Source organism: Sipha flava, unplaced genomic scaffold, assembly GCF_003268045.1.
Source record: "Sipha flava isolate LNK unplaced genomic scaffold, YSA_version1 257_pilon_pilon, whole genome shotgun sequence".
Taxonomy (NCBI): domain Eukaryota; kingdom Metazoa; phylum Arthropoda; class Insecta; order Hemiptera; family Aphididae; genus Sipha; species Sipha flava.
The window spans coordinates 591,440-853,169 of record NW_020272911.1 but is presented as its reverse complement, the minus strand read 5'-3'; the positions used below and the strand labels follow the sequence as shown (position 1 = coordinate 853,169).

General features: G+C 27.9%; 12 protein-coding genes, 2 long non-coding RNA genes and 2 other non-coding genes across 26 annotated transcripts in view; 6 read left to right on the top strand and 10 right to left on the bottom strand.

The window, feature by feature from the left end:
• Positions 1-34,979: 34,979 nt before the first annotated feature.
• Positions 34,980-44,162, bottom strand: LOC112684757 (vacuolar protein sorting-associated protein 54). 2 transcript variants are annotated; one of them, XM_025556417.1, is made up of 20 exons: positions 43,817-44,162; positions 42,702-42,972; positions 42,497-42,619; positions 42,330-42,432; positions 42,074-42,255; positions 41,858-42,000; positions 41,647-41,746; positions 41,432-41,574; positions 39,959-40,088; positions 39,623-39,886; positions 39,294-39,370; positions 39,071-39,214; positions 38,801-39,008; positions 38,608-38,740; positions 37,942-38,035; positions 37,617-37,879; positions 37,326-37,506; positions 36,966-37,118; positions 36,701-36,825; positions 34,980-35,068 (listed from the first exon to the last, which is right to left on the bottom strand). In XM_025556417.1, the coding sequence occupies exons 1-20, from the start codon at positions 43,903-43,905 to the stop codon at positions 35,034-35,036; spliced, it is 2,961 nt and encodes a 986-aa protein (XP_025412202.1). In that variant the 5' UTR covers positions 43,906-44,162; the 3' UTR covers positions 34,980-35,033. The 2 variants fall into 2 exon arrangements, with proteins under 2 accessions (XP_025412202.1, XP_025412201.1); XM_025556416.1 differs by lacking the exon at positions 34,980-35,068 and adding an exon at positions 35,177-35,566.
• A 111-nt stretch (positions 44,163-44,273) lies between these two features.
• Positions 44,274-54,220, top strand: LOC112684748 (anoctamin-8). Its single transcript, XM_025556402.1, has 14 exons — positions 44,274-44,437; positions 45,870-45,955; positions 46,231-46,397; positions 46,457-46,680; positions 46,744-46,967; positions 47,051-47,239; positions 47,299-47,451; positions 47,531-47,666; positions 47,874-47,929; positions 48,238-48,312; positions 49,824-50,021; positions 52,488-52,685; positions 53,222-53,353; positions 53,592-54,220. The coding sequence occupies exons 1-14, from the start codon at positions 44,371-44,373 to the stop codon at positions 53,712-53,714; spliced, it is 2,028 nt and encodes a 675-aa protein (XP_025412187.1). The 5' UTR covers positions 44,274-44,370; the 3' UTR covers positions 53,715-54,220.
• Positions 54,221-61,311: 7,091 nt separating this feature from the next.
• Positions 61,312-76,654, bottom strand: LOC112684746 (roquin-2). Of its 2 annotated transcripts, XM_025556400.1 has the most exons (17): positions 76,324-76,654; positions 76,044-76,196; positions 75,783-75,946; positions 73,748-73,943; positions 73,275-73,684; positions 71,831-72,164; positions 71,504-71,750; positions 69,082-69,221; positions 68,893-69,016; positions 65,532-65,619; positions 65,367-65,471; positions 65,200-65,300; positions 62,710-63,189; positions 62,143-62,212; positions 61,987-62,085; positions 61,688-61,777; positions 61,516-61,611 (listed from the first exon to the last, which is right to left on the bottom strand). In XM_025556400.1, the coding sequence occupies exons 3-17, from the start codon at positions 75,942-75,944 to the stop codon at positions 61,516-61,518; spliced, it is 2,742 nt and encodes a 913-aa protein (XP_025412185.1). In that variant the 5' UTR covers positions 75,945-75,946; positions 76,044-76,196; positions 76,324-76,654. The 2 variants fall into 2 exon arrangements, with proteins under 2 accessions (XP_025412186.1, XP_025412185.1); XM_025556401.1 differs by lacking the exons at positions 76,044-76,196; positions 76,324-76,654 and having other exon boundaries at positions 61,312-61,611; positions 75,783-75,944.
• Positions 76,655-79,783: 3,129 nt separating this feature from the next.
• LOC112684737 (programmed cell death protein 7) lies at positions 79,784-81,528 on the bottom strand. The gene is made up of 6 exons (XM_025556382.1): positions 81,059-81,528; positions 80,846-80,989; positions 80,536-80,760; positions 80,299-80,467; positions 80,017-80,233; positions 79,784-79,960 (listed from the first exon to the last, which is right to left on the bottom strand). The coding sequence occupies exons 1-6, from the start codon at positions 81,476-81,478 to the stop codon at positions 79,834-79,836; spliced, it is 1,302 nt and encodes a 433-aa protein (XP_025412167.1). The 5' UTR covers positions 81,479-81,528; the 3' UTR covers positions 79,784-79,833.
• LOC112684738 (tubulin-specific chaperone A) lies at positions 81,497-83,037 on the bottom strand. Of its 2 annotated transcripts, XM_025556384.1 has the most exons (3): positions 82,912-83,037; positions 82,628-82,768; positions 81,498-81,790 (listed from the first exon to the last, which is right to left on the bottom strand). In XM_025556384.1, the coding sequence occupies exons 2-3, from the start codon at positions 82,755-82,757 to the stop codon at positions 81,588-81,590; spliced, it is 333 nt and encodes a 110-aa protein (XP_025412169.1). In that variant the 5' UTR covers positions 82,758-82,768; positions 82,912-83,037; the 3' UTR covers positions 81,498-81,587. The 2 variants fall into 2 exon arrangements, with proteins under 2 accessions (XP_025412170.1, XP_025412169.1); XM_025556385.1 differs by having other exon boundaries at positions 81,497-81,790; positions 82,628-83,037.
• A 105-nt stretch (positions 83,038-83,142) lies between these two features.
• LOC112684750 (protein prenyltransferase alpha subunit repeat-containing protein 1) lies at positions 83,143-84,955 on the top strand. Its single transcript, XM_025556407.1, has 4 exons — positions 83,143-83,432; positions 83,523-83,680; positions 83,787-83,996; positions 84,303-84,955. The coding sequence occupies exons 1-4, from the start codon at positions 83,353-83,355 to the stop codon at positions 84,917-84,919; spliced, it is 1,065 nt and encodes a 354-aa protein (XP_025412192.1). The 5' UTR covers positions 83,143-83,352; the 3' UTR covers positions 84,920-84,955.
• Positions 84,956-86,292: 1,337 nt separating this feature from the next.
• On the bottom strand, positions 86,293-89,370 carry LOC112684774 (sorbitol dehydrogenase-like). Of its 3 annotated transcripts, none has more exons than XM_025556440.1 (8): positions 89,143-89,370; positions 88,163-88,263; positions 88,055-88,088; positions 87,832-87,996; positions 87,595-87,754; positions 87,065-87,431; positions 86,649-86,773; positions 86,293-86,585 (listed from the first exon to the last, which is right to left on the bottom strand). In XM_025556440.1, exons 2-8 carry the CDS (start codon positions 88,256-88,258, stop codon positions 86,423-86,425), a joined length of 1,110 nt encoding a protein of 369 aa, XP_025412225.1. In that variant the 5' UTR covers positions 88,259-88,263; positions 89,143-89,370; the 3' UTR covers positions 86,293-86,422. The 3 variants fall into 3 exon arrangements, with proteins under 3 accessions (XP_025412225.1, XP_025412223.1, XP_025412224.1); XM_025556438.1 differs by lacking the exon at positions 89,143-89,370 and adding an exon at positions 88,847-89,032; XM_025556439.1 differs by lacking the exon at positions 89,143-89,370 and having other exon boundaries at positions 88,163-88,774.
• Positions 89,371-90,723: 1,353 nt separating this feature from the next.
• On the bottom strand, positions 90,724-97,549 carry LOC112684751 (ras-related protein Rab5-like). 3 transcript variants are annotated; one of them, XM_025556410.1, is made up of 6 exons: positions 97,397-97,549; positions 94,722-94,838; positions 92,329-92,456; positions 91,572-91,704; positions 91,326-91,481; positions 90,724-90,954 (listed from the first exon to the last, which is right to left on the bottom strand). In XM_025556410.1, exons 2-6 carry the CDS (start codon positions 94,762-94,764, stop codon positions 90,800-90,802), a joined length of 615 nt encoding a protein of 204 aa, XP_025412195.1. In that variant the 5' UTR covers positions 94,765-94,838; positions 97,397-97,549; the 3' UTR covers positions 90,724-90,799. The 3 variants fall into 3 exon arrangements, with proteins under 3 accessions (XP_025412195.1, XP_025412194.1, XP_025412193.1); XM_025556409.1 differs by lacking the exon at positions 97,397-97,549 and adding an exon at positions 94,949-95,553; XM_025556408.1 differs by lacking the exon at positions 97,397-97,549 and adding an exon at positions 95,079-95,553.
• A 1,613-nt stretch (positions 97,550-99,162) lies between these two features.
• On the top strand, positions 99,163-102,495 carry LOC112684753. The gene is made up of 3 exons (XR_003148734.1): positions 99,163-99,296; positions 102,187-102,331; positions 102,406-102,495. It is a non-coding gene; the product is annotated as an uncharacterized LOC112684753 (long non-coding RNA).
• Positions 102,377-104,933, bottom strand: LOC112684752. Its single transcript, XR_003148733.1, has 4 exons — positions 104,589-104,933; positions 103,011-103,593; positions 102,809-102,934; positions 102,377-102,752 (listed from the first exon to the last, which is right to left on the bottom strand). It is a non-coding gene; the product is annotated as an uncharacterized LOC112684752 (long non-coding RNA).
• A 214-nt stretch (positions 104,934-105,147) lies between these two features.
• LOC112684749 (transcription termination factor 2-like) lies at positions 105,148-117,529 on the top strand. 3 transcript variants are annotated; one of them, XM_025556405.1, is made up of 20 exons: positions 105,148-105,233; positions 105,305-105,624; positions 106,371-106,455; positions 106,527-106,831; positions 107,577-107,790; positions 107,852-108,088; positions 108,148-108,723; positions 108,819-108,960; positions 109,325-109,462; positions 109,541-109,741; positions 109,896-110,003; positions 110,085-110,296; positions 110,358-110,564; positions 110,887-111,092; positions 111,155-111,249; positions 111,323-111,477; positions 111,536-111,697; positions 114,714-114,923; positions 116,285-116,613; positions 117,424-117,529. In XM_025556405.1, exons 2-19 carry the CDS (start codon positions 105,362-105,364, stop codon positions 116,606-116,608), a joined length of 3,840 nt encoding a protein of 1,279 aa, XP_025412190.1. In that variant the 5' UTR covers positions 105,148-105,233; positions 105,305-105,361; the 3' UTR covers positions 116,609-116,613; positions 117,424-117,529. The 3 variants fall into 3 exon arrangements, with proteins under 3 accessions (XP_025412190.1, XP_025412191.1, XP_025412189.1); XM_025556406.1 differs by having other exon boundaries at positions 105,154-105,624; positions 107,583-107,790; XM_025556404.1 differs by having other exon boundaries at positions 105,154-105,624.
• A 4,311-nt stretch (positions 117,530-121,840) lies between these two features.
• Positions 121,841-143,968, top strand: LOC112684733 (chromosome transmission fidelity protein 18 homolog). Its single transcript, XM_025556379.1, is given in 20 exon segments — positions 121,841-122,286; positions 122,928-123,097; positions 123,229-123,328; positions 124,139-124,295; positions 124,521-124,644; positions 124,737-124,820; positions 124,898-125,147; positions 125,799-125,939; positions 126,004-126,155; positions 126,830-127,026; positions 127,095-127,331; positions 127,398-127,466; positions 128,351-128,462; positions 128,531-128,715; positions 129,680-129,830; positions 129,924-130,054; positions 130,832-131,034; positions 131,890-131,966; positions 141,628-141,685; positions 143,824-143,968. Coding segments are annotated over 20 exon segments (2,787 nt in total). The 5' UTR covers positions 121,841-122,198; the 3' UTR covers positions 143,925-143,968.
• A 17,310-nt stretch (positions 143,969-161,278) lies between these two features.
• Positions 161,279-196,978, bottom strand: LOC112684744 (dorsal root ganglia homeobox protein). The gene is made up of 9 exons (XM_025556398.1): positions 196,452-196,978; positions 191,446-191,553; positions 187,926-188,017; positions 186,934-187,035; positions 182,542-182,691; positions 181,260-181,426; positions 180,026-180,148; positions 171,393-171,493; positions 161,279-162,569 (listed from the first exon to the last, which is right to left on the bottom strand). Exons 2-9 carry the CDS (start codon positions 191,537-191,539, stop codon positions 162,145-162,147), a joined length of 1,254 nt encoding a protein of 417 aa, XP_025412183.1. The 5' UTR covers positions 191,540-191,553; positions 196,452-196,978; the 3' UTR covers positions 161,279-162,144.
• LOC112684743 (cGMP-dependent protein kinase, isozyme 2 forms cD4/T1/T3A/T3B) overlaps positions 162,644-261,730 on the top strand; it is a 173,409-nt gene continuing 74,322 nt past the window's right edge. The window contains exons 1-3 of one of the 2 annotated variants that reach the window (XM_025556395.1): positions 162,644-162,663; positions 200,977-201,108; positions 255,570-255,954. In XM_025556395.1, the coding sequence (XP_025412180.1) occupies positions 200,997-201,108; positions 255,570-255,954 (497 nt within the window). In that variant the 5' untranslated portion in view covers positions 162,644-162,663; positions 200,977-200,996. Of the gene's footprint in view, positions 162,664-200,976; positions 201,109-244,570; positions 245,218-255,569; positions 255,955-261,730 lie in introns of those variants that run through there. The other variant, XM_025556394.1, reaches the window with a different exon arrangement.
• Trnac-gca lies at positions 226,162-226,233 on the bottom strand. The gene has a single exon. It is a non-coding gene; the product is annotated as a tRNA-Cys (tRNA).
• Positions 229,374-229,445, bottom strand: Trnac-gca. The gene has a single exon. It is a non-coding gene; the product is annotated as a tRNA-Cys (tRNA).

Below are 261,730 nucleotides of genomic sequence, written 5' to 3'. Positions count from 1 at the left end.
ACTATTATAATATAAATTAAGTGTTAATTAATGATAAAAATATTATTCTATGTATATAACTTTTGACCCCTTTGATTAATCAAAAAAACTTTTTTATGTGTGACAATTTATAAATAATAAAATGTGAATCAAACAAAAAAAATGTAATATCTATTAGCCCTGTCTCTATACGTAAAAAATTAAATTATGAAAAAAATAATTTTGCACTGAAATTAAAGAAGCTTCCCAATATGATTTTTGATATGAGTAGTTATCACGTTAACTAGTTAGAATCTTCTTCTTCTTCTTTGCCTTTTTCGCTTTTAACTAATAAGAATCTAATTAGAAGTTATTCTCGTACGTATTTATGTATATATATATATATATATATATATGTGTGTGTGTGTGTGTGTGTGTGTGTGTGTGCAGGGACGTAGCTAGGGTATTTTTTTTGGGTAGACCCACTATAAAACTACTCACCGACGGAAATGGGAATTTTTCCGATTTTTTTTATTAGTCTACCATAATTTCAAAGTTGTCAATGATTCTTATAAATAATTGAATAATAAATAACTTAAAATAACAAATAACAAACAAATAACAAATTGAACGAAAAAATAAATAGATAGTTTCAAAAGATGCAATTTTTATTTAAGTACCTAAATATGAGAGTTTTACGAAATACAATTATAAATATTAATTAATATACGCATTTTTAATTTATTCTCAAAGTAAAAATTCTAATCTTCTTAACAGCAAACTCGTCAATAACAGCTTATGGGTTATCCAAAAATTGTTCACTTATTTTCCTTTCTAAATATTATTGGTTTTTTCTAGAAAAAATCTGGGTAGGCCCGGGTCTACCAGGCCTACCTACTGGCTACGCCCCTGTATGTGTATGTGTGTTGTGTTTTTAGTGAGTATTTAATGACATATTTCAATCCATGTAATTTTACTTAGACATTTTAAAAACATTGATTAAAATAATATACCAATGGCAAACGGAGAAAGTAGGTAAAACGCTCTTAATAGAAGTTTAATAATTGAGGCATTAGTGTGGTTTTAAAGTCTTAAAACGAATGTGGTTAGTGTGGTCGAAGAAGTTATTGAAAGAGGAATGAATCAGATAATAAAATCGAAAAAAAATCAAACAAATTCTATCAAAACAATCAATTTAAACACTATATAGAGTGTCACTCGGTATATAATGTTGTGATACAAAAAAGTATATTATAGAGTTTTTTTTCGTATTTGAATTTCATGGATAAAAATAATTTAATAAAAATTACTTTTTTAAACTTCTTTGCGAAAACTTATAAATATAATTGAAATATGAATATTTGTTGTCCTTTTTTTTTCCCGGTGAGTTACATACAAAAAATGTAATTTCATTATTTTCATTACACCCTGTATATTGATCATTACGGGATATTGTACGTTTGTATAAATATGTAGGGATATATTTAAAATAGTTTAAAATAATATAAAACTATTTGGTCAGAAGAATCGTATTCTTGAATAAATTATTTTTATACTAAAATTGGCTGTTAAAAAAATCGGTAATAATTTATTACTTATATTATAATTCAGTCAAAACACACATAATCCATGAGTTATTATTATTGTATGTAGGAGGATAATATAGTTGAACGTTGTGTGCGACATGCGTGTGTACAAGGGTGTGCGCATGCGTGTGGGTGCTCAGACGTCCTATGCAGCGGTTCGTTCTGATTTCAGATAATAATGTGCTGCAAGGTGTGTTTACGATAATTTTAAAAAGTAAAAAGTATCTTAAAAAATCGTCACGTGTAGGTCATATAACATCGTATGCGGATTGTAATGCATAAATACTATTAACCATACGAAATTATAATATTGAAAAGTTATAATACATTTTCCTACCCTTTGACAACCGTTCAGTATTTATAAAACTTTAATGACTCAAAACAGTTTTTACCAGATATCAATACTCGGAAGTAATGCCTGTTTTTATTTTAAAAACGTATATTATCAGAACCGTTTCGATGGACCGTTTATGTTTGCGCTGGTGGTGGTATTCACAACCCCATTTATGTATTATTACTTATACTATTTGTTTAGTGTGCATCCTGAGTGTGTGTGTGCTCAGTCCGTACTAACTTTCAAACAAGTTTCCAGTTCGATGATGATTTGAATAAAGTAAAAACCTCTCCGAACAAGCAAAAACGTGTAGATTAAGTTCATATCCTTCATTGACGTATAATACACGTACTCTTTAAAGAGCATTGCGGAAAATCAATGACCAAACCCGTGGGAATCCGGTATGATGGTTTTTTTATTTTTCTAAAAGTTCAACTACTATAACCAGCGATCTCGGACTCGTGCGGTACCGTTTTCGTGTTTAGAAACTCATTGTTAAAAAAACCGCTTCGGTGTCGCACCGTTCGCGCTGAGGTAAACGGCGGTGTTCACGACGTCATACGTTTATTATTACTATCAGACTGTTGTGTGTGTGTGTGTGTGGGTGTGTATTGCGTGTAAGTAGAACTCTTTATTTTAAATTACAAAACGAAAATGCAATAAAGAATCTTGCGACCGCAGCAGCAGTCCGGTGCGGAGCAAACGAAATATATTAAGCGCGCGCGTATAAATAATAAAACAAAGTGATATTACGTGCGCACGTATATAAATAATAAAACAAAGTGAAAAGGCGATCGACGGCGTAACCCGAAAAATATAAAATCTCCGCCGCGGCGACGACCGTTGACATGGGTGACCGGTACGGGGCGGCGGTGTTTAGCCGGTCAAACCAGTTTTCGTACACGCAGACGGACACACCACCCCTGCGTCCCGCGCGCTCAGCATCCTTAACCGACGCCGCTGCCGCCGCCGCGGAAGACGACGACTGCAACTGCGACGACGACGACGACGACGACCAACTCGATTGCTCCGGTTGGACCGCGTATTCTATTTTTACAACAGACGTCCAGTGGTTACCAAACACGGCGGCGGCGGGTTCTTGTACGCGAGCGCGACGGACCAACACGTAATATTCGTGTACATTTCGATGATGGTATTACAATACGATTTTGGTATTGTAACGACGACCTTGGGCCACCGTAAAAGCACCACCCCGTGCCCGTTTTCGAAAAAACCAATAAACGAGAGACGACGACCGCGACGATGCAACCGATCCTACCGGCCGACGAAAGCCGATCGTAGTACTTACCCTCTGGCACGCGATTTCTTCAAATTACACGCGCGCGCACGCGGATTATACGTCATTATAATTATACGTCATCGTGGCACGGGGGAACTATGATGCGTCCACATTAGTGCGAGCGCACGTGTGCGTACGCAAATAGTAAAACGCTACCGCGTAACCATTACGAACACTTCGGCGGACCGTTCGCGGTAATCGTTTTTAAAATGTATTGGAAATCGTGTACGTGTAACTGTATAAGAGTACGACGAAATGTTACGCCGAATCGCTGAACGGTTGCCGACAACGTAAATGGTTACGTGAACGAATCGGTACACGTGTGACCTGTTGTTTAGTTAGGAATAAAAAAATATATCTAATAATATTAATAATAACACTTATAATAATAATTAGAATAATATGTAGCTGTGGTGTATTGGAGGGTATACGGAGGTACACGGCGTGTACCCATTACGCTATTCTTATCCATAGCGTACAGCTTATGAGAAATTGATGATACGCGGGTATACGGCCGTGTGTAGCGTATAGCTTGTAATTTGACAAATAACTACATAATACCTTGAATAACCTAACTTGTGGTTATATTTATGACGTGATTCGGGATATAGGATATATTATTATTATTTTTCTTTTTTTTTTTTTTTAATGAAAAATTCGAATTTGTTATCATTTGACAACAAGTTTCTGTTATCAAACAGTCATAATTAAGGATGTGTAGTTCATGAGTGAGTTTTTTTGGTTCCTACCATATGATAATTACTACATGAAATAAAGCGTATACCCATTGTTTATTTTAGCAATACATCACTGATATGCATAGGTCTGTAGATCTGTATTTCAAGGGGTGCCTTCAATACTTTTGGAACTTAGCGAATCATGTAGGTATATTTAATAAATTATAAAAAATTAAATACATATAGCTTTATTTTTTTATTTAATATTTTTACGTATTAGTTCTAATGTTTTTCTTGAGTTTTTCTCAGATAGTATCAATTATTTATGATTTGAACGTTTATAGTCAATGGTAGCTGTTATATTATCATAATAAGTTTATCCGCGAAAATGTAGAACATTTTATTTTATATTTTCTATTAAGTAATATTATTTATTTTTTACCAAATATTTTAGTATAAAATTACAATTAATCTGAGCAACATCGGTTAAAATACGGGTCTCTTTCAGACTTAAATTGTAACTAAAATAATTGGTCTCAAATGGGCACCATTTACATTTCGGGAGGTGCCCAGGAATATCCGGCACCCCCTATGCGCTCGACTATGTCTATACGTATTAATTACGTTCAGTTCCGTCGGGGATTAATCAGAGTATTAGTAATACTCTCAAATGCATCGGGATCAACTGCTGCTGTTAGTGGATGGAAAACTGTTTTTATAAAAGGCTTTCTAAATTACTTGTACTTTCCTTGTATACTCTGCAAAATACTTTAAAGTCATTAATATTGGAAAATAGTTCCACGAATCAATTCCTGGTCGTGTTATTCGTGTAGGTTTTTTAAATTTTAAAAAATAGTCAATTAACTCCTTCGAAAAACTAGTCTGAAAAAGTGTTTATTAGTAAAATGTACTTTTAGTATATTGATTATTTGTCAAAAAATCTAAAAACTATCACTTTAAAATACTTATATATTAAATACATAGTATTCAATCGTATGGACTATTATACTGATCGTTTCGAATTAGAAATACTATTAGACTTTAAATTTAATCACAGAACAAATAAACTTCATTGTAAAACCAATGTACATTTTCGGTTTCAATCAGAATTCAATACTCAGTCACTATTTTTTATTATAAGTGATAAAAAACAGTGACTTAATATTGTTATGAATACAAAATGTTGTTAGTTTAATACTATATTAGAATTCTGATTTCCAAACATGTAGAAGAACGAGAAATAGTAAATTTACAGTATATGTACATTTATGTTCAATGGTCTTTGGTCAGTTTTTTATTTAGAATTTAATAGTAATTAAAACATTTAACTACCACCCAGTGTCAGTCAATTGAAAATATCTCCTTAAATATCCTGTTGAACATTTAATTAATATGTAAATAAAAATAACTAAAACTAAGCGTATTTTCTAATCGTTTATAGAAATTGAAACTATAAATAGACCGCCAAACAAATACACACACACACACGTCTTATAAAATAAATAAAACACTTTATAGGTGGAGACTTATTTATTTCATCACCTATGTTTTTCCATTATTTTGAAATTTGAATATAATAATAATATATTTAACAAAATAGCACCGCGGTTGGTATGAAAATCGATATGAGTATTATACTCAGGGGCGTCATTTGGGGGGGGGGGGGCAGGAGTATGCATTTGCCCGACCCTAGATTTTAAAGTAGCCAAATGGGCCGGTGACCGGGTCTAAGCGGGCCGGGTTTTCTATAATAATCAATATAATCTTAAATCTACTGACTATTCTAGAATATACTACATAATATAAAAATAGAAATTTGTGGTATATCATAATAATATATTAATTAATACATTATTATTATTATTTATTATTAATTTAGATGAAGCACTTCACATTTTTGCTAATATGAAGAATCGTCGCTATCCACTTATAAGCTAAGCAATGCACAACTATAATGCTTTTAGAAATAGTTATTTCTTTAAATTTTCGTAGTAATAAAGAACAAAGAATTATTTTAGTCTTTAATTCCTTTTTTTTTATTATTTGCTTATTGTTTTTTTAAATTTAAGTATTATAATTTTTTTATGTTATAATGCAAATAAGGAATATTTAGTGAAACCGTGCCACAGTTGTGGTACTTTAATGCATATTTTATTGGGAAACTATTATTAATATTATACAAATATTATTAATTATTTGGTTTTCAGAGTAAACTACCTACATTGAAGATTTTAATAATATGTTGATGTGAGTTAAGATTAGGTATTTATGTTTTAATAAGTAGTATGTTAACAAAAGCGGCTACAGTTTGTGTTATATAAATAATAATTATAAAAATAATAATTGAAATAAAAATTTGGCTAGCTAGCGAGCGGAGCGAACGCCTTTTTTTTATATATAATTAAAAGTGTTAAAGTTATAGGGCCAGTCATTATTATACCCTACCCTATCAAATATTGAAATGACGCCCCTGATTATACTTATACATACTGCATACACAGTTACTATATTTTATATTGCTAAAGAAATTAATATTTTTCTTAAGCTTATGAATAAGTAGTATTAATTAAGAAATATTATTTTTAGTTTCCAAATAGAAAATCAATTGTTTTTTTCTTGAAAATAAATAAAATTTCTTAGTTCTAATATACATAAATATTTCAGTACAACAAATAATATTTATGGCATGCATTTTAATAGTATTTGTTAAGATCTATAATTTATTTTAATTCATTAATAAGCCATAGAGTTAAATCGCTACTCATTGTTGTATTGAATAAGCATTAAAAATTAATTATACATTACAAAATAATAACTAGAATAATCTTAATAACAATACTAACGAAGAAGAGGCAAAAACTAGTAACATTATAAGATTCATAACTCCTAAACTCTATTCATTTTTATTATATACGAATATTTCCTCTTCTTGCAGTTCTATAAATTACATCGGTAGATAACAATTTGAAAATGGCGAAAAATTTTAAGACTCCGTTGTCAACTGGTTCGACTCTCAGTCGGAGAGATTCTATACAGAGGGGTTAAATTAGCTGTTGTAGAATCATTAAAAATGCTTGCAAGTTAACAGTGATTATTATGTAAAGAAGTGAATTAGGTTTGTAAGAAACTAAATATGCTAATAAAACTGTTTCTTATGATAATAATTTGTTTTAAGACCAAACGGCCCTTATTTATCGAATATGCCTCGTATTTATATATATACAAAACATTGTATATTGAAGTCTTTTTTTTTCTTTTTCTAATAATCTATTATGAAATCTAGGGATAACCATAGAAAATGTTGCCTTCTAATTAAACTTTATAGGTCTTTAAATTATATAAATGGCAAGCCTCAGTATTTTTTTTAAGTTACGATTTTTAATATTTTACGTTTATTCTATACACTTTATAACTTATATTATACTAACATATGGCCACACTGCATAAAACAGAGAATACTGGTTATATTGTTTCGAATGTAGACAACATTCCAGACAGCTTGTTCTAACCCTTTTTTTGTTCCATAAGTTTGTTTGAACTAAAAATGATAATTTTAGCTACCAAATGGATTTATATTAGTGCATTTTTTTTATAGTGGACTTCGTATAGTCTCCACTCTCTAGTTACATCATGCTTGTATTGTTTGTATTATTGGAATGTTATAGAAACTATAATGTTTAAATCAGTAAAATTCAAAATTCCGTTTAAAAGGTATTGTATAAGATATATGCGTTAGATTCACAAAAATAGTTAAATAAAAAATGAAATTGATAAATAATTAATTTTCTTACTGAATTCAGATCAACACATGTTATGACATATTCACAAAAGAATATTTTTCATACATTTTAAACATGAATTTTAAGTAGGTACAATAACAATAAAAAACAAAAAAGTGTATTAAACATTCAAGCTAAAATGTTTTAATCATGACTTCAATCAAAATTATTCATTACAAATACAAGTACATTAAGTTATTAATAATGCGTATTACATGTATAAATTTAATGTTTACTAATAATTTATAAGTCAAAACTTTTCATAAAATATTATATACCAACTAATAATGGGTTAACATTTAGTTCCCTTAGAAGTAGTAAAAATAATCAAATTATTATTTTTTCATATAAATTATTTTACAGAAATTGAACTTAACCATAAATAGTAAAAATTAAAGAAATCTAGGGAAAAAATTTATAAAAATTAAAGTGAATTTTGAAAACCAATTCTTTAATAGAATAATGATTCAAAATTTTTATGAATTGTACAGTTTTATTTTTAATTTAAATTACTTAAGAAAAAAAAAAATTAAAGAAAAAATCTGTATTTGACCGTTACTATCTATGAACTCGACTTACATTTGTAGTTGTTACCCTTGATTATTTGAATTTTTCAGATAAACATCTCTTTCGATTTTTGTTTCCATTAATTAACGATCGATCGGCAAAAAACGGCATTGGAAAATAAAAAAATATATCCGGTTCAGGATTTATTGGTCTGAAGTCGAAGACCTTTAAAAGTATAAAGAAAGAAAGAAAGAGAGAGAAAAAACTATTGAGTTGCGTATAATAATTTAATAGATATATAGTACTCAAGGACGTTTTTAATAATTATTATTGTTATAGAACGTTTTTTAGTTGCACAGCATCCGTGTACTAAGTCAGTGTCAGGTGCCAAATTAAATCACTGATAGTTCAAGCCCTATAATTTTCAAATTAGAAAAAACTATATTTATTTATATACAGAGTGATAAAAATAAAAATAATAAATGTACACGTAAATAATAAAATTACATTTTTATTACGAAAACAGTTATTTATAAAACGAATTGCAGTTATAAAAAAATATAAGTTATGAAGTATAATTTTTTTAACACATATTTATACTCATGAAGATTATTAATTGAATACCTAAACCTTGGTAAATTACAAACTATTGAACAGTAAATATGTAAAAAGGTAAGAGATTATACATGGTACACAATATGTAACCAAACATATGTGATTCATGTACTTTTATTTATTTAAATTTTTAATTTTAATTTCGAGGACACTGTTGTCACTGTTTTTATTAAATAAATCAATATTTAATTTATATATATATATATAAAATAATTATAATACAGAATTAAATATTATAAAATAGTAAATACCTAATGTAGTACCAATAATAAATGCATTTATTTTTTAGTGTACAATTTGATTTTAATAAAATGAAAAACTGTAAGGATCAGTGGAAACTATTTAAAATAAAAATTCTAATATTTCTACATTGTTATTCAATAATATACATTTAAAACAATTAAAAAACTAATTGATATTTTATAAAATAATATAAATAAACAATAATCAACCAAACTATAAATGACTATGCGTTAAAAAATTAGTCATTAATTAAAAATAACATGTCATTGAAATATTCAAAAGAAAATATTTTATGAATGAGACAGAAACAAGCGTGAATAGTTATACTATACATTTGTCATTATATTATATGAAAATTACTAGCAATAATCAAAAATTTGCGATATGTTATTGAAATCCTAATATATTTCTAAAATCATACTTCTTCCTGAAGAAAAATATCTCGATTATTATACACATTAAATATCACAGTTTTCAAAATTAAGTTGTAATGTAAAAAATGAAAGCAATCCCAAAGATGTATCCTATGAAGTTAATTCAATACATATTTTTTAATAATTTTCTCTATATATATATATACATTGTTTTTATTTAATTAAAACGCTTATACAATTCATTTAATTTGCATAATATATGTTATACTAAATAAATAATATGGTTATCTAATAAAGGTATTATCAAAAGAGTTGTAAAATAAAAAAATTACATAAAGATATAGTAATCTGTATAAAATTAAAAATCGCAATAATAAATGCACTTTTAATTATTGTTGAAGATTAGTATGGAGAATAGATAAATGGTTAAAAATGATTAGATCAACAATTTTATCAAGATAAAATGCATTGTTAAATGCTAACCACATAAACTACCACGATACTAAGGTTAAGTTTAACTTGTGGTACTTGTGTATATTTGAAATAAGATGAAATAGTTGATAATAATAAAAAAAAAATTTGTATTACTGTAATAATTGCGTACATAAATACAATTATTTTATAGTTTTATAAAATGTATACTAATTTTAATCTCGAGCACAGTCATCCAACCCAATACTATATAACATAACAATCACTCGGTATTCTGCACATGTATTTGAGTATGAAATCGTTTTCAGTCTAGTTAAACATGAGAATCGACTGTTGAAAACCACTGATCGGTACAGCCACATATTATATTCTTCCTTCATTTGTTATTCGTATTGTCTCGAATTCGAGATTTTTTCCACGAGACAAAAGAACAGGTTCTACATAGCAAATTCACGAAAAGAAAAAAAAATATTTGCAACTGCTTTCTTCGTGTGGGTTTGATGTTTCTTCTCTCTCACCCACTCTTATTCTATTTTTTTTTTATACGACAAAGATTTAACGATCCATAAAATATGATTAGCCCAAATAAATTTAAACGACTTTTGGTCGTTTAAACTTTTTTAAATTAACAATCATACGATGTCAATACAAACGAAAAACGATTTCATATTAAAATAATTATGTTAAATAATATGATGTAGTTTTAATTGTTCGTATCATTTTTAGTGATATTTATTAATTCAAACTAGATTTTAATTTTTGTTTGGTTTCAAACCGTTTTAAATTATAAAATTATTTTGAATAAAATAGTTAAATCTGAGGCTAGGATTTAAATTATTTAGAGAGTAGAAAAGAGCCAATACAATGTTTAAATAAATTATGAAAATACTCATAAAAATGCATTTAATAGCAATATTACGCTAAAGGTGACCTACAATTTATATTTCATTTTTTATTCACAGTAATTTTTGGGTCTCATTCTATAATAATAAATATTATTATGAATCTGAATAATATATTAATTTTACAGATTAATAACATCTGTTATAAACTACATGTGAATATTAATATATTTAGAATGCAACAAGTTTCAATATTGATAGGAAAATATTATTCGTTTAAAAAAATTAAAAATTGTAAACTGTATTTCTTGAACAAATAATTTAAAATTAAGATTACCAACGATTAATAATATACTACTATAATATCTGCAATTCTTGTATTCATTACAACGATTATAATTCTAAACACTAGATTCAAATTTGATATAGGATAAATTGCGATTTATCAGTTCATTTTTGTATTTTATTATTTTATAATTTATTTTATAATGATTTTTTTTATATATTTTTTGTACATTAACTAATATTAAGTTTATAAAAACTATATGTATCAAATAAAAGAGTTACATACATTTTTTAAAAACAAATTTCACAAAAAAATGTTTTCTGTAAAATGTTTGTATTTATGATAAAACAACCCTCAATACAAATTACAGATTTCTTATGTTTATTCTTCAAATTGATTGGTATAATTATAAATTTTTTTTAATTAACAATAACTTTTTTTTAGATAAATAATTTCTATAACTATTACAAACACAATTTATACTAAATAATACAATTATATGTAAAATATTCAAATTTATTAAACTTAAAATGTATTTAATGTTTACATGATTAATTATTTATATTTAAACTATTTTTCTAAACAATGAATTATCAATTACTATGAAACATTTTTAACATTTTCTCAGTACTTATGAAAAAAAATTATTTATCATAAACCTGTCTTATGAAATAATAATTAATGAACTTATAATATTTAGGTATACTTAAAATAGTATAATATATAATCATATTAAATATTACAGTAATTTAATGTGACAGTACACTTAACTCTTTCTTGGCAAATGACATAGACTATTAGATTCTGAGAGGAAAAACAGTCAAAATATCATTACAATGATATGTATTTTCTACAAAATAGATTTAAATAAAAAAAAAAAATAGATAGGTGGCCAGTTTAAAACATTAACACAAAAAACAAACTTAAACATATAATTTTAACATTTTTAATTAATAACTGAAATCAGCGAATAAATCTAAACTAACTTTTTTTATAGAATTTTGATATTATTAGGTAAATTAGTTATTATTTAGAATTATTTATTGAGCACAATAGTTATTATCACGGTGTCATTAAAAAAAAAAAAAAAAACAATGCAAGAGCAAACAACGCAAATGTACGCGAAAGAAAAATTACTATCAATTTTTATATTTTCGAGGCATTTCTAATGTACCTACATGAATTCCATTTACTTGTATTTCATTTTAACAATAATATTTGACAACATAAGTACTCTTTTGTACAATATTTTTATCACATTTTATTTTGTCACGCTTATCTTAATCATAATCTGTGTATTAAACTATGTCAGCAGAAACAATAAAAGTGAACGTTAGAATATTATTTGAAATTCAGGGAAAGATAGGAATGCTAAGTAAAAAAGTATCATAAATAAATATATATTTATATAGAATATGATTTCTGTGCAAATGAAAGAACTAATATATGATTTGTCAACTTATGGAATACTTTTAATATAGCTACGCATCACTTATTTCAAAAATGAGGTATAGATATTTTAATTCTATGATATATGGTAGTTGACAATATACACATAATATTAATATTCCAACCTCATTTCATATTATGTTTGCTGTATAATTTTCATTATTATTGTTTTATAAATTCAGAAACAAAAAACAAAAACCCATAACCTAAGATTAATAAGTTATATAACGTTGTACGTTCACTATAGAATTAAAAATTAAAACTATATTTGTTTTCATTTAACTCAATGTGATGTATGTAGAAAAACAGGGTCAAGACTATTAAGTCCAAAAAATTCCAAATTACAAATAAAAAATTCTTTTTCATTTGTCAGTAGCAAAACAATTTTATTATTTGTGAGTAAAAGAGTAGCTTATTAAGATATTTGCTTTTATAAACACATTATAATAATCACGTTAAATTAATCATTCCGTTTAATATTAAAAATTATCCTGTTCTACCATATCACTTTTAGGTATCTAATTATATTATGAAAAAGTGAATGTATTTTTTTTAATTTTTTTTTTTTTTATTGAACATTTACAATTTATACACAATTTCGTACAATAAATAAATTAAATGATTTTTTTTGTAAAATATAGGTTTGAATTGGATGACTTCTGGAGGATAGGATTGCGGTACCATCAGCATTATATGGGCAAAATTGTGTTTATTGAGTTTGAAATGACGGCAATAAAAATATTACATAGATCTGAGGTCTGAGGAAAGATGACGTTGAGGCAAATTGGCTTGTATACTGAAGTAGGAAGAAAAATAATTGAACTATCGAACCATGAAAGATTTTTGAGATAGAATTCTATTAATAACCCCATTATATAATTCATTCGTCTTATCAACCATTGTTAAATACTTTTAACATCTAGAGCTCATCAAACAGAAGAAAAGTGAATCTGATATTTTGTTCAAACTACTAAATGGTTTTTTCTTCTGTCCGGAGCTATTAAGTTTTTTAAATTTTTCTGTTCCTCAATTTAGAACTAGATCATCAATCGTAACTACTTTATATTTAAATAACAACAAAACAAATTATGCATTATCCACTCCTATAAATAGAGCTATCGCTAATGATGAGCAAATTGATTTTTTTAATTTTAATCCAAATTATGTCGATTTTTTCAATAGTTTTGTAAGAAAAAAATGTTATTAGATTTAATTTTGTGATTAACTGTATTACTTATTGAGTTTTGTAGTTGAGTATTTTCTCCGATATTATTTTACTATATTTCTGTGTTTTTTGTATTATTAGAATATTAAGTATACCATTTATACGTACTAAATTATTAAATATATTATATTATTTTATATTAGTTTAATTAATTTGGACTAAGTGGTAGGAGTTGTTCTTTTTTGTTGTTTTCTGTTGGTATTTTTTTTTCAAAATATTCAGATTTGTATTTTAGTATTTATTTTTTAAGGATGTTTGATAATCGATTAAATGTTTGTTTATCTAAAAGATATCAATATTTTTGGCATTGAGAACGGGCACGACGTTTTTGTGAAATTAGATTTGTTATGTATTCTTGCAAAATTTGGTTGTACAAGAGTCAGTTGTTTGACAGACTTTTTGATAAGATGATTTATATATTACATTGCAGATTGTAAAGAGCATGTAAGATCTTGGGCCGCGTTTTCGATTGCATCGTTTATTTTAATAGAGAGAATTAAGTTAGATTTGTTTTGCATTATTTTTGAGAAAATTTCCCTGTTGACTGGACCTCGAGATAGGAAAGGGGGTAGATGATTTACTTTTGGTATCCCATTCACTATCAGAAGAGTAGGGGTATGATCGGAGCTAAGATTACATAAATTACTTATGGAATGATTGATATGGTGAGGTAATTCAGTGAGAAATAAATCTAATGTATCCGAATGTCTATTTTCATTTAAAGGCCTTCGGGACTTAAGAACGTGTATGCGTTATTATTGATGATTGTTTTGGAGCATTTTACTTCTTACGTTTTAAAATAAATACTCCTATAGGAAATGTTTGGAGTTTTCTAAGTCTGCGCCTACCAAGAAGTGTTGGCCAAGAGATTGAAAAAAATGTTCAAGTTGTCGTGAAGTAATTGATGGATTTATTTTATCGGTAGTTGGTTGTGTGATTTCCTGCGCAAAGGACGTACACTGGGGATTGATCTTTGTATTTAGTACAGGTGAACATTTGGATGGTTGACCGCACATTTGACACATCTTATTAAGTGGTTGCAGTAGGATTTGGAGTACCTGTATTCTTGACAATTTATACATTATATAACCATGCGTTTTTTTACGGTTCTTCAATTTTTATTTTAGTATTTAATAAAAAACTAATGTAAAAAATATCTTAGTTGATTCCAGCAGCTTCTAGATCAACAAAAAAATATAGGGAGCTTATTTTTGTTTGATTTATGTAGTGCGTTGGTAACGTTGCGGATTGAGAATCCTCCAATTTCTTCGATTGCTATACCTAATTTAGTTGTTGGTGTTGATGGGCGGATGTTATGAATAACTATTCGGAAGGATTTATTTTCGTGAGCCTGGTAGATGTGAAACTCAGCTTTGTTTTCTCTGAAATAATTGATGAGTGATCTGTACGAGTCGAAATTGATGGTTTGGATTTTCAAATTATTAGTCGTTGATTTAACGACAAAATTATTTGCACCGATCAATTTTATTAAATTTATACGAAATGTAGAAGTCTAATATTCCACGAATAAAAATAGGTGGAGATGGTTTAACTTTCACTTGTTCGTTTTCAATATTCAAGTCGATGATTTCAGTCATTTTTATTTTGATATTTTTAGTATTATAACTTTTATTTGTCAGTGCGTCGTATTTATTTGATGAAGCAAACATAGGTTTATTTTTTCAAATATTTCAGATGATGAGATATTTGATGTTAAAGATTGGTTACGCTTGGTTTTATTCACATCACTTGGAAATTGTCGTTTTCAGCAGAATCCATGAATACGTCATTTGGCATGCTATGTTGACGTTTATTTTGTGCATCTGTTTTATGTATAATGTTTGCGTTGATATGTTTATTATTATTGATTTTATTTGTAGGTGATTTTTGTGAATTATTCATATAACGTTATCGAGACGCGATAATAAAGGTGGTCGGCCGCTGGTCGCGGGTCGGGGGATTGCTGTTATAATACGTGTTACATAAGATTAATTATAGTTACCAGTTTTTTACAACTGTTAGGTTTGATTTTTTTTCAGGGTACTTTTAAGACACCTGAAAATATTCCCTTTTTTCTTGTATCCAATAGTTCCAAACTCGTTAGATTTGGTTAATGGTGAGTGAGAAAAAAAAGGAACGAGAACTAATATTTATTAGCGTATAAGAAACACGTGTGTAGGGAATAACATATCAGCGCGAATGTTGTTATGAGTATATTTTAATTCCGAAATAATCATTTATGCTAAATGTTTCTACACTAGGATAGCAATAATTGGAATAAAATTACATATTAGAGCTGTTGTGAACAAATGAGCAATACATGTATACACGCTTAATTCACACAACTTATCACCTGTAATTAATATGGAAGTATGTACTTAAAATTTAAGTAATTCATCTCTTAAATTATTAAATCACTTGGAGGACTAAATAATCTTCGAAACAATATGAATAAAAAAGTATACCACACAACAGACCAATTTATGCATGTTACTTTTAAATGTAAGTTACTCGACAGTTTATTGTCATATGATAATTAGTTCATTATAGGATTTTAGTTTATTTGATAACATAAAATACATTTCTTTTTATAAATTAGTATAAATCAGTCTAAATACGTAAAATTGTAATCATTGTCTCTAAGTCCCCCACTATAATCTCAAATAATCAATTATTTAGTGTTACGTTTCCCGCGTTGTATAATTCAGACTATTCGTATTATTTTGTATTTGCTAACTAATTCAAATTTCTCTTCGTTGGTCCCAAAAGAAAAAAATTATAAACGTGTTTAATTTAGATAAACACATTTAATAAACTAACACGTACAAACCCACAGATATGTATTAATACATATTAATATTAGTATGAATATTACATGTTAATGTATATCTGTGTCCAAACCAAAGTTATTTGTTATGAATAATTTTGATTTATATCCATTTTAATGAATTGTTTTATGTATTTTATTTATAACAGGTGAATGATTCTAGAGAGCATAATATTACCACACCATAATCTAATATTTTACCGAAATGTATTTATACATAATTACATCAATTTAACTGCAAACCAAGTACATCCCGTCGATTCGAATTATTATGAACATAAAACCGTGTCACATTGTAGTGGCTTATACCTGAATACTGAATACTAGGTACTATATTATATAGCTGTTAGCTGCGTGATTAAAGAAAAAATAAATATTGTACTATTGTACTCCGTCCAGGAACCCGTGATTACGATTTAATCGAAATGTAAACCATTTCTTTTTGGGTAATCCGCAGTATCGCCCAATATCACATCACACAAAACACTTCAAAAACGTGTACATGTTTAGAATTTATTATTAGTTAGACCGATATTTATACCTCGTGCTAAATTGAATAGGTATAAAAAAAAAAAAAAACAGACGCATGCCCACGGCTTTCGTATAGATTAGGAGATGGGCTAACAAAAGGTATGTTATGTGTGTGTGCATGTGTGCGTCCATTTATGTGTTTACTGTATGCGTGTGTGTGTGAAAGAGCGATAGAGAGAAAGAAACGGTGGGAACATGGACCGAGAGAGAGAAAAAACCAACGGACAGACGGAGGCACAGTGATACGGTAAGCGAACGAGCGAACGGGAGAGGGAATGAGAGTGAGAGATCATGCGTGCATGCGCGCCTGGTGGGACGAAAACCAGTACCTATTCGTTAAATACGAACCGGTTGTGTATGTGCACAGATCGCTGGACCTTACACCTACAGGTTGCCCATTAGTCAACAGTTTGGTGCCAGCCGTCCTCTTTTAGCCCTACCATTTTTTCCACTGAAAATTACGTTATATTAGTTCCATGATTCTTATTGTTTTTTTTTTAGGTTCAAAACGGAAATATTCACGCGATCAATTTTCGGAAAAACGTTCAGCGAAATAACCGCGTCAATAGATCACAGGTAATATCTAAAATCATATACTTTTCAATAACAAAATAATATTGCGGTTAATATATTTTAAGTAACCGCCACCGGTCGTTTCTCGCAAACCTTATTATAGTTTAACATCTCACATGATATTAAATGATTTGATGACACAAACAAAATTTTCTTACGCTTTGAGGTTCTGCTCTCGAATAACCCTCGAGTCCTTTGCACATTTTTATTTCACTTTTTCCATGTGTCTTAAACATTTTTGAATATTCAAAATTTCTGCCGCATTGCAATTATGTAATGTCGATTGTTTTATGTAACAAAACACGTTAATAGCTCACTTTCTAAAATCACTATTATACATATATGTACATTAAATTATTTCACAAACTCTTAAATTTGAATATTAATAATGGAACGAATATGATACACCCGAACAATAATCATTTAAAAACGGTACGCTTATATTTTTCTTTGGTATTAACAATTATTTATGTTAGTCACTCTGCTTTTAATGGTTGTAATATGACTCATGACAATGTGTGAAATAATGTTCAAAAAATAAATGTTCATATAAATCAAAAATTTTATTTTTAAAAATAAATACATATTTAAAATATATTATATGTACTGTATAAGTATAGAGATTAATGTAAAATATTCAATTTTACCTAGGTACCTAGCTAACCTAGGTTTTCAAAGTTATAATGAATATTTTCTATTTTACAAATTTATATAGTTATTAAAATAAAATAAAAACTCTTCCAGAAGGAAAACCATTTAAATATTAATAACCCTATTACAATGTAATATAAATTATTTTCAATCACTCGACATATTTTATTTATCATAAATAATTTTATTGATGTATAATATTGCCTGAAATGATTTTATACTCTTATATTGATGTATATAATATATTTCATTATAAGTAAAATCTAACCAAACGAAATTGTGTAATTAGAATCATCGAAATTGAATCACTTTTGCATAGTTCAATTTTTAATTTTGTTAAAAGAAAAAATAATTTTTTATAGTTGCGAGAAAAATACTATTAATATACGAATATTTTATTTTATCTAATTGATTTATGAGTAAATTCTCAATGTACAACATCAATTAATTTTGAAGGTACTCATAAATAATGTTATTTTTAAATGTTCTATTGATTTAATGCTATTATCTATTTGTTATTTGTTTTAAATTTTTTACAGTGTTTTAGTATAGAAGAATTGAATGAAAATGTTTGAATAATTACTAGTATGGTGGTGAAATAAATAATAGGATAGCACTTATTTACCATGAACGATATGCAAAGTTGACTCGTTTTATTCTGGCACAAGACGTTAAACTTATATTGATAACGTATTGGTTACAATTACTTTCACACAAACGTAAGCTCACGATGTTTGGCGATGGACAAATAAAAATGAAAAAAATACTTCTCTTTTTAGTATACACCCACTTAGTTCTAATTAATTCGACTGCATTAGAGTTAGTAAGTAAGTAGTATTCAACATTTTTGAACAAGTCATTCATCTGGGCTAGGTATCGTAAGTACCTCTAATATAATTTACCGTTTGGTTATTTAATTCTAAACCGTAGTTCATCTCATACTTCGTAAGTACACAATTCCAACCATATAACCGACGTCTTATTTATATTTCGTCACACGATCGAGTGTTATCATAATATTACGGTCATCGGACGACAGGCACGTACACAAGAAGGGGAGGGGGTTGCGATTCATCCCCCTCCGAATTAAGGAAAATCATTAAACGTGTTTTTATAGAGCAAAAGTGGTATACATATATATTTACAAAAGCATGAAAACGTACAATCTAAGACCACCTAACCCAAAATATTTGTTTGTGTACTCGCACCCGTCGAACGATCCTTTTGGTTACAGTTAAACGCGGGGGTACCTTCTGCGCGTGCTCGCACTGTATACGATATCGAAACGCGTGTCGGTGTAAATGTTTTCGCCGCCATAACTTTTGGTAACGAAAACGGAGGCTCATCGGTCATCGTTGCGGATATGTCTCGACAAACGGTGCGATGTTCGTCTACTAGTTTCGTCACCGGTGGAACACGCGCGCGTCCCCCCACCGCGTAACCCCTCGTGTACGGTCCATCGGTGGCCGAAACCGTGTGCAACCGATGACGGAGACCACGTTCACCTGGCACGCGGTACCTTCCGTAGACGTCGACGACCGGTAGAAAGCAGACGGCCTCCGTCTAGTCGATTTCGCGGACCCGAGGCTTCTCGCGCTACGGTTTAACTGTGCGACGACGGGATGGAACGTATTACCGTCGCCGTGCACCTTTTCGGGTTTCAATTCCGACCGCGCGGTCTTCTCGGAACTTTCTTCGTGACCGATGCGCAGCTGCAACAAGCGCGTTCGACGTCTCGAATACTGTTCTACTTCTCGGATCCGTTGCCGACCCCCTTGGCATATGGTGGCCGAGAGTGCACGCCGTAAGGGTACACAGCGTAACATTATCGTATAGTTATTGTAACACATTTTTCAGGAACACACTTCGTCGTCGAGCCGTATTGTTTGCTGGCACTACTAAACAAGTGAATTAATGTATGGCGTACCGCACGTTGTGTTAATCCAATACTAGTATTCTATTGTATTCGCGTCTTGTCCGCTTGGCTCAATAGCAGCACGCCTGTACCGTCATTACGATTGCATTTATCGCCTTCACTACTCACGGATCGACCACATCGGCTGCAGGTCGCTCGTTTGCTGCGAATCGGGTAGCGAGTTTTTCTCTTTGGTTATCTAGCTGTATGAGTGTTATGTATGATGCTTCTCATAGGTCTAGGTGACCGAAGTTAAAAATCGCACCCACTTCTACCACCCCACCGCCCACTGCACGTCCGCCCAGCAGCACCATCAACGTCCTCTAGACACTACTCGTGCTCGAAGCCGGATTTCGGCTCGGAACGGTAGGGCTGCATGTTTTGTACCAAACGGAAAAAAATTTTTCTCGACGTACAGTGATCGGGATGTTGTAACCCATGGCGATTAGAGGTGGTTTGAACATTTACCGCGGAGTACCAGATCAAAGAGATCGCATACACCGCCCACCTAGCCATAAAAATTGTATTCGCTTCGTTCGATTTTTTCTTTATAATCCATCTTGTGTGTACGTCTTAAAACGTACGATACCAACACATTCCGTAAACGTGTACTCTTCGTCACCGAATATCGGTGCAATGTATCGTAAGATTTTCCATCATATCGTTAATCGGTAACCGCGCGCACATGTTCGAAAGTCGGACGAAATCGACAAAGCGGTAACGTATGGTTACTCCGGTCACGCGCAACGCATTCCACGTAGGTGCACCCCCGTGGTCCGGCCGAACACGGGCAATCGATTCGCTCGGCACGGAGTCCCGTGAACCCGACTCCGGTGCTCGTGAATTTTCATCCTGTCACATCTGCGGCCCCGGTCGAAGGTTAGGCCCACACATGCCTTTCCCGGACCGGCGACGATCGCGCCGAACCCGGCTCCTCCGCCGCGGTCTTCGCAGTCGCGCGCGAAGCCACCGCCGTCGGATGCCCGATTCGCGTAACGGCACCAAGCGCAGACGTACGGCGTGAACTCGGCACGCGATGCCAGCAGCGACCGACGACGTTCGATAGATCAAAAGATTAATGGGATTAATGGACCTCCTCCGCCACCTCTTCCATCACGCCGCCGCAGCCGCCAAGGTTGCGAGGTTGCCGCGCGCGCACAAGGATATACACGTCTGCTATACCGTATATCGTCGTGCACCACGCCGCCACCCCTGCTTCTACTCCCACCTCGTGAGTGTGACAGACGGCGCGCGCGCGCACCCGACGTAATGTTGTGTGCCGTGCGCGCGTGTGTCGTGTGCACCTCTTACTCGCTTTCTCTCTCCGTCACCCTGTCTCACTCTTCCTCTTACAGAACCGGATTCTGTGTCATCTCGTTCTGGACAGTTATGGCCGCAGCCGGTACCGCTGCCGCCGCCACAGACATTGTTAACCTTGGGCCTGGATGTGCACAACGAAAATTAACGCGTTAAACGAGTATTATCCGAATATACATAAATATTAATATTTTCAAACCACGAAACACCGTTGGGCGCGCGCCTGCGCTGTTGTACCTACACGGAGAAGTAATAATTACGACCAGCGTGAATATCATCTTATTACACGTGTGTACCGTTCACCTGTGAGCGCGTTTAGGTGTCGTAACTATACTAACCGGTAGGTTCACATACGTTCATACGATCCGTCGCGTAGGAAATAAGAGGGAAAAAACCATTTTTACGATTTTTTTATTTTTTCGATTTCTTCAATTCCGTTCCGTTGTACGTAATAATATGGTCGACTACATCGTGAAGATAATCCATCCATGCCTACGTAATTAATACCATCTATTTTTACCCGGGTTACGCTTTAGGTGTACAACACTTGTCCTCGGATCAAGCACGCTACTATGTAAACTCGAGACGTCTAACCTGAGACGCTGCCGATTACGAAAACGCCGTATAACTGACCTACCGAATTGGGAACGCAAACGCTTTGAGAGGCGGGACCATTATACTTCAAACATGAGATGTACCGTTTATTCCACCGCTATCCGTTGTTAATCGAAAAAAAGGGTACTTTTTATTTTCTTCTCCGCTGGCTAAACAATTCTCCTTTGAATATTCAAATAATTCGATCAACATTTTTCCACCATGGATTGCATTTAAAAATCATACATTTTTATTGATTTACACGATGAAACCCACAATTACTGAAATTGTTATCTATAAATCGATGATCTCGTGATTTGGATTAGACCAAATTGAGATGCATTATGTTGTACATACGTTTGACATTTACCATGGGATTTTCTTCATTGTTACTGTTGTTACAATGCGTGCAAATGTTTATAAATACACAATATCTGAATTATTTTAGAATGTACATTGTACTGCTCGTCGATGCATTGTTTGTGTTGCATAGTTTTCTTAGACCAGTCGCTTAAGTATTTAAATTGTAAACCGATGTTTTACTCATATCTTGCACGGTGAATCGTACCAACAATCGTAATATTTTTAATTTAAAACTCAACTATAAAATTAATTATGCCTTTTTAATAATGATGTACGATTATTTTGATAGTGAAGGAAATGTATGGCGAAAAAAAATAATAAAGGAATAATATCTAAAATTATTAATTTTTTGAGGAAAACTGCGTCTCATTTTTCGAAGAAAATGACCACATTTTTATTTAATGTTATAAATAGTATTTTTGTAATAATTCTCATCTGAATAAATGTATTCGGAAAGTTGTCTAGAATTTATGGATTAATCCCAATAGGTTATAATATTATATTAAATATTAATTAAATATTTATTGTTTTCTGGTTATATTGGTCATTATTTCACAAGATATTTTCATAATTTAATTTAATTCTTAAGCTGTCTTAAAATAAGGAATTAAAATTATGTTATTCTAGAAATGTATTAATTTATTTAGTGTATGTCGTAAAGAACGTTATTACTAGAAATAATTAGTTATAACAAAATTGAATACATCTACAAATAATATAGCTTCATATAATTTTATGGTTATATTTTAAAAAGTAAAATATATATTTTTGGGTTGTAAATAAGAATTATGTATATTTAAAGTTATTATAAATTTGTATACATAATTGTCGTATTTTTTATTCACAAATGTACCTTTTAAAAACAATTAAATATTGTATATATATTTATTTTTCAATATTATATTTATAAGAGTAAGAATAATACAATTATTTTTGAAACTATTTAAGTCAAAATATTAAATTAGTTTTAATGTAGGTATATTTATATGTTTTATAACGTATACAAAATATTGTTAAAGTGATTATACAGTAAATTTATTACAAATAAAAATATAAGTTTATTTTTTAGATTAATATTTGTGTTGACATCTATATTTAAACAAAGTGCATACTAAAAAAAAAATGTTTATAATTTATTAAAAATTCCATTGATTATAGAATTATTCTACTATTCTTTTATTATTAATACCAATAAAATGAATAACAATTCATAATAAAAAAAGTAAATAATAAATATTTAAGGTTGAATATACTATTTCAAACCGTTATGAAGAAAAAAAGTAGATTTTCATAATTTTTTATTGTTTTATCAAAATTAAATATTCAAATGCTCAGAAAAAAAATGTGTAGTTAAGTTGACTTTTTTATATAGTAATATATATGTACAAGAAATTTAGAAATTATTTGTCAAGACTTTTTGTAAAATTAAAACTGTTTTATCGGTATTTTCGAAGAAAGCCAATATAACATGATATTTTCAACTATCTATAAATTGCTCAAAAAAATTTTTGAAAATTGTAAAATTTATTAAATTACAATAGGCAGTGCTGCAACTACACTAATTTGAGCCCATGTGTAAATAAAATTAATACCTCCTTCCACGTCCAGACTCTGCAGGGAAACCGTACCTTTAATCAACTGGTCACAAAAGAAACGTTGATATACGATCAGGGGCGTATTCCAAAGAAGGGCAAGAGGACATGGGCCAGAGACGCAGTTCTAAAAGAGGCGCAAATTTCAACACTACATATGTAATATTTTTGACGAAATATGAAAAATATGTAGTTTAAATAATTTAATTTGATAATATCATAGATACATTTGTCTCAATAAGAGTAAGAAAAGTACCATTGCAATATTGTAATAAATAAATTTAAAACCATCTAGCACAATTGTGAAACAAAAACATTTGAAGAAAATGGCATATTTTTATAATGTATTGATTATTTATATTTTAAAGTAATACAAATAGTTATTAAAGTTTATTAGTAATTATTATCTTTTTTACTATCATTTTATGCATGTTTTATATATCTCAAATGATTTTTTGTACAAAAATTCAACCTTCCTATTTGTGGGAGGAGGGTGCAAATATAGTAATTTTCCAGGGGCGCCACCAGATCTTGATACGGCCCTGTGTACGATAATATGTTATATTTTTTTATTACGTGATTTTCTCACTCGGTTTGAGTTTTCTTTTTGGTTTCTTGAAAAATGCTCATCAGCTCCTCGACTGTGCCCGTGTGACAGATAAAAAATTTCATCACGTAGTTGAGTAAAGTCTAGTAGTCTTAAACTAAAACGTTTCACCGTCAAAAAATCAGTGTTCGCATTTAATTAAACTGATATACTAATAATAACGTAATATACTTACGGTCGAGCTTACCAAAAACCTGCCCAGTACATTTAACACACAGTGCATTCGAACATCAAGTGTCGTATACCACAATAAAGATCTTGAAAAATACCATAAGATCCGAGATGCGGTCAACAGCGTTTTGTAACTGTATACAGTTGTTGAAACAACAGCGACAAATGGTAAGTAAGCCGGCAGTTAAGCGACAGCTGCAAAATGATGACTGTTTTTTCAAACGACGAACAGTGGCACTGAGTACTTACTTTAGGTGGTTAAAATGAACCACCTAAATAGGTTGAGTGGGTGATAGTTGGTGCTTAGTGGTAGATTATAATTTAATAGGCATAATTAGGTGTAATTTGTAAACAAATATAAACATACTCAGGGGCATTTATTTAGACTCACTTATAGGGAGGGAGGAGGGAGACTCAATTTTTTTCTTTAATTCAGGCTCAAAATTTACAAGTAAAATTGTTGATAGTATTCAAATCAAGCGAACCCTTAATATTTGTGGTTTTTTTAACTTAATGCCGAATCCACTTACTATCGACTTTTGTGTAGTTCTTTTTTCACACCTGTCTGTGTTTTGAAAGTTACGCTTGTGTTTTATTTGATTTTCACTGAGTATGGATAATTTATTTGGATGCCCAATTCATTACATTCAACATTGACCGTGATGTTACCACTGATCATTGGTACTGATACTGATAAAATACGTACATCAACGTACACGTCCATTCGCTTTCAATTATTATATTTCAATATGTTTTTCTGTAATTTTTCTTATCATTTATTCGTAGTTTATGACAAACATTTTTGTAGAAAATCAAAATTGTTTACTAATTCGATATCGCTATCTATATAAAACGATACACATTAAAAAAAATTTGAAATGTGCTTTTCATTTACAATCGATTCCTTAAATACGGATTCAGGGGAGGGGTCTATACACACACTAAATCTGTACCCAAAATGTTACAAATTGTTTGTTTTACACCTGAATTATAATTCGTAGAAGTAAAATACAATATGGGCCGTTTCATACTTCTTTTTTGATAAGTAAATTTATTTTATATGATTTGTTATTTTATCAAGTATGCAAAAATGTAAGCAAGTGATTAAACTTCCGAAGTAGTTACACGTTCAAGTAAAAACAATAGGTAAACATCACAAGAAATATACTTATTCATAATCTGAAATCAATCCGTACCAACATTGATTTTGATTTTAATAAAATACCAAATTTTTATTAGTATCATTAATTTTTATGACCCCCCCCAAAATTCATAATACTTTGGAAACCTTATAGCACTTATCCCCCCTCCCTTTTGAGACATCTATGATTATACAAATATTGGCATGATATATGACCATTTATTAATTCAGTGAAACTATTTATTTTTCAATTAAGTTCATAAATACCGTAATCTTGTTAGCTGTTGCGTCCTCTTAAGTCATCGGTTTTCGATGCAATATTTCGAATTTTATATGTGAATATTTAAAGTTGGTAAATACCAAATGGTTTGGTAAATGGTAGTTTTTTATTTATTTTATAGAAGCTAGAAACATTTAATTTTATAAGTAACCTAAAATTATTAAATCAACATATGCATTTTATTTATATAAAAAAAATGCATATGTTGATTAAAGTTGCACATTCATTAATTAAAATTAATATTGTAAGATTAAGTTCTAAAGTTTTAACTATACACATAATTAATAATTAAATTTTATACGTTCCTAGATTTTTGCCACCGTCAAAAGTTCATCAGGAAGGGCGGTTTATTCATTTATGAACAACCGTCGTTATCTATAATTCGTATGACTATTTTAATTACAAATGCCCAAATAATTTAAATAATTAAACAATTTTTGTATTCTAAAAATATTTTAAATTGATTATATTACATTGATAAAAAACAAGGATACACTTATATTATATGGTTGATGCTAAAGACTTCTGAATAAGCCTCATGAATAAAAATAATGCGTAAAACACTAACTTTTTGGGTTTGTTGTACTGATTTAACACAAGAGAATGGCTTATTTTTTTACGATTCTAACATTTTATTATACGTGTTTTAATTGCCATTTTTTAACAATAAGAAAAGGAATGAAATATAAATACTTAACGTTAAAAAAAACACCAAACGAAAATGGTCAACACGATACAAGCGCGGTACACAGTCACACAAACTGAATAAAAGAACATTAAAATGATAATTTATATTTTGGTTTTCCAAGTTCCAATTCAAAATACTTCATGAAGTAAATATAAATAGATAGTACATCTGTAAATCATTATTTATAATAGTGTATAGTATGTATAATAGTGTATAAAAAATCAAAATTGATAAGCTGAAACGGGTACTTCTGCGGTTTAGCCTTTTTCTTGTTATTTTACCACTACGCATTTCGACCAACTCAAACATAAAAGTTTTTGATCGCCAATATTTTAGTTGTATTAGATTTAGATATATAATATTATATACTAAAATTACATAATATAATCTCTGAAGATGCGGCCTCAAGCCACAGAAAATCTTTTCTATAAAAAAATTTCATAATTTTTTCATAAAAATTGAATTTTCAATTTAAACTTATGTCAAATAAATATAACAAAATCCTGAAATTATATTTTTTCATGCATACTATGTTGAACTATTTTGAAAATAAGCTACACAGTTTTTTTTTGAAAAACCAATTTTTTATATGAAATAAAATAATTGGCTTTACGTATTAAATATATCTAGATAATTAATAAATTAAATTTATAAAATAAATTATATCTAATATATTATATATATCTGTCTTTAATACTCCAAGCTCTATACTCTTTAATAAGCTTCAGTATACTCTATAATTTGTATGAAAGATTTTTTTTCGTAAACAAAAGTATGTTTTGTAATAAAAAAACAAATTTTTTACGCGCGTCAGAATTCAGCAGTTTGCCTCTATTATACAAGCTATCGCCCACCAAAAATAATAATAGTGCAATAAAATAATATTATATTGATTAACATAATATCATTTATTGTTTTCATCTTATGAAAATATAATATTATTTAGCTATTAGATATTATTACTTGTGGGCTTCGACCTACGGAACGCCGATAACAGACCGGTTTTTGCCTGTTGTTGATGCTGACGTCGTGCGTTATAGCAAGGAGGGGAACTAATAAAGTTGCCGCTAGAAATGAGAGCAACACACGTCCTCCGTAATATAATTTTATTTTTACGTAAAATCTTAGTTTTAAGAATTTTTAGATTCAAAAACTTGGCTCACTGTGTGATTTTAGAGCAAAAACTCTAATATAAAAGTTGTAGAGAACAAAATTTTGGAGATAATAACATATCCGTTTTTTTTATATATTCAGTATTTAACGAACTATAACCAAAACAAAAAAAAATCAATTTTTTACTTTTTCAAATGCTTGCAACTTTTTTCCTAGGGATAATTTTAAAAAAAAAGGCTATGTCATCATCTTCAAAATGTTGTTATCTACAATTTTTGTACAAGGTTATTTTCTCTAAAATTTCTCAAGAAGCCGTAATATTGAAAAGCGTAAACACGTTTTTGTACGTTTTTTTTAGTGGTGTGGAGTCCTCTTAATGAGGAAGTAGTATCGCTGTGATGATTACTATTAATAATTATTAAACATAGATTAAGCATATTGTAGTTGATTTTTTACATAGATTTCTTGAAATATAAATACTGATTTTAACTTATAAATTTATAATATTTAAAAAAAAAAATAGTTTATAGAATTATTTTTAATTTTATGAAATTATTAACGATGCAATGGTTTTGACTATGGATAGGAAAGAAGCGTTGTATCATGGATTTTTTATGACCATTTACAAATTTGGTAAGAAGGCCCTATTTTATATTTTACTTTAGGGCCTCCAAGAGTCGCCAGTAATCACACGATGAACTGTAAAGGTTTCGTCATTAAAACTTCTCTCCGCAAACATCAATCCAGTATCCATCATAATCCTCAAAAAGCCAACACTTCATATCTTTTAAATACATTTTTAATTCTTAATCAATGTCCACTTCTTACACACATGTCCGTTTTGGTTCTGAAAATAACAATAATGATGTTTCTGTGTTAAAACGTTGTTATCAAAATTCTTTCTAAATTTCAATTTAATTATTAACCCACTTACATCTCTTCTTACCACGATCTTAAATAACTTCTATAAACATAAAAAAAATATTAGCCATTGAGAAATATGGAATTGAATATTTTACTATGAAAAAAATTAATGACTATGTAATTATTGTGATTTGAAATTTTAAAATATTCAACAAACATGATTTTATTCTCTACATCCGACATCCGTAATTTTTATAATACAGCATTTGTACTTTGTCTTATTTTTTTAAAACCATTGATGGGAAAAAAAAAGTTAATGAAAAAAATTAATTACTGTAAGATACCAAGCAACCGTAATTAAAATTACTTGACATTTCACGGTTGCACTTGCACTTTTTTTTTTTTATTAAACACGATTATTTGGTTTATGTATAAGTAATCTATTTTTGTATTTTCGATGAGTTTATAAAAATTACCAATTAATGATGTAGTTTGACTACACACATATTTTGAAAAAAGAATTAGTGGACCATTAATACATTTAATGATATTTGTTCATCGATTTAGAGTAATTCACAGTAATGTAACATGATTTTTTATCAATCAATAAGAGATCAACACTTTTATTTTTGAAATTATGAACAAATGGACTAAGAAATAAATATTACTTAAAAATAATGACTGAACATTTTACTCTTTTCATAGTTTTAGAAATACAAACACAGTTTATGACAATTAAAGTTTTCAAGGCTTATATAATAGAAAAAAGTTAGAAACAAATTAGTTGATTATATTTCTATATATTTCATATATTCTATATTCAATTGATTTCAGTGCTTTTGGTCTTAAATATGAAATTAAATAAAAGAACAATAAACAATTACACAAGTATATTTAGAAAAACTTATTCTGAATTATTCTTTTTTTTTCTTTTTCTAAACAATCAATATTTCATAATGAGTTATTATACCTATATATTATGATAAATACTGATTCATAGGTAACATGAAGATACATTTTAATTTTAGAACAAAGCTCAAATTTTAAACCCCATAGTAATTTTATGCAGCACAAACATTTTTTTATTTAAAAACTAAGTATGCAATAATTTTCGAGTATAAAATGAGTTTTTTATTAATAAAAAAATCAAAACAGTAGAAATAACTGATGAATATACAAATTATTAAAAATAGAATTGGTGGCTACACATTTAATGCAATAAAATATTAATATTAAATAGATTCAGAAAAATTGTATTTGTTTAAAATTGCAATGCGAACTCATAATTTTGTTTGATTTCATTATCACTTTTTAAATATATTCACTGCTGTTTCTGAGAATATTTTTTGTTCCTTCTTTTATGTAAACATTATAGATCACCGTTCGTCAAATAACATTTTGTATACTAAACTTTGTTTATTTAATTTGATAAAACTTTTTAGACATAGGTATATTAAAACACAAATAAAATTTGTTTTCAATTATTAAATTATATCAAAATATATGTATAAAATATTTTCAATCATTTAAGTGTCATAAATTATTTTACTTTTTTTCATATTCCAAAAAAATATTTTATCCCTACACAATGCAAAAGAAAGTATATTCAACTAATTTAAAATAGCTTATTAAATTTACTTGGTATTTATATTTTTAAGAATAAGAAATAAACTGTTTCGGCAGTCTATATTTCAATACATAACCGTACTTAATTTGCCTATTCAGTACGCCGTGTAAATTTAATTGTATACTGATAATATTAAATTCTTAGCAAAACAATAATTTTGGTTTCAAAATGGTCATTTTATCATATTTTTTTCTTATATTTTGTGATTTATTTATTAGACAGAAAATCTAAAAAATATTTAATTTTTAAATTTTCTCTGCAGTTTTCACTTTTCCATACGAAAGAAAATATTTAAAGATATTATCTAAAAATATTATTAAAAATACTTGTAATTTAGTTGTTATTCTAAAAGTATTCATCGTAGAGTCTTAAAACATAGTACTTATGTTATAATTTTATAATTACTGTATAAATGTTGAAATATTTTAATATTAAAAGCAATTGAAATGTTAGGAATTTTTATAAATTCAATCAGATTTAATATTCAATAAACTATTTAACATTTAGCTTCAATATTAAAAAATATTAAACATAATTCCTCATGAGTTGGTCTTTTAATCTGAAATAAAAAAAATGTATTTTATCTTTTAAGTATTTTAAAGTTTAAATGTTCACAAAATTCGATCAAATATCATTTTTTAGTTCATCCATATTAACTTTCAATTTTAATTTTTTTGGTTTTTTAATAAATTACAAATTTCATATGTTTTACTTTATAATCGATATAACAATTATTTAAAGGAATTTCATAAACACATAAGCAAGAGGGTTCTACATTTTGATTAAATTTGATATTTCACGAAATTTTACCGATTTTAATTTTGAATGCAAATATAGTAATAAACCATACAACATACACAAAATAATACAATGTGGTATATGATCAATATTTTGACCATATTAATGAATTCAGTAGTATCAGTCAAGCGTTAAAATAGAATATTTTCTGTTCGCTCACTTGAAGAGACTATACATATAATTATTGAATAATAATAATTTATAAGATCATATTAGAATTGAAAGTTTAATTTTTAGCTTATTACATGAATATTTATTTGCTTGAATCTCCAGTAAATGCTTCAACGTGATGATTATCCTTATTCGATTAATTATTTTTTTTTTAGTTATGAATGATGTCGGAGGAATTGACAAAGCTACAGATAATATACCGTTTCATTATTTTATTATTAAATTAATTATTGATATCGTATTTCATGGTCATCCTCATCAATGATTAATTATTTCACGAGTTCAACAAAGCGTATTATTAAATAAATAATATAATTTTATAAGGCATTTATGAGGTTATAATTATTATTGTATTGTTCATATTGTTTTTAATAGAAAAATAAAAATGTTAAATTTGAGGCTATAAGTTCTTCAAAGTATATGATTTTTTTCTAAAGCTATTTTATTTATGAATATATTTAGAATTAACATTTCATATTCTTTATATTCCTTATCGCTCGAGGATCCGAATTGCATCGGCATCAGACCCCTCGATTGATCGTAAGAAGTGACTAACCGGGTTCGGCGCAAAGGGCGCAGAGAAAAATTCTGGCCGTAACTCCACGAAGAACGGGCTGATCCTAAAGGATGCTTCAGGGAGGTGTAGCTGAACTGATCTGTGATCCCATACTAAAGATATGATAACTAAGGTCCATTGCCTAACACACTCTGGATGAGCGTCCTAGAATACCTGAATACCCCAAAAAGGAAAAAAGGAAAACCTGATACATGTAATCTAATTCAGGTGGGTGAATGACTGATACTGGAAAGTTGATGATGCCTTGTAACCGAAACATCTCACCAATGACTTTCCCACCTAAACGGGGGAGATAATGGTACCACGGGCGGCGTGGATCCTATCGGGCATATACCAGTTGCTCCCAAAAGTATCTTTTTTTATACCAATTCCGCCCAAATTACCTAGAGGAAAATGTACCAGTTGCCCTCACATATTAATATATACACGATTACAATATACAGCTCGTAAAATAGGAGAAGTAAATATAAAATTCATAAATAAAATATAAAATTATTTCTAAAAATAAAGTAAAATAGCACAAAATTATAGAGTCAAATTCATAATAAATAATCTAATTATAATGTTATACCATATACATTTGATTGAACTTCTTCTCGTATTAATTTTAATGGGCGTTTAGAAATTTCATCCACAGCTTTCTAATTTAAATTATTAGGAATGGTTACTTTTGTTAAATTTTTACGCGGCAAATGTTTATGTTCGATAACCGATTTTAAAAGCATTTAATGATAATGATAATAATAATATAATAAATAATAAATAATAATTTTATATTTCTAAAAACCATAAAAATACTAAAGGCGCGTTTACACGATGACAGTATCACTCGACAGTCGCTGTCGTCATGTAAACATAATGACAGTTGCTGCCACACTGTCAAATGCCAGCTGTCGAACTATCTAGCTCTGACAGTATGACAGCCACTTCTATCGTGTAAACAGTGACTACCACACTGTCAACTACTACCGTAGTACGATTTTTGTATTGTTGTTATCAATTATTACTTATTATTACATATACCTACAATTTTTATTCAATTAATTTAAATGTTTAAATAATAATATATATCTAATTATAATAATTAATTGAAAATTATATAAATGAAATTATAATTCAAAATGGTTTTTGATACTATTCAATTTCTAAAATATTACGAAGAACATCCTTGTTTATGGGATAAATGTATACCTGACTTTAAGAATAGGCAAAATTAAAACAATAAGTGAATCAGTTAATTATAAATTATAATAAAGTGAATAATAAAATAAACTAGTGACACTGTTAGTCAATTTTAATTAGCTATCGCACGAAACACAATATTTGTTATGACAATTATTGTCACCGTGTAAACGCTCATCTTCATGTGACAGTAGCTGTCGCATTACTATACGACAGTGCTGTCATGACTGTACTGTCACCATGTAAACGCGCCTTAATAAATATATAATAAATGATAATAATTATCCACTCAGATGCATCTAAAATTACGCGTTTTGGTAAAATACTTGCTTTGCACCAAGTAGGCTATTATTATTTATTAGTTATTAAAAAATACAATATTATATATTATAATTCCAATTTCCAAGCATATTTATTTTTATAAATAATTTTATATTTTATTTATGATTTGTATATTTACCTCACCATTTTACGAGCTATACATTGTAATCGCGTACTTATAAATTAACATGTGAGAGCAACTGGTACATTCGATTGAGGGCAACTAGTACATTTGGTTAAGGGCAACTGGTATATTTTTAAAATCTCGATAAGAGGCGTAGGGGGCAACTGGTCAACACCTATCCTATCTGACAATGCACCATCGGACAAAGTCCTAGTCAGATACCCACTGAGGGGCTTAGGCTTCATGGTGGTTGTTTCAGGAGCAACTGAAATGTTTAATAAACAAACGTTTGTCCAGGAAAAAGTTCCTGGTGACGGCTGCTCGTCAGTGCGGTACACGGCTGCATAGGTGAAAGCTCCACGTGGACGTTATGTGGTGCAGGCAATGGCGAATATCCCAGAAACCTAGCTGCTCTACCGGTTGAAGTAAAAGACATCAAAGGTTGTCCGTAACCATAAACGGACAGAGGGAGGATAGCCCTCGATCTGACCAAGGTGAATGACGGGACATGACACCCGCGTTTAAATGATACGGGGCACAGAGTAACATGATACCCCAGGGCGGGTGGTCCTTTCAACGACCCGATAAGGCCAGGACAGTCTACTGCCCCGGTCACTGTTGAACCTCTGCGGCCCGTATATAGCTCTCAGAGCTAATATACGGTCTATAGTTGTAGTTGTAGGAGAGCGTTCGCAAGAGCTAATAATCCAGGGAGACTCATTTACAGTACACCTGCACTAGCATAATCAGGGAGTTCAAGCTGTATACGTTGTTTAATCCCTTTTTCAACGAGATTTAAGAAAATGTAATTTAAGTTTTTATAAATAATTTAAATAATTGGTCATGACCGTCTACTGGTTATTACTTCATGACTCTCCAGCGCCCTAACAAAAATCCTTAATACTCCTAGACATTCCCATACGCAGTTTGATCATATTACTTGTTAAAAGTTTGTAAAAATCAATTTTTTTGTTAGATATCTATTCCAAAGTCAAAATCTATCATCATAACAAAATATCTAAGGTGGCTATAACTTAAACTAAACTTATTTAATATATTAAATAATATTTTAAGTATTACTTACCCTAGATGTAACTAATATTTACATGAATATATAATTATAAAATTTAGGAGCCGTTAAAATGAAGTGTTGAACATGTTCAGACAATTGTTTATGATTTTGTCTTTCGGTGACTGGAGAAAAAAAAGTCGATGTTAGTACATAAACCAAGAAAGTTTACAAAACTTCATGAATAGTGATCGGGACTCAAGGATAGTAAGGATATGTAAAATAGTAAAATAAAAATAAAGTAAATATTATTAAATTTTCATAAAACTTACAATATAATATAAGTATTGTTTTATTTGTATTTAAAAAAACATACAGTAGCAACTGTAGTTACATTATATGGTCATTGGCCATTCTTGAATTTGCTTAAAAAAAGAAACAAATTTGTTAATAGTTAAAGTAAAACAATGTTTAAAATGTATAACTACCTATTAAGTAATACATAAATATTTCAATGCATATAAAATAGGTAGTTACTTTAATTTTTTTTTTATTTATCACAGAATGACTATAATATTAAAACAATTTAACAAACAAAATATTTGGTCATGTTTACACAAACTGTTTTTACCAATTAATTGCTGGTGTTTGTACAAGATCAATCACATTTTAAACACTATATTCAAGAACATTTTTCGGCAAATAAAAAAAAAAAAAAACATTTACTAAGAAAACAAATGAATAGAAAGTTTGGAATCCTAAATATATAATCGAGAATACATAATGATTACATTAACAAAATGCTCTTAACAGTAAGTACAGTATTATATTAAAATAAATTATTGATTATATTCAATTAATATTTAATTGTTCAATTGTTGCATGTTAAACTGTAACTCCCTTTAAAAATTGAATCTTCTTAACTTTTTAGACATATTGTATAAAATATATGTTAATATTTAGGATGGATATTCTTATAAATTTACATTTTGACTACTACTTTAACAATCAATTCCAACCATAGCAACTAAATTGTTATTTTAAAAATGGTAAACAAAATTACAAAACCTATTTGAGCATATAAAAAAGCAACATGCCAGTTGTTTAAGTTAAATTATTCCATTAAACAATGAAAAATACTAATTTGATAGTATACCACCTTTTTTAATACATAAACACAACTTTTAAAATTATAATCAACAATATTAATATAATAAATGCAAAGATATTTCAAGTTTTATGATTTCATAAATTTAAGCTTGAATATATAATGAATTATAATTTAATGGGATATTAGTTACGAATAATAACGTAATATCTCACTTAAATATCTATGGAACATTATTGAGCTGAATAAGACATCACCATTCAGATGTCATTTGATTTTAATGAAGAAATATACATGAGACTCATAGTCAGAATTTTATTAATTAATGTTTGTTGAATATCCATTTTGATAAACAATATAAACTTAAACGAATAAATAAAGAAATGTAGAAAAATATTAAAAATCTAATAATTTCACTATAAAAATTATTTTAAAACATAGGCAATACAATTTTAAGTCTCCATTTTTATACTCTACAGGCCAACATTTTTTTTTTTTTTTTTAATGACCAAGCATTATTTATTCAGTCTTACAACATGATACCAACTGACTAAAATTATAAAATAGTAAAAAGTGTTGAAAAACAATGATTCATAATCCTATAAATATCCCAATAAACGAATAACCCAAAAATAATATTTATAATAAAAATAATAATAAAATAGAATATGAAAATAATGTTATGATTGGTTTAAAGGTTGATAAATAATGCTACACTATAGTATATACAAAAATACCAATAAACCAAAAATAAACATTCAATAAATAGCAATGGGAAATTAAATAGAAACATTTAAAGCATTAAATCACAGTTAAATATTGGTTTATAGGTATTTTTATAATAATCAGTATAAAAGATAAAATAATATTTTCTTAACAAAGGTATATTCATTAAATAGTATATACAAATTTGTTCAACATCTTTTTTTTATGTAAATATGTTACTAACCATTGTTCGTTGAGAAGTTTTCATTCCAAATATCATTCATGGACTGCAATGCCATTTCATCTTTGGGTAATGCATCTATGCTTTCTAATGACTTTATATAAAACATTAATTCGGACGACACAATTCTAAACAATTTAAATAATATGCAGTCTTAATATGCAACATGCAATAATATTAAGTTATAATAAGACATGTGTTGACTTTACATCCAACTAAATTGGTCTACCTAAGTTTTAAAATAAATAAATATATTTAATTAAATTACCCTCGTAAAGGTCCATCATTATTTGTGTTATCCATTTTGTTAATACACTCATGTAGGATTTCTTTAAAAGTTATATGTATTTGTCTATATAAATATTGAATTTGAGTTTTTGGCAGTATACTTGCAATGGCCTCGTGAAGTTTACATATGTGCCTGCAAAAATATTATAAAAAAGAACATTGAGAAGAGTTTTTGAACTAAAACGCTATATAAGATCAAGAAATCTTAAAATATCATTCCATAATATCATGATAATTATTACTATGGATACGATTGGTCATTTGTAGAACAACAATTGGTGTAACTTCTTTACCACACTACACCTTAAATTAATAAATTTATTATGTAAATAATTCATACTTGCAAATATTTTGAAATGATTTGGACGGAATTGGAGGTTTAGCCTCCCAGTTTGACATTTGCTGCATTATTATCTGTTTGATAATATCATGCAGTTTATCTTGGATGTCTTTTATGTGCTTTGTTATATCATTTTTAACTCTGTTAATTATTGTGCTCACTTGATTTTCATCCAAAAATCCTAGAAATATTAATTTATAAAAAAGTTAATGTAGATGATAATTTTAGTTTGTTTATTTTAAACATTTTAAATAATTATAAAAATATATTGATACCATAAACAATAATTACTCGAAAAATGTGTTTGTATAAAAGGCATAATCCATAATAATAGTTGTAAAGCTCTAAGTGACAGCACTAAGTTGGTGCAGGTAATCTTTTTTAAACCTGTTCTATTTGAAATCGCTTTAGCTTGGAGTACTAAATAATATGACCTGGAATTGTACTCTCTTAAAATGTCACATACATAACGTAACAAGCTCTGTGCAGCCAAATTAATTTCATCAGCCTTTGTACAATATTCAGTAACCATTTGAATCAAAAGCAATATAGTTCTAAAAATTGTATTAGATTATATTATGACTATAATAATTATAAAAAGCAAATAAATATTTACCCAACCACTGCAAAACTTTCATCATTAACCATTAACATCTGAGCAGGTTTGGTAGAAGTTTTTGGTGATAATAGTTTGGGCATAGAAAACTGACCTACAAAAGCATTATAACATGATTAAAATATGTTACACATATAATATATAAGAAGCTTAACATATAATCACATAATTTTCATTTAGTTATTTTTTGTAGTTTAAAAATAGTTAATTGTATTATTTTATAATAATTACATATATATATATATATATATATATATATATATATATATATATTCAAAATATACTAAAAAAAACATGAATATTTCTTTAATGAAAATTAAAATATTAAAAACATACATTTTATTAATATTATCATTCTTAATTACTTTTGTGGATAATTTATTTATTATAATAATTATTATTTACTATCTTAAAATCTTTTATTTTTTTTTTCTTTGTTATATTTTTAAGCTCTATTATTATTATTTGTATTTATATGCATTTCCTATTCTTTACTTGAATTCAAATGTATATCTATTGTATTCAAAGAGTACCGCCTATTAATTATTATTAATAAATTAATAATATGAACAGAATGTATTCTATTGAATGGTATACAATGATAATAAAATATTTTATTCTAACTACTGATGCATAATTAAATATCATAATAAAGACCATAAATACCAGTATTTTGAATGTATTCAACTAAGTGTTGAAATTCTGATGGCACAACTTTTTGGCGCCAATTTTCACTGTCTAATAGTAATTGCAATTTATTAATTTTTTCAGTATGAAATTTTTTAATAAAATTATTGGCCTGAAATACATTATAGCTGTAATGATATATATATATGGCATTAACATTTAAAAATATAACCTCTGATTGCATAGCAGTTTGTAATATTTTAAACCCAATATCTTGATTAGAGCATACTTCTACATAACTATCACTCAGCTGTTTTATACAATCAGATAAACGCAACAACTGGTTCTGATCTGATAAACAATAATTACTGGATTCTTCATCACCATTAAATTGTTCAGTATTACCATTTACTTGTTCACTCTCAGCATTATTTAAAAAACTGAATACAAAATTAAGATTGAAGACAATAATTTATGTATTATAAATAAATTAAAGACATACTTGGCACTTGAACGTTTAGTAACTAATTGAGCATATTTTTCAACAGCATACTTAGTCACAGAGTTTAAAAGATTTGTCAGCTTAGATTTGACTTTAAAATAATCTTCTTCGCTCAAATTAGAGTCAAATGACGGTTCTTCTAAACTAAAATAGATTTTATTTAAATCATCAAAATTAAATAATATACAATGTAAATGTATAAGATAAAAACTTCATATCTTACTCTATAGTATTTTCATTGTGACAATTTAATTTCTTGGCACTGACATTTAGTGCATGTAGCATAATAATATAGCCTGCCTAAAATATGAAATTAAATTTTAAATCAATAGTTACAATCATTCAATATTGAAAGTTTTATACTTTTATATACAATCATCTAATAATTTTAATAGAATTAAAAATAGAATAAGTTTTTCGTCCATTTTAAATAAATAAGATAAATAATTTTTATAATTCATAAATAATTAATTCATTAAAATTATTAATCTTTAAACACTCAAATATCATATACAATGAAAATATGATTACTCAATCAGTCTTTCAACCAACCTTTATTCTTCGTAAAAGAAGAGACAAAGTGTATGAACAGTCTTCTAGCATACTCAACCACTCATTGGCAGTTAAACAGTGCAAATAACTTTCTAAACTTGATGACTGATTGACCTGGTGATCAACATCACTATTTGAAACTATATCTATTACACTTTTTTTTATTGCTGCACTAATTGCTGCTACACATTCTTTGTTATATGCCTCCAAGAATGCCCAATTTTTTCGTCGCAACATTCCCATAAGTATTGAATATAATTTGTCCTAGTAAAAAAGTAAAGAAAATATTTTATTACTATTATATTATTAATGTTCATCTAAAAAGTTGAGACATACTTTTTCCAAGACTTCTGTGCAAGTTCCAACTAATGGTCGATTGAGATCTGCAGATGAACACCTTTCAAATTCACCAGCCATTAAAGCATCTATCATTTTAATGATTTCATTCAGTTCTGAAGTTAAATGCCTAAAACAATAATTGAAACATAAAAATATATATTTTATCAGATCAATAAATACTTCATAAAAATACTCAAAATATGACTTGAAGTGACGATTCTATGACTTTCATTTTTATTGTTTATAACTTAACACAATAAAATGTATAGGCTATACACTAACTGTGTACAATCAAAAATAATTCAAAATAATACACCAAAAGTAATATACAGAATTATCTAAATTCTACGTAATACTTATTAGGTATACATGATTTTATAATTTATTTCTAATTATGCTATAACTTTTACAGCCGCTTGATAAACTACAAATATAAAGAAACAGACATAACAGATGTTAGCTAGTCTTTGAAAAATGTAATAAAATCAACAAATATTTACAAAGTGCTAAAATCAGTTTTATCAAATTTAAGTTTACCATTAGTCCATAATTTCAATATTAAGTCTTTTAAAAGAAAATATTAGTTGAGAATTTAATCATTTGTTGTAAAACATCAAGTTTAATACAAATTTTAGATTCTGACAGAATTTAAAGGCAAAGATATACTGGATATACTGTTACCACACATCCCAATGATTCCAATAGACATGCCTTTCGAATTAAAATTTTGGCAATTTCGAGTGTGACTTGCCTTTACAATAACCATCAACAATCGCTACAAATGTGTGTACTAAATTTGGAAAATCCATGCTTCCCACATAGACAGATGTATGTGGCATGCTCACATGTCGAAAATCTTCTGATTTATTTGTGTAAGTACCAGAAGGAAGAAGAAAAAACATTATGTATCTAAATGCATTTCAATAAATATCATTCAATTAAATATTTGAATTGTCAAGCTTTTCTTGATTAAACGAATAAATTTACATAATGATAAAGTAAATTGAATATTGTAAGATTATTACATAGTATATTTTAACCGTTACTTATCTATATGTATAAAAATATACTGCTAGCATAATCATAAATAAAAAATTGAATACACAATTTGAGACATATAAGAGGTAGGATTTTTAATGGGCTATGAAGTACATGGATTCAACTAATTAAATTATAAAAATAAATTTTAACAAAATACCAAAATAATTTTTAAAAATTAATATAAATAACTATTTAAAAACTAATTTAATATTGAATATATATTAACAATACAATTTTCATTAATATTTAAATATTTGATTCACATAACATTGAAATATAAATTAAAATGCGGTACCTAATAGATTTTATTGATACTTTAGATTATCATTGGTATTTTCATTTTTTTTTTTTATTTTTTTTTTTTTTTTGTACACAATGTATGTAGATAATACCAATATTGTAATAAGTTTGAGATAAATGTATTATTACCTGAAGCAATGTACACCTGAAAGTTCTTTAGATAATAGATCCTTGGTAGTATAAATTAAATCTAAAGCAGCAACGTAATCAGCAGCTGACAATAGTACTTGTATTGTTGTTTGTGTGTGATAAACTGTAGCCATTAATTTCAACTATAAAAATACAATTATAAAGTAATAAATAATAATAACACTTTTTATTATATACAACTATTTTATCTATACCTTATCAATAACATTGCTATGATTTAAAATGATGGTATTATTTTTTAAAATTGTCATTGATTTTGAAACAACTTTTTCATCTACTTGTCTGATTCTACAACTAAAAAAATGAACAATAATTATTTATTAAATGTAATACAATTGACTCAAAATATATTTACATGAATTATTCTACAACTATTAAGAACTAATTTAAGATGAAAATGTATACCGTAAATCTTTAGTTAGTTGAATTGATTGGCGAATTTGCTCCATAAGAGTATCATGTGATGTCATAGTATGAAAAAAAGCTTCAGATTTTGAACTTACTTGTTGTGCAATTTTTACCTCAACAGTATCCAAATAATGGCTTAACTAAAAAAAACAATATAAACATCAAGTTAATAACAATCATTATACTGTATGAATAGTATACAATTAAAATTACTTTTTCTTGGATAGATTTATCAGATATTCTAATATTAGCCGTAGAAACATTGACATGGGTAGATGTATCTGATGTGAGAAAAATATTAGGAAACACAGCGAAAAATGTTTCATGTTTACTGAGATCGAAATGAGGTTCCAAGAATATGGATGGCACCTCAGATAAATCATAAATGACCTTGTCTAAAAATAATAAACATACATAGCATTTTAAACTGTATACATAATTTTCTTTTATTAATACTTAAATTTCTCACCTGTTGATTTGGATAATCGTAAATTCGGAAATTGCTGAAGAACTTCAGCAGGATAGTCTTGTTTATCTCTTTTCTCTTCGAGTTCTACATGTTTTTTATGACGCTAATAATTAATTATAGTTGTTAATAAAAACGAGAAATAATGAAAAATCAAATTAATTCCTTACTTTAGCTATACGTTTTAGATAAGTTTGAAAGTGCTGAGGTCTTATTACAGGTAAATGTTGAGGCGGTGAAATAGGACATGTATCAGTAAATTTATCGCCCCATATCTTGGTGAAAAAATCTTTCTAAAATTATAATGTTCAATAAGTTTTTAAAAATAATTATACACAGTAATTACATTTTTTTTATATAATACTAAAAACATACAGATCGAGGACGCCTAGGATCATTTAAAACAGTTGCAAGACTCTGGGAAGCTGAATAAAAATTCCATTCATTTGTTGGTCGTTTACTATCTGAAGTCTTACGGTAAGTTGTGAGACAAGGAATTGATCGGAATGCATGATCATGTACAATATGTTTTTTATAATCAGACTCATTAGAATTTTTTCCATTCCACATAAAGCAATTTCCATTGGAGTTGTACTCACAGAAGTACTGACTATCTTTTTTTCGACTGTGTACTTCAAATAAATGTCTATAAAAATATAAATCAAATATAATAAACATTATTATTTATCAATAAAAAATAAGCATTACATAATGCATTTATTGATTTTATTATTTATCAATCAATTGCATACCAGTTTAATAATTTAGTTATAGATTTGATTATAACCAATAAATGTATTATTTCTTAAATGACAACTAAAATTATAAAAAAAACCTATAAAATAGTTATGATAGTCTAACTAAGGAAGATACCTAAGAAAATTAATACTCTCATCCAACATATAAGCAATCTCAATAACTAAAAGTTCAACAGCCAATTTATGTAATATTTTATAATATAAAAACAGAAATAAAATACTAATTGAAAGCTTATTTTTCATTTTAATTATTTATCTATATTTTTTTTATCTATTTATTGTTTTATACACACAAAAATTATAAAATTGGAAGAACTCCATAGTTGAGCAAATCATAAATTATTAATAGAAGTATAATATTCTTAATATGAAATATATATTTTAACTAAATTACTGAATGATTTTCAACTTTATTTATTAAGAGTTTTGAATGTTATTTAACATTTATTGACCATTATTCTTGAACATTTTTATGTACAAATAAAACAGTCACAATTACTATTATTAACCTTGACTTCAAACAGATCTTAGTATTACAACAATTTATATTTCAGAATATTACAAAACAATGGTCTAAAAATGCAGAAGTTTTCAATCAGTGCAATATTTTAAGTTAACATTTAATTATATACATCCAATTTAAACAAAAAACCATGTACAAATACTGTTGTATAAGTAATGACTATATAAAAGTGTGAATATACTATGTCTATCAAACAACTATGTACTCACTGCTGAAACTGATCTAATTTTTCGAACGTGGCATTGTGGCAAATGCTGCACTTATGCCAGATCGGTTCTCTGGTCACAGCCCTATCCATAATAGCACCAATAACATATTTTATGCTTTTAAACTAGCATAGGCTGATTGATCGACTCCACGTTCGTTGGTGGACAGACTACTCGTCGTCCCAAGATCTAAGACGTCATAACTCTAATTTCATGGGTACGTGACGAACTACTGTAAGCGAATCGAACGGAAATATCTTCCGCAATTAATACCGAACAATAATATTACAAGTACTAACGTTAAAACTCCAAATGTTAAATGGAAAATATCTATACGTTATCAACGAACAGTGACGTCGAATGTTGATAACATTGAATAATCGATAACAGGTATTGTATATCTTATCGGTATGATAGCAACACAAAATAGATTAATCTATTCTGTGATAGTAGGTCTAAAATGACTGTAATATATATATAGAACAAAATAAGAATTTGAATTTTCACCAATTATTATCTAGTATTTTTTAACTCATATTTATTTTTTCCTCCTAGAAATGGAATCTGCCCTAGATATAAGAGGCAACAATAAGCTTTCCATTGCCAAGGAAACTTTAGAAACAGGTATTACACATTAGAAAATAGTAGTAAATACATATTAAGTTTTTAAAATACTTTAAACTAAGTGTAATATTTATAATCTTTGGAATGTGTATTGTATTATAATTCTTGCTGAGTATTTTTGGATGTACCCAAAGCTTTCGATACTGTCTGGCATGAGGGACTACTCTTCAAATTAAAAACTTTATTTCCAGCCCCTTATTATCTCCTCTTAAAATCGTACTTGGAAAACCGCACATTCAAGGTTCGCTACAACATTCTAAACAATTCCCCATTGCTGCAGGGGTCCCGCAAGGCAGCGACTTAGTACCTTTTCTGTACATCATTTACACGTCTAATCTACCTACCTCTGATGAAACAACCATTGGAACTTACGCAGACGATACTGCACTTTTATCCACAGCTGCTGATCATATCACTGCAAGCCTTCAACTACAATCACACATTGACACACTTTCTCAATGGTTCTCTAAGTGGAAAATTAAAATCAATGAATCAAAGTCTTCCTTCGTCACATTTGCACTCAGGCCTCATAACTGCCCTCCCATATCAATAAATAACACCATTATCCCTCACTCCAATGAAGTGAAATACCTTGGCTTAATATTCGATAGATGTCTAACATGGTCATCTCACCTCAAAGACAAACGCAAAAAGCTTAACTCAAGACTTCACCTTCTAAGACCACTCCTCCACTCAGATCTTGCATTACACCTCAAACTTATATTATATAAAACTCTTCTACAACTACTCTGGATATATAGGGTAGTAATATGGGGCTCCGTAAAAAAATCAAACAAGAGAACTATCCAAGCATTCCAGAATATCTGTTGTCGTCTAATTACTGGAGCACCCTGGTATGTCTCCAACAATGCATTAAACTCTGACCTAAAAATCTGTTCTGTCAACGAAACTGCTACTATATACTACAAACGCTTCCATGCTAAGCTTCAATCCAACCCCAACCTGCTCATCAGGGACCTCGCCATACTCATACTACCTGGAAATCCAACAAGAAGACTCAAGCGGAACTGGTGCTGCCGTGATCTAAAAATTGTATAAATTGTAAAAACAAAAATTGTAAATTTTAATTGTTAATGTAAAGCCACTAGGTGTCTCTATTGTGATATTTCCTACCATGTTATCTTAGTTCATAGTTTTTCACCCACCACAACTATTACCCATTATACACCCTCGTATAGATTGTAATTTCTCAATAACGTCATATTCTTTTTAAAATAACATTTTCATAAAAGGCATAAACTTTTGGATGTTACTAATTTTATTTGTATAGTTAAGATTACTTCTATTTTAATGTTAGTTTGAGTACACTATTAAAATTATATGCTTTAACATTTTTTATGACTTGAGTAATGTACATTTTTGTAGATAAGCGTATCAATATAATAATAAAAAAATTGCATTTTGTATTTAGCATCAAAATTAATACGCAGAAAAATACCAAGAGCTGGTCATTTAATGACTCCAAGACATTTGTGGATTCAATCAATTCCTTCCAAAGTAAATAAATAATAAATTTTTAAACTGTATAAAATATAATATAGATACTTAATAACATAATAACCTGTTCATATAAATATTGCATTTTATCTTGTTGAAAGTTTTCTCTAATAAATTGTTCCTAAAAAACTAAGAACTTGACCTAAATGGAATATTTTTGCGGATCTTAGCAATTTTGTCACTTTTGTAAATGTTGACAGTTTTTTTCATTTATTACTAAATATTACTCGAAATGATCATTAAACTATTTGTCTATTAAACTGTTTTATATGAAGGCGTGTGATGTTGTCTTAACATTTACTAAAACTACAGACTACAAAATTATAGAATGGGTGAAATCACAAATTGTTGATGACTCTAATGGCTTAGGTCTATCAGTGAATGTCCAATACCATTCATCAACTGATTCTTACTGTTTTTACTTAACAGCACCATTTTATGTGTAAGTATACATTTTTGGTACATTTATTATCATGATAAAATTATTTTTATTCTATATAGTCTTATGAAAGCTGCTCAAGATGTATATTTACCAAAAAAAACTATTAATGGTGGAGGCTTAAGAGAGTTTATACTCTCTGAAATGAATACATTTGAAGGAATCGAAGAGAGTTCTAACTTTTTTACAATGCAAGAAAGGCAAATGTTAATTTTGTATGTTTTAAATACACGTAGAGTAAAAAGTTGTGATTGGCTCACAGAACTAGTTGAAAGCCAACCATTAAGTAATGTTATATTTATTATTTTATATGTAATAGATTTGTCTAATGTTTAATATTTGATTCCAGTTACAGAATGTATATACAATGGAATCATTGAACACTTATTTCCTGTACACGAAAATAAAACAATTAAATGGTTGCGTATTATCTGGGTGAAGTCTTTCTTTAGCTTCCAACCTTTGGATAAAGTTTGTGATTATTTTGGTGTCAAGATTGCCATGTATTTTGCTTGGATTGGACATTATACTAATTCTTTAATATATCCTGCAATTGCATATTCTGCATTTTGGGTAAATATATTATTATTATTGAAATAAATACTCAAAACATTTCAAATTCCAGCTATATAATATTTGATAATCTCATTTTATAGTTTGGGTTTGGAAGGAAATTGGACCAGTGGACGGAAGGAGTGTGGTTTGTTGTGTTAGCTTTCATGAATGTCATATGGTTAACAGTGTACTTAGAGACTTGGAAACGTTACTGTGCAGAATTGGCTTACCGATGGGCTACACTAGACCAGAGACATCAATTTTTGTTACAACCACGTTTAGAATTTAAAGTAAAATAGTATGAATTTAAAATGATTTATAATAAGTTGTTTTTCAATTCTTTTTTTAGGGTGAAAGACGGATTAGTCCAATAACTGGCAAGCCAGAAGTATGGTATCCTAATTGGAAACGAAGACTGTTCAGTTATTTTGTCAGCGCTCCTATAATTGGCCTTTGTTTAGTTGTAGTTTTTGCTTTAACAATATTTCAAATAAAATTTCAAGTAAATTAAGCAGATTTTTAACCTCTTTATTTTTTAAAACAACATGTACCTTTTCTAATGTAATATTTTATTGTCTTAGGATTGGTGGGACTCCTACATTGAAGCAAATGAATATCCTGCATATTTGTGTTACATTCCAAAAATAATGTTAGCGGTCATCATTGCTGTACTTGATGATATTTATAGTATCATTGCTATATGGCTAAATGATTGTGGTAAGTTGAACAATTAAAAGTTTTATAAAACATCTAAGACTCATCATTTTGTAGTGCCTACATGTCTACAAGTACAATTTAAAAATGTATTTTTATTAATATATGCCTAAAATTATTGTAAATGTGCGTGATAAAAGGTTTATAAAGAAAGATCAACTTGTTTCTATAAAATTTGAGTTTACTCGTTTTATGTGCACGCTGCATTAGAAAACTATAGGCTAGACACTGAATATGAAAACCAGCTGATCATTAAAGTTACACTGGTTTGTATTTTACAATAATTCACTAATCAATAATGAGTTATAAAACCATGTATCCAAAACTTAATACATTTTAAAAAATTTAAAAAAAAATGTATTGTATAGAAATCCTTCAGATTACATTAGTTATCAGATTACATATAGCATATTTGATAAAAAAAAAATTGAATCATGGTTATAATAGTTTGTTATTTAAAATAATAATAATAATAATGTAATTATAAATATTGGATACGTAGTTTCATATATTGAGCATTTTTGACATTTTCAATTAATATGTATCATAATAAAATATCTTAAACAATTTTTAGTTTCAATTTGTCAACTCGTTCTTGTCTCTCTTCTATATTGCTTTCTATTTACAAGATCAGGAAAGACTTCGAACGGTAAAAAAATCTCTTTATTAATTTAGATACTTAATAATTTTGGTGTTTTAAATATTTTCACACCACACCCAGATATTATTCCTAGTACCTCACAATTAATCAAAATATCTTACAACTTTCTTGATACTCCATTTCACATGTCTCTTCCTACCAAGCATGTCTCTCCAAACGAAATTGCTAATGAGATTTAAAGATTAAAACCCAAAAAATCCCCAGGTCACAACTTAATAACTAATAAGATGCTAAAACATCTCCCTAAAAAAACAATTGTGTTGTTGACTTTCATATTCAATTCTATGTTAAGACTATCGTATTCCCTATCATCCGGAAAATGTCCATTATTATTCTCATACTAAAACCAGGTAAACCCACCAACTTAGCAACTTCTTATAGACCTATTAGTATACTTCCTGTGGTTGGCAAATAATTTTTTAAGGAGACTAAGACCGATCGTTGAAACCCAAAATGCAATACCCAACGCCCAATTTGGGTTTCGTGCAAATCTTTCTACTATACAGCAAGTACACAGGCTAGTCGACAAAATGTCTTCCTCTTTTGAAAATAAACATTATTGCCCGGGTATTTTCTTAGATGTGGCTCAAGCCTTTGACAGGGCTGTGTGCCAAACTCTGCTTACTCTACAAAATAAAATTACTTTTCCAGCTTCCCTTTATTTATTAATTCGTTTATATTTTGAAAACAGAACCTTTAAAGTACGTCATGGTAATTATTTTAGACAAAAGACTAACTTGGAGTCCTCACCTCAAATCCAAAAGAAAGTTATTAAACACCCGATCCCACTTATTACGCCCTATATTAAAGTCCAAACTTCCTCTCCATAATAAAATACTAATCTATAAGTCAGTGCTAAGACCAATTTGGTCATTCGGTGCCAAAATATGGGGTTGAGCCAAACCAACGCAACTAAAAACAATCGAAACCTTTCAATCGATTGCCCTTCGTACAATCACTTCTGCCCGATAGTTTGTTTCAAATTTCATCTTTCACAAAGACTTAAATATCGAACCAGTTATTAATTTAGTTAAAAAGCACTATAAAAGTTTCTATCCCGAATTACATCTACACCCAAACCCTTTAATTGCAAACCAGCATACTGTCTCAATCCCCGGCAACCTCCCTTAACGTCTTAAAAAATGTTGGTGACGTGATCTTTTAGAATAAAACTACCATCTGTTCGCCTTTGAAACTCATCTGAAGGGTCCTTTCACTAGATAGCTTCCCTGACCAATGTCTCTCAGTTAAGTTTATATAATTATCATAATTACTTATTGTATTTATTTTAATACAGATTGTAAATTTATTTATTTTTAGTAAAAAAAAAAAAATGTGTATTTCCATATTGAATTTTAATGCTAGTATAAAGTACAGCTCAACTTAAATTTTCATATTACCATAATCATTTAAAACACTAAAATTATTTAAAATTAAAATGTATTTTTGATTTACTACTATTAAGTGACAACGATATGTACTAAGTTTTAAACTTACAGCAATTGGCCGTTCTTCTGATAACCAGACAATTGATGCGCAATATCAAAGAGTCAGCACTTCCATACTTGCTGGAGCAAATCCGTTTCGCCAAGATTAGTTTCGACCTATTTGGTGCATTGACGCCGTCTGATGGACCTGTCAAATCAAATGGCGAACGCATTGTTTCCCAGCCAGAACTTGAATGTTCTATGTTTAAAGTAAGTATATTGTACTTGTCGCAGCTATAAACTAATTTATACTTTCCATGAGTGCAGTTCAAGTATATAAGGGGCTAAGTGTAGCCCACTTTGGAAAACCGTAGGCTTATACAACATAAAGGAATATGTAAAAGGTTATTTATTATCTTTGATATATTGAGCTCTTGTGTATTAGTATTGATTATAGAATAATTTTATTATTTATTCAGGTCAATTCAAAAGTCTTCATCCGATTTCAAAGGTGTATATTTATTTTAAAAATAAAGATATAAGGGTGGAATGAAGTCAAAAATATTCATAAAATAATCAAGTTTTATTTAGTTTAGTTACAACTTATAAATGTTTAATATGACCCTTACAGACCACCCAACATACATCTATACGATATTCAAATTATTCCCAAACATTACTGATCATATCTTGTGCCATTTACAGCATCTTTAAACCTCGTTTTGAGCTCTTCCAAGCCTGTAGGTAATAGTGTTATATAAACTTTATTCTTTACACAGTACCATAAAAAGAAATCACAATTGAGGAAAAAACTGTCCTGAAATGGTAAAAATACGCTGTAAATAAGATTTTCACATTTCAAGTTATAGTTATTTAGTCATAATTCCATAAGTATTGTGAGTAGAAACTTGAAACTTTTACCCTATACCCTATTTTTTTCGTATTGTATAAAAATTTATATATTTATACAAAAAAACTCAAAAACTATTGTTTTTCTATACATAATGAGTAATGAGTATTTAAATGTAAATTAACATAAACACATTTAGGGGTGCTCATTTCGAAAATGGGGGTGCTAAGCACACCCAAGCCCCCCCCTCCAAATTGCGCCTATAACCAACGGGCAACGACCAACTATTTACTTATAACTATTAGTTTTACACAATAAGGTGCTTGTGTTAAATTATCGGCGAAACGAGTATGCAATAGGTATACCCAAAATAAACTTTGAATACAGTCAATAATATCGCTTTTATCTCAGTTATCGGGACCAGACGACCGATTTAGAATCAACCGTTATAGAAAACCTAAATAATATGTTCCCAAGAAAAAAATATCAAAGTAGTAGTAAAGTATCTAAATATGATCATAATATTATGAAATGTGTGTGTGTGTGCAGCGTGTATATAATACGTTTATAATGGTTAGCGATATGCTTCGTAAAAAAATCTTGGAAAAGAAGCAAGAAGCTTTTAAAAAAAAGATTATGGGTTCGACAATGGATTAGTAGAAGAAATAGTGTTGGCGCATCAAATTGTTTATTTTGAATTAAGAAATCACATTGATCTCCTGGTTCACTATTCGTGTTCGGGAATAAACTGGCCTAAAATTACCTAATTGCATTCAACTTCTGTCCGACGTGTTGGACTTCATGCAAGTTTGAGCATGCAAGAGCTTGCATACGTATTATAAACATTCACATTTGTTCAATTTTGTTCTTGCACGAGTAAAAATAAGCATACAAGAAATTACAATAGTGTGAACTCGGTATAATGATTTATTTTTAACATTTAACATTCACATACGTATAGTATAAATCTAAAATACACTATCGACGGACGGCGATTATCGTATAGATAAGCAATAAATGTACTTATGCATTGCGGTCGTTTGACGTTTATTAAATATTTTACAATGAAAAATTCTGCAAAATTTTTAAATTTTACCAAAATAAGGTAGGTACACTAAAAATTTGTTTGAACCGGAACGATGAACGTATTTTTTTTACGAACCGGAACGCTAAAAAAAAATTTTTCGTTGACTGTGTTCCGGTGCGTTCCGGTCCATTTCTAACCCTGTTTGTTTCTGTAAAGACTATTTAGTTATTGTAATTAGGAAAATGAATTCCAATTATAAAATGAAAACTAAAATTCCTTCATCGAAAAGAAAAAAACAAAGGTTTCATAAAGGGAATAAGACCATGAACCAAAATAATAGAAATAATGGTACAAATTACTTTGCAAACTATTGGTAGCTATTTTTTTTTAATTATTGTTGTACATCAAAACATGGGTACCTAATTTTCGATAACTACAATTCAACAAATATAGTATACTGCGATAACGATTACAATGAACGACTACCTGGATGATGGTACGGAAATAAGTGGTACCCGCATATACGCTACATATACACTAAATAATAATTTACAACACATAAATTCGGGTTGCGACGATGTGATTAGAAATTGCCTAAAGGTTGCTCCTTAAATAAATGCTATACCGAGGCCCCATTGTCCATAACAAATTTTAGAGGTGTATTTATTGAAGATTGAAGGAATATTTCCACTCTAATTTCAAAAAAATCATATAGGTATATTTATTTAATAAAATATCTGTAAATTAAGTATTGTTAAACATCAATTTAAAATGATATTTTTAACTGTCAATAAGTATCCTTTCAAAAGTAATTTTTTTACACATCCTTGCCTAATTTGTACCCGTTTTGTCTACTCAGTTTGAAGGTACATTCTCCGAACACTTGGAGATTTTCATCCAGTTTGGCTATGTAGTAATGTTTTCGTCTGCTTTTCCACTTGCTGCATTGTGTGCGTTCCTCAACAATCTCATCGAAATTCGCAGTGATGCGTTCAAACTATGCTATGTTTACCAAAGACCATTTGGTCAACGGATTAAGGATATTGGAATGTGGCAGGTACTTACGTGATTAAATATATAAACACAATCATATACACCGCAAAAGAAAAGCGTCATGCTGTTATTAAATTACTAAATTCTTTAAGGATAAGCAAGGCTAAATTTGAGTTTTTTTTTGACATTATAAAGATTAACAATTTTCTTAATCATTATATAAATATGTCATTCATATAAAATATTTATTTAAATTGTTTTTAAATGTTCTTAATTATTTTTTAATAAACATTAGTATCTATTTACAGCCTGGAAATACTTAACCTTCTAATTTCCCATGAGAAAATGTCATATTTTAAATCTGTACAAAACATTTCTTGTTAAAAATTCAACATTTTCATTTTGTTTTGAAATTAAACAGCTTGATAATTTCTCATTTTCATCTTTTTTTTTTCATTTTTTTCTGATTTAAAGATTTTTTTTAAATTAAACATTAACAAAGTATATTATAATCATGAAAATACTGTTTATAATGTAATATTTTTTATTTATTAATCATTATCTTTTTATTAATACTTTAAATTGTTCTCTTGCTTACAGAATATCATGGAAGTTATGGGATTTATTGCCGTGTTAGTTAACTGCGCATTGATTGGCCTTAGTGGTCAAGTACACCGTTTACTACCCGACATGACCGCCATTCAAACAGTTTTGTTAATTGTCGCTCTCGAAGTTAGTATTATATTAAATATGTTTAAATTGTTGTAATTAATGTTTTAATCATATAGCCTTCTATAAGAAACTACAATTATTTCGGATTATATATTTTAGTATGAAAATTATAATTATATTATAATTCATATTTTAAATTAATACATACATCTATGTATTATTTAAATATCTCTCTCATCATGAACCCAACACCCCTTAATCTTGACTAGCGATCCTATGTGGTTCTTTGGTTTGACAGCATATAATGTTGGCGTTCCGGTGTGCACTGAGCTGTCTGATCCCAGACATACCCCAGTGGATAGCTACTGAGATGGCTAAGGCCGAATATATCAGACGAGAAGCAGCTTCCAGGTCTCCGTAAGAACAGAAAATTGATTGTCATAGTTCACACATCTACAATTAATGATGTCTCAGCACTTCATTAGACAAGGCTTCACTGGATTTTATTTTTTACTATCAATTTTTTTCTTGTTTTTCGATAAAAAATTATTCGACTTTCTTTAATGAAATCTCTTTTTTTAATACACGCACAAAACTACCTATGGAATAAAAACGTAGGAATTCTTTCAACTTAATTTTTTTTGTGTCTCACTCAAATTATTAGCTAATAACTACATTAAAGACCTTTATGACTTGCTTTTTTTAAATTTATGCATATTATCAGGGTCAAATAAATATTTTAGTAGCTTCGGTTTTTTGACAGTTATCTACAGTTATATTATACATTTTAGTTATACACAGTTATACTTGTTATGCTAACAATTTTTATTCAATGATAAATTCTTAAGATACAGGTACATAAGTGTGAAACTATTTTGTTTGAATTATTTTAAAAATAAAATAATAATTTATAAGGGTTCCTGGCAAACTAGTTTTTATAACTTATGACAAAATTATTAGTATTATTTTTTTTTAGAAAATGTTAATTTTTGTATATTTTATTATAAAAACAAAAATTTACCACTTTATTCAAATGTTCAATCCTCTTAAATGCTGAAACAAGATTTATAATGTTCATCAACCTTTAATAAAAATAAAACTATTTTAAATTCATATGACCATTTCGTTTTTGTAATTAATACTATAGTTACTTATCATTTCATTATATGAAATGAATAACAACTACTGTAACTTAACCATGTAATTACACCTTTATTAATTTAAATTAGATTTTTTATTCATTATTTACAATAAAGTGTAAATTGTTTTACTATTTAAGATACTCACTAATGTAAATTCATTACATAAGTGTCTCCTATTAAATAAATAAATCCTTATTTGTATATATTATATTATATTTTAAAGTCATACAGGGTGTATCACTAATGTTTTTCCCAGATGTATCAATGATATTGTTCTATACCAAAAATAAAAAATAAATTTCTTCTGATTTTCAATTCATGATCAGTGGCAATATAATTACAATATAACCAATATATGTTTTGTTCTGAAATCATATTGTTAATACTTGCTTATCATTCAAAAATAAATAATTTTATTATTTCAAATTATTACAACAATGATGAACAGTGTTTTAAAAATATTGAATTAAAATAATGTTTATGTTATATTATTTTAATGATTAAAATCACAGAATAAAAAATACACAAACAATACCAAAAGAGCCTGAGTTCTTGGGAATAATTGGCACTGATCTTTCATCATATATTCACCAATAAGTCATCAGTTTTTCTATTATTATTTATTAGTACTATACTTCAAACTTCAATAATAATTATATTCATCGTTTAAAAATAACGTAAGTGCTACACATTTTTTATTTAAGATATTTTATTTGGTAGTTTTAAAATATATACATTTACATATTTCATAAAATTGTAAGCCAACATACATTTACAGACATAATTAAATGTATCAAACCAATTATACTTTTGTATACTGTATAAATATTTTTTAAAAAAAAATCAATTATTGCATAATTTAATTTTAAAGCTACATAATATAAACATGTACTCCAAACTAGCCTGATTGTATTACGTATATAGTTGATTAGAATGTTATAAGCAATATGCCTGCTACAGTACTAGTATTACAAATAGATATAGAGATACACCCTGTTCATCTGGAATATTTGTTCTATAATATAAAACTGTATTCAAATATTATGTATTTTAAATTTGTTATTTTAAAAATAAATACAAGACTGATACCTTTGAATCCCTTTATTTCAATGTTCTATATTTGTTGTTGCTAAATAATAAAAAAAATATCATCAATTATTTGTTTGCGTTCTTATATACTGCATTACCTACTATAGCTATTTATTTACACAAATGAATATCAGAGGGACCTTTGGAATTAACATCCTCTAAAACTTATATTTTATTTTAAAATGGAAATATATCAATAATTTGTGTTTAATATCAATTTGGCATAAATATACCTGATGGATATTTTTTCTGGGCATAATCTGGTTTACTAAATATGACAATCCGTAGAAAATATTTCTAGTGACTACTTGGTGCATTCAAGTTAATACATTTATTATACATATACTTATTAAAAAATATTGATGATATTTATAGTAAAAAAGCTGTATTAATAATAATATAAATATTTTAATTATTCTATATAGATGAATGAAACACTATGGGATACAGGTCATGCTTATTGGAATTATAAATTGGCTAACAAAAGTATAATTAAATATAATAGTAAATTCAACTATTGGACAAAAATAATATTTACAATTATACATATATTATGTAGCAAGAATTATGAAAGTATGATACTCAATAGTCTGAATCTGTGTTATATAAAAAATCCTAATAAACTCTTAAAAATAATTTAATAGTGATAACTCCTAAGGGGGTGAGCGGTTGTAACAGCCGCTTGCTCACCAGGGAGCGGCACTTTGTTTTGACCTGACGTCTTGTGCGTTTGGGAGACGGCCCATGCGTTTGTTTAGTAGTGTTTTTTTTTTATATTAATTATATTGTGATGTTAGAATAAGTATATGTATGTTGATGAAACAATAAAAGGAAAAATTAACAATAGATACATTATGTTTCGATATTTCTGTTACAGAAATGAAACAATTATAATTGAATAGAGTAGGGAATTTTGGTATTTATAAAGATGAAAGATGATATAAATTACAATAGTTTTTACATATTATAATTTTTTTTCTTTTTACATGTATATTTAACAAATATTATACATAATAACAATTTTGTACATAATAAAAATTTTACAAATATACAACAATTTCTTCCTTGAACATATATTTTTTTTTTTTTTTATGAGGTTGGATCAACTTCTATCATCGTACTGAAATATATTATATTATTATTAGTTAAATATTTCATAACTATATGATATTTATTTAACTTACTCAATTTTTTAGTGGCCATGTGGTCGTATATGTATATGATCGTCTAATACACATCTTTTGTCATCATAAGAGTTATGCGTAAGCTTTTTAGTCTTTATTGTTAACAGCCGGTGGTTGAATGACCTGATTGATACATTCTGTCTATAGGTATACATCTAACGTTGTATCTCCAAACAAACAACACTCGGTAGTGTAATGGTCTGTACCCCCGCCTGTCATGCGGGAGACCGGGGTTCGATTCCCCGCCGTGGATCCAATTTGTTGGAAGTGAGTCCGATTTAGAACGCACAATCCAGCATAATATGATGAAAATCAAATAGCTATGATGTGTCTTATAGTATAACGGTGTTTATTATGGTGATAGACATTGCGCGGGTTACGTGAATTAATACAATAGATACACAAAACACAATTGACAGAAATAATGGTTTCTGGTGGACGGTCCATGACGCGAGGTCATGGTATTCCAGTCGCGGAACACGAAGATACACCGATGCGCTCGGTAGAGGTGCATGTCTGACGTCCTCGCGACCATTCCAGGTCCGCCTCCTATGGATGGATCGGAAACCGGGTGTCGTGATCCATGGTGGTTGATTGGAAAAATAGACGCGATCGTCGATGGCCGTTGTAATTAACGGTCGCGGCGCGGTTCGCGTCATGGTCTTCAAATGTTGTATGATTTTTGACAACGTGCCCTCTTATGCCTTTGGCTTTGATTTTTTTTTCTTTCCCTTCTAAGCTGATTGTGTATGCTTTAGCTCTTAATGAACAAAATTCCTACCTAGTCTCCGGTCCGAAAACAGTCAAGAAACATTTTTTTGCTCGGCAGTAAAACATGGATGAGTTGATGGTAATTGGCTGTATCCATACGATCCAGCAGGATTGGATTGACCTTGCAGTCTTAATATAGAAATCTTCTGTCTCAATATAATATACCAACGAATCTGGAATAGGTAAAATAAATTAATAAATAATTAATAAGATAATCATAATAATTTACCTGTATCAGTATATATGGATGGCGCGAGGGGGTGGGAAATAGGGGCAGTTGCTTAGGGCCCCACGCCTTAAATTTTAATTAAGGCTCCGCAATTCTGATTCAACTGAACTTAAAATATTTTATTAATATAAATTATAAGATCCAACATTTATTTTGCCCAGAGCCTCGCGAACTCTAGCACCGTCACTGTCAGTGTACCTACATCAAATGAATAGCCTCCTTGTAATACACCTTTATGATGTTGTAATGATAATTATACATTAAATATTTGGATACATTCAACACTGCAAAACCAGTAATAATAAATAAATTATAGCTAGTTGTTAATAATAATATATACATACATAGTAGTATGTATATATATATATATATATATATATATATATATATATTTATATATATATATACATACATACATATATAGTAGTATATAGATTAGTTTGCAGAAATCTAAATCTACGATTTTATTTTCTAATGTTACAGCCGTTAAATTGTTCTCGAAATCTGTGCAATACTTGAACGTTGTGCGATTTATCAATGTCTGTAGGTACTCTTTTTTTGCTTGATAATATTTCTATCTTTATCCGCTTCCTCATGGACTCCATTGTTTAATCAATTTAATATTGCCCATGTGTGTATTATGTTTAAAACTACTCTTTGGTTATTAATGTAATGTTCCTACGTGTGTGTACTATGTAATTAAATACCTATTTATTTAATTATTTATTTATTATTAGTTATAATAATTATAACATATAATATAATATAATTAATATATAATATATATAATATAATATATATAATATATAATATTCCATTGGAATTATGCGTATGAATTTAACTTTGAGTGTACGCTGAGTGGAAAAAAGATAATATTCCAGGAATATTATCTTTTTTCCGCTCATTGTGACGCTAGTTAGAATGTTTGGTTTATTTTCGTCTATTTTTAGTAAAACGACGACAACCACGACAATCGTAAGATAGTTTTCGATAATAATATTATTATCGAATGTTATTATCTTAATAACGAAAACACATACACATACACTGAAGGGACCGCCAAAAGGGGTCCAAATGAAGTCTGTAGCTTTCTTAATAATTTTTTCAACACTATACCTGATAAAGTAAAGGAACTCCATATATTTAGTGACGCATGTGGTGGCCAAAATAGAAACCATACGGTGACTAGAATGTTTTTGGCAATGATGATAAATAACAGATTTTCCATCATCCACCAATATTTTCCAGTACGAGGGCACAATTTTTTGCCCTGTGATCGCAACTTTTCAGTGATCAAGCGAGCAGTAAGGAGGTTTGATCGAATCTATGTACCTAGTCAGTATGAAAATCTTATTAAGACCGCCAAAAAGTTCTCACCAACTTTTGAAGTAAAATCAATTAAAAATGATGACATACTAAACTTTCATGGATGGTGGCCTCAGTATTTCAAAAAAACAGCGATTGATATAGAAAAAAAAAGGTGAAAAATTCAGTATAAGCCAGTACAGACACTTGGTATATAAAAGTGAACTAAAAGGATATGTGAAGGCTTCTAACTTTATTGACGGTCTTCTAAGTGTAACTTTTAAACTAAATAAAACAAAAGAAGTGCTGTTCCCGGAGGATAAAATCTATCAAGATAAAGTTGCAGTCAACCCCAAAAAGATTCAGGAGATATCAAAAGTCAGACAATACATCCCGCAAGAATATCAAAGATTCTATGATGAAATTTTGAACCTGCCAACTTCGAATGGAGCAACTAGTGATGATGATGATGGAAATTAAGATTTTAAAAACCTATCAATTATTTTAATGTAACAACTTTAATTATTTTTAAAATGTGTATTATATTTAAACTAAAATAAGACAGTACTTTAAAATACTTTTGTACTAAATAAAGCCTTTTATTAAGAATAAAATGAAGTTTTAAAATTATTTTAAGATTTTATTATTACAGTGAGCGGAAAAAGAATAATATTCCAGCACTTTATTAGTATTATATATATATAAAAAAAAATTATCACGATATCATATTTTAGGAGGTTAAAGGTTAGATACAAACAAGTATTTTTTGTATACATAAAATTAACATACAAATAAAAATTAACGAATTAAAAAGTTTTTTTTAATTTTCCGAAAATCGGATGTTGAGGAATATTATCCTTTTTCTACTCAGCCGTTCAATTATGTGTGCCCATAACACGATAAAAGATAAGTAAAATAGAATAGTTTATACAATTTTATAAGAATTAGTTATAACTTATTCATTTGCCTAAAATTAAAAACTATTAGCGTCATATTTAAATATTATTTTCAAAAAAAAATTAATTACACTTCAGAAAAAAAAAATTGAAATTAAATTGAATTTAAATTTTAACGATTTTATCGATAAATATATAAAAGTTATAAGTTATATAAGTTGAGTACATATCTTATAGATCTCATGTGGATATCTGTAATAAATTATTTAAAATTAATTTTATTGCAGAGTAAACAATTTTGTTTCACACATACCTAAAATAATTTACCGTGTTTTTGATGAGACCTTTTTTTTTGCAAATTTTATAAGGATGAAACATATCCTTGTATTTTCTTATTATTTTTCAAATTATTATCAATATTGATATTATTAAAAATATTTCACTAGCTTTTTAATAACATTTTTAAGAACTGGAGGTAGTAAATGTATAAAATATAAATACATAAATAGAATATACTACAGACAGCCATTCAGGTTATTTTAATAAAAAATGAATAGGGTTTGCAAGGGCCTTAATATTTAAATAAAGTCAACATTATCCACACATTTAAGCTAATAATAACAGTTGACCTATGTTATGATATACAGCTAATTTAGATTTTATCCATAAGTTAAAATTACCCATATCATATAAAATTAATAATACATTCATTACTAGATTAAGTAGACTTGTATTATAAGTTTTCAACATCATACAGGGTTTTATTTAATAGAATAAGGTATGTACACATAAATTATATACATCAAGGTAAAACAATTCTTCAAACTAAAAAATAATTTAAGCTCCTGTACATCCATCTTTTCTTCAAAACAAGTTTGTAAACCTTATTATAAAATAAAACATATTATTTTTATAAGGCTTTATAAGGTTTATAATTAAAAAAATACATATTATAAAGTATTATTCATATAATATATTAAGATACCAAAACCTTAGATTAAACATTTTTTTTGTATAAAATAAAATAACTAATATAATTTTACCCTCAATATATAGTAGATTAATATAATCACATAGTTAATATAATATTTATATGATATATCTAAAGTATAAAAATACAATATTATTCTATATTAGATAACAACAGTTCATGTTTGACATGACATAAAAGTTTATATTTTAAGATTAATTTTATTAAAAAAAACGAAAATGATCATCGCAACAAACATTATGGTAACCATGGAAAATTTTAGTTCAATTGCATATATAAATATATATATATATAAATAGAAGAAATAAATCACAAAATAAGATTGTAACAAATTATTGTTACTCATATAAAAACAAATTATATGTATTAAGTTAATTCTGATAGAATATTAGGTTTATAGTAAAAAATAGAATATACACAAATATAATTTCATGCCATTCCAGAAAACATTAAAATAATAATTATTACACAAATATCACATAATTTCAACTAGTTATAAAGCATCATGTTTGTCAAACAGAATTGGTAAATTTACTAAACAAAAATATAAAATTTATACTAATTCTAATAATTAAAATATAATGTTCCAGGATCAAAAATATCGATTTCATTGTTCTAGACTTCTTCTACAGTAGGTTTGTCAGGTTCATTTTCACCACCATTCAATTTTAATTCTGCTTGTTGAATATCATTACTGTTATAAGCATTGTCCTAATAGGAAAACATATCACAATTACTATAAAATCAATGGAAAACAGTCCAGTCTAAAGATAATAAATCTAGTTACTTGTTGAGAAGTAAACCCGGTAGAAGTAGTACTAGACCAAATTTCATCACCCCAAGCAGTAATAGTGGCTGTTTCAGAATGCCACTGTGTCTAAAAATTAAAATAAATAATTTTAATTACTATTTACTTAAAAATATAATATTATTAAATGTATAATGTTGATGCTTGGAACTAAATATATTTTTTAATATGTATACAATAAATAATTTTAGAAAGATTAATAATATTCCTAACTTTAAATTTAAATGGGTTTTAAACAAATAAAAAAAGTTAACAATATTGAGAAAAATAAATCTCACCAAAAATTGTTGTTCTTTTGTTTGAATGTCTTTTTCAATCCGTGCTAGTTGTTCAGACAATTTCTCAGTTTCTTTGGCAGCCTCATTGCGAGTAGCAAGCTACACAAATGTATTATAAATAACAATGATAATATAAATAAAAAAATTATTTATTACCTTTAAATCGTTTATCTTTTTCTGTAGATGTTTTAACTGGTTTTTCATTTTCTGCGATTCTACCATCAAACTGAAAACAATAGAACATCCAAAATTGTTAGTCATACACTACAATAACTATAACTACTAAAACAATTTTCAAACTGTGTTCCATGGAACCATAAAGCTTAAATAAACTTTCTAAGGACTCCTCATATCAATGTAGGAAAATTTAATCAGTTTAAAAGAAAATTATAACCAACAAAAGTATAATATTTATTCCAGGTTTCTTAGGACATTAGTGATTTAATAATGGATCCACAAAGAATTTGATAATCGCTCCAAGTCCGTAGCAAAGAAGGAGGAGGCATTCCCCCCGGATCTGATTGTTGTCCCCTCAACAAGTATTAAATGTGCATATGAGTTATGTAGTAGTATGTTATGCACTTTATTGTTTTTTTCTAATTCCCCTCCTAAAATTTGGTTCGCCCATCACAATATTTGGTCTGACTACGGGCCTTGAACCATTCTTATACCAAAGACATTGCTGCGTGCTTTGTTCTACGACCAAAAGTTATTAATACCAACCTCTTGGGCGTTTTATGGCCACCGAAAAAGTTCGAAGGTTCCATTATGCCAGCCGGGCTGTGTATGGTAATGTAACTCTGGCCTATGGCACCTACAGGAGACGCGACTATGTGCGCGGCGGCTGGGTAACCCTGCGGCGAGTTGAAGTACCAGGACGCGGCCACTGGACTGTTATGTGTACCGCGCAGCGTGCCCAATGGCGTCGTAATGGTCGTAGTCGTTGTCGAGCTGAAGAACTGGGCCTGAGCGGCCGCGGCAGCCGCGGGAGTGGGTATTGACAGAGTGCACGGCCGGCGCAAAGGTTTGCCGTTCTTCGCGCCCCCGGCCAGTTGATTGTTGTTATTGCCGGCTGATACCGGTGGCGGCGGTGGTGGGGGTATCACTGGGTTGCTGCCGTTGCCTCCGATAGGACCGTACTTGCCATTCACCGCCAATTCGAACGGTACGAATTCATCAGGATCGGCCAATATCGAATCCGATCTGCGCAAAACCATGTTTTCAAATTTTAACTAGGGCTAGGATTTAGAAGCAACACAAACTGTTCTATATCCACGATGTTTGCAAAAAGTTGTGTATAAATATGAACAATTTTGACGTGCTCGCATAACGTATAACGTATGTATTACACAATTAAGGCTTATTAAAGCCTTTGAGGTGAATAAACTATTTAAATGCATAAAAATTATATTTATAACAAATTGTTTAGCAAAGTAAATTTTATTAACGATTATTTTGGTCACCCGCCGAAGTCATGGATTTGGTGTTTCAACAATTATTTCGCATTCCTCAGTTATACATTACATAAGTTTGATTGTAAATTCAACTTATTTTAAATAATCAACCATTCAAGGCGTAACTAGGGAGGATAAGCCCCCTGTCATAAATCCTGATCCCACCAACGGAGCTACGTTTTTAAATTATCGCTTTATTTTCTATTCAAATCTCAGACAATTTCGATTTTTTTTTTTTTTATTATATGCTTACTATTAATGATTGTATGTACTTTGTAAAGTATCATGCCGTATAGTAATAATAAAATAAAAGTAAATACAAAAATATATTCGTCATTTAAAAGAATAAATGTGTAGATTTTATTTTTGTAATATTAATGTATACAACTATGATATAGACCAGGGTGGTCCAACCTTTTGTAGTTGGCGGGCCAATTTACGATTTCATAAAAACATTAGAAAAAAAAATATCCAGTAATATCTGCAGTTAATAATCGCCGCCTAATTATGGCTATAATAATAATAACAACGACTTTCACGATCTTCCAAAATATGAAATCAGATTCACTGTGGTTGCTATAAAAGATACAGTATAATACAATGAATTTTTTTTTTTAATATAAATTTTCTATGGAGGGAGGGCAAAAACAAAAAGGCTTCGAGGGTCACAAGTGGGCCAAGAGTCGGACTACCCTGATATAGACTAACGAGTACTGGGAGCTATAGGGGCAAATTCTTCACTTAATTTTCTATCACTATAAAAATGTTAGAGCTGGAGCCACCCTTAACTTTAAGGTTTAGTCACGTGTACATAATCATTACATCGGAAATTGAATTTCAGTAATTTTCGTTTGTCTATGCCACGACTTTTATCAGTTGAACAAGAAATGCGAGTGTGTTTATCGTCGATCCCTCCTAGAATTGAACTATTATGCAAACAACATCAAGCATACGTTTCACACTAAAATTTATAATTATATATTTTTTTTTGTAATTTTAAAGTTAATTTTTGTATTAATTATTTTTATTTGTATTATATATTTTAATATTTTGAAAAAAATCATTTTATGTTTTTTTATAAAAAAAAGTTCAAGTTGTCGCGACACACCTTTCAAATTTCACGGCACACCCTTTGGGAAACACTGGTCTATGGTTTCATTTATATATTACGTATTAAATACACTGACTGTTATAAGATTAAAGCTATTTATTTTTATTGATAATTATTGAACGAGTAATACACTTTAAGAAGTTGCATTGAAGTTCGTTCATTTTGTATTTCATATAAGAAAATAAAAATGGCCGATCAAAATTCTACGAAAACAAGCCTAAGTGAACTTATTTCTTGGCGTTTATTAAAGAAAAACCCATCTGGTGGAATAGTATTGGGAATTTTTGGTGTCGCGTTGGTTATAGATGGACTTTTTTATCTTCACTTTTTGAGGCGTAAAGAATATCAAGTAAAAAACATGAATAATATATTGGTAATTAATTGGTAATTTTTATTTATTAACTGGCCAAATATGTCTGACAAATAGGTTGACCACAAAAAACGTATGTGGAATGAACGTTTTGAAATGCTGGAGAATCCTGTCAAAATGAAATTATTCAATTCATCAGAGGAGTCAGTGCCAAAAATAAGTCAACCATTAATAGATGTTTACAAAAAAATGAACCATGAAGATAAAAGGCGTAAACAAGTTGAAGATTGCATTCGTTCAATTAATGTTAAAAAAATAATAAAATACAACTGTCTTACCTTAGTAACATTGGACGTCCAGTTTGAATATTTACAGGAGAAGGCAGTCCAGTTTTAGAGTGAAACAATCCGTTGTCCCACATTGAATAACGATCAAAATCCTTCAATACACATAAGGTAACATATAACATTAGCTGTTTTTATCTCCCATTGAATTATACACTTACCACTTGATCAGGTGTTAGAGTACAGGCTGTCATTACCCTATCAATTTGACCCATAAGTTCTTGCTTACGATTCTGAAGAGACATTAGACTTGATGATAAATTTTTCTAGGTAATACAAAAATAGATATTTAAAAAATTCAGTAGCATAATATAGTATAAAAATACCATTTTATTAGAATGACCGGGCATATTTTGATCCATAAATATTTGATTATTTGGATTTATCATCATGCCATGGGAATGTGCTCCAGAACTAAAACATGTATTTATTGTTTAATAAATTTAACATATTATCATTTCAAGAAATGTAAAGTATTTATAAATATATATCTAAAATTATTCATATTTAAAGTATAATTGAATTAAATAAAGTTAAAAACTGAAGAGATTTCACGGTATGATGAGGTACAGGAATGAATGAATAGTATTACTATACGAGTAATGGTCTTTTAACATAAAATCAGTGTACTATTATTTTCAAAAAAAATTTTTTTTTTAAGGTCGAGATGAGATTGACAACCTTTAAAGTTTGCTGGGTGATTACCACTACACAGCGCACATTTGGCTGGGGAGGTTCGATCCTTAGTGCAGGTTACTGACTGATGATGCTCACCACAGCGAACGCAGCGAGGAGAGTGATGACAATAACTACGTGTGTGGCCGTAGTCCTGACATCGATGACATTGCGGGATTTCTTTTTTTGGATAAGGAGGTTCAACTTTAACTTTCGTGAAACACAGTGAAGTTATTTTAAAAATGTCAGCATTTGTTGGATTGGGTTCAAGATCAATGAAGAAGATCGGAAGGGGAGTTTTGGTTAACTTATGGGTTACAGGCGTTATATTTCTGGTGACAAATCCTATGTTAAGAAGTTCCTGTGTAATAAAAGAGGTATCAGTGGTGTGGTGCAGATTTCTGATTACGACACGATATGCTTTTTCCTCTTTTAGTTGAAAGGAGTGAAATGAGACATTGTTAATCTTGAGGTATTTAATGACTGTTCTGTAGGATTTAGGGCTATATCTTTGGAGTTTAAGTCATTTGGTAGAGCTTTTACAATCAAAGCCGGTAGCATCAGTTAATTCGATGATTTTTGCACAGAAGGTGTTGTAATTTATTTGATCTTGTATGAAGATAGGAGGTGGTTTTGAGGTTTTGTTTTCATTGTTTGATTCGTTATTGACAGTCGAGTCCATTGGTTCATCAACGGTAGCAGGAGCAATCGGAGAAAAACGATTTGCAGAAATAAAAATGCTTTTATTAGATGCTTTTTTAGCAACCGGAGATGCGTTATTAGGAGATCTGTCATGTTTAAATAATGGTGGGACTGTTTGCCAACCAGATTCGTTGTTGGAGAGGTCAGAGGGGGAATTTCCACCTGTTTGGCCATTTAATGGCTGTTTACTGATAATTAACGGATGAATAAGGTTCATTGCAGATTTATTGTTATTAATTATTAATTGAGGCTTTTTGACGATAGGAGTAGATGGACGACGAGAGTTACTCATAATGATGTAGATAAAATATATTATGGGTTGGCTTTGGGGAATGTTTAGATAATTTATACATTACCAGCGGTACAGGTACCGCGGCGAACGCTGAACGAAGACGTACAAAAACAACACGCTAACGAGAGCTGATAAAAGCGGTGCGCGAAACAATTAACGTGTGGACTGTACGGCGTCTAGACACAAACTGTTATAATTTTTACAAATAATTAAAAAAAAAGGATCTAAAATTTGGAAAAAAAAACAAAAATTTTAAGTATCTTTAAATAAACAACAATAACTTCATTAAAATATCATAAAATAATGAAATGTCTCAAACTAAATAATTACTACTCTTCAATGGAAATTTGTTGAAATATCCAATTTCATCAACGCTCATAAATCAATTTTGAGACTTTCTAACCCTACTATACTGTATTTTAATAATCTACCAAAATCTTTGCATTATACATATATTACAGGAAAAGATGATAACTAATTAAGGTCAACAATGAAAATGTCTGATTAAGCAAGGAATTGTCATAAATGACTAGTAATTGATGTAATATACATAACTAACGGTTAGTCCATAAAAAATTTTTTACAGGGGGGCGGTATCGCCCACGTTGGGAGTCACTGATTTAAACCATTGATAAAAATAATGTCATACTTATACATAAATATATACATATATATGTTCATATAATCTTTTGTACACTTATTTTTCCAGCATTAGTTATTTTGGACTGCTTAAATTTTTTTTAAATATGTTCACAACATTCGTTATGAATGAAAAAAGTTATTATCGTTAATTTTTTTTTCAATTAATAATGAAATGATGCTGTCAAATTTTAATTGCATATCATTTAAATCCATTTTTTAAAATATTAATTAAACACTTTTCTTAACACAGCATAAACACCAGTGTCTTTATTACAAACTGTTACAATACGATACCAATAACCAATTATTATAGGCAATAAAAATAAATATTAATAAGTCATTAATATAAAACCAAGTTGAGATTATCTGTAATCTATTTGATCAGTTGTGTCAATTTACAACGTTATCCAAAATAATACGGAAATATAGATACAACAAAATATTCAACAACGACTAGGGAATTATGAAAATTCTTAAATAGCAATCTTTAATTTTTAACTATAAAATTTTAATATTAGGACCCCTGTTTTATTTGATACTATATAAAAATAATTTAGGTAGTATTTTTTGGTGATAACTCAGCCCTTTTTTATGCCTTAGATGGTTGAAAAATTACTTAAGAGGGTGTATTTCTGGTTTTTTAAGTTAAGTTAAGTTATATTAGTGAATTCTATAACTATAATACATAGGATCAAAACACTGAATATCAAAATTGTAAGGTATTAAATAACTTTTGCCATCCATTATGTCAAATTATAGGTACCTGGTTGTCAAAATTTAATTCAACGGAATAGTGAACCTTCCAGAAAACCAGTTTGAGAAATTCACTTTAGTTGTTTATTATTCGTATCAGGAAAAATCATCGTTCCATCTTTGTATGCAGAATAAAGAAATTTCACTTGTAACATATTTTGTAACAAGTAGAATATAATCTAAATTTACCTAAATGTATATTTTTCTAATTATTTTTGAATTGCTTAAATAATGGTATATCGGATCATTAATAACAATTATATTTACATAAGCAAAAACTGCATACGAAACCAATTAAAATATATGATGACGACATGTGAAAAATATAGTTTCAAGATTTAATAATTATTTTAAAAGAACAAATGCCCAATTAATTAGTGTCAGTCCAGCAAAGTAACATGTAATAGAATGGAAATATATAATAACTCTATTTCTAATGCTTAAATGAATACCGAAGCGCCAACACCAAAGTTAAGAAAACATGAAAATTTTGTTTTTGCTCTTCTGAAAAATAGTAAAATTGTTGACTTAGATACTTTTGCCTTTTACCAGTCGATATTATATTTTTTAAAAAAGTTACCTACAACTATTTTACAGTAGGCCAACCAAATTAATAAACTTACCCATAAATATCATGACCATATTGTCCAACAGGGTACATTTGTTGTTGACTAGGTTGATAATAAGTCTGACCAGTTGGTACAATGTATGAATGTTCAACAGGAATATTTGTAATGTCTTGAGAATCTAAGTATTTTAATATCATTAGAAACAAAAACATCAACATAATTTTAAAAATTCTAATGCCATACTTTCAGATAATATCATTGGTTTTTTATTACCCATGAAATCATATTGTTCATTTGGCATAAATTTAGATTTATTTGTCAAGTATTCATGATCAACAGTTATAGGAGCCACTCGATTGTTTTTTCTGTTCTTATTTCGGTACCTGAAAAAATTAAAAATTATAATAAGCAAAAATAATGTAAATAAGTGTAGGGAAAGTGGCACTCCCATCGCCCAGCACTAGCTGTTGCAATAGCTACTCTCTGGTCTCAGTTGGCTGGGGGGTCTGGTCCTTCAGGTTGGGGGTTTAGCGTAGAGCTAACAGCTCTAGTTAAAACTCTTATGTTATGATATCACAAATATCGAAGCCTAGGACAATGGATTTAAGGTTGAAAAATGGAATGTAACAAGCCTTTGTTTTTACGATGGCTAGACGTTGGGCAAACTGATGTAGGTGAGTACGTAATATACTACTCTGGATAGCTCGTATCATTTTGGAAGTGGTTTCACGGTGCATAGAAAATTAGTGCCACACGTCATAGAGTTTAGGCCGATATCAGATAGATTGTCATTACTTATGTTAGACAATAAACACATGTATAGTAAACGCACACACTCCAATGGAAGTTTGCTATCAAAATAAAAAAAAGATTAATTTTATGATGAGTCGATGAAAACATACGGGAAAATACAGAAGAATTCAATAAAAATAGTGATATGAGTGCAAAATGTGGTTGATAATAGTTAACAATAAGTAGAAGTTATAGGGGTGCCAATTGAGACACAGACCACTTCTTGCTCATTGCAAAATTTAAAATAAAATTAATAAGGCCAGAAAAAATTAAATTCGAGAAAAAATCTAAGATAAATATTGAAATATTAAAAGATCCAGGAGTAAAAAAACAATATCAAATGGCTATTGACAACGCCATCAAAGAAATTAATGAAAACAATGAAGAGCTAAGACTGGGAAGCAATTCAAGACGATCATAAAAATAGCAATCCTAGACGATCATAAAAATAGCAGAACAGAACATAGGTGTATTGAAGAGATCAAGAAATGTTTGGTATAACAGCTAATGCCAAAAAGCTGTTGAACAATGCAAAAAAGCAAGAGAGAATCATCTAAGAAGGGGAATAAATGATAATCAAAAGATTTTCATATCCAAACATAAGCATGCAAGCAAATCTTACAAGAAAAAAGAAAATTCTTCAACAATATACTCCAAACTACGAAAGAAGACCGAAGTCAAAATAAAATAAGAAATTTCTTTCGTAGACATATACATAGATAGTTACCAATGTGGTTTCATAGAAGGAAAATCAACAATAGACCAACTATCAATTATAGGACAAATCATTGAAAAAAAGATAGGAATACAGACAGAACATATGGCAACTGTTCATAGAATTTAAAAAGGCGTATGACAACATACACAGAGAAAGCTTATACAACATTATGTATGAATTTGGATTCCCTAAAAAACTGATTAGACTAACCAAACTCTGTATAGAGAACACAGGCTTGAAGCGGGTTGTCTTCATTCCTATTTAACCTGGCACTAGAAAAAGTTGTGAGAGAATTACAGAACATAAGAAACAGTCAACAAATAGTAACAATGCCCTGTGTATACTCGGTTTCGCAGATGACCTGGATACTATAGGAAAATCACTTACAGAAATAGCAAATGCATCAAGGGAATTGAAAAAAGCTGCGGAAAAAGTCGGTCTAACAATAAATACAAATAAGATAGAACTAATGAAACTGATAGATAGTGACATAAACCCACAGCAAAGGGAGAACAAAATGTAGAAGAATTCAAATACCTAGGAGCAACTCTGAGCATAATGAACGATTGGTCTAAATAAATAAATATTTGTATAAACAAAGCGAGAAAAACCTTTTATGCGTTACTGACATTTTTCAACTCAAAATCGTTCTCGAGAAGATCTAAAACGAGATTGTATGGTCAATTATAAGGCCCACATTGACACACGGATAGGAAGCTTGGACTATAACTGCGACAACGGAAAGGAGGCTAAAAACTTTTGAGAACAAGATATGGTAAAAAATATGCGGCCCTGTATTTGATGTGAATATGGGTATAATTGGCGAAGAAGATTCAATAGAGAACTGTAGGAAATGATGAATCTGGCTCCAGTAACTAACTTCATCAAAGATCAAAGGATTCAATGACTAGGGCATATCCTGAGAGAAGAAAATGGTCCTGTACAGGTTGTCTTCAAATGGAAATCTGTAGGAAAACGACCAAGGGGAGGTCCCAGAAAGAGGTGGATTGATTGAATGACGGAAGATCTAAAGATAATGGGCGTAGAAGATTGGCATAAAGTTGTTTAAGACAGAGAAAAGTGGCGACTAAAACTCTTAGAGTAGAATGGCCAGACAAAGAAGAAGAAAGACAATATAAAGTTGAATATAATTACTTTTCTAATTCATCTTCTGAATGAGCAAATGTACAAATTCCTCCTCTTGGACATGTTCCTCGCATCATAAGGTCTCTACATAAACTAACTTTATACCTAGGTACATTTGTTTGGCTCTGCACAGTTTCATTTTTTAATCCTTTATTACTACTGCCATGAGATTTGACAAAATCAATTAAACCAGCTACTACTATTCTAGCACTTTCAAGAACAGAATGTAATTTTTCCCAAGTACACCATTCCAAGTCTACAAAAAAAAAAAAAAAAATTAAAAAAAATAAATATTAATGTTCATAGTATTTAAAAATTTAAATATTAAGTGCTTACTAGGATTAGGATCAACTGCTGCTAAAAGTTCAAAATTTGATCTTAGAGATGATAATTTAGCAGGATCACCAGTCCTCTGTAAAGCTATAATGAGTTCTTGAACAGACTGTGAAAATGACTGAGGACTCTGTAATTTATCCATGATACTTTGCATGTGTGATTTATGAGCTGAATCACCATAAAGTAGAGCTGACCATTGGTCAGGAGCTATTCGAAGTCCAGCTTCAGTGGCAATTTCTACAATTTGAGCATCATGTTCTCGTCTTAAATTCTCATAAGTGCGAAATTCTTCTTTTAATTGCATTAAGGAAGAATCTCCTTCACGCTTTGATACCTAATAAAATGTTATGAAATATTAAATAAAAATAATCATGCATATAAAATAAAAATTTAGAATAGAATAACATCAAATGTAGGGACATAAAAATTAAAAAATATTTTATTTTTTTTATAATTTATCTATTTTTAAATACAAGGCACATTCAAAAAGTAAGGGCCGTTTGTTTATACATCAAAATCGACAAGTCATAACACGTTTAAACTTGTGAATAACTGTACGTGCACTACTCGTGCATTTATTTCAGGCGTTATTTTGAATCATTTTAGGACGAAAAAGGTGTTCTTTTGGTTGATTTTATGGAATGTGGGACAGCAATTACAGGAGAAGTATATTGTGAAACATTCAATAAAATAAGACGTGCAATCCAAAATCGACAACATGGTAAACTGTTATCAGGTATAATCCTTTTTCGTAACAATGCACATCCTCACACTGCAGTCAAGATCCAAGAGAAAATTCAAGATTTTCGTAGGGAACTTTTTAACCACTCATTATACACAGTCCTGACCTTGCACCTAGAGAATACTTCCTTTTCTTACATTTCAAAAAATGGCTCAGTGGACAACACTTTAAAAACAAGGAACTTAAGAACGCCATTGAAAACTGGTTCAGCTTGCAGGCGGTCAAGCTTCTATGCAGGGGGGTTAAGGAAGCTGGTGAAGCAGTACAAAAAATGCTTAAAAGTGAACAGCGATTATGTGGAAAAATGAAGTAGGAAACTAAATGTGCTAATAAAACCTATTTCATATAGTTATAATTTTTTTTTATGATAAAATGGCCTTTTCTTTTCAAATATGCCTTGTATTTGAATTCAAAATTTGTCAAAAAAAAAAGTAAAACAAAAAAACTTTTTAAAAAATAGATTTGTATGTATAATTATATATTAGTCATATTTACTCATTATATATTAGTATGTATATTACATGGACAAAATAAAAATGTTTATGAAAAAAAAAAAAAAAATGATCAGAAAACTGGACGAGTTAAAAAAATTTTTATCATGGAAGGGTTATTATGAACTCTAAACTTCCCGATTATTATTTGTGATGTTAAATAACAGTATAATATAGATATATTGTATTTATAAATATAAAATTAATATACCTTAAAACATGATGCTCTGTAAAGTAGTTGAACCACATGTCCAATACTAGTCTTAGATGCTTGAGGAAAATGTGGTTCCAATCGTTGAACAACAAACATTACTAAGACTTTCCTAGATAAAGCAGAACCATCCTCTAAAGCGAGTAAAACAAGTTTTAAAACTTCTTCTTGCATTGCTGGCCCCAAAAATTGACAACCACGAGCTCTAACAGCTGCCCATAAGTTTGTAGACAACTGTTGAGCACTCTGATGATGAAGTATAAGTTCTGTCATACTACGTTCTCCTAAAGACCTGGCTGCTCTGATGGCTCTCATACGGCCTTCATTTTCCAAAAGTTGACAATTAACTAAGGTAACCAATTTACGTTGCATAGGCCGTGACAGTCCAGTACTCGTTGATTGACCACCCCCTAGTTATAAAATGATTAAAATATTAAGGTACTTAATGATCTTTAAAAATAATACTAATTTACCAGTAGCAAATGATTTTAAATATAATGCAAGGTGTTCCACACATTTTTTAGATTTATTATATAACAATCTTTCATCAGGTGACATATTCTTGAATAAAGATTTAGGAATGTTTTCATTGTTTGGTATTGAAGCTCCCACCAATTGAAGTAAAGCATAATTTATTGGTAATTGATCAATATCTATATTTATTAAATTCTGTAAAACAAAAAAAATGAATAAAAGATTATAAATATGCTGCAATTTAATACAAATTTTACACTGCAAAATTAATAGTAATAATAATAAAATAATAAAATTATACTGAAATACATAATTTGTTAAATATACATTATATGTAAATATAAAATGTTAACATAAAAACATGTTGGTTTTTTTTGTATCACCCTAGAACTTTTAATTTTAAATTGGGTGTTTCGATTACCTAATAAAACTTAGGAAATAAATATTTCAACTATACATAAATATAAGTAACTCATATATTTTGAACTTCAAAAAAATATATTCAAAATCTTTGACAGTTTTTGATTCATAGACCTAACTATTGATTACAACAATAACAATTTCTACATATCGGATATTAAAGTCACAAAAGTTTTTAAGTAGATTCTATATTAAAAAAGTTGATTTAAGTCAATTAATGGTCAATTATGAAAATAAAGTATACCTAAAAAAAACCAAGGTCTTTAATTTAGTTCAACAATAAAAAAAATGCTTGTAATTCTTATAATCAATCTATAAATATATTAAGTGAAATTGTATTTTATTAAATCAAATAATTTTCCTTCAGAAAAGTTTAAAATTACTATTCTATACTGTTACTTATGTAATTTAAGTTTAAATATTATAATATAATGATTTACTAAAAAAAAATTAAAATTTACCTATTATCATCATATAACTTCATGAAAAGAAATGTATAAATTGAGTTATTTAACAATCCTACTCCAAAAGAAAATAAATGTAAATTACAAAATCAATATTACATAAACACATAATTTATAGTAAAATAGACATTATTTTTTAGAACAAAATGCATGGTCTGTGTCATAGTCATTAATTAATCTAAAATATGAAATAATTAACCAAAATTGTACATAAATTAAAACAATTAGAGATAGATTATGATTTTTTCTTTTGGTATTCAATAGAAATATTGTTTACACAACTTTATACATGCAAAGATCTATTATCTAAATTATTTATTTCTATTAATAAAAATAATTATGTAAAATAATGTAGATATAAAATAAATATTGTTAAAAATAACAAACAAAATATATTTAATGTGTCAGTATATTAATTAAATTTGATCTAATTAAATATATATATATATATTATTAAATTTAAAATTACATAAAAAATAAAAAAAAATAGTTAATTATGAATTAAAATATAAATTATTGCTATAATTAAATAATAAACATTTAATACTAAAAGATAATCAATGAAAAATAAATTGATTTCTAATTTTATCAATAGATAGTAGTTATCATAATAAAACATAAAAATTGTTAAATATTTGAATTGTAGTTAATTGAACAAAAATGATATAATTATGGAAAATAAAACATATTAATAAACAGCAAATATATTTTAATACTTAATGCTCAATATAAAATTGTTAAAAAATTGAATGTTCACTAAATGGAGGACATAATTTAAATAAGTATCTATTACAATATTAACAAAAGTATGAATGTTTTATGTACAGTTAACAATGTAATAAAATTATTAACATTCAATTTTAAATGATAAATTAATGGAAAGAGAAGTTTCTTAATTTCTTTTAACTTATTATCATAACACTAAACCTAATAATTATATTCAAATGACAAGTGATTATCTATTGTAACCATTTGGCAAACATAAAAATCATGACCATGAAAATGCAAGTATTATTAAACAATTACTATTTATGTGAGACATAAATATAGTGTTTAAAGAAATTACATTAGAATAACAAGAAAAAACAGCCTAACAAATATAAGTCGTTAAGAACTAATGATATATTATACGGTTGATTAAGCCACTAACTTGATCAAACGGGCATTGTTTTATGGGTAAATTTGACAAACATGACTTGCACACAGTATGAGCGCATCCCAAACTAATTGGATGCCGAGCTTTGATGTCGAAACCTTTGCAGCACACTGGGCACGCCAGGAAATCGGTCCACTGCGGAGCTTGGATCGGCATCGCTAAGTAAAATATAAATAAATATGAGAACGATAACGTCATCGTTTTAAATTTGGGAAAAATTTGAAGAAGAAAAAATAAGGACAAAAACACTCTCACCTGTTGTTCAGCTTGTCGTTTCGTGGGATGTAACAGCGTTATGGTAGGACTTTCGACTAACGACCATTAGTGTCGAGAGAAAACGGCTTCAGACACGACGAATGCCTGACGATGTCAACATCGTCAATAGGAGACAAATATAGGAACTTTGAACTGCGTTTAAAAGAAAAAGAAAGGCTTCACTTTAGATGACCGAAGACGCGTTTATTTTTACACGGGAAATACGCAGTTCAGAACGCGCATATGAAACTTATATTATTTTTATTATATTATTATGTACCTGATATCTCTGTTGACGTTTATTATTTTTTCTCTCCTTCGCTCTCTCGCTAATACTCACGCAAACACTTTCTTTATCTCTTCGCCGCCGATTAATAATAAGTTATTGACGTGAACGTCATCCGGAACAACCGAATCGCGAATAATAAAATGTATAGCCGAAAAAAGACGTCGCGTCACTCGTTGACGTCGTTATCACGACGATTGCAAGCTCGTGGTGGTGACGGCGATGACAGTGGTGGGAGAGTTGGACGGCGGCGGCGTAGTTGCGGTGTCGACCAGCTGCGCCCTGCGCGGTGACGAATTTCGCAATTCGGCTTACGCACTTTTACCGCGTGCGACCGGAAGAACGGCTCTTCTCGTGAGTGGGCGGTCGGAGGCGGGAGTAGGAAAACAATCGAGTGTGCCAACCGGGTGGGTGCCGACGGCGGTACTCGACAGAGAGAAATCGTACGAGACTGTTGCATTAAAATATTGTAACATGCGTGTACACGATCGAATTATTATTTTTTCAAAAGCTGAAATACCAAAATATCACCACGGGATCATGGAGGAGAGAAGTACCAATTATGTGATCACAGAATTAATGTAATTGCGATTTCCTTTTGAGAAAACAAACAGTTGTTTGCAAGTTCAAATGCCAACATTTTTGGTGATTTGCGCAACGCTCATTCCGGTTTGGGTCGGCGAACTAAATTCGATTTGTTCACTCCACTTCATTGATAAATACCTCTTGATCACTTTTTTAGCTTTAAAGACTTTAAATACCAGGAGTCAGGACATAGAAAAATATATTGTAGTTTACTATAAAGTAGTTATATATACATATGCATATATATAATTTATTATAGTTTGAAATACATAGAATAGATGAAATCAGAATGGAAACTGATGAGATATGCAAGGGCTTTTATGGCCAAAAATATTTCGTAGGCTAGTAAATATCGTTTAACGATGTCTTGCGCAATACTTGGGTTTTGATATAACACTTTCAGTTCTTTATTTTTCCGAATTTTCCATTCTTTAGTATTTACTTCTTTACATGGGCCATATGTTTTTTCTGAGTACTTAGTAATCTAGACCATAGTAACTTTACAAAAGACATATATATATTTTATAAAATAAATTTTTACATTGACCATTAATTATATACTATTTTATTATCAAGATTAATTAAAAATACTCTTATTTCTCCTTCAATGAACTCCATTTCCATTCGTTTGTTTTTATGTTAACAAGAGCGAAAAATCCTCGTTCACAGAAATATAATGTCGAAAACTACAGTAATATTTTTTGAGCTTTTTTGCCAATATAAGCGTGCATTTTTTCAATATCATCCAAAATGTATTTAATGGAACATTTTTGTATTTAATAAAAGAGTTCGATTGTTGCGATTCAACGAGTTTTACTTCTTCTTCAAGACTGAATTCAGTAAAACTTATATTTCTATCATATAAGTCATTTATCCAATATTTGAAAAATTAAATTGTCTAAACTTTTTTTGTAAAATAATTAAATACTCCAACACAAAAGGCATAATTTTAGAACTTTCTTGTGTTACAGTTAATGAAGGAACATCTAACATTAAAATTTATATTTTTGTACACGATATTTCTAGATATTTAACTTATTTTTAAGTTATAAATAATTTATTAGTAGATATATTTTCATTTGATTCTTGTATACTTGAATTGATGTGATTTAAGTGTGAAAATATGTCTGTAAGCAATGGCATAAATTGAATCCAATTTCTGGTGGTATAAAGGCATATTCTCAACTTATAATTTTCAACATACTAACTATCCAATTTCCTAAGTAAAATTCTTCCTAGTAAACTATATATTTTCCCTTATATTTCTTTAAATAACAAATAAATTTTGAATGATTTTAGCATTAAAACCTTTATTATTATAATATTAATAAAAAAAAACAATCAAATTTTGTTTTTAGTATGCTGATTTTCTTGGCTCTTGAAAATAATATTATAGGTATATAAATTTCAATGATTTTCTGGTGGTGCAAAAACATATCTTTGCACCACCACATTTTAGATGTAGTGTTGCAAGTGCCACATTTGCACCAATCAGTTTACTTCACTGTTTTAAAATATGATAATTTTATTAACCATTTTTCGAGAGTAAAAAATACAAAAAGTTTATTTTTGAACTCGCGAACAAAATGTTTTATAAAATAAAAATAAGTATTTCACAGTAAATAAGCGCTAGAATGATAATTTTATAACAGTCTACATCAGTGGTTCTCAACCAGAGTGACATGTCACCCAAGGGTGACATGGAAGTAGTGTAGGGGTGACACAAAATCTTCACTGTAAAAAGAAAAAAATAAGAAAATAATTGATTTTAATAAAATCATATTATTACCACAACAGTCATGTAAATAGTATACCTTTATGTTAGTATCTTTATATTATTTAGATCTAATAAACACATGCAGTATTGTAATTAACGCGAAATCGCTGCATTATCGATTATTATATCGACTTCACCGGGGTCGTTAGTCAGTTATTTTACAGCCACTAGATATGTAGTATTATTATATACAAATCATTAAAAAAAAATTTCTCTTTTTTTTTTTTAATTTGCAAATATTAACTTTTTTGAATACGAATGTTTATTGAACCCTGCAACTCAATAAATTATAGGTGTATTTATTGTTTTGATGTTGTGGTAACGTGTTGTTTGATTCTAGTGGCAAAAGGTGACATGAATGAGAGTCACTGGTCTACATCAATACAATCAAACTGATATTAAAACTAAATTATATTAAACATTTAAATATTACAACAAATTATATGAAACATAATAAGTTTTGAATTATTGTTTGTGTTATTAAATACAGCTATATTTTTTATGAAATCATTTTTCTTAAAAAATATATTTCAAATAATTTCATGGAACCCTAATTAGGAACCTATACTCAATAGCAATAATAATTTTGAAATAAAATAAAAATGTTATTCAAATTCTTTGAAAGTATATTATGTTCAAAACTTAGAGTTATATACTAAGACCATAATATATTCTAAATATTCTTTTAGATATAATTAATAATTATAATTACATATATAATACGTCTCTAATAAAGTATAATTCTTATTATTATTTAACTCAAAATTAATAATGAACATAGAAATATTTAACATTTATTTTTGAAACATACACTTATAATTATTATTTTTATTGTTATATTTGATATTTTTAATGACAGACATTAAATGTATTGAAAAATCAAAATGAGTACCTTATTTTGAAAAAATATTCCAAATAAAAAATATATTTATGTTTAAACTCATTTAACTTCTGCTGTACATAAATAATATTGATTTCTTTTTTTTAATCTTGCTAAATTAATTGAGCAAATTCAGCATTAGAATTTTATACTGTTACATATGTTCTTATACACAGTAAATAAATGTTAAATATGTAAATAAAATAATAAAATAATTCAAAATATTTATATATTTTTTAAGTATTAACTTTTACAGTGTTAACTAATATTTTTTTAAATATTTAGCCCAATTAGAATTACAAGGTGTTGATGGTAAAATCCATCCAACAGGAATACTGCTAGATGTTGATGTTTTATTTTCGTCGACAACATATTTATCCCAGTCTCTCCTAGAAGTAAATAATATATTATAAGAAACATTAATAATTAGTTATAAGTATTTTACCTAATATTAAGGAATGTTTGTAAATCATTAATTATAATTTCGTGAGATTGAAAGTATGGTCCAAATAATATTTGATCCCATTCAGCCAATTTTTTTTGAATTTCAAATTCTCTCTTTTCATGTTTTTCAACTTCAGCTTTAGAAAGCATATTTTTCAATTCTTTTTCTTCATTTTCATAGACTGTTAATTTTTGCTGCCAGAGAAATTTTAATTTATCTATAAATAATATTAAATATAGTTAAATATAAATATTATAACTAAATATAATTAAATAAATATACTTAATGATTCTTCTAAAATTGCATTTTTTCTTTTGTTAATACAATTCTGAAGCCTACATTTTCTCAATTTCTCTAAAGTATCAAATAATGATATCTGATTTTTAGCATCATCAATTTTTCCTCTCACTCCTTTCAAAAAAATATTAGCTTCAATTTTAGTTTGGTTAACCTAAGATAATATTAAGTAATATACATAATAAATTATTTATTTATTAAATAATATTTTTTAAAAGTTACCCTTTTTTCTTTTAATATATTTTCCTTTAAGTTATTTTGCCAAACATCAATCTTTCTATTTATTTCTTTGATTTCATCTTTTTGCTGTGATTTAATTATTTTAAGATTCGATTTAAGCCTTTTTACTCTATCTCTTTTTTTTCTTCTTTTAGTTAGCATTTTATTTAATTCAGATACAGAACTATTTTCTAAATTAAAATTTTGTATTAATGCTTCAATCTGTTCCTGCAAAAGAACAAGAAATTAAATATATATTTTATGCTTTAAAATTGTATTCGTTATTATTATTCGTACTACATTATATTCATACTTGTATTGAAAATAAATTAAAACAAGCTTCATTCCATTCAGTTGTTGTCATAGATAATATATTTTGTTCCATAAGTTGTTTGTTATTGGTAATGTGCTCCAATAATATTTTACATTCTTTAACTTGTTTACTGATTTTACAAATCTGAAATCAAAGTTTAATAAATATATAACAAATTTACAAATATGCTGTTTACTTATTTACAGAAAATACCTTAACATTAGTTTGTTTTACTTTCTGTACTGTAATATCTTTATTTTTGTTAGCTAACCAATTTTCAATCCAAATAGTTGTTTCATCTTTATGAGGTTTTGGTAAAGGACATAAATACTTCAATATGTATTCTTCATCAATATTTTCCGGCAGAGGTGGAAATAAATTATTTGTATACTGATTATAATGATCTTGATGATTTAAATTACTAATATCATAACTATAAGATAGTGATGTTGGTCTTTGATTTAGTCTATTATACGAAGGCGCATATGGGCGATTGAAAGGTAATCCATAATTTAAATTATATATTGGTGTCCTATTTTGAATAGGAGTAAGAGAAGGCGGAGGTCGTGTTAACCAAAAATGGTTATCATTTACTTTAGAGAGACCGTTATTATGATTAATAAGGTTCGACATTTTTTAATAATAAAATAAAATTAAAAAAAAAGTAATGAATTTAATTTATGTTAAAAAATATTAATAAAATGTTAGTATAAATGTGCAAAATTAAAGAATGATAGGTGTATTATTGTGAAATTTCTTTTTCAGCTTCAGCCAAAAATTTTTGAGCATTTAAATAATCTTCTTCCGAACTTAACTCTTCACAATCAGCTATTACACTTTTCAAATCTTGGAATGCCGCTTTTAATCTTCTTTGAGTATCTGGTATCATCATCTGTGACTCTCTTAATACTTCCTCTTGTTTTTTAAGATTACTTTCATCAATGCCTGTTGAAAAAACAATTAAATATAAAAAAAATTAAATATTTATTTAATTAATTAAATTAATTTGATTTAGTTATTGAAAAATAGAATAAATGTAATACCTAAACAATATTTACATTGTTTAACTAAATAAACAAACTATACGAAAAAGTCCTTTTAAATAGGAAATATAATTATCAAAAAAAAAGTAAATTATGTAAAAAATACAATTAATAAAAGATATTTTATCCGAGAGTAGAATAAAACCAAATAAGTAGGTATTGATAACTTTTTAATATCCTTATTACACAATATAAGAAAATGATGTAGCAATTTATTAATTTTTAAACAGTAAAGGTATTAAATATTATATTTTTATTCATATATTGTTTTCTAAAATAAAAACTGATACAAATTGCGTCCGATTGTTAAAACAATATAAAAACAAAAGATATAATTATTATAGCAATTTGTTAGTTTATTAAAAAAGTAGACTAAATAAAATAAAATACTTTGTACTAAATTAACGATGCATGAACATAGGTACAAATTTGCTTTATTGGTAAGTTGTTTTCCAAATACTTATTGAATTAGCTATTGTCCAAACTGATAATAAAGATTATAGGTATAATAAATTATAATAAAGTTAATAACTAACTATGAAAATAATAGTAAAAAAAGATCATGTATTATGATAGTTGGATAACTCATTTATCAATAAAATTTTAATTTAGTCAGAAGTTCAAAATTATTATTAAATCTTTGATATACTATGATATGATAATATAACTATTTTATAAATTAAATTATCTTAATGATATATTATTGTAACCATTAGAAAAATAACAAAATTTAACTTACCAGATGCTTTCAATTTTTCAACCTTTTCTCGTTGTTGTTCTGTTTCTTTTATGTACATAAGTTTCTCTTTAGTCAATCTTTTAACGACCCCCGTTTTAATCTTTAGAGTTTTAATACGAGGATCGGCCATTACTGTTTTTTCTAAGGAAAAAAATTAGAAAATTCAAGTATTTTACTATCCGTAGTATCTAATTAAATGCACAAAGTTACGATTTAAAAAGCAACACTGTAAATCCATAACAATGAATCCCTTAAATGTAGTTTGATCAATATAAATTCTATACCTATTATGTTAGCAAACGCAGAGTGAATAAAAGAAACAAACAATGGCCAATAGGGTCAAATATTTTAGTTGGTGAAAAGCTTTTTATTCGAATGAAATTAAAACAGAAACAAAATTTCGAAATTTTACTATAACCTAAAAACTTAACGTAAATGGTTTTCAAATCCTGACGGCTAGATAGCGATAACTATTGTTGATTGTGTTAACAAACTGACGCAGTACAATTAATCTAACTATATCAAAAAAGGCGTAGTTCTATTAGTTCTACATTAACTGCATCACTTTTTGTCCAAAACTTTTACGAATCTACCGTATATTCTTCTATAGACTATACCTACTAATTTTCATAACTCGATAACCAATACCTAATTTATTTTGAATTTTGTTTGTTCATTTTATTACCATAAATCTAAGTTAATTTTGTTACTCATAGATTAACATAATGGATGTAGATAATAATTTTCCAGCAGCTAAGCGAATCATTACTGAAATCCAAAATATAATCAATAAAGACCCTAAACTGTGAGTAGAAACAAATTAAAATTGTGTGGAACGGATAAAATTATAGACAAATTCAGATAACATGTTTACAAATGTATTAATGGTTAATAGGAAAGAATTTGACTTAATCATTCAACCAGAAAATCAAAATAAATCGCCAGTGATTTATAGAGACCATTGTTTAGGTCTTGAATCATGGTGTGTTCGTCATGTATACAAATATGTTTACCAAAGACTGATTACCATAAGAAAACAATTAAAAAGACAAGGTAATACTCTTATATTTATTATTACTTAATATTGCATTAATATATTTTAAGTGTTAGTTGCTTCAATTTAATTAAATTACATTTTAATTAATTGTTTTTTGTTTAGCATCAAATGAAACAATAACATTGCTCACATCAGCTCTTTTAGTAAATCCAGAAGTTACAACATTTTGGAATATGAGAAGAGAGTTAATTATTGATGGATGTCTGAAACCAAATGATGAGCTAAAATTTTCTGCTATTGTTTTGACGTTTAAACCTAAATGTGCAGAAATATTCAATTATAGGAGATGGATTTTTTCTAGTATTTCAAAAAGTAAATAAATTTATAACTAAGCTTTTAATAATCTACTTAATATATTATAATAATTTCATCACAATTCATAATTATTGATTTAAAAAAAACATACTTTATATTTTAAAATAATTTGATTTTGAAATAAAATTTAAACAAAACTACATCACAATATAGTATATAGTTATACTTAAGATTATTATTATTAGAAAATGAGAAATTCACTGTAAACTTATTAATTTTATCTACCTATTGATAGTAAATTAAAGTAAAACTTAATTTTATCCAATATGAATTATTTATTGTTTTTTATTTTTATTTTTTTAGGTTTAAGCTCTACCGATATTGTGTTAAATGAATTATCTGTTGGACTAACAGCTGCATCTCGATATCCAAGTAATTACAATGCATGGAATCATTGTTTTTGGTTTGTCCAAAAATCACTGGAAAATGAAAACTTTTCCCTGATTGCTCAACAGTGGGAAATGAGTAAGGTTTGGTGCCGTGAACATGTATCTGATCATAGCTGTATGCAATACAGGCAACGGTTACTTAAATGTTTAGTTGCTGACAAAAGATGTTTACAACATCTTGAGTGTTGTGCATCTAAATCACTTTTAAAATTTTTTAATTCTGATGAAAGACCTAAACTTATGAGGCCATCAGAAGACTATTTTAGCGAAACTATTGGAGTTACTTTAGATGAATTATACTTTAATGAAGATCTAATTGTAACTTATCAAAGTCATGAATCTCTATGGAATCATCGAAGATTTTTATGTTATTTGTTAGTAAATATTTATAATACAGATTGTATCAAAGAAGTATTAATGAATAATGAAAAAAGAATTTGTACTAATTTATTAAAAGGCAATGAACTATATGTTAAGAAACATGTTTTATGGTTTCAAACAGCATTATGCATTCCTATCAAATTACCATAAGTATAACTATAATAATTGTTAAATAAACTTTTTTTTCACAGAACTATTATTTATATAATTATTAATAGTTCTCAAGTATATAAAAGAATAACATTTTATTGGATTATATACAAATTAAAAATATATATTTAAACCTATTTTTAGTATAGGCGTTTCATTTTCAATTTCTTAAATAAATGTGACAAAACATGAGTGAGATATTAATTTGTAATTTAATACTATAGTTGTAATAACTTTGGTTATGTTTATATTTATTTTGATTATTTATTGTTAGTTTTATTTTTGTGCCAATGAATAAATGTTAAAGTTTTATATTGTCTTAGAAAATTATTTTAGTATTATTTTTTAATTTCATTTTCAATATAATGAAATTTTAGTTTCACATATTACTTGAAATCAGAAATTTATGTGGTTTTTTTTTTAGAGTTTTGAAATATTGTTAAAACATGTCTTAATTGACATAAATAATCAAACTATCCTGCAAAATAATATGCGGTACATCAACTAAAACTTGCTTGCACTATTTATTCCTCTACTTTCCTACCATTTGTAAGTTACTAGACCAGAGTGATTAGTATACATGACAGTAGTTGTACATTTTCTCATTTTTAGTAAATAAATGACGAATAATTATAACAAAATATAAAATTAATTTTTTTTAAAAAATAATTAGCTCTATACATTTATACGTTAGGATTTACAAATTTTGTGTTTCTAAAATTCAAAATCTAGTAACTCATAGTCATAAAATAACAAATAGAACCCTAACTTGATGCTTCAAAAAATAAAAGTATAGTAAATTTACAAATAAAGGGAAATGTAAAATGCCATCTTTTTAATGGTAATGTTCAAGACAAAGAGTATAAAAAGATAAATATTTTAAATGTGAATGAAAACTGATTTATCTTATGTACATCAATGCAACTTAAATTATTAAAATAAAAATTGTTATATTTAAAAATTTATTTATATTTCCTTTGGTTACACCATAACTTGTGAACAGGAGACTTTCTAAACATTTTCTTTCTACAAACTTTGTCCAAACAATTGCGAATACAAAAAAAAATCAATAAAGCTGTTCTCAAATTATGGAGTGATCAAAGGATTGGGATTTATTTTTATATATACAGATAATTCTTAAAGTGTAATTTAATGAATATTTACATCATGTTAATAATGTTTATCATACACATGCTAGATTTTCTAATAAAACATTTTTCACTATCCACAGTTTGATCATATTATATAGTAGAAAAAATGAAAAAAAGACTAACAAAGGTCATCCCAATCTTGTTTGTTAAGCTGCTGGTTGTAAAAACTAATAATTTAAAACATCATAATTCATAATAAAACATTTTTAAAAAATAAACAAATATTAATAAATAAATTTTTATTAATTAAGTACTACATCTAAATTTAAACAAGATAACTAAGGTTTTATATTCAAACCATAAATTTAACAAATTTTTATTTTTATTACAAAATAATTAAGACTAGATGATCTTAGAGTTCTCTATTACAATGTATCATAACTTTGATCGGATCTCCTTTTCCGGTTTCAGCTGTACAAAAAGCTTCCAATGATTCTTCAATTTTAAAATGATGAGTTATTAATGGTTTCAAGTCCACTTGGCATGAATCAATCAAAGACAAAGCATCTTGATAACTGAAATAAAAATAAAAATATTTATATTTATAACAAAATAATAAAATATTTTGTATAATTCACTCATTAGCATAGCGAAAGACTCCTCTAATGTCTACTTCTCGCGATAATGCATTAAATAATGGTAATTCAACATTATGTGATGCTCCCATTCCAACAATCGTCAATACTCCTCCTGATTTTGTTAACTAAAACAAACATCCATAAATATAGTAATATATTATGTTAATAAACTTATTAAGTATGATTACCATCACAAATAAATATTAGATGATTGTTCAAAAATATAAGTAAAACAACCACCAATAATTTATTTTAAGTATTTATTATATTATCAACATATACAATGTGTTAAATTAAACGTGGCTTAAAACTTGAAAAAAATAAAAATGTAAGGATTGAATTATTATAAAATGTTCTGTTCTTTATGATAAGTTTTAACTATAGTGCAATACTAACATAATTTCAAGTATATTTACTTCAATTCCCATTTTAATGGTTTGTTGGAATCCACTACAATCAATTGTAACATCAGGAAGTTCATTGTTCATCTCAGTTCTTATATTTTCTATTGCTTTTTCATCTGAATCATCCCTATTAACTTTGATTACTTTAAAAGCTCCCATCTTTTTAGCTACATTTAATCGGAATTCTATTAAATCTGTAATAAAAATTTTTGAAGCTCCCATTGCTTTTGCAGTTGCCAATGTAACCAGACCAATTGGCCCAGCCCCTAAAATTAGTACTGAACAACCAACTTTAACACCTCCTCTTTTGCAAGCATGAACTCCAACTGATAGTGGTTCTAATAAAGCACCTTCTTCTAAAGTCATATGCTTAGGTAATCTAGAAAATATACAAATAGACAGCATTTAAATTTAAAAATTAATATTTAACATATTTTGTTTACTAAAAAATATGAATATTAATAGTAAATTATAATTTTTAGAATATATATAATTAACCAACCACATTTTATCCATTATGAACTTCAAAGTTTATGTCTTACTTATAACAAAAATCAGCAGCATGAACATAATAACGAGTTAAATTCCCATCAACTGGTGGTGTAGCACAAAATTTCATATCAGGACATAAATTGTACTTGCCACTTTTACAAAACTGGCACATACGACATGAAACACCTGGTTCAATAGCTACTCGATCTCCTATTATAAATATGGTATATTTTTTCAATTTTAAAAGCCTTGTGAAATTATAATTTATTTAATTAATTTATACTTACCAACACTGAGATTTTTTACACCTTTCCCAAGTTTGACAACAACTCCACTAGCTTCATGCCCTATAACCATGGGTTTTTGAACAACAAAATTACCAATACTTCCATGAACTAAGTAATGCACATCTGAACCACATATTCCAACACATTGAATACTTAACAACACTTCTATAATAATAATTAGGATATTTCATTATTAAGCAGAGAATGGAATTATTTATATTACCATTCAACCCAGGTTCTAGTATAGGACGTTGTTCCTTGAAAAAAAAAAAATCAAATAAAATTATTAAAAACTTTAGACATTTTAAAATTAGGACAGTGAAATACTAACGAGTCGTAAATCTCTTATGCCATAGAGTACTGCAGTCAAATTATTTTGTTCATTTTTATTTTCAGTAATGTTACTGTCATACTCATTACAGGCCATATTAGCTATAAGTTTAAATATAAAATCTTTCTTATTATAATTACAGTAGAATTCGTTTAAGACTCGCTCGATACGATTTCCTGCGTAATATGCTCATTTTCATGAGTCCCTTGATTTTGAAAGAGGTTAACATGTAAATGACTCTGTATAATACACTCTGTCAGTGATGTTACGTAGTATAAAATTAATAATCACAATATCGAATCAATGATTTTCAAAATCTAGAAATTTCTTGGGTATACAGAAATTGATGATGATATCGCTACGAATAGCCTAAGTATTGATCAGATAATTATTGGCATTTCATCTGCTGATGTCAGTACTATAGAGAAAGGAAGCAAAAAGGAGTTAGAGGATGATACAACACAAATTCTTCCCATAACAAATCACACGATTATGTACACGAACTAAGACGATTAATTTCATCTTTTGACAATACAGAAAAAACATTACAAAACCTTAATAATAAGTATATATGTATTAGTAAACTTGTAATAATATAAAAAAAAATTCGTAATTATATGTACAATTTTTATTTATCAATTTTCAGGTTTTTCCGCATAATACGATTTCTACGTTTTTTTTTACCTGGTAGATTGAAAAGCGTCTTAAACGGATTCTACTGTAATAGTTTGTAAAAATTAAATTTGAGTTCAACTATTTAAATGAGAATATTTTTATAAAACTATGATTTTCTAATTGCTGTCAAATATTCATCAGTTTAATTATAAATTAACTGACGTAGTTAGACGTTTAAATTAAATTAATAATTATTACACTAAAGAAATGTTTTTGGCTTAGATCATATATATATATGATCTAAGGTTTTTGGTAATAACAAATCAATATTAATATTATTAAATGGTTAACACGTTGATACATACTCCAATAAACTGATAATGTGAAATATTATATATAATAGAATTTTTTAGAACACGAATGTTAAATTTTCACTACAATATTAACGATTTAACGTTTTGTTATTACTGGGTATTTATATTTGATAATCAACATTCTTTAGCACGGTCTTGGACCTTGTTCCATAGTATGAAATAAATGTAATTTAATTGTAAACAATACAAAAATTATAAATTTGAGCTATCATAAATAAGGATAAGAATAAGGTTATCTGATTGAAGATTACTATGATTATGATATAGAATAGCTGTGTAGGTATCTATATATTTATATTTATTCTTATAGTAAGAACATTAAACGTATATGGACAAAATGTAAACAGAACCTAATTAAGTGATTCATCAAAATGAACTCATAGCTTAGAAGATAAATTATCACATAATTGATAGACATAACACATAATTTCTATGCTATGGTCATATATCATTATTCTGTGATAATAAGACCATTACTGTTATTTATGATACTATACATAAAATACTTATGTAAATTAGTTATCTTATTGTTCGCTAATGTTAAAACAACTTCTATGTCTGAGTTTAATTTTTGCTAAGAAATTTCTAAACATTTGAATTCCTTTTGAAATATTTTTCCAAAACTCAAAAAATGTTTCTTACAAATCAAAACTCTATTTTTAAATTTCATATTATCTTATAGATTTCTAAATAGTATAGGATTATGGCCAAACTAATATATATTTGTAATTCAAATTTGTAGCAATATTTTGTATAGGTCTTCATACATACATATATATATATATATATACATACATTCATAGATACATTAAGAAATAAAAGTATTTAAATTATTTCATTAAAATTATATACTTCATATATCTATGCTAAGGAATAAAACTACCATAAATAACTTTAAAAACATATACTTACAAGAACAATTATTTATTTTTAGTAACTAGTAGATAATTACTTTAAATAATAATTTAAGAAATTATAAATTATATAATAAAAACTATTTAATGAATACTACACTAGTATGTAATGTTTGTATGCAACAAAGCACAATTACAAATAGATTTAATTTAAAAGAAATTAACATAAGATTTTATTGTTAGTATCGATAATTTTTAAATCTTTTGAGCTGAATGTGTTTGCAATATTATTAGTAGGAGAAAAAAATGTTGTTAAAGTATTATTAAAAACATATCTATATAAATAAACATTAAATTATATAAATTTAATATTATTTTTAAATTATATTATAATTTATAAAATACAAGTGTTGAATTAGTAATATAACTTAACTAGTTTCTACCAACTACTTCTGAGTTTGCTTTAAATAACAAATAAATTAATAATATTAGTATAAAAGTATAATGTATAATATTGAGCATTTAAAATAGTTATTACTTATAATTGTCTTATAAAAACACGAACAAATTAATATCATACTTAAATATACCTGGAATTCAATAAGAAGGAAATTACAATAAACTTTATACTAAAAATAACAATGAATAAATTGGTTCAAAATTTATATAACGTTAAAAACAATATTCAACCATAAAAAATGAGTTTAAGGTCATGTAATATATAGTATAGAAATGTTATATTTCCATTTATTTTGTGACAATACAGTACATAATAGATAAAGAAAAAATAAATATCAATTGGTACAACATTTTATATTAGAATTATTTATTTTTACATTATTGGGACCTTCTTCTGGATCAATTTCAAGTTTTATATTGGTTGGTCGTTTTGAACTTTCTACCATTTCTATTAGGTTTCGGCCAATATTTGTAAATAAATCTTGAATACCTGAAAATAAATTTAATTATTATACATACAAATTTAAATTGTTTTATTTTAAATATTTTGTTTCTAACTTAATAAATGAAAATGTAGATATCTCATTGAACAAACATTTTTAAAAATGTAATCCAAGATTTATAAATACATGTTATACTGTCTTTACATATTTAACATTATAATAGGCATTTTGACAAACATTTTGTACACAAATTAATTACTTATTATCGGAAACATTTTAAACATTAATAGGTATTAATTAATTTTTTATTCTCAATACATTAAAAAATATTCATGTTTTCAATATAAAAATAAACTGAGAAAATTTAATATAAAAAAAAAACTATAAATATTACTGTAAAAAATTGATTGAATTTTACCAGAATTTGAATAAACACTAGTTTCCCAATAATGAGCATCAACAGAAGTAGCAAATTCTTTAGCTTCTTCATATGTAATGATTCTAGAATCAACTAAATCAGTTTTGTTGCCAACTACATAATAAACCACAGGTGTATCTGTATTCTTTTTTACTTCTAAAATTAATACAAAAATTAAGCTGTTTATTATTTAATTTATAAGACATATGTATATATTTTGGACAGATATAATAATTTTAAAATTACCATTTATCCAGCTTTTAACCTGTCTAAATGATTCTCTATCTGATACATCAAAAACAACAGCAATTGCATCTGAATTTCTGTAATACATTGGTACTAAACTACGAAACCGTTCTTGTCCAGCTGTATCCCATACCTTAATATAAACAATAATAATATTTTTTACATTTTTTACCAGCTGTATCCCATACCTTAATATAAATAATATTAATATTTATTACATTAAAATTGTAACAGGGCTGGCCCAAATAAAAATAGTGCACTAGGCAAAATCAAATTGCTACCTTTAAAAAAAAAATTATAGCTCTTATTTTAATATAACCCGTCCCCTATTTTTTATGTGATACATCTACATACAATTTTTTTTAATTTTTTAGTTTTATGTATAAAATTATATGTAAAAAGACTTAAAAATTATTTCTATAATTATTACTCAAAACCTAACATGGAAGTGATTGTGAGGTTATTTATATTTTTGAAATCATTGAAAACGCCCAGCGTAAGCCATAATATAAAGTAATATAATAATTTTAGACAATATTATTTTATTATATAGGTAAGTGGTTTTTACAAATGAATTAATTTAAATATTTTTCTTAGAAAACACCGATAGAACTCAAAAAAAAATGTACGAGTCAATTTTGAAAATGTCGCCCTAGGCAAGTGCCTAGCTCGGTTATACCTTGAGCCGGCCCTGATTGTAAAATTAGAAGAAATAATAATACAATGAGTAATGAGTCTTAAAAAATTTCAATATTACTTTTAAAGTAATTGTATAGTCTCTTATAGTAACTTTAGCATACATAAATGAAGCACCAATTGTTGCTTCACATTCCTTTCTATAGTCTCCTTTTATATATCTTGTAATTATACTTGATTTACCAACTCCTGGAATATATGTAGACATAAAATATAATAAATTACAATAATTATGGCCATAAATAAACTTATATTAAGTTAGTAATGTATTATTATTAGACACAATATGTCTGAAAAATTCCCAAATTAAATTTTGTTAGAGAATATAAATAGCATTATTGCTCATACGACTAATGCTTCATAGATTTATTGAATATGCGTACAAAATATTGGCATGTTTAATTACATCAGTCTTGAGTTGTTTTAGGCTATGTCTGGTGTTTTTGTGGTACTTTGTTACGAGCTTGCAAAATGGAACAAAGAAGCGCAATACAATTTTGTGGGAGACTTTAAAAATTTTTTATAGAAACTTATTCTATGATACAGTAAGCTTTCAGTGATGGAACTGTATTTCCTACTAGTATGTATAGTGAAAAAGATTTAAAAATGTTTAGTTTGGGAAATTTTCAGACATATTGTGTATACAATATGTTTTAATTTTTAATTTTGTTACTGACAATAATTAATAAACATAATTTAACAATTACTAACCAAAAATAATAATAAAAAAGTTAAAAATAATTCTATTCATAAATTTACTTTTATTTATTTATTTAATTATTATTATTTAATAAAGCAATGCCCAAGGGGCAAAGAGTACAGATAATATAAATAATTGAAAGAAAATATTACATTATATTGTAATAAAATATTAAAATATGCAATCTTGGATAAAATACTATACTAGGCAATACTTAAGAATTAATAAGATGTTAAATATTTGATTACATTGTAAAATGAGAACAATCTTTATTATTTGGCTAGGTAAAAAAAAAAAACTTATTTCTTTATATTCTATTATCATTCAATTGACTGATACCCAAATTAAAAATCTATTATACAGGTGAAGATAATGGTTTAGTTTGTAAGAAGAAATTCTATTAATTTTATTAAAATTACTAATAATAAAAAAAATTATTACTAGATTTTTAAAATTAATAATATTACAAAGAGAAAATGATAGAACTACTTGATACCAGTTATTAAGACCCAATGGCAAGTAATATTACAACACTTAAGTCATTGAAAGAAATATATATAAAGAAAATAATATAATTCACATTATAAGAGTAAATGTTTATAATTTAAAAAAACATTTTTATTTACTGTAAAAAACACTGCAAATAAAAATTTGATAAAAAAATATATGAATTACATAACAAAAATTTTAAATGGAACATGAATGAACTAAAATAATTAATTTAATTTTAAAAATAAATATACTTAATGTTGAATTTATTTTCCTTAAAATTCAAGAAAAAAGTGAATATGTATATTAAAAAAATATGGCTTCTATTATAGAGCATTTTCATTGGCTATCAAAAATATATACTATTAACATAACTCATAAATTAAAAATAAAAACCTATTTTACTAAAAATATTGAATAAAACTAAAAATCTAATACATAGGTACACTAAAAATCTTTCATACAACAGATATAAGAAATTATATTTCTCTGACTCTTTGTAGTGTTTCTATATGGTTATGTGAGTCTAGTGAGTTAAGTAATTAATACTATAGCTATAACCAGAGCTCGGAACTTATAGCACTTAAAATCATTAAAATAACCGCTTAAAAACATCATTATAAAAACTAAAATAAGCATTTAAAAAATTTAAAATTAAGCAAAAATATTTATTAAAAAAAAAAACTACAATATTCTAGCTAAAAAAATCAAACAAAATAAAAATAAATCTACACTTTTAAGACTTTAAGGATTTTATGGATTTCCTAAGGGATTTTCTAAAAAATAATATGTAAATTGTTCTCTCTGTTCTTGATCATTCTGACGTTTGACACTCGGTTCTATTTTCAACATTGGAATATTTTTGTTAACCATATAATTAACCATACAATGATGTCTTGGACGGGGAAGAACTACATGACAACGTAGATAAGAATTATTTTTAAATTTTAATTCTATCAAAAACGATTTTGCAAGAAAAAACTATAAATACGTAAAAAAAACTAATCAAATAAGCAAAAATAATCAGAAAAACTGGAAATAAACATTTTTTTGAAAAATTGCTGAAAAAAGCAAAAAAAGGCACTTTCAAATTTCATAATTGTATGTGTTATAGGCTTGACATACACTTCTATAGCACTCTGCTACAATCAATAAAAATAAGCAAATGCTTTAACTCCCGGGCCCTGGTTATAACACAATATAGATTCTATTCTGTAGTAAAAAAGAATTCGTGGTGAGAACGAAAAAATTATTTTTTAACTTACCTTGAGAACCCATAAAAACTAATTTCGCTGTTAATCTCTTCATATTTTCAGTATATATTTTGTAGGTATTAAAAACTATTTGTGTTTAACCGTGTTTCCTCTACGTCGTTTTTAAATCTGAGTTTGAAAAAAAAAAACTATTCATGAAAATATAAATAAAGTGTACTTATTCTAAACATTTGAACGCTAAACACAATTCTAATTAACTATAGCCATAACATAATTACACAGCGATCATATCGAATGTTCATACCACAAACTAAACAATAAATACTCAAATAATTGATAGTTAATAAAAATAATTGTAAGCGTCTAATCCATACGAGTGAATAATTCAATAGTTTGTATTAATATTACATAATATCACATTGAAACGAGCGCGTGCGACGGCCGACGATGTCACAACTCGTGGATCAAGACCATTTTACTGGATACCGGTTGCCGAACACCACGGTTATCACCTCTGACCGAGCACAGTATACAACGAGGACTGAGCCACCTAGGAGTCTGGGTAATCTTATTGGACATCGAACCGGTAGACACGTAACGAAAATAAACAAGCACGCAACTCTGATGCGCACTGCTCTGACGTCACGCGAGTATTAATATTTCAGCATTAATTCCATATCGGTACTTCAAATAAGTAAAAGATAATAATAATGTTTAGTCAGGAAAATCGAAATAAATGTCCATCCAGTGGTCTGCTATCCATTGACTCGTTAAGCGACCGTGTCGCCAATCCGATAAAAGACATTTTTATTTTATCCATTAATGAGACCGGATTAAGAAGGGGGGTCTAGCCGGGGCCCTCTTGAGTACCAAAGTGAAAGGGACCCGAACAATTTTAAGCCGAAACACATTTTTTATCATACTAAAATTAGTAGTTTTATAGACATAAATTGTATATACCTATTAATTTTATAATGCAATCGACAATTTATGAAATAGTTAAAAATATGTATCGTTCTGCGAACGTAGCAAGCAACTTTGTAAAGCATGTTTTGTCAAAAGGGCCCATATAAAATTTCAGCCCCTGGGTCCAATAGATGTTTAGTCCGGTCTTTTGATCATCATATACCTACTGCACTCCTGCACACGGTTATAGTCTACCGAACTTCAAAAGGTATGCGAGGCAGTGACGAATTTTAGGGGGGGGGGGGGTGAATGGGACAAATGCCCCAAGCGAAAATTTTATGGCAGCCACAAAATATTCTAACTTTTTATTGATGTGTTCATGACTATTTTAATTTTCACACCTTTTTCGGTATTATTAAGTATTTTAAAAAATATTGTTAAGCATCTAATAAGAAATTAAAAAAATTATACTATACCTAATTAATTTTATAAAATATTGATTGTTAACAGTTATATATTGTCTTATATAAATAGTGCTTGATTCAAAACACTCACAAAACTCTAGTGAATCTAAATCTGAAGTTGAGGTTTCTAGTTTTTGCTCTAATGTTCCTATAGGTAAATCATGTATAAAATATAATATAATATTATATTCCTCGCTTAATTTGATGCATTACAATTTTTGTAGATAACTGTGATCAGAAATCAAATTATATAGATCAAGATGCAGTTAACTCATTGTTATCAAAGAAAACAATCATATGATGAACTTATTCATCAATACCAGTTTTTGATTTCTTTAATCACTATAACCAGGGCCGGATTGGGTAGTCTCGGCCCTTCGAGAAGTATCGTTCAACCGGCCCATATTTTACTGTTAATAGTGCCTAATAACCAGGGCCTGATTTAGGCATTTTGTGGCTTTAGGCAAAATAAAATATGTGGCCGCTTATTATCAACAGTAGCATATATAGCCATAGCCCCCCTCCACAAATGAGTTGTATAAAACAAAATAAATTTTTTTTACAATTTAGTATTTACTTATACATTTTCACAAACATAATTATAAAGTTATACATTTTTTTATCTCAAATTTAACCGTTCACTACTCGCTGATAAACAACATGTCTTTCGCCCAGGACGGTCTACGGTCACATGTAACATCACTTTGTGTAATTATATATTTGGTTCTTTTAATGTAGGTACTCAGGTTGATGTTATATACACCGATTTTTCCAAGGCATTTGACTCTGTTAACCACATACTTCGATCTTCTGGTTTTGGCGAACCTCTTCTGTCTTGGTTTGAATCTTTCTTAACTAATAGGCCTCAGTGGGTAAAGCTGTTCGATGTTAGATCTGAACCCTTTATTGCCACTTTGGGTGTGCCCCAAGGAGGTCATCTCTCACCATTACTCTTTTCCCTTTTTGTCAATAATGCTCAATCGGTACTACACCATAGCCGTCTGTTATGTTTCGCAGATGATATGAAATTGTACAAGCTTATTAGAACCTCGGAAGACTGTTCACTTCTCCAGAGTGATCTTGACAGGTTTGTCACTTGGAGTGAATCCTTAGGCCTGAATCTCAACATTGCTAAATGTCATTCGATGTCCTTCACCAGAAATCGGTCTCCTATAATCTATACCTACTTAATAAATGGAGCTGGAGTTTCATCTGTTGAAACTATACGCGACTTAGGTTTTATATTCACGCCCTCTCTTTCTCCGCGCTCACATAAAACTAGCATTGTATGTAAAGCCTATAAGTTACTTGGATTCATTAGAAGAGTTTCAAGTGAATTTAAATTTACTAACTCACTCAAATCTTTCTACTGCGCTCTCGTCAGACCAATTCTTGAATATGGTTCAGTGGTTTGGGATCCGCATTGTACAGTCGTTGCCAGATAAATTGAGACAACGGCGGCGGCGCGATAACGGAAAACCAGTGGTCCTCCGTATTTCAATATTATTACTGAAAATATATCAATAAACCAACTATTGTTACAAAAAATATTTTACGATATTAATTTAAAATCATATATTCCAATAATAATTTTTTATTTAAGAACAAAAAGTAGAAATTGTAAAATAATATAATTAATATAATAATAATACATAATATTAATAATATGATGAAATAATAACAACATCTATATGCATTATTATAAACAAATATTGTTGATACGACTGGAGTGCTTGTGCGGTCAAAACACACCGGGTTAGGTTAGTTGTTTTTAGCAGTGTAGGGCAACCAGAACGGGAGAGAGAACAGAAAATTCTGCAGACAATTTTTTGCACTAAGCCGGGTTCGAACTGGTAACTGCACGCGTCGTAGCTAACTGTGAGACCTTTGCACCACACTATCAGCGACTAGTTTGGGCTACACTTAATGAAAAGCGCCGCCGCCGCCGTCTCAATTTATCTGGCAACGACTGTACTGATCTTTGTCGTCAATTTGAGGGTGTCCAAAGGAAATTCCTCAATTACGCAAACTACTCATTGAAAATTTCTTGCCCCCAGCATGATTATTCCCCTGTCCTATCTAGGCTCAACCTATCCACATTAGCTAGCCGTCGATATTCTCAAAATATTTTCTTCCTCATTAAACTTATTTCTTTGGATATCGACGCTCTAACACTTCTCTCATTAATTAATTTTAGAGTGCCTGCGCGTTTTACTCGCAACTCGATTCCATTTCACGTCCCTTTCTGTTCAACTAATTAAATGTATAATGAACCTATAAATCGCATGGTAAGAATAGCAAATGAGGATCCCCACTTCATTAGTATATAAGTTATTTTAGTTTATAATTATTATTTAAAACTGTTTCTAATAATTTGTCGTATTGAGAATATTATTATATTATCATGTTATATGTACCATTTTACTTGGGCGCAAGCCCGTTTATATGTAAAAGTAAAATAAAAAATAAAATAAAATAAAATAAATTGTATATCTTCAAGTAATTGTTCAACAGAAAGATCATTTTCTATATTAAAAAGCGTCAAAACTTATTTAAGATCAACAATGGGAAAAAATCGTCTCAATTCATTCTCAAAAGTCAAGAAAAAAATTATAATTATCGATAATTTTAATATATATAATTAATAATATATTTATTCTAATAAAAAACTATATATTGTTAATCATTGTGCATACAATAAGTGTTGATTCCGTTTTCTATATTTAATATATCTGTATATATAAAAATTTCGTGTCACGATGTATGTTCACGATAATCTCCGAAACTACTGAACCGATTTTGATGAAATTTTTTACACCGTGTGTAATTTGGTCCAACTTAAAATATAGGATAGTTTTTTTTCAAATTTTTTAATATTTTAAATATTTTAATTAACTTTTTAATAAATGTGTATAATTGCATGGTGTATTTCGGGTTTTCCCGTGACCGACCGCGACAGTATCTATATAGCTACCTGTAATCTGACCTTTTTTCTATTGTTTGTGTTTTATCGTCGGCGGTGTGTAGATATGAATTGTTCCGAGAATTATATAACTAACCTAACCTATGGTTTTTATCTTAATATTATTTTTTGCATTACAATTATTGTAATAAATATATAGGATAGTTTTTATCTCAATATTATTTTTTGCATTGCAATTGTTGTAATGAAGAAAGTTATAGAATTTTCGAGAAATGTTCAAAGGTATAAAATGCGAAGTTCGGTACGACGTAAATTCAGAAAATATATATGTTGGTTTGTACTTAATTTCAACATTTAGATACTTTACCTATTACTTTTAAATTTTCTCATAAATAATAACACTAATACATGGCCTACGAAAATGCCAAAAAACCAACTAATACGCGGGCAACGCCGTGTCGGGACAGCTAGTATAATATATATATAAGTGAATATAAGGTTAACGTTAGGATATGTATTACTATAAAATGATCTAATAAAATATCGCAAAACGATTGAATCTGATTTTTATGATTTGTTTCTTAAAATTAATTTTTTTATTGCTTAACTTTGAATTTATTTATATTTTTTTTTTTTTTTTTTTTTTTGGTAAGGTAAAAGGCGGAAAAATTATTTTGTCCTGGGGCGCGAATATATTAAATGGGGTTCTAAGCAAGAGTATGGCCAACTATATCTACGCCAGAGGCACACAATTATATAAAAGTCTTGTTTTTATTCTACCTATAAGACGAAAATTTTCCGTTATATTTTTTGAAGTGTGTATATAGATTTTATCTTATTGTACACACTACGTGTGAATTCAATGATGAAATTATGAAATGAGCACAAGGAAATTTATAGAGAAAATTTCATACGAAGAAATAAATTGTACTTAAAAAAACATTAGTAAAATTAAAGGTTAAAAATACATCATCATATCAAATTTTTAATCGGTTAAAAGGTGTTTTTTATATGTTTGAAAGGGGTGCTAGCGAGTCTTCCTACGCTACTGATGTGAGAATAAAAACTTAAAAGCGTTTTGAATGGGATTTAGATTTTTTTTTTCATGGGACAGATTTTTAAAATGTAATAAAGTAAAAAATTGGAATATTGATGTCCCGCGTTTTTGGAGGATTTGAGAAATAGGACATACGCGTTCCGATAAAAGTTAAAATGTTATGCGGGACAAATATGTTAAAAATCTGGAATATCTTGCCAAATCGGGATGTATCTAAACTAGTGATGGGTAAAAGACTATTTGTTACTACCAACTATTAGTCACTTTTCATTACGTACTACTGATTAATTATTCGACTAAAAACTAGAAAATAATCATACAGGTGAATATATTAGTTACAGTGCTCAACTTGGAAAAATTAAAGAAGGGGGCTCTTTTTACTTGAAAATTAGTTGGGGTACTCCGTCCCTCTACGTCCCCCTCAAGACGAGCACTGATCATACATAATAAAATATATTTAATGAATGGGGAATTATGCACAAAATTATAATGATTGTAACAGATTCCGGGGCTAATATTAAATCTGCTATAAACAAATTACGAATACCATACATAGGTACTTACATTGTACAGCACACATGTTACATTTAATTGTTACCTAAGCACTAATATTTAGAAGTCCTTATGGTGACAATGAAAAATTAAAACTTATTAAATCTTAAAATTTAAATCATTTCTGAAGAAGTGCCCTTCCTTTGTGACACATTAGAAAAAAAATAAAATGTGAAATGGCATATTGGAAATTGGCCGATAAATTATTACAATTAGGAGTTCCAAAATTAAAATAAGACGTATCAACAAGATGGAATAATAGTCTATTGATGCTAGAACAATTGTTCAAATTAAAAGAACCTTTGACCTATGCTATGTTTTCCCTAAATGATAGACCTATAATATTAAATGCTCATGAATGGGAAAAAATGACAAGATATTATCCCAATATTTAAACCTTTTGAATTAAGGACAACCGAATTATCAGGAAAGGACTATCTGACATTGACAATTAATTAATTAATAATAATAATAATAATTAGTTAATGAGTAAGAGATAAATAAGAAATTTAGATCATAGTTAATCATAGGTATTAACTGGGAGGGAGAGGGGGCAACTGTCCCCAACTAAAAATACGTAATATTCAATGTCAAAAGGGTTAAGGCCCATATAACTAATTAAAATAAAATATTTCTGAAATCAAAACCTGATGAGGATACTATAATTTCATCAAAGGAACCATTATCCAACACCTATGAAAGCAAATCATGAAAAATGTCAAATTGACATAAAAGTAAAAGAATTATCTTTGATTGAATCTAGTAATAATGGTAGTGAATTACTACCATTATTACTAGATTATTATAACCATCACTACAAGTGATGCATATACTCATTATAAATCAAATATTGCATCTTCAATTCAAAATCGATAATTTTCTGATGGGATCAAAATTTCAAATACTACACATTTTTTACATGATCCTTTATCTCATAACAGTATTTTTGTAAATCCATCAAATTTCCAAAAGTAAAAAGTATGGAGAAAAAAGACTGGAAGATATTATAAGACAATGTATGAAAAATATTGATACGAAGATCCGTAGTGCATGTGATTTTATTTGTGGTAATATAAAAATGCATATTCATTTTTTATTAATTTATTTTTAGAAAACTATAAAAGACACTAACTCACATTTATTACGTGATGGAGGTCTAAGATTAAAACAAGCTATTAAAAAATAAGAGAATGCATTAAAAGATACTAAAATATAATTAGATAATTTACTTGAAAAATTAAAAAATTCCCAGGTATATAGTTATTTTTAGTTATAAAATCATATGTAAATTCAATAAAAAGCAAAAAGTATACATTTTTACTTTAATTTTTGGGAATAATATGTAGTGTTGATAAAAGTACCATCTTAAGTAATCAAGATCAATTTATCATTATTTGAGTTAAATTTTTTTTAAATAATAAGTAAAAAAGATATAATGTCAAAACTAGTCGTTACTGTTGTTTTGATTGGATTTACGTTGAGGTTTTTTTATTTATTTAATACTGTTTTATTAAATTTATACATATTATTTATATAAAATATTAAGATAAAATTAACTCATTAGTTTGTCAATATTAAAATTAATTAAATTATTGTATTTTGAAATTTTCACAGATGAATTTTCAAACCATTTAAATGAGCCAAAATTACCACTATCACTTGGTTTAAATCCTCCAAAATAATTTAATTTTAATAACACACTTACAAAAAAAAAAAGCTACTGCTGCTACTATTGATATTAAGGTCATGGGTGACAAAGGTATTCTTAGTATATTATTTATTAAAAATAATAAAAACGATTTGATTAATGTAAATGGCCTTTTTTTTTTCTAGCTTTGTATTTATCGCACACAACAAACAATGACATTAGATATACACAAAGTATATATAATTCATTAAAAATATGTTCAACTACTGATATGTTGATTAATGATCCTCTTGGACTGAATGTAGAATTTATGGAACACCAAAAATATGCTCAATACTCCATGTATTTATATATATATTTTTAAATTATAGCTTTTAAATGTAGCTATAAATACAATTTCATTTACACTTAATAGTGTTGTTTATCAATTAATAGACATTTTTCTCAAACTCATTATTCGTCTTTTTCCTTATTTCTGTGTTTAGGTTGATAACCAAACGAACTGTTGGAACTGTACTTGGAATTATATAATCTAAAAAATATTAAAAATAAATGTATAAACTTAACAAAATAATAAGGAATATTTACCATTTCAACTATAATAATTTTGACTACAGCTTGTTGTAAATTCCATTGATATTTATATATATATATATATATGTGTGTGTGTGTTTTTGGAGTATTTGAGTGAAGGTTTGAATTTTTTTTTTGAGTCTATAAACAATGATAGACATACTTTTATTACTTTTTGAATATTTTCACCTTAATGAACGTAGTTGTCTATACCAACCCAGTAAAATTATGTTTATCTTCATACAACTCATAATTATTTCCAAATCGGCGTTTATTTATTCATTCCTTCCCGTGACATATTTTGCTAGAATTGCCCATTTGAAGTTTTTTCATCAATATTTTATGGAATTATTACTGCTTTTTTATTTTTGATATCAAGTGGTAGAGGTAAATATAATAATCTATCCATTGGTATTTATTGACAAACACCCAATGACACCCCATCAAAAGTTTCTTAGGAAAGCCACTACCTTTATCTTGATATACATCTTCCTTGGCTAATATAATCTCAAATAAATCCTCTACTATCCTGCTTATATCACTATTGGCAAAAATAGTTCTAGAAGGAGTCTTGAACGTTTTGTTTGGGAACAAATTTTTGATAAGCATTTTAATAAGTGGCTTCTAATTTTAAACTAAAGTTTTCACGTAATAAAACGTAATCTTATTCTTAAACGAAGTATCAACTCTTACAAAGCCTATAGAATCTCACACTAAGTTTGATCGATTTTTTTTTGAGCGTCTATAAATGCAGTTTTCATTATATAAATGTTTATGGTCTTATGTCCTATCTTTAAGCCCTATAAAGTGAAAAAAATATAAGTCTAAGCTAAAATAAAGTAATCCGATAAATGAAGTGAAAATTAAATAATTTGATATACCTATAGGTAGTGATGTGAGTTAGTATTATACAAGGTATTATATACATGGTATAAAATTATTTTATAGACAGTATATAACCTTTGTTAAATTCCTTATAATTTAAGGTACTGCAAGGTTCTATATTATATAATACTGGTATAATACAGTATTATATAAAAAATAAATGAAATACCGTATTTTAACATCATTACCTATAGATATACAAAAAAAGTAATTTATTATAATTAACTTTATTTTTTTCAGTGAGTTCCACTTAATGTAATCACTTTGGTGCAGGTCATTTTGATTCTATTATCCAATGGTAACTATAAAACAATTACAACTTTCTTTTTTCATTATTCAATCTTTTAATACTGTTATTTATTTATTTATTCATTTTTTGTTACTTAATAATTCTATATTTAGGTTTACATTAATGCTTGCAATAAAATTTAAATTTAAATAAATACATTTAAAATATTAGCGTTGGTTGAAAAATGTTCAGAGCTAATGCAGCTTCTCTCAAAGAACATATATCCAACTTATTAAAACAAACGAGTAAATCTTTTTTCTTTTATCATTTCGTTTGGTTGACATTTCAAAAAAACAAGTCTGGTTATGAGCTACAACTAAACAAACTAAATGACACAAGTACATGACGTACATGATATAAAAAATTAAATGACGTAGCCTACAATGATATATTGTCATCTTGATAAGTTGAAAAATAAAATGGGTTTTATAAATTAATCAGTTTGAAATATAAAACGGATAAGATTGTTCATAAAAGTGATTCAATTATCTGGTACTTAGTGATTCTAATAAAAGAACAATTTAACATTAGATTATAAACCAGTGATTACATTAACGGAACTCACTGTATAGTAAAAAAAAAATAAGATATTTAGTTAAGAAATATTAAAATAAATCTTACCTCCTTTTTTGCAAAAATCTACAGTATCAATCACTTTTCAAAATCAGACATTTCATCATACAACACATGGTCTTAGAAGATAAGGTCGAGCATCTATGCTTCATCAGGCATCCCGCTTAGTGAGACGAATTAATTTCCAAATTATACCACTGTAAAATTGAACGCTGCCCTAGAATCGTTTTATGAGGTTGTGGCTTTAAATAAATTTCAAACCAACTTTAAATCACGGTATTAGACATAGACATAATATATATTATGTCTATGGTATTAGAAGATCTTCGAAGACCGTGATAGTAGATATTTAAAAAAATCTACAAAATGTTTTCTACACCACGTGTATATGAAACAAACGAAATACTAATTCAAAAAATGATACAGTTTAACCACATAATATATGAAATATATTTTTAGTTTCATATAATCTGTAGTTTGACCTGAAATTGAACGTTTCTTTTTTATGTTATTTCTAGTAACACTGTTATTATGAATTTTTTCCGTAATTTGAATGTTTGAATCATTCTACATTCTACTACCGTATTGTGTATAAATCGTTTATAATCATCTGTATGGTAAAAATCTAACGGCCTTTATGAATTTTGATAATACAAATAATTTTAAGATTTCAAAACATTTCATGTTATGAAAGTAATTATTATTTTAATGTTTTTATCGTAAGTTTTCTTGAGCTTCTGTCAAATTATTTTTTATTTATATAGTTGTATCCATTCTACATTTTCAAGAAAATTTAGGTTGTAAAATAATACATTTTAAAAATGAAATCGTCTCGTTCTTCGTCCTCCAGAAATACTAGGAGAAATGCTAGAAGATTTATGTCTGAATCGTCTGAGGATAGTGAAAATGATTACTCTTCAAATAGTATTCAGATGGATAGTGCTCGAGCAGAAAAATTATTTTCTCATCGAAGACTTCCAAACTCTATGTCTAATAATAAAAAAAATCAACCTAATCACATTGAAGCTAATAGAACTTTATTTAGAGTTTCTGATTCTGACACTTCTGATTCGATATCACAGAGGTAAATATTTTCAGCAGCCTTATTTAATTTAAATTCAAAAATATTATTCGTGCATTATAAATATAAAATTTTAAACAATACTATTAGAGTAAAAGTAAAAAAAATAGTACATTTTTTTTAAGAATCTACCATTTAACATTTCAAATCCCATATTATGTTGTTTAGAAAAAACAGCTTTAAATTTATCATTGAAATATTGTAAACTTTTTACTATAGGTAATAATAATCTAATCTACTTATTGATTTTTGTCAGTTACTTTTTAACACACCCAAATATAGCAATAATTCTACTGAAGTATGACCTTATGTCATCTAATTATAAATTACCAATTAACCAAAAGTATTTTAATCTGAATACGTATCCAAAATTCTCAAATAATTTAAAATTCCAATCAATCCTTTGTTAAATATATTAATATAGCTTTACACTAATTCTTAGTTCCTTCCATTCTTATTCCATTTTAAATTATACCATAGACTTCTATTGTTATTGCTATTTATTGGTCTAGGTAAAATATTGATGCAATAATTTACTCTAACTTTATTGTTAATCAATATTATTAAAACTGAACTATTCTTATCAATAATTACTTGAATATAAAATTTAGTATATTTAAATTATTTTTAATTTTTTTGTAACGGCTGAACTATAATTGTTTTGTACAAACAATTTTTAAGTAAAATATATTTTATTTTATTCATTACATTGTTAGTCCTATGTATTATTTACATATTTTTTGTTTTAGCAACAGTGCAATAGACAAAAAATTATGTAAAAATCAACAAAAAACTAAAAAACATTTTGATGAAACTAAGAATAGTAATTATGATGTAAGTTTTTATTATTTTGATTTAATTTTAATAATTTCAGTACTTATTGCAATTTATTTTTTTTAATTTAGATTTTAAATGGCTTTAGTGTATCAAAAAATAACTCTGCTTTAGTAGACTCTGACTTGAGCGTTAAAGATTATTCACAAGAAAAATATGTAGATAGATTAATTCAATCTGCTTCGGAAAATAGCACAGATAATGATTCCATTCTTAAACTGCCTAAAATGCTTAGAAATCAACGGAGAATAATAGATTCAAGTGAAGAGAGTGATGTGGCTACAGATATTAAAAAAAATCAAACAAATCACATTGAAGATCATAGATCTTTATTTAGTGTTTCTGGTTCTGACACTTCTTATTTATCATCACAAAGGTGATTTTTTTTAGCAGCTTAATTAGATTTAAATTGGTAACTATTATTAGTGTGTTAAATAAATATGGACACTATTATTAGGTTATCTGTATACAGAGATACTAAAAAGAAACTTAACACTTAAGTGATTTAAATCATTATAAAATTACTAGTCGATTACTGACGTAGCTCCACTCACAAAGATACTCGTTAATGATCAAAATCACAAACAGCATAAATTAAGTAGTTGTGTTATATACTTTAAACAAATTAGTTATGCAATCATGCCTTGTATGGATTTCAGTGATGAAGAAATTATGGTATTGTACCATTATCTTTAAAGTAGTATAAGGAAAAAAATCGTGGGAGAAAATCTCGTGAAAAATTTAATGACTGTTATCATATATTTTTAATGAATAAAATGAATGTCAATAACAATAAATTAGAAACTAAAATAACTAGGATATTGGGAAGTAGCTATCAACTAGTGAGTAATGTGTTACAGACAAGTTTTAAACAGGTAGCATCGTGTGTGGAACTCCATTAAATTAAATTGCTAACAATGCCAAACAAAATTTTTAGTAACTAGAATTACTAATCGGTTATATTTTGTTATCTCTGTGAGTAGTAGGCTTAAAAGGCTTAGTAGGGGTTAAAAGTAATTTAATTCTTTGTTAATGGCCGAGCTATAATTGTTTTAAAAAAATAATTCTCAAATAAAAATTTTTATTAGTGTAATATAATTTAATGGTAATTTTTGTTTTAGTTATAGTTTAAAAAACAAAAAAATATCTAAGAATAAAAAAAAAGCTGTAAAAGAGTTTGATGAAACTTCTGATAGTAAAATAACTAATGGTGTGAATACTTCAGATAAATCGATTAATGAATTTATGCATAAACCAAGTAATCATGATTTTGTCAAGTATAGAAATATATCATTACGAAGTGATGATGAAGAATCAAAAAGTAGCAATTATAATGTAAGTTTATATTTAATTCTAATTTTTTCCGTACTTATTACAATTTATTTTTATAACTTAGATTTTTAATGACTCTTGTGAATCAAAACAAAATTCAGCTTCAGTAGACTCTGATTTAAGTGTTGGAAATGATTTACAAGAAAAATATGTAGATCAATCAATTCACTCAGCTTCAGAAAATAGCACAGATAATGATTCCATTCTTAAATTGCCTAAAATGCTTAAAAACCGACCACATCAAGTTCTAGAATCAAGTGATGAAAGTGATGTAGTAACTGGGCAAAATACTGTTATAAATGTTAGTTTTTTATTATTTGCATCAAATAAAAACATAAATCATAATTATTAAATTTATAGGAGACTAAAATAATTCAGGAATCAGAATCTGATGAGGATATAATAAATTCATCAAAGGAACTTTATCCAACACCCATGAAAGCAAATCATGAAAAATCTCAACTTGATATAAAATTAAAAGAACTATCTTTGATTGAATCTAGTGATGATGATAGTGATGCATCTAATCATTATAAATCAAATATTGCATCTTCAAATCAAAATCTGTCATTTTCTGATGAGATAAAAATGTCAAATACCTCACATTTTTTACATGAGCCTTTATCTCATAGTAGTATTTTAGTAAATCCATCAAATGTCCAAAAGTACAAACAAAGTATGGAACTGATTACTTTAGATACTGAAAGTCCAATTGTTCAAAATCCAAAAGAATTCTCTCTAAAACAAAAGAACCCCATAATTATTGATTTAACTAAAAATAATTCAGATTCAGATTCTTCCATAATATTGTTAGATGATAATTCATCTAAAAATCCAAAAAAACTAACTAATAATGAAGCTAACTCTTTAAGAATGGAGAAAAATAGATTAGAAGATATTATAAGACAATTTATGAAAAATATTGATAATATGAAGGTAAGTAATATCATATTATAATGTGTGATTTTATTTGTGGTAATATACAAATACATATTAATATTTTTATTAATTTATTTTTGCTTTAATTTTAGAATACTATGAAAGTCACAAATTTACATTTATTACCTGATGGAGGTCTTAGATTAAAACAAGCTATTAAAAAAGAAGAGACTGCATTAAAAGATACTAAAATACAATTAAATAATGTACTTACAAAATTAAAAGAATTCTCAGGTATATAATTATTTTTGGTTATAAAATCATATGTAAATTAAATAAAGAGCAAAAGTATACAACATTTTTACTTTAATTTTTGGAAATAATATGTAGTGTTGATAAAAGTACCATCTTAAGTAATCAAGATCAATTTATCATTATTTGAGTTAAATTTTTTTAAAATAATAAGTAAAAAAGATATAATGTCAAAACTAGTCGTTACTGTTGTTTTGATTGGATTTACGTTGAGGTTTTTTTATTTATTTAATACTATTTTATTAAATTTATACATATTATTTATATAAAATATTAAGATAAAATTAACTCATTAGTTTGTCAATATTAAAATTAATTAAATTATTGTATTTTGAAATTTTCACAGATGAATTTTCAAACCATTTAAATGAGCCAAAATTACCACCATTACTTGGTTTAAATCCTCTGAAATCATTTAATTGTAATGATGCACTTATAAAAAAAGCTGCTGCTAATATTGATATTAAGGCAATGGGCGACAAAGGTATTCTTAGTATATAGTTTATTAAAAATAATAAAAACAATTTGATTAATATAAATGGCCTTGTTATTTTTTTTCTAGCTTTAAGTGTTTATCGTACACAACAAACAATGACATTAGATGTATTACAAAGTTTACATAATTCATTAAAAACATGTCCAACTACTGATATGTTGGCTGATGATCCACTTGGACTGAAAGTAGAACTTATGGATCACCAAAAATATGCTCTAAGTTGGTTAATGTGGAGAGAAAGTCAAAAACCACATGGTGGTATTTTAGGTACAACATTAATACATATATTTATATTACTTTTTAAATTATAGCTTCTAAATGTAGCTATTGATGTAATTGAATGTTATTATATAATTTTTGAAACAAATTAGACCATGTTTCCAGTGATTTTTATTTTAATATTAATATTTTTATTTTCCAGCTGATGATATGGGCTTAGGAAAAACATTAACAATGATATCATTAATTTTAAAAGCTGAAGCAGAAAAGAAACAAGAACATTTTGAAACAGACGACTCTGACCGTGGTGGTATATAATAGTTATTTATTTCTGATAAAATATTTAAAATATTTTTTTGACAAAATAATTCTTTGTTACCTTGTTTCTCAGTTATTAAAGGAGGAACTCTTATTATATGTCCATCATCATTGATAAATCAGTGGATAAATGAAATAAAATCAAAGTTAAGTCCGAGATTATTAGATTTTGTTCAACATTATGGACCAAATAGAGAGTCTTCTCCAAGAAGATTATCTAGAAAAGATGTTGTTATAACAACTTATCATGTAGTTATGTGGGATCATAAAAGTCATCAGCATACTGTTTGTGAAATTTTAGTTGCTTTAAAAACAATTAATAAATGTGTATCCCATATATTTTTAGAGTCCACTATTTCAAATAAAATGGAAACGCATAATTCTTGATGAAGCTCATACTATTCGAAATCCAAAGAGTCAGACCTCAATTGCAATATGCGCATTGTCTAGTGTTAATTACTGGGCATTATCTGGAACTCCAATTCATAATAAAGAAGCAGATTTCTATGCTTTATTAAAATTTATCAAATGCCATCCTTTTGATGATTGGGCAGTAAGATTTTATACATTTATTTTTGAAAAATTATGAAACTATATAATCAATATTTTATTTAATCCCAGTATATATATGTTATCCTAATTTCCTTTTTTAAATAGTATATTTTAATTTTTTTTTTTTTTATAAGATAACTTACCTAGTTTAATTATTGTTACATTATTTGTTAATCTCTCAGCATTAATATATTTCATTTTATTGTTAATTAATTTGGAATGTCTTTTAGCATAGATTCAATTATTGTAATTATACTATTTAAATGTTATTTTATTTTTACCACATTCATACCTTAGTTTGCATATATATTTTTTCCCTGTAGGTTTGGAAAAGGTGGGTAGGAAATAATGATGATGCTGGGAAAAATCGACTTTCTTTATTGGTAAAGACTTTAATGTTACGACGAACAAAAGTTGAACTTAGTGAAGCTACAACATTTAAATTGCCCTCAAAAACAGTCCATACTGTTAAAGTTGAATTATTTAAAGAAGAAAAAGAAGCCTATGAAAAAGTTTTACTTTTTTCTAGGTTTGTTTAAAATAGAGTGATTATGAAATATTTATATTTATTCTTTTAAATATTTTTTCTAGTAAACTCTTCGCCACCTACTTGTATGAAAAAGCTGAGAAACAAAATGCTATTGGAAATGCGTATCCAGTTTATAACAAAACTAAATATTTACATCGTAAGTAAATTTGAAGAAAAAAAATCATCTGAAGTATTATAGTTAATATATTAAAATTTACTGTTTAATATAGAAAAAAATATAGATGACAATATATTTAAAGACTTACCAGAATTAGATAAATTATTTAGTCAACTGAAGAATAATAATAACATTCAAGCACATCATATCTTGGTTTTAATATTGCGACTTAGGCAACTTTGTTGTCATCCATTTCTTATGAAAAATGTATGTACTTAATAAGTTACAAAAATAGAAATGTAATATGTAATATACTTTGTTATAGATGTTAGAAAGTGAAAATCTTAAGGTTGATGGAATTCAAGATACTGGAGACTTAGAATTAATAGACAATATGAGTCGAATGTCTATAGGTATACCAAGTGTTGAAACTAAGCCACTTTCTAATAGTAATCCGATATTTGACGACTCATGGATCAGTTCTAAGGTATAAAAATAAATATATAATATTTATCCAGAACAGATATTTTACCATAAAATATACTTGTTTATTAAATAAATAATTAACCTAAATTTAATTAAATTTAATTAAATAATTAATCTAAGAAGTTATTTGTAAAAACAATAGATTTTAAATTTATAAAAAATATTTATTTTATCCCACAAAGATTTACTGATTTCAATATTTCTTATGTTATTAAAAATGAAACATTTTATTTATTGCTTTAAATTTATATGTTTTTTAAATAAATTAAATGTTTTAGTAAAATAGTTTAAAAAAACACTATTTTTTTTTTTTTTTATAATTTCCTGATAATTCCATTATTTTTCTAAAACATTTTACTTTTCAACTTCTGTATTGTATGAATTTGATGATTTTTGATTTACAAAAAATAGTTTGGCTAAGCAGAGATTTATGGATAAATATAAATTTAATATATTAAGAGCTTGTTTGATATACAAAAAATCTAAATAATACTAATATATATTGAAAGAGATGTACATCCTTCTGGAACAATAATACTGATTTTTTTTTTTTACTAGTCGAGGCCATCAATTGCCTTCATATAATTTCCTGCCAGTAACGAGCGATAATCTCCACTGCCTGGTTGTTAGCTTCCAGAAGGTCTTGAGTGTTGCATGTTGGGAGGTTTGGACAGACCAGGAGATATTGCATGGTCTGGGTGTAGCCACACTCACATTTGTCATCCTCTGTCAATTTCCACCTGAACATATTTAATTTACATCTACCTACTCCTGTTCTCAATCTACTAATGGTTTTCCATGTTGGATATAACAGATTTTCACCCTTTGATATTTGTTCTTGCAGTTTGAAATCGGAGACAGGGACTTTTTGCTTCTATAGGTCTATTCTATGAGCTTCAGGTATTGTTACAATTTCCTATGTAGATTCCATGAAACTTTTCCTCGACATTGGTCTTCTATATTGTGGTATATACTGGTGTAAAGTATGTCTTGTATCATTGATTTGTTTTCTTCTTTCAATCTCTACAGCTATTTGTCGACGGACGTCAAACGGGGCTATTCCTACTTTGGGGTAAAATTTATGAAGTGGTGTGGGCTTCATTGTTCCGGTGACAATCCTCACGGTTTCGTTCAAAACAATATCAACATGCTTTGCATGGAGCAATTTTTTCCATACTGGTGCAGCATATTCTCCAGCAGAGAAACAAAGAGCGAGTGCTGAAGTTTTAAGTAAATTCGGATTGGCGCCCTACTTTGTACCTGTTAGCTTGCGTATGATGTTATTGCACGAAATGATTTTGCACTTTGTTCCCTTACAGTGCTCCTTATATGAGAGAGTACAGTCTAATTTGATGCAGAGGTATTTTGGTGTGAAGCAATGTTCCAATATTTGACCTTGCCAGTTGATGTTTAATTTGCTCGTTGATTCCCGATTTTTTAGGTGGAAAGCACATACCTGGGTCTTCTGAGGTTTTGGGCGAATGTGGTTCGCTTCGTAGTACGTTGTTAAGGCTTCAAGTGATGTAGCTTCATAGCTATTCGACTTATTGAAAACTGTTGGCTAGTTTTTTCTGTAGATTTTGTACAGGATTGGCACCAGCTGCCTCCATGCTGCCCTGGGCCAAGCCATTCTTTTGATTTCTCCACCTGCTGTTTCTGTTTTGAAAGGACACGTAAAATCGTCTATTTTTCAAGATGTACGTTATTACTAGTGTAAGAGTGTAATCTTTAGTTTGCTCATAGATTTTGTAGAGTAGACGATTATGGTTTATCGTGTCATATGCTGCACTTTGCATCTATAAGTACGGCACCTGTTACTTGGTTCCTTTCATATCCATTTTCGATATATATTATGTCAGATTTAAAATTTGGCTACAGCAAGATTTTCCAAGGTGGAAACTGGTTTGGTTGGGAGTAAGGATACTGTCAATGAAACCAGATATTCTATTTAGCATTAAACGTTTGAAGATCTTAAATAGATGGCAAAGAAGTGAAATAGGCCTAAAGTTTTTGACATTATTTGGCTCTTTTCCTGGTTTTAATAGAGTTACCACGTGAGATTTACGCCACTTTGGTATTTTCATTGATTGCACACAGTTATTCATTAGGTTTAGGGAGTATTATAGAGCTAGGGGGCCAAAGTTTTTAATTTGTTCTGTGCGTAAATCATCAACGCCGACTGCTTTGTTTGGTTTCATATCTTTAATGGCTAGGTTTAATTCTGAAAGGGTAAAAGGCTTCTCCATCATGTTTTTTTCAGATTCCATGTCTAACTATTTTCAGTTTCTTTCTTTTGATGTATGTTTTACTATTTAGTAGCAGTTGGTGAGCGATTTGATTTGATTATTTTATTATACTGATTATAATTATATTCATTGTCACATATATTTTATATGTATTTATAATTGGATTGGAAGCAGTAATTTGGTGTATATTTATCACATACTATATTGTTATTTAAACATGTTCTGTTTCCAATTTATCAATCAATGTGATATGAAAAAAACATAAAAACTAATTTAAAGTCTGTTTAAGATCAATTTTTCTACTAAAATGAATAAAAACAATTTTTATTTAGTCATGTTTATTTTTTATAGAATTTAAGAAATAATTATAATTTTAAAATTCAATTTTAAATAGATGATGTGGCTCGAAGTCCTATATTATTATAAAATAGTCATTGCATAATTAAATGTATCACTATGCTGCATGTTAAAAATATTGTTAATCATATTGGATATGCAATAAAAATAGAAATCACAATTTCTGATTTTTAAATATTTATTAAACAGTAGTGTAAAATTTAAAACAGAAATAGTTATATGTTGTTGTATTCATAACTTTTAAATGAAATAGATATTTTTAAATTAAACATTGGTTAGTTAAATGAAATTATACCTTTTTTTTTATTTAGAAATGTAAAACAGTTTACCGATATCTTGATACTAAATTTTTATTTATAAAAATTGTATTATAATATAATTTTATATTTTAATATAGTATTTTATTTCTTTCAGATAAAAGCTGTTTGTGATATGGTCAAGGAAAAAGTACTCCACACAAATGATAAAGCAATCATTGTATCTCAATGGCCAAGTATGTTACATCTCATAGACAATCAGTTATCTCAATACCAAGTTAAAACTGAATTGTTTAGTGGAGCTGTTCCTGTTCTTCAAAGAAATAAAATAGTTGATGAATTTAACAATCTCAAACATGGTCCAAGAGTAAGTTAAACTACTTACATTATTGTATTTGATGATAAATCACCAAACATATATAAACTAGAGGTCATTCTTTAAATCAGCGGTCGCCAACCTTTTGGACCTCACGGATCACTAAATACATACTCTAAATTCTACGGACCACTTTTAACTTAAAATAGCTTTTTACATAAATACCATTAAATAAATCGATAAGGTATTTTTTTTGGTCATATTTAACTTGTTATTTTCATTGTTTGTTCAATGGATCTATTATCCACATAATACCATGTCTAGGGTCTTATTTTTTTGGGAAATAACGACAAAAAAATTCTGTAAGTACCTAACGTTCAAATTTTTCTGCGGATCACTTAAATTTTCTCGAGGACCACTAGTTGGTGACCACTGCTTTAAACAAAATGCTTTTAATTAAGTCAAATAATGTAATTTAACCTTAAACCTAAAATCATATCTATTCTAAAAAACAAATTTAATTATATATAAAATAAAATCTCTAGTTGCAATTAATAAATTAAATATTTATAAAGAAAAAAATTATGAGGTCTAACTTATTTTATACTATTTTTTTTTATTTTTATTTTTTTTTTTTTTTAAGAAGCGCATTAAAATATTTGCCTCAGCGATTATAAATAAACAATACAATTTAACTTCATAAAACAACTAGAAAAACAATATTAGATAATAAACATAATTAAAGTAAAAAGCCTTCTGAGAGAAAGAAGTTAATGATGGAAGTAATAAGGAATGCATTAGGAAATAGGATAATATATGGAAGGGTAAAGGGAATATTAAAGGAAGAACAGATATTGGAAAGAAGCTGGCGTATAGTGAGAAGGTCTGGACAATTAAAAAGGAGATGGGAAGCATTGCATATAACAGGATCAACGTGCCGAGTACAGAAGGGAGAATCATTAAGAAATAAATGAAATTAGTGGGCTGGGAGGCGGTTGTTGCCGAACTGGAGGCAAGAAAAGGAGATGATGACTTTACGGGAAATAGAGATATTATGAAACCAGAAATTTTAGGACGTGAGGACAAACTAGGCGATAAGAAACAGCGAAGGTTGGTGATAGGTTTGACCATTTCTGATTCCACAATCTCAAAGTGTGCGCTATACTATTATTAAAAACACTTTTATTTAATCCATAGGGTATTCTCTCATTTAATCATAATTTGTTACATTTATCTTATGTAAAAAAAGTTTAAAAGCAAGATTATTTTAATAAATTTCATAAACTTAAAAATGTTAAAAGTAAGTGTAAGTTGTTAAGAAAATTATCTTGCATTGGAATATTACAGTAATTAATGAACATATTAAAGTAAATGCAATCTAGTTAATAATATTGTAATTCATTTTTATTTAGATTTTATTACTGTCATTAACCGCTGGCGGTGTTGGTCTTAATTTAGTAGCAGCCAATCATATGTTTCTAGTAGATATTCACTGGAATCCTCAACTGGAAGCTCAGGCCTGCGATCGCATTTATAGAGTTGGACAAACAAAACCTGTTAATGTGTATAAATTTATTTGTTCTAATACTATTGAAAGTTCAATTCAATCTATTCAATCCCACAAACTTCAAATTGCCAACAACTTATTTGGTGGTTGCAGTAATGTTGAAGGATCCAAGATTACATTGGATGATCTCAAACATATATTTAATATTAATCCAAAGTTCAAACAATAAATTAGGTAATTTATAATACAGCTTGTATTATGACCTATTATTTTATACTGCTGTACTTAATGTGCTATTTCAGTAATGAATAATGCTATTATGTTACTGTCCTTGAAAATACTATCTAGTTTATAATAATTTATTAATTAGTCAATAAATATATATATATACTTATCCTCTCCTACAAACCTGTATTAGCTATAATTATGAAACCGATTTTTCAATTTTCAATCACAATACTTCAAAATGTTTATAATACTTTTACTAAATAATAGCTATTTTAGTATGTTGTAATTGTTTAGCAATTACAATTTTAAAAGTTAATTTTTTCATTAGGTTAAGGATAGTGGTGTTACACAAAAATTTAGGTCTTCATGCAAAAAGAAAAAAATGGGCCCTTAAAATAAATCCAAGATATAACATAAACTTTATATAAGACAATAAATTTATTTCATTAATTTTTTATTGTTCAATTATAATTTTATATAGGGTTTGTAAGGCTTTTATTTGTATTACTGGTTTAGGGATGAAAATACAAATTTGATAATATGTCTTATACTTTTATATTTATTGTTTTAAAATGTTGTTAAATTAATGTTGTTTAAATTGTTGTTTTAAAATTTAATTTGTTAACTATTGACTTCTATAGTATATATTTACTAATCAGTGTATGTATATTGTACTAATGTAGGTCTGAATAATTAGTAGATGACTTAATACTCGTACAAGAAAAAACTTGAGTCACTTCTTAAATACCTACTTAAATAGTATAAATATGATGTAAACTAATATCTTCTTAATCATTGAACTTTTTTATTTTACAGGTCAGAGGGATGATGTTCAATGAAATTTTGCATAAATAAATTGCATTTTAATTAGTTGTACGCATGTTAATGATTTTTTTAACAATAAAATATTTTTTCCGTAAAACAGGATTTCCTTTTATATTATTTAATTATCCGCAGGAACTCTGAGCCCTATTTCTATTATTTATTTATTTATTTATTTATGTATCATAAACTTCTATAAGACTAATACAGCTTAGAAAACTTAATTATTTTTAACTTTGACGATATATTTTAAAATGAACAGTAAATTTAACTGTTTATTTTTTAAATTATTTTTCTATTTATTATATTTATTAGATATCTACTGTTAATTATATTGATACTATACAATTATATTTCGATGTACCTTCTATTAATTATTTCATATTTGTTTAGTTATCACAAGTGTTTTTTATTTTTGTATATTATATTTGATTATTATTATTACTACTGATCTACTTAGCAGCTCATACTTAAAACTTTAAACATATTTGAATATATTTTATAATACGTTTTGATATTTTGAATTATATATTTTATATTTATTAATTATTTGATATTTTATATGTTTGAACCAAAAAATTGAAAAGCATAAATGTTTAAGTATTTTATATTTATATTAATTCTTTACGCCCGATAATACTATATGCACGTGAAATTTGGGTCACAATAAGAATCGAAGAGCATAACTTAGTGAGATTAGGCAGAAAAGTGTTGCGGCTTATAACCTTTGTTAAGAACTCCTTTTTGTTATAAACTATTGCTTATTAGTTAGTAAGTACATAAATACTGAGTCGCATTTTCATCGACAGCCATCGCCATCGGTCTGCCAATGTAGTTCTAGTAGTCGAGTACAGTCGAGCATAAACAACATACGCGAGTCGTCCGTATTAATATTGATAATTAAAACTTAATACTGTGTCATTATGATAAATTAATATATATAAATAGTTCGTCATTTTTTTGTGTTAAACATTCCTATTTACGAACATATTTGTCTTCCGTTGGAGCTAACCGACGGGACAAAACAATTGGTGGCAGCAGGAGAGTTCAATGAAAGATTTAAAACTCTTTTGGTGTCTTTAAATGCAGCATACTTAGTTTTACTTTTACCAGAGACTTCATTATCTGGATTTTTTCTATGAGGTATCATATTGTGGTTATAAATTTTACCAGCTCTTGTCATACTCATATTAAGATTTACAGTCTTCTTTGGTGGTTTTATTGATATAATTGGTGCAGCAGGAGAGTTCAATGAAAAATTTAAAACTCTTTTGGTGTCTTTATTAACATCAGAGTATTTACTTATAATATTTCTCCATCTCATTGGATAAACATTCTTGGTATAATTCATTTGGTGATCCTCCAATTATTTTTCCTAGTAAACGATATAAGCCATTATTTGTTTTTACTAAATCTTTTTCTTTTCGACTTATTATAACACCAGCATTATGCTTCTCTTCTATTATAGTTAATTGATCCGCTTCCAATAAAGAGCCGGTTAATAATACACAAGGTTTTTTGGATTTGATAATCTTCATCTTGATAAACCACTTAGATAGATATTTTTCAAGGAGTTTACTATTATTTTCATTAGCATTACTCCTGGTTCTCTTATTTTCATCAGGTAATCCAACAGCTTTAAGAAGAGAATCTATGGAATTACTATCATTATTTAAATTTTCATGTTGCTGTGAAGCAGAAGGTGATTTATTTTCAACCACATCTTTTGGATTAGATGGACATTTAAAAACAGTTTCAGGTGGATTCAAATGTTCACGATTTGGGTAATTAATAGTAGACGGGATAAATGGATTCCAACTGATTCAGCACGACTTTGCCATGTAATCAAATACATTAGTTGTTTCATTTATATATTCACCTTGTATACTAAATTGTTATCTGAATAGATTCATTTTGAGATAATCAGTTTAAACAATATCGAATAGATGGATTAAAAAAGTTGAAATTGAATGCAATTCCAACTATTTTTGATGTTCCTAACTCTCCAAAAACAATAATGACCTCAAGAAAATCCTTATATAAAGTAAATTACTTAAAGTATATATTATTATTAATGTTGAAGTAGATAGTGAGTAGATTGATTAATTCAGAGTTGGTCTTATTTTCTGAATAGCTGAACGTGCAGTAGTTCAATAGTTCAGCTAATTAGGCATCAGTAGTCCAATTAATTTAATCACAATTTTTTTATAGAGACCTGTTACTGATGACAATGTTTCCAGTCAGATTGTAGATACTGTTTCTGCCAATGCAAATTCTTTAGAAAATACAAACAATTCAAATTTAGAATCTGTAAGCACATTTCTGCAATAAAATTAGTTCTTTTTACAGAGTTAGGAACAGACAAAGTATAAAAAATTAGTGACCAATTATTTTGAAAAATTGGTTAACCAGAAAGTATTGTACTTTAAACTTTGAAGTAATAATATAATATATAAATAGATACCTAGGTAACATCATATAGTTAATTATTTAATTAATATTTTTTATAATGTAATAATTAAGTATTAAAGTAAATAAAATATAATAAATAATATAAAAAAATAAAAAATCATAAACTTCTATGAACTTGATTTATTTCTGTACTTTGAGCATACATTTATAAAGTAAAACATAAATAATATAACTGTAGAATAAATTTAAATAACAGAGATCTTTTTATAACACTATAACTGACAGCCTTTTTTTAAAAATAAACTGAGTAAAATAAATAAAAACATAACTATTAAAAACCTGAATAAAATAACAAAAAAGCAATTTAAATAATAAATATAATAATAAAAAATATTTAAAATAAGTGACTTTAAGTTAAAAAAGTGACTTGTTCCTAACCCTGTTTTTAAAACAATAGCTCCTGTAAATAATTTTTTTTTATTACCTAGCTTAAAAAACTTATAGAGTAACCTTGTATTATGATTATAATACTTATATCTATATCATGTTTAATTACAGAGTATTAATTGCCATCAGTATGTAAATGAAATTGTTGCATTAAAAAAACAACTTGAAATATTAAAAAAAGAAACTGCTGACAGGGAGATGGCTTTGAAACAATTTTTAACTGAACAGCAAATAAAAATGCTTACTAAGGAAACACTAGTACAGAAATGGGACAATGAAACAATTATGAAAGCATTAAAAATTCGTTTTGCTGTTGGTGTTCATGGTTTTCAATTTTTAAGAGAAATTCATTTTCCTTTACCCTGTTATAGCACCATAACTCGTCGACTACAGGGTCTTACATTGGAATTTGGATTGTTTGAATCAATGTTAGAACCTTTAAGCTATGAAGTTCAACAGTTGGAGAAAGAAGACAGATTCTGTGTTTTTTCGTTTGATGAAATGGAAATTAGCTGTGAAGAATCATATGATAAGAACCGTGGTAAACGTTATGGAAAGACTACTCTTGGTAATGGAAATAAACTTGGAAATAAACTTTTATTAGTGTTACTACGTAGTGTAAAGAAGAATTTGAAACAAGTAATCGGTGCTCATATCACAGATGGGGCCCCTGCTCCTGAATTATTTAAGCAGTTTATTTTTGATTGCATAGAGTTTTGTAAACATGCCAGTTTGAAAATTGTCTAAAAGGTTAATTGTTTCCAAAACAAATGCAGATTTTGTACCTCAATTAAATTTTACTATAAATTTTCAATCACATATCAACCTAGCAGATAAAATTTCAAATGAATCACTTTTTGTAAAAGAAAATAGAATAAGAGATAACTTAATAAAATTAAACGAGAATGCAAAATCAATAAAGGAATTACACAGTAAATTGCAGGACACACATAATGATGATGCAGAAAAACAGCAAAGATTTTTTTATATCACATTTTCATTAATAACAATCATCAGTGTAGGCTTAAGTATACTTTAATGTATATTAGATTTAAGAATATTTGTCATAATGTTGAAAAAAATATGATACAAAAGCTCTACGAAGATATAAATTTAGATAACATTAAGGTAAAATAAACAACAAGCGAAGTACAGGAAAATCATTGCCCAAAATTATGTAATGGACGATGATCTTCCGTTTAACATGGGGGGTGTTAAGAACCCCTTCTTATTATAAAGTACTGCTTAATAGTTAGTAAGTACATAAATGCTGAGTCGCATTTTCATCGACAGCCGTCGCCATCGATCTGCCGGTGTAGCTCCGGCAGTCGAGTACAGTCGAGCATAAACAACATACGCGAGTCGTCCGCATTAATATTAATAATTAAAACTTAATACTGTGTCATTATGATAAATTAATATATATAAATAGTTCGTCGGTTGCTGTGTTTTTTTGTGTTAAACATTCCTATTTACGAACATATTTGTCTTCCGTTGGAGCTAACTGACGGGACATAACACCTTTAATTGTGGTAAAATGTTAGGTACGATACATTTATTTCTAATTGTGTACATCCTGATAAATGTCTAGATTTATGATATCCCTAGTGACTTGTGATAAAGATTAGAGTTTGCCGCCATTTCTTTACCTTTATGATCGTACATATTATTAAATTAATTATCAAATATTTTCTTCGGGAAATTAAATTATACGTATCGCCTACCGAACATTTTGCAGAAATATTCAATTTCATTTGATCGGTAACATTATAAATCATTGAATTTATTGACCACAACACAATGTGTTGATAAAAATTATATTTTAAACCGAATCGCAATATTTAAAGTTATAACGTTTTATATTTACTACTACATTTATATACGTTTATTTTATAAGAAGAATCTACGAAATGGATTACCCAGATCCAGATGAAGAATATGAGATGATGCATGCCGATGAGTTAGAAATGATGAACGAAATGGACTTTGAGAATGATGGTAATTTTATTATAATATTTTTATAATAAAAATGTTCATTGTTCACAGAATTAGGTTTGATCGGTATAATGTGTAACAATTTTTAAAAAGTATTTGGTTTTTTGACATAAATATTGTTTATATTTAATTCTTATAAGTTTAATTTTTCTTCAATTTTTCTTAATATAAGTTTTTGATGAAAACCATTCAAGTATACTTGATCAAATTATATAAACACTGAGGTAATTTACAATTATATATCAAAATAACCTACGTATAATTGTTGCAAGAAATGTGACGACTATTATAAGTAATAAAAGAAGAATAAAAAAGACTTTAAATTACCATTAAATTCATAATTTATAATTATTTTCGTAAGATTACAAAAATATTTATTTTAGTAAGGGTTGCTATATTTCTAAATTTAAAAGACAAGTTAAAATTAGGAATTTTTTGGTTTGGTTATATACCTATGATTATACTGAATAAATACATTTTTTTAAAAAATATACATACATGAAACAAGTTTATTCTTTATCTCATATTTTATATGTGTTTATAATATATAATTAAAATATACATTTAAAGACTGCTATATGTAAAATATTTAAATATGTATTTACCTTTATAACAATATGTGTGCTATTCAATATTGTTTACAGTTCCAAAAATACATACACCAAAAGATTCTAAGAGGAGTTTAAATTTTTATTCGCAAGATAATATAGAATTGGAAGGAAATTTAAATTCATCCAGTGACCTTAATGATGTATTACCTTTGTCTCAGACATCAGTGGTTTCTTTAAATCTGGATGACAATACTAAAAATGAAGTAAGTAATTCAATGACTAGTTGTACCTAAACTATTAAGAGATTGAAAATGAATAAAGTAAGTACAGTGTCATCTAACAGATTAAAAATCATAGTTGAAATACTGATGGGTAGAATATAATTCAATTTTAGGTACAACAAAATTCTGTAGATTCTCTTAACAATAAAAGGCCATTGGATGATAAAGATTTATTTGGAGATGTTGATGATATTGATTTTGAAGATGAAATGTGTAAGTATTATACTAAAACATTGGTATAACCATTATACATTATTATGATAAGTAATATTTTTAACCATTTAATTTTTGAATTAAATAAAAATAAACTCAGGATATTCAGTTGGTTTTATAAATTAAATTCAAATATAATAGTTAGGTAAGGAATAAAAAAAAAAAATTTTAAATATTTTTTAATTAAATGTGATTGATTGTGTTTCATAATACTTTATGGAAAATAAATATTTTTGTTGATTTTTAAGGTTTAATCTTATATACTTGTTACCTGAAGCAATAAAATGTTAAGTCATCTGATTTTATATTTATAATTTTTAATTTTACATAATTATATTATTTAACTACCTTTAAATAGTTGTGCATTTATTGTTTGTTCAATCAATAATTAGTGTAATAAATTATATGTAATTATATGCAGTGCTTGACTTGAGGGGAAATACAAGGATAAGGAGTACCCTGATTAATTTTCAGAAATGTTAGCATCTCCATACTATTATTACGTTATAATTATAATGCTTAACAAGTTTTGGGAACAGTCTTGTTTAATAATTATGCTTAAATTCAGAATTCATTAGGTGCATCTATTTATTTTTATTTCAAAGAGAATTTGATTCTAAATTTAATGTTGATTAAATATGTAGAATAAGTTTTAGGTTTTTAAGGATTCGAGAATATATTTCTGATATAGAAAACCATTTGTCTTTTTTAATCATTAAAGTAGGTGGTAAACTATGTGACCGCTTAATCTTATTAAATATTTTTAAATTTAAATGAGGTTTTGTAATATTTCAATAATTTTATTTTTAGTTAAACCTGTATCAAAGCGTCAAAAATATATTGAGCCATTATCAGACAAAGAAACAAAACAGCTAAATCTAATTAAACAAATTATTGATGAAAGAAAAAAATTTAAAGCTGGAAAGAGATCTAACTTTTTATCATCTGCTATGTACCATAGCACAAAGTAATATTTTAAATAATAACAATTAATTATTTTACGACATCTTAAATCTAAAAGTATAATAATTTTGATTTGTTTATTTTTTCCTAAATTTTTATTATTTAGACAGTAAATTTTATTATATTTTTTGTTTTGTAAATGTTTGCTTGTTGAATATTTGTAAAAACATAATCTAATAATTTTGTTTTAATAAAAATAAAGTTATTTCACATGAAACCTTCTTTTTAGTACTAATCAATCATATGAAAGTGTATCAAGAAGAGTTCCATCATGGTCATTTTTTCCTGCAACTGATGATGAAAATCAAAGAGTATACATACGTTTTAAATCCGAAGATGCGGTACAAAATGAAGTATGTATTTTTACGATTGTACATATTCAATGTATGCATTATACTTTTTCAATGTATTCAGTTAAATATATATATTTTTTACTAAAATTTAGATATCAAGTTTATCTTGGCATACAAAATCTGTACAATTGCTTTCAGAACCTATAGATGAGTTGATTGCTCGTGCTTATGAAAAGGTTTCATTATTTGTTTATCCAATAAGTTTATACTATTTTATTTTAACTATAAATATTATTTTAAAAATATTTTAAAGATTGAAAATAATAAGACTATGCAATCAGAAACAGATACAAATAGTATAAATGTCATAGAAAATGGAATTGACAATACTGTAGAATTATGGGTTCAGAAATATAAGCCTACAAGATACTTAGATTTATTAAGTGATGAAAGTACTAATAGAGTTCTCTTGCACTGGCTTAAACTATGGGATAAAGTAGTATTCAATAAGGAAGTACATAAAAAAAAAAAAATTTCAAATGATGCCTATGTCAAATCAGCTGGTAAGTTTTCTATTATTTATTATTTAGTAATTATTTAATATATATATATATATATATATATATATATATTTTTTTTTGCTGAGCTTGAACAATTTAGGTTATTAATCATTAATATGAAAAACTTATAATTTACCCTTTTTTTGTAACTTTTTAGCTTTCATGTTTAATCATTATGTTTATAATTTATTATATGTATTATTTTGGTATATTTAAATACTGAAATTGTAATTAATACATTTTAGTAAATCAATTTTAGTTTTTTTTATATGGTATATTAATTTATAATTTTTATAACTTTTTAATGATTTGTTATGTTTGTCATATCCACTATTTCTCTAACACTAAAATTTTATTTTCTTACTGAAGTCTGTAAGGTCCTAAATTTACTAAATTATTATTCTATAATCTAGCATTATTAACTAAGTGTTATATAAATATTTATATGCATTAAAAATAAAATAAAAACATTACAATAACTATTAAAAATAATTAATCGTGGAGATATCATTTATTTCAGTATCATAATTTTAAATTAAAAAAAACCTAATTTTTCTTTAGTAAAGTATTTTTGTATTTATTTATAAATTAAAAATATTAATGTTTTATTATTATTATTAAATATTTATTTAAAATTAATTAATTTTAATATAGGAAAATATTTTTCTAAAAAACATCAAATCTTAGATGAAGAATTAGATGAAAATAAGTGTCCTAAATATAAATTAGCTTTGCTATGTGGACCACCTGGTCTTGGGAAAACTACTTTAGCTCATTTAGTAGCACGACAAGCAGGTAAATTAATAATTTAGTTGTATGGAATTTAAACAATTACTGACATTTTTTCTTTGTTTCTTAGGCTATAATGTTGTTGAAATAAATGCTAGTGATGATCGTAGCCTTAACAGTTTTAAAGTACAGCTAGAAGCTACCACACAAATGTCTTCTGTTTTAAGTAATGATAATAGACCTAATTGTTTAGTTTTAGATGAAATTGATGGAGCACCAGTAGTAAGTTTAATTATGAACATTTATTATTACTTATTTATTTTGTATAAAATATCTATAATAACTTATAAGTATATCTAATGATATCTATGACAAAAGCAATATAAGAAAAACTTAAAAATATCTAAATTATGATAAAATTATACAACATAAAGTATGAAATAATTGTATAAAATATACTAGCTAAAAAACCTAGACATATATTTTTATTATTGCTATTATTTTATACCTATAGTTATTTAATATTATAATATATTTATAAAAGAGCAAATAAGAAATGAATTAATGAATATTTAAACTTAATTTTTTTTTTTTTAATGATTGATTAAACTTCTTTATTATAATATAATATTTTATTATTTTTTCTTCTTTCTTTTTCATATTTCTTAAATTATTTAATTGATGTACAATTTCTTAAACTAATTTAAAAATAAATTAAACATTTTTGTATTTCAAATATAGTTCCAAACAAAGAAAATATTAGTATTTTATGTTAGAGATACATTTTAAGATTTTTTTTTATAATTAAGGTCATCAAATTTTAATCAGAAAGCATTATTTAATTAATTATTTTTGTGTCTACTTAATATCCTAGTCAGTTATTTTTAATAAATCACTAATACCATTAATATTAGCAATTTTTGTCCTTTTTTTATTGAAAATATTTATTTTTTTAGTCATCAATTGAATACCTTGTTAAATTTGCTACTGAAAAAAATGTTAATCGTAAAAAAAAAGCTGATAAAAAAGAACAAAAAGGTTTTGTATTAAAAAGACCAATAATTTGTATTTGCAATGATATTTATGTACCAGCTTTGAAAAATTTAAGACAATCTGCTTTAGTATTAAATTTTCCTCAAACTTCATCAATCAGGTATGTTTTATCATTAAAAGTTATAAATCACTAGGCATTATTGTCAAAATATTAATTGTTTCCTACAGATTGGCTGAGAGATTGTTAGAAATATCAAGTTATGAAAATATTAAAACAGATATGGGAGCAATGACAGCACTTAGCACTAAGACAAATAATGATATAAGATCATGTTTGTCAACATTATCTTGCTTTAGAAATCAACAGGTGCGTTTATCCCATATAAAAAATTCAAATATTGGCTCAAAAGATATGCAAAAAGGACTTTTTACTGTGTGGCAAGAAATATTTCAAATAAAGAAAAGGTAATATTATATTTTGTTACTATAATGTAGCATTATATTATATATAAGTTTCTGTGTGAATTTTAGTTTCTTTGAAAATAATTCAACTAGTACGAGTAATGGTTACTCAAGCAATAATAATGTCATGAAAGACAGGTAAATTGTTGTTTTAAAATTAATAATAAATACAATAAGTGTTAGAGATATATTATCATAATCAATCAATTAATATTTTATATTATTTTTAATAATATGAATTAATTTAAATATGATGAGAAAAATGTAATTAAACAATTATTATGGTTAGGTTTAAAAGTAAGTTAAAAGTCGAAAACCGACGTTTAATAAAATCTGATCTAAAGAATCTTTGTCTGTAAATTTAAAACTTCAAATAATTTTAGCCATATATGATTTAAAAAATTGTAATTTCCTCAAAATATTTTATTACATCATTAATTCCATATTCTCTTCACATTTTGACTATAAGTTCCTTAGTGTGGGTTAAGTTTTACATTTCAAAGTGATTGTGTATAGTATTATTCTAATAAATGTATTATGTAAAATCTTAATTGTTCAATATACCTATAGTGGTACTCTTACAGATTAGTACTGATTAATAATTTAAGTTAAGATTTTTTAGTTTTCTAAATTTTTAACATCAATATGATCATAGAGAATTACCAAAAGTTCAGTATATTTTTAATTTTAATAGGTAATTTACTGAAATAAGTTTATTTCTTTAATGTTATTGAAGAAAAAAAAATCAAAACTTTAATCTTAATATATAAATTAAACAATAATTTGCTTAAAATTGTATTTATAAATTTAAATTATACATTTGCAGAGACTTAATTTTTTGAGATATTAGTAAAATTTAATTCTATCGTAAAAATATTTTAATATTTCACGGATTTTTTAATTGTTATGTATGTAACAAAGTTGTATTATTACTGTAAACATAGTTTTAATTTAATTTTTATTGGCTTTTGAAAATTAACTTATTAGAGTATTTGTTGATATAAGTTGTACATATTTTTTAGAATAAACTCTGTTTTACACACTGTTCAAAGTTATGGTGACTATGAAAAGCTAAGTCAAGGAGTTTTTGAAAATTTTTTAGTTCTTAAACACAAAAATTCATCATTAATAAATGTATGTATGTCAATTATTTACTATAATTTACTAAACCTATATTATTAATTTAATATATTTATGTTTAGATTACTGAAGGTTTAGATTGGTTTTGTAATTTTGACAACACTATTAGAGTAATTAACTCATTTCAAAATTATTCTCTTTTTCCATACCTGTCATATAGTTTTGCTGCTTGGCACTGTTTATTTGCTACGTTTAATTGGCCTAAAATTACTTATCCAAGTGCAGAATATGAAGTGAGTTAAAAAATGTAAAATATATTTTAAATTATACATATTTTATCATTGTCCATCATTAATTTATTTCAAAATGAAGTATTATACATTGATTAAAAATAAATACTGTGAATTAAAGTTGTGAACATTTTATTGAAATAAATGTAAAACGTATCACAAAACAGAGTGACCAAATACATCTATTTAAAAATAAATATTAAATTTTATTTAAAGTCAATAAAAAATTAATAATCAAACTTATAATATGATTATAATCTTTACATTACATTTATAAGCAAATTCAATTTTCTTTTTGAATTATTGGTATTTACTTACCATAATCTTTTGAAAACCAATTAATTTTACCTAATTCTAATTTGTATTATTGGTTAATATAACTGTTTAAGATGTATTCAAATATTCCAAATCTCTATTCTCATCTAACAAAAACATGAAAATTAATTAAGAAATTAAAATTTAAATACATCATAATATATATGAATCACATATAATGTGTTACACATTCATAAGACTTAATTTTATCTAAGTATATTATTGTTTTTTGCCATTATATATTAATATAGAACTATTATTAAATATAAAAATGAATAATTAATTTACAAGTTAAAAATATTTATTCACAGTTTTCCATATATTTAAAGTTATTCTGTTTTATGGTTGCTATATTCAATTTGATTTGAAATAATTTTATAGTGAATTAAAAAAAAAAAAATAAATAAATGAGTTTATAATTGAAAAAATGTAGAAAGGTAGATGAAAAATAACAATAAGTTGTTAATTATCAGAAATATGTGGATAATTTCTTAGGTAAATAAATGCATATTTTGGACTAAGAAGTAAATGAAAATATGAAAGTAGGTATTAGAAATATATCTGTATTGATGGAGAATAAGGATAGTGTCCTGTTTAAATTGTATTCATATATATTACTATTTAAAATTATGATTATATATGATGCATATTTGTTAATAATTATAGGCAACAATTAAAAAAAAAAAAACATAAACAAATTATGGATGAAATAATGTCTGGTATTATCCCAAGGATTCGAACATTTCTTCACCGTGATCAAGTTTTATTAGATACTATGCCATTAATTATGCATATTGCTATTCCAAATCTTAGATCTGTAAGTATATATATATATATATATATATATATTAAAACATAACTTTCCTTAGTTAATATAGTTAAAAATCATTTTATTTTTCTTATTATGTAGATAAGTATCCAATTATTTACTCAAAAAGAAAAAGAAGACCTTGAAAAAGTTGTTAATATCATGATTGATTATGGCTTAAACTATTTCCAAGAAAGAGATGCTGATGGATCTTTTAATTTTGTACTTACCCCGTAGGTAGATTATTAATTTTAACATTTTTATAAGTTAAAAAAAACACTAAACGAAAACTTTACGTTTATAGATAATTATAGTTTCCATAACAGTGTTGCTAACTGTTAAATGTCAAACTTGAATCAATTAGCATTATTAAAAATAATAATTTGTAGTAAATTTTCTTATAGTTTAAAGTCAATATTAATTTGAGACATATCAATTATTCTTGAAACCCATAAATTCCATTAGATTTATAGTTTATTATAATTTGAATCATCGATAAAGAGATTTTTTGTTACTATCTTAAGTAGTTCATTAATATACTTAAGTTGAATTATATTTATTTAAATGTATATTTTTAAAATTATAGAAATTCAAAACAAAAAAGCTATTTTTATACTTGGTTTTTTATAATATTTTATTATTTTAGTATATTAAACTTTATATAAACTATATATTTTTTTTATATTCATTAATATGGGTTTTTAAAAATATATTTTTTATCATATTTTATCATAAGAATGTATATTTATTATTATTATAATTTTTTTATTTTTTTTTTTTTTTTGATATTAATAATTTACTTTTACCTTTGATTATTTGATTACTTACATTTTAGTTAGTGCTGACTTTAATAAATTGTATGTTAGTAATATAAAAATGAATAACTATTTAGCTAATTTATGTGAAGTACCCATTATTTTTTAAAATATTTAAGGACCTATGCAAAATAAATTGCTCAATATTTAGAATAATAACTGAATTATTAATGAAATTTAATTATTTTTCTTTAGTCGTATTGATGAAACGGTCAAATTTCCTGGTTTAGAAACATTTCCAATTCCTAGCTATGTTTCAAAACAAATTGTTTCTAGAGAAATTGAATTGGAAAAATTAAGGAAAAGAATGCCTCCTATAGAGTTTATTAATGCCACTGAAAATATTGATAAATTTGATGATAATGAAAAGTCTGTTTCTAGTCCAAAAAGTGTTAAAGGTTAGTGAAAACAAATACAAATACAAAAACATACTAATTTAATAATTTTAATTATTATTGTTATTGGTATATTTGAGGCCATTTAGTCCTATTGCTGCTATGCGATATCATATCTCTATCTAATGTTAGCCTTTCTCTATCTCTGATTCCTAGGACCTTCAGATCTTTTACATGATTGTTCCACCTCTGTTTTAGTTTTATTCAATTTGGCTTCCTCAATGTTTACTATTTTATTTTTTGCTTTCTACACATGTTCTGTCGTGTTAAGTTTTTTTAAAACACCTACTATATTAGTTTCATTAAAAATTCTTTTAATTCTGTGTCCAATATTATTTAATTAACAATTTTAATACAGTAGATTTTTTTAGTTTATTTTATTTTCAAATGGTTAATTTTGGTAACTATGTGCCAATTAAACGATTAATTGAAACTTAATATTATAATGTTAAATACTTGTGAGATTTAAATATGAGGTGGTCAATAATAAAACTTAGGACATAAATAAAAACGTGATAAAAGCAAATTTCTATAAAAGAGTATGACTGGATTAACTCCTCTCATTAATTTTAACTGACTAAAAAAATAAGTGTTAAAAATATATAAAATTATTACTGAATTATTAATACTTTTACAAATTTTTAAACTATTTAAATTAAATACCTTAGTGAATTTGAATATTTATTATATAAGACATAAGAATATTTATAAGTTTTACATGTTTTCATATAAATAAAATAACTTAAAAATGATGGTTAATATTTTATTTTTACTTTACTCTAAAGTTCAGTGCTTGAAAATGAAGTATTACATTTTTCAGGTAACATATTTTATCTAATAGTTATATCATTATTTTAGGTACCCAGAATAAGCAAATAACACCAAATCATTTACAAAAACTTACACCCAAAGCTGTTGGTCCAACCAGAACTATTGTAAGTATTGTTCTATATAAATTTATATATAATATAATTTATATATAAATTTTGAGTTTTTAGTATACATATTTATGGTCTATGGATCAGATTTCTATTATTTTTATAGTCATTAATATAAAAATTAGGAATTTTGCAATTGGGTATATTTTGTTTATTAATTAAATTTTAATTCCCCAGTTTTTTTTTTTTTACCAATTATTGAGCATCTTAGACTAAATTTTTGTCACTTTAGTAACTTGTAGTTTTGCCTTGTTGTCTTAATGTTTAATTGAGTTTACATTAATTTTTTACTGATAAATATATTTTGTATAAAAATTTGTTTGTATTTAAATATTTAAATTATATCTGTATGATATAATTTAAAATGATTAAGTATACATTAATTATGTATTAGATTCTGAATATAACAAGAAATTTATTGATTTTAAAATGATAAATATATGAAAATATGTATATACATTTTAGTTTTCTATATTATCTTTCTTTCAGATTAAACTTATGTTTAAAAAGTTTTTCATTGTTCATTTATCTTTTAAAAATTAACCAGGATTGATTCCATTATAGAGTTATTTTCAGAAAAAATGAAAAACTTCTGAAAGTTAAGCTGAAACCTATGTCAGGTTAAACCATCCTGGTTTGATTTATAAGAAAAACTTTCCAATATTTTACAATTTCTTGAGAGTTGAGTACTTTGAACATTTATAGATCACTAGGTCAGATGTCATAGTAATATAACTATTATACATTTAAATAGTATTGCATTGAAAGTTTAAGTGTAACTTAAGTTTGGTTATGCGAAAATGTAAAAAATTCTAAGTATAAAATAAACAATTTACCCATTATTTATTAAAAGATATACATATCACTGTAGAATCAATAAATTTATCACTTTACATAATCTAGAAAAAGAAATTAAACTGAAAATTAAATTGTTTGAAATTATAAAACTAATTTAATTAAAAATCTGCTGTTTTTTCCTCATTGAATAGTTATATATAAGGTAAATTAATTAATACCTATTATAATAGAAATGTTAGGTAAATGTAGGTACTACAAGTGCCTTACAATGTAATTCTTTAAACATATTATATATATATTATGTTTTATGATTAAAAGTAACACTGAACCGAAAACATCAGTGTGCTAATCATTTTTCAGACTTTTAAAATGTTAAGCGCTATTTAAACGAATATTTGTTAAATGTCCGTAAACAATGGTTTTATAGAAAAACTCTTGGCAATATTTTCTTATGATTACAGTTTAATACTTAGGGAAGAAATCACCCAAGTAGAACATTTCGATTTGCTTCATTACTTTCAGTATTTTATGGACAATATTTTGTACAAACAAGTAACGTTGAGTTCATTTACTATATATATTATACACTGGTCTGTATTGTTATATAATTTTTTTTTGTGAATGTTTAAACATTTTAGTAATTTTAAATTGTAGGCATTAGTTAATATTAAAACGTCTTAATGTTTATTCCTGCTTAGGTTCTTAGCTATATCATACATTTAAAACAAAAGGTATTAGTTTAAAATTTAAATAAGACTGTTAACAGTCAGATTATTTTACCAATTGAATTCATTTGGTGAAATCATATATTTTGAAATATTACATTCAGTTGCAGTTTCGCATATGATTTATTTTTTAGAAATTAATACATTTTATAATTGAATAACTTATGAATGATAAATTAACGTAAATACGTGTAGGTATATATATTTAACACATACTAATTTAATTAAATTTATTAGTTACTAATGGCGTGAGTTTAGTTTGTAAATATGAATAGTTTTACTTTTAATGTTTAGAATTTTATTCAAAAATCACTCTTAAGTGGCCGATAAACGATTTGTCTAGAAGACTATCACACCCCAATATAGTCGTTTAATAGTGTTTTGTAGTATTTTCATGTACTTGGACAAAACACCCTATTCGATTTTGTGGGTGGTGGTTCGATGTTTACGATCTCCGCTAGCGAGGGTCGGTTACAACGATAACAATACCTACTTACTATAAAAGGGTGTAACTGTTTGACTAATAGTGTGTACCCGACAGTTATACCATGTATTGCTTTGTGATTTATTAACATGCATCCACTTCCATCTTGTGCACTTGCTCGTGCCCCTTCTTGTTTCCGATTGTGTGGGATTATATAGTATATTATTATTATAGTTCTCGTAATGATAATGATGGTTATGATGAACCACATGATTGATATTATATTAAATTTTATTGAAATAAGTTTGGCGAACTCCTTTTTTTAATGGTCTTAATACTACGAGTCGTAGTCGTTTGCAATTTACAAACGTTTCGCATCGCTGGAGTCTTTGTGAATACACCCGATTAACATGAGAAAAGAAAAATAACATTACAGTGCTTGCAATTATGTACTCAACTCTTAATGGACGTTTCACTTATAAAACAACCTTATGTTAGTTGCATTTCAAACTAAAATTACTCATTTTTAGTTCTATATAGCAAATGGAATTATATTTTATTGATTTAATTATATCGAAGTTACAGTAAAAATTAGTTAAATGCTGAAAATATAATTTATTTTCCAAAATGAATTGTAATAAAATTCTATGATTTTCTTTTATACAGATATGAGTTAATTTGTATATTTTTCTATTACTATTTACGTTTATAACTCGTAACACTTGTACTGTTATGCATACATTGAAAATATTCATAGTTCAAATTCATGCAGTAGTAGTTTCTATCACTATGATTAATTCTATATTGTATAATTTAAATCCCTCAATATTTATTTTATTTTCCAAATGTTACGAATAATTGATTGAATATTTTGTATTAGACTGACATTATATATATATAGCGTTATTTTAATTTCATCCATGTTTCTCTAGTCATTTTTAGCAAACTATTGGAAATTTATTACGCCACGATATTTTTTATATAGACTTTGATAAATTATTTTTTTTACTTACTTACTTTATTTGACTTTTATACTTTATTTGATTTTTAATATATTAAAACTGTACAAAAGGTCAGCGTATATATGTTTAAAGTAATAAATGATCTCGTGTCGTGGTGAATAATATTATCATTATATATTTTATATAATCTATTATCAATGATAATATTATACGGCTCTTTAAGCTTCTTTAACTGTATACTTTTTATGAAACGGTTAAGTGACGTATCTCAAGCAGCGATAAAACTGAAAAATCATAAAAAAAAATTTGAAATACTATCAGCACTGTGTACATTTACAGTTTTATTACCGCACTAACTTTTTCAGTCTAAGCAATTTGTTTATTCAAAAAAAAAAAAAAAATAGATGATGGATCTATGGTTTGTGGTTACGATTGTGTTTCGGATTCAAATGTTTTATTTTTTAACACTACTATTATTTGATGTAGTTTCACATTAGTATAATGTGAAAAAAGTAAATAAACAATTTATGGTGCATTTTAAACATTGGACTACTTTTAGAAATGGTAAGGGTCGCCTAATCCGTGGTTTTTTGGTAACATGGATATGGGGTAATGTTTACACAAGCCTGCGTACATTTTATTCTAAACCCCTTGCCCACAAAAAATTTAAATCACAGCACTGGGAACTTGGATTTATAAGTTTTACGTCCATCCATGTATTTTTATATTATTAAATATTATTTTTTAATCTTTGTTTCGAGTTGGTTGAATCCAATCGCAGAGCGAAAATCCAGTTCAAATCACCACAGATAAAGCATGTGGCGATTGAGTGCTGCGATAACCGTGACGACCGGGATATCACGTATCGGTGTAGAGTAATGTATGTTAAAAACGTGAAATCGCTCGAAGTACGGGCTCATTATATTTTTGTAACTTTTTCAACCCCACCAAGCGTTTCGTACGATTTTTCTGTAACTATTACCCGGTTAATATTGTGCAATCTGTCAAACGTAAGTTTTTCTTCTCTGATTTTTCGACCGATACGCTTCCGGAAAAAACATCTTTCGTGTTAAACTTTATGCATATCTTTGCTATAAATGCACACCTACGAACGCAATGCCGCGGTCGATCTAAATCATAAAAACTTACGGTCGGGCTAAGCGGGTGGTGGTATCGGCCGCAACAATATGTACTAACACTCACAAGCGTCACATTACAGGATTGCGTTAAGAGCGTGGCTCGTCGAACGTCCGTGACCGAGGCCTCGCTCTCCTATTCGTGTGCCGTGTCATCGCCGCCTGGACGATAAATAATGCACTTTATTACGCGGATAGCTTTTATACAATATTAATTGTCTGGTAACGATGTGTATTACGCACAAAAGACGGGACGCGCGCGAGTCACGCCCTCTTAGTTGCGCCAAAGTCATTAAGTCGCGCGTCTTTCATCGCCGCCGCCGTTGTCCTAGTGTAATCGCGGTGATGCAGAGCTGAAAAGGGCTTTATCTCTCTCTCTCTCTATTTCTCTCTGTTCGTTTCTTTCCGATGGCTGAGGGGTAGGGTTAAAAGGAGAAAAAGAAAGAGCATAAAAAGGAAAAAAAGCGCTGCCACTCAACCCTCGACTTGTAATTAATCTTGCCTTCGTATTGTGTGTGTGTGTGTGTTTTCGTATGTATTCTACAACGACGATGACTACATGTTATTTTATTTATTATTTCTTTATTACCGCGTACTTAGAACGTTCTCTCTCTCTCTCTCATTCTGCTATTTTTTTCTTTCATTGTATAACGAACTACTTTGCGATTACGGTGTTTGCATTATTGCTGAGCGCCGCGCGTACAGCATATACACTGGAGTACCGGAAAGGCCGTGTGATTTATTATTATTATTATTATTTTTTTTGCTTTTTAATGAGATGTGCGTTCCGCCAAAGGTTATCCCGAAAAAATACCGTTCTTATGATATTATAAACGTGAAACGGTACACACACTCGCTTCTGAAGCATATTACGTACTATAATTTCGTCTGCGATGAAAAAAAAAGCCAATCGAGGGCAAGAACGCGCCTTGTAGATGTTCGTAACGTCGAACTTCCGACCGCAAACCCTATACTTCGAGAGCCGGTTTAATGTTTCGATCGCCGCATACAAACCGCGACTTTATTCGACCGGCCCCTTTTTCGGAGGTCTAGCGCGAGGGGTAATACGACGTGCCTGCGGCCGTACGGGGTAAGGAGGGCACATGGAAAACGGAAGCTTTTTGTTCGCCGTCTATTGGTGGGCTGTTGTACCTATATAATTTACGTGTGCAAAACACGCCGGCAAGGAATGATATTTCTCTCCCTCTCTCTTTAAGAAAATATATAGCTTTTGGGTGGTCGGGTGTGCACATCTTTTGTCCTCCGACCGACGTCGTCGCACCGGGTGCGCTGCAGTGGTGTACTTATTTTAGATATAAATATGTATATATGTATACACACATTTGTGTAGAAACAATATACCTATATGTATGAAGCGCGGGTGCTTTGTTACACATTGCGGTGAAAAAGAGTTTACAGTTAAACACGTAGGAAACCGAACTTAAACACGTAGTATTTACATCAGTGGGTACTTATGTCGTTCTTCACCTACCCGCATGGCCAGTAGAGTGTCCAAAGAAGGAGTTTCTTGGGCTATATACCATCGAAATTTTTCTGTATGTGCCCATAAATCGTAATCTTATTTATATTTATTTAAAATGTAAATAAAACAGTGAAAGATAATAAAAAAAAAAATAAGATTTTTTCCATCTTTAATGTATGAAAATAAATTAAAAATTATTCTATTTTGTGTATGGTTTTAATTTTTGATGGAGAGAATTATATTATTTAAACCTCCTTTTTATATAAAATTATATCTACATGTCTGCTTATGGTTCCCGTGTTAGATTTTGTAATTTTGTATTTTACATCCGTTACTCCGACGCATCTAATTTTTTTGTCCCTGTTGCACGGTCGTCGTCGTTAAGCATTTGGTGATCCTTTTAGTTAAAATTTTAACGCGTATATTGTGTAGTTTAATACTAAGTAATATTGTTTCAAACGTATAATAGCAGACCGAAAATAATTTTCGTTACTTATATTGTTTTTTGTTTTTTAAAAATATATCGACAGTAAATTATGTTCTACACTGATGACTATTGTTTGAATGAACCATAGATATTCAGTTATAAGTCGTTAATAAATAATTGTTATTTGTACATTTTAACTAGAATGTTTTCATGGAATCAGTTCATAAGCCATTCGAGTAATGTTCAATAATATTCTCTTCGTTTCTGCATAAGTTGTTTTTAATACTCTTTACTCTGTATAGTACTATGATCATTACTGTTTGAAATTATATTCTTAGTTTAAAGTAGATGATTTAATTGTTATAAGCTAATGATTTAGTTATTCGTGGTAATTATTAATTTATATGAATGTTGTTTAGTTAATTATAATTACACAGTTTTTAATTTACTATTTAAAGTGTTAATTTATTAATCTTAATCTGCGGGATGGTGTATTGTTATCCGTTTAAAATGTTACTTCGATGAGGGTTGCTAATAATATTATTTCTCATTCTGTTAATTATAGTGGTAGGGTAAATTTGCATTATTTTTTATTTAAATAAATATTATTGCTCATACTGTAAATAAATGTAAATAAATTTAGTATTTTATTAATGCAAACTTTTAAGCTTTTTTTTAAGCACTAAATTTCATTAAATTTGAAATCCAAAGCTAAATATATAGAATAAATTGGTTTTATATCAGGTGTGTGAATAAGTCTTTCCCGTTTTTTGTAAGAGATGGTGCCACAAATACTGTGCGAGTATTTAATGGTTACATATGTCATAATCAAAGCTTATTCATCTGTCAACAATTCCACACTAACACATTAGTTGAAATTTTTTCGCATCATAAATTTTTGTAATCGTGAAAATGTCGAAATTTGAGCCGAGTCGACGTCATTTGCGGGAAGTTTCACTTTATTGGTTCAATTTGAAGAAATCTGCTGCCGAGGCGCATCGGTTGCTTCAGGAAGCTTATGGAGAAGGTTATGTCGATGATTCAAGTGTTCGTGGATGGTTTCGACGCTTCAAAAGTGGCGATTTCGACGTGGAAGACAAGGAGCGTTCCGGGCGGCCGCAAATCTTTGAAGATCAAGAATTGGCGACTTTGCTTGATGAAGATTCGTGTCAAACGCAAGAAGAACTTACTGAAGCATTGGGAGTTGACCGAACAACCATTTCCAAGCATTTGAAAGCCATGGGAATGATCCAAAAGCAAGGAAATTGGGTGCCGTACGAACTGAAGCTGAGAGACGTCGAACGGCGTTTTTTCACTTGCGAACAGCTGCTTCAGCGACATAAAAGAAAGGGTTTTCTGCATCGTATCGTGACTGGCGATGAAAAGTGGATCCGTTACGATAATCCGAAGCGAAGAAAATCATGGGGACTACCCGGCCATGCATCATCATCGACGGCCAAGCCAAATATTCATGGCGCCAAGCTCATGCTCTGTATATGGTGGGACCAGCTAGGTGTGGTTTACTATGAGCTTCTGAAACCGAATGAAAGGATCACAGGCGAGGTCTATCGACGACAATTGATGCGTTTGAGCCGCGCACTGCGAGAAAAACGGCCACAATACTCCGACAGGCACGACAAAGTTATTTTGCAACATGACAATGCTCGCCCACATGTTGCACAGCCGGTGAAAACATACTTAGAAACGCTCAAATGGGAAGTCCTACCCCATCCGCCGTATAGTCCAGACATTGCTCCGCCTGATTACCATCTCTTCAGATCGATGACGCATGGCCTGGCTGACCAGCACTTCCATTCCTACGAGGAAGCCAAAAAATGGGTGGATGACTGGATAGAGGCCAAACCGGTCGAATTTTTTCGCAACGGGATTCGTATGTTGCCAGAAAGATGGGGAAAAGTTGTAGCTAGCGATGGCCAATACTTTCAATAATTCATTTGTAACCATTTTTTCACAATAAAGGCTCAAAATTTGAAAAAAAACGGGAAAGACTTATTCACACACCTGATAATAACTGCATTAAAAGTATTCCATGTACCATCTTAATTGATCGAAAATTATACCTTATAGATTCTTTCAATATCCTTGGTTTTTTCCCCCAAAATTTAAATTGTTTGAAAAATTTAAATAAAACTCATTGATTGTACGTTTATCTTCAGTTGTATCTTATCTATATGAAAATATGTAACTTGGTTTCAGTAATACACTTATTAAATCTTGTAGGGTACATATATCTTATCGAACAGCTTTTCTCATATTTTTATTGTATAGCTTGTATTCAAAGTTTTTAACTATTCTTTCTTATTTATGATGTTGATATAAGATAAATTTGAAATTAAAAATTTTTATTTTTGCTATTTCGAATTAAAATGAATATTCTATATGAGAATAATATTAATTGCTTAAATTTTTTTATAAACAATTGTTCATGTTAAACTCGTTAACAAGCTAAACAATTAAACAATATATTTATAAGCATTTGTTATTACGGATTATTCGTCTCAATTTATTTAAATTAATACACTTAAATGTTAAAAAATATCGGTTATTCTTGTGCAAAGTATAATTGTATTCATTCACTATAAACGGTATTGAAAAACTCCATCGCATTTGGTTTATCGTGACTAATGATGATCCGAGTCCGTACAATATCCGAAATGTTACCGCAGTATTCGTTGACCGGTGACGATGTGTAGCGTCGGCTGCGTATTGGTGTGAGAAACACCAACCCATTTGTATAGTGATCATAAAACATTGCCGGACATTACTGACCGTCACTTCCGGTGGGAGAAGTAGTGTTTGGCGGTTGGGGCGTCGTCGTCGTCGGGACTATCTTCATCTTTTTCTTCCCCTCGTCTTCCCCGAGCTTATTCTCGTAAGCGCGAGTGTACGACGGCTCTGCCCCGACCACCTATCATTCATTCTCACTCATTCCACCCCTCCGTCTTGCTATCTCCTTCTCAAGACGCTCGCTCGCCACTTTCCTCCTCGTATTATCGGTCATAAATCCAACGCTAAGGCGCCAAGTTTCTTACTTTACCCGTACAGCGTTTCCTGACCCAACATTATACTGACCTTTGGTCTTTTTGATATAAAGTAGTTCTATACGTTTTAGCTATCACGTCCGGTCCACAGCGGTTTTCGATCCATTAAACCGTTTTAGCGTCCCGCACACGCGCGCGCGTGTTACATTATAGACTCGGGGACGGGAAAACGCCGACTTTAAGGGTTGTTGGTGGGACCTTGTATATACATATATATATATATACAAATGGATAAATATATACACGCGCGCCGGCCATATACGGTTTGTATACGAGTCGTTTAACCCGAACCAACACAGTAATACATTTTATAATCAATTAAACTCCACTCGTATATAAAAACGACATAGTATATATATATATATATATTTATATACTCGTACTCATATATATATAAGTATACACACTCACATAGTTTATATATATATATAAATATAGTGTGTTCATTTTCAAGCTTTAGTGCCGCTGTGGTTGGGCGGTTTCTTTTCCGTTTTCGGTCGTTTAAATAAGGGTACTGCCACCACCGCCGACGTCGTCCATGTTTGTTATTGCGTTTGTGCTTGCATGTTCCCACCGCGTAAACCTTAATGTAACTTAAAACATTTATTTATTTATTTACTCTATTATTTTTATTTTTTCAGAAAAAGAAAGACTTTTTTGGTCGTGAAATCGATTTGCCCGTTGCGCCCAAACACAAAGGTAAGCTGGTCAAATTAACGACCACTATACATATATGACAAAAGCGTATTAGGTATACACAATTATCGAAAATAAAATACTCTATATAAATAATCAGTATTGTATCCATTGCAGTATAACCAAGTTACTATTTGTTGAACGTATAAGTAATATATATTGACGATATCTCTTACTATATATGCTTTATATATATAATCCTTATTGCCGCATGCATGCATGCATTTTATTGTATCACTTTTAAACTTACAGACTTGTATTAATAATTCATGACGCAAGCGAGTTTTATCAATTGTAGAAAAATATCAAATTGTTTAGCTTACTCATTTTAGATTCTGAGTGAGCGAGGAAATGTATTGATTCTACCATGATGTGTTTTCATTTTTATTTATTTTTTTATGTCTACGCGATTTCAACCAAAAGGAACTGAGGTTTGATCATTGAAAAAAATTCGTCTATTTGGTGAATTTGAAATGTAACTTTTTTTAAAAATTTACCAGTTTTCAAAATAATAGAGAAAAACAGACGGATAAATAAAAAATGACATATTTTACGGATTATAATTTACAACAAAATTGACTAGTTTTTTTTTTTATTCCTTAAAGTTGCTTTTAATAAATTAATTATGAAGTAATTAGGTAGATAATATAATAATAAATATACCTAATATTATACTATTATCATATTGTAAACTGCTTTAGACAAAAAGCTTGATAACGTTAGTATTTGCTCAGAATCGTTTTTCAATGATACATTAATCTCAAATATTGAAAAAAATAATTCACCTTTAGCCCTATCTTATTTCTACATGAGCCCCTGCTTTATCTGGCCCGTTTTAATACTTATCAAAAGATAAAATTTCATTTTTATCATTTTTGTCATCTTGTACTTAATAATAGTTGACCATTTATAATAATTATAGTAGATACAGACAAAGGTATTAAAAATACCTTTCATTCTTTATTCTAGTTGAAATTCTATGAACGAAAATAATAATAATAAATACAATAAATTCAAATGTTCATACAATTCAAACCATACATATTTGAATTGATAATCATTTAATACAACTGTATTGAAAAGTTTTTGTGACAAAGGACAATATTAATTTATTTGTGTACGTTTCACAAACAATAATTAATCGACTTTTGCGAAGCACTGTAATATTTAGATGATAGGTAATGTTTTAGGTAAACTTTAGTATTATAGTAGAGTGAATTAATAATACGGTTGTGATTTCAACGTTTTCCGTTTTCGATGTGACAAAAGAATCATCATCATCCATCATTATATATGACGAACCAAAAAAGGTGTTATTCGTAAATATGTTCTGAAAAGTCGTATTAATAATAGAATAAAAATATGCGAATTGTGGAGACACTATGGAGTTGAATCTTTCCGTTTTTGAACCTTAGTCGTGTTATTTTTTGTCTCCTGAAAACGCGTGTTAAATGTATAAATATACGAGGATATGTACTAGATATTTCAAATTCTTCGTTAATCGCTGAGTTTGGGTTTTCTATGTGAATATTTTTTCATCGTATTGTCGTGGTGTACTCCGCCTCGTGTGTAGGTGGTGAGCCAATTACGCATTCGCAAACAAGAGCACTGCGTCCCGACTGTTTGTGCACACAGTTTTCGAGAGATTATTATTATATGCTATAGACGTAATGAGATTCGTGTCCGATATGCTCTGTGTTGACACATGGATGAGACGTGGAGCACCGGCTGTTGCTGCTACAGCGGCGGGTCGAGGTTGTTTTATTAATGCGGTTTTCATCCTGGTTTTCATCATAACAGGTTTGCGGTGTGCTCACTGTTTGCTCGATTAAAACCCTCAGCCCTCGAGGTGAATCCCGACAATATGTCAAAAGCTACCGACGGATTTTTATGTACCGTAAATATAATATGTATCTACCTCGTCGTTTAAAATTAATAGGTTAACGGTGAAAAGAACTCGTCGTTTTTATTAAAAATGATGGAGGGAAGAATGTCTATCGACCTGGTTTTTAAATGATTCCATTTTCTTTAAAAAAAAAAAAAAAACACTAAGATGTCGATGCGATAAAGAATTTCTGCACCTAATTTTAAAACATTTTATTAATTATATATTACACGTCATTATGTTTGTTTTGTTGCAGAATTTCGAGACGAAATCGTTAAAAGTGATGTTTGGTTTCATTTCAAAGAAGGCTATAGCAACGCGGTGAGAAAATTAGTGTTAATGAAAGATCTTTATTGATTGTTTTGTTTATTTTACTAACAATATATTTTTTTATTCATCTATATTAATCAATTTACTTTTAAATACTTTATTATTTTATTTTTATTTTATGTGTGTTTGAAATATAGACTAATCATATGAAAATAGCACTGAGTCTACTAAATTATTAATCCTCCGAATCTCGTCTCACTTTATTTTCGCATAACTTAACGTTGAGTACCTATTTTTATTTTATTTTTCGAATCATACTGAACAATTATCGCGTTCTATATCCCTTTTTTCTTTTAACTGTTTGCTAAGTTCCAATCGGATTGCTTGTTCAGTATGAAACTTGCCAACCATTTAAATCGTAGCACGTTAAACATAATATATTGTATACTTGTATCTGATTTGTTTCCCATCTCAAGGTACGGCGCGTGGCGCGCTACAGAAAAGTACAATACACGCGCCCAAAGATGTCTACGTTATTATATTATATTATTATTATATTAGAATAATAATATAAGCGTCTGTGCACCGGCCAAAGAAAATGTGGTGCGGCTCGTGACAAACGTTCGGGAAATACGCCGTGGTATCGTTTTTTCCTTATCGCATTGTGCTTTATTTCCGTTTAGTTTCATGATTGTTACTTGAGTGAAATCAAAATTGGTCTTGGTCTTGCGGTCTCGCAAAATTCTTGCTGCTAGACCAAGACCAAGACGGTCCTGGTCTAGCAAGACCAAGACCAAGATCAGGCTTGCAAAAACAAGACCAAACCAATACCGAAGCTGCAAGACCAAGACCATCACTACAAGACTCTTGTAGTCGTGCAAATTTTTTTTTTCCCCCGAAAACCCATTAGTTATCTAGATTTCATTAACTAATAATTTATAATGAAAATAATAATAAATTATTTGTATTCTTAATAAATTTGATCAATATTCGAGGAAATGACAAAATAACATAGTTTTTTTATACTTAGCAATTACTGAAAAATTATATTTTTTCCCAAAATCGATGAAAATGTCGAAAGTTGTCTTGCTCATAGAATAATTTATGACTTATGTCCATAATACACCTCTACTTTGAATCGAATATACTAATAATTGCTGGAAGTCTTTACGGACTATGGTAGATATCATTTTGATTGGAAGTACGTTTTTACTTTCGTTCGTAGCTTGTGTGATTTTTCCATACTATACATAGTGTACTTAAATTAGTGTCTTGTACAGCATATAATTTCATTACTGTCGTAAACTTGTATTCTATAATATTGATATTTATTATAAATGTAATAGGAACTTACAAAGTTAATTATGCTGGTAAATTGATTCATTAGGAAAGAGTTCCTATTTCTGAGAAACTTGTACGAAAATGTTCGTTTCTCAAATTATAAAAAAAAAAATATTTTTTAATAATAATATTATTTAGTGTTGGTGATTTGGTATCACTTTGTCAGTCATTAATGAATTACCTCGAACCTAGGACGTATCGTGGGTATATTAAATCTTTCATCTTAATTAATTCAAGATTATTATACAAGGTATAATAAGATAATTTAAACCATGGTTGTATGACTGTAATGATGTTACCAGGGGGTGGACACCTTTGGGCGATGGGCCGAAAACAGAGAATGTTACCTTCATTGTTGAATCTGGGTTCAATTAACTACTTATTAGAAAGGGTATGCATTAAACATAAAAATTATCTGACTATTTCTGGTTAAAAAGTTTTACACAAAAAAAAACACCTCTGATAATCGCTCAAATCGTGTTAAAAAAAAATTGTAAAGGAATGGGAACACGTTCCTTTTTAAAAGGAACTTTCCTAACATTGGTATATGATTATAAATTACAATTTAATCATACTCAGTCGTTCTGTTACAAATTAAATGTTTACAAATACTTGTAAATGTTCTAATTCATTAAAGAAGTTAATTAATTTAATTGTATATTTTATATTCGATTATTAGATAATAAAAAAACAACCTCTTGCGAACAACATAAAATACGTCAAAAAAATGTCGACGTTATACTATATTTTATATGTATTATGTTAAAGGGATTGCGTGTATTACGATTTGCTGTCTTTGTTACCTTACCGTGGAACGTAAAGTGGCAATTTGAAGGTATCATTTGATAAAATATACCGATCGATCAAGCATGATGTGAAAAAGATTTTGAAAACATATATAAATAATTCATCACGAGTCTAACTAAAACCGACTTAATATTTTTTTACCCCGGATCTTATAAACAATGAGCTTGTTAACGTTTATACTTAATATACTTCATATTTTTTATTAATTTTGATGTGATTTAGAGTAATAGGTACAATCGAAAACGTGAAAAATTATTATGAATTAAATGTATGGTTTCAAAATAGTCGGTTGAAGATCAATGTTGTTAATTATTAATTTAACATTTGAAGGTTAAACTGTTACTTTTGATTATTATATATGTATACAAGGTTATTAGAAATGTATGTGACAGTGATCTCATCTTATAAATATAAAAAATTTAAGTTAAGGAAGAGTTATATGAAACATTATAATGATTTAATCTTAAATTTTTACTTTTCGTATTTTTCAATTAGTAACAGAAAGTCGCTATCACGTACAATTCTGATCACTCTTTGAATATAACTACAGTGCATAATTTTTCATTCCACCAAATAAGTTGTCAATAAATACTTATTTTATTGATAACAGATCATATTCACTTTTAATGATAGTTGGACGGTATTTCCTTTAAGTGTGTGATCGCTACTTATCGGATTAAAAAATAGTCCGAGCTACTATATACAGCACTATAAGTAGGGAGGATCAAAAGAGTATATCGCCCTACACAAAGAGATGTTATACTACGGAGGTTAACAATTTTGAATTTTTTCACCTTTTATGAAGGGTTGGTACTAATTTAGTGGTTAAGTATATAAAAAAATAACAACCTTTGTTAAACCTATGTTTTATTGTGTTTTATTCTTAAAAGATCTATCGTTAAAAATATATTTATACTTCTAATTGTTTTCCGTACCAATTTGATATTGTAACATATAATATATTTCGTTGCGCCGGTGTGCTAGTTAAAAATTAATTGATTTTTCTCTGATTTTTCTATCATTTTTTTTTAACATTTTCACATTTAAACTTGTAATTTTACTAGACATTTTATATTTAAATTCTGGTTGGTTAATAAACATTAACAAACATGTTACTTTGAATTTATTTTCGATATTTTCATGTTTTTTTTCATTCTTTCTGAATCACAAAAACAAATTACAAACTTTACGCTTATAAATTTAACAATATATTCGTTATTTTGTATAGGTTATGTTACAAATAAAATAAAATTTAAATTTTTATTGAATTTTATATCTTATTTTAATTTTTCAATGGTAATTATTAATTAATTTTATTAAAATTTTCAAAAACAAAAAGTAAAATACAAATATGCAATACGGAAAAGCAATTTGTTAAATTTTAGAAATAACAAATTTAAAAAAATATCATCATAATAAATCATTTTGATTATAGATCACTTTATTTTTAATATGACTAAACTGTTCAATTTTTTTGATGACATGGTCATTTAAATATGTTTTAACTCTCCATAGAGTGGAAAATGATCTTTTCATTGAACAGTTAGAAGCAGGAGTATGTAAAAACATCCGGAGAGCAACATAGACATTGAAAAATATCTTCCATAATTTTTTTTCTTAATACATTTACTAATGTTTACTATATTTTTGGGGGTTTTTAATTGTTTTAAGCAAGCTTTGAAAATGAACATACTCTTCCTTGTTTATTTTTCTTCTTTTTTTTGAAATTATGTTCATAATCAGGAACTAGGTCATCATTGTTAAACATATCATAGCTTTTGCCAACTTTTCATAATCATTAAACATTGATCACTAATTTTCATATTTTTAAGATATTTTCTTTAATAAAAATTATGCTACCGGCAATTTCGAAAAAAAGTTAAAAAAAAACATCAAATTTTTAACTATACCGTGTGTTCACCAATTTAGGGAACACTGAATTTTTCGGTCAAATTAGAATAAATTGGAATAAATCGAATTTTTTTTTCAAGCTAGTGGTATTTTAAACTTTTAACCATCTCGGTATGCGCATGCGCATTGCAACTTATTTTTTTAATAGCAACTGGTATTTTTGATACCAAATTCGGATAGACTGAATTTTTTTAAGTCATTTTTACCAATTAACCATGACTAAAACCAAAATTACTAAATGAGAGCCATTTAAATTTTAATAAATAACACATTTTTACAATTCATTATAAAATGCATAAAATCATTAATAATTATTTATTATTGGTTAATTTTTTAATATTTTTACGTATATTTTTATTATACGTTTTATAAATAAGATTAATAAAATATAGATATACAATTTTTTAATTAAAATTAATTATATGGGTTTATGCATTTTATAATAAATTGTAAAAATGTATTATTTATTAAAATTTAAATAGCTCTCAGTAAATTTTGATTTTAGAGCCATGGCTAATTGGTCAATATGACTTAAAAAAATTCAGTCTATCCGAATTTGGTATCAAAAATACCGGTTGCAATTAAAAAAAAAGAAGCTGCATTACGCATGCGCCTACCGAAAGGGATGGATGACAATTTGAAATTTATCTGAAAATGTGTATTTATATACCACTTGCTTGTAAAAAAAAAAATTCAATTTATTCTAACATAATCCGGCCGAGAAATTCAGTGTTCTCTAAATTGGTGAACATACGGTATATAAATAGCACCAAAAAATTATTTAAAAATAATTTTATCTATAGTGAACAGTAATAAAAACATTCAGCAAAAAAATTCAATTTCTTTAATAACCGGTAATGTTGCCGTTTTTTTATAACTTTTAAAAAATGTTCACTATTTTTAAAAAAAAATATTGGGAAATTGATGAAATGACTTCCCACAACATTTCCTACCAAAAATATTTTATGATCATGATGATAGGAGCAATCCTGGTTTAAAGCGAGTATATAGACATAATAAAAAAATACACAAACTTCGTAGTAAAACCAATAATTTCCTCGTTTCATTCTGAATCTAAAATAGTACATTATTGAATTATTAGAGATCGCAGCTATATTATGACAGATTACAGACTTTACAACCGATTCAACCAGCAGGCACACTTCGATTCCTACTGAAGCAATTCTTTGTTACTAATTGTTGTCGTGCTACAAAACTAATGCGGATAAATAAGCACATAAATCATTTTAATACATTCCACTAAGACTGGTAATCTAAATCGAAAAATTGATTCTACAGCTATCTGTGAAATTATTTTTGTCCAAAAGTATTGTATCATTTTTTTATTAATTATACTGAATCCGCTCCTAAAACAAATGAAATTTGAAATTAACCACAATCGGTTAAGATAAATTAAAAATTTATTTTTTTGATTTATTTATTTTTTGGATACAAGTAAATATTAATAGTACACGAATAAATTGGTTGGTTTATACCATATTTACTTTATCATTTATGAGTATAAAATAAATATAAATTCTATATTTGTACAGTATTAACTTACTAAGTTACTTACTTAGTTAATATACGGCGAGTTCATAAAATATGAATGGTATTGTAGCGAAATAAAAAGCGATACTGATTCCCAGCTTAAATCCTTTGTTTTTCTAATTGTATTCATTTGCATAGGCTTAAAACTAAAGATAAATCATCGCAATCGAAAAACGATTTTGAGTGAAAATACGCGTTTAATATTATAGAGCTGTAGACAAAATAAACTTGGAACAATTGGATATTACATTATATTAATCAAATATAATTGTTAAACAAATTTTAATACTCGTTTTATTAAAAAAAAAAAACACCTTTGTAAATATGTTTGTTATATAACTCGTTAAGCTATTGTTCGCAGGGTTTGATTTTAAGGTTTTTCCATATAGTTACGTGTGTTACTTTTATGGTTCTAACCTACTTTTATTTTTGTAATTAGTCGTTTTCCTTGTAGTGATTCTATGCAAGAGACTCGTATTTTTATTTTATTCATTCTAACATGCGTTTATGTAAATAAACATAATAAATTTACAGGGGTTAGCCTTATATCGGGCTATTCATATAGAGCAGGGGTCAGCAACCCGTGGCCCGCGAAGCAATTTTTTATGGCCCGCACAAAGGTGGTTAATTTTTGTGTTTTATTTTTGTTCAATAAATTTTTCATATAATTTTCAATACTTTTAAATTCTTTTTTCTTTATAAATAAAATTGTTATTATTATCTAATCGGAGTCGAAGATAATGATGGCTGCACTACTCAGTCATAGGATAAATTAAATATACAAATAAATAAAATTAAATTAAATATAAATATTATATATATATATATATAATTAAATATATATTAAATATATAAATTAATATTTATTTAAAAATTAAAATTTTAAATATATTTAATCTATGTATTTAATACATATGTATCTAATATATTTAATCTATGGTCATAGTTACTTGGCAATTTGTAGCAATTAGTATTACATCGTGATTACGCTCGTACGTGTGAATGTTTGCGTTTGTAATAGTTTCATTTTACAAGTAAATCCAAACATTATGGCGACTAAAAAAGAAAAATTTGTGATGAACGTGTTTTTTTTAATAATTTTTGAATTGATTTATACTTTTTCGTCGAAAACAAGATAAGCCATTATGTTTAATTTGTCAAAAAATTACATTTTTTCTTAAGAGCAATTTTTTTCAGTAACATTCGTATTTTTTACTCTTATATTTCCATATAAAATAATCAGTTATAATAGCAATACAATTATTAGTATATATCATATGTAAAAAAATTTTTTAATGTGGCCCTTGATAAACATTTGAAAAAAAAATATGGCCCACGTGGCTTAAAAGGTTGCCGACCACTGATATAGAGCGTAGTAGAAGTGTTTTTTTTCTTTGGTAATCCATGGTTATTGCCTCTAAAATTTTCAAAAACAAAATTGCCTCAGACGATTTCTGGGGCACAGAATCACGCGATAAACATTTTATTGAGCGGTTTAAAAAAAAAAAATTACCTTTCGAAAGTGCCTTCCGTAACGTCCATAACTGTGTTCGAATTTTATTCTATTGATAGGAATGAATAAAACTTTTGTGACATACTTTATATTACATTATAATATGTACTCAGAAAAATGATTACTTACACAGTTATACCGATATCGATATCATAAAACTGTATTACTTTGTGTATTACTTTGACATTGTTAAACTAATATTTATTATTATTTTATTTTTTTCGCTCGACACTCAAAATATAAAAGTAGTAATTTTAAAGTAAGCGTTATTCGAGCGTAATAATAATATAAATTGTTAGTGAAAAATATACGATTAGTTTTCAAATGTGTTATTAGTATTCCTTCTCTTTGGCGCACGGTAATGCTTTTGTCTCGGTTATCCGAGTTCTTCTCCTACACATATACATCTCGACCTGACGTTAGTATAATTAGTTGATTAAACAATTTAGACGGCACGGGCGCATTACTGTACTTAATAGTAAATTATTAACTCGGTAATGGATTGTAATAATATACACAAATAATCATTCAGTTACCTGGGATGTATTGTAAATCCATAAATGTAATTTCATGATGATTTTCATCACAATCAGTATTGGTCTGACTAATGATTGGGCTTATGGCAAAAAAATTACAACGAGCCCTTAAACAACATAATATTGGAGTCAGGAGTGGCTCCAGAGCCTTGGTTATTGGGGAAGGAAAGTTATAACTTTACACAACTTTATAAAAAAAAGAAAACAACAATTTTTACAACACAAATTCAAGTCGTCTATTTTTAAAATTGGCAAAAATATCAATAATATGATGTATTTGATCTAGAATATCTACTCTATGATATACATTAATTAGGCATTATGCTGATAGTCTATCTTCAGTCATCCTTGAACGAAGCCAGGTTTTTAGTCTACGAAGTGTGGAGAAACTCTTTTCAACCGTCATACATCTATAGCTGTATCTACATACTTGTGTGAGTTCATATTATAATATGCATTTTTTGTTAACAGTATAAATTTTTTTATAAATATGGTACGGGCTTGGGAGGGGGTGTGGCTTCTAGCCCCCCTGGAGCCGCCCCTGATTGGAGTGAGTTTCAATAATTATCTACCAAAAAAAAAATGTTTTCTTGCTACGCTCGAACTCCACTGTGAACTATCATTTATTTTAGTTTTTATACATTTCCCAAACTCAATATTATCGAATTATGTGATTTATATGATCGTACACTTATCTCAATTTTTCTAAGTATTTATATTTTTATTCATCCGATTTTAATTAACGCAAATGTACAAGGTATAGGTGTGATACTTAATTATATTATATCGCTTCAACAATATTTCAAGATTAAGATAAAAATAGCATTATTTTAATTTAATTCAGGAAAGTAATTACTATAATTTTTCATATTAGCGTGGTTGCATTAGGCCCCTATTAAAAAATAAATCTCAGACCTTTAAGCGGTAGCCGCATATTCGGATGGACCAGATCGACACTGATCATAGTATTACCTTAGTGTTTGATTTTTTATAATCATAGAGGAGGGTAGGAAATCACTCTTAACTATAGTATGTATCGTAATTAGTGACGTCATTTGAAAAGGGGCAAATCATGCATTTGCCACAATCTACAATTTACCTACCTATTCCAAATTCGGTACATCATCAAAATATCAGTACGTATTTTATAAAGCATTTGATGCGTTGTAAATCAGAAAAACCAGTACTTATGTACAAAGTAAAAATCATATTTTTGGACGGGTTTTATATCTACCTTCTCCCACGTTAATCGGTAAATTTGTAAAATAAGTCACAGAGTCGACAATTTGATAAGATAATGCCGACTGCCCTATTCTAAAAAAATCTGACATTTATCATAATACAGTATTAATATATTATAAGAATAGTTATAGATATAGTTTTTAAACAGCAATTGGTTTAATATAGTTCAACTAGGTTTTCTGTAGTATCGTATTAGCTATTAAAATAGTAGTGCCCAACCCTATTTCCTAAGCGGGTCACTTTGGTAAAAATTATCTTCGAGTGGGCAACCAAATACAAAAGTACAAATAAAGTTAATATTAATCTTATAATATAATTTTGTTACACATAGTAAGTAAATACTTTACTTGTTCATCTATTTACAAATGTCCAAAAAATTTTTGTTCATTTTTTTTCTATATAATAATTTGACTTTTTTTTAATATTTTGTTTTATTTTCAAAAATTTTTACGGGCCACATAGAATACCTTCATGTGCCACATGTAACTCGCAGGCCGTTGATCAGACTCCACTATATTAGAATATTCAAAATATTACTGGTTATAATTATAACCAGTTAAATTTATTATACAAATACGTAAATACGTAATATGTGTATAATGCCGGATTACCCATTAGGCAGAGAGGCGCCCGCCTTAGAGTTTCTCATTTAAGGGGCCCTGTGAAAACGGAAAACTATTTTTTAATTCAATAATACCTGTATTATATTGATGAATTTACGGGACAAAAGTCATTAAGAAATATAATATATGTAAAGTTGTAGGTTTTATATGCAATAATAATAATAAAATTATTTTGAAAAAATCAAAACAATGTAACAACTGATTAATTTTTTTTGCAAATAAAAAAATTCAATAAACACGATTTTATTCATTAACTATAGTCTGTTATAATCAAAGCTTTTTATTTTAACTGTTGGATAGTAATGTTAAAGATATATGTAAAAAATAATTTTGTGGGACCCAAAATTTTAATCGCCTAGGGGCCCACGAATATTTAATCCGACACTGTATGTGCATACATATTTCATTAATATTATATTTAGAAACAATAAATAATAATCGTGAAAGAGAAAATGACCGTTGTAGGCGAACGGAACAAATGTTCACACTGAAACCTATATTTCCACCGGATACTTGAAATGCCCAACTAAATGAATAACGGCTACAGGATGAAGGATACAGAATACCAAAGGATATAGAAACAGCCGAGTTGCAAATTTATTTAACCAAAAATCAAACCATTATAGTAAAAGCAGAAAAACAGAAGAAAAATTAAAAATAATAATAATAACAACGGATCAAGGTAGTTTATATCAGATAAAATAGCTGAACCATTTTAATAAAGTGTAAAAACTGAAAAGATCAGTCATATAGTTAAAAATAAATAACTGAAAAATCTTAATTGAATATTATCAACGAATTAAATCGATATCGAAAAAATATTAAAGATTAGTATCACATAACTATAACAATAAATTTAAAATAATAACTATAGTTATATGTAAGCACTTAACATACTTGCATACAAGTATATTTTAAAAATTAGAAGTGTTGTACTAAGCGTAAATAATGATATAATTGAATGATGTTTTTAATTAAATTTAACAATGTTTTGAGTTACATAACGGCATAGACTAAATGTACATTCAAGACATAATATATCTTTAACCAGGTACAATTATAACCAAATGATTGGATGCAATGATATTTGCAAAGGTGGGCAAATTAATGCAAATAATTAACTCGAGTTAAGTTAAGAGAACACAAGACCGATAAGTTAAAAGTTAACAGTTAATAATTCATTAATTTAACTCAGTTTAAAAAAAGTTAATCTACTTTTTTTAATTAGTATATAGATCACATAAAAAGTGACTGTGTTCTTTAGAAAGATTTAATTTCTTAAGTTATAAGAAACAATTTTATTGAATTTTTATCATACTATACAGCAGTGGCGCCGAAGTATTTTAAAAATACTATGCCATTCTAACTAAGGGCCACTCACTACCGTATTTATTTATCTTTATATTTGTAATTCTTTACACATAATATTCTATATCCACGGCCAGAACCCAATACCCAAAGTTGGGCCCCCAACTTACGAAATCTAATATGACATCTGATGTACAGTGTATGCAAACATTTTACTTTACATGATTATTTAATTTTTATATTAATATTTACGTATAAACGAAAAATTTCAAAAATTTTTATCATAATAGATTATTTTTAAATCAACTGTGAAAAACTAAGTTATTTCAACTGCCAATTAAACTAGTTAAATTAAAAAGTTTATTAGAAAATAAACTAACAAATTAAGTTAAAAAGTTTTAAAAAAATGAACTTTTTAACTAATTAATGCCCACCTTTGGATATTTGTAAACTTTGATCCAACGGATAATTAACTAATACGGGTTGATCTTTGTTGTATAGTTTTTAGGTATTTTTTTTCAACAACTCGTGTAGGTATAAGTCCAAAATCTTACATGTTTTGCCGAATGTTTAGCACAGAAGAATGTTGGTGTATTTTTATATAAAAATATACAGTTAGTGGTGATCAAATAATTAATTACACAAAAACACTGATTTCGCGACGTTCGAATTTTTTCTTTACAGAGAATGTAATATATACATATAGACGTATGTTATACGTATGTACGTGCGGGTGTATATGTTATTTTAAACGCGAATTTTACGATGTCTGTGACCGCGGGGTCATTAGCATATTACTTTCATCAGCGGCCGAAAGCCGAAATAAAAACAAGGTATATTATGCGCGTATTATACCATACATATGCTCCGATGTTGGTGGATATAATATACTATACACGTATAACTTATGTATACAAAATTACACACGAGCGACCGCAGCCGCCGGTGTACAGCAAGGAAGATACAGAGATATCGTAAAGTGACCAAATTCGATTCGTATCCGCCATTTCGGTTGTGATTTCATTTCAACCACCACCGCCGCCGCCGCGCAAACATTATGCAATCCTTTTGAACCTCTCCGTCGCTACCATCGTCCTTTGGCAACGATGCGTTTCGCCCTATAACCCTCTGCAGCAAAATCCACCATTCCGGCCACTCCTTTTACACACACACCGTTACCAGCCATCGCGCCGTCCGCGTCCTACGGAATTCGAAAATCCCATTTGCGGCAGCCACACGTATTCGAATTTAATCAAAACGCCCTCCTCTTCGCTCCTTCTCCTTTCCCTCGTGTAGTCCCTCCGGCACAATCTCGCGAAAACACGTGCTTCAAAAAGTCCGTTCTCGAATACATGTATATAACGTAATTACTGTTTCTGCCGCGCCCGACCTGTTATTATTGCGTTCAGTACAACACCTACTTATTATTATTATTATTATTATTATTTATAGACGTATTATAATATTATTATGTAAAGACACGTCGCGATTATATAAATATATGTATTATATATTATATATACAAGTATACGCTGCGCAATGCGTCTAGAAAGTTTAACGGATGGATACATTTTATAAAGCGCATATCCATGTACTTCATTAGAAGATCAATATCACTATAAGTTTAAGAGATACAAGGACATTCGACTCTAAATAATTCAAACCTCCGATAATTCGAAACCTTCGGTAATTCAAAGTAAATTCTTAGTCCCTTGAAAATCTCGCGGTAATTCGAATAAAAACAATGCATTAAGTAATTCGAAATTAAATTTTGAAAAAACTTGCAACTAACACGTGACAATTCGAAGTATCATCCTTTCAATGCTTGGCGATTCAAAGCAGTGGCGTAGCTAGGATTTTCTGAAGGGGGATGTTGATTATAATTATTAAATATTATATATAATACGTACGAACCAAAACTTTTATTATAATTAATTAATATGTATACATAATGTCTGTAATAGAGATGTAATGTATATTCGAATTCGGATAGCTTTACCATAAATTATTAGAATATTTGACTAATCGAATATCAGTATTCGATGCTACAATACCTATTATTATTAAACGTTTTGTGTTGCACGAAAACGTAAACGAATAATTTTTGTCACGTATTGTCGCAATCGCGATAATGTTAACCTGTATATATGTAATTAGTATTGTGCATTATTTTATATTTCATATTGTATTATCGATTTACTTATATTCCTATGATAATGTAATATATGATATGACTCAAGGGGGGTGTCATATCTACCAAACACCCCCCTTGTATACGCCACTGATTCAAAGTATATTCAGCAAATTTATTCTATCTGAATTCTTATAATCTTTTTGTTAATAATTTACTATACAATCGTTTAGAAATTTAGCATATTATTTTCGATAACTATAGAATTAATATTGTAAGAACTTTATCGTCATATTTTTTAATCGTAATTTATCTCTTCGATAGCCGTCGGCCGAATGTAGTTTTATTTTAGTTTCGTTTGGTCAATTTTAAAGTTCTTGTGATGAGGGCGTTCAAAATTCAAAAAGTACTATTGAAAAAATGAAACTAAATTCAATGAATCAGAAAATCATTACAGATTTCCTCAAAAAAATAATCATTTTTTATAATAATAATTTAATTTACATAGTATAGTTATTATAAAGTTAAAATTTAGATTTTAAAAACAATAAATAACTAATACCACCTAGTTTGCTGAAATAATTAATAATTATGTACAATAAAAAACAAAATTTTTCTCTTAACTCAGTAATTCGAATTTTTATTTTTGCTCTCTTGTTTTTTTGAATTACTCAAAAATTCGACCTTTCGGTAATTCGAAATTTTTCAACAGTCCCGTCAACTTCAAATTATCGAGATTCGACTGTATCTCTGTTTAAATCGATCATTATTTGAGTTATAAATTTATTTCTAAATGCAGACCCTTTAAATTTCTTTATAAAAAAAAATATTGTCAGAAAATGCACAAGAAGAAATGATAAAAGTTGAAATTTAAATAATAAACTTAAATGCAATTGATGCAATTTATAATAATGAAAATCAGTCAGCCACGGTTTATTTTTTTCTGTGGTCGATAAATTTAGATATATTTTATTTTTTACTATTTATCTCTATATAGATATATGTTGGATTCAGATATATTATATTTAGATAAAAAAAAATTATCTAAGTACAATAATAGCCATTGGCAATTATTTCGAATTTTTCGTTACTGTAGACTTAAACGTTTTCAATTCAGTTAATGACGTCAGAATTGGTATGTATGGTCAAGTCGAAAAAATAATATAGATTTCAAAGTAATGAACATTTTTTTAGTAGTAACATTATTTTACAAACTTTACCAGATTATAGAGTTTATATTATGTTTAAATACACTTTTAATTTTAAATACGAAACCTTATTTATCGTAACAATTTTTAAAATATACAACTAAATAATCCTTAGAAATGTTAATAACTTTAACGAAGTAGAAGTTATTAACTAAAGTTTGAAAAGAATTAAAATTAAAAACACAATTTCCCATTAACTAAATAATGTAAAAATGAACGAAACCAGTAAAATGGAAATAATAGTAATAATGATGAGAATAAAAAAACAATTAACTACCACTACGTAACTCTGTATTTTCGTAAATTTCAAAAGTAAATTTAAAATGTATTAAAAGTTTAAAAATACCTACGATTACATTTAGTAATAATTCATTATTTACTAAAAAAACGTAAATATTATGGATTTTTCTTTTTTTATTTACCTCATTTTTTTGTAAACATTGTTCGTACAATGAAAGTTCTTTACAAATCGTTACCGTCACGGTCTCTTAATACCAATATTATTTATTTTCAGTATTGTGCATAGAAAGAATGTACATTGTTCCTAACCTTTTTAAATATGCGTTGCTTTTGAATTTTTAAACAGTTTTAATAGTCTATTCATCGTAATCATTATATTTAAAAATTTGAACAAACTTTGAACATTGAATTTACGAACATTGTACGAGTTACATTCTAATAAATCTAAGAAAAATCGTACTGCAGAGACGATTGTTTGTTTGAACAATTATTTTTGCTGTTTTTTTAAGAATTTTAGTTTTTATCTTTTGATAATGGACATTTTTATTTTTTAATAATGAAAATTTTAATTCGATATTCTCGCGATCATCCGACGTCTGTTATTATGACCAACCGCTAGTGTGATATGTAATATGATACTTGCATGGAACTTTATTACAACAACATGGAATTCGTTCTGATCAAAATATAACTGCAGTATTGCAAACATATTATGTCTGACATAGCATTCGAAATGTTGAATTAGATCGTTCAATAATCACACCGAATAATGTCTCAATTAGTATCCGTGTGCGAAACTTGACAAGTCCTGTGTACATTTATCGTAATCCGTCTGAAATAGATGGTCAATGTTCTGACTGCGACCCGAGGTTTATTTCTTACGTAAATTTAACAGACGAGTATTGTAGTACTGGAGGTCGGTCATAGGTATTGTACCGGTAGTCGGGTGCATGGGGTCCCGAAAACAGCTACCAAACCGATGCAGGTGGAAAGGTATTACCGCCGTGGGGAACTGAGTGTCTGTTGTGATCGTGCGTGTGAATACACAATACAATAAATATCGAATAGCTTATCGACGGAGGAGAGAAGTGGTTATTTAGGCGTGTGTGCGAGTGTGTAACATAACCACCCCGTCCTCGTGCATTCGCGTGCGGCAACCAACCCCAGTGTGAAACGGGAATAATTTTATAAAAAAAAATAAAATAAAATAAAATAAAAAAATATAAAAATAATATGTGTACGAAAATATTTTCTACACTTACTCGTATGCGTGTGCATACATACGTATACATATGAAAGTACGTAAGTGAATAATCTAGTATGTAAACATAAACGAAACGCACGCCACTACGTTGTGTTTTCACAATATGTGTACTCGTGTACACGTATGTGTGTGTGTGTGTGTGTGTGTACCTAAATCTGTTGGGAGTGTATCTACACGAAATGCTTTTTCATTGGGAAATTCTGTTTGCGACACGCTTCTTACTCGGTTAATTCGATTGTGCTCGGCGGCGCGTTGTCCCAAGGGGAGATCGGGCGTATATTATTCACATCGGTGTTTTTATTCGAGACATTCGCAGTATAAACTGTGGGGACATTGCAGAGAGATAGAGAGAGAGCGAGAGAGAGTGATTGAGAGAGAATGGAAAAAGGGAAAAGAAAAAAAAATTACACGTTTTTATTGTCATACCAGATCCCCTTCTAATGACCGACTATGATAAAATATAATGTACGCTAGACATTAAGAGACTATATCCGGCACTAAATCCATACTGTAGCCGTCCAATGAATCGTATTAGTTTGGGAAATAACTCGGGTGGGGGGAGGGGGGCGATCATTTCCGCGTTTTCTATTACACGTGGCGGGCGCTACGAGCCAACGAGTTTTGGGGCGTTTTACTATTGAAAAATTGCTAACTCACCAGCAGCTATTGCGCTCCAATTGTAGTAATACGCGTATAACGATCAACCGTGATTTTGACGTCCGTTCCGTCTTGAATCATGCCCCCTCCCCCTTAAGATCAATCGATCAAGAAATCGAACGGGTCTGCTTTTTCGCGTTCGAGAATAATGTACTCGTATAATATTGTACTATACATCTACTCAAGAACATTTGATAATAATTATTAGCTTAATCGTTCACCACCATAATAGGAGTATATAGTAAAATGAGAAAACTACCGTACTTTCGTTATGCCATAATATACATTTACACCGATTTCATATAAAGTTGCCTAGGTATGATTTTAACTTATCCTGGGCACGCCACTGTCGAATAGGTATGATAAAATTCGACACACAACACGTGCGATTTGCTTGAACGAAATTCGTCGTATACTCTACATGTTCAAAGTGTACAGTTTTCTTATTCATATCAGTTTTTTTTTCCATTTAAACTGTATATTTTAATATGTATAGTTATCTTTCTTAATTATTCAAATCATTACGAGTTTGAGATATCAAGAGCGTAATCAGTATTTTTGAAAGCAATGCGTGTTGTAGTATGCCATTATTTAATAAATTCTCTCTCGTGGTTTCATAGAGAAATGATTAAAATCATATATAATTAAACATTACTTACTCTCGTATAAAAAAAATATTGAATTAATGCAATGATTACACTATTGAACTACTGGTCAATGATTTTTTTTATATTTCACGAATTCCATTTATTAAAATTAATAAAATTCGTGTACATTTAGAGAAGATTTTCGGTATTATGGAAAAATAAGAAATAAATAAAGAAAAACGTCGTGATTTGAAATGGTATAATAGTACATAAGGTATAATAATAATAATAATAATAATAATAATGATAATAATGATAATAATAATAATAATAATAATAATAATAATAATAATAATACTTCACACTTACACATATATACGCGTCGAAAATGTCTAATACAATATTTAAGTCCAAACATAGTGGGGGTAACAATTTGAACTACTAGCGCTATAGCTGATGATGAACTTAATTTAGTTTTTATTGTAGTGATATACAAATTACTATGCCCGATTGGAAATATTGTTTAACCGAGTATATTACTGTGTCATAATTATTTGTAAAATTTTTTTTTTTTTTTTGATTACGTTAAACGCACGAATCTTATTACGAATTAAGTTTATATTATAATAGATATATACCTAGTAAAAAAAAATAAGAACAAAAAATAAATAAAAATACGCATTCGTATATTTCTATTTTATTTTTTATTTTTACTTAAATCACGTCTTATGTTAGTTTTCTTACTTAATATAAATATGTTATTCGTGAATACTATAAACGTACATAATGTACATAGTTATAATATTAACGTTACTACTAAAATGTAATGGGAAAAATGAAGGCTATAACTGGAGACACTACACAAACCAAGATGGTTGTAGAATATAAGAAAGTTAACAAAAAAAAAAAAAACTGAAAACAAATCGAAATCAATGCAGATAATAATATATTGATTTATTTAAACTATAATTTTATGTTAATTATTGCGAATAACCATTTGGTTGGCGGTTTTGAAGTGTTATAACTTTTTATAGCGTACGCATTCATCGTATACATAATATCGTTTACGCCGATGGCGGGTCCAGGGGCTTAAAATCGAGAGGTAGGGGTTGATGTTCGAAAACCGTACCAAACTGTTTAACATATAGGAATAATAAACAATTGTTCCTAATCCAGTCGGATATAATACGCAAATAGTTCGATCGATTTTCTTTTATAAAATTATACTATACAGATCACAGTATAATTTTCAAGCGACCAGGAACTTTTCTGCGTGCCTCTGAATCATACACGTGTGTTAATATTTAAGAAATCGCGCTGCGAGCGAGTAGCGCTTGGTAGCGGTGATGGTAGTGGTGGGCGAGACGTCGATGAGGAACGGTTGCGGTTTAGTTGTTGGTCTCGGACGACACGAGTTGCTGTTGCGACAAGACCAGACCGGACTGTTCCGTCACGGTGGCCACGGTCGCGGTGGTGGTGGTGGCGGTGGCTGTGGCAGCCGGAGCAGTGGTGGTCAGCGACAGTGGTTGCGGGTGCGGCAGTTGCTGTTCTGGTTTCCGGTTGGCCGCCAGCGCGTGCAGTGTGGACGTGAGCGAAGGCAACTGGAGCCCAAGGCCAACGGGCAGCTGGAGCGCAGCGGCCGCGGCTGCGTGATGCTGCATGTTGGCCACGTGCTGCAGGCTGTGGAATAGCGCGGCCGAGTGTTCCTGCGCCTTGCGTCGCAGCTCGGCCACGCTGGACGAACGGTGCTCGGCGCCACCACCTTCGGTCATCGACCCGAATGGCTTCATTGTGCAGCAGCTACATCCGAACCCTGTGGACATGCGAAACGCGGCCAAGTTTAGATTGTACAAGTGTGCAATGAGCGAGGCGATGTACATGTAGAAGCGCAGCAAGTACAAGTTATAGTGAGTGGTTAAGTGTCAAGTTAGTATCAGCTAAGTTCAGGAGGAAAACAACCACAGGTCAGGATGAACGTGGATTCAGCTCTCAGTCGGTTGACGGTACGCGAATGAAATAGTTTAATAAAAATAAAAATAAATAATAAAAATAAAAGGATACCATTCATAGTTAATCGGATTATTAAGCCCGTGTAAATCGATTCAAGTGGTATGCGAATATTTTTAAAACCGTATTACTGAGTTATGGATCAAGCTTGAGAACCACTTTGGTAAAATTTTACCATTTACTCATATCCAGAATTTTAGAAAGAGTGTGTGTAAAAAAAAATAAATGTTATTAGCAGATAGGATGTAAATGTAGAAGGTACTAAAATTGTTCGTAAACATTTGTTTGAAATCGATTAATCCTAGAGTTAGCGGTATGTGAAATTTGCCCACCGGTATTCGGTATGTGTTTAAATACTGGTTTTTAACGGTATACCGGTATGTTGGCATGTATCAATAAATACCGTGTAGACGATAAATACCGCTCGTTCGGTAATTACCGGTCACTCGGTAATAATCGCTCTCTCGGTTTATTCTGCACGCTCTGTATATACTGCCCACTCAGTAAATGCCATTTAAACAATAAATAACGCTAATAATTTTATTATTGTTTATGATCCTATGATCCCAAGAATAGGAGCCCCCACTATGTGTCTAATTGTGTTTTCAGTGATTTATCTTATGATAATCAAATAATATAATTTAAGATGAGCTGGTGGAGTTTGGTGTCCTACTCTCATTGGTTATAATAGTTTTTTCATTCTTTAGCCGATCTACATGAATAGTTCATAACAAATACTATAAAAGTATAAAATATAATGCCGTTTAATAAACGTTTGATTCATTTTGCACTATCGACTATCCTCTAAATGTATTTTTATTATACGCCATATGCCCTTGAGGCTTGCTGTGTAAATAGTATATTAAATTGTTATATTTATTATTTTTGTCTTTTGATAATAATTATCGATCCACGGTAAATAACGATAAAACGGTTAATACCGTACATTCGGTGTATATATCATACATTCGGTATATACATATATATATATATATATATATATATAGTATATACTGAATATTCGGTAAATACCGATGATACGGTAAATACCGAAAGATCGGTATACCGATTAGTGTAAGATGCCGATATTTATAAATACCGGTAGGTCGAAATACCGGTGACTCATCGGTATACCGAAAATACCGCCAATTCTAATTAATCCTATTAAATAAATCCTATCAAATACCTGGGACTATAAAATGTATTTTTAATTATATATTTTACTAAGAATATTGCCGTTATACTATTATTTTTCATTTATATTTTTTTATATGACTACGTTGTACTTTGGACTTGACCAAAGTATAAATTTGGGTCACAGTGTTTAACTGTTTTTCGTCGTTTCTCAATCCTCATATAGTTTAAGCCTTGTAGTAATTGTTTCAAGACGATTATTAGGTGTACTGTACGATCTGGAACAATTTAACTTTTTTTGAGGTATGATTGAGAACACTGGAAATGGAAAAATGAAATGACCGCCGCCCACCCAATAAATTGGTATAATTGAGAAATGAAATTCTGTACAACGTTATCATATGTAAGGGACATGTAACTATGTATTTCATATTCTGATATTTATATTTAAATATTAATTTAATTATGCTATTATTATACTCATACATACAAAATTATACAAATTTATCCATAAAATATTAAAAAATATATCATATATTTTACATTGAAATGGCGTTATATGTATTAAATATTTAAATTTAAAAAATCATGTCAAAACTCATATTTAAATTACTACACAAACTTACTATACTACAGTAGTACTATAGTAATTTGTCAGACTCCTATATATTTGGCAACGTTGCATGGAATTACAGAATCTACGTGTTCTTAATTGAAATAGTCAAAAGGTCTCAAAAATACATTGATAATGGTTCTCAATCGTATTTCTACCAATTTTTAAATTTCAATCGCGTTGCTCAAACCTTTCCATTCGACGGAATTTATTGAAGTCAAAAGATGGTTCCAATACTTTGATTGAGATAGAAATGTACGAAAAATAAATTAAGTTAAAACGCTATATAACTTATATTTATTACAAGGTTTACGTCTTCGAGGTTTCCTAGTTTATATTTATCTACTCTACTAATAGTTGTAAATAAGTACTCAAATGTGCGGTGAAAATAAAGTTTTAATAGATTGTAGAAATTACTTTTATTACTGACAAATTCAAATGACAGTTAATAATTAAAAAGTTTTTCTGAACATAGGTAATCAAGAACATAAATTAAAAGTAGGTAATAATATTTGTTTTGAATGATCATAAAGACAATATTATTATCTCAAAGCTATAATATTTTAATGCAAATCGATTTTATAATCGGCGAGCAAAGATTTGGAAATCTGACTCTAATGATTATGTACTTTTCTAACTAACTTTACGAGAACAACATAATTTGTTAAATTATGGTAAATTAATTTATGAATCCAAAAATGCCAGTCAAGACTTTACACATTTTTTGTTGAACATTTTGATGCTAATGAAATTATGTTATTAAAAACCTACGAGTAATATAGTGCGTATGGAGGTTTTATAAATAGATTACATTAGGAGTATATTTCAATTTTAATCATGACCATTTTTTAATTAGTTCTAATTTTTAAATTATTTTAAATTTAATAATAAAGAAACCATTTAAACCTTTTATGTAACGTCGAAAGTAAATGTAAGAAACGACTCAGTGGGACGATGAATAAAACATTTTGTAATTTTATTATGGCAACGTGAAAAATAATTCTTTGTTTCCTTGGTAACATTATAATAAAATAGTGCTTGTCGTAACTTGGGTACTGTAAGAAGATATTTAGTTAATTAAACAATTTTCACTTGTTTACGGCTTACTAACCATGTTACAAACACTATACTGTAACGACGTTGACATGGATATTTTATCAAATACTGTTTTCGAACCAGTCACTTGCTTTAATTTTATATAGAAACTATTTGTATATACTGTAAGAGGTTTCTCCTTCGTCTCTTTTATTTTATTTTTTCACTCTGAAAGAGTGAATGCTTAATATATAGTTTCATTGCGCGCCATTCCGAACAACCAAATTGATTTATTCTTTACCGTCGATTGAAAAACATCGAAAGATAGTTTTGAGATAGTTTCGCTTTGCCAAAACGTGTACAAATCAATTTGTAAACTGTTTTCTTGGCTTTATGTATAAGCTTATTACATCACCAGATACCTCTTTAAGTTTTATCCTTTTTCACTAACTTTTGACACATAGTTTTATATCTGATTAACTTACATCGACGCGGTAATTTGTCTGTAGGTACTATTAACAAGTTTTCGTAATTTATTTAATTCACCGTTATACACTACTTTTTGTATACAAGTTCATATTTTATTTAATTTCTGAATTTGCTGACTTTCACTTTTTAAATATGGAAAAGATTTTTAATTCAAGCAGAAAATAAAAAAAATCAATTATTAGACCGATTGCTCTAAATCCATTACAACGTACGTGAGCCGATTTTTAACTCTAAATCGATGTAAAGAGTAATTAGAGTATAATATGTAGTGCAAAGTTATTTTCGAATTTTCACGAACCATTTTTTTTTATTATTAGCTAACTACATCGATATTAAGAAACGAAAACAAATACTTTTTTAATTATATGTAATGGTATAAAAAATATTAAAATTAAAATGTAAAAAAATTCTGCTGTACAGCGGTTGAGTGAGAGATGCGGTGAACTGTTTTCATTATAATAATAAGTAATGATTGAGGCGGTGTTTGACGTTATCGCGGTGTTTGTAATTTTGTTTGAAGGAATAACCAGGGGGAAGCTGATAAAACCAAAAATAAAAAAATTAAAAATCCGACCACTATAATCCTTTACTTCCCCTCGTTTGCCCACTCGCGTGTGCGACGAATCAGTTGCCGTCGCATCCGTTTTAGGACGCAAATTAATGGACTTGTCCTGGCCGCCACCTCCGCCGTCGCGGATGACAACGGAGACGATGGCGACGACGACGACGGTGCCGAAACAAAATTCGGTCGATCGTGAGCGTGTGTACGGCGAGTGGGTGTGAAGCCGGTCCGATGCGAAGTGATATGTACATAAATATACGTACGCGCGTATAGATTATAATAGCAATTATGATTATTGCGAAAAGGCGGCGGCATCGGCGCAAATTGATTTAGTCTCGTACACCGCGACACCAAAAGACACCGCCACCACCCTTTTGCGCAGTTTACGATACATCCCTTTCTCCTCTTTTCGTCCGTCATCCGATCCATTAATAACGCCGCGGTTGCTGTGGTGCCCGCCGTTACCCGTGCGCGTTTCGTCGTTATTTATTAAGGGATCCGTTTGATTATTATAACGCGCGCGCGCCCGCGCAGGCATGCTCTCCTGCTCACACGCACCGCGACTTATTTGCCTTTTCGCCGTAACTACAGCACCCCCCTGCATCCCATGCCCACCGACACTTCGGCCGTAACGGCGTACGTGTGTATTGTAATATACATATATATATATATACGCACGCGTGTGTGCGTTACATATAAATTTATATACGTGTATATATTATTATGTACCCGTCGTAAACTTGGCGCCGAAAGCCGCCCCGCACGATAAATCTCCCAAAGTTATTCCATTACGGAAACGGGGCTGCCGGGACGCGATCGGTGGCGGCGAGGGAGTGGCGGCCCGTAGAGCCTCAGGTGCGCGCGCGGTGAGCCCACCCGCCCGGCGCAATGCCCACAGCTAACGCGATAAACCTACCACCTTCCCTCACGCACCTCAAACGAAGAACGAGATACCACAGGGTATATGTATACCCTTGCAGTTGCAAGAATATGTATATGTAGACGTGTACTACTATACCGCCGTCGTTTCTTTAAACCGATTACTGTATTATGACAAACGTGTTTATGCAATATCCTGTATCACGCGGTAACCGTGAACACGTTTACACATCGATTCACGAGACGTGTGCTCACGGTTTTCTCCCACTTCCGGGAGATTTTCAACAAATCATATCGAAGATAATTAAAAACGTTCTGTAATAAAATCCCAGGATACGTCGTGAAACCAAATGTGACGTGATCATAAACGATCAGTGAACCTATCGATTTATATGATTTAACAACATGGAAAAAACACGAAAAACCGATCCGTTACGGAATTGGCAGTTCGGAAAAAAGTGTTCGTAGAAAAATCACAACATTATTATGCAGCGCGCGACGGACTCCTCTTCTTAACGATAATAATCTGTCGGTTTGCTTTTTTATACTGTGATATACTACTATATCAAAATGTATATTATACATAATTCATAATTTGCAACATAAATTTCAGACGGATTAAATATATATTATACACATTTAATGTTCGTATACAATTTATGTAGACAAAGACGACAAATTTTATACAATTTCAAACTCAAGGGAAGTACAAACATTTCAAAAATGTTCATCATATACATTCAATTCCACTATTTATAGACTTTAAGGTTCGTATAATGATAATGTGTTTATATATATATATACAGTGAAACCTCCACTAACGAACACCTCCCAATAGCGGACGTTTTTTGAGGAACGGGAAAATTTTCACTTCTTTTCAATGGGAAAACCTCCGAATATCGGACTCTCCGAATAATGGACATTATTTTAATCTTTATTTGAAAATAATACATATTCAAATTCATATGTACACTCGTAATTATGTAATTACGATAACAAACTCGTTATGGGACGATAAAATTACGACTCTTTGGATGCTTTGTCTGCTGTAAAGAGCATAAGTCAGTTCTATTTTTACTTCTGCTATAATATTAGCGAATAATATTACTAATGAGATTGTACAGATACGGTGTAATTATAAACAAAGCTCACCGATTTTTTCAAACAAAAATAATTTAAAAAAACAAGTATGTACATAATTTTTATTTTCGTTGTAAAAATATAAAAATGTGATAATTTACAATAAATAATACCTAAGTAATAATATTATACATAAATATATACATACTACATTATTATATAAATAAATTTCAAAAGTATCCCTTCTGAATAACGGACAAAATTTTGGTGACCGAGAGTGTCCGCTATTAAGAGGTTTCACTGTATATATATATTTATTTCTAGTCAATATTAATATTTAATAATTATTCGTATGCATATCGCGATAGTATGGGGTTATTATTTTTAGATTTATACTTCTTGTAGAAGTATTCAGTAACTCCATAGGTATTTATTTGTAATACTATACAGAGTAGTACCTATATCACGCATCAATGATTATTGATATATAATTAAAATAATTTTCTTTTCATCTGACTTTTTTGTATCGATTTAATTTCGTTTCGTATGATATACAGTTAATACATTCACACTATATACGCACATTTAATTATAAATTAGTAGGATTTTAGAGTATTTAAAGAGCTTACACACATGATTTAGCTAAATTCAGTTTATCCTATTAAAAAATAATTGATGAATCAAATTATGATTTTGGAACTTATTTTTAGTTTCTATGAAATTTAATTATGTTTGTTATTAAAAGAGCGAAATATAAAAAAAAACTTAATGATTTAATAAAAACATGGCATTTTCAAATTTGATCATTTTACTAATATTCATTTATTCATAATAAATTATTTTAAATATTTATTTTATTATCCAGTCATGATTATTTGATTTATTCATCTTATACTGTTTTAGAAAATGTCTTTAAATTGTTTTTAATTTACTTTTGTCAAATTCCATATGCATCTTCTTGTATCACAAAATTATTATGTTTTTGTTTTAAATTAATATTTTTTTATTTTGTTCTATAACACATGATATAATATTAATTTATGTAATTATATTTATGAAGTTATTTTTTTTTAAATAAGCCTATTTTATTTAGACCTATGTAATATTGAATTTCTTATTATGCTGTATGTATACTCTTGAATTTGTAATAATTGGAAATCTTGAATTTTATAATATTTATTATTTATTAATTTATTAGGTATTTAATAATTTATGACATAACATATTATTATGGATATTTACGAGTATATTTACGATATTTATCACCTTCGAAATGTATTCTAACTTTTAGTTTAATTTTCTGTTATAAATTTGTTACGAGTATATATTACATACATTATATAACAATATTAATTTAACGTGATCCATAATTTCTCTTCGTTATTATTGTAAATATCCTTGGATGACTAAGTGTAGTTAGTAATTTAATTTTAGCAAAGTTCTATAGAACAACTGACACTCGATTAAATAAGTAATAAATTTCATATTGTAGTTTGACTATATATTATCATGAAATTTCAATTACACGATTAAATTCGGTTAAAATGTATTAAAACCGGTGCATGTTTTGTAACTTGATATTAATATTTAATACGTTAGACATTAGTTAAGTAAACTTTTCTAAGGTAAATATTACAGTACCAATCCCCCTTAATGAATTTTAACACTCCATATTTATTATTCACATATGTTTTTCATTAATTCAATAAATCTTTAAGTATTTTTTTATCACTGAAATAAAGTAGACCATATACCTGAAACTGTAATAATCTTTGTACTTTTACCTTATTTTTTCAAACATAATGATAATTTAAAAGAAATAGATAAATATATATTTCATGTATTTTGCATACATTTTAATGATAAATATATTTATGGACACAATTTATTTGATATTAACTATATTGTAATGTATAATTTGATATAATAAAAAAATGTTAAATTATTTTTATAAGCCGATAAGATTTAATAAAATAAAAGATTTGTTCATTGTTTAACCGAAATGTTATAGTACTAAATTTCTAAATAAATAAGTATTATAATACTTAATTCAAATTAACTCTGAGAAAACTGGTAGATGGTAGTGCAAAAACATGAGCAAACAGGCTGTCGTAACGAGGTCCTAGAAGTTGAAAACTATAAATTCAAAAGAGTGTAGCAGTTTTAATACCTTGGCACACTAATTACATAGCAGAATGTAATAGGCACGGAAATAAAAGCTAGAATACAAGCTGCCAATAAATGTTATTTTGGCCTGACAAAGTTATTAAGATCTAGAGTAATCTAAAAAAATCTGAAGTCCCAAATATACCAGACACTTATCAAGCTAGTGGTGACATATGGTTAGGAAACTTGGACCTTGAGGAAAATAGACAAAAATGCCCTATTAATGTTTGAAAGAAAGGTACTGAGGAAAATTTATGGACCATGTATAAACGCACCTACAGGTGAATGGAGAATACGTAAAACCAAGGAACTTTATGATTTGTATTAAACACCAAGCATTAAAGATGATATCACTAAAAGAAGACTAAAGTGGCCAGGTCGTTCTTGGAGAAAATCAGGGTCATTGACAAAAATAGTACAAGAGAATGTACCACAAGGAAAACGACCACTTGGAAGGCCGAGGTTACGCTGAGAAGATAAGATGAAAGGAGACATAGAGAAGGTGATAACAGAAATGGATTGGAAGGAGTTAGCTTTATATAGGGAAACTTGGAGGCAAATTCGTTGGACAACATGGTCTTGAAGGCCAAAGTCGTGGAAGAAGAAGAAGAAGAATTATAATACTTGATTAGTATTAAGTTATAAATAATAAATAATTGTCAACTTCTTACCTTTGAGACCACTGAATAAAGGCGATGGTAGTGATCCGAAATGAGGCGGCAGAAATATTGGTCTGGATATTGAAGGATCAGATACCGGTCTGAATCCATTTCTGTAAAAAAAAAAAAACATAAAAAATAAATCAAACAGTGAGCTTGCTTTTGAATTAATATTATTTTTATTAGTTCTGAACATCAATTGTATTTATTTTAATTCACTTGTATAGTATAATATTTTAAAACGATTATTCCTTTTTTTGTTCCACTTTATTTACTGTTCAATTACATAGATTATTTTAAACTATATAATTAATAATTATAATCAGCTAAAAACAATAATTCAATTAAAAAATTATACACATTTCTATAAGACTTTTTGGATCGTTTTTCATTATCTATACATGTAAAACAGAAAAACAGGCAATATTAAAGCGATAGTTTTATCTTTCTACTTCTGTAATTTTATAACAGTTTGTACATGTCTGTTGAAAATCTACTTGTTATGCTTTACACGCAGTACACAATACAATCGAACACTGTTCATAAGTTTTTCAAACGATTTCTGGTAATTAGACAGTGTATCAGAGTCCACACTGATTCTTATTTTTATTTTTAACAATTATATAGACTGTCCTGTTGGTTTCGGGAAAAGTTGAGTTTATTTTCTATACTCTTGACGTTTTTAGTAGACCCGGCACTAGGCTTTTGAATGCATTTTCGTCCGAGTAAAATTAACCTAACCTAACGGTTTATTACTTTGTCGGATACATAGTGTACGTTAATAATAATGGTTATTGATATTATGTTATGGTATACACCGAGGTCATAGGATTGACGATGCACCTACATATCTATTTAGTTTTCGGCATACAACCGAATATTATAATAATAGCCAAAAAGAAATGTAATTAAATATTTCAACAAAGTATCGAGAGTATTATAAAACATTAAACATCCTGTGTTCATTACATATATTTTGGGTTTACAACTTTTGCACCAGTGGAATAATTGGAAAATTAATATTCAAACGGCGCGTCAAGGATACCAGCGGGCAGTGCCAAGGAATTCTATACATTGTGTAGAATTTGCGTTCAGTCGGTGCGTGTCCGAAACGTTATCGGGTCGTCGTTCGTCGTTCGGCAATCGATTCCCATATGCGGTGTTCCGCACAACACTATTATCACGGTTGTACCGCACCGTCGGAGGTGAATATCTGCAGTTTTTTTTCTTCTTGCGTTCTGTTTTTATTTCTACGACAAAACGCGCGTTCACCAATCGACCGGTACTACACAATAGTATCGTATTATCGCCGGTGAGAGATCATCGCTTTTCGCTCTCACCGTTTTCCCGTTTCAAACGGTATAGTGCTTAACGACTGCCGGTGCTGCGACAAAACGTATGTATCCAAACTACATTTATACATGTGTGTGTATGTGTGTGTGTGTGTGTGTGTGTGTGTGTGTGTGTGTGTGGGTGTGCTTGCGCACATGCGAACAATGACATCCGGAACCGGAAGTTTTTTAAGTCCGCGGGGCCCGTGCGCGCGTACACGTTTAATAGAGACGTCATCGGTGCGGGTGTTTATTGCACTCGGAAGGAACTGGCAAATGGCCCGGGACGACGACGACAACGGCACAGGATTGCAGGGATCTCGGGACAATGACCGGCTGTGTGCACGGCTGTGCGGCGTACACGCACCGTGACGCGATGCCACGTAATTGACGTTAAACTGTGTCTTGTGCAGCGCTGCGCCGGGTGAGGGACCCGAGAAAACGCTGAAATAAGCGTTTATCTTTACGTTAGGTTGGGTCAATATAGGCGAACAATAAAAAGAAAAAAAATTTTAATCGTCGTATTCCTTTTCGTTTTAAACCAGGCTTAGGATTGGCGGCAAGTATCTTATTGACATGGTTAAAAACTGAAAGCCTTTTTATTTAGCTGTCCAACGGTAGTCTAATCGGCATGTCTAAACCCAGGTTACTGTTTTGTTTTGTTTTACCGTGTTGCGCTGTGAGGTGTTGAAAGATAAACAATCACAAACAAATCATCAAACTCGAATAACTTATAGGATTGAAATCAAGCCTAACACCTGGTTACCACGATGTGCCCTTTCATTAAACAAAAAAAAAAAAAAAATGTACGCAAGTTAAATTCATATAAATTTATTTTTTTTTTGCCGGAACTGCAGAAATAATATACATTTATACGTATAAATGAATAGCCATGTATGTACACACAATTGTATGCTATAACCGAATCGTTGAGTTGATGTCAATCGTCAGATTATTAGAAATGGACCAGTGACGTATATAGAATTGTTTATTGTAGGGGAAGAATTACTAATTGAGTACTTAAATAACAAAACGTACACATTTTTATTTATAACATGTATGTATAGTTCAATCAAGATAAATAAAACAACGATAATATTTATTTTTCTTCTGTCATATTTTTAAGAGTTCGAAGCTTTCCTAGTATTCGTTCAAAGTATAGTATTAAAATTGAAATAATTATACAAGATATAAAATAAAATATAAACTTTGGGTATGAGGATTTATTCTCGGAAACCTATCGAAATGGACTAATATAGGCTGTCTGACTATAACGAGTGTTTACTTTTATTTTATTTTTTTGATCCCTGTGAACCTAATGATATATCATCAATATTTTCGAATTAAAAAATGATTACGATTTCAATAATTATGTACTGCTTAGAGTACTTGATCACGATAAAAATCTCTCGCTGTTACGGCGCTACTGGCACTATAACAATAACACGGTTACGGGGCTACAAATCGTTATCGGTTTCGGATTTGATGAGTATATTTACACGTGCGCATTACACGTGTTCGATACATAGGACGAGATCAAATTAGTGTCAAATAGAACTCGTTAAATGCTACGTAAATATGATTTACAGATATTAAAAATATTTAAACATATAATAATTACACGCATATATACTGGTCGTTTGTCTTCGAATTTTTGGCACGTTATAATTGTTGACTTTATAATGAGAAATATGCATTCAATTTCAAACTGACGTGGTGCTCTAGTGGAAGCAATATTCGTCCTATCACAATTTCAGAACTCGGATTCGGACGATCGTAATATTCTTACCACGCTCGTACATCCCATTGCTTATTTTAATCGTGTTCGCAGCGACAGCGATTACGACAAACAAAACAACTCAACCGAGCAGCGGCGTGTAGCCGAACTCTTCTTCGATTGCTGCAGCCCCGGGATGAAGTGTACATTTTATTCTTTTTATTATTATTATTTTTTTTTCTTTCTCTCCGTACTCTTTCTTTTTCTAACTCGAGCACGCGCGTTAAACGACAGGACTGCGGGCAAACATAATTTGGATAATTCGCAAATTGGCACCAGCAAGCAGCCGCTAACGAGAGGATGAGATATCCACGTTAATTAGATCGAATTAGATTGCGCGAGAGGGACGACGGCTATTGTGTGGCAATGCGGGGCTGGCGGCGATAGTCGTAATCGATGGGGGCGGCGCAGTGTCTATGCAAAACGGGCGCAGGGCGGGGGAGTGGAAGGTACGTACAGCAAGCCGATACTGTGTATAACGTTATTTAATAAAGGCGCCCGCCAGTGGCTGGCCGAGCGGGACGAGGGGCCTTTGACATCGTTTCTTTGAGCGCGGCGAACGAATTATCATATTTTTAAGCCATCAAAAGGAACGCTGTGGCCCGCCCGTCGCAACCACGCCATATCGACTCCACCATCGCCACCCCTTCCTTAACACCACCCCTGTCCGCCGCACTCGGATACATAACTTGAGAGTTATGAAATAAAAGGAAAAACTGCTTTTCCACCCCGCCCACCGCCGCCCCGATCGACGGGGTAATAAAATTCAATTTGCTCCGATATCAAACGACGCAGGTACTGAATAAAAAATTTCCGGTGAATCCCCTCTGCAACACCATCCTCACTCGCTCCGTCTCACTTGTCAAACCTCCGCCAGCCACCACCTACTTGCTCACTACTCAATATATTATACAGCAATAATAAGTCAAAAGAACTTGATGGAATTTTTTGGATAAAAACTTTTTCTTCTTGATCCTACCGTTTTCTTTCTCTTTTCATTTTTTTATTTTATGCAAACTTTTCTTCAACGTGAACATTTTAACATTATTATCTCATCGTTATATTTCCGTCTTTCTTTATAAACTCGTTAACAGTTACATTTTTTCGTTTTATTCATAGTGAATATTTCATTTCTTTTTCTTGTTTTCCATTTTATTAATGTTGGAGTCTCAGAAGTAATCTAAGCACGTATATAGGCGTACAACAGAGTGTATTTATTTTATAGTGTATTATACATGATCGTTCATTAACATTTTTATAGGATAGTGTTTATTAATTTTCAATTGATCATCATAATTAACCAACTTTCAATAACATCGTTAAATATATTAGATACACTAAATAATACAGTAATTTAATATCTAATCGGATGTTTAATAAAATATAGTAAAGAAGACAAAGATAAGAAACAATAAATTAAAGTATTTATGTATATAAATATGATGGTCAAGTTTTACATGAAAAAGTTCTTAAACTATTTCGAAAAGCTTAATTTAAGTCATATATGTCATTACTCATAGTGTAAAGAAATCCTCAATTCATTTTTAACAGATAATCTGATCAATTATTTGAATTCTAAAAAATAAATGCAATTTGAAGAACATGGTTGAATACTCATAAATAATTTAACTCTACGATTAAATTTTTAATTACAATTAAGGACAGATAAAATATAAATTTTACGGTTTGCATTTATTTGTTTTTATAACAATCTTTGTTAAGATTATTAATTAGGAACATTGGCTCATTTAATATCAGTACGTACTATTAGTTATAAACAATTACTCAGTTTAGTTGAAATAAATATGATTTACTTGAATGTAATATTAATATCTGATGATTTATTCTTCTTTATTCTTAAAGTTCATTTTTTAGCCTACGCTTAATTGACTTTGTATACCAATGACTTTACGAGAGGATTTTTTCATCAGTAATTTGATATAATACTACGATATAGTGAATAATGTATACTTAATATATAACATTGTTTATTATTTCCATGTCCGAACCATATTGTAAACGTGGTGGTACTTAAATGAGACACCTGTATCTATAATAGTTACTAATCATTTTCTTGGTAGATATTCATCAATATTTCAATAATTGTAAATCATTGTAAGCACATCTTTATTTGGTTTATATAAATACAGCGTTGACTTGTATAGAACTATACAATTATAATATTAATCAATTCGAAATTAAATTCGCATACTTAATTATGTTAATTCATAAAATCTCACACAAAACGATAACTATATTCACTTCTATAATACAACAATTCAAATAACATTATTTGATTATATTTTACACTTTATTTATTTTAATAAAGAAAAAAACATAACTCTTGTTAAATATGATGTTTAATAGAAATGTAAATGTTTGTTCTTATTTTTGCTTAATTTTGCATGTATTTAATAAATAAAATCATGATGAAACGTTGAAAGCAAAGTTTCAATGTAATTCATTAGAGTGGATACATTTGGAACTCAATATTAGATATTTTAAAGTTCATAATTGAACTCTGGTAAAATGTAAATTTACCGAAACAAAGAGAAAACGGGAGGAGAATTAAATCAGAGTAAATTACCGAAATTGTTTTTATCGTTAAATTTGACAACTGATTTTATTGAATACATTGACTGTGTTAAATTATTATTATTATATATTATTGACTGTATACAATGTACTGATAAATAGTGAATAACTTTCAATTTCCAAAGTAAATATTTTTTATTAGTGGATTTTTCTGTAAAATTAATAACACAATCTTTACCTGCATCCAATGATAGCATTAAAATAATAAATCCGACAACAAACCTTAGAAACCTTATATAAACTCAAATATACTCATAACTATGCGTTCAGCATGTTAATAAATACTTATTGTTTTATATTTATTTATGCTGCGAAGGAAATCGATATTTGAATTTTAATTTGCTTTTGAAATTTTGTTCGGTACGTTTGTGATATCTACATGTATTACGTGATTGAATGTAATATTGTAATTAAATTGCTCTATGTTATTTACCATATAATATTATTTGATACCTTTTCCAGAATAAATTTATTTAGTATTGAATTATTTGTATAAATAAATATGTAAACAAAATGTACTATGTAAATATTATTTTTGATATAATGTATACAAATAGAATGTAATAAATAATTTATGTAAATTTTATTGTTTGTTGGAAGTTTAAATAAAATCGTATGCAATAAAAATTTAAAATTAATTAGAGAAGACCAATATACCTACTTGTTATTTTAAATAAGTACGCAATATTTTTGTTTTTTCGTAGGATATTAAAATCGAAATCAATAAAAACTATTTTATTTGGTCATCTCTGTAATGAAGCTTAAATATTACGTTTTAATTTTGGTGTAATTTCACAAATCTGTGGTTAATCATATCATTTGAGTTATAACGAATACAGTTTTTATATTTAAAAATCTATAAATAATTTAAAAAAAGATTTTATTTTTTGTGTTTATGTATAAATGAATCATATGTGTGTGTGTTAGATAATTTTCAATTACCGTAATACAGAATAATACTCAATAACAATAGGGCTATTTCCATATTTACATCTAATATCATTGATACCATTTATTGAATCAAAATCGCACTTCGTGTAGAACATGATCCAAATTGAATTAGTGTGCGATGTTCACTGATTATATGCGTATATAATACGATGATGATTGTCGATACTAAATAGCCGTTATGTTTACGAGAGGGGGCTGTTCCCCAATTTTCTCCTCCTATCGTTCCGGTCGCTAAAACCGAATTATTCGGTAACCTGAAACCGTCATCGGTGTAGGTGGCCGCGTGGCACGTGTGCTTGTGCAGCGTGCAACGTGCACGTGCGCGCTTGTCACCGAAAGGAAAACTTTTCCACGTTAATAACACCGATTGTCTCTAGCCACCGGGTGGATTAAGCAGTTATATTGTTTTGTTCTCGGCAGACCCGCAGGGGCGAGAAACAATAATACACACAACATGCGATGAGGGTGATCGTTTCGCACGAACGGGATTGACATTTGAATCGTGTAGTAAAACAAACATGTAGTTTTAGCTTTTTAATTCCTGATCTAAAAGAAATAAATTTTTTTATTTTCATCCTCCGCTGACAAATCCAATTTAATATGTTGGATAATGAAAATTATTAACTACAGTCATATTGGAAGTACACGTATAGCATAAATTATGCAAACCACTATACGTAGAAAGTGTAATATTTGCATGCATTATGTAACACATATACTTTGACTTTATTGAATGATTAAATTATAACATTTAAAAATACGAACCAAAATTTCATATAAAATACGAATGTACCACGTTTGCAGTAAAATAAAGATGAAAGTTTTATTTTACACAAATTGAAAACAATAAACTCAAATTTAATAAATAAATATATCGAAAATATACATGAATTAATTATGGAATTCTTTGTGAATATGTGAAACCGATTCTTAGATATTTTAGATAAAAAATAACAAAAAGGAGTATATTATGAAAACGCTTTAGAGAGAAAAATTATATTTTTGTTAAAAATTTGAAAAAATTATTTTTACCACAAACTAATGAATAATAATTGAAATATAATCAATAATCATACAACCATATATAGTGATAGTAATTGATAATGACTTTATATATATTGTTATGTAGTTGTTGTGTCAATTAAAATATAATCGTCACAGTTATGTGTTAAAGCATATTAATAAAGATTTATATCTTTTAATCTACAAAATGTGCTCTCTTGGGAAATTAAGGAATGCATGCATACTGCGTTACTTACAATTAGCTTAATTTTATCATACTATACGTGAAGTTGAAAGATAGTTGGTAGAACTTTATTTAAATTATCTACTCATTATCCTTTAGACTGCAGGATTAAATTATCCTCGTATAACATATTTAAACTCGGATTAATGTGTTGTTCGTGGTATTGATAATATTTATTATAAGATTAACGTAAAATAAAATATTACATGTTCATTTTGTTGCGTACATTTCAAAATTATCGAAAACTCTAATTGTATTTCATTAAGTTCAATAGTGATTTCTTTTTCAGACAGATTATACTTTTCGTTGTGTTTAATTTGTCAAAGTAATCGATATGTACTTTAAAATCGACTCGATGTATATAATGCGATTTTACATAATAAATTAGCGATAGGGAGAAAAAACAAGAAAAAAAAAATAGTTGGCTGCCACAATCGCGTTGTTGAGTACGACCCTCCAGAGAACACCCCAGCGACGAGTCTTTTGTTTAATTTCGGACAATCTGCTAACACAACAGTTTTTAGAAGAAAAAAAGGGTACCCATAAGCCACGCGTATACACGTATAATATACGTACGCCATCTGTTATGCGATTATGCGTACGGGTGTAAATAAATAAAGATTGTTGTTTTTTTTAATATGAATGACCTGCAGGTATCGAATGTGTGCGGTTTCAATTTTTCAAAAGGATCACCGTTAATCTTTAAAAATCTTTCGACAAATCTCAGTAAATAGTAGGTACTCACCCTTCTGAAGAGAACGGAGTAAATATTGAATGGTTGAATGTCGACGTAGCCACACTGATGGGTGGTCGGATTTGCGAAGGACTTAGGCTAGGCGTTGGTGAATCTGACACAGTGTTTCCATTCCTGACCCAAACATTAATGTAGTAAATTATATCAAAATTATACTAACATATTAAAATATGATGTTGTGTTCAAAAAATGTTTAAAACATTTTCGCGTCTTCTTTAATTATCATTATTACTATAAAAATGCAATCATTACTATATTATTAATACTATTATCTTCATTGTCACTTAAAGAAGAAACGCGTGTCCGTATATTTCTATCGCCAGCCATCCAAATTGATTGTTTAATTGGCTCAATTACCAAGTATAATTTGAATTTATCTTCACTTAAACTGCATTACGATTTATTAACAACAATTGGACGCGTGGCATAACAAGCGCTACACACCATTTCAAATCGAATGAAATTAGCCAAGGACACTTGTCATTCGGTTAAATGGCATATTATTTTATGTACACATTGTTTATGAATTAAAAAGGGGATTATTTTAATTTTTCAAGCTATTTACCCATTATAAATTATCAATAATTGTAGAAATGTGAAAAATTAAAGAATTACGACGTATTTAAATTAGTATATACTAACTATTTTTAATCACGTTTCTGGATAAATCTAAATTATTTTTGAAAAATTGCGTTTTAAAAGTTATATCAAACAACAAATTTACAAAAAATCTAAATCGTCTTGAACTCAATTTTATGTTTTTAATAACGATCAATATTTTTAATAAGCAGTATAGATAATATAATATTTTAGTATACGCAGTATTTAAAATTGATAGAATTTAATAAAATCGATTCATTAAATTTGTACAGAATGTGGGGTAAATATCCACTAGTAGGTTGCTTAAAAAATTATTTTATCGGTTCATTACCAGTTCAAATTTTTTTAATATTTTTAATTCGACTTTTTCGGACTAATTTTGTGTTATTTTATGTGAAAGTGTAAGTTAAAATATGTAAAAGTATATCGATTAAATCATAACTGTTCTTACACCATGTTAGTATGTATTTACTCGTGCAAAATAGCGTATTATGTGATCGGTTGAATGGTTTCATTACATGTACGATTTTAATATTGTTATTATACGCGCATATTTAATAAAAAAAATAAAAATAAATTAAAAAAAAAAACAAAGTATAACGTAAATACATAACAATAAACTAACCCTGATGGAGATGGTGACGTCGGCCTATCATCTGGACCACCGTTCATGCCACAGCTGGCAGGTGATTCACTTCGGTCCGATATGTGAACGGTACTAGTACGAGCGTCTTCGTCTGGTTCGCTACCACTGTGTCCATCATCTCTCTGTTCACCTTCTAGTACGCTTACCTGTGTATTATACATTAAAAATAAGAATATATATTTATCATTAGGGAGCATATGAATTTTATAAGACTAAATAAAATAAAAATTAAAACGGTATTGAATATATATTTTTTTTTGTTTTGTTTTGTTTTTAAACATAATGGCAAAGTTATTTATAGTTGAAAAATGATTATCCGGAGGAAACCGTGGTAATACTGTCGTTTTTATTCGGTTTCATGATTTATGACCCGCGGGTCCGGTTAATAAATAATACATTACGTCCGCTGTGAAAACGAGCGTCATAAAAAGAAAAAATGTAATAAATATGGCGCCGTCGACCATCTTGGTTAACTGAAAAGTTGTTTTTTTCTGTAGTTCGTCTTTTTTACTTCCTTCTTTTCTTGTTTTCATTTTATTTTTTATGTTTGTTTGTTTTTTTTTTTTGTTTTTTTTTCATTGTATGTTGAAACCCGACAACTGGAAACTATTTGTTTGACATTAACGAAAAAGCGTTAAGAGATTATTAACTGGCGACAATAAATCAGCGGATGCGGTGACAAGCTACTCGGGTGATAAATACATGAAGGAAAACTGCGAACGTGTAACGCTATATTGTTCGGTTATACATTAAAAAGGGTTAAGACGACATCATAACACCATAAATTTAGATATGCTCTTCGTAAAACACCTGAGGTAAATTAAACTTAACGGATAAATCAAAAACCCTACCTCCCTCTATGTGGGTTTGCTGAAAGTGTATTCTATAAATAAATAAATCTACTCGTGGCGAAAACAATGTTCTGCAAGATTTGTGGCTAAAACCTCTTATTGTTATTACATCTGATGCTGTATTTACTAGTGAATATATTATATTTCTCAAAAACACTATATATCTTACTGTATGTTCTTGTATACCTACCTCAAAATATACACGTTTTTATGAAAAACCCGAAATACTTAAAAGTTTGTGACGCATATATAAGACAACAGTTATTTAAGATTATTTATATACTTTTATAATTATTTGTCTAAAATTGTTGTTATTGTTAAGGTTTTAAGATAAAAAATATTTTCCGAAATACGCTGAGAATAAATATCTTTTATTTTTAATGAAATACTTTTACAACAATTGTACATACTTTCGTGGTCGGTGAGTGTTGCATATCTTTAGCCATATGGTCCAACTGTTCTTGCAGTGACCCACCCCTATCATGTTCTTCTCTTTTTCTTTGTTCTTCTTTTAGCCGTTCAGCTTTTCTCCATTTTGCTCTACGGTTTTGGAACCAAACCTGATATATAAGAAAAAAAAATATTCATGAAACTAAGATCAAATACTATACATATTATAACAGTTGTAATACTATTATAATCAAACATGGTTAGTAAATAAAGTACATCTATAAAATGTATCATTCAATATAAACTCTTGTAAATATAAAAATACAATATAAATATATAGTCACTCTAAATAATAATACTGCAGTATACGTTATGGGATTATAATAGGATCGTCGGGAGTCAATATTATAGTTTGAAAAACTCCTATTCCTTATATTTTATAAAGTATTGAAAATTTTTATTCTTTTTTCGTATTCTGTCGGTCAACCTGGAGAAACATCGTTTAATAATAAACGTCCACAATGCACAAACGCACGCCGTCAAAGAGCCATCATTTGGTTTGTTCGATTGGCGCTTCTTTTACTCACGCTCTTTAAAACTATACCGGTTATTGTTACCGAATTCTCTACTACCATAACCTACGTATAACCCATTTGGGAATCAAAATGCACGGCTGTCAAATAAACATCAATAATACCAACGGGGTCGTGGTATCAATTCGTTAAGTGACGTAGAGTCCACGCCGAGGCCACAAGAGACCCGAAAGAACCCTTGGATTTTTTTAGAGCATCTCGCGTGTTGTACCATGTGTGTAAGTATGCCTTTAGGAAATAGCATGTATCTATGCTTGACACGAAAGGGAATGAATGTAGTTTTATTTGACTGTGCTCAGGCTTTGTTTCCAAGTACTTACTTTGCTCGTGTTATACCACGCGGTCGAGTGTGTCAGTGAGCCATGGAAAGTTTTCAAAAATTACCCATGAAGCAGACATAATTTGTTGTATAAGTTTTAATTTTAACAAACAACTGCTTATTTCAGCCACCGAGTATAAATGCTAGTTTAATGTAAAAAAGTCCTGTTCAAGGGTAACAATTTGTTTGTAGAAAATTAAATCTCTAGAGAAGAAAAAAGCTCATAAATTGAGATAGAGAAAACAATGTAATTCTACTAAGTTAGTTTTTTAAAGAGAATACTATTTAAAATGTATTAAACATCTATACTTCGTTGCAGTTTTAATTTAAACTTCTATAATTATTATGGTAGACTAATTTAAATTATACAATAATTTTAATTTATTATTCGTTTGCAATTAAAATTCATGTTTTTTTTTTTTTATTTGAATCATTCAAACGCATAAAAAAATAAAACCTAAGGATTTAAAAATATAATTTTAAGTTTTTATTTTATTAATTTGCATATTATATATGTATATTCTAATGAAAAATATTTTATCTATAGGAACTTATCTATTAATGTATTAATAAAATATTTTGAGTTTTAAACATTTGCATTAAATTTAATATGATACATTATATGTAAGTATGAAATCCATACTTATATTTTTAAACGAATTTTTCAATGTAATATTGAACGAATATAAAACTATGTGACGTACATATAAATAATAATTTTAAAAAAGGAAATCACAATACGGATATATTACGTAACCAAAATCCCTAAGGATTTTGTGGTCTTTTTAGGTGTACCGTATGTACTGCATCGTACAAGACATTAATGGGGCGAGACAAGTAAAACTATATTGACATTTGGGTAGCCTATTAGCTGTCGGATTACATTGAAATCGAAAATCACCCCAGGCTCCCTTACCCCTCGTTGGTTAAAATAAAAAAGAACCCTAATATTTTATGTCTGCTATTGCACAGAGGTAAGATTTATACGTAAAATAATTTCAAAGATAAATTTATATGTTTTTGTGTGTACGTGAGTGCGTACGTGTATATGTGTGTGTGTGTTGTGTGTGTGTGTGTGTGTACATATATTTTCAACTTAATTCATAAATCACCATAGTATGATAAAATAACATTAATATTTTTATATTATTGTGTTGTATTCGTGAAATATAAATATATCGAGTAAATTATAATCCACTTCGCTTTAAACAATTATTAATTAATTGTAAGTATTTTAAATCATATATTTTACACATATGTATTTATAAACAGAATTTTAAATTGAAAGAAATTAACATAGTTTTGAAATAATATCGCTCTATATAAGTAGATTTAAAACAAATATTTGAGTACATATATGCACATCATACTTTAATGGATTATTATAATTAAGTTATGTTTTCAAATGCCATTGAAAATTTATTGAATTCTGGTATTTTACCTTCAATATCTAGTATAATATTAACTCTAATGTAATAATATAGTTATTACAATAATTGTATATTTATTATAATTTTATACTCGTATTAAAATGAAAACAACTTATATGATTAAAAATTAAAAACAATGACGTAGTTATTTTATAGTATTTTATGTCAAATAAATTATAAACCAATTTAATAAAACTTGATTTTTAATTACTAATTATAAATATTTTTATAATTGATAGATATTAGTAAAATATATCATGATAGAAATAAAAAATTTTGATTGTCATTTTCTATTGTTATTTATTAAAACAAAAATGAACAATATATTAAAAATATTAATATAATTTTAATTAATTTTAAAATTAAGAACAAAAATGTTGAAAATTTAGGATTCAATTGCGGTTATTAAAAAGTGTTTTAGCAATAGTTTTTATTTGTTTTTATAATTTAAACAAATTAATTAATAGCTTTTAACTAGATACCTTTTAACTATTAAATTTATTATAACTTAGTGATATAAATCAAATTGTATAATACTTACGTAAAATTTTATTTTTAATAAAATTTGAAAGTATATAGACTTAACATTATTATTAATTATCATTATTTTGTGTTGCTTAAGACATGGGTTCGTGATGGAGTGTCCAACGCTAATTGACGGCTGACGACCTCCCAGACGTCAAAACAATGCCTCCAATTACTGGTTGTGTTAGTTTCAAGGGTCAGTGGAAAAAGTGTTCTTTGATAATTATATTTTTGCAGAACAAAAGATGAAAATCCTCTACTTAAATAATTAATGAGGAAAGGAACGTTTTTACATAGTATGCTTGTATTAATTATTGTTATATCACAGGCGTACTTATTCAGAGATTTTTTTTAATTTTTTATTAAACTTAAGAAATTTAAAACTTGAGAATTGAAATTATTTTATTTTCTGATCTTTTTTCGTGATCGGAATAAAATACTAATACATACGCAATATTAAAATATAGAATTAGTTATTAATTTTAAAACGTTACAAAACATAAATAAAAACATAGATACGTACGTTTCCAAAATTATTTTAATATGGAATTTGTGCATGTGTGTAATTTGGAGCGGTGTAATGTATTATTTCATTATATATACATGAAATAGCTCTACTAAGATGAACATATCAAGTATAGATAGTATAGAAATAGATGTTCGATCTTATGCTAATATATTGAATTCGTTTGATAAATCAATTTTCGTGATAAATAAAGAGTTAATAAGTTAATTTTGTCAAATAAACCGAGTTAATATAGCAAAGGTATTTTCATAAATCTCATAAAAACTAAAAACAACAAAAAAATAATAAATAATAATTTATCAAATTATAAATGTATTTCGATTTAACAATATTATTCAAATTTTTCTTTTTTCATTTAAACTTTTTTTTGTATTGAGCCCTCGTTGAGACATGTCTTGTTTTTATTTAGTCTCAGTATCAAAGTTTAAATACGATTAACTCTATAATTGAATTATTCATCGATCATTTGTGACTGACATACCCAACACGTTTATAATGAAAAAGAGAATATTTAATTGAGAGCCAAGTTTTTAGCCTTCAGCATAGGTTGATGTACTCTTTCGCAAATTATAATTATATAAAAATAAAGGTTTAAAAGTTCGTCATATTATTTATTACATCAGTGATTTTATTAAGTTAACCCCTTAAGTGTATTCAATGGCGGCCAAAGCCGACACGTTGCCAAGGCAACCGAACCGTCTTACTTATTATGGCGGCGTCGTTTGCAATGTTTGCGTAAAAATAGAAAGATAAACGAAGAGATATTTACTTTCATATCGAATTAAATGCCACAGAGAAATAAAATGCAACACATATATTGAATAGTTTAAATATGTTATGGATTGATGTAAAATACAATATTTTTATGTTCATTATGGTTGGAGTTCAGTAGAAATAACTTATTTTATCATTCTGTTGCCTTTCACCACTGATTTTATTAAATAGGTATTAAATGTTTTAGACTTTTAAATACTTATACTTATAATATAGTTAAAATGTTTGTAATAAATATAAAATACCTGAACACGAGCTTCAGTCAGTTGAATTTTAGCTGCTAAATCTTCTCTAGTAAATACATCTGGATAATGAGTCTGAGCAAATGCTGTTTCCAGTTCTTCGAGCTAAAATATAACAATTATTATTATATTGACTGTATATTTTTTTTCAAATCGATTAACTTATTCTAGTTTTTTTTTTTGCTTAAGTAATAAAAAATATATAAGCAAAAAACCGTACTAAGTGAATCCTTGGAGCGAATTAACATATGTTCACTTTAAATAAAGTACTATTTACCTAATTTTGTAATAGAGTAGGTTAAATTAAAAGTAATATTTTTCCAATAGTTAAAAATATTAATTTTAAGTATTTTATATATTTTTGTTTATATGAATTTTATTCATTAATTTTTCAAATATTTTAATGTACCATAATTGTTTATTTTAGGTGAAATACATAGAACGATACCTATTATATTGAAAATGTTTATTGCTTTTCATGTAAAATAGGAGTGACAATATGAATTTCTTAGCTGATTATCAATTTATCATTCCATTGGATGGCACTTTTGTAGTTTGGAACATAATTAATACATTATTATTTTGAAATATTAATAAAATTTCAAAAATTATTAGTATTAATAGCTTACATTATATTGGTATACAAAGTTGAAAATATTTTCTATGATATTGATTTGTAATATATATTTTTCGAGGAAGGGTGAATGATGGGCCCTTGTCTATTACGTTAATATGAGATATACTGATTTGTCGGGAAGTTCTATCTTTTCCAAGTGTAACAAGTGATTTTTTCACACAGTTCATAATAGAAAATTTTATAAATTTAGTAAATCTTACATATGATTGATTATATTATAAATAAGACGTTTATTTTAGATTTCATATTCTTATAATAACTTGAACATGTTAACAGAGTAAAATAAAATTTATATGTACTATGTGTAATAATTGTTGTCTAATACTAAAATTATTTAATCATTTTTGAACATGTATACCTGTTGTAGAGTGAAAGTAGTTCTATTCCTTCTTTGTTTGCGTCTAACAAATGAATCATCATGTATCGCAGGGTGATATGAATAACTAGTATCTAAAACAGATAATTATAAATAAAATTTAAATTTATTAATATTAGCATGTACAATAATGAATAATAAAATTTTTACGATCGTCGATAAAGTCGTTTGGATAAATAGTTTACATAAGTAAACAGCAATATTATATTCATCATTAGATGATTATAATTTAATAAAACTATAATTTTTTAGAACATAAGTAGTTTCATTATAAACATCAATTCAATTGGTTGATATTTTTTGCTAATGTTATAAATATTTGTTCTCAAGATTAGAACCTTGTATAATATTGAGTTTAAACCAAATGAAAAAAAAAATAAAAACCATTATAGTTGATTATGATTTTAAAGTGAACGTCATGACGATCATCTAAATAATTTTCAAATAAGTAATTCATACGGTAAAATCAATAATAATATTAATAATGTTATTTGTTTCATTAATTTACCATGAAATTCCTTTATGAATTACATAGGTAGATCATCTTTTTAGTTAATATGTTGTTATGCATTTTGAATTTGATTAACAAAATAAATTCGTGTATATTGTAATGTAATCTATTTATAGTTCATAGTTAGCAGATGTATCTATATTATTGCTTCACTTAGATAATTTATTAACTACATATTTTTTGTTAATATTAACGATATTTACTCTAATTCCTTTATACGAAAGGCGGAAACGAATGATCGGATACAATTTACTCTTTTATAATTTACAAATAGGAAGGACTGATGAAAACATTAGTTAGGTAGTAAATCAATGAACCTATCTACTCTTCCTTGCTTGAAATACGTGACTGATGGTGTAAAACTGAAAATGTAGTTAAAGGTTCATCCCGCCCAAGCAAAACTAGAGTAGGAGGGTTAAGAGGAGAGGAACTGCAAAAGGGACTAGAATGATGGTATCCCAGTAAAAGCTATCGTCGCCTAATAACGTTTAACTCCTAAGTGAATCATGGAACAAGACGCCGAACAGGGCCGAGCAGTCCCGAGGGACTTCAGGACGGATTCTGTCCAGAATTTAATTAAGGAGGAATGAACCTAATTACGATCCAAGGATAGCGGGGGAAACAGTGGGTTTCCTTCAGGATTGCATTATGGAAATTTGCGTTAGCTGTTCCTTTGAAATATTCATACACAGCTCGGTCTGGCACCGGCGTAATGAGCTGTAATGGTTTTTTGGCAAAGTAATGGATGTTTATAGGTAATAAACATTGGAATTATCAAGGGTGCTTGTATAGATGCTTATAGATAATCATATAGTATATATCTGTTATTTCCATGATGTTTTAGATACTATCTGATCGAGCTTTAAAAACGGTTATTACAAAAAATAATTACAAAAATATTTACAAAAACTTATAATTTAAAGGTCAAACATATCAGTTATTGCCATTAGCGATCAATTACGAATTACGTGGTATGAGACTTACTGGTAAATTATGATTATTTATAACAATGTAATAATTTATTACTAATTAACAACATTATATAGTTAAAGAATATAAGATAAAATATTTAAATCAAAATTAAATTTTCTTATTATTTTAAAATAATCTACTAAAAATTATCTTTTATTTGATTTAATATTTTATTTAAAAAGTACGAATTTTCGTTGAATAGACAACTGTTATTTAATGCACATTACATATATTATGACAAAACTGTAAATATATAAACATATATTTTACTAATAAAGTTATTAGAATGCGTAACATTTATTATTATGTATTAATATACTAAAAATAATACAATATATATTTCATGATAGGAATTTACGCACTTATAGTATGTTCAAAAATATTATCTTACGTAAAATCTATACAAAAATTAAATCGCTCAATTTTATATTTAGTCATGGTTTCGATCAAAATGTGTATAATTCCCCTAATTACTGACCCTTTTGAAAGTACATAAACTCTCGTGAATTGTATCCGTAATCTTATTTTTCATATTATATAATATACTCCATAAAATGCGTTCTTCAGTAGTGAACTTCCCCTTTTTATATACGACCTCAACACGTATCATTGATTAATCATGTTACACTCTTTCAGAACACACAAAATACCAATCGAATCGGACAGGCCAATACTTAAATACAAATTGTTCGATCGTCAGACAGATGGGCGCCAATTACTAGCACTGCGGTCCATTATGCATTGCTAACGACCGGCCTGGAGTCCCTGAGGGACAAAATAAAAATAATAACTCTTGAACACATACTATCGGGTTACCGTAGTTTTCAATTTTTTTTTTTTTCATCGTGCGTTGAGCATTTTTATATTATTTTAAAAGCCCTGTAGGTTTTTGAGATTTTTTCTCTGTAAAATGGGAGTTATATTTTTTAAGAACAAACAAATCGGCTTTAAAACCACCCGTTCTCTCTGGAAATCGGCTTAAATAGAATTATAACATTACCAGCCACGATGTTGAACTCTTCCGGGGTGCACGTAATACAAAGTTTATCAATATAGCTTTTATTTATCCATCTTATATTCGCATACAAAAACCCGCCTGACAATAGTGCGGAACTTTTACGAAAACTCAAGCACCGTGAAAACAAGCTTTCGGAAATTGAAACTTAAATTTTTAACCACGTCACGGATCTTTGAACCCCAGAAAACTTTGAAAACAAAGAATTAAGCCTCGTTATTATTATTGCGTGCATAAGGATACCGGTAATGGAAGATAATCCAGACTCATTATTCATGGAAAAATTTTCATTTCCGGAATTAAATTACCGGGCTGTACGATCGCGTCTGCAGTAATGTATTTTTTAGAAGCAAAAAGATTATATTGAATTTTACACTATATAATATTATGATGTTAAAGCTTGATTTATTTCCGCTGTCTTAATGAAGCAAATTCGCTATTATTGGTATAGAAGCGTAATAAATGCAATTAAAAAGGAAATATCAAAGATAAAACTGATGATGACTAGGGTGAAACATTTAAACTTTTTTTATCAGAAATTACAGTGCGGTGGTCGAAGAAACCAAACAAAATGAAAACTATAAAGAATCGAAATCTGAAATATTCAAATGATACACAGAAATAATAATTAAATAGTAATAAGATTATTGAAAACAAATTTTTATTCGAAGCACAATAAAATACTTTTAAATAATGCAATGTTTGTAAATTAATTTAACTATAAAGTATACATATATAAATTAAGTATACACATAAAGTATTTAATGTAGTTAGCTACTAAATATTTCGAAGTACTAATACTATTCTACATATTACTTTTATATAATAGGTAAATACTATTTGTATATTGCTCATTACATAAAAGTTAGTTTCATTTATTATTCGTATTGCCAAAGCAGATATTAAGATTTAAGATATTTATTTTTCTCCTGAAATTCTTATATTTTTAAATAATAATTACAAAATGTTACATCTTCGTAATTTTAAATGCCATATATACTTACACGGGTGCGACGACGAAAACGGATAGTCGATTGATGGTATCCGCGTTGATGGTGTAGGATGTAATGGGGGCGCTGGGCAATGATAGCAGAACATTCCGCCAGCTGCTCCTGTTAAACACGAAAACAATTAATTTACTCATTGGTATTTCTTAACAATTTATACAAAGTAACATATGTTTATTACAAGTACATCGTTATAATGAATATTCAACACATTTATACGGCTAAAAAAACACGAAACTATTTATCGTATAATATAATTACAATTGAATGATTGATAATTTTATTTTTTTTTTTATTTTTTTGTAGAAATATGCATTATTAATAAATAAACCTTATATAAAACATTAAATAATTGCTTATAGGTCGAATTAAAACAAAAAACCTATGACAAATGTGCATTTATTTCAATATTTTATTCTAAATATAAAATATTATTAATTTAGAATATAAATGGAAAAGTACATATACATAATATGCATACACGCTCCTATTATTATTTTCAATCGTTGTATAGCTATATTAATAAGTAATAAATAATATGATATTAGTCTTTAATGTTCATATCGTATCACACAATACTAATTGAAATTAATTGAATATCGGTTGACCGTATATTCACAAATGCTCCTTTATTTCATGTTTTGTTCTTCAATACGTGATAAAATTTGATCTTGACATCATTATATAGGTCAAATTTTATGTTTTGTTTATAGAAATTCTACCTATGAAAAATACTTAAGACTGGCTAATCGTATAAATTTAATTTGTTCAATGTAATTAGTCAAGATGTGTTTTTTCATTATTTTTTCAGTGCCTTAAAATTATAATACTATATTAAATTGTGTTCGTAAACTGGTTTCTATCAATTAATATATAGACGAACCACTTTTGTATTCTGCCATTGCGGTTTTCGCGAACATTCATTGTCAACACCATGTCCGCGGCATAGCGGCCATCGTCCTTCATTGCCATTAAATCAAATTCTAATAAAACTTCGACGTGCGTGTCGATTTGTTTTCTGCTTAATTAGGACAGATCCATTTAAATTAATTTAGCCAATTTATACGTCTGTTATAATTTCTCTTATGCACTAATTAACCAACGTATAGGGCTAGTGTTAATTATTTGTAATATGGGACCTAATAGAAACCCATCACCCGTATATTACAATTACTATGAATACAATACGCCTTCCCCTCTAAACTCCGCTTTTACCCTCCCCGCAAACACCTCCAGCCCGTAAGTTATAATACTTAAGCCGACCCGGGCATAATTGAAATTAAAAGGGTACACACTATATACAGTCCTCCTGTTGTTATTGCCCATTTAAATTAGTGCACACATAGCGCATAAACCGACTTCGTTAAATTAATTAAAAGACATCTATTTCGCAGATGTTGGGATGCGACGTGCAATTGCAAAATCAACTGGTGCTTCCTACGCACATGCAAAATAACCGAATTGAATCTATACTGTATACATGTTTACTTTTCGCATTCCATACGGTCGCGTGCGATTATAAATCATTAAAATCTCTTATACGAATCGTTTCCTTTATTTATTATTATTTATTGATAACTTATTATAGACCAATTAGGCCCATTGATGCTTCCACTATCTCCTTTCAAGCTTCCCAATGTGCTGTCAGCTCTTCTGCATGCAGCACTCTTATCAGTCTGAGATAATTTTTTATTGTTTTCTTTATGTAAATAAATATTAATTCGTTAATTATAAGCACAGTGAAGGTGTTACCATAACCAAAAATTCATAAGTAGAATTCTATCAAGTAACACGCGGTTGATGTAATTTATAAACACTTACATTTTTAAAGTATCTTCTAATAAATCGTTTAATTAATGAACATAATGTGATAATAATGTTTGATATGGGTTCATTAGAATCTGAGTAGGACAACGATATTAATAATGGTTAACACAGCATAGTCGGAGTGCATTATACGGACCGGGTTTTAAAATGCTGACAAAAAAGACAATTAGGTATACTATATAGTGAAATAAAAGAGTGTCACTATAAAGTACTTAACGTGCACAACTAATACGTCTTTTGAAAGAATGTAATTTGCCAATTGAGAATGTTGTACGTCAATTCCGCACAATAAAATATGTTAATTCAATGCCTATTACGTAAAATATGATGCCAATATTACAGTATTACAAATAAACAGTATCTTTATACGTTTCAATCAAACAAATTAATACAAATATGAACAATATTTTATTATTCACTTTTCGTATAAAAATTTAACTGAATTTATCCATACACATTCCTGAGAAAAACAATATTAATTTTAATAAAAATCGTATGCCTTAGTAAAACAAAGTTAAGTGTCAACAGTTCTGTTTTTTTTTTTCAATTTTAAAATTATTCATGATAAAGCTGATGTAAACATTGAATGTACAAGTTCATTATAATGATAATATTAAAAAAAAAAACTGTTATACTTGTTATACAATTAATCAGCTTTATACTAAAATATTATTATTATATATTTATAAAAAAAAGCTTTATCGTAAAAATGGATTTTATTAAGATTTTTATCTTTTTAATCAAACACTGAAGATATAGTTTAAATAAGTAAAAATAATCAAACATTATATATCCAACCACGAGGATGAAAATGTCATTAGCCTCATATTAATATAATATTTCATTTTATTACTAATTCATCAGTTTTTTTTATAATATTAATTTGAACAAGTTGATTATATAAATAATGCTACACGAAAATTAATTTTACGGTACTTGTATACATTTTTACATGCTCACACTCTTAACGAACAGAATATCATCAAAGTAAAGCGCACAAAATATATAAACATGCGCAACATATTATAATCATCAAAATGTTATTGGAACGGACAAAAATATTTATGGACGACGGTCTAGTTGAGTTCTTACACGAGTGAAAAAAAATAAGTATATATAAAACACGTTCTTCTTATCTTACAATAATCGAGTTGTCTAGAACGTTTCTACGGGGCGCAGAAAACATTGTTTTAACACTCAATTTCTTTCATGAAGTCAACCACTATAAAGGACACCTGAGTATACACTTGAATGGCAATATAACAGTGTATAATGTTCGTCCGTTCGCACACTGTTTGTCGCAGCGCCTGTTACTGAGCTCTACGTGACCACCGTGCACAAGTCGCTCACCACCTCTTGTCGAAGTCAAAGAACGATTCTTTGTTTTTAACTCTTCGAAATTAAATTATTATTATTTTATAGATTGCACAACATTTTAACGATATTGCGTAGTGATACAATTTCTGAATGATATTTGATTTAACTACATAAAATGGTGATTAATTGAATTACTTATTAATAATGACTTACGATTGAACCACTCAGGAATAGTATATTTTTAAACATTGATTTATCATTATATTCTTACGGTATATATAAAATCTAATAATATAATAAGAACTATGTAAGTACGCCTTGTAGATCACTTTTTTCTGATGAATGAATATTTTGTATATTAATAGTTATTACTATAAAAATTATAAATAAAACTGAGCAATATTAACTTTCAACTAAATTCATAACAACTTATAAAAAATACGAAACAATTGATGTTTTTAAATACTAATCATGTATTTATATAAAATGATATTATTAAAAATTATTTTTTTAAACACTTTCAGTTTTCTTATAGGATATATTTAATTATAGTACTTTATGTGATTTTAAATTTAGTGTATAATATTTCTAGAAGAAAGCTAACCTTTAATATTTGAATGCTTCAATTATAAACTTAATATAGTTATAATTACATATTTAAAAACACTTAAACTGTTGATTAATTGTTTGTACATAGATGTGTGGGGTGGTTTAAAATATTGGCAAAAAATTATTTATACCTGACATGAGATTGAGATCAAGTTACAAATTGTATTAAAATGTAACGAAATAAGTTTAAACCAAATTTAGTGAAATGCTTTAAAATTACTTTAGAATATTCATTTATTTTAACAAGATATTAAAGTTTTAAACATCTAATTAGGATATTACTAAAAGCGATATTTATCAAACTAAATTACCATATAACATGAATATTGTACAGATCTATTAAATAAAAACTTTCTTTGAAAATTCAATAACATTTAAGACATACTTAGAACACCTAATAATTGTTAATTGAATGTAATGAGTTGATTAAAAAGAAAAATATAATTTATAATATTATTCAAACGTCATAAAACGAATCCTTTAAGTTGATGTAGACATATGGCGTTTAAATTAATCAAATTAATTATAATAAACATTATTTCACTTTATTTTCTGTTTAGTTTAATTACACTTCTATAGTAAATATAGCAATAATACAATATATAAACAAACAACAAAATTATAAACATAAATAGTAATAGCTGACTTTTAAAATTGTTTAATTAAACTAAATGACAATTTGATTATTTGAATAATGCTGAATTAATAAAATTAATCTAATTAAATTAAACAATCATGTTTTTTCTCTAATGCTAGAATATAACGTAGTACTATAGTAGAGTTACGTAGTATTAATCAATTATAATATAAACGAATGAGCATATTATATCTAATATAATTTTTTTTTTTTTTTATTACTTTTTAGCTACGGCTTAAATGAATTCATTTTACCCTGCATATGTTTTTAATATCTATAACATTCTGAAATAGACAGTAAGAATTTTTACTAATATTCAAAAGTATTTATATACCAAGTTCTAATTTTACAAGTTTTGTATGATTTCGTGTTGAAAATAAACTACTCACTAACGAATCAAACTCTTTCTTATGCCTTTCGAAAAATATCTAGTTAGTTCTCGGGACGTATAAAATCTTGGGGTGGAGGGGCAATCATACAACTTGATAGTTACGAGAGACTAAAAAAAACCTCATAATACCCCTTTTTCTATTTACATTAATACTATTCAATGCTATCTCAATTGATACTTCGTATATATAGAAACGTGGAACACGAATAAACATTGACTTACCCTTGCTCAGAAACGGTTTAATTTTTGAAAGATTGTTTCCCGCCGTGAAATGTCAGCTAAAAATGTCCGCGGTCGCAACAGTTGGCGGAGTCGATGTCTTGTTGGTGGACGTAGAAAACCTCTTGACAAGGGATTAAAAATAGGGGGGAAGACTTTAACTATTAGGTTTTACTTATAACGATATCAAAAATCGGGATTCGAACAGTTTATTTTTGCTGTAATCTCGCGTATCTCTTGGAATGTGTAGAGAGTATGCCGTGCGGTTGAGCGACACGCGTGTCGGCAAAACGATGGTTCGGAACGAGTCCTGTTGCTGAAGCTCGGTGGTCGGCGTGGGGAACCCAAAGTGCAACGATGTAATAGCGAAGGACGGAGAACGAAAGCGAGAGAGATGTAGAAAGTGAGAGACGGACGGACGACGAGAGAGTGATAGAGGGACGGAGACAGCAGCGGTAGGCAGACTGGCAATAGCGAGCAACGTTGTCCGCGGCGGCCCGGGATCCCGTTGTAGTCCGGACTGATAAGGAAGCGTGCGCCACACCGCGGTCCCGTCGCCGGTTGATGTCGAGAGGCCGCGCGCACGTCCCTGTGGGCGTGGTGCTCGGCGGAGGTCCCTTCTACGGATACACCGGGCAGGCACCGCAGCACCCGCCCACGTACATCCACCGCCACCCCCGTCCGCAGTCACCTCTGCACGCACTACGCTGCACGTAAAACGGTCGTCATCGCGTTTTAATTACCTATGCCTCCCTCGCGCGCGCGACGGGTGGATGGTCGAACCACGGTGGTTCCATCTTCGCAATCGAGCACGATCCTACCCCATTCGTCCGGGTACCGTGGCCACCGACCGCGACGTTGACGTATTATTATTATAAACGTTATTCGTGTTATCATTGTTATTATTAATATTATTATTGTTTTACATCTCAACGGCTGTTCGTAGACACGCGACGAAAAACGTGTAGCGCCGGACAACTCGGCCGATGGTTTTCGATCAACGCGATCGTTTATGGGTGGATATCGCGCAGGGTGTCCCTCACCGTATCGTGTACGCAAATTAAATTACGAAAACTACAGTTCCTATGTGCACCGGATCCCTTACCGCGTACACCCCATTCAATAATTCCGTGCATATTCCTGGCCGTTAGATCCTTGATAATTTGTTTTCCGCCCCGTAAGAAAAAACGAATCTGAAAACTGTTTTACCATTTAGCTTTTTTTGAAAAGTGTGCACAAACACAATGCGAACGATTACTACACCACTACACACTGGTGTAGAAATAATTTTTGTTTTGTAATTTGTACACGAAACTTAAAGAAAAATTATAAATAACCTATAAGAAGACGAACGTATACAAAAAAAAAGCTATTAACAATAGTTTCTTAAAATAATTCACGACCCTGTATCATTAATAAGTGTTCTAATTTTGTGACATAAACAGTATATTATTAGATGTAAAAATTTAGACACAACAGTTCCTGGGAGCATGTGTTGCTTGCAACATGAAGAAAAGTTAAACAATCATTGTTTACGCCAAAACACACGATTTCTCACAATTCTTCATCTTAGAATCAATCGTTTATGATATACTCGTATATATATTTAATAATATTTACTATAATCTTGTACAACTCATCGAACTAACTTTACGCCACAGTTGTAACACCTGTCATCTTGGTGATTATATTTGATAATCAATATTTCGGAATAATTACTGAAACTCATCGATTTAAATACATATAATACACATACGATATATATACACTCGTTTATACAAAATTTGTAAATTAATAATTTGAAATAATTAACTCCGGTCACGTAAATATGTTCGATGAATGTATAATTTGCAATTAATTATGATTTATGATTTTTCATCACCTCTCCAAACGTCACAGACCATTGATCTAGTTACATCACACCATGTTATATGTTATATGTTATATATATTTAAGGTATTATTGTATTGTATATAAATAACTAGTGAGATTACGTGACCGGTTTTTATTGAAACTTCTTTTATTTTTTCTTAATATTAAAATGTTTTATATGCTAAGACAAACATGAATTTTTACGACCAACAAATTCTTCGCCGCTTTGAATTACACCATATTTATTATAAAAAATATATTTTTGAAAATGGATACATATAATTTATGATCTCCATTAAAAGAAAAACGATGCATACCAGTAATTTTCTAGTATATTTTTTTCCTTCATCTACGTAGGTGTAGTTAGTGATATTTATTTATTTTAAATAGTATCAATTTCGTAAATATTTAAAACTACCTACTCAATTTATTTCCAACCGTACCAACTTAATATTTTTTTTTATAATACAGCTTGAAAAGCAGAAACGTAAATTAAATATCTATAGTGTCTAGGGGAGAATGCAGGAAAACATTCCAAGGGAGGGGAAGGGTATTTGAAAAAATATAAAATATTTATAAATAGCATGGTTTATTAATTATTATTTAATATATATATATATATATATATATATATATATATATTTCATTTGTAAGTCTCATGAGAAACTTAGAATTAACTGCTAAATTTGAAGGTTAGGTAATTTTTGCATAAAATGTTTTCTAATATATCGGGGGTAGTTTGAACTCCTACCCTCTCCCCTGTGGTCGTGGCTTATTATATAATTTGGATATTTATGTAAATATTAAGAATAAATATCTTTAATATGTTTAATATTTATAAAATTAAGGTACCTACTTTTTATTATTTTTATTATTTTGTTATCTTAATTATTGAAATGTATTTATTTTTATTTCTGATATTAATTTTTTTTTTTATGATAAGTACTCATAAAATATAATCGTAATTTTTAACTCTGTATACACAATCATTAATTATTATACACATCATGATTTTTCAAACATTTTAATTAAAAACATAATAACAATCAGTAATAGGGCTTTGAAAATTTAGTATTTTATATAATAGAAAATGGGGAAAATGTGAAAGTAAAAATGAATAATATTAAACATGACAAATTAAAAAATGTAATCAATTTCATCATTATTCTTCAAGAAAAATAAAATGTATTTTCTAAAAAATGTAAATAATAAGGTATTAAATCGAATGTAAAATCATAAGTTAACCAACAAAATTAAATTAATCTTTTATATTAATAACACGTATAAGGATAAAATGATGAGTAATCACTTAATATGTATATTAATATATTTGTAATTTAATTTTTTTTTTTTTTAGTATTAATATTCATACCTTTATCAACTAATTACATAATTATATGTTGATTTCAGTGACACCATTCACTTATTTCATAATTGTAAGACTATAGATATATATTATAAATTGGTTTACCTTGAGCATAACATATTGATATATAATAACAATTTTATTTTATAGTTTAACATATAACATGAGATACACTCTAAATGAATAAATGTGTATCTCATTTGCTCAGCAATAATAACATTACCATGATTATAATCGGAATAATAGCTATTGAGTATTATTTCTGATTCTAAGAGTTATTGTTAATTTTACTGTAAGTGTGTGAATGATTATACTGTTATTTTGTAATTGATAATTATGTGCCGAAGTTAGTTAAAAAATGAATCATAATAATTATATGAGAGAATTTCACGATTTATTACATTTAATTTTCTTTTAAAATAGTAAGTAAATTATAACTACTGAAATATTTTTATATTTCTAATATTTATTAATATAGAACATTTTATGTTATTTTATACGATTTAAAATTATAAACATAATAATTGTATACAATTAACATACTAAATATACTATTATGCTTTGATTTTGATGTTAGAATTAATTTGTGTAATTAGTGAGAAAGAAGTTACTTAATGGGTAATTTTACTAATGGAATGTATTCCAATTAAAATAACTTGTATTGTGACCACATTGATTGTTGTTTACGTATTTATAAAAACTACGACTACAATTGAAATCATTATTAAAAACATAAATTTTTTACTGACCTATATTATGCAATAAATGGAATGTATAAACGTAGGATTTTTTAAGAAATAAAGGATACGAATAAGTTTTCAATTCTTACATTAGTTTATAAAATATTATTTTGTTCGCTCTATTAAGAGTATTAAGTAAATTAATTATACATTGGTGTCTAACATGTATGCATTTTTAGCAACTCGTTTTGAAAAATATGTATGGAAACATTAAACCAACAAACAAATACAGCATAAAAATGTTTGTAGATCTGTGATGCACAAATTTAAAAAACAGTATTTTTCAAATGAAGAACTAATATAGTTCAATATATTTAATATTTTAATTATTTAAATATTTGATGGTAATATATTATAAATATTAAGTATAATAAGTGTAGATTGTATTATAACGCGTATTAAATATCTAATAATTTGATTTCCTTAGTACCTAAATTGTATTATCCTTCATAGTTGAAAATTCAAATGTTTTTACTAATGTATTTTATTCGTAGTATACATTTTTATTATTTTATACAAAATTGCACTCATATTTATTCATTTATTTTAGGTTTTTAATAATTCATCAACATGTTCAAGTGGGGCTCTAAGATCTTCACATATTCATCAAACGACATTTGTAATACGCGACAACCAGGCAAAGGACTATGGACTTTCCGAATAAATTCAGAAGAACAGTTAAGTATGTACCTAAACTTAATACCATTATTACATTATTTTTGTAATATATTATATAATTCTATATGTATGTAAAATTCGAAAGTTCAAAAAGGGTAATTCAATTATTTTAACCAATGTGTAGTCTATTCAAATACATCGTATGTCATATTTGTATGTGGATTAATTTCATATACGTAAGGGTTGAACTTACAAAATAATATACTTTATTATTAAATATTAAATTTATAATTCAGACAAATAGCAAGTTCGTGCCTAATTCGAAATAATTGTAAGCGTTAGACTAGCAATAATATGACACCTATCAATGTAATCACTTAAAGACATTTTTCGCAATTAACAAGCTGTATGATAACTGTAAGTTCATTGCTTGACTATTCAAACCATTAGTTTATATTATGTTATTATTTACTCAGAGGAAATACAAAATTACTCAATTTATTATCATCGTTGTTTTAGTCCATTGACGATCTTCATCGCACGTTCGCCACACTGCAAACGCACGGTCTAGTAAGGTATATTACTGTTATGTACAATTCTATATTATTTTGGATGCGTTTACTTAATGCCGTATACTTACTTGCCTCTACATAATTTCGGAAACTTGGTTGTATATTTTACATACTTTTTCAGGCTTTAATTCACTAATAAATGCGTGTGTATAGTTCAGGTTCAACAATTTATTATTTTATAAACCGAAGTAATAATGATTTGGAAAATTAGATTATTCTCAACCCCTTATATATCCAGCCATGTTCATCCCCTATATCATATCATCGAATCATGCGTGCCAGAAGTCGGTCGTCTGAAAAATTTACATTTCCCAATTGAATTTTACCGGTGTGGTTGTGTAAATTAAAACATTGTCGCAATCATCCGGTAGATATTGGATAGACAATGTCATTATATCGTCGTGCGACCATCACCCCTCGAGGCGGCGCAGGCAGAAAACAGATCCGCGCAGCACACAACAAAAGCTGACTAACTTTTTACAATCTAGAAAATTGGTTTCCCTGCTGCGAATTTACTGATGCTACTATGTTCGACGTAATACGATTTGTTTTCTCGTAACTTGTAGCTTTGTATAGTATATCGTTGCAACTTTTAATGAACGAACACCTTATAGATAGGGAGTATTCATAACACTGTCGGTGGTATAGCTGATATCAACATTTTTTTTGACAAAATTTCTCGGAAAAAATATTGAAAAATAGTATGACTCAAAATATTATTTGTTAAATACTAAATAATTTTACGGCTATTTTTCATCTTATGTAAAACTCATGTAAAAATGAAAAAATTATATTTTCTCTTAATTTGTATTCTATAAACATTAATTTAATTGATTTATTACTAGCATTCACAGTATTTGAATAATTATCTACAAATGCATCCGGTATATATAGTTTATAATATACAAATAAATTAAAAAAATATGAATATAAACAGTATTGGGAATAGATAACTAAATTTTTATCTAGATAAAGATAAAGATAAAGAATAAATATTTTATCTAGATAAAATTAAGATAAATTGTATAATATGAAAATTTATATTTTTCGCAATAAATGTTTAACTATTCTATTTTTATAACCAACACAACCACAGAATTCAATGTCCTTTTAATAGAGCATAGAGATCTGGATGAATAATAAAATATAAATGTAAATGAAATTAAAATGTATAATATTGTAAGGAGTACTAACTTAAAGTACCTTCAAACTTCCAGCTGCCACAACATTCGTAAACGTTAGAAATTTGGTCTGTGTTTGTAGTATGAACAAAAATATATTAAATAATTTAACATAATATTATTTTATCTCAACCATTCATTCATTAGAATTACACGATGGATAGGGGGAAAGAGTGCTGTCGCCTGTCACCAATCAATACAACCGTAACGTATGTTACTGTGTTAATGTATGTGAAATTGGTACCTATTTATGATATTTATTAATAGTACTCAGATAATAATACTGAAATAAACACAAATAAACGATAAACCCATCATTATTGTTAAATTAGCCGATAGTAATATTTTTACACCATTAGCAATATATTAATATTAAATAATAACGAATAAAAATTTTAAAAATTCAATTTTAATTAATTTAATTAAAACCAAAAAGTATGTCCTCGAATAATTTATCTAAATATCTAGATACGTAAATTGTTTATCTAAGATAATTTCTTAAGATAGTTGTCAACAGTTTATTTATATTTATTTAGATAAGATAAAGATAATTTAAAAATTTATCAAGATAAATTATCTAGATAATCCCAACACACTGAATATAAACTATTTTCCATATGCAAATACTAAAATCAACTTTAATGTCAAATATGCTACATATAGGTACATGCATTACCTACAGTCTTAACCATATATGTTTTTTGGAATAAAAAATTGATTATCATACCACTTGATCGTACTGATTAATTTCAAAAAATTAGATCGTTCTAAATGTAAATGATAAAAATTAGGTAAATAATTCTAGAAGTAATGTGCATTTTACTATTACTAATCAATAATCGGATAAAAAATGTTGGTACTCTTAATGCATAACTCGTCAAATCATAAGCTTTTCCAGTATTTAAATTTATTGAAAACAAGACTTAATTATATGTATAATTTAAAAAGCAGCATTATATCAAATAAAAAATACATAATTATTTGTGATGTATGTGAGGCATTTAAGGCTTAATAAAAATGTAAAAATATAGAAAATGGATAATAAAATTCAATTAGCTAAATAATAAATAAAATAAGATTATTTAAAACACATCTTATGGTTTAAACTTATAAAATGTGTTTTAGTACAAATTCATTTTTTTTTTAAATATTACACATTTTTGATAACTCTCATTCATAAAAAAAAAAAAAAAAATGTATTCAACAAAAACAACTGATTTATAGACGTCTCATTCTCATTTTTTTTTTACTCATATAATATTATCTTCCAAGTACCTATCTACCAAATACTGACCTCCAGTAATAACATTATATCCTTATATATAGAAATATTGGAATACATCACATCAAAATATTACTTCCTCAAGGGTAGTAACTATAAGAATGAAATGGTTTTCTAATGATTATACATATACGCGATTATATTTCAATTTACTAGTATGTATTCGTATAAAATTGAAAAGGTCTACTTAGAAATTTATTGGAAAAGATTTCCAGACGACCGTTATAAGAGTCACGTACATTCGGCTCCCTTAACTATACCTGAAAACCTTTATATCCCACTTATACGTATAATAAAAAAAAACTCCCAAGCTCTGAAATGATTTCCTTCGTTTTACAGAACGAATTCTCCGAATTGTTTATCGATAAGTACGATTACTATATATAAACAATATACGCTCATACAAATATAGAGTATATAACATTTTCTAGAATCAAAAAGTAATATCTCAAGGCGAATACAGCCAATTCCAAGTGGTAATAAACTTCGCCTTCTTCTCTTCGTAGAACAGGCGTATGTATGGTTTACAATATTCAATCAACTACGAATATAGCAGGAAAATGATTGTCTCTACATGAAATATTGAAGTAAAAACAAATACCCCGAAGTGTTTTATAAAACTGGGTTGTTCGGTAAATAAAAATTCCCTCATTATAAAAATATAAAATTATTATTATGGGGTTTTTTTTTTTTATTGTAATGATAACCCAACATTAATTTGATTTACTGTTCAGTCTATGATAATCAGTCTGTATAAGATCCCGTGTCAATATAAAATAATTTATTACTTATTAATCTATACAGTAGTAAATGCTAAAAATTAAGTGTCAGCAACATGTTTCTTTTCGCTAAGCACTTGAACATATATTCGTTGTATGCAGTGGTGCACAGAGGGGGGGGTTAAGGAGTTGTAAACCCCCCCCCCCGAAATTTTTTCTGATGTCTAGGTTAAAATTTACAAATTTTACAAGTTTGAAATATGAAGAGCTAGTATTGAATACCAAGTATCATTGATTATAGAATAGTCTATTCTATTATCAATGCTATTAATTAAGTCAAAATATATTAAGGATTTGCATATATTTGTTAATTGTAAAATGTGTCATATTTTTTCCTTGACCCTCCTCCCCGGAAAAAAAATCCTGTGTGCGCCACTGGTTATATGTATTTAATAAAATTATCAAATATACCGGACGACACGGAGGTAATAGGCATATGTGGTAATTGTTATATTAAATACATTTTAAATTATCACTATCAACATATAATTATTACACACAAAACAAATGTATTGATGATAATTTTTTGTTCATTGAATTTCTAAATATTATCTAGATAGCTACTAAATTAGTTGAGCATTTATACTTTACAGATTGTCCTCAGTATATCTTCCTCTTTAATAATATATAATGAAAATTAATGATACAAAAATATACATAAATTGATTGAGGTCATAAATACTTATTATTAAAAATATTACGCTGTATATATTTTGTATAACGGATTAATAGCGAATGTTATGGATTAAATCTCGACCATTGTAAAGATGAAATATTTAACGGTTAATCAACAAACTGAAGTTCCGACCAATTATACTACAACAAGGTAAACACAACAAGTTTCCATATAAAACAAAAAGATTCAATGCAAACAATAGAATACAATTAACAAAATACAAAAGGTGCGTTCTAATTATAAATTCAATGTTCAAGATGTTATAAGCATGTAGAGTCTATATGCAGTCGATAAATGACTGACCGAACAATCAAAATTATTAGAAGGACACTCTGTTGTTTAATTTTAATGACATCCATTTTTATATTGTCATTGTTTATATACTGTTGCTGTCTATTAATAACATTTTATTTTAATTGTTGAAAGATGAATTCATAAAAATTGTGTTAATAATTTACACACTTATCCATGTGACAGATCACTAAAGAACATAGCTTTTCATTTATAAAACATAAATTATATTTTCGCTAATAATCAATTATTCTGTTTTCTATTTTTGTTTGTATTATGTGTCTATATTTTTACTCAGGTAAAAGTACAAATATTCGTTGTAAAAGGAAAAAAAATCTATAATTTTAAAAACAATGAAGTTATAAAAATAAGTATTTGTACTAAAATTGAAAAATAAGAAATGAGAAATATATTAAATATATTTAAACATAATATTGGCGGTAAAATATAATCGTACATTACATTATAACGTTAGAAGTATAATTTAAATTTTAAACTTAGATTAGCTAAAAAAAATGTCATCTCTAATAGTATTGTCATTATTCAATTTATTAATACTTTATATAAAGCTATGGTATTATTGAGGATAGATTATGTATGTGATTATACCCTTTGGAATTACTGATATAAAGTGCACTTACCCACCAAATAAATTAGATACATGCATATATAATGAGAAATTATCATCTAATGTATTTTGTGTATTTTTATCCACTGATTGATATATTTTGTTTCATTTATCTCATAAATGTTCGTATTTTATAAAGTATTTATACATTTATACGGCTTAACTACTTCACATACTTGTCTTCCCCCCCAAATTTACTCTTCTATTGAACTGAAGAAAATCAACTTTTCAGATTTATTACTAAACGATTATTTTAAATGACTCGAATGTATTATATCCGGAACTTGCAAGAATTACCAAATTCAAAAGCACTTCATACACGGTTGACTTAAATTCAAGTATCAAGTTTCACCATGGACCTTTTACATATATTTTTTATTTTATAATCTTTCCAAGAAGAAATCATAAATAAATCATGTACACGCGTCATGTATGAAATCCCCCCAAGGGTGACCAACATAATGGCGATTGCCTAGATCGTTTTACACATCGCACACGCGCTTGCTATCCCTTAAATAAGAAAAAAACACTTTGGGATTTTATGGTCCGAAAACAAGTGTCACAGCAGTTTGATGACATTGTTTTTGGTGGTACTTTGAAATACTATCGTGTTGGGAAAATGGGTTTTCACGAGGAAGTTACCAAATACAAAGAAGATGTTTTAAAGGTCTTTTACCACACGGAAACCACATTCTTTGTACAGTAATATATTATTTTTAGTGCTTTTTAGTGCGTTTTGTATTACACTATACGGGACCCTCGAAACTAATCCTATTTCCACATTTATTGTAATAAAACACCTACTATTTTGAAGGCAGCAAAAAGATTGATTTATAAAGGAATTTATATTTTTTAGTTTAGGTCCAATATAATATAGTTCATACGAGTATACTATGCAAATATTATAAAGAACAATAATTGAAGTAAAACATACATTTTTTATTGTCTACACAAATGTCCTTAATTTTTGTTTTTATTGAACTTCTTGATAAATAATTTTTTTAACAAATTTCAAATATGAAAATATAATAATTATATCTTAATAATATTAATAATATTAATTAATATAATAATATAATATAATTTATTTAATTATCAAATTAAAAATTTCGGTCACATGAAAATGAGACAACATATTTTAATCCATATTATTAAACAAATTATTTAGCGAAGTTCATAGTAATTCAATACATTTTCTTAAGTTACTATTTTTAATAAAATATTTTGAACAAAGGGTTGAGCATGTTTTTATCGTTAAAAATTCATTATTATGGTAAATAGATACATTTTCCATTAAATAAAGTGCAATATGTCATTTAAAGTACTTAGAGATTTTATATATGAGTTGATGTTTGAACATAATAGCATCTAGTAAAGTTATAAATCAGCAATTATCCTTAAAGTATGTACTCGTCATAATATGCAATTTAAATTATGATAAATATAGATTTTACAGATCCAAAATTGAACTTTTTTCATAATCATTAAAATAAATTATTATTAAATTTACAACATTAACTAACATTTATATTTTTAAAATTTTACGTACGCTTTCATATGCTTTAAATATCAATAAATAACTTGATGTTAAATTAGTATATTTATTTAGGATATTTAATTTATAAAAAGTTATTCTACTGCCCAACCCGAATTAAATCATATCAGTTAGATTAGAGGCGTACAATTAAATCGTTTATATGCAAAATGTAATTAATTCACTGAAATACCAAACATTTTCTAAATATTTTGAAAAAAAAAATGAATACCAGTTTAAAATATTTATGCAAATTAAATGTGAAACACATTTTCATTATTATTTTATTTAATAATATTTATAATATCTTATTTTTGATAAGTTTACTAACATTTAAAAATATTAACCAACCATGACAAAAAATTCGGGAACAAAAAATTATTTAAAATCGTAAAATCACTATAATTATTAACAATCATAGAACAAATATTTCCACTTTCGATCAAGTTAGGTACATTGATTGGTGAAATCCGATGATACTATTACACAGATACCCAATGATACGATGTGATCTCTCACACATCCCCTTTGTAAGGACAACTTCATTACACAACCACAGACATCCCTCGATTTCGATAACGTTGTAGCTGATCGAATTTTTAACCCCTTTTTACGATTATGCATTACATTATTATTACCGCTATTATTATTGTTACATACACGTCTTTATTCATTACAGCCTTAACGACCCTCTACCCGCCGGGTTGTTGACAATAATTATTCGGACGGGTCGCCGCCAGCCATCTGTCGCTACTGCAGTATAAGTAACAGTAGCAAACATAAATACGTAATTTACCCCCTCATCCCGCGTATATGAGAGAATTTCCGAATAAAAAAATTTAAAAAAAAATAATGATAATAAAAATAAATCCAACGGTTTTGTTTGCGACGTTTGGTCGCGTTAAGTAAATATTTGAACCGCTTATGTATTTCCATCATAAAACTACATACTGAACCACTGATGCGGGTAATGAGACAGGCACAAAGGGAGACGCTTGTTCAAACGCCAATTTAATGGAGTAAGCTAGTAAGGTATGTGATACGACCAAACACTGCAATAATATTCAAGTTGTTTCTTGTCAAACACGATGTAATCGATAAACACTTAGTCAATAAAACGACCGAGTGACTAAATAGGAAACAACTACATAGTGTTCAAATCATGAATTATATAATATTTAAATTAAAATCAAAATTTTTTATGAAAAAAAATATAATTGAAGTATTAAAATAATATAATGTTTGTATAGATCCTTATAGATATCAAATTAAATAATACGCATAGTATTGATATTAAGTGGTGCTCCTGGCAAATTGTCGAAAACGCGCCCTCCCCGGAAAAAAAATTTACTAGAATAATAATCACTGATAACTTCATTTATAAATATAATTTAAATTTTTAATTTAGATGACATTTTTGAGGTTGATCTCGGTGTTTGTTTTTCCAGTTCAGTGTTTTTAAAATTCTGATTTTTTTCTATATATTATAGTTCTACTTTATTTTTAATATCGATACTTAGATACTTAGATCATAGTTGGATCCCTGGATTATCGATGTTAAGTCGTCAATTAAAACATTGGAATTTCAAGTTAAGCAATGAAGCATATTTGAGGACAATTATTCGTTTTTTACTTTTTTTCTCCACTCTTTCCTTTTCAAACCATGAATTAGAATATTTTTTTTTTTTTAAGATCTTTTATTGTTTAATCTACATATTGACTGTTCAGCATTTACTGAATTTACTTTACACAAATTATAATTAATGTTCATTTTAAGTTAACGTTTAAAATGGTTAAGAAAAACCTTCTATAATATTTTCGAAACAATATTATTTTTCTATATTGTGATAAAAAATTTATTTTATTGCATACATTTACTAATATGTATAGTAATAATATTAATTATTTAATTCAAATGAATAAAACGAGCAAGATCCCAATAGTACAGTTTAGGTTAAAATAAACAATGTAGGTTAGCGTTATAACTAAAGTACTTAAAATTAATAAGAATACAAACAAAATAATTACTTATTATTATTATTAATACATTTAAAAATTGTGTACCCATTATGAACTTATAAAATAAAAACGTGAAACATCAAAATCGTGATTTGTTATTAGAAAAATAATCTATTATTTTTAATTTAATGGTCTTCAATATTAATTTTATGGATATATACGATATAGATATGATAAAATTGTGCGTTTTATAATTGTAATAACTAACAGTATGCAATCCCTTTGATCTCTTGTAAAACTATAATTATTAATTATTATAATACATAATATTTTATAGATACATACAAAATCATTATGTACGTGTACGTCCTCTGTGATAGAGAAGTTTGAACAAAATGACTACAAACTTAGTACAGTTTAATGTTAAGTTTAAATTTAAAATAAAATAATATAGTATGTTCACATATTATAACATTTAAATATATCATAATTGGAAGTATTTTACAGAATTATGACTACAGAATATATATCTTTATATATATAAATGAGTTTTTATTGTCTCACATTCTTACGATTCCTCGAAGACACGGCGTAACATACTAGGTATTGTTAAAACATTTTATTAATTTTTTTCTATTTATAATACTTCTAACTTTTATAAAGTTTTACCCAATGAAAGTACATGATTCAGAAACAATGAGAGGTACTTCGATGTATTTTATAAAATTACATTTATACAGGTAAATTATATAGGTAAAAATAATTTGAATTAAAAAATCACAAAAATAAATTTACAAATAGAAAAGCCATAAACAGATTTTCTCCGTCAACTACCATATTTGTTTAATTAAAAATGTTCTATCTGTAATTTGGTTAATCCTCACAAAATTAATTTAGTTTATTTGATATGGATCAACATTTATATTTTTTGTTTTCAATTTACTAAATTTATTACATTTATTAAAATATATAAGTTTTTCATTAAATTGAATTATTTAAAAGTTATTATTTTTATTCTTATGATTAAAAGTTATATTTTAAAAGCACTGTTACCAATTTCTTAATACATAGTTGGATATTTCATAAATGTATCTTTCAATTTTAAATTTAATTTTGTATAAAAAATATTTAACTATAAAATAATTCTTAAGCACATACGAGTAATTAGGTATTTAACATATAAAGTAACGTAAAAATAACATTTAGTCAAACTAATTTTTAAAGAATACTATTACTATTTCACCATTTGACTTATACATACTATAGATACAACCCAAATTAAACATTAATGTTTATATCATTATAATATTTTTATTGCAGTTTTCAATATAATTTTAATATCAATGACTATTTTATTCTCACAAAACTTAATTAGAATCAATTTAATGAAGTAAATGTATTAAATATTTATATGCTTATGGAAGTAATGATGAAATTAAATATATTTTAAAATACGTTAAGGTAATGAGTTTTAGGTAGAAAATTATGCGTACATCCATATATCTAAGATTTAAATATTTCATATGTTTTTAATATGACATGTTTTTGATTACAATTTCTGTTTGTGTTATTTCTCTTTCCATTTTAATTTTTAAATATGTAAAATATGTCCTAATTTAAGAGTAAATATCTTCTTTGTGTTTCCATAATTGTGTTTGTTAGAAATCAAAACAAAATGATTATTTCAATTTTGGGCTGTACAAATTAAAAATTAATACTTTTATATTATTATCTTAAAAGAATATAGGCAATTTCAATGCAATATTACATATTCATAAACTACTTTGTACTTATAGAATCAATTTAATATTTTGATAAATAATAACGATAATCGTATTAATATTAACAATTTTATATAAGTGCATGAACCATTACTAGAATTAATTTAAATTTTCAGTAGCTTATGTGCTTAACTTAAAATGAGATAGAAGTTGCGTTAATTAAATTTAAATAATTACAGTGAATTGCACTTCAAAATTTAAACTAAATTTAAAAAGCTTATGGAATGATAATTTTGAGAATTACAATTTAAACCCATTCAACAGTAATAACATAGACATGTCTTAAAATTATTGTATATTTTTACCGGTGGAGGAGAGAGAAGTTATAACTCGTTAACTCCTCCCCAAGGTATGCTCCAACTCTTGATATATAAATAATTTCGAGTTTTTTTACAAGGTGCCAAGAAAACATGCTCTAACTGTTAAGTACGTTTTTAATTTTATCGTATATAAGCCGCATAGGCTAATATCTACTGTACATGACATGTCACCGAAAATCTGTAATGATATACTTTAGGCTGATCGGCGATGGCAATGTTTAAATCCAGAAAATGATTATTTCGACTCGACCGAAGTTTTATCGTTACTAATTGGATTGGTTCGTGAGCGTCAGGAGTCGATGGTCTGGCCACTCCGTCACTCCCTATTCGCAGGGAATGTCTCACGTGTGCACCACTCTCTGTCAGATTTATATTAACTGATGATGGGGAAGTGGTGGCTGTCCAAGAACAAACCCGATTATGTTGTCATCACGGCGGCTTAAGCAAAGCCAAAAACACGTAACGACGTTATATGGGGACGACGAAGGTGCCGGGTAGGATGTTGGTAAAGGCTAGGATAAAAGATTCTCTGCGCGCGATGGTATAACGCATTTATACCAGCCAATCAACAAAGCGGACACCCTCTGAATGTGTGTGTGCGTTTGCGTGCGTGCGCGCTTTGAAGGGGCAGAGGTTGTAACAAAATTCTATAAGTCACAATTCTCAGCAATCACTGACTTAAGGTAGATAATAACATTACCGTCTGGGATTGTTGGTGAACAAAATGAAAAAGCACTGCCACCATAATAATTGATACTTGGGTTTCTCGACTTTATTTTTCCTTTTCAATTTACCACAAAAATAGTTAACGAGTAACGTTGTTATAGGTGGCACACACATTCTGTGTATAGTAGTAATTACTTACGCAAAATGTGCAGAATTTTTATTTACAAATAAATACGTGTCTGTTTAGTAATAAAGATAGATAGATAAATTTAATCGAACTAAAATATACAGTTTTATCGAATTAAACGAGAGTACAAACAACATAATACTTTTAATAAATTTCCAAGTAGGCTACAAGTACTAATAAAATACAGTAAATCTATCAATACGAGTAAAAATTATCACAAATCATACATTAATTATGTAAGAAAATCGTGGAGATATTTTGAATATTGCGTGTTTAAATATGGGCGGATAAGGTGGTTAGAAATATCTTAAAGCTTATTAATGGTTTACACAAAATACCTATATTGTAAAATTGAATACATAAAAGGAAAATAAACAATTTCTCATGTCTACATGAAATATATAATACATGTGCAATATAAGTTATAATTTAAACAACAATAATACACTTATTCGGATATATTACATGTCGCAATAATTTTATTCAGAATAAATAGTTAAACTATTGTCGACGGTTAGGTTTGAATCGCTAAGATAAATTACTTTTATAATATAAATTTTGAAACTTAAGGTTATATTCGGATAGTGGTATGTATCATCAAATTAGAAAGGAACTCTTCTACAGTCATTGAAAAAAAATATATATAAATTTTATATTAATAATTAAAATGTAAAAACATGTTTTGTAAAAAAATATAAACTCGTTGTTACACAACGATTTAGTTATGATAGATATATCATAAAGAATATAAGTATATACATTTTAAATTCAAATGAACCCAACAAAACCAATTTGTTCGGTATTCGCGTAAATCCAATTTAAAACAGATTCCCTTGTCAAATATTTTTCTTTCACCATCGGTGTCATTGTTTTATAACTCGGCAGGGTGGCAATTACCAAGTGTTATGTTAGTTTACATGCATTGTACTCGTCACGTCGACTGTATAAATGGTTTACTTTTCGGAACACACTGTGAACCAAACAAAAGTAACCCCTAGGGATGTTGTACAACCAAAATGGTCCCATATATATAAAGAATATTTCAATAAAATCACCAAACCGGAAAATAGCAAATACACAAACTTTAATCGACTTAAACAGTAGTAGTTGAGATAGCAATGAGTTGAAAACAAAATTACAAAGAGTGTGATACATACAAGTTCCTGTTTAACAATTAGACGAAATAAAAAAAAGTATTACAAAATAATTATTTTATAACTTTTAACGGAAAACTAAATATCACCCATTTACATTTATTTATTTCTTTTTTCTAAAATTAAGTCTAGATAACAATTATTTTAAAAAGTTAATTAAAATAATAATGCAATTTTTAAACAACTCAAAATTACCACTCTAAATACTAAATATATAGATATAAATTATTAAATAAAATGACAAACCGAATGTTATATTTAAAACAAAACGGTATCAAGAAATTTTTTTCGAGAGGGGTCCAAATATGTATATTATAATTTTATTGAATTTAGATTTTAACTTTTGATATTTGGTTAAAAATAAGACAGAAAAAGATTTAATCTTCTTTTATTAAAATTAATATCATATTTTCATATAATATTATGATAAAATTAAAAGCAGTCAATGATTAATTGGAGCTTAAGTCATTTTTGACTGAAAATATCTATGTTGGTATTAAAAATGAATAATAATTTTAAACATTCGTAAAATATTGAAGAAATTTCATGGGAAGGGTTCAGACACCCTGGATCCCTCCAGATATGGCCTTAATTTAAAAATACATTTGTAAAATGCCGAGTTAACGAGTTTCTTGCTATAAAAAAAAAAAAAAAAAAAAACTAGGTACTTACAATTAAAAACTAAAAATATTAGTTTTAATAATTTCATGTAATTCAAGGGTTATAAACCTTATATTAATATAATATATGCGAAGATCAATCTTCGACATAACTAAAAGCTATGCACAAAAATTGGACAGAATTATTTTTCGAACAGAAGTATTTAATTGATTTGATATAAAAATTAATAAAAATATATTGCATTTTATGAAGGCATTTTATTAATTATTGTCTTCACTTTTATTGGAAATAAGATAAATATGTATTGTTTATCAATATAATATTAAAAATTTAAAAAAAAAAAAACATTGATATTATATTTGATAAAACTTTTCAAAATTCAAGAAACGAATAAAAGAATTATTTAAAATATATATACATATAATATATTTAAAAACTTTTTACATTAATACAGAATGCATTATTATAATGTTAATATACGAAAACTTTTTTATTTTCCACTATAGATATTTATTTTATACTTATTAAATAGTTATTTAAAAAAAACAGCGTTCAAAATACGTGTATATATTTCATAGGTTAGGTGTACTTTATAAGAATTTATTACTTATACATATATAATATATAATGAAAGTACATGGTTTTATGCCTCAGGATTTGATTGATATAACCGTTTTACTCTAAAACATTTAGGTGAAATTTTTTACAGGAAACTGAATTGGAAGGAAGTACCTATAATATTTTTGTTAGCCTTTTCAAATTCAATTTCGAGTGGTGTACATTTAAGTGTATAATATTCTTTTGGGCGAATACGATCGCGACGGTCCCAAAGGTCCCGTAAATGGCGATGTATAGCGATGCCGTCGTGATCCTGACACCGACATTAGTTACCACCGCCTTTAATGCTCCTCGGGCTTATTTTCCTCCGGCCTGCCATCGTATACCTCATACCCCACAGAAATAGCCATAAACTCAGTAACACAGCATCAAGATGTTACTCTTATGCAAATCAGAATTTATCCCTCGACTCTCTGATGTGGTGGGTCATCTAAAATCGCATTAGGGTTCTTCTTGGGGAAATTTTTACTTGCCCATACATTAAATATATAAATGGACTATTTATATAAATAAAACCTTTATATATATTATTAAACTACTCACCACTAAGTGAGACTGATAGTTTTCGATTTTTGTTATAAAAAAATCATTAAAAGCATCAATATTTTATAATTGGATATAATAAACAAAAATTGTATTGTATCAAAATATATACAACTTCCTTCCGTATGAATAGTTCAAAATAGATTAATTTTTAATTTATGTATGATTTTAATATCAATTTATTATTTTAAAATGAATTAAAAACTACCTCAAATCAACTTTTAAATAATTTGTCGTGAACATTCATGTATACAAATTTATTTACTCATAAAGCTGTGGTTATATATACATTTTATTGCCAAGCACTCGCGTAAACCAAATAACCCAGTCATTTTATAGCATTACCGATTGAACTTGGTTTTGATATTGAGTAATAAATATATTTTATAAAATACAGTATATCATTACTGGAAGTAATGCATTAAAACACTTAAATTTATTCAAGAAGATTTTTCAAAAATAAAAACTTTTTTCGTTAAAATTCAATATTATTTCATACAGTAATAACTAATAACATTTAAATTAATAACTATTTAAATCTATAAGTATAAAGTAAATAATTTTCAATTTAAATATAGTTTTAAATAAATGATTATAATTTTAATAGTTAAAAGTCTAATATATTAATTCAAAATAATCTCATTTCCATTATACTTGAAAAAAAGTAATACATTTGCATTATATTATTAATAAAAATATTATCATTAAAATTAATAATTGATAACATTCGTCAAAAATATTTTCATCGTTAGTTTTTGATGTATATTGTATCACTGTGATATAGAAAAATTGGAAAACTATACTTGTTTATCAGTCATTTTTGATTAAATATGAAATTTTGATTCAAAATTAGGAATTGTTTATTTATTATGTTTCAAATAAATAATCATAAAAAAAATGTACAGTGACATTTAAAAAAAATAACTTTAAGCGAAATAAAAGTATAAATATTTAAAAGATCGTGCTTCATTCGTACACAAAATAATATATTTTTTAGGTGTACTGAATAATTAACTGTGTACATATATACAATCTTATTTATGTCACTTAAAAGTACATGAATTATGTAAAACGTATAAAAAATATAAATGTTTAAATTATATAACATGCTAGTATTATGATATTATATATTATTATTTTGTATGTAAATAAAATATTGTACATTGTCGAAACTGATTATCAAATACAAAATTATGTAGATTCGCTGTGCAAAAACAATACTACAATAATATTTACAAAAAACTCTTTGAACGTATGAGCTGCCGAATAGACAATTTTAAATAATGTAAACATTTGAAACAAATAATGATTAATACTTTATTATGTTTAGTTGTTGTTGTTAAAAATAAAATTAAAAACAAAAAATTATTATATATAGCTGCGTGTTTAAAGAAAAAATATAAAAATGTATTAATTAATCTACGAGCTGTACATTATAGAAGTAATTTAATACAATTAACATAATAGTACACGGAAATAATACATTGAAACAATTTTATAAATCGTACTCTAGATAACACAGAAATATATTTTAATATGGAAATTGAATTTGTTTCTATCATAAATTATAAAGTGGTTACTTTCCTTGATATATTGTAAACTAAGTAACTAATTTCTTTATTTTATAAATCATTTTGCTCTTTAAAGTGGAGCTATTGTTGTAATAATAATATTATACTGATACACGTACGGAGGCGGCAAACGATCGAGATGATGCATTATCATCGAAGATCGCGCTCACGTGTATCGTTTGTGCTCACAAAAGTATACACTTAAAACATACGAAGTGCGTCGTTTCAGGATGATAAGTCATCATCGTATCCCGTGTGTGTGCTTCATGGTGTATATATAGCAAGGGTTAGCAGAGATTTTATCCAATTGAATTTAAGTTTAGATTATTACGTCAATACTTTTTTACATACTCGTATTTTTGTCCCAATTCATAAGTTGTTCACAATATTTTTATCGAAAAAAATGTATACACGTACATTTATATTTAAACGATTATGTGGATAAAAACTAGCATTTTATAAAAAAAATTCCGAATAATATTGTAATGTCTCGTCACTAGTGTATGCGAACAATGTAGAAGTCATCAAGTTCAAGCAATCTAAACGAATTACAGAATATAAAGTTGTACTTTGTATCAAGCTTAAATGAAACATTTTTAATTTGTTGAATTCCACTGTGCACATTTAAAAGCATTTCTCTATAAAAATGTATTATAATGTTAGATCAGTATTTTTTTATAACGTGTTAACGTATACTGGATAATGTATACTGTGTAAAAACGGCTTTTCTACCTGGGTTTCACATTATTTTGTGTATCTGTATTATTCAAGCAAAGATTGTTAAAATTAATATTAATTCAGTACTCGTATTAATTTACGAACGTATTTGGCAATCGATTTTGAATAATTGTTCGTAAAATAAATCGAGCAAAACGTTTAAATGTTCAAACGGTCTTTGCGGGCGTCGTATAAAATGCATCACGTCCCCAGATTTTCCGCATCGTCCGCAAGTTTACAAGTTTTGTTTTCTACAGCAACGTCGGGTCCGGGGGCGACCGAAGATTTTCGCTCGAACGCCCCGCGACGCGAAACAGAAACGAACCCGACGGGATCCGCGGTCACTGTGGTACATCCAACGTCATCGTCGTCGCGCTGATAAATTGACCGTGTCCGCCGACAACAATGTACCGACGACATGCCGCCGAGGGTGGTCCCCGTACCGCGCGGAAAACAGCGTGCACCCCCGCGTTCACCGATTGAGATTCTTCATTCGCGTGTGCGTGTGCCGCAGCATCCCTGCCGAGAGTGGTGCGTTCAAAACGTTTCCTGTGCCCGTGTGTTTGAGCGCGCGCTCTTTCCGCGCCGCGTACGTATAATACGCATCCGCAATACTGCCGTGTACCATAACAACAATAATGATATGTGGGCCAACACGTGCCTACTCGTCGAACAGTTGCGCGTATACGTGCCGGCTCTTCCGGACGTCGTCGGAGACCACCACCGACGTGTTTAGACGGCGGCGACGTTTAGGGGTCGCATAATATAGTCATCGGCACCACCACCGCTGCCGTCGCGCACCGACGGACGCGCGTGCGTTATGTAGTGCTTTGCTTTATATTATTATTGTGTGGAGAACATTGATACGACCACCTCTGAGCCGCGATTTCGTATTGTTTGTTTATTGTTATTACCATTATTATTATTCGAGTGCAGCGAACACGAACTTAGATGATAGCCGCCGATCCGCGCGTGCGCCGGACAATACATAACGCACTTGGCGACAACACGAGTTTTTTTTTACGTTATTATGGCTTGAACTCTTGTTTCACATGCGTATAGGTAGAACCGTTATTAAATACAAACGACTCGAACCTTTCCACTACCGCCGCTCGCCGATGCCAACAGCTTATTAAAGCAGCGTAAATTCTAAAGGATAAGAGGATGAGGTTGAGCTTTGTGAGCAATACATAATCGCGATTGCTAGATGTAAAGAAATAATACTATAATTACGAGTAATACATTTAGAAAACAATTTGTTTCGTACGTTGTATAATGTATACCAATATACCAGTATAGGTATTCCTTGTATCAAAATTTTTTTAAACTTTTCTCCCCTCTGGAATATCAATCAAAACAATGTATAAGTGCTTACGCATGCCTCCGGAAATCTTAAAAAACCGTTGTACATAGTTTCAATCAATGTATTAAAATCACGAGTAAGTAAATATTTATTTGCAAACCGTTTTCAAAATAACTAGAAATCTATAGATCAAAATATAGTATTTTCGATCATAACCATAATCAGTTAGATTAATAGAAAATGTATATAGTTCGTTGAAATCTGCCTTGGATGAAAATGTTATTTGGTCTAACCCGGGTACAGGAATAATAACTATGTATCTATAAATGTTTATAAATAGTTATAAAATATTAATCATAATTATTATTGTTGGAAATACGCATTATTATCATTTTTGGTTTTTTAGAAAACTAATTTATAGTCTTCATTTGTGTTTTTTTACGTAGATAATCTTGAGTCACATTACTTCTATCATCATTTAAAACCTATAATAATTCATAATATATTGATGATTTTGGATCTTTTAGGAATCATGCCCATTTTTTCTGTAAGGGAACAAGCAACAGTCTTTTTTGTCCCCAATATTCCAGAGAATATTTTATAATAATTCTAATTTCTCTATTCTAGAAAATCGTTGAGTTTATACTTTAACATTTGAGTGGATAATTAATAAATTTAATTAAAAACATTATTTATAATTACACAAGTTTACAAAGATTTTACTGTTTAAAATTTAATAGCTGATTTATATTTATTTTTTGACGTTGATTTCAAAAATATTATTATTTTTTATCCATCACGTAAAGTTCCAAAGTTATCCTATTATCACCAATTCACATTATGCACAAATAGTCTACGAACAATTAATTCTTTATTATATGTTATCGTTACTATATTAATAAATAGTTACAATTGACAACCATATCTTAATCCATATATTTTATCATAATGAATAAAGATATAGTGGTTTTTATATTAGATATATCCGTATATACGATCATACGGGATCGTCAATTAGGAAAAAACTGATAAAACAAGCTCGGAGATAAATGTGTTTATTATAACTTTATTTTTATTATTTAGTGTCACAGTTTCATTACACAAGTAAGTATATATTATTGTTAGTGTTATTTTAGAAAAATTTTATTAGATATAATATAATATAATTATAAACATGGAAAGAAGACGCTGCGTTAATAATCCAGACATTTTTTGTTTTATTTGTGGCAAGTTTATGGTGAAGAAACAAATTTAAAACATCACTCCTTTCATGAAAAATGCATATTATGCATATTTTGGAATGAAATTTGGAAATCAGGACAAATCATGGGCACCTCATAAAGTTTGTAAAATTTGCGTCGAAGACCTTAGAAATTGGACTAAATGTAAGAAGAAATCTTTACGTTTCGGATTACCAATAGTTTGGCGTGAACCTAAAAATCATGGAGATATTTGTTATTTTTGTTCATGTAATGTACTAGAATTTAATATAAAAAATAAAAAAGATATTATTTATCCCGATGACATTCGATCTGCTATTAGACCCATGCCCTATGGACCTACTATACCCATACCTTAACCTCCAGTCAATCTTAATAATATTTTAACATCTGAATCCAGTGATATTGATTCTGATAATTCTGATTATTTTGAAGAAACTTGTAATACACCTGAACTTTTCACACAGAGTGAATTCAATGACCTTATAAGGGATTTGGATCTTCCCAAAGATGCTTCCGAACTTTTTGCTTCGAGACTTCGTAATAAAAACTTATTAGCACCAGGCACATTGTCATTTTTTTACAGAAATCGTGAACATAAGTATGTTCAATATTTTACTCAAGATGAATCATTAGTATATAGTAATAATATTCCCAAGTTGATTAATAAATAGAAAAATATTGAATATAATAAAAATGAATGGCGACTGTTTATTGATTCAAGTAAACGAAGTTTAAAAGGAGTTTTACTACATAGTGGCAATTGTCTAGCTCTGTGCCAGTAGTCCATTCAGTATATTTTAAAGAAACTTACGATAACCTAAAGTTTGTTTTCGAAAAAATAAAATACTTAAAACACAAATGGTCGATTTGTGGAGATTTAAAAATAATATGTATGTTACTTGGTCAACAACACGGGTATACAAAATTGCTGTGTTACATTTGTGAGTGAGATAGTCGAGTGCGTGACAAACATTGGACTCAAAAACAGTGGCCTTTAGAAATAATCTTATTGTAGGAGATAAAAATATATTATGAAGTAATTTGGTCGACCCCAAAAATATTTTATTACCACCATTACACATAAAACTAGGTCTAATGAAACAATTTATAAAAGCATTAGGTAAAAATAAAAATTGTTTTCAATATTTATGCAAAAAAAGTCCACAACTATCTGAAGCTAAGCTCAAAGAGGGTATTTTTGTAGGCCCACAAATAAGAACTTTATGCAGACAATGAATTTTTAACTTTAATGATTACTATTGAAAAAAATGCTTGGATTTCATTTAAGGAAGTAATTAACAATTTTTTTTGGAAATATTAAAAGTGAAAATTACGAAACTATAGTAAATTCTATGCTAGAAAACTATCAAACCTTGGGCTGTAACATGAGTATCAAAATGCATTTTCTATATTCACATTTGGACATATTCCGGGAAAATTTGGGAGACGTTAGCGAGGAACAAGGCGAAAGATTTCACTAGGATATAAAAGAAATGGAGAGACGCTACCAAGGGCGTTGGAGTGTTACCATGATGGCTGACTATTATTGGATGTTGCAACGTGAAACTCAATATATGCATAAAAGAAAATCAACTAAACGAAGTTTTTTTTCAAAGAGGCAAAGATATTCTTCAAATACGAAGTAATATTAATGTAAAAATTTTATTGGTTATTTAAAATAATTATGTAAATAGGTTATCTTTATAATTTTTTAATTTTAATTTTTTTTTGTTAATATATTATATTTTATTCATAAATTGTAAAAAACTGTGACGTGATATGACCATATAGTTAATATATTTAAATTTTGTTTACATATTTTAAATAAAATCAGTGATTAGAAACAGGACAGCTTTTACATTTTTTTTTTTTTTGTAAACTTGTGTTATTAGAACCATGTCTTAAATCTAAATTTCAACTATAAAAAGTAAAATAGTCATAAAAAAACTCTTAAACTAAGTTATTTAACTAAAGAATAATTTTGTATAATTATAACCAAGACTGTATCTAGAAATTTTTTTCGTGAGGGTTCCAAAATTTGTATATTATAATTGTATTGAATTAAGATTTTAACTTTTGATATTTGGTTAAAAATAAGACAGAAAAAGATTTAATCTTCTTTTATTAAAATTAATATCATATTTTCATATTATATTATGATATAAAATTAAAAGCAGTCAATGATTAATTGGAGCTTAAGTCATTTTTGACTGAAAATATTTATATTGGTATTAAAAATAAATAATTATTTTAAACATTCGTAAAATATTGAAGAAAGTTCGGGGGAGGTCAGACACCTAGACCCCCACCCCCTATATACGGCCTTGGTTATAACAATATTTAATAAAATTATTACAATACTTTTGTTGTGATTTATATATCATTTATACATTGTAAAAAAATATATATATGTTTCGCAACATTTTGTCCATTATCAGCTCATTAAAAACGTAAATTTGATTTAGGTATCATATTGCTGTATATTTCAATATACAAAATTTAGATTTAATTAGACTAAATTTAAAAACTTAATTTAAACACGCAATTTAAATAATATTTTAACCTTAATTGGCTACATTGAGAACTACAATTGAAAAAATGAGTGAACGGTTTGTAAATTTAAACTTTTTAATTTTAAATATTCAGGTTTTGTAATACAGGATATTTTAGTATTTTGCTGAACTAAAAAGGAAAATTATAATTATGTTTATTATGCAAAGGAAAATAATAACCAGTAACCGTTTAATACCAAGTATATTTAAGAATAAAACAAAATTTACATTTTAATTTACATATATTGATTTTGCAATGATGAGATTCTTTTAGCGAATGCCATTAAGGAGGAAAAGTTATTTCATTTTAAAATACTTAGCATTATAAATCATTTTCATTTTATTCTATAGATTAATATCTATGTATATATACAATTAATGTGGTGTTTATTTTAGAGTGACCTGGTGGTGACCTCCTCCCTCGATGAATGTATATCCCCTCTTCAAAAAATATAATTATTTATTAATAGTTAACTCCAATAGCATGCCGCATATCACATACCCTCTAAAAATGTACGATACCCTTCTCTCCATGATAGAAGTTCTGAAATAAACACTGCAATGAATGTTTAAAATTATTGTTAAATTATGTTGTTTATTCATGTTCTCATGAAATATACAGATTTAATATATACATATAAAAGCCAAATTCTACTCACTGATCACTATTTTTCAAATCTACTTAACATATTTATAAACTTGAAATTTGAAATAATGGTTCCCTTAATACTCTAAGTGCACAATAATAAAGGATTTTAAAAAAATATTGTGTGGATTAATTAAAATAATAATTCCCCGCCAATTTTTTTTGTGCGGTTCGGTGGCTCGCGGGTTGAATTATAAATTTAATTGTTAACTGTTAGAAGTCGATGGGTCGATACGAATTTTTCCGGTAACTTTACCGATAAAAATAATTTCTTGCATTGAGAATTCGTGCACCACAGATATATAAAACAACTAGAGAGCCTACTCGATATTATCATTGAAGCTAAACTGTCATATGCGATTAGTGGATACTTACATTATTAACCTTATCACAGAAAATACTCATATCATAAATCATAATTCTTAAAAACCACAAATATTTCATAATTTCAAATGACTTCAGTCTTGTGATCGTGAAATATTGAAACTGTCATTTCCAGTACACGTAATATGTGAAGTTATGAGTTTTAAATATTTATTCTTATTTGATACCTAACAGCCCTAATTCTAGCAGATAATACTACTTATATAAGATCAATAAATATCAATTTATTATAAAACTTTTTTGTAAAGTTTAATAATACAAATGCTATATAGGTATATGTAATGTTTAAGTTTAATAATATAATTTTTACTGTACTAAATAAAAACTTAGTATTTGACATTTATTTTTAAATATTCACTATTAGCTATTTTTCTTAACTTTCTAACAACTCATCTCAAGCATTAAAAAAATAAATAAATATTTTTTTAACAGCATTATTCATACATTATTATACATCATTATTTATATTATTTACATCCTGTGTCACACATAAGATGTTGTTTACCGGAATATTTATAATGTATGAGTATATTACGTACACAGATATATAATATTGTTATTTATTAATTTATTATTTTAATATTACATATTCACATTATCAATGTGCGTTATCATTACAACATTTTTAAACGTTGCCAGCTTTGCATATGGTGGTCATGATTCATGTCCTTCCGTAATGTTGTATAGGAAATAGACTACCTAGTTGTTTTACTCATCAATTGTGTGCACCAACAATTCTTAAAACCAATAGAGCTATCTTTAAACAACCATCTTATATAAAGTGTGACACAGGAGAAAAAGTTTTTCTACCAAAAATATCTTTGATTCCATCTGACTACTCACTTTCAATTCAAACATTAATTTTCCGTCCAGGCGCAAGAGCAGTCTTTGAAAGCAACAGGAGTGGATTAAATTGTTTCTCCCACCGTTATCTACTCACGTGTAAGCTCTCCTGATAATCTAGTAATACTGCTGTCTATAGGAAGAACCAAAAATATTGTATTATAAAAAAAACATAAAAGACTGACTTAAGCATAAAACTATTGCAATAGAAATATATCAATATTTTGACAAAATACCATCACATAATCACATAATAATTTACTAACTATTCTACCTTTTTTATATTCGCTTAAAATATCTATTCGTTTTAGTAAATAATCTTATTTTTAAACTCTAAAAAACAATTTTAAAGCAATGAAATAATGTCAACTTTTAAAAGTAAATAAATGATAAGGTAAACAAATCAAAATATTCAAGCCATAAAATACTATATCGCCTATTGTCCATTTTATAAAAATAAACGGTTACGGAATGAAACATTTCATTATTTTCGAGTTTTTCCTTCAGTTAATATTAAAAAAACTAGATAGGTAATCGAAAATATATTATTTTTTTTTTAGTTATGTTATATGCTAAGTTTTGAATGTCACGAAAAAATTTTTAGAGGTTATAGAATTTACTATCAAACAAGTGAGTTGGTATTCGCCGTAAAAGAATATAAGGGATGGAAAACTTGGAAACGATATATTGGTTTTAATGTGACTCTTTACTGATTTAAATTGTGTAGGTATTTGTTCCAATTTGAACGCATTATAAATGTAAAGTAAGTAAATAATTTTAAAAAAAAACACATTTCTTAATAAAACAATCAAAAATATTCAAAAATGTTAACATTATATAAAAATATTATTCTTATGAATGTAATGATTGCGCCATCTAGTGTATATTTTGGTAAATGATTATTACACCTATATAATCCCTAGAATGCGTAGTATCTCTAAACATACGATAAAAATATAAAATATAGTAACAATTTTAAAAAACTTAAAAATACAGCTTGTTTATTTGTTTAGTTATTTCTAGTGTATCTGCAATCAGTGTAATAAGGTTAAAAACATTTTCATGAAAAAAAAATGTAAAAAGTTTAGGGGGCACCCGGGTTTGAACCGGGGACCTCTCGATCTGCAGTCGAATGCTCTACCACTGAGCTATACCCCCATGATGATAGATGATAAAATTTTTATTACTTAAGAAAGACAGTAATTTCTGAAGTTTGAACATTTTATTAATTATTTGACTGTAGCATTTTTTTTTTTAAATTTTTTTTGGTCCATTGTAATTCACTAATCTACATTTGAATGAGCAACCCGCAAACGTATGATTCAAAATTTAATTTGTCGGGCAGATATTGAATAATTCTCATTAATGTAAGGATAAGTTGACTCTATGTCGAAAATTTAATGGCCAAGTTTACAAAGATTACTGAAAAAAAATGTCATACTTATTATTATCTATATCTAGAACCGGGTTAACAAATATGCCACGCTTGAGAGCAGATTTTATAATAGTACTACTCTTTCCAAACCCATTGTATCGTTGTATCCATCATAAAATAAAGTTAAGCAAATAACAACAACATTTATATTATAGGATTTATATATATTTATAAACACCTGGTAATATCCGTAATTTGAATATAATATAACTATTATGTAGTGCAAAGCACACTTTATGCGTTTTTCACTCATATTAATTGAAGAAAAACCATTGTTAGGAAATATTAAACCCTTTGGTTTTTCAGTCAATAAGACTTGACAGTTGACGAGACTACGACTACGATATACGAGACTAATGCCGCATGCACAGGGGGTCAAGGAGTTGTAACCTCCCTCCGAAATTTTCTCCGATATCTAGGTTAAAATTAACAAATTTTAGAAGTTTGAAATATGAAGAGCTAGTATTGAGTACCTAGTATCATTTATTATAGAATAGTCTATTCTATTATTAATGTTATTATTTAAATCAAAATATATTAAGGATTTGCATAATTTTGTTAATTGTAAAATGTGTTATATTTTTACCTTGACTCCTTCCCCGAAAAAAAATCCTGTGTGTGCCACTGTACGAGACTCGAAAGACAAATAGACGATATAATAATAATAAAAAAAAAAAAATTACTTGGTAGTATACAATTAAGATATCCATTATCAATGTTTAATTACCCCGTTGTTTGATTATGTCTCTCATAAGTTCCATACAACTGCTTTTTTAAATTCATAATATAAAATAAATAAGAACATTTTTAACACACATGTTTGGATTGAGTAAACTTAATAAATTTCACATACAATCTGAAAGTATTTATAAATTATTTTAAGTTAGTTTGATCGAATTACAAAATAATTAATAAATATTTTTTTAAGTTTCAGAAACATTAATAATGTTTTGTAATAAAAAACATTCTTATTTTAATAATCAATAAAGGTATATGTACATATTTTCAGAAAATTATATTTTGGTTTTTATATGTATCATACTCGTACTTTAAATAGTTTTCTAACATTTTGAAATCAGATATATGTAGTTATAAATTAAAATATAAAAGTGTTTATATCCATAAAGAAACTTCATTTCGCTTTTTATGGTTAAGATGATAAATATAGATTTATTTTTAGTACAATATTTGAATAATTTTTTTCGGTTTTTGTCATTCTAAAATCATATCAGAATACTTAATAATGAAATATTTTATGAAAATCCAAAATATACACCAAATGGAATAGTTATATATAGTTTATACTTATAAATTAATTACAATTAAACGATGATGTGCAGAAATGTGTAAGTATTGTTCCCAATACAATATCGATTTAATGAATATCATTTGAGATACAAACACTAATCATAGACATATAAAAGAATATTAATAAATATTTTATAAATTTAAGCAACCATTTATTACAAATTATATGATAAATACTTAAGAAATATATAACAATACGAATCCATTATGTAAATACAAGTTGCAAAGAAAATCACAAAGAGTAAGGAGATTTTATACAAAATTAATCCATTTCAAACATTAATGAAATACCAACATTTAAATACTTACCTACTGATTACTTTAAATTAAATCTGTAAATAATTTTTAAAATAAATATAATAACAATATGTAAATAGATATAGAATATATGCATATACTACATTGTAATACTTATTTGCGAATTTTTTTCAGTATCAAATATTGATCAATGTAATTGACTGTGTATGGGCCATTTTAAATGTGGAAAACACGGAAAATGCACCCACCACGGTGTAGAGAAGAATCTTATGATAAAATATCTTGTGATAAAAAACAAAGATTGTTGATAATTATTATATTAGATCATACACAAGTATATAATCTAAGGTTAATACCATAAGGTATTTTCAATTTGGCGCGAATATAATATATTACAAAGAAAATTCTACTTATACCGTCTTTGGTAATTCTAACTTTGATCTTTCTTTCTTGAACATATCTGTGATTCACGTATCTCTCTCGCGTGGTCATTATTTTTTATGTCTATGTTAATATTATATTATTTTATATTATATCATTATACTATTAAATATTATTCTGTATTTCTATTCCCTTGAACGATTATTTTGGTTTTTATTAAATCGATATATTATATATACACTATATGTATATCGTATGTGTAATACAGCGTGTTAAATTATAAAAGTAATACGAAATATTTCAAATGTATAACTGATTCGATTGTTATCGGAGACTAAATTTGACAAACAAATATGGCCAGAATACATCCAGATTTTGGTTAAATTCACAAAATGATACAGTAGGTATACATGCGTTTATTTTTATTGTTTATAAGTCGAACATATTGTTTATGGTCACCGATGAAATATTCTTGATGAAAACCAATCCACTAAAAAAATATTTATTATTAACTAAAAAAAAAAAGAAAATACATTTTGGGTTAATGATATTTTTGAAGAAAAGAAAAAATGTAAAGAATTTCACACACTTTTCCCAAAATGTATGGTTCAACAGTCAAATTTTTTGAGTACATGCGAATATTACTTGATAAATTTTTTTATATTTTACATAAAATCCAACTTTTTTTTAGAAAAATAATCGAATTTTAGTAAATGAATTACACCTGTGGAAAAGTTATAGATATATAGGTGCATTCGTTTAAATAGTTAAAATAGTTGGTGTATCAAACTTTAAATTTTTGGCCGAAAAAACCAAATATTTTGTATTCATCCATATAATAAATCATAAGAATTGTATAATTGAACAACGTAATTTAATTTAAATGCTAAATCAAAAAATGTATAAAATTATACACAGGGGGCACCCGGGTTTGAACCGGGGACCTCTCGATCTGCAGTCGAATGCTCTACCACTGAGCTATACCCCCACATATGCAAATTAAATTGTAGCTTAATTCATTATTATAATTATGTATTGACCATAAATTCATAATTTGTCGATGAGTGTTTATCTTCTCGTTATTATTGTCCTACAAAATACTATTGCAGACTATAGCTAATAGTCAAATTCATAAAGTAGATGTAAGTGAACGCCATTTATTTATAAAAAGGCGTTATCTTTACAATTTTTTTAACAATAATACAAATTGAGAACTATACTCTTAAGTCTTAAAATCTAAGACTTAAATTCTCTCATAAAATTTTCAAATATCGATACACATACAATAAAAATGTCTAAATTACAATTATTAGTTATATTAAATATAAATATTATGTTATGTTATTGTTATGAAATGATATGTTATTATTATATACATCTTACAAACATAATGCTGTTTTTCGATTTTTTTCATTTTATTCTAACAACTCCGGTAGTAGATTCACATATATGTATATATATATATATATATATATATATTTTTTTTTTGTTTTAAGAAATTATATAATTTACAAATACTACTTAAATAATTTATAAATGTATTTTAATTCAGCAATGTTGGATTACTTTAACACTATAGTCTACGGACAGAATGTAGGTCCATTTCCCACAGGGCACAGACATGTATATAATTATAATGTCATCGTCTTTGCATTGATTGTAATGTAGTTTTTCCGTCCAGGTATTCAATTATCTATATTTAGTATTTTTTGTAGAACTGTAATAGTAGACAACTTACCAATCCAGTTGAGCATCAACATCAGAGAATAACTGGCCAAAGGAGTTGGGGATATTTATCTCCTAGTCCAGTGACAATCATAAGATATGTGTCAGTTCAGAAATATTAGAATAATAATATGAATCATATTATATTGTATAAATGCCTAACTATTAGGTACAATTTAATATTATACCAAAAATATGCACTGATAATCATGTTTATTTATTCAGTAATATTGTGATATGTGATAATCATGGATACGAGTAATATTGTATAATATTGTCCAAGGCCGAATTGGCCCAGTGGAACTAGTGATCGGTGGGTATTTTGGTGGCTTTCGGTGGTGTAAATGATTGGGTGGGTTTTAAGTAAATTTGAGTACTATGATTTGAAAATAATATAATTTATCGGTATTTTAGATTTACTTATTTTATGTAGTGTATACATATTATTCTACCTAGTACTCTTATAACATATAGTATATATATATACTATATATATAACATATATATATAGTATCTACTAACTGTTCAACTATTAATTGTAGTCAATATTTATGTAATAGCTTGTATATAAATAAAATCGTAATCTTACGATGTAATTTCTGAATTCCTCGAATCTTGCATTCGTCTATGACCACATTTAGAACAGTTATGAGCCAAAACTCGTTAGCCAGTAGAATAATGTTGTCAGAGCTAGATTAAAGGAGAGGCATCTGTTCCGGAGTGAAAGATTTTAAAAATACAAATTTTTTTAAGGATATCCTACAGTGTCAGCCTAGCTCTAAAGGGTCCAGGCAGGATTAACCTAATCTAACCCCCATACTACAACATTTATTTATTACTCGTATATTGAAATTAAATATTTCTTAAATATGTAAAATGGTCATTAAAATGTAATAAATATAGATTCTATATTTGTTATTTTAAATAAAAAAGAATAAAGTTAAAAATGCTCTTAATCTAAATTAACCGTTAAGTATTCAACTTTTATATAAAAAAAAAACTATGCATGTATAAAATAAATACATTTAATAATATATATTATATCATATGAAAAGTCTTGCCGTTTCTTTTGACGATTTTTCTATGTCATCTATAAGTTTTATTTTATCTATATTTAAAGTAATATCTTTTTCTATAGCCATAAGCATTAGTGGTTCTAAATGTTGCTGATCGAGTGACGATCTTAATTTTGTTTTTATTACTTAAAGCTTAGAAAATACTTTTTCACAAGTGACTTGAGTTGATGGCAATAGCATTATGTATTTAAAAACCTAATTAAAATTTTTGTACATAACATAATGACAAAATAGTTGGGTAATAATTTTAAAAGTACATGTTATAAATTTCCAACAGGTATTACAATTTATAGAATCAAGTTCATCTTCTGAATCAGATGTCACTACTTCATCTATAATATAACTTTCACCATCATTATCGTTCATTATGCCGTGTTTTTTTGGAATAATATTAAAATAATAAGAGGAAAATTGTTTCTATTTAAGTAATACAGTATCTATATTAACATCAGATCACTTTGTTAGAGTTATGAAGATATCCATAGCATATTTTTCAAACTTTTCGATGTATTCGTATATTTTTGGATCTAATCATTTACATCCTTTAATATATATATTCATTTGGAATTAATCGTTCTTCAATAATAATAATATCAAGATCATTCATCCATAATAATTATAATTTATATTTATCGAACTACAGCACAATTATAAAACCTGACTAAGATAATAAGAAGTACGATTTACTTATTCTAACTATAGATTTAAAAAATTAAAAGTTAAAATACTTTATGACCACGTGTTCCTCGTAATTATTATATCCAAACGTTTCGTTGCATTTAAATATACATATAAAAAAAAAAAAAACGGGGGCCCAGGCAGTGATTGCTGCCTAGCTGCCTTGGCCAGGCTGACACTGATACCCTATTTAGGGTAAAAAATTATTAACGATCTACTCTTTCAAAATAAATAATTGAATTAAGTTACTATTATTAGAAAATAATATTGAAAATGTATTTAATTTAATGGTTTTATTTTTTTATTCATTACATGGGATTAATGTATTGATCATTTCGTCAAACAAAAGTCAAAGTAACAATTTTTATAAAAATATTAGAATTAACAAAAGTAAAATAATGTAATTATGCAATTCACCCAGTATTTCATATAATAATTTAAATTATTTAATTGAACTTTAATTTTAATCATGTTAACAAAATAGTTATTTTTATAAATTTATTTACATTTTTAATGTAACATTAGCCAACCTGTTACGCTCGTGATGATATGTAAATTTTTTATTCAAATTTTATCGTTTAATGTGGTAGGCAAGTAAATATGAAAAATGGTTTATGAAAACATAATGAAATGTTTCAAGTAATATTAATGATAAATATATTTTTATTAAAAATGAATACAGATAAAAAATAAATGTTGTTGTTGATAATAATGAATAAAATGATAATGACAACATGTTGATAACAAATTATATAACAAGACTTTTATAAAACTTCTGAGTGAGCGTAACACGTTTCCACCAAAAGTAGACCTTTCCTTTTTCCACCAATACCCGTTTCCACCAACAGTGCATCTTTCCCTTTTCCACCATTTTATATCTGACCATTTTTTTAAATAAAATTTAACATTTTCCAACCTATATTGTATATATTACATAATACCTTTATATTTATTGAATTAATAGTATATGTTAAATAAAGTTATTTCTGTGCTATAGCTTTTAATTTAAGCGTAGTATATAATTGTTTTGGTAAAAACATGGTCAATATCTCATTTGGTGGAAACGGATATTGGTGGAAAAGGGAATGATACACTTTTGGTGGAAACGGGTATTGGTGGAAAAGGGAAAAGTCTACTTTTGTTGGAAACGGGCATCACCCTTCTGAGTATATAACGTTATTTGTTCTATCCTGTTGAAATCAAAATCAATAGATGATCGGGCCCCCAGTCAAGAAAATCCAACGTATTGTCCATTTGAAAAGGACTCTAAACGAAGATCTACGCCAACGTACCTAAATGTTTGACTTTGAGTTTTGTTAATCGTAATCGCAAAAGAAACTTTAACAGGGAATTTAAGTCGTTTGAATGATAACGGCAAGTTAGTGGGAATCATGGGAATTCCTAGAATAAATGCAATTTCTCCTTTTACTGGCCCAATGAGAATGACGGCATTCACGTGAGTCTCCATACAATTTTTGAAGAATGATGTCATTGATATCTTCTGCTGATACATTTCTCGGAGAGATAATAGCTCTTTCACATAGCCACTGATAAGATTTATTGGACAGATTAAAAATGTCAGGACAAACTTCATAAATCAACATTTCCACATTATTTAGCACCCGACCACTCGTGTGATTGACAGAAATGAAACCATATTTATTTTCTAAAGTTCTATTTCCAATTTTCAACAACTGTGATGAAAAAATATCGGCTCCTCCACATGAATAAACTCTCATGTTTGTTCGTAAATAAAGTTTTTCAACATTGTTCCATAAAAAGGAACATTTTAACCAAGCATTAATGATATCAGCTCGAGTACCCTTAGGTATCATTGGTAAGGTTTGACGGAAATCACCAGCGATAACAAATGTTATGTCACCGATAAAGCTTATTGTTACACCTAAGATTTTTTAATGTTCAATCAATTGCTTTTATATGCATTCTGTGTACCCATTGTATACTCATCCCATACAACGAATAAGGTTTATTGAAGAATTTTTCCAAGTGAGCTATTTTTACGAATTGGACAAACGAATTCTCTTTTAAATAATAAATTTAACAGTAATTCAAATGATGCACTTAACCCTGAATTTTAAGAGTGGGCATTAAGTTCCCTTTTATTTCGTTTGCTTTAAACGATGTAATTTAAAACAGAGTATTATGACCCATAGAATTATCAAAGAAATGTTTTGATAGAGGGTGAGAATTATCAATTAAAATTTTAATTAGACTTGGGGATCTACAAATTAGTATAAAATAACTACTGTCAGCGTAGCAAAGTCCATGGGTTTCATCTTACAATTTTTTTACATGATACTTTGGACATAGTGTAGTCATTAAATAATATAAATAATTACTTTCATTTGAGTAATTAAATTTTAGTTTTATGAGTCAATTTTTGATTAATATGTCAAAATATAGTAGTGAAAAGTGCCTGAACAGCAAACAATATAATAATATATAATATATTATATATTCTGTTTTGTTTCAAGTGACATAAATAAATACAAATAAATACGTATTTTAAAGTAGAGCAGGTCGTGGGTCTGCGGGTCGTAAGAACTTGGCGTTATCAATAAATTAATAACAGCACTAAGAACACCAAACAAATAGTTCTATAAATAAACGGCTATTGCTTATCATAGACTACGACGATATATTTTAGTCTACACCCGTATTTTACACGAATTGATAGTAAATTGATTTCTTGTATTTTTTGTAGAAGGCGCATAGACGCAAAGGCGTAAGCTGGAAGGGACAAGGAGGGCCATTGTCCCCCTAAAATATATTAGGAGGGGCAGTACCTCATCAGATATTTAACATACCTTGTTTTAAAATAAGTACAAAATAGGTGGTTATAGTTTTTATTATACATTTTTTTTTAAATCTTAATTTTCAATCTTAGCTTATTTAACATAATGTTGAATAATGAATAATTTTATATAATAATATATAGGTAGTAAAGTGCCGTTTTTGTTTAGAATTTATAAAATATTAAAAAAATTTGTTTTTAATGTATTTAAGTTTCAGGCGCGGATCTAGAACTCAAATTGGGGGGGGGGGAGAATAATTTTTTTGAAAATATAAAAATATAATACACAATTACAAAATAATAAAAGTAAATTATTAATTCAAATTAGAACGTTATGAATATATGAAATGGTTAATTTTTAAAATTAAATAACAAAGTTTAATCTTCTTTGTTTTATTTTTCCAAATTTAGAAATGATATTATCAACATTTATGTGTATATTCTTGTGAATATTGAACAAACCATTCCTTTCCCATGTTTAAACGAAGCCATAAAACATTAAACCTTAAAACGCCTGAGAGTAGAGAATTATCGCATGTATAGTATTTTTTAACAAATTATTAGAACTTAAATTAGTGATTAGCGGTGCCATTGCAAGTATATGGTATAATATTATATAAATATACCGGTAACGGATTGGGAATAACCGAATTGATTCCCGTTTGAAAAAGGTATTTTTATTAGGTATAGCCGAATTGGTTCCCGTTAGTGTACTGGTTAGGCGAGCCAGTGCATTGAGAGCAAAAACAAAATTTTAAAAGCTATAAGTATGACATATAGACACAATTATTATATCGATAAGATAGAGTATAGAAATATAATATATATAATATAGATTACTAGATACTAGCAAATTACTAACAAACAGGAAAGAAATAACAAATACTTGTAAAATTGTATGCCTGAGTACATTAATGAGAATATTACGAGAATTGAATATTTAATGAAAGTTAACTTCAAATTTGCAAATTAGTGGTTGTATAATGTATTTATTATATTTTATTATTTGTATTTCGTACACCTAAGTGATGACTAGTTGACTTCCAATTCAGCGATTTAAAATTGTATATTTTTATCATTATTTTTTAAGATACATTAACGCATATTAACCAAGCTAACTTTAAAGTTGACAGTCCTTGTAAAATTGAAAAGGAAAATGTACGTAGTTAAACGGAAACCAATTCTGCTATACCTAATAAAATACCTTTTTCAGCAGAGAACCAATTCGGCACGTGGGGTTGGAGCTCGGGAACCAATTCAGTACCAGCCAACGAATTGACAGTAATCTTATCTAAAATAAGTTATCTTTTCGTCGAAGGTCGAACACTCAAACATTTTCGAAAATTTACTATTATATTTATATTTATTCGCCAATAATATTATAGTCTATCAGTAAGTTTATAATCACTATTAATACTCTTAGAAGTTGGATGGAAATTAGGATTTTATGAACAAGTGGTGATGTAGTTTAAATGTATATAAATATAATATGTTGTATAACATTTTTATTGCAAGAAAAAATTTAATTGAAAAAAATTAAAAACGCATTTTATGCATATTTTAATTTTTAAATAAACACAAAAGATCTAATGTTGATGTTTTTTTGGAGGGGGGTCATGACCCCCATGACCCTCCCCTGAATCCGCGTCTGTTAAGTTTATTTATTTATATTTGGTTTATTTCATTACTTATTAATATTGATCATCTTATACTAATATACAAGAAAAGGTAATGTTAACATGTATTTATAAGTAAATTATGTAAAGTTAACTATATAGACTAATTGATATGTAACTATATATTTGCCTCCTCTTCATTGACACAACTTGGGTAAAAAATTTGGAGGGGGGCTACAGCTCTCCTACCAAAACTTAAAATAACCTGTAAACCTGTAGATTATCCCTATTCTTATATACCATGTTAATATATTTTAGATTCTGAGCCAAATTGAATTTACTGCAATGTGTCTTATTTTGTATGTGACACTATTGTGAGTTAAGTATGTTGTATGCAGTATGCCATGTATAACATGGAATATTTATAGGGGGGACTAATTCCCTTCAGCCCTTCCTTTAGTTGCGTTTATGCCCCCTTAATGAACATCTAAGTTACGCCTATGTAGAGACGTATTTAGAGTTTTGACGTCCCTGGTAAAGTTGTATTGTCGCCCCAACACACGTTTTGAGAAAGATAATATTTATTATCCATAGATTTTACGCGGTCAACTTTTGATAATATTATTATGAAAATAAAAATCGCAGTGTGGTCGATTTGTAAAATCTTAAAATATGAAAATTTTTTGATTTGATGAATGAAAATGAATGATAGATTATGGTTACAAAATAATTGTGCCGCCCCTCAATTTCAAAAAAAATTTGCCACCCGATGATACCCCTTGGCTCCTCCTAAATACGTCCCTGGGAAGAGGGATGTGAGGAGGCAAGGACCCTCACGACTAAATTTAAATTTAGTGGGTAGGTAGTAGTAAGATTCTATTCCCTTTCAAATAAAATTTAGTTCGGCACTACCGATAATGAATATTTAATTTTTAATTTACATAATATTTAGGTATCTTAATTAAAATAGTATAATTCACATTACATCTACATGAATTTAATTTAAATTTGTTTGTTCTATATTATTTGTATAACATTCTAATATTTCAATCAAAAAAAAAAAAAATTATATTTTAAGCATTAATACATTAATTTGACAACAAAAATGAAATAAGTACTCATTAATAACGGATTAGTACACATAGTTTTTAATAGATTTTGTGTAAAACAGTTAATGGTTTTATATTTATAAAGATAATGGATGATGAAAATTAACTAGAATTAGTCAGCTCTGATATGAATCAATATGGTAGATACATAATATTTAGTACTTACATATGACATGCAGTGTACAAAAAATGTTAATAGTACATTCAGTGCTTTTTCCCTACAACATTATAACAAAAAAAAGTAATTATTGTGATGAAATAAAAAAAAATAAAACTGTCAAAATCAAAATTTTTTTGTTTCAACAATTTGTTTTTAGGGTTAGTTATTATATATTATAGTTATCTCAAATTATAAAAATAAATCAGGGTCGAAAATCAATAAAGGTCAACAACTGTCTGAATAGTTTGAACAGCTGATTAGTCAGTGAAAATGTATTCTATCCAAAAAGGTTTTAATTGTGAAAAAAATGATCAACAAATGATTTATAAATATATATATCTTTATGTGTATTATAAAGTATTATATTACTTAATTTTTATGTTTAACATTTTGAATTTTGAGTATAGCAAGGAATTTATTTAAACTTGTAAAGTGTAAGTATACTATTATAATTAAGGTTTATTAATATAACAGAAAGTCATTAGTATATTTTGACAAACATCTTATTGAATTAATATTTTTATTCTATAAAAACTAATAATTTTTAATTTTAAGTACGTATAAATACTTAATTTTTCATTTTATGTGTTATTTGATGAATTACTTTTAATAGTATTCGTAGATATAAGATAGGTCGCTTAGATAAGATAAAATATATTAATAGGAACTGGATTAAATGCTAGGTCAAGTTATATATTGGGATTATGCCATAATATTAACATTACATTTTTAATTTAAATCTTTTAAAATTTAAAGAAATGGTTTTAGAGTTTATTTATAAGAGCATTATGATATATTCCTTCGAATTATTTTAAATATGTTTGATATTAGTAATTTGAATACATCTATAAAGTAAATTTTTTAAATGTAATTTACATATTACGTGTTTAATACTATCACTAAAATAATTTATATATACTAGCTCAATTACACAGCTTATTCCGAGTGTAAAATATTTGTTTAATACCATCACCTCCTCATATTCGTACTCGTCCACATCCCATTCCCGTTTCCATTCTCGGCCTTATTATCCTCACCGTCCACCTCACCATTCTCTCTATAATATCACACCGATTTCTTGCAAATGGTTCACATTGTTCTTATGTATCAATAGCTTTAAATTTCTCTAGCCTACGCAAACATTTCATGTAACCAATGGCAACCATATACTAACAAAAATTGTTCAAAATATGTATTGGCCAAAACAAATGACTATGTGAGTTTATCTTTAAAATTAAAGAATAAATAAAGAAGAATAGCCCATATCTCTTGTTATATTTTGAAATTTAAATGATAGCTACTCTATTCAGTTCCATTCAAGTTTAAAAAAGATCGTAGTTTCTAAAATAAGCTAATTCAAAGTAGTTTCACGTTTATATAGTTCTTCTTCAACACCTTTCTCTCGACTATTTGGGACCGGTTACCTTTGTCCTAAACTCCCACTTATTTCGATTTTCTACATCCCCTAAATACACACCAACACTGCCATCCTAAGCAAAAACACCGTAAGTCCAAAAAAAAAAAAAACAAAAATAGGGTAAAAACAAGTAAATAATTGTAAAATTTGGTTTGTGTAGATGAATAGGCCGTATGTCTGAAATATTATTCCCAAAGTATAATAACAGCATTAATCAAATAACTAAAACGCCGTAAATCGTAGATCAATTCATGGGTACTTGGTAATAACATCGTAAATATACTATACTTGGTATCAAGTAAGTATTGTTGAAGATACGGCATTTTATCTTAGTACATAGTACAAATTATAATTGACGGCATTTTGGCTTAGTAACACTTATCGTTTTACTTATAGGCTTACTAATCGCAAAGCAATTCGTTTTTAAGCGTAGTTTAAGGCAAAGTTTTATTCACAAAACGGATTTTTGCTTATCATGAAAGCTTTATACCTTTGGGGAAAAAATCAAAATTATTTCCATTTGCGTGTATTTGGCTCGAAGGCATTAATGGTCGTAATAAAGAAGATTTGATAAGCACATTTTATGCGTTTCTTTTAAGCATTCGAGATGCAAATACAGTAACGATTTGGCATGACAATTGCAGCAGCTAAAATAAAAATTGGTGCTCATTTACTTTTCTATTAATATATATTAATATTTATTTAACACTATTAATATTTATATTGTAAATTCCAAAAAAATCTGTTCTAATGAAATAAATTTAAATTATTTTGAACCGGGCCATACTTTTATGTCAGCGGACCACTTTCATCACCAGGTTGAACTGTTATTAAAACGCCAAAAGAAAACTTCGACTTCAATGATTTCGCCATAGCTATTAGTAATGCAAATAAATCTAAAGTTATAGCCAAAAAAATAGAGTACTCAGACTTTTTTTTATGGAAAGATTACAAGCTCAGCAAAAATTGACCAAATCTACAAATCGTATTTTACTCAAAGACATAATATCCGTTCAAGTTAGACGTGGAAAATGTATATTGTACACTAAAAGCAATTACGATGAAAAATACGTGGAATTAGTCTTTTTAAAAAAAAATGTGTGGCTTGAATTTGAAAATCAATGGAATTTCGCATCCAATCTCATTGATGAAACAACGAGGGATTCAACAAGAAAAACGAGATAGTATTCTTTGTAATCTGGCTCAAGTTCTCCCATCCAACCGAAAATATTTTTGGGAAAATATTCCAATATGCTAATGAATGCTGAATATATTAATTTTAAATTTATAAATTTACTTGTTTTATTTTGTGAAATAAATATATTAATAATAATAATCATAATAATAATAATAATAATAATAATAAAATGATTTTATCATATCAGAAATTATTATTTACGGCATTCTTGATTAGGAACAAAGTGTAAAAAATGTTTACCAATATTAAGGTGTAACGTCTAAAGTAAAATATCTTGTTGAAAATTAATTTATTCATGTTTATATTTGTTTCATTCTATTCCTCTAGTAAAATTACATAGGAAAATATATACTATATTTGAATGATTATAATGTACAGAGTGTAATGATTTTAATAAAATGTACATTACTAAAACATGTTTATCTCAAAATCGTTCTACAGTGACTTACGGCGATTTTGCTTACGTTTTACCGTGACTGTTACAGCCCTCATATCATTCTCAATCGTATCCAACCATCTCTTTTTTGGTCTTCTTCCTATTTTCCCTTTAACGTTCATTTTCATAACCACTCTTACTGCTTTTGTTTCCTTTCGCCTCATGACCTGCTCAAACCATTTCAGTATATTTTTCATATCTTCACTTATCACTTCACCACTTATTGTCATTGGTCTCCTACCTTCAACTTCTTGGTATCTTCCTCCAAAATCGTACTCTATATACTCTATTTATTTTTACTAATTCTTAATCTCTCTCCTACAAGAGCTAACCTCTACTCATTTAACCTATTATTAACTTCTAGATTATCTTCTACCAAAACTATATCATCAGCAAACATTATACACTATGATATTTTATCATGTATCCCTTTTTAACTTCATTCAAGTAACCTAAACATTAGGATTAAATAAGGGCTTAGATTCGACCCCTGATGCACACCAATTCCTATGTACGTTAAAATCTTTTGTTACTCCTAACAAACTCTTGGCACTATTCTTCTAGCCTTCATACATATCTTAAATAACATTTATATACATTTTTGGGACCATTTTCTTATTAATGCCCAATTTAAAACTTCACTTGACACTCTGATATACCGCTTTTTTTAAATCTATAAACACCATGCATATTTTTTATTATTTTCCCTATACTTCTATACTAGTTATCTAATACAAAATAATGGCTTCATTTTCAATTTTACTGGCTTAAACTCAATTGAGTTGAGTTCAATTCAGTTAACTGATTTTCTGCTATTAATGTCTAACTTCTTATTCTCTTCACTATAATCTTTTTCCGTTTATTTACCGTTTTTTTCCCCGTTTATACGTTTATATATTATTATTATTATTATTATAGTATAATTATTATAATTTAGATTCGTATTCATTATCTAAATTGTTTCAATTACAAACCCTTCGTCATTGATGTTAAATAAATCAAATTGTATTTAATAATAATAATACAATGATAATTATGTACAATTTTACTAATTTACAGACCAATGTATATTCAGGATTTTTTTTTTTTAAATATTCCTTTTTGTTATTCCAATATTTTTTCACCTACCACCTACGAGCTTTTCACGTACTACTAGGTTAAGAAGCGCTACTGTATTGTATTCGTCATATTTATTCATTAATATAAATTTATAAACAATAGTGAATTACTGCTTCAGCATTTGAAAATGATTTGTAGTAACTGTTGATATAAAATATTTATTTTGTATTTATTTTACCGTACATCGGGTTTTAAACTATTTTAAACTATCAAAAAATTGGTCGATTCAAGTATTATAAATTATTGACACTATAGGTAAAATGACTTGTGATATATCTAGCGTTAATTAAGTCATAAAATCCAAAACGAAATTATTATTTGAATCAAAAGAAATAAAAAAGCTCACTGAATCTATTTTATTACATACCATATATTTTTTAACTACTACCTACTGCATGATAAATTTGTTTTATTTTTGTGTATAAAATAATAAAATGCCTAATATAGATTTTCGATGAAATATAAATTACAGAGGTGGTATAATAAAAATCAATTTAGTTTCATAATCATTATACAAAATGTTGTACATCATTAATACTTATCATGCTCATTCAAACGATAAAATATTATGTTACAAGTGGTTACTATTTACTTAATTTGATGCTAGATTAAAAAAATAATTATATGAGTACTTTTATTATCACGTAGTTAATTTATTACTTTATTTTTAAAGAAACTTCCATCAATCTCGTTTACTTTTGTCTTTCGATATTTATAGATTTTTTTTATTTCGTTTTAGTTTACATTGTGGATTTTCTGATTTGGTATTACGGGTATTATAACGGAAGTGTTTTACACCGGAAAATGATACGAATGTATAACGTATTTTGGACATTACATTTTAAATAATATAATCCATTCAAATATATTCATCATGGCAATCGTTGCAAACATATTTTTGGCGTCTAGTCAAGTGGTGGTATATTAGACATATATATGTACATGAATGTTATATTTTAATAAACTTTAAGCAAATTTAAAAATATAATGTAAAAGCCAATGTGAGTAGAATATACCATACATATTCTACATATACATACAACATACGTTTTCACTATTACAATATCTAAAAATGCATTATGGTTGATTAAACTTTAAACATATAAAGTTTAATCAAAATCGTAATCATATGAGGTCTATGAAAACTAAATCAACGAAAACCATTTTCAATCTAGGTGAAGGTCATTTTAGTCGGGACAATTAATGAGGTTTATCAATTTAAATTAAAACACTTATTGATACATAGGTATTGATATATAAATGTATATATGTTATACAATAAATAATTTTTTTAAAGGAAATAGAAAATCACCATATTTCTAATAGCTATAGATATATTTTTTATAAATAATATATACTTATTTATATTACGATTATAAGCGTTAACATAAATACAAATAAGTTGTATAGATGTTTATGTATACTGCCTTTTTATTTTTTAGATTCTAAGTGAAACGAGAAACATATTGGTTTTACTTTGATGTGTGTTTTAACAATCATATCCAAACTATATGCGGTTGGTCTCTTTCGTCCACACGATTTTATCTTTTGCTTCTAGTTCACAAGTTGACTACCCTTATGTCACAATAAATTCCATCTTATCATATCCTTCCCAATATTTTTTCCTTTATTTCATTCTAGAAGTGGTTCAAGAGACATGGTTGGGAGGGGGACTAAATCATAATTTTCACAAAACTGTAACAAAAAAAAAACAATTTGTACAACACAAAATTAAGTTGCCTATTTTTAGAATTAGCAAAAATATCAGTAATGTGATCTATTTGAATATCCACTTCGTTATATACATTAATAACACATAATGATTATTTATAGAATAATATTATAACAAAAAGTCTTATCAAGAGAATATTTTTAGTATTTCCTCAAGTTCTATAATGTTCCCGTAATTCATTCAGAAATGTGTGCTACGCAATTAATGTTTTCATAATAATATAATGTAAGATATAGTATACTTTATATAATTATGGTTTATTTATAGGTCTTTCATAAAGTAGATAGCAGGTACATTATTTTTTATACACACTTGTATGTGTCTATATATAATATAGGATAGTTAATATGTATTTTTGCTCATAATTTTTTAACAGCATACAATTTTTTATAAAAACGGAACGACTTAAGGGACAACGACTCAATATTTACAATTTTTGAAAAGTAATACTGCAGCATAACGAGTAAATCAAACAAACGTTGGCACTTTCACTCGTTGAATACTAATTTCGTGTTCATGTCGGACAAATCGCTCTATTGTAATGTTTTTGTGCGCTTTAATCGTTACTCGACTGTTTTTCATTTCATTAATATATTTTTTATTGTAAAACACAATATCCAATAATGAATTGTTGTGACATTATTAATCGTTACGGGTGTTGAACTTTGACATGGACACACGTGTTTCCAATTCTCTTCAGTAGGTACTAGGTATGACTGAAATACGACTTAATATACAGTTACTGCACAAGAAAACGTGGTATAGACTTGTACAAATACAGTCAATAACTACGGATTTTACCGTAATAATCGTGTAGGTATATTATTTTAAACGGTGTGTATATACTATAGGTTAATAATATACGTTAACATTACTTATGGTTTTGTTTTAATTTATGAGTGAAAAAAAAAATAATATAACGCTTAAAATATGCGGTTTCGTTGTTGCTGACCGATCAACTGGTGGCGCTGCGTGCGTTGATGGCATAACCGTTCTGGGAGCAGTCTCCCAGACACCGACGATGCACCGATCGCCGCCGTGCCGTCAGTCGGACCGGTACCGCATGTAGTGGTCGTAGTCGTTGCTGTGCGTGAAACTGCTGCCGCCACCGTTCACTGCGTCGCACACGTGTGCCGCCTTGTCACAATAATAATTTATTATATATGTTATAATTATACACCGAAATTAAAATATCTTTACACTGTCAACGGTAGTGTCGCACGATATTCCGACGGCGTACAGACTCGGGAGACTAGTGATTTCGTATTGTATTCGTTCATCTTCGGCCGTGTGCGTTTCGCTCGATCCGCATCGTTTGATAATATTCGTAAAACGATCCGTGCGCTAAGCATCGAGTATATACTGGTCTACGTTTAACGCGTGGCCCTTGTGTTCATTATTCTCCGGTTCGAATTGTTCGTCCGCGAGGTATGCGCGCTTGGAAACAGTGGCTACCTTTATGAGACTGTTTTTCGGCCAGTGGTGTATTCCGTGGCCCGGCCGAAAAAAACCGACGACGATTACCGGCGTAGCTACGACGTCGTCGCCGTCGCCGCCGCCGCCGCCGCCGCCTGAGAGCGACGACGATAACGACAGTATATCCTCGGCAATAGACGTGGTACTAGCCGTAGAGGATTCGATGACGCGAGCGCTGCCGTCCGACGACACACCGTCTGCAGGTAAACACACACACACACAAACGATTCAGTCGAAACGTATCGATTGTGCACGTATTGGCGTCGTGAGTAAAAAATAATAAAATAAAATATACGGATAATAATAATAATAATAGTGATAATGATAATAATAAAGGGTGTTCGTCGTCGCCAACCGAATCCGTTGCAAGGTAATAATATAATAATCGCACCGGTTCAAATCTATAAACGCGTACGTGTGTGTGTACGCGCGCGCTTGTGCGTTCGCCGCACGGTCGTGCGTGTGCCAGTGTGTATATTGGAAACGTCGTCGTCATTCGGTGCTCGTATTATTTATTTATTTTTTTTTTTTTTTAATTTTTTCTCTTTACATAATTACGTTGATTGTACTATTTATACGCGCGCTATCAGCCGTCGCGGCGCGATAACGAAACGTACATATTTCGCGCGCCGTGTGCCGGACGCGGGGCGCTGCGCAGCGGTGCGCGCGTGTGCGTTTGTGTTGCGACGAGTACGTGCCGGCGAGTGCGTGCGTGTTCGTTAGAGTGCGACGCGATGCCGCGGTGTTCGCGTTCGACCGGGCCTAGTGCAACACGATTTGGTTTCTTGTCGACGGCGGCGGCACCTCCTCGGGCGGCGTTCGCGCTCGTCGGCCCCGACATCGTCCGTGATCAAATGCTATTTGTTCCGTCTCCTCGTGCGCGCCCCGCTATCTAAACTCTTTGCCGTTATCAACCGTTTGGATCGTGCAAGTGACGGACAATAAGTTAATTGACAGCGGTGGCGGTCGCGTTATTTGTGGGACGGTTTAATTGGCGGATTTCCTGAACGATATAATAACGTACCGCGAGACGGGGGCTATTAAAACCGTATTTATATTATTGCTGTTGTTGTTGTTGTTGTTGCCGTGCGCTGTTTTCGTGTGTCCGAATCACATAATTAAATTATTATATCGGCAGGCGTTTCGCGTGCACACTACGGAAGTACGATTTAATCGTCCAGCGATATTCGTGTACACGCGCGCGACAATAATTCCGATCGGTGATTGTGGAAATTATCATTGTACTTTTTTTTCGCTTGTTCATATCGTATTCGATCGTGTACCACCGATGGTATCAACGTTTGTATCCGCTACTATCATTAGATAAAGTATTTTTATCTTAAAGATTGCAGTTAAATAATATTGAGTTAGCACCGTGCCCACAGAATGTAGGTGAAATATTTTTCTCTATTTTGGGACTGAACTAAAACGTTTCGTTGTGATAATTTATTAATTTATTTTTGGCTTGTTCGTTTCGATAACATTTAAAGAAAACCGATAATTGTGTGCCTTGCCTAAGCGTATTAAATATAAATATAAACGTTCAATAGATTACATGGCCGCGCAGGGCTTGTGTTATCTTATCTTCACATTTTCTTACATTTATGAAAATTGCGATAATTTTAACAGTCCATTTAGATGAAAAAAATAAAAGTAATTGGTGTTTTGGTATATTTGTATACTTACTATTTTAGATTCGTCTTCGTCATTATCTATTTATTTATATATTTGCAGTACACTATGTACCATTATGATTTATGAATATACGAGTAGTCTGTACCCCACCGTTTTGGGACGAAATTATTGTAAAATATATTGAAAGTAACATCATTATTATACATTTTAAAGGTCTATAGTATTTTTATTTTGTAGATTGTTTTTAATAAAAAGTTTTACCAACGATTATAATTTCATACTGTTAATTATTATTCAAACGCCATACTTATTTTTCACTGCATAGTCTTACTATATTAAAATAGTAATACAGAAAATATAATGATATTATAAAAATAATTGATTTATGTTAATGCATAATAAGAGCATAATTATGTACAGGTACTTTGTAATGCGGGTCATATTGTTTTTTACATAACTTAATTGGAGGAATAAGAAGTAACGTCAATCACTTGTATAAAATTTAAATTAACAGACTGTTGTTCAACTTAAATTTAAATCATTTAGATTTTATACTTTACTATGTTTTGGTTTTTCACTAGGTTTTCTATAAGTATATTTTTTTCGAAATATAATTATTATTATACGCTCAAAAAGTAAATGTATTAAAAGCCCTAACCCTATAAAAATAAGTATGTATAAATATTAGATAAATCTAATGTAGACTAAGTTATAAAATATGTATAATGAAAATGATATATTTATAAAAAGTTAGCCCTATGTTACGATTTCACCATTTAAAGGGTTAAGATTCAAAAGATGATATATATATATATATATATATATATATATATATATGGCGCATTGTAATATTTACGAAGGTTAATTATTAATATAGTAAATTGACAACAGAATACTTATAAGATTTTCTCTTAATGTTATTATATCTAGAGTAAAAAGTGAGTATAGTTCCTATATAAGTTTGAGAAACCAATGTTTTTATACATAAATATTTAATACAGTGGTTCTCAACTTGGGGCACGATAAAATTCCAGGGGATGCCGGAACATTTTTAAAAATCAACTAAACATGAAAGCGTTATTTTTAATTATTTTGATATTTAATCGAGACACTATTAAGTCATAATTTATTAGAATCAAGCCGTGCCAATCTTCTTATTAATTTGTATTTTAGAAAATTAATATAATATAATTTGTTTAGTAAAGTTTAAGCTTTTAGTTTTTTTTGTTTTTGTTTAATTAGATTTAAATTATAATAATATTTTTTTTTTAACAAATTTATTAAATATCCAATAACTAACATTTTGTGTGATGTATATATTAAAATATACATTAAAATATTGAGAACTCTTGATTTAATGGATAAAATGTTATAACTCTAAAAAAACAATATTAAATCTACTATAAGTCTTAGGAATAAAATGTTAAACACTTATGCTGTCATACCGGGTGCTAAGTACTATGTCTTCCTTAGCTTACCTCAGGCATCAAGAATATATCACATTTTAATTAACTTCAAATATGATTAATCAATGAATTTATAAGATTAAAACTGATTTAATTGTACACGGGATTCGATTTATTTTAAAAGCCTTAAAATTTATTTAAACTGCTGTACAATATTTACTAGAACATTTTACGATTCGAAAAAGTGTACCTTCAACCTTCAAAACTATAATGTTTGAAAAGTATAAAAATTATTAATTTTTATTTATAGAATTTTTTTCAATGTTAAAACTGTGAAGTTTATTTGGATATATAGTTTCATAATATAACATAATTTAATAAAATATATTATATACGGTAGAGACGTATTCAGTTTTATTTCGGGGAGGATGATAATATATCGATGTTCAAAAGGCTAAGTGTCGTAGCTTAAAAAAACTATCTTATAATAGACACTTTAAACACGTTAGTTATTTATATAATTATTTTTAATAGTATTAGTTGGTATTTATTTATTCTCTGGTATCTGGAGAATCAATTATTTTAAGAATTGAAATTTTGTAATAGTTATTTACGTCGTTAATTTAGTTTTAATCCATTTTCGACGAAAATGAGGGTTACGACAATTGGCCTTTTGACCATCGATGTAAATATACCTAAATACATCATTGACTATAAATACTTTATTATTAATAATATTAATAGTATAATCAATTATACCATTAAACATAAAATATGTATAAAAAAAAACGTTTTATCTTATATTTTATAGTCCCTATAATAACTATAATCAACATGTTTATTATAAAACAAATAAATAAATTATAAGTTAAAAATGAAATATTAAATAAGGGTTCCTGACTCTTTCACTGCTGGCAAACGGATTTAAAGCAGCATCGTTTGTTATTGAAACATCCCTATGAATAATAATTAATGGTAAACCGCCAAAACAATTTTACGAAGCAAAATTCCTTGGATAAGTAGTCTTCTATCATCACTATTTCGAAAAACTACGTTTTTGATACTATTGATGTAGGGATTGATTCAGATGTATGACAAGAATTGACAGCAATTAATTTGTATCAGAATACAACATTTTATCACAAATAAATTGAATTGGATCTGTGTTGGTTGTTGGCACTTTTAGTTTTAAATCGCCGCATACAATGCATAATAATGGGCTTTAAAATTGTATTGTTGTTTTTAGCCAAGGAATTGAAAATTGAGCAACATTAATCTCAAATCAAATACATTTCGGGGATTTTGTATTTTTGATGTATTTGATGTATTGGACATAAAAATATTAACAAGTGGGAAACGCAATGGTTAGTAACCATTGTAGTATCTAGTTTTAGGATAGTTTTTTTAATAATAGCTTGAAATTTTCAAAAAGTGCACGCCATAGCTGCTGGCCCATCGTACAATTATCCTTGCAATTTAGTTTAATCTAAACTAAGTTTTTTCGCTGTATATAGAATTGCATATATTTGAACAGTCCTAAATCACTTAACCTTGTATATTTTACAATAATTACCATAAGTTATACTATAATTTGTAACTGAAACCATTGATAACCACTAAATAATTGTCATAATATATAACCGTTTGTCAATAATATCATAACACATCATTCGATAAATCTTGTTGTATTAATCATAATATGTTTTATTTTGAAAATTTTCAGTTTTTATATAATCAATGTTCAGGTACAAATACTAATATTTTTTTACAATACTTCATATCTTTTATATTGGGGAGGGTTGAGTCAAGTCTTTCAGATCTCCTACCACATAGTTATACCTGTAGTTGTTTTAATAATAATAAATAATATTAATGCATCATAAATGTATTAAATATGATAATATCAGTGCCGTCATTAGTTTTCCATGAGTCTTGCACTTAAAATAAATTCGGTATCCACAACTTGTCAAGTTAGAATTGTTAGATATATTTTGGTGTCAGGAAATTGTACTAATATTTCCTAGAGCCTCGCAAAAACTTACGACGGCTGTGGATAATTGGCTAATTATTATTATACATATATTCGAAGTAATGTATAAGTGTAGGATTAATTTTTGGTTTTTAAGTTTTTGTATTCATTGTAAGATATTTATTATAAAATATAATAGTATATGTTAGTATAAAAGTAATATGGAAGTTTACCATTGCATTGTTATCATAAATGGTTATTCAACGCAATAGTATTAGACATAAAAGTGATGACCTTGGAACTTTATTTTAAATAGATAATAAAAATTACATAAAATTAGGTATGGAATCTTAGTATTATGAAAATTCAATAGTATGTAATAATGACCAAATTGTTTTTGAATAATTACGGTGGAAAAGTAAATTTACATAATTCGTAGTACTTACTTGATATATAGGTAAATTTGAATTATTAAAACACAACTTCATTTAAAAAGAAAATTTGAATTTAATGATTTTTAAGTATATTTGTCTGGTATTTAGTGTTAATATTATACTTACCTACTTTAAATATTGTGTTTTTAAAAAGTTATTTATACATTTTACAAAGTAAAGATTAGCATTAATATGTATATGATTTAGTATTTTGTTACTGATAATTAGTTAGAACACTCAACAGAAATATTGAATAAATTAATAAGGCTTTATACTTTCTGTATGTAATTTTAAAATAATAATGAATCTATCCTTATTGATTATTTCTTTTTTATCGTTGTTCATATTTTATTGGTTCCTAGAATTGATTAGTTATATTATAATATATTGTTGCATACGTATTAGGTTCATACATATCAGTTTATGTTATACATTTTTTTACATTTTAAAATTTGTATTAAATATTTTTAATTCACGGGGTACAATAACAGTATAACCAATTAATAAATATTCATAAACATTGTTAGGTCATGATAAATTTTATTTTATTTTTAACCATTTTTTTATTTTAAATCGTATCCAAATATATAATAGTGAATGGAATAATATTCGTCTACTGTAGTCGGCCGATTTTAATAGAGATACTATGTTATTACCGCCAATGATGAATATTATGCCAACATAGCTTTAATTGATAAACCAAAACGTGTATTAATAATATTTCTATAAATATATTCCTACATTTTTATTCATCTTTTTGGATGATCATCAACGAAAGAAGAGACAATTTTTATTCGATGCATCCACATTATAAATTAAGCTTTACGTTAATACCAAAACCGGTGTTAATCTCAATAACTGGTTTTTGCTGGATTGTTGTGTCTACTATCTTATTAACTATATCTTCTTACATATTTTTAATTTTCATTACTTCGGACTGATCCCCTAACATCCCATGAAATACCTTATTGCTTCTAATCACGTTTTCTGATTCGTAAATATATTATAAAACAAAAAAGTTAACTCTTAATATTTCGGCCGGACGATTATAATGAAAAGAAGATTTTGAATGGAATTAAATACATATTTCTTCAAACTTTCAAATATTAATTATTTTGGTATGTGTATACTTAATGCAACTTAATTTCTATAATTGTAGATGATAATGATCCAACCATGGTTTTACAACCCTAGAACTGTATGTGTATGTGTATTTCTGGATGCTACAATAATTCTAGTATTTATACAGGATTGATTGAATTTTAAATTTAGTTTTTATTAACTGATCCTGAATCTCAAAAATTGACCATAAGACAGTAATTTCAAATTTAAATATTTAATTTTTATTTTTTATAAGTTTAATATATGGACTCTTGTCAAATAACTGATGACATGTTTCTAAGTATATTTATTCAAAAAAAAAATTATATAACATTTTTTTCTTTACTTTTTTTTTGTCAGATTTAATTTTTAATTTCATTTTACATTCGCCTAAAATTAAAATTATCCTTATGTGATAAGCGTTATTTGTTTTATTTGTTTTATTTATACAATAATAAGAACTTGTCACGTAATAATAATAAAAGTCAAAACTTAATATTCATTACTCGTATATTTGTGGTACAAATCTGTTTCCAGTATTTTCATTAAATTATAGCAATTTAATTATACGCATTATCTTGTCATTATGAAAATTTTTTTTTGAAGATCGAAATACAAATATAATATAAAAATAGCTTATATTTTTATTATAATGCAATTAAATAAATTACTTATAATAAAAATTAACGTTTGAATTAGTTTATGTACAAAAATCAGTAATAACTCTATGTAATTCCGATGTCTGAAAGTACGTTTATTATTAATATTATTATTATCATCATTATTATCATTATGATTATTATTATTGTTGTTTAAAGCTTAAATCTTTTTCAAGTTGTCTAATAAAAATTGAAATGAAAAAGTATTAAATTTTTCTCATAAATAAAAAAATTAAATTACGAACGATATCAAAAACATAATGTAATACAGAATATTTTATAAATAAAAATAATTTATATGAATGTAAATGTTCAGTGTAGTAGTGAGTACTTGATATTAATAAATTTTTTTATAATGCAAATTTAATTTAGATCACTCGATTAAAATCTATCTTTAATGATACCAACATTGAATAATTGAACATTTTTATACATCGGTAGTTTAAATTATAGAAACATTTTGTAAAAAATAATCATTATGTATATTATATCTAAGTGACATTTATGAATATGATATAGATTTTAATTTTTACTTGTACAATTTTGAGTGAATTGTTGTTATAATCGAAATATATTCTAATATATTGTAATACATACATATTGTACATAAATTAGTTAACCAAGGTTATGTAGATTATTTAATACATAAAAAGTTCATTTTATTAACATGTTTGAATTATGTATGAATTATTATCATCAATAATTATTAGTATCTACAATAATTTTTTTTATAGATCTGCGTTCAACATATTTTAAAAACGTTAAATTATTAATTAATTATTTCATTGTATTCAATATCATAACATAATTTGATTCTATATATTTTTGATTTTTTGAAAATCTACGATGAATTATGTTAATTTTATGTTTTTGATACTAGAAATTAGTAAATAATATTATTACTTATTTTTTTAAGTCATAACCTAATATAAATTAAATTTTGAAATTTTATAGAAGTTTTTCGTGAACACTGAAAACATTAAGTAAAATACTATTTAACAATTTACATTTTTACATTTTAGAAGATTATTTGTTTAAGGTAATTTTTAAGGGTCACGATGTTTACCATTTTTATGATCACTCAAGATTTCAATATAAAATAAGTAATAAACGAAATTTCACTTAAAATTCGGAATCGTTTTTAAAAATAATTCATTTAAATAAAAATAGGTCTTTTATACTTTGTTTTTTAAACTTTAAATTCTGGTTAACTTTTGTATTATGTAAAACGATAGGAACATAAATTATTTTGACAATTATGTTTTATTCATTTGATTTTTGAACACGTCTTTGGTCTTTTCGTAACTAAAAGTCACATATGGTGTGAAAATTAGACACATGGTAATAAAAAATAATAAAATAATATTGAATCGTGTTCAGTAATCATTTATATTATTATACGTTTTCTGTTTTGGGAATTGTAGGTAATCCTAATATAATTTTAAAGAATTAAAATTTTCCTTTGACAAATATTAATTTTTTTTATAAACGTTTAAATTTTTTTTATCTCGGGATAACCCATGGTATAGCTATCTATTTATATAATAATTGGCGATTACTGTTTCATCTTATAACTGTAGTATTTGAATAAATACTGAAATGTATGTAATAATATTTGAATAAAATTATACAAAATTATTTTACTACTTGATATAAATATATCATGCGTATCAAGTGAAAATTATATAATACAAACCAAATCTACGTATCTACATACATTTTATATTTTATTCTGATACTCTTTTAAAAGCGACATTTCATCATAGATTTTAAATTTTTCAAATAATTATTTTTAATAATATACCTATGATTGATGTTTGAGAATTAAATAAAATGAAAAAAAATAAAATTTTAAATCCATCTTCAATTTATTTTTTTTTTTTTTTTGTAAAAAATCATGCACAGATACATTTTTATTGTATACATCTTATATTTGTTAGTACTATTTACTAGTTGTTTTAATTTAATATAAATTGTTAAAAACTTACGTATAAAACTAATTAATAATATTTGTTTAAAAATAATCATAATCTGCGAACATTTTGCTATTTCGTACTACTGTTTTTAAATGATATTTTGTGTTTATGGCCTTGATGATTTTAAGTTTTTTCTTTTTAAATACACTAAAAATAAGTAAATAAATATTTATTTTTCAAGGTATTTTTTATGAATAATTTAAAGTATATAATATTACTGAATAAATTGATTTAAAAATAAAATACATTATTATAAATAAGCTAGGTGCTTACTAATACAATATTGTAATTCAATTAATGTTTAGCAAATAGTATTAATGTTGTACATTTTGCTAATTTTAGCTCCCTTCCTGTATTATACATTAACAATATTTTCAAATTTGAAAATTGAAACCCAAAACCTATTTCAATTTTCTATGTTCAGAGAAAATATTATTCGTATGATTATTTTGATAAGCCTATTAAATTACATTGGAATAAAGATTTATTTATTGTAATAGTTTAAAATTATTATTAGGAGTGGCAAAAAGGAATCATTAAAAATATAAATTATTTATAATTCTCTCTCTTATTTTGATTCAACATTTTAAATTATTATAGTTAGTAATTTTAATTGTTGATAAGAAGTTATTCAAATTGAACTGTATAATAGAATTTTAAATTTATTAACATAAGGTATATAATTGAAGGTTATGAAAATGAACACGAAGAGGAAAACCAAAAAAGAGATGGTTGGATACGATTTAGAATTATGCGAGGGCTGTTACACCAATAGGGTTGGAGATGTAGAAAATCAAGAAGAGTAGACGCTTAAGACAAGGCGATTCCTAATTGTTGGGAGAAAGGCGTAGGAGAAAAAGAAGGAATATTATTGAAAATTTGTTCATAATTAAAACTTATTCATTTTTTTTACATTTAATTACTTATTTATATTTATTGTTATAATTCAATAATAAATATCTAAATATATGCATTAACAATTATGAGTGATAATTTGATTTCTTGACATAGTGATGAAGATTTTTAGAAATAATTTGTATAATTATATTTGTGTAGAAAAATTACTTACCTAAAAGTAAATTTTAAGTAAATATTGGACTACGTTTCTATGATAGATACTGATAAATATAATTTTATAAATTATAAAAGGTATATTAAGTCTTGGTATTTACTGAAGTTATGTAAGTTTAATCGTATATTAATTTGCGTTATGTTAATTTACATTAGATTAAATGTAGGCTTATAAACTCCTGTGTTAAAAAAATATATTTAATTCCTGATAATCTATTTTTTTACTTTTTTACAATTATACTTATCAGGAAATATTAATTTTGATTTATTTCTTGTAATTTATATAAGTTTAATAATTTTTCAGAGATGGCGACTTCAGTTGATGCTCAAGATCTGAAGACTTTACTGGAATCAAAAGACAAGATAATTCGTAATCTAGAAACATTATTACAGGATCGGGATAGTGAAATCCAAGAACTTCGTTCTCATTTAGACATGTTCCAGAGTGTGTTTCCATTTAGCAATCCTGTATCACCCACTGCTACGCTTCATCATCACCCTGCGTCACCTCCACCGTTCCAGCAACCACCAAGTCAAAACCTCGTTGCTAAATCCCTCACTTCACTTTTAGACGGAATTGCTCGGCCACGTAAACAAAGGGCGCAAGGTATATCTGCTGAACCGCAGAGCTTAAGTACCATACAAGAACTGAGTCAAAAAAAATTTCCCACTTATCCAAAAAATGACAGGTAATTAATTACATTTTATCTTATATTATTTAATGTCAAGATTATTAGTTGATCAATATGAAAGTATTAACAATATAAATATGGCAATGGTAATAAATAATAACAGTAACTAAACTCTAAAGTCCAGAGTGATGATACTATACTATATACAGCGTGAATACAGTGTGTATACAGCGGTAAAGAAAGTAAAACATGGTTTTATTTCATGAAATATTTGATATTGGATTATCTAACCTGATTAAATTGATATATAATTTTATGATGGGATTGATGTGAAGTACATATAATACATCAGTATCCAATTATAATATTTATATCTGACATGCGCGATGCGCCTCAAGGTGTATTTTATTTAGTTGAAAAGTTAATGAAATTCAGTATTCACATTAAATTTACAATTATTTAATTTTTAGATTAATTTTAAGTTTTAAATCGTATACAATTCTTCTCTAGTTAATTGTAATATAAATTGTGTTGACCAGTGTAATTAAGTGGTGCATGTGCAAGGTTGAATAATTTTGCCTTGAATGGACATTTATTCTTCTAACCTATATAAAGTTCAAATAGTCCAATTGCATAATAATAACAAATGTAAATTGTTAGCTGGTACTTAATTTTACTGTCAATTATAAATAGAATTAATTATGTGAATAATAAAATAAAATAGAAGGTTAATGAATGATAACTTTTGTTTCAACATAATAAATATACGGGTTTGATTATTTACAGAATAACACATTACTTTTATACTATTCGGGTATAATAGGTATACTTCACTTAAATAGGAAACTGTTAAGTAGCCAAATAAAGATATCTAATAGAATATAGTGTATTAGTATCTGATAAATTCTTAATTTTTTTTTTAATAATATTAAAAAAAAATATATTATATTCTTGAAAAATGTAATTCAATATAAAATAAGGCTAAAGTCAAGTACTCATTATTTTTAAATATTATAAATAATGTATTTTTTCGGTTATAACTTAATTTTTAATACGTAGGTTGAAAATATAATTTTTGGTTAGAAAACTTAATAATTATTTTATAGCAATAAAATCACAGGGTAAATAAAAAATTATTCTTTTTTAAATTGTATTCAAAATTCTGATAACTATTCATTAAAAGTTAATTTTACTCTTGAATTATTTATATTTTCAAAACTAACACTTACTTAATTATGTGGCATATTTTATTTTTATTTCACGTTTTTTAGATTTTATTTTTTAGTTAAGTGATACATATTTATTCGTTTACGTAACTTTTATAATGCAGAAAAAATGTAAATATTTATACTTTATACTTAAACATTTAATTTTAATATTGAAATACAGAAATTAGTATTGAATAGAAACTCGGTATTTCATATATATTCTTTATATATTGTTTATTGTAAAATGAAAAAACTGTTCACTTTGCGATTCTTACATTGTCGCTGTATACCTGTCGCTCACCTCAGCGTATAATACGAGTAGTAGTGTATTATTAAAAATTAGAACACGACTCATTCAGGTGATTTAAGCGAGACGAGTGTTTAGTATTCAGTTATATTTTATTTATTCAAGTTTTTAAATTTTATGTTTTCTGACATTTGTAACATACTACCTAAATGTTGATGAAGATAAATTGCTAGAAAAACATTTTTATCAGTAAAATATGACTTCTTATCTCCACTTGTAAATAATATCAAACAACATTTATTTTTGTCATAAATAATGTTAGATCTTTTAAATAGATAATAACAGTATTGATATTTTTAAAACGTTGAGCCTTAGGTATACGTGTTTTATTATATTTCTTTGTTTGTAATATAAGTGTGGTTTATTGGTTTTACTCAGTTGTTTAGTTTCTATCTTAGTATATCTGTAGACAAATTGTCAAGTACAAAGAGTACTCAAAATATTTATTCATTTACCAGTTTAAATTTATATTTATTCAAAGATGTTAAGTATGTTATTTATATTTTATAACAATATTGGAAATCAAATCTTATAGATTTTTTTTTTATGGTTTAATAAATAATAAAAATATTTAATTGTTTTCCTATAATATAATTTTCAAAAACGATAATTAAGATTATTAAGACTTTCATAAAATGGAAATAAAAATTACGAAAACTTGAAAATTTAACACAATGAGTTAATCGTACAACTTTGTTGTATATTTTATTTTTAAATAGCGAAAATGGTTTTTGAATAGTTCTTAACGATAAATATTCAATAAATATTTGTAGACAGCTTGGATTTTGTTTAAATGTAATTTTTTATCATTGTTTTTAAATTGTTAGTATAACACAATAATTCGATTATGTTGTGAATCAAGCGATTAAGAGATATTAGTGTCTAACACCTAATATCTGTTTCCTGTCCGAAAATTAGTTTAAATTTATCTATTTGGCAGTGATCGTTTTATAATTTTTTTTTATATTCGATTTTAAATTATTATGTTATTACATAGTTTATAATATAACAGTTTGTATTCAGCTGGCATTCTATCAATTGTTTAATGAAGATACATTCGAGCATCACTTTTAATATTTGTGAATCAGTTCACTATGCACGTTTCAATTAAACAATCGCGTGTCGGTATTTATGTCTCATTAGCTGCATAAAATATTGTCGAAAATCTTAATACATTTTATACGATTTCCATAAATTACACATTAATGACATTAGTTGTTATGAAATAGTTCTGATTTGTATTTCGAATGTTGTTGATTAACCTGTGTTTAAAATTTAAATAAATAAGTATAATACTTATACATAATACCATTATTTATTATACATATATATATATTTTAATTCAATTAAAGTATACGTACATAATAAATTTACAATAATGAAATGTTTGATAATCTTCTTTAAGCTAGGCTTTTGATGGATTTTAAAGCTACTAACTTTTACTATTTAGATTATTACAATAAAAACTAATACGTATGATTGAGTTACAAAATTAGTATTATAGATTATTATTTAAAAGCTTGTATATAATGCTACAGTTTATTAATATGATACTATACAACATAAATTAAATATAATAATAACTTTTTACATAATTTAAATAAGAGAAAAATATAAATACTAGTAATACATATGGTTTAAAGAAGATTACACAATAACCATTTATTAATTACTTTTTTTTTCTTTAGTTAATTTTTTTATAATATAGTAATTTTTGTTTATCTTCAAAATGCAATGAATTAAATATAGTTGGCTCAAGATAATCTATGAATCATTGACCACAAGTTGCTTTTGCGTAATTTACTTTAGCATCTAAAGTCATATGTTGTCTTTTATTTTTATACAATTTTTCTATTATGCTACATATTTTAATTTTTTTCTACCTAACAAATAGCATATTTTTTGTAAACCGATCTTATTGGTAATACATTAAATTTATTATAGTTTTGATTCAATGAACTGTCCATATTTTTTTTTATCTAAATAAGACTCTTGCTAGGTCTAAAAAAAAATGCTAAAAAAATGTTCCTTTATCGAGGGCATTATATATAAATATATATATATATATATATATATATATATGTGTACCAAATTGGTTTTTCGAAAAAAGTTTGTTATCTTCTAAGTATTGTATTAGTAGATTTTTAATGACTTTCTATCATTTTTGAAAAATGATTCAACATTGATATCGAATTATAGTTATTTACGAATTTATGATCACCACCTTTGTACAATGAAATTACTACGCCAATTTTAAATCCATCCGGAGAAGTACATTTTTTTAGTACTTAGATTATATAAATGTATCAGAGATCCAATAATAATTGATTCCATTTGCTTTACTGATTTTTTTTATTTTTGATACTTCTGAGTCTAAAATATTTATATCAAAAACATTATCAAATGAGTATTTGCTTATTTTATCTTGATATTGGTTATTATTATTATATTTTGAGTCATTTTCTGATGTATTTATTCTAACTTCTGTAAAGAATAAGTTGAAAAAATTTGAAACAACATATACTTTATGTATATATGTATAAATCGGGATTTCTTAAAAATATTTCCCTACAATCGTTTTATTTATTCATAGTATACTAATTGGTACTAATAAAAGTATAATATAATAAAACAATACGGACTCTGTTACAATTTTTTTTTTTTTCTATTTCTGAGATCAGCAACCTCTACATGTATATACGCGGTCATAATATTAATACGATATTAATATCGTTTATTAATACGACGGTTTTAATATACCTTAAAATTATCATATTGGACATTTTTCGTACATTATATTTTATTAACAATATTTCAACCTCGGTCTATTTATTTAATTTTAATAAGTAGATATGATAATTTTAAGTTTCGAGATAACGGACGTGATAATTTCAACATTGTAGGTACAGTGTTAGAAGTAATTTAAGTGTTGATGTGTGCGCACAATAGTTAACGCTGTCTGTGTATGCGTTTATTAAATGTCATACGCCGATCTATTATGCGGGGTCGTAGCGGTGCGAAGTCGGTAATATTTTTTTCCGTTAAGAATTAGAGCATATCATTTCTTTTACAATAACCGTGTTTGAAGAACAACGTTGCCGTTCGTCCGTTGAATATTGTTGGGCGAGACCAACGTAACAACGAACGACGAAAACCAAAAATCTAAAAGTTTAATTAGATCCCTTTACCGTGCACATCGTCTCGACAGTAGTCGACCGATAAACACATGTAAAATCGTCAGTAACGCGTCCTTACGCTCCCGTGTGACATCTGGAAGGATTCTACCGTATATCGTGGTGCGCGTTCTGTGCGATCGAGATAGATCACAATTCGAACACCGTGCAGTCCGTTTTTACCGCAATTACGACCGCGGTTGGTACGCTCGGTAAGCGCGTTACAACGATCGGTACGCATGCCGTTACGTTAAATTTGCGATGTGGTAAACCGCGTGTGCACAAAAACACGACGTATGTTTCGTTCCACCGCGATCGTATTTTCCGCGCGCGGCGGTACAACGTACTAGGAGGAAATGTGTGCACAACGAACGCGGCCCACGACCGGAGGTTTGCGCGTGCGCGTTTTAGGAGGTGGGGGGAGGGGAATAGAAATTAAAAATGAAAAAAAAAAAAAAAAATGTTATCACACTAACGACAATTGACGCGCCTGTAAACTCGCACGATGATCACCGCGATACGACGAGACGCGGACGACGACGGCGGTGCTGCATCGTTGGCGCGACCGGGTTTGTTTTCGGTACGACGAGGTTTTTATTAAACGCGATATAAAATCTGCGCGTTATAAAAATAGTATATTTTTCTAATCGAATTGACCTTGAGGCGCGGCGGACCCGGTGTCGACGCGATGCCGTCCGGCGGTGATGCCAAACTTCTCGCCCATTATATTAGGTTTCCTCCTTCGTTGCTGCCGTCGCCGCCGCCGCCGGTTTCGTAACGCCGCCGTTGCCGTCGTCATCCCGATGAATGACGTTCGTTCGATTTCAACGTTTTTGTTGTTGTTGTTGTTGTTGTTGTTGCTGTTGCGTCTGCACCGCCGTCGCAGCTTCGCTGCGTGCCGGTGCTTCCGGACGTGTGCCGGGTACATAAAAGACCCGCGTCGATCGCGCGCAACTAGGGACCGTCCGCGGCTGCCGTCCAAGACGATTAAATCCCAATGGAATCGATTTTCTAAAGGTTTTTCGTTCTTATCCGGGGACTGTTTTCCGTCACCGGACCTCGATCATAGTTCGTCGTCCGTACGTTATTCGAGAGAAAATAAAAATAAAATCCTCGCACGACTTCTCATCTCATTTCCGTTCTGC

Bases quoted from the DNA above. Each gene is read 5' to 3' on its own strand.
- LOC112684744 (XM_025556398.1), bottom strand. From the start codon at position 191,539: ATGTTCTGCTATCATTGCCCAGCGCCCCCATTACATCCTACACCATCA. The intron at 188,018-191,445 runs GTAAGTATATAT...TATCTGTTTTAG, and splicing joins GTTTTCGTCGTCGCACCCGT to ATACTAGTTATTCATATCAC. The intron at 162,570-171,392 runs GTAAGAAGTTGA...GCATGTCCACAG, and splicing joins TTTATTCAGTGGTCTCAAAG to GGTTCGGATGTAGCTGCTGC.
- LOC112684750 (XM_025556407.1), top strand. From the start codon at position 83,353: ATGGATGTAGATAATAATTTTCCAGCAGCTAAGCGAATCATTACTGAA. The intron at 83,433-83,522 runs GTGAGTAGAAAC...AATGGTTAATAG, and splicing joins ATCAATAAAGACCCTAAACT to GAAAGAATTTGACTTAATCA. The intron at 83,997-84,302 runs GTAAATAAATTT...TTATTTTTTTAG, and splicing joins TTTTTCTAGTATTTCAAAAA to GTTTAAGCTCTACCGATATT.
- LOC112684738 (XM_025556385.1), bottom strand. From the start codon at position 82,757: ATGGCCGATCCTCGTATTAAAACTCTAAAGATTAAAACGGGGGTCGTT. The intron at 81,791-82,627 runs GTAAGTTAAATT...TTTTTTCAACAG, and splicing joins TGAAAAATTGAAAGCATCTG to GCATTGATGAAAGTAATCTT.
- LOC112684774 (XM_025556440.1), bottom strand. From the start codon at position 88,258: ATGGCCTGTAATGAGTATGACAGTAACATTACTGAAAATAAAAATGAA. The intron at 87,997-88,054 runs GTAATATAAATA...TTATTATTATAG, and splicing joins ACTAGAACCTGGGTTGAATG to AAGTGTTGTTAAGTATTCAA. The intron at 86,774-87,064 runs GTAAATATACTT...TGTTTGTTTTAG, and splicing joins CCATTAAAATGGGAATTGAA to TTAACAAAATCAGGAGGAGT.
- LOC112684748 (XM_025556402.1), top strand. From the start codon at position 44,371: ATGGAATCTGCCCTAGATATAAGAGGCAACAATAAGCTTTCCATTGCC. The intron at 45,956-46,230 runs GTAAATAAATAA...TTTTATATGAAG, and splicing joins TTCAATCAATTCCTTCCAAA to GCGTGTGATGTTGTCTTAAC. The intron at 47,667-47,873 runs GTAAGTTGAACA...ACGCTGCATTAG, and splicing joins TATATGGCTAAATGATTGTG to AAAACTATAGGCTAGACACT.
- LOC112684757 (XM_025556416.1), bottom strand. From the start codon at position 43,905: ATGGATAGGGCTGTGACCAGAGAACCGATCTGGCATAAGTGCAGCATT. The intron at 39,215-39,293 runs GTAAGATATGAA...AATCTATTTTAG, and splicing joins CACAATGAAAATACTATAGA to TTTAGAAGAACCGTCATTTG. The intron at 36,826-36,965 runs GTAATTTAATTA...TAAATTGTTTAG, and splicing joins AATGATGGACCTTTACGAGG to AATTGTGTCGTCCGAATTAA.
- LOC112684746 (XM_025556400.1), bottom strand. From the start codon at position 75,944: ATGCCGATCCAAGCTCCGCAGTGGACCGATTTCCTGGCGTGCCCAGTG. The intron at 65,301-65,366 runs GTAAGTGTATAA...TGTGTATTGAAG, and splicing joins CTCTAACACCTGATCAAGTG to GATTTTGATCGTTATTCAAT. The intron at 61,612-61,687 runs GTAACTAGATTT...TTTTCCTATTAG, and splicing joins CCGGGTTTACTTCTCAACAA to GACAATGCTTATAACAGTAA.
- LOC112684749 (XM_025556405.1), top strand. From the start codon at position 105,362: ATGAAATCGTCTCGTTCTTCGTCCTCCAGAAATACTAGGAGAAATGCT. The intron at 107,791-107,851 runs GTAAGTTTATAT...TTTATAACTTAG, and splicing joins CAAAAAGTAGCAATTATAAT to ATTTTTAATGACTCTTGTGA. The intron at 110,004-110,084 runs GTATATAATAGT...CTTGTTTCTCAG, and splicing joins AGACGACTCTGACCGTGGTG to TTATTAAAGGAGGAACTCTT.
- LOC112684737 (XM_025556382.1), bottom strand. From the start codon at position 81,478: ATGTCGAACCTTATTAATCATAATAACGGTCTCTCTAAAGTAAATGAT. The intron at 80,761-80,845 runs GTATGAATATAA...GTTCTTTTGCAG, and splicing joins TTAATTTATTTTCAATACAA to GAACAGATTGAAGCATTAAT. The intron at 80,468-80,535 runs GTAACTTTTAAA...ATATTATCTTAG, and splicing joins ATATATTAAAAGAAAAAAGG to GTTAACCAAACTAAAATTGA.
- LOC112684751 (XM_025556410.1), bottom strand. From the start codon at position 94,764: ATGAAGAGATTAACAGCGAAATTAGTTTTTATGGGTTCTCAAG. The intron at 91,705-92,328 runs GTAATATTGAAA...GTTTATATTAAG, and splicing joins ACTATACAATTACTTTAAAA to GTATGGGATACAGCTGGACA. The intron at 91,482-91,571 runs GTAATTTTAAAA...TATTAATTTTAG, and splicing joins GGTTAAAAGCTGGATAAATG to AAGTAAAAAAGAATACAGAT.